Source organism: Salvelinus fontinalis, chromosome 25 (genome assembly GCF_029448725.1).
Source record: "Salvelinus fontinalis isolate EN_2023a chromosome 25, ASM2944872v1, whole genome shotgun sequence".
NCBI lineage: Eukaryota > Metazoa > Chordata > Actinopteri > Salmoniformes > Salmonidae > Salvelinus > Salvelinus fontinalis.
In genome coordinates this window covers 22441176-22729533 of record NC_074689.1, presented here as the reverse complement: position 1 = coordinate 22729533, position 288358 = coordinate 22441176, and the positions used below count along the sequence as shown (strand labels likewise).

The window sequence follows — 288358 nt, the reverse complement described above, 5'->3', positions numbered from 1 at the left end:
GTATGAACAGGCATTTTGATTGGTAGTTTTTTGTTTTTGACTTTTAAAATGGCCCAATAGCCGTGGGTTATATAGACTGAGAAAGAGTTCATTTAGACCAGGCAGACATGTCCTATTTTAAGATGGATGGCCTCCACTCCTCCTCCATGTGTTGTTTCAGTGACCAAATCAGGGCTGATGCCCTGTATAAGCAACATACGTGTGTGGTTGTGTGTGGTTGTGGTTGTGTGTGGTTGTGGTTGTGTGTGGTTGTGGTTGTGTGTGGTTGTGGTTGTGCGTGGTTGTGGTTGTGTGTGGTTGTGGTTGTGTGTGGTTGTGTGTGGTTGTGTGTGGTTGTGGTTGTGCGTGGTTGTGTGTGGTTGTGGTTGTGCGTGGTTGTGGTTGTGTGTGGTTGTGGTTGTGCGTGGTTGTGGTTGTGTGTGTGTGTGTGTGTGTGTGTGTGTGTGTGTGTGTGTGTGTGTGTGTGTGTGTGTGTGTGTGTGTGTGTGTGTGTGTGTGTGTGAACATGTTATATTCTTATTTACAATCAAAGTGACTCCAAAATGACACAATACATGATTTACCATTCATTTCTATTGGGCACAAAACGATCTGAAACACAACCCAAAACAAATTAATCCAACAAGTTTGTAGAGTCACAAGCTTGATGTAGTCATTGCGTGTTAGGAATATGGCACCAAATACTACACTTGACTACATTTAATACACTTTAAGAGTAAATATCTATGACACCTTCAAAGTGCTTTCTAAACGGTAAAACTGATACACAAAGTATGTGGACACCTTCTCATCAAACATCTCATTCCAAAATCATGGGCATTAAAAACCTTTCTGGACTACCCATCCCGGATCCGGGATCATTCTCATCAGAAACGCTGACTAGCATAGCCTAGCCTAGCGCCACAGGGATAATATGGAGTCCCCCCCTTTTGCTGCTATAACAGCCTCCACTCTCCTGGGAAGGCTTTCCACTGTGTTTGTGTGTGTGTGTGTGTGTGTGTGTGTGTGTGTGTGTGTGTGTGTGTGTGTGTGTGTGTGTGTGTGTGTGTGTGTGTGTGTGTGTGTGTGTGTGTGTGTGTGTGTGTGTGTGTGTGTGTGTGTGTGTGTGTGTGTGTGTGTGTGTGTGTGTGTGTGTGTGTGTGTGTGTGTGTGTGTGTGTGTGTTGGAACATTGCTGCGGGGGCTTCCATTCACCCGCAAGGGAATTAGTTAGGTCGGCACTGATGTTGGGCGATTAGACCTCACTTTGTGCAATGGGGGAATTGTCATGCTGAAACAGGAAAGGGCCTTCCCCAAACTCTTGCCACAAAGTTGGAAGATAGAATTGTCTAGAATGTCATTGTATGCTGTAGCGTTACGATTCCCCTTCACTGGAACCATAAATAAGAGCCCCAGACCATTATTCCTCCTCCACCAAACTTTACAGTTGGCACTATGCATTCGGGCAGGTAGCGATTCATCACTCCAGAGAACACGTTTCCACTACTCCAGAGTCCAATAGCAGCGAGCTTTACGCCACTCCAGCCGACGCTTGGCATTGTACATGGAAACCCATTTCCTGAAGCTCCTGACGAACAGATATTGTGCTGACGTTGCTTCCAGAGGCAGACGAGGACAGACGATTTTTACGCGGCATGCGCTTCAGTACTCGGCTGAACTGTTGTTGCTCCTAGACGTTTCCATTTCACAATAACAGAACTTACAGTTGATCAGGGCACCTCTAGCAGGGCAGAAATTTGACAAACTGGCTTGTTAGAAAAGTTGAAAATCTCTGAGCTCTTCAGTAAGGCCATTCTACTGACAATGTTTGTCTATGGAGATTGCATGGTTGTGTGTTTTCGATTTTATACACCTGTCAGCAACGGGTGTGGCTGAAACAGCCGAATCCACAAATTTGAAGAGGTGTCTACGTACTGCTGTATATATAGTGTATGTATGTGAATACCCTTGTATTTACATACGTAAGTTGACATTCTGTACTGTCACCTCATATAACACATTGTATCTCAAATCCAAAATGCTGGAGTATATAGCCAAATTAAATGTTTTAGCTTTACTGTACAAATACGTTGGGGAGAGTACCTTTGTGTGCGTGTGTGTGTGCGTGTGTGTGTGTGTGTGTGTGTGTGTGTGTGTGTGTGTGTGTGTGTGTGTGTGTGTGTGTGTGTGTGTGTGTGTGTGTGTGTGTGTGTGTGTGTGTGTGTGTGTGTGTGTGTGTGTGTGTGTGTGTGTGTGTGTGTGTGTGTGTGTGTGTGCTCCAAAGTCAAGTCCAGCTCAGCAGCAATACGAGTGCTATCAGCGTTAGCCAGGGTGAGGCGCTCCGCCCTTTGACCCACTCCTCCCGCTATAGCTCTGGGTCAGAGTGCAGCAATGCCTCATTCATGGGGCCCTCGTCATGTGACAGGGGTTACGTAACAGGCAACAGCTCTATGGCATTCCTGCTCTGGCAAATAGTGTAATGGAGCTCCAGTATATGTTTTAACGGCACACTCGGTCAAGTAACTTCCTCTTAGAGAGCAAATGGGTGTTCAGGGTTTTGCTCCAGCCCTACTTTTACACAGCTAATTCTATCTATCTGGTCCACAGCATCAGGATAGTGAGAAGAGGGGCAACCACCCTGCCAGCATGAGGCAGCCACTGGGACCAGACAGGTAATCACTGGCTATATCAATGTTCAACCTACCAGGGAATCAGGAGCCGTATGTACCAGAGTTGGAGTGTTGACTTAGGATCAGTTTGGCCTTTTAGATACCAATGAATGAGATGATATGGACATGGGGACCTGATCCTAGATCAGACTCTGGATACATAACGGCCCCTGCTGTACATCTAGGGTCTACTGAGAAAAGCCAGTGAGAGCATGTGAACGAGGCAAGAAGACAGTCGATCACTAACCCAGTGAATACAGTCATTGTGTTGCTTCGTAGACATATTAGTTTGTTGTCTTTGGCTGTAGATTGAGTATGAGAGGAACGTCGGACACAAGAAGCTAACAGTGTGACTGTGTTCAAAAAACCACTACCAGCACAGTGGTGCCTGTCAGAGAAGGCCTAGCATTATGCGAGCTAGCATGCTAACAGAAGAGCGTTAGCGTCAATCCCCCCACCACAGAGCCTGACAGAGAGGACCTAGCATTATGCTAGCTAGCATGCTAACAGAAGCGCGTTAGCGTCAATCCCCCCCACCACAGGGCCTGACAGAGAGGACCTAGCATTATGCTAGCTAGCATGCTAACAGAAGCACGTTAGCGTCAATCCCCCCCACCACAGGGCCTGAAAGAGAGGACCTAGCATTATGCTAGCTAGCATGCTAACAGAAGCGCGTTAGAGTCAATCCCCCCCACCACAGGGCCTGACAGAGAGGACCTAGCATTACACTAGCGTAATTACACAACAGATAACCAATACACACAAATCTAAGTAGGAATTAATTAAGACTATATACACATGGACGAGTGATGTCAGAGCGGAATGGACTAAGACACAGTAGAATAGTATAGAAAACCGTATAAACATATGAGATGAGTAATGCAAGATATGTAAACATTTGTAAGTGACTAAGATACCATAGAATAGTATAGAATACAGTATATACATATCAGATGAGTAATGCCAGATATGTAATCATTATTAAAGTGACTAGTGTTCCATTCCTTAAAGTGGCCAGTGATTCCTCGGCTATGCCTGTAGGCAGCAGCCTCAAATGTGCTAGTGATGGCTCTTTAACAGTCTGATGGCCTTGTGATAGAAACTGTTTTTCAGTCTATCGGTCCCAGCTTTGATGCACCTTTACTGACCTTTCTGAATGATAGCGGGGTGAACAGGCAGTGGCTTGGGAGGTTGATGTCCTTGATGATCTTTTTGTCCTTCCTGTGACATCGGGTGCTGTAGGTGTCCTGGAGGGCAGGTAGTTTGCCCCTGGTAATGCGTTCGGCAGACCACACCACCCTCTGGAGAACCTTATGGTTACGGGCGTTGCAGTTGCCGTACCAGGCGGTGACACAGCCTGACAGGACGCTTTCAATTGTGCATCTGTAAACATTTGTGAGGGTTTTAGGTGACAAGCCAAATGTATTTAGCCTCCTGAGGTTGAAGAGGCTCTGTTGCGCATTCTTCACCACACTGTTTGTGTGGGTGGACCATTTCAGTTTGTCCGTGATATGTACGCCGGGGAACTTGGAAGCTTTCCACCTTCTCCACTGCGGTCCCATCGATATAGATAGGGGGGTGCTCCCTCTGCTGTTTCCTGAAGTCTACGATCATCTCCTTTGCTTTGTTGACGTTGAGTGAGAGGTTGTTTTCGAGGCACCACACTCCCAGAGCCCTCACCTCCTCCCTGTAGGCTGTCTCGTCATCTTTGGTAGACAAGCCTACTACTGTTGTGCCGTCTACAAACTTAATGATTCAGTTGGAGGCGTGCTTGGTCACAAAGTCATGGGTGAACAGGGAGTACAGGAGGGGCCTGAGAACGCACCCTTGTGGGGTCCCAGTGTTGAGGATCAGCGGAGTGGAGATGATGTTTCCTACCTTCACCACCTGGGGGCGGCCCGTCAGGAAGTCCAGGACCCAGTTGCACAGGGCTGGGTTCAGACCAAGGGCCTCGAGCTTAATGATGAGCTTGTAGTGAACTATGGTGTTAAATGCTGAGCTATAGTCGATGAACAGAGTTCTTACATAGGTATTCCTCTTGTCCAGATGGGATAGGGCAGTGTGCAGAGTGATGGCGATTGCATTGTCTGTGGATCTGTTGGGGCGGTAAGCAAATTTAAGTGGGTCTATTACCAACTAGTCTGTCGAGCAACAGGCTTCAATTCCTCTTCTCCTCCCTCATTTATCCTGTATCGTTGACGACCAACCCTCGTCTTTGTCTCTCCTCCTTCAGGGAAAAGGGGAAGAAAGCATACTTGGCAAATGGGAGCATGGTGCCACCAGCATCTCAGCGAGCGCGACAGTCGACAGGGAAAGGTGGGTATCGATGGAGATGATTTTGCCCTGATATTCTTCCTATCCTAAAGCTCTGAAATGGTAGCTCTGTGAAGAAATGCTTGATGTTTTTTTTGGGAGGAAAGGCTTAAACGACAGACGGGCAGGCGGCGCAAGCAGAGCGAGGCGGGCGGCGCAAGCAGAGCGAGGCGGGCGGCGCAAGCAGAGCGAGGCGGGCGGCGCAAGCAGAGCGAGGCGGGCGGCGCAAGCAGAGCGAGGCGGGCGGCGCAAGCAGAGCGAGGCGGGCGGCGCAAGCAGAGCGAGGCGGGCGGCGCAAGCAGAGCGAGGCGGGCGGCGCAAGCAGAGCGAGGCGGGCGGCGCAAGCAGAGCGAGGCGGGCGGCGCAAGCAGAGCGAGGCGGGCGGAGCAAGCAGAGCGAGGCGGGCGGCGCAAGCAGAGCGAGGCGGGCGGCGCAAGCAGAGCGAGGCGGGCGGCGCAAGCAGAGCGAGGCGGGCGGCGCAAGCAGAGCGAGGCGGGCGGCGCAAGCAGAGCGAGGCGGGCGGAGCAAGCAGAGCGAGGCGGGCGGAGCAAGCAGAGCGAGGCGGGTGGAAAGGACCAGACAGGCAGAGCAGGGACTGTATGCTAGCAGGATAGTCCATATCTTCAATGTTGTTTCCATCAGTGGATGAATTGGTCTAATCGAACCTAGCTAACTCTTCCAATTAAAAGGAGCTAGAAGAAAGTGATTAATAACAACAACAAAAAATTATTTTGTGTGACTACAGCGCCAACGATTTAACCCAAAAATAGAGACACAATCTAATTGAGGCTTCGGTTGGGTCGTTATCAGAGGCTTCGGTTGGGTCGTTATCAGAGGCTTCGGTTGGGTCATTATCAGAGGCTTCGGTTGGGTCATTATCAGAGGCTTCGGTTGGGTCGTTATCAGAGGCTTCGGTTGGGTCGTTATCAGAGGCTTCGGTTGGGTCGTTATCAGAGGCTTCGGTTGGGTCATTATCAGATACTTCGGTTGGGTCATTATCAGAGGCTTCGGTTGGGTCGTTATCAGAGGCTTCGGTTGGGTCATTATCAGAGGCTTCGGTTGGGTCATTATCAGAGGCTTCGGTTGGGTCGTTATCAGAGGCTTCGGTTGGGTCGTTATAAGAGGCTTCGGTTGGGTCATTATCAGATACTTCGGTTGGGTCATTATCAGAGGCTTCGGTTGGGTCGTTATCAGAGACTTCGGTTGGGTCGTTATAAGAGGCTTCGGTTGGGTCATTATCAGAGGCTTCGGTTGGGTCATTATCAAAGGCTTCGGTTGGGTCATTATCAGAGGCTTCGGTTGGGTCGTTATCAGAGGCTTCGGTTGGGTCGTTATAAGAGGTTTTGGTTGGGTCATTATCAGAGGCTTCGGTTGGGTCATTATCAGAGGCTTCGGTTGGGTCATTATCAGAGGCGTCGGTTGGGTCATTATCAGAGGCTTCGGTTGGGTCGTTATCAGAGGCTTCGGTTGGGTCGTTATCAGAGGCTTCGGTTGGGTCGTTATCAGAGACTTCGGTTGGGTCGTTATCAGAGGCTTCGGTTGGGTCATTATCAGAGGCTTCGGTTGGGTCATTATCAGAGGCTTCGGTTGGGTCATTATAATTTAAAACAATGCTTTCTAAAATATATCATACACACTTTGCACGCTCGCCATTGGTGAGTTTAGGCCTTTACTACTTGTAGTAACTCCATTCAACCAACAGAGAGCAATGTTGTACGACAAAGTTTATAAGGCATAGCTTTTCAGTCAACATCTGATCTGCTTATCTGTGTGTCTTTAGCCATACGCATATGCCTTCAAGTTTATTGGATGTAAATCAACGCTTTGCAAATCATATTTGAACTAAATCTAATTGAATGAATGTTGGGGTTGTATGTGTCCTGACCACCGTCTAGATGGAGACTCCAGTCAGGAGGTATACGGCGAAACCTCGTCTGAGAGCTACAGCTCGGCCTCCAGCCCCCAGCACCACAAAACAGAGAGCCTGGACAGCGAGGACGAGAAGGATAAAGGTGAGACACACACACACACACCATGATTAGATTTTGGACTTGTCTTATTTTTGGGACATCACTGAGACTTTTTGTTCTCCCTCTATCTCCCCCTCGCTCTCCCTCTCTATCCCTCTCTCTCGCTCTCTCTTTCATTCTCTCCCTCACTCGTGCTCTTTCTTTCATTCTCTCACTCTCTCTCGCTCTCACCCTCACCCTCACCCTCACCCAGATACAGGCAGTAGCCAGGGCCCAGCAGACGCCTTCTTCCCCTGGCAGGAGGTTGTAAATGGGGCCATGCCCCCCATCCACCACCTGGTCTCTGCCAAGCCTGTCGGAGAGCCCCCCAGCCTTGACTATCCCCCAAACACCTTCATGCACCCCCTGCCCTGCATATTGCCCAGCGGGGCACTACCTGCCGATGCCCCTCTGCCAGTCATGCCCCCCCAGGTGGCAGCTGCCCTGGTAGACAACAAGGTGGTCGGAGGGCTGATCATGCAGGTGCCCCTGGTCCTCCGAGAGCCCATGTCCACCAACGTGCCAGGGGATCCAGAGCAGAGGGATGCTACTGCTGCAGTGCCCATGGTACTCCCAGGGTTTGGCTCCCTAGCCCTGGGCGTACACCCCCCTGGCAGCCCTGCCCTGCTTCCCCTGGCCCAGCACTTCAAGACAGCCCCTCCACAGACCACTGCCAGCTCTGAGGGTGTAACCACCCTCCCTGCCCACCAGCCCCTGGTGGAAGCTATCAGTGTCATCACCCCCGGTCCGCTCTATGCCTCACCCCTGCAGCCTGCCTACTCCAACCCAGACCCTGCCTCCCCCCTAACCCCCTCCGTACCCCTGGGGGACCTTAGCATCCCTCACACCAAGCACCCAGATGTGTCTCTTTTCTCGGGCCTGCCGTCCCTGTACACTATGGACCCCATCCCCACTTCCGTCATGGCAACGCTAGGGGTAGCGCCTTCCCCTGGACAGGTTCAGGCGGTGGTGCCCCCGTCCGTACCCACCCACACCCCCGGCCCAGCGCCCGGCTCAACCCAGACCGACTCCACCTCTTACGTCAACAGCACCAGTAACTCCGTCGCCCAGCAACAGGCGCAACCACAACATCAACAACAACAGCAGCAGCAGACGACTCACCAGCAACAGGTCATGTGCTGTGGGGCGTGCGGTTGCCGAGGCGGCTGCGGCAACAGCCGTACAGCGCCATCGTTTTTCTTCCCCCACCAGATGGCGCCACGGCAGGTGTTTGGTGCGCCGCCTATCTTCCAGTTCACGTCCCTGTGCACCAGCAACTACCTCAGCCAGCCGCCCCCGCAAAGTAACGGCCAGGCCCAGCTGACATTCTTCCCCCCCGCACCTTACGCTGGCCAGACCCTGCTGCACACCCACCCTCACTCTGACCTGGGCACCCAGCTAGGCTATAGCCTCCAACAGATGGTGTCGCCCTTCAACCGTTTCTACCCGCACATGTACCCCTCCAGCGTGGGTATGGTGCCCGGTTCGGGAGGCCTGGGGGGAGCGGTCGGCGTCAACAAGAACAACGGCAACGTCTCCTGCTACAACTGTGGGGTCAGTGGGCACTACGCACAGGACTGCAAACAGCCCTCCGTTGATTCAACACAGCAAGGTAATAACGCCACGGCCAGGGGCCTCTTCAGATGGACCCCTTCGGCCCCTCTGCAGCATCCCCCCTCAGCCCTCTCTTACTCTCTATCACATACCAGGCTTTTTAACCCTACACCCAACCACACAGAGGGTACCCTTGACCAAGCTTGGGAAGGCACACCTTTGCAGTAACCCTCCCCACCTCCTACCCCCCCCCCCCCCCCCCGACCAGACTATTAGCCACCTCCATTGGCAGGACTTATTTACAGCCAGGAGCTGCTGTTGAGGGCTCTCTCTCATCTGAGGAGATCTGTGGACGTTTTTCTTTCAAAACTCTCTCTTAGCAGTTAAAAATGAAAAGAAAAATCCCAACCGCTGAGGTGCATTTTGGGCATCTCAGTGGTTCCTTAATTTTTCTGAGGTTATTTTAATCCTCCCATTTTGTATTGTTTTCTTTGTTCCACTGACGCCGTCCCCTCTCTGTTTTTCAGGCAGCTTTCGGCTGAAGTACGCCACCTCCCACTCTTCCGAAGGACTAGACAACGCTAGCTGAACACGTCTTTTCGTTCCGCCATCTTGTTCCTTGTCACGAGCGGTCCGAGAGGACCCTCCGTTTCAAGAGGGTTTCACGCTGATGTTTTTCAGTCATTGTCATTGTTGGTTTGACCTTTTTGAAGAGCATGTGCGAGGAGGGTCCTGAGTACTTGTGGCGGAGACATCCTCTACGTCCCCGTCACAGCTGAGAGTGAAGCTGTCTTGTTTCCATAGAGACGCAACCCCCCCACTGATCCCTTAGAGGCTTTTGGTATTTTGCACTGAAAACTGGCACAAGACAGCAAGCAGCTCATGTTCACTAACTTATTTTTTATATTCGAGTGTGGGAGCTTGGGAAAATGACACCACGTCTATTAGAGTGTGGGAGCTTGGGAAAATGACACCACATCTATTAGAGTGTGGGAGCTTGGGAAAATGACACCACGTCTATTAGAGTGTGGGAGCTTGGGAAAATGACACCACGTCTACTAGAGTGTGGGAGCTTGGGAAAATGACACCACGTATCCTAGAGTGTGGGAGCTTGGGAAAATGACACCACGTGTCCTAGAGTGTGGGAGCTTGGGAAAATGACACCACGTATCCTAGAGTGTGTGAGCTGGGGAAATTATTTTATTCTCTGAATACATGGGGATCCTACGTGATCTCAATGAGAGTTTTCTATAATTTGGTTTTTACAGCGGTATATTTATGCCTCCTTACTGTTATTTGACAAGGATTTGTATTGTTTAACTGTACAGCTATGAAAGATAAGTCCAAAACAAAAAAGTTAATGTAAAAAAAAAAAAGCTGGGGTAATTTTAATGTTTTTTGCTGCAGTGTTTATGAATGTACAACATATTTCGTTTTTTTTTGTTTTAATGTAAGGAATCTGTCAGTATCGAAAAGATGTTTCTTAACGCATTTGCCACTTGATTTAATGTGAAGCGCAGAGTAAAACGTTTTATATCATATCTGTCATGTTGAAGTTCAATGCTGCTGGGTGTTTATTTTTAGTTATAATCTTTGACAATATGCACTATAACTACCAGGAATTCTGAAGTTTCTCAAGTGCTCTGAAGCAGTCCAAGAAGAACTAGAGCCAGTTGTTATTGCAACAGTGAAGCTCTGGACAAGACACTGGTGTCCCCTCCATCCAGTATTCTCTTGGAAATGCTGTGCTGCCCTGCAGAGTCGGGGCCACTATTTGGCTCCTACTATTGATAACACTGTTCTCCTCTGAAAACAACTATATTTTCTTTAGCCGTTTCTACAGGACTGTGGTGGCCAAGGCAGATATCATGTAACTTTTCTGGAGACTCGTGTTTATTCCCACTTCTTCATTTAATGCAGCAGTGAGATCTATGGCATATGTTTGGTACATTGGTAAATGTACCAACAAAATAAAAATAAAAATGCACATACACACTACGAATTGTGTGTGTTTTCATGTGGAGTATGAGCATGATTAGTGTGAGCACTAATGGAGGTGTCTGACTGGAGGTGTCTGACTGGAGGTGTCTGACTGGAGGTGTCTGACTGGAGGTGTCTGACTGGAGGTGTTTGACTGGAGGTGTCTGACTGGAGGTGTTTGACTGGAGGTGTCTGACTGGAGGTGTCTGACTGGAGGTGTCTGACTGGAGGTGTTTGACTGGAGGTGTCTGACTGGAGGTGTCTGACTGGAGGTGTTTGACTGGAGGTGTCTGACTGGAGGTGTTTGGGTATCTGGATTAATAGCTTTCCAGGGATTGATAAAAATAAATAATAAAGAAAAGTGAAAATAACTGAACTGCAAAGAATTTCAGTAGACTAAACCCGATATTTCTTGGTCCTCCCCATTGTTTAAAGTGAAAGACAGACAATTTATGGCAGTCTGGAAACTTTAGCCTGCTCTGGTCATTTTTTCGCTGAATTCAATACATCTGTTTGATTCCTCCCGTATGTGTAGGTGAAAGGCAGGAAATATATGGTACTTCTGCCTGTAACTAGCTAATTTACATTTTTGGGGGCAAGTGATCATAATCTTCGGGCAAACCACAAAAAAATACTCTTGACTTGCCCCGATGGGCAAGTGCATTTTCAGACATTAAAATCAATCCCTGCCTTCTCAGACATATCACTTGAGAATTCTCTCAATGATTTAGAACTCTTTCATGTCTGTTTTAAGATTTGGGGTCTACAAGTTGTAAAAGATGTGCATGTATATATTACACTTGCGCATACGCAGTACACACTCGTTTGTTGATATGATAAGTTTTGTCAATTTTCATTAATAGCCACACTTAGTACTGTTTTCCAAACACAAACATGATTAAAAAGCTGTCCCCCCCCCCCAAACTGGTGAGGATCTCTAAATCTCTTGATTTGATGGAAGCAGATATTTCTTGCAGTTACTTAAAATGTTGAGGCAAACTTGGAATTTGATTGTAAAACGGTGTGGACATGTGACGAACACAGGGAAAGAAAACATATGGACACTACAGAAGTGTATGGATGATTGAAGAACCATGTGAGCTTGGAGGACAATTGTACATATGAACCTGCCAGTTATACTTGTTAAACTTTCATGGTTAAAAAGGCTGTACTGTATGGGGTACACTCACTGTTACCTTCAGGTGTATGTTTACTGTATTCTTTATGTAAATGTTATTGTACTGGAAAGGTCAAATATATTTCTAAAACGAATTGGGTTTTTATGCAAATTGTTGATCTGTTTTCCTGGAATTAACAGCAATAAATACAAAATGATACATTATTTTGGTTTATTTCACTCTGTGTATAATTAGGCCATACACTGCTTGGATGTAGTTTTTACTTCATAGTACTGTACATTCGTATTATCCAGTTGGCTTGCCGTAGTAGTCAGCTGAAAATAATTGAAAAGAGCACTTTGACAGGCCACGGGGTGTGTCTGCAGTTAATTGTTTTATAGATGGTTCCCTGAAACGTGTCTGTTGAAAGCCACCTGTCTGGAAAAGGGCTACCTGACATTCACAAATAAATAGTCTTTGGTGAGTAGCTGCAATATAATATTTTCCCAATCAACTGGTGACGGTACTGAACATATTTTAGGAATGTTTATGCTGTTGATTTTGACAACTTTCCGTTGAAGTTACGATTAGCGACGACTTTTTGTCTTGTTTATTGGTGAATAACTTGCCGATTTACTTAGCATAACTATTGATGTCTGCTTGGCTACCTGGACGTTACCAAACATTTTGCCACGCGTTGCCATAGCTCCAAAATCAGGAGAATAGCATAAATGTAACATCAGACAGGACATTTTATCATTTAGGTGTAACGTTAGCTAGCTGTTTTCTGGTTGAGTTTTTTTTCTCCGTACTTTGTATTTAGCATCCGCATTAGATGGATAACTGCGTCCCATTCATTGACGGTTCTGTTTCACTGATACTAACATTTTTTTACTTTTCTTTCCAAGTTCTGCCTGCCTTCCTCTCCCACCAGTTACAATGGCAGCCGTGTCTGTAGCCAGTACTAACTTCGCCCTTGCGTTGTTCAAGAAGATCACAGAGAAGAACAAAACGGACAATGTTTTGTACTCCCCTCTCAGCATCTCAGCTGCGCTGGCCATGGTTTTTCTGGGTGCCAAGGGCAACACTGCTACTCAGATGTCAGAGGTGAGTCAGTGTGACCCATTTTTTTTAGGAGTTCCGTCGATATGACACACTGTAAAACCATAGCTATCCTGTATGACTCAGTTGGTAGAGCATGGCCCTTGTAACGCCAGGACTGTGGGTTCGTTTACCATGGCCAACTACACAAAATGTATGCACACATAACATGTACATCACTTTGGGTTAAAGCTTCTGCTAAATGGCAACAACAAAATGTGTATATATACAGTACCAGTCAAGTTTGTGCAATCTAATTAGGACAACGTAGCTATAGTTGAATGAGATAAATATATATCAGTTCAAAAGTCTGGGGTCACTTAAATGTCCTTGTTTTTGAGAATTGCTTTTTGTCCCTTAAAATAACATCAAATTGATCAGAAATACAGTGTAGACATTGTGAATGACTATTGTAGCTGGAAACTGCTTTTTTTTTATGGAATATCTATATAGGTATACAGAGGCCCGTTATCAGCAACCATCACTCCTGTGTTCCAATGGCACGCTGTGTTAGCTAATCCAAGTTTATAATGTTAAAAGGTTTATTGATCATTAGAAAGTACTTTTGCAATTATATTAACACAGCTGAAAACAATTTTTCTGATTTTAAAGAAGCAATAAAACTGGCTGTTAAACTAGGTGAGCATCTGGAGCTTCAGCATTTGTGGGTTTGACTACAGGCTCAAAATGGCCAGAAACAAAGACTTTTCTAATGAAACTCATCAGTCTATTGTTCTGAGAAATGAAGGCTATTCCATGTGAGAAATTGCCAAGAAACTGAAGATCTCATACAACTGTGTACTACTCCCTCCACAGAACAGCACAAACTGGCTCTAACCAGAATAGAAAGGAGTGGGAGGCCCCGGTGCACAACTGAGCAAGAGGACACAGTGTCTAGTTAGTACATTAGTACATTAGTGTCTAGTTAGTGTCTAGTACATTAGTGTCTAGTAGCGTGTTCCCCTGCTGGGAACAAGCTACTACTGTAGGTGTTCTGTGGTTTATTTATGGGATATTAGCCCCATTTCATAAAATACACAAATGTAGCAGCAGCTCCTGTATATAGCCTCGCTATTATTTTACTGCTGCTCTTCAATTATTTGTTACTTTATTTTTTTCCTAACTGCATTGTTGATTATGGGCTTGTAAGTAAGCGTTTCACTAAGGTCTACACCTGTTGTATTTGGCGCATGTGACAAATACAATTTTATTTACGCAGTAGCAGCATTTGGGACTGGAGGGAATACTAGCTTATTTTCTCTTCTAAGGTTTCAACGTGTTTATTTTTTTCATAATTGTTAAGGAAATATAAACGAAGTTCTGGTCACAAACCAATAATTTTGTAATAGTTCAGCAACATGAACATAATCTGGGCTTGTCTAAATGACAAATGGATGTCACATTGGGGACATGTAAATGTTTGTTTCCTACTTCTGTCACTAGACGATGTGCTTCAACAAAGCTACGGGTGACATCCATGTTGGCTTCGGAAAACTCATTCATGACCTGAACCTGCAGGGAGCCCCATACTCACTGAGCCTGGCCAATCGCCTGTACGGAGAACAGTCGTACCAGTTTGTTGAGGTAACGTCCACAATGTACAGTGAGTGGAGTAAGTGTGCATCTCAAATTAGATTTTCCTTTCTGAATTTTTATTTTACCAGGTAAGTTGACTGAGAACACGTTCTCATTTTCAGCAACGACCCGGGGAATAGTTACAGGGGAGAGGAGGGGGATGAATGAGCCAATTGTAAACTGGGGATTATTAGGTGACCATGATGGTTTGAGGGCCAGATTGGGAATTTAGCCAGGACACCGGGGTTAACACCCCTACTCTTACGATAAGTGCCATGGGATCTTTAATGACCTCAGAGAGTCAGGACACCCGTTTAACGTCCCATCCGAAAGACGGCACCCTACACAGGGCAGTGTCAATCACTGCCCTGGGGCATTGGGATATTTTTTTAGACCAGAGGAAAGAGTGCCTCCTACTGGCCCTCCAACACCACTTCCAGCAGCATCTGGTCTCCCATCCAGGAACTGACCAGGACCAACCCTGCTTAGCTTCAGAAGCAAGCCAGCAGTGGTATGCAGGGTGGTATGCTGCTGGTAAATGTACTAAGGGGTTTATAAAGTTAGTCAATATCCTGTCTTAGTCTCTTGTGTCTGTGGTGAATGTGTCAGACTTTCCTCGGTGACACCAAGAAGCACTACGATGCTGAGCTGGAGGCTGTGGACTTCAAGACCAATGGGGAGACTTCCAGAAAGTACATCAATGCCTGGGTGGAGAAGCAGACCTCTGGTGAATAGAGGCCAAAAGCTGTTGTCTCCATGGGCACAATAGCATTAACTCTCTCATTTTTTGGATTAAATATTTTCCCCACAATATTCATGATATTATTCACTGAAATGTTTAATGATAAATATTCTCATTCGGTGTAAAAACCTTTTAAGGGACCACTAGATTGAGAATGAATTGATTTCTTACACTAGGTGTCCTTGATGTATCTGCTGTTTGTAACAAAGGTGTAGAAGAAGAAAGTAACAAAGTAACAATGTAATTCTCACCTCTAGTCTCTGTGTTTTTGAAGAGAAAATAAAGGACCTTTTGCCGGAGGGGGTTGTCGACAACCTGACCAGACTGGTGTTGGTGAACGCCATCTACTTCAAAGGCAACTGGTTTAAGAAGTTCAAGGAAGCCAGCACCAGCGATGCCATGTTCAAACTGAACAAGGTACCAACCAGCCTGACAGAAAGAACCTATTCTAATGTCTACGCATTGAACATGTATGTACACCCCTGGTGATCATTCATCATGAGTCTTTAGAGTAATGCTTCTAAGGGAAAAGAGCCTTAACTGCACCAAACTGCAATTTAGTTTTTTGGGGGGGTACATTCCCCCCCACCCCCAAATTCGTGATATCCAATTGGTAGTCTTGTCCCCATCGCTGGAACTCCCGTACGGACTCGAGAGCCATGCGGCCGCACTACTTCTTGACACGCTGGTCGCTTAACCCGGAAGCCAGCCGCACCACTGTCGCTGGAGAAACCGTTCAACTGGTGAGCTTGCAGGCTCCCGGCCTGCCACAAGGAGTCACTAGAGCGCGATGGGACAAGGAAATCCCTGCCAGCCTAACCCAGACGACGCTGGGCCAATTGTGCACCGCCTCATGTGTCTCCCGGTCACGGTCGGCTGTGACACAGCCTGGGATTGCGATGCACTGCCTTAGAGCACTGCTCCACTCGGGAGGCCAGGACACCTTTCTTATACAACTGTTACTGTAGTCAGATTGGTCATCCATCCCTCCCTTGATTTTTAAAAACTCAGTCCTCTAACAATGTCAGGAACATGTGTAGCTTGCTTCACTTTCATGACAATCATTGATTAACTTTTGCCACCCTCGTGAAATGATTGTGTAGTCACAAATTACACCTCCTTTCATTGGATCCAGAATGTGAGTAAGCCAGTGAAAATGATGCATCAGATGGCCAAGTTCCCCCTAACCTTCATCCCTGAGGTCAACTGCCAGATCCTGTGTCTGCAATACGAGGGGAACGAACTGAGCATGTTCATCATGCTCCCCAGCGACATGGAGGACCACATCACTGGTCTGGAGAAGGTAGGACTTGTTTACTCTGTCAGCAACATGGGGTTTGTGGCCTATACAATACACAGTTAACTGCACGGCAAATACCTGTGTTTATAACTGCGTTTATGGTAATTAGAGGGTTAGCTCAAACCGAAAACAGTCTGTCATTTTCATATTTTTAGAAGTGTCAGTCATGACTGTCCCCCCCCCCCCCAAACACAGCTGGAGAAGCAGCTGACCTATGAGAAAATGATGGCGTGGACCAGGCCTGACATGATGGAAGCGGTGGAGGTTCAGGTGGGCCTGCCTAAGTTCAAGCTGGAGGAGACCCTTGACCTGAAGGACTTGCTGATCAGCATGGGCATGACGGACGCCTTCGACCTCTCCAAGGGCGACTTCTCGGGCATGTCGCCCAGCAACGACTTGGAGCTGTCCGAGGTGGTGCACAAGGCCTTCGTGGAAGTCAACGAGGAGGGCACAGAAGCGGCGGCCGGCGTGGCCGCCATCGTGGGGATGCGCTGTGCCTTGAGGACCCCCACATTTGTTGCCGACCACCCCTTTCTTTTCTTCATCAGCCACAACACCACCGAGAGCATTCTGTTCTATGGTCGCTACTGCTCCCCTTAGGCGCCATAGCAACTGGGACATTCCACTTGGAGGGGTTTTTAAAGGTATATACTGAAACCGCTACATCGATATCCCATCTGTGCTTGGTGATCTTTATCAATAAAATAAATTTGATGCGTTGAGTATGTTTGTGGTGAAATTATGTTTTTGATGAATTTTCTTACTGGTATGACGTATCCAGTACATTTTTGCCTTATCGTGAGCAATGTTTGTCTACCACCTAATTTGACACACTGAAATACCGTTTGTACTTTTCGTTCCGCTTACGAACACTCCTAGTCTTCTGATTTGAATACTGGAGTTCTATTCAATTAAACAACTGTTTACAGGAATAGTAAAGAATATATCAACTTAAGTGTGGGTCCTTATTAGTCACACTTCCTAATCTAAGTTACTGTGTAAGCACTGATCATTTGTGCAATCTGGGATCCTTGGGACGTCCCTATTCTAACCACTCCTCTTCCCTTTACCATAACCCTTACCGAACCAGTGAACATGTTAACTTCAATGGGATGTCCCTACGCAAAGGACCCCGGCTAGCACTGATCATGCACAAAATGAACACTGTAATCCAGCATGTTAGTGTATAATAAGCCACCTTGTCCTAGAGAGATTTACACGGTTAGCATTACGTCACGCCAGGATAAGCCTACACAACAGCCCTTTAAGTGTTTCTAAAATCCTCTGGGGAAAAATGAGTGGTGGAAAAACAATAGGAACCATTTCCCTGTTTGAGCGCTAGGTTTTATGGGTATTATGTCTCATACTGTGGTACTCTTATCGCAGCACTGTCAAACCATAGTTGGCCAACTCCCTGACCAACATGGCTGACCTGAATTACACCAGTACAGTTTGTGTCCTGTACTGGTTACTGATTGGTTTGGAAGATGACACCTTTTCAAAAAAAGTGTCCTGGTTACAAATAATGATCTGCAGTAACTTTAATTTTTACTCAAAGTATGAAAAATATGTTGATATTTAGTCAGTTGCAGATAAAGTTTGGGGTAACTTAAATGTCCTTGTTTTTTAAATTAAATCACATTTTTTGTCCATTAAAATAACATCAAATTGATCAGAAATACAGTGTAGACAATGTAAATGACTATTGTAGCTGGAAATGTCTGATTTAAGTTTAATTAATGGAAAATTTGAGGCCCGTTATCAGCAACCATCACTCCTGGGTTCCAATGGCAAGTTAACTAATCCAAGTTTATCATTTTAAAAGGCTAATTATTAGAAACCCCTTTTGCAATTATGTTAGTACAGCTGAAAACTGTTGTCCTGATTTAAATAAGCAATAAAACTGGCCTTTAGATTAGTTGAGAATCTGGAGCATCAGCATTTGTGGGTTCGATTACGTGCTCAAAATGGCCAGAAACAAAGAACTTTCTAATGAAACTCGTCAGTCTATTCTTGTTCTGAGAAATGAAGGCTATTCCATGCGAGAAATTGCCAAGAATGAATATCTCATTCAATGCTGTGTACTACTCCCTTCACAGAACAGCGCAAACTGGCTCTAACCAGAATAGAAAGAGTGGGAGGCTCCGGTGCACAACTGAGCAAGAGGACAAGTACATTAGAGTGTCTAGTTTGAGAAACAGACGCCTCACAAGTCCTCAACTGGCAGCTTCGTTAAATAGTACCCGCAAAACACCAGGCTCAACGTCAACAGTGAAGAGGTGACACCCCGGGATGCTGGCCTTCTAGGCAGAGTTGCAAAGAAAAAGCCATATCTCAGACTGGCCAATAAAAAGAAAAGAGGTGGGCAAAAGAATACAGACACTGGACAGAGGAAGATTGGAAAAAAGTGTTATGGACAAACTAATCTAAGTTTGAGTACTTCGGATCACAAAGAAGAACATTTCTGAGAAGCAGAAAAAATGAAAAGAAGCTGAAGGAGTGCTTGATGCCATCTGTCAAGCATGGTGGAGGCGATGTGATGGTCTCGGGGTGCTTTGGTGGTGGTAAAGTGGGAGATTTGTACAAGGTAAAAGGGATCTTGAAGAAGGAAGGCTATCACTCGATTTTGCAATGCCATGCCATACCCTGTGGACGGCGCTTAATTGGAGCCAATTTCCTCCTACAACAGGACAATGACCCAAAGCACAGCTACAAACTATGCAAGAACTATTTAGGGAAGAAGCAGTCAGCTGGTATTCTGTCTATAATGGAATGGCCAGCACAGTCACCAGATCTCAACCCTATTGAGCTGTTGTGGGAGCAGCAATCCAACTTGTGAGGGTGCTTCGGGAAGCATGGGGTGAAATCTCTTTAGAGATTAGAACGCCAAAGGTCTGCAAGGCTGTAATTGCTGCAAATGGAGGATTCTTTGATGAAAGCAAATTTTGAAGGACATAATTATTATTTAAATTAAATCATTATTTATAACCTTGTCAACGTCTTGACTATATTTCCTATTAATTTTGCAACTCATTTCATGTTTGTTTTCATGGAAAACAAGGACATTTCTAAGTCACCCCTAAACTTTTGAACTGTAGTGTAAGTAAGCTTGCAATCACTGTTCTTACCTGGCTAGCTACCTAATATCAAGTGTGAATACACTACAGTCACAGATAGAACAATGAGCGAGATATTTCACCAGATGTATATGTGTGTAGCATCTGGCTGCCGTTTCCACTCACTACCAAATATGGCGATGAGAGGAAGCACAGTGGCTGGCAGTGTTTCAAGATGGAGCTAGATGGATTTTCACCAACAATATGCTAATAGTATCATCAATTAAACATTTTATCTCAATACAGTTTTCAGTTACGAAAACTATAATCTGTAACGAACAGAGTGGAGTAACTTTTATACATTTTACCCTTTGCCAAAGTTAGAATGTTTTTGTTTTGCCCTTTTGCAAGGGCAAATTGAGTCATTGCACACTTCACAGAGTAGGCGTTCCATAACGGAAATAGGCAAATACATGCGAGAACTCACCAATAGGATCCCTCTCCTTGCTTGTTCTACCCACTATGACTCATTTGTTCCCATTGTAAATGACAAGCTGTGGTCGGTCTTGGGTTAGTTATAAAAGTCTTTGCTACAGTAGGTAGCAGGCTAGCTTAGCTGCAACTAACATCATGGTATAGAACAAAAATAATTTGATGCTGGATAGTGAACCATGCCGGAAAAGGCTCTGTGGAAAACAAACTTTCAGAAGTAATCAAGGCACTCTCATGTAGTGGAAAATCTAAAAAAAGCCTTTATTGATTTATGGGTTATGCATTGCAAGAATTTTTTTAAAACACTGTTGTGTTGCAGCTACAAAAGCCTTCATCTGGGTGACAAAGAACGGTGTGTATCCCAACTCTCACAGGAAGTGACTAAATTCATTACCATATTTAATTGATAAAGTAAAAAAAAAACACCAAAAAATATTCAAAATACAAGATAAACACGGCATAATGACAATGCTACAACCACAAAAGAAATGCAATATCATGAAAGGAAAATACAAACTGTGTACATGTAACAGTATAGCTTCCGTCCCTCTCCTCTCCGCTACCTGGGCTCGAAACAGGGACCCTCTGCACACATCAACAACTGACACCCATGAAGCATCGTCACCCATCGCTTCACAAAAGCCGCGGCCCTTGCAGAGCAAGGGGACCAACTACTTCAAGGTCTCAGAGTGAGTGACATCACCAATTGAAACGCTATTAGCGCGCACCACCGCTAACTAGCTAGCCATTTCACATCGGTTACATTCACATGAACTCATGTTACTAAACTTAAGAATGGAGAACATAAAATAGAAAACAAAAAAATGGGGAACAAAAAAAACGAATCGAACACATCATAATCAATTACCTCATTTAGACCTGGCAATACAGAGACACTTAGTTTAAAGATTCAGAGCGCTTCACGTTATAGGAGGCGTTTGAGACGATTGTACATTCCTCTGTCATGGGGTCTGTTTGTATCTAACCCAATAATATATATAAACCCTGGATTGCTGATGCTAGTATTGGCAATTGCTAGGCCAAATGCACATAAGCTTTTTTTGAAGGGGGGTTTAGGGGGGGACAGTAACATTAGTAGAAAAACAAAAAACTTTAAGAACAGTGTTTAATATATATATATATATATATATTTATATATATATATATATATATATATATGGTGTACGGGCTGGAATGCCAATGTCGGTGTAATTATTTTTTTGATAAAAACAAATATATATATATAAAAAAAAAAATATCAAAACATTTTTTACACCGACATTGGCATTCCAGCCTGTACACTATATACTGTAGTGTTGCAGTTGTCAAATGATTGCACTTGGTAGGTTCTAGGTCCACAAGTGTCCCTGAACGTGTATGTTTTTACAATGTGATAGCTGTGATTGCCGTTACCACATGGGAAGTTGCCTGTCGTGGATTGTATCATGAAAGTGTCGTGTCCAAGCTAATGAAGAAACATGCACTTTTCACTGGTTCGTTTTTTCATACGACTTGTTTTGGTCGGTTTTGGTGTCTATCAGGACAGAACTATGGTGGTCAAATACACAGATTTTGATTATCACGTGTCTAGGTTCATAACGCAGGTAACTAAATTAATCAATTCTGGATTGTCACGTGACTCAGCTAGCTGTATGTCACAGTAGTACAGGACCAATACCGTGTGTAGCATATTAAAAGATTGTCACGTGGCTTAGCTAGCTGGAATGTCACAGTAGTACAGGACCAATACCGTGTGTAGCATATTAAAAGATTGTCACGTGGCTTAGCTAGCTGTATGTCACAGTAGTACAGGACCAATACCGTGTGTAGCATATTAAAAGATTGTCACGTGGCTTAGCTAGCTGGAATGTCACAGTAGTACAGGACCAATACCGTGTGTAGCATATTAAAAGGAGGAGGCAAACGTTCACTCTGTTATCATTCATTTGCATTGCTCACAGTCGTTGTGAGATAGTCTACTGTCAAAGTGATGTCGAATAGAACTTCTGCACTCAACAACCCGGTCGCATTCCGCTTGCTCCACAGGTAGTATCACATTTTCATTTCATTACAGTACAACGGTTTGATTTGTTTGATCGTAGCTAGCTACATAGCTAGCTACATAGCCGTCTTTGTATCAAAGATAATTGTGTAGTCTAGAGCGATTTTCTAGGTTAGCTAGCCAGCTATTGTCGTTCTTTTAACGCAACGTAACGTAATCAACACTGCTAGCTAGCCAGCTAGCCACCGAATAGCAGCACTGTAGAAACTATTACACTCAACGGAACGACTTGATTAGTGTAGTGTCAACAACGCAGCCACTGCCAACTAGCCTACTTCAGCAGTACTGTATCAGTTTAATCATTTTAGTCAATAAGATTCTTGCTACGTAAGCTTAACTTTCTGAACATCCGAGACGTGTAGTCCACTTGTCATTCCAATCTCCTTTGCATTAGCTCAGCCTCTCCTGTAGCCTGTCAACTATGTGTCTGTCTATCCCTGTTCTCTCCTCTCTGCACAGACCATACAAACGCTTCACACTGCATGGCCGCGGCCACCCTAATCTGGTGGTCCCAGCGCGCACGACCCACGTGGAGTTCCAGGTCTCCGGTAGCCTCTGGAACTGCCGATCTGCGGCCAACAAGGCAGAGTTCATCTCAGCCAATGCCTCCCTCCAGTCCCTCGACTTCTTGGCACTGACGGAAACATGGATCACCACAGATAACACTGCTACTCCTACTGCTCTCTCTTCGTCCGCCCACGTGTTCTCGCACACCCCGAGAGCAGCTGGTCAGCGGGGTGGTGGCACCGGGATCCTCATCTCTCCCAAGTGGTCATTCTCTCTTTCTCCCCTTACCCATCTGTCTATCGCCTCCTTTGAATTCCATGCTGTCACAGTTACCAGCCCTTTCAAGCTTAACATCCTTATCATTTATCGCCCTCCAGGTTCCCTCGGAGAGTTCATCAATGAGCTTGATGCCTTGATAAGCTCCTTTCCTGAAGACGGCTCACCTCTCACAGTTCTGGGTGACTTTAACCTCCCCACGTCTACCTTTGACTCATTCCTCTCTGCCTCCTTCTTTCCACTCCTCTCCTCTTTTGACCTCACCCTCTCACCTTCCCCCCCTACTCACAAGGCAGGCAATACGCTTGACCTCATCTTTACTAGATGCTGTTCTTCCACTAACCACATTGCAACTCCCCTCCAAGTCTCCGACCACTACCTTGTATCCTTTTCCCTCTCCCTCTCATCCAACACTTCCCACACTGCCCCTACTCGGATGGTATCATGCCGTCCCAACCTTCGCTCTCTCTCCCCCGCTACTCTCTCCTCTTCCATCCTATCATCTCTCCCCTCTGCTCAAACCTTCTCCAACCTATCTCCTGATTCTGCCTCCTCAACCCTCCTCTCCTCCCTTTCTGCATCCTTTGACTCTCTATGTCCCCTATCCTCCAGGCCGGCTCGGTCCTCCCCTCCCGCTCCGTGGCTCGACGACTCATTGCGAGCTCACAGAACAGGGCTCCGGGCAGCCGAGCGGAAATGGAGGAAAACTCGCCTCCCTGCGGACCTGGCATCCTTTCACTCCCTCCTCTCTACATTTTCCTCTTCTGTCTTTGCTGCTAAAGCCACTTTCTACCACTCTAAATTCCAAGCATCTGCCTCTAACCCTAGGAAGCTCTTTGCCACCTTCTCCTCCCTCCTGAATCCTCCTCCCCCCCCCCTCCCTCTCTGCAGATGACTTCGTCAACCATTTTGAAAAGAAGGTCGACGACATCCGATCCTCGTTTGCTAAGTCAAACGACATCGCTGGTTCAGCTCACACTGCCCTACCCTGTGCTCTGACCTCTTTCTCCCCTCTCTCTCCAGATGAAATCTCGCGTCTTGTGACGGCCGGCCGCCCAACAACCTGCCCGCTTGACCCTATCCCCTCCTCTCTTCTCCAGACCATTTCCGGAGACCTTCTCCCTTACCTCACCTCGCTCATCAACTCATCCCTGACCGCTGGCTACGTCCCTTCCGTCTTCAAGAGAGCGAGAGTTGCACCCCTTCTGAAAAAACCTACACTCGATCCCTCCGATGTCAACAACTACAGACCAGTATCCCTCTTTTCTCTCCAAAACTCTTGAACGTGCCGTCCTTGGCCAGCTCTCCTGCTATCTCTCTCAGAATGACCTTCTTGATCCAAATCAGTCAGGTTTCAAGACTAGTCATTCAACTGAGACTGCTCTTCTCTGTATCACGGAGGCGCTCCGCACTGCTAAAGCTAACTCTCTCTCCTCTGCTCTCATCCTTCTAGACCTATCGGCTGCCTTCGACACTGTGAACCATCAGATCCTCCTCTCCACCCTCTCCGAGTTGGGCATCTCCGGCGCGGCCCACGCTTGGATTGCGTCCTACCTGACAGGTCGCTCCTACCAGGTGGCGTGGCGAGAATCTGTCTCCTCACCACGCGCTCTCACCACTGGTGTCCCCCAGGGCTCTGTTCTAGGCCCTCTCCTATTCTCGCTATACACCAAGTCACTTGGCTCTGTCATAACCTCACATGGTCTCTCCTATCATTGCTATGCAGACGACACACAATTAATCTTCTCCTTTCCCCCTTCTGATGACCAGGTGGCGAATCGCATCTCTGCATGTCTGGCAGACATATCAGTGTGGATGACGGATCACCACCTCAAGCTGAACCTCGGCAAGACGGAGCTGCTCTTCCTCCCGGGGAAGGACTGCCCGTTCCATGATCTCGCCATCACGGTTGACAACTCCATTGTGTCCTCCTCCCAGAGCGCTAAGAACCTTGGCGTGATCCTGGACAACACCCTGTCGTTCTCAACTAACATCAAGGCGGTGGCCCGTTCCTGTAGGTTCATGCTCTACAACATCCGCAGAGTACGACCCTGCCTCACACAGGAAGCGGCGCAGGTCCTAATCCAGGCACTTGTCATCTCCCGTCTGGATTACTGCAACTCGCTGTTGGCTGGGCTCCCTGCCTGTGCCATTAAACCCCTACAACTCATCCAGAACGCCGCAGCCCGTCTGGTGTTCAACCTTCCCAAGTTCTCTCACGTCACCCCGCTCCTCCGCTCTCTCCACTGGCTTCCAGTTGAAGCTCGCATCCGCTACAAGACCATGGTGCTTGCCTACGGAGCTGTGAGGGGAACGGCACCTCAGTACCTCCAGGCTCTGATCAGGCCCTACACCCAAACAAGGGCACTGCGTTCATCCACCTCTGGCCTGCTCACCTCCCTACCACTGAGGAAGTACAGTTCCCGCTCAGCCCAGTCAAAACTGTTCGCTGCTCTGGCCCCGCAATGGTGGAACAAACTCCCTCACGACGCCAGGACAGCGGAGTCAATCACCACCTTCCGGAGACACCTGAAACCCCACCTCTTTAAGGAATACCTAGGATAGGATAAAGCAATCCTTCTGACCCCCCCCCCCCCCCCTTAAAAGATCTTGATGCACTATTGTAAAGTGGCTGTTCCACTGGATGTCATAAGGTGAATGCACCAATTTGTAAGTCGCTCTGGATAAGAGCGTCTGCTAAATGACTTAAATGTAAATGTAAATGTAAACACTATGAAAATTGCCCCGGCCTACGTTTTTCGCCCACTCTCTTGCTATTACGTGGGCATTTACTCATATTCGAGCAAGATTCTAACTGGCTACTCCACAAAACTATTGTGCACCTGGAGAAGTGGCGGCTTGGCCTACTGTAGGTTACGCTCAGAGACGTAGCCTATATTTATAATGATTGAAGTTGAAGCTATCAAACCTGTAAGAATCTTTGATAGCCGAGTAATCTGATCTGTGCTTGTTGGTAGGCCTAAATTATGTGTAGACCTATGGCAGCTACGGCTGCATTTTCAGATACACTTGTATGTTGTAGTGGGCCTCACGTCTTTCTTGTGTTATTATATAAAACAAAGGGTTGTTGATTTGTACGGCTACATTTCAGATACATTGTTGTACATTTGGACAGGAGAAGGACACATCTACCTTGTGTTATTAAGGCTCTAAAGCAATACTAGTTGTGCCCCTCCATGGATTTAAAATGCCTGTTGTATCGGTTTCCTCTCGCGCTTCCTCGTCTGACCCTGGTTCCGATGGACAGGTACAGTACTGTAGGTGCAGCATTGATTGGTTGGTTTAGTCTATTATCAAATCAAGCTTTATTTCTACTGCACATTTCAGACATGGAATGCAACACATTGTGCTTCACAGGAAAAAACTATGAAAATAGAAGCTGAAATATTTACTACACAACAAACATAAGATAAAAAACAAAAGAATGACAAATATTTTACGACTAAAAAGCACCGTGAGGAAAAGCAAAGCTAAAAATATGTGTTTTAAGATTTATTTTAAATATGTCCACAGTTTCGGTCCCACTCAGGTTCTCTGGCAGGCTGCTCCAGAGGCTGGGGGCATAATAACGAAAGGCTGTCTCCATGCATCTTGGTCCCACTCAGGTTCTCTGGCAGGCTGTTCCAGAGGCTGGGGGCATAGTAACGAAAGCTGCCTCTCCATGCCTCTTGGTCCCAGGCTTTGGGATAGTTAAAAGGCCAGAGGACCTGAGGGACCTACTGGGTACATAACTTAAAAGCATGTCTGATAGTTATTGGGGTGAACAATCGTGGATTGATTTAAAAACCAATAGAAGAATCTTAAAATTATTTCTAAAACTCTCTGGCAGCCAGTACAGAGACCTTAAAACCGGTGTAATGTGTTCTCTCCGTCTGGTCTTGGTCAGTACCCGTGCTCCAGCATTCTGTATGTTTTGGAGTTGACCAATGGCTTTCTTGGCTAGACCAGACAGGAGTGCATTACAGTAGACAAGCCTGCTTGTAATAAAAGCATGGATGAGTCTCTCTGTATCAGCCTGAGAGAGAAACGGCCACACCTTGGCAATGTTCCTCAGGGCACATTCTTGATGTGTGATTTTGAAATTTTTACCTGGTGTTTTTTTTTAAATGTACCGTGAATTAAAATGTGCAGCCAGATTCTCTCTCTGTGCTTTGGCTCCAACAAGTACCTCAGTCTCGTCTTGATTTAGCTGTAGGAAGTAGTGAGCCATTCAAGTATTTAAATCACTAATACAGTCTAATAATTTATCTGTGGAGCTAAAATCCTCTGGTGACACAGAAATGCAGTTGTGTACCGTCTACGTAGCAGTGAAAATCAATGCTGTGCTTTCTGATTACGCTGCCAACAAATAACATACTGTATATAAACTAACAGTACCGGACCAGAAATCAAACCTTGTTGAAGGCCACATGTGATATGAATTTTCTCTGAGTTATGTTCACCATGGGTGGACAAAAAACTGTCGATCTGTAAATAGGTCCTAAACCAAATTAGAACCGGACCGGAAAGGCCAACCCACCTCCCCAGTCTGTCCAGATGGACGTCATGGGCAACAGTGTTGAATGCAGCACTTTCAAGAGTTCAAGAGTACAAGTTCAAGAGTACAAGGACAGAGAGCTGTTTGGCATATGTGTTGGCTCTAGGATCATTTACCACTTTAATTAAGGCTGACTCTGTGCTGTGGTAGGCCCGAAAACAAGATTGGAATTTTTCTTTAAAAAAATAGTTGGCACTTAAAAAATTATTTCGCTGTTTGATAACCGATTTCTCCAGAATTTTGCCTAAGAATGTAAGGTTGGAGATTGTCCGAAAAGGTGTAATGGCTAAAGGATCTACATTACTTTCCTTCAGAAGGGGTTTCATCATAGCAGTTTTTAGTGCAGTTGGGAAAATGCCTGTGAACAGGGAGTGATTAATAACAATGACTTGCACTTTTTCAGATATGCAAATTAAAAACTGAAGAAGGTGAAGGGGATAGGATTAAACTTCTCATCAGGTATTGCTTGGCTGATACCCAGCCTAATGTTGGTTATCTTATCTCTGAAATATGTCGCAAACTCATCACATTTAGATGAGGAGGAATGTTCTGTTCTGTGAAGGGAGTCGTATACAGCTTTGTACTAGATCTTCAGTTTCTTGCCAATTTCTCACATTGGAAAAGCCTTCATTTCTCAGAACAAGAAAAGACTGACGAGTTTCAGAAGAAAGTTCTTTGTTTCTGGACATTTTGAGCCTGTAATCGAACCCACAAATGCTGATGCTCCAGATACTCAACTAGTCTGAAGAAGGACGGTTTTATTGCTTCTTTAATTAGCACAACAGTTTTCAGCTGTGCTAACATACTTGCAAAAGGATTTTCTAATAATCAATTAGCCTTTTAAAATGATAACCTTGGGTTAGGTAACACAACGTGCCATTGGAACACAGGAGTGATGGTTGCTGGTAATGGGCCTCTGTACGCCTATGTAGATATTCCATTAAAAATCAGCCGTTTCCAGCTACAATAGTCATTTACAACATTAACAATGTCTACACTGTATTTCTGATCAATTTGATGTTATTTTAATGGACCAAAAAATTGCTTTTCTTTCAAAAACAAGGACATTTCTAAGTGACCACAAACTTTTGAACGATAGTATGTATGCCAGGTTGATCTCTCAGAATATCATAATGGACCTGCAACTTTGACTTTCTTCACTTCCGCTCTGCCATTCTGCAATTTCTCTTTAATTAATTTGTTTCCTCACTCACATCTGTCTTGATGTGGCCTTTTTCAGCTTTGCTACAACTATGGCATCAATTGTTTCCCTTAATTAATTATTAAAGTTATAAGCTAAATCATCACAAGAGGAAGGCACAATAGGTGGTGGGGTATTGTTCCTACACTCAATAAAATATGTAGGCACTTCAGAGATAAGATAGTGTTTCTTAATAATGTGTTCAGTATTACCCTGTGCTCTGGGCAACAAGGTAGTAAAAAATCCACATTTGTGGTCAGATAAAGCAACATCAACAATAGAGGATATATCAGTAGAAAGCCCCTTGGTAATAACCAGGTCCAGAGTATGGCTGTGGTTATGGGTGGGTCCAGTAGAAAGCCCCTTTGTAATAACCAGGCCCAGTAGAAAGCCCCTTGGTAATAACCAGGTCCAGAGTATGGCCGTGGTTATGGGTGGGCCCAGTAACATGTTGGATAAAGTCCATAGATTTAAAAAGATTCATAAATTCAATGGCCTTGGAATCAGTCTCTTTGTCAACATGAATATTAAAATCGCCCAACACAATGATTGTATCATAGTTCTCAAAGACAACAGACAATAGTTCAGATAAATCAGTATAGAAAGTGGGGCAGTGTTTTGGTGGCCTATACAGGGTTATAGCCAGCACTGGTGGCTGACATGTAAACAGTATAGCATGATGCACTGGTGGCTGACATGTAAACAGTATAGCATGATGCACTGGTGGCTGACATGTAAACAGTATAGCATGATGCACTGGTGGCTGACATATAAACAGTATAGCATGATGCACTGGTGGCTGACATGTAAACAGTATAGCATGATGCTCAAAAGACCCAAAGTTGCCAAACGAAATTTTTACAGCTGTGAGCGTTAGTAAACATAGAGGCTATCCCCCCCCCCCACCCCTTTTCAATTTTCAGATAGAGTATAAAAAGCTGTAGTCCGGGGGGGAGGATTCAATAAGAGCAGTACTACAGTTTGATGACAGTTATGTTTCAGTGAGAAACATGCAATCAACTTTTCGCTCAGTAATGAGGTAATTCACAAGAAATGTTTTACTAGTGACTGCTCTAACATGTAAAAGTGCCATATTCAATGAAAGGGAAGGATCTAGTCAGTTGTACAACTGAATGCATTCTACTGAAATGTGTCTTCCGCATTCCTCTGAATCAGAGGTGAAGGGGGCTGCCTTAATCGATTTCCACATCTTCGGCACCCGGGGAACAGTGGGTTAACTGCCTTGCTCAGGGGCAGAATGTCTGCCTTGAAGCAACCAATGGAATATCAAACAAATTATCAACGTTAAAATATCCAATCTAACAGAATTGTAGGAGATGACTCACTAGAAGGCAGGTTTAAATACTTACTTACCTTTTTGTATTCCAGGAAATGTTTTCTTCTTCTTTTGTCTCGGGGTATTCGCCTTATGTAGCCCCGCCCACTTGACTATGGTTGGACTACCTGGAGTTTGAGGGATACAACACATTTCTGCTCATTTGGCTGTCTGGACTGCTATTCGTGATCATTTAACTCATTCATTTTGGTACAGATCATTACCCATTGACAAACCATTGCTTTTTCAAAAGCTTTTTTATTTTTTATTAAATCTATTTTTGTTGAAAAATTCGGTACACACAATACAATCTTGTGTAATTTACACATGTCAAGAAAAAATATTGTCTTTCCAACGCACTACCCAGTAGTAAACTAAGGAGAATGTATAAATAGAAATTGAACAGTGTACTTTTTAAAAAACAGTCGGAAGGTGGCAGCATTTAGCTGATGACTGAGCTGGGAAAGGCTCTGTCCTCAAACGCCCCCACTATCATTGAGGCGTTCATCCATGAACAAACACAACTGAAAACAAACAGTAATACTGTATTTGTAACTTTAATATCATGGAGATTTTAACTTTATAATTCTGCTCTATTTTTGGTATCTACATATTAGTTAAATCTTAAACCATTAAGGTGCGTTTATGTGATCTCATCCCCAGAAGTATGTTCCTGACTGACTTTGAAGAGGTCATGAAAGAGGCACTTAGGGTGTTTAAAGCTCGGTCCTTTGGGTTCTGACCATTGGCTTGAGTGACCGCTGGCAGCGCTCTGTGTGTGTGTGTGTGTGTGTGTGTGTGTGTGTGTGTGTGTGTGTGTGTGTGTGTGTGTGTGTGTGTTCATGCTTGTGCGTTACTCAGTCAGTTGTGGCTTTACATACCTGGGTCGTGAGTTATATACTATTGCATGCGGTGCCCTCTCTAACTGGAAACCACCCAGAACATACCTAATATGAATGCTGCACACATGACTGTACGTCTCTTCAAGGTCTGCTAAATGGAATGTATAATTATTATTAGATGATGATGATGATGATGATTACAGCTCCACATCCACAAGAGCAGCCACCTCATCTAACATTACAGACCAATAGCCTATCCCAGCTCATCTAACATTACAGACCAATAGCCTATCCCACACCATCTAACATTACAGACCAATATCCTATCCCAGCTCATCTAACAGTACAGACCAATAGCCTATCCCAGCTCATCTAACATTACAGTCCAATAGCCTATCCCACCCCATCTAACAGTACAGACCAATAGCCTATCCCAGCTCATCTAACAGTACAGACCAATAGCCTATCCCAGCTCATCTAACATTACAGTCCAATAGCCTATCCCAGCTCATCTAACAGTACAGACCAATAGCATATCCCACCCCATCTAACATTACAGACCAATAGCCTATCCCACCTCATCTAACAGTACAGACCAATAGCCTATCCCACCCCATCTAACAGCACAGACCAATAGCATATCCCACCCCATCTAACAGTACAGACCAATAGCCTATCGCAGCGCATCTAAAAGTACAATCCAATAGCCTATCCCAGCTCATCTCACATTACAGACCAATAGCCTATCCCACCCCATCTAACAGTACAGACCAATAGCCTATCCCACCCCATCTAACAGTACAGACCAATAGCCTATCCCACCCCATCTAACATTACAGACCAATAGCCTATCCCACCTCATCTAACAGTACAGACCAATAGCCTATCCCACCCCATCTAACAGTACAGACCAATAGCCTATCCCACCTCATCTAACATTACAGACCAATAGCCTATCCCGCACCATCTAACATTACAGACCAATAGCCTTATCCCACCTCATCTAACATTACAGACCAATAGCCTATCCCGCACCATCTAACATTACAGACCAATAGCCTATCCCACCTCATCTAACATTACAGACCAATAGCCTATCCCACCTCATCTAACATTACAGACCAATAGCCTATCCCACCTCATCTAACATTACAGACCAATAGCCTATCCCAGCTCATCTAACATTACAGACCAATAGCCTATCCCACCCTATCTAACAGTACAGACCAATAGCCTATCCCACCTCATCTAACATTACAGACCAATAGCCTATCCCACCCCATCTAACATTACAGACCAATAGCTTATCCCACCCCATCTAACATTACAGACCAATAGCCTATCCCACACCATCTAACATTACAGGCACATTGTGTTTACATGGTAATGAGGGCTCTATTTAAGCACAGACAGAATGTACACCATGCAGGTCCTGGGTCGCTAGTCTCCATCTGCAGGAGTATGGGGTTGTTGTGACATCATCTCCAAGGTGTCTGTTCATCAAGACCAATATCAACTACGGGGCAGGGATGGGTAGTGGTCGTTGATGTGACCAATTAGAGAGCAATGGTGTAGGGAGTAATGACTAGTGGGTGCGAACGTGTCATTATTATTTTTTTGTTCATTGGTCTCCATGGATCAACCCTTCCTCTATACAGCTGTCAGGGCGCATCAAAGGTAGCACTTTACACCGTCCTTCTTGCTCTGGTACCGAACTGCACCCCCCCCCCCCCCCCCCCCCCCACTGGCAGATGCAGTGCAGCAAGTTCGCCTGCATGCTAACAGGGGTTCAACATTTAAACTTAACTTCTCTATACAGCGCATTTACAGTCATATCACCACCAATGGAAAGTGTGTATGTGGGGGGAGGGGGGCTTTAATAACATTGAATGCTAAGTGTCACAGGCCTGCTCATAGCCCGTGACAACAATAAGGGGACACGAACAACAGGTATTGGCCAATTAAAAACTATTATCTTTAAACAAAGAAAAAGGAATGAGGTGTGTAAGTATCATAATGTAAGGTGTATGTAAAGTGCAGGGATGCGTGAATCTGTGTGTGTGAACATGACTGAGTGAAAACTATGTTCAACTACAAAGGAACAAACAAAACAGGATCATACCTGGAGGAGCAGAGAGAGAGAGAAGTGATTAGTGAAGCAAGTTTAAATACCCTGAGCCCAGGTGGCTCCATTCACTAACGACCCTCCTCTGCCTGCAGGAGGAACCGCCCCTGCAATGCAGAGGGGTCATGACATAAGTGACACAGATGCTACTATCCCAGAGAGTGATGTACACTGCTCAAAAAAATAAAGGGAACACTTAAACAACACAATGTAACTCCAAGTCAATCACACTTCTGTGAAATCAAACTGTCCACTTAGGAAGCAACACTGATTGACAATAAATTTCACATGCTGTTGTGCAAATGGAATAGACAAAAGGTGGAAAGTATAGGCAATTAGCAAGACACCCCCAATAAAGGAGTGATTCTGCAGGTGGTGACCACAGATCACTTCTCAGTTCCTATGCTTCCTGGCTGATGTTTTGGTCACTTTTGAATGCTGGCGGTGCTCTCACTCTAGTGGTAGCATGAGACGGAGTCTACAACCCACACAAGTGGCTCAGGTAGTGCAGCTCATCCAGGATGGCACATCAATGCGAGCTGTGGCAAGAAGGTTTGCTGTGTCTGTCAACGTAGTGTCCAGAGCATGGAGGCGCTACCAGGAGACAGGCCAGTACATCAGGAGACGTGGAGGAGGCCGTAGGAGGGAAACAACCCAGCAGCAGGACCGCTACCTCCGCCTTTGTGCAAGGAGTAGCACTGCCAGAACCCTGCAAAATGACCTCCAGCAGGTCACAAATGTGCATGTGTCTGCTCAAATGGTCAGAAACAGACTCCATGAGGGTGGTATGAGGGCCCGACGTCCACAGGGGGGGGGTTGTGCTTACAGCCCAACACCGTGCAGGACATTTGGCATTTGCCAGAGAACACCAAGATTGGCAAATTCGCCACTGGCACCCTGTGCTCTTCACAGATGAAAGCAGGTTCACACTGAGCACATGTGACAGAGTCTGGAGACGCCGTGGAGAACGTTCTGCTGCCTGCAACATCCTCCAGCATGACCGGTTTGGCGGTGGGTCAGTCATGGTGTGGGGTGGCATTTCTTTGTGGGGCCGCACAGCCCTCCATGTGCTCGCCAGAGGTAGCCTGACTGCCATTAGGTACCGAGATGAGATCCTCAGAGCCCTTGTGAGACCATATGCTGACACATGAACATTTGTGGCCTGCTGGAGGTCATTTTGCAGATGGCCATAGTTCTGTTGTTCCTCAGTGACAGATGGCTAATGACGCTCCTACATTTACATTTACATTTAAGTCATTTAGCAGACGCTCTTATCCAGAGCGACTTACAAATTGGTGCATTCACCTTAAGATATCCAGTGGAACAGCCACTTTACAATAGTGCATCTAAATCTAACATTTAGCTCCTACAATACTGTAGGTGTTGTTCCTCAGTGACCGATGGATAATGACACTCCTACAATACTGTAGGTGTTGTTCCTCAGTGACAGATGGATAATGATGCTTCTGCAATACTGAAGGTGTTGTTCCTCAGTGACGGATGGCTACTGATGCTCCTACAATACTGAAGGTGTTGTTCCTCAGTGACAGATGGATAATGACGCTCCTACAATACTGTAGGTGTTGTTCCTCAGTGACAGATGGATAATGACGCTCCTGCAATACTGAAGGTGTTGTTCTTCAGTGACAGATGGATAATGACTCTCCTACAATACTGAAGGTGTTGTTCCTCAGTGACAGATGGATAATGATGCTTCTACAATACAGTAGGTGTTGTTCCTCAGTGACCGATGGATAATGACGCTCCTACAATACTGTAGGTGTTGTTACTCAGTGACCGATGGCTAATGACGCTCCTACAATACTTTAGGTGTTGTTCCTCAGTGACAGATGGATAATGACGCTCCTACAATACTTTAGGTGTTGTTCCTCAGTGACCGATGGATAATGACGCTCCTACAATACTGTAGGTGTTGTTCCTCAGTGACCGATGGATAATGACGCTCCTACAATACTGTAGGTGTTGTTCCTCAGTGACAGATGGATAATGACGCTCCTACAATACTGTAGGTGGTGTTCCTCAGTGACCGATGGATAATGATGCTTTTACAATACTGTAGGTGTTGTTCCTCAGTGACCGATGGATAATGACACTCCTACAATACTGTAGGTGTTGTTCCTCAGTGACAGATGGATAATAATGCTTCTACATACTGTAGGTGTTGTTCCTCAGTGACAGATGGCTAGTGACGCTTCTACCATACTGTAGGTGGTGTTCCTCAGTGACAGATGGCTAATGACGCTTCTACAATACTGTAGGTGTTGTTCCTCAGTGACAGATGGCTAATGATGCTTCTATAATACTGTAGGTGTTGTTCCTCAGTGACAGATGGATAATGACGCTCCTGCAATACTGTAAGTGTTCCTCAGTGACAGATGGCTAATGACTCTCCTACAATACTGTAGGTGTTCCTCAGTGACAGATGGATAATGACTCTCCTACAATACTGTAGGTGTTGTTCCTCAGTGACATATGGATAATGACTCTCCTACAATACTGTAGGTGTTCCTCAGTGACAGATGGATAATGACGCTCCTACAATACTGTAGGTGCTCCTCAGTGACCGATGGCTAATGACGTTCCTACAATACTGTAGGTGTTGTTCCTCAGTGACAGATGGATAATGACTCTCCTACAATACTGTAGGTGTTGTTCCTCAGTGACAGATGGATAATGACGCTCCTACAATACTGTAGGTGTTGTTCCTCAGTGACAGATGGATAATGACTCTCCTACAATACTGTAGGTGCTCCTCAGTGACCGATGGCTAATGACGTTCCTACAATACTGTAGGTGTTGTTCCTCAGTGACAGATGGATAATGACTCTCCTACAATACTGTAGGTGTTGTTCCTCAGTGACATATGGATAATGACTCTCCTACAATACTGTAGGTGTTACTCAGTGACAGATGGCTAATGACGCTCCTACAATACTGTAGGTGTTGTTCCTCAGTGACAGTTCTTACACTACTGTAGCTGCCTCCATTACATGCTAATTAATGTCATGGTGGCCCATAGAGATAGTTCGTTTTGGCACTAGAGTCCTCTATGTATGTGGTGGCCCCCACAGCTGCTAAAAAGAACAGTGTTTCTCCTGTCGGCATACGCAGTAAGGTGAAGTTTCTCCTAGACCAGGGATCATCAACTAGATTCAGTCACTGTCAGATGTTTTATTGAGCGGATCGTCTGGGGGCCGGAACATAATTACAAATCATTTGTACACTGCAAATTGTCTTCAAGAAGCCCAAACAGATATAATATTTGACTAAAACATAATCATTTCAAACCTTGCTTACATACGATTTATTATGTGTGAAAATTGGGAACAGATTTATTCAAATAAAACCGCTTTGAACTGATTTTCTGGTGTTTTTACAGTCTTTTATGTCCAACAATAAAAAAATATATATACATCATTTCTATGCTCAGAAAGCTTATGGGGCCAAATAAAACCACCTGTGGGCCAAATTCGGCCCGTGGGCCACCAGTTGGGCAACCCTGCCGTAGACGCTAGTCTTGGGTCAGTTTGGAAATTCCCCCACTAATGGTTTAGGCTAGGATTGAGGGACGGGAAGCTGATCATAGGAGAACTTCACAGAAGGTTCTACATGGAACCCAAAAGAGTTCTACCTGGAACCAAAAAGAGTTCTACATGGAACCCAAAAGAGTTCTACCTGGAACCAAAAAGAGTTCTACCTGGAACCAAAAAGAGTTCTACATGGAACCCAAAAGAGTTCTACCTGGAACCAAAAAGAGTTCTACCTGGAACCAAAAAGAGTTCTACCTGGAACCAAAAAGAGTTCTACCTGGAACCAAAAAGGGTCATCCTATGGGGACAGTGTAGAGGTCATAACCTTTTCACTATCCTAGACTGTAGAATTAACTTGGGTCAAAGGGCAGAGGGATTTAGGCTACATTATTTCATTATCAGCTGAGCTGGCAGCATACCACCTTGCATCCCACTGCTGACTTGCTTCTGAAGCTAAGCATGGTTGGTTGTGGTCAGCTGCTGGATGGGAGATCAGATACAGCTTGAAATGGTGTTGAAGGGCCAGTAGGAGGCACCATTTCCTCTGGTCTAAAGAAATATCCCAATGACTCAGGGCAGCGATTGGTGACATTGCTTTGTGTAGGGTGCTGTCTTTTGGCTGGGACATTAAACTGGTGTCCTGACTCTGTGGTCACTTAAGATCCCGTGGCATTTATTATAAGAGTAGGGGTGTTAACCCTGGTCTTCTGGCCTTCATGGCCACCTAATCATCCCCAGCTTACAATTGGCTCATTCATCCTGTGTAACTATTCCCCGGGTTGTTGCTGTAAATGAGAATGTGTTCCCAGTCAACTTACCTGGTAAAATATGGGTTAAAACCAATTCACAATAGGTAGAGTGAAAGAGGCAAGTCAGAATGTCCAGTGGTGCTGATCCTTCCATCCCTATTTGACCTGGAATTGTGTGGCTCTGTTAGCACACACAAGGTTGTTATGGGGGAAATTGTAGCAAGAAGGAAGAAGGGAATCCCTTTCAGAGGCTTGGTTTTCCTCCTAAGCCAATGAGGAGGATAGCCCTCCATTCGACAGGTCAGTTTAGGGCCAATGATAGTGGCATGATCATTGTGTAAAGATCTCAGCCTGCTGTCATATCCAGCTATTCATTTATCTTAAATTCCAGTCTTCGTCCTGTATTTCACATGGTGAAATTCACAATTAGAATATGTGTTGTATTGCACAGTTACAAAGTAAGTAAATTAGTTGAATACATGTGATGAGACCAAGTTTCATATCAGGCTTATCACTATCCTATCCAAGCTCATTATCTTTACCACATGACACAGCCAGCACTTTATATCTGATTTGTTTTCAGCATTGATCGGTGGCTTGATACAACAGAAGGTGCTAAGCACTGACTTGTCCTGACCTCTGTGTGATACTATTGGTGACCTTAGTGATCTCGTCAGACACGGAACTCACTGGTGAGATGGCACTGCTACTGGTTAGTGAGGAAGATAAAGCTAATAGTTGTTAATTGATAACACTGATTGACAACACTGATTAGGATTCTGTACAAAACAAAAGTTACAGATTGCTAGCTTGTTTTGGACAATGTTTTGAGGGTCAACATATTTTATCATTAGGGTTGAGGAGTAACTGATAACACAATTGACTGTGACTTCACTGTGCTATTACTAGATATGCTAATCTATTTACTTATTTTGAACTGTTTGTTTGTTTTGCCAAAATCTAATTTGTTGTGTCAGGTTAAGGTTTATTTTATTTTCAAATATCAGTTTTACATCTTATTACAAAAAAAATGGTAAACAATTACGTTACCTGCAAAAAATACTATTAGCAGATTACAGATACTTTCAAAAAACTAGATGATTACTTCTTGGAATGCTTTTAAATTCAGAAAGGACGTTTGTGCAAAAAATACATCATGACACCTTTATGTTTTCTCAATGATATTAAATTCAGCATTGAAAAAAAGGCATGTATAAAGTTTGTTCCACCTGAGCGAGTCTGACCACAAATCAGAGACCACTATGATGACACAAAATGTGTTTCATGGATCCCTTTTGTCATCTAATGCCTTTTAAATTTGGAATCCTTTATGGTGAAACTGGCATGTCCGTTTGGGATCTTACAACAACAAAGAAGTTACTGCAAACAACCAACAATTTTTTCCCTTTTCCTTCACTGCCGAGTGAAGGAAAAGCTGCCAACAATTGCTAAGCATATATGGGAACTCCTTCAAGACTGTTTGAAAAGCATTCCAGGTGACTACCTCATGAAGCTGGTTGAGAGCATACAAAGCTGTCATCAAGGCAAAGGGTGGCTACTTTGAAGAATAGTTTAGAAGAATAGTTTCAATAGTTTTGATTTGTCTAACACTTTTTTGGTTCCTACATGATTCCGTATGTGTTATTTCATAGTTTTGATGTCTTCACTATTATTCTACAATGTAGAAAATAGTCAAATAAAGAATCAATCAATTTCATCAATCCTTTATGATGATATTACTTGTTTTAGCTACTGTAGGTTTTTAATTTGATTTTATTAGGATTTATTTTAGTCCTCATAAGGACTAATCTTCCAAGAGTCCTTAAACATTAAAATACAATTTATAATACGATCACATTTTCACATATAACACACTGTTACAAACAGACGTAATAGACTGACATATTGACCATATAAATACTGTGACAGTCTGAAAAGATAGATTGATTCCTTCATCTACCAAAGTCCTGCACAACCTTCCAATGTATTATATTTAAATGGTTGTAATGTACTGTTTGAATTTATATATTGAAAGGTTTCTGGTTCGCTCAGATACATTATTACATTTCTTTATTGCTCTGAATCTAAATGTTATTTTGCCTATTTCTCTTTTCTGTCTGGACAACACATAGATGATGGACAGTCTATTCCTAGTATTTACTGAATGTTTGTCTCTTACCAACTGAATACTGTTGTGAATTGAGTTTGGTCGTTTTAAATGGTGTACATTGTGAAATAAAAAAATACTGCATGTATGATCAGAAGGATAGCTAAATATTTACCGGGAAAGATTCTTAAGCAAACAACCCAAGTTGTCACGATCGTGTGGAGGATTGACGGACCAAAACGCAGCATTTGGAAAATACGCCATCTCTTTTATTGATGACGAAGGCAAAACGAAACAAAAACACTTACACACCAAACAAAACAATCGTGAAGCTAATCAAACGTAGTGCACACACAGGCTACAAACGTATAACATAGACAATTACCCACATCAAATGAAAGCCTATGGCTACCCTAAATATGGCTCCCAATCAGAGACAACAGAAATCAGCTGTCTCTAATTGGGAACTCATTCAGGCAACCATAGACTCTCCTAGACAACTAAACCAACATAGACACAGCTAGACACATGCACTCAACACAAACCCATACACTACACCCAACACCCCCTTTACCATATAATCACCCAAAACCGACAAAACACAAACAATCCCCATGTCACACCCTGACCTAACTAAAATAATAAAGAAAACAAAGAATACTAAGGCCAGGGCGTGACACAAGTATTAATTGAGAGTCAGGTGAACTACTGTTCTGTGGTCTGGGGACATGCATTAGGAGGCTGTAGCTTACACAGAACAAAGCAGAAAGGATTGTTTTAAGGTGGAGATATGGTTCTTCTGTTGTAGTCATGCGCAGTGTTCTTGGTTGGTCATCGATCAACAAGATAATTGGGAAAATAAAAACATGCTTATATTTTTTTTCATAGATTAGTTATTTCAGACGACCATGATTGTCTAGCTGCATCCCTAGTAGTTTGGTTTCTGTCACGTCCTCAATTAGTACTCCCCCCCGTACTTACATGTATCCCATGCTGTGTTGGCCTTTTCCTGGTGGGACAGACCAACATAACCTTGGTTTTCTTGGTGTACAAAACAAGTTTGTTTCGGCAAACCCATTCCCTGGTATTTCCCAGATTTACTTGTAGAACTTGCTGGACCCGTTGAACCGATTGTCTTGCTGTATAAATTGTAGTGTCATCTGCAAATATAGTAGCTAGAGTTTCAGATAAGGCAAAAGGAATGTCTTTGGTATATATTAAATAAAGAAGTGGCCCAAAGCAGCTGCCCTGCAGTATTCCACAGTTTGAAGCAGGAGGGAAATAAAACAATCCATTGATATAGGTGGACTGTTTCCTCTCAGTTAGATATGACTGTACCCAATTCAATGCTACCTCCTTAATCCCATAATGCAATAATTTTGGCAAAATTATTTCATGATCCACTAAATCAAATGCGGCACTATAATAAAAAAATAGTACACCCACAAACCTGCCATTATCCATAGCATTGAGCCACTGGTCAGTCATGTCAACCAATGCAGTGGTAGTGGAATGGTTTTTGCAATAAGCATGCTGATTGGCTGTGATCAGATTATTCTTTTCCATGTACTCCAATATTTGTCTACTCACAATACCCTCCAATATCTCACTGAGTGAAGGGAGTAGACTAATTGGTCGACTATTGGCAGGAGTAATGGGTTCTTTGCTGTCTTTCGGAATAGGACACAATTTCGCTCCATGCATTTGCAAACATCCCCTTTTCCAGTGACCAATTAAATATGTATCTCAGTGAAGCTGCAATCTGGGGAGCAGCACAGCGAAGCAAAAAATTGTCCCTAAGACCATAACCTGTAGATTTACCACCAGGTAATGACTTCAATAGGTTTAACTCCTCCACTACTGACACCATTTGCAGACTAAAAGAGCATTTCTTTTGCTCATAATATGATCATCAATCCGTTGGACAACAGCTTTGTTTGGAAGAACGGGTGTTTACATTATCGCTCAGTAAATACATTTTCTTTGTAAATGATTGGCAATATCAGCTGGTTTTGTTATGATTCTCCCATCAACCTCCACACTAGATGGGCATGATGAGATAGATGTACCAGCCTCCACACTAGATGGGCATGATGAGATAGATGTACCAACCTCCACACTAGATGGGCATGATGAGATAATGTACCAACCTCCACACTAGATGGGCATGATGAGATAGATGTACCAGCCTCCACACTAGATGGGCATGATGAGATAATGTACCAACCTCCACACTAGATGGACATGATGAGATAGATGTACCAACCTCCACACTAGATGGGCGTGATGAGATAGATGTACCAGCCTCCACTCTAGATGGGCATGATGAGATAGATGTACCAACCTCCACACTAGATGGGCATGATGAGATAGATGTACCAACCTCCACTCTAGATGGACATGATGAGATAGATGTACCAACCTCCACACTAGATGGGCATGATGAGATAGATGTACCAACCTCCACACTAGATGGACATGATGAGATAGATGTACCAACCTCCACACTAGATGGGCATGATGAGATAGATGTACCAACCTCCACACTAGATGGGCATGATGAGATAGATGTACCAACCTCCACACTAGATGGACATGATGAGATAGATTAAGGAAGCCCTTAACTGTGTTCCATACCTTTTTACAATCATTTTTGCAATCAATAAAAGCATTTTTGTAAAATAATGTTTTTTTCTTACTATTTAATTTAACTGCATTACAGTAATTACATAGTGTTCTATAATTGTGTTAATGAATTTCTAGTTTATATTTGGCTGCTAAGACTTTTGCCATATTTCTTTGAGAAAAAGCCTCACCCAGTTCATCATTAATCCATGGAGATGGACGAGCCCCAACAGTACTCTTTCTTACTGGTGCATGATGGTCCATTACCTCAGTGAGCAAATCAGTAAAACATTCTGTAGCGTGATTTAAATCATCCTCTAGATAAATCAGCTCCCAGGGTACAGCAGCCAAATCATTTAGAAATAGCTCATGATTATTTATTTTTTTAAATGTCTCTTGACCACAATCCTTAGGGGGTTTCTTTGGAACCTTGGTGTTCATGGTTATGGTCACAATATTATGGTCTGTCCAGCCCACTGGCATTGATCTGGCTTTTAAGCATTGCAATGGTTTATTACAGAAGATCAGATCAATGCATGTGTCTGAACAATGACCTAACTAATGATCTAGTAGTATGGTGGTGTTTAAAGATAGTTTTCTTATGTTTTAGGTCTTTTGAATCCTAAGGTTAGTCAAGAGAGACAGAGAGCTATGTTAGACAGAGAGCTATGATAGACAGATAAGATAGACAGAGAGCTAGTGGTACTGGAGGAGAATGATTTTGTAGTGAGAACAATGAAACACAACAGGATAATATTGACCATAGAGTTAGATACAGTTTCAGAGGTGGTAGGTAGCTTAGCAGTTAAGAGGTCGGTTAACAGAAAGGTCGCTGGTTCGAATCCCTGAGCGGACTAGGTGAAAAATGTGCCGATGTGCCCTTGAACAAGGCATTTAACGCTTATCGCTCCAGGGTCGCCGTCAATAATGGCTGATCCCTGGTCGTGACCCCACTCTCCCAGTGTGTCTCCGGGAGAGTGATATATGAACTGTCCCCACTCTCCCAGTGTGTCTCCGGGAGAGTGATATATGAACTGTCCCCACTCTCCCAGTGTCTCTCAGGGAGAGTGATATATGAACTGTCCCCACTCTCCCAGTGTGTCTCCGAGAGAGTGATATATGAACTGTCCCCACTCTCACAGTGTGTCTCCGGGAGAGTGATACATGAACTGTCCCCACTCTCCCAGTGTGTCTCCAGGAGAGTGATATATGAACTGTCTCCACTCTCCCAGTGTGTCTCCGGGAGAGTGATATATGAACTGTCCCCACTCTCCCAGTGTGTCTCCGGGAGAGTGATACATGAACTGTCCCCTCTCCCAGTGTGTCACCGGGAGAGTGATACATGAACTGTCTCCACTCTCCCAGTGTGTCTCTGGGAGAGTGATCCATGAACTGTCTCCACTCTCCCAGTGTGTCTCCGGGAGAGTGATACATGAACTGTCTCCACTCTCCCAGTGTGTCTCTGGGAGAGTGATACATGAACTGTCCCCTCTCCCAGTGTGTCACCGGGAGAGTGATATATGAACTGTCCCCACTCTCCCAGTGTGTCTCCGGGAGAGTGATACATGAACTGTCTCCACTCTCCCAGTGTGTCTCTGGGAGAGTGATATATGAACTGTCCCCACTCTCCCAGTGTGTCTCCGGGAGAGTGATATATGAACTGTCCCCACTCTCCCAGTGTGTCTCCGGGAGAGTGATATATGAACTGTCCCCACTCTCCCAGTGTGTCTCCGGGAGAGTGATATATGAACTGTCCCCACTCTCCCAGTGTGTCTCCGGGAGAGTGATATGTGAACTGTCTCCACTCTCCCAGTGTGTCTCCGGGAGAGTGATATATGAACTGTCCCCACTCTCCCAGTGTGTTTCCGGGAGAGTGATATATGAACTGTCCCCACTCTCCCAGTGTGTTTCTGGGTGAGTGATATATGAACTGTCCCCACTCTCCCAGTGTGTCTCCGGGAGAGTGATATGTGAACTGTCCCCACTCTCCCAGGGTCTCTCAGGGAGAGTGATACATGAACTGTCTCCACTCTCCCAGTGTGTTTCCGGGTGAGTGATATATGCAACAACAAAAAAACACTTTCCCAATTCACACAGTCATTTAATACACAGTTGTACATCTGTGATGTAGGAGACAAGTGATACAGTATCTTTCTCTGTGATAGTGACTAAGTGGATTGTGACAGATATAGATGTAGAAGAATACGATTTCATCGAATATTTTACAACCATGAAACAACGTTCTTTCTCGCATAAAACTGGAGCTGGACACATACTCTCTCTCACATAGACACGTCACACACATACATACACTCTCTCACATAGACACGTCACACACACACATACACTCTCTCACATAGACACGTCACACACATACTCTCTCTCACATAGACACGTCACACACACACATACTCTCTCTCACATAGACACGTCACACACACACATACTCTCTCTCACATAGACACGTCACACACACATACACTCTCTCACATAGACACGTCACACACACATACTCTCTCACATAGACACGTCACACACACACACTCTCTCACATAGACACGTCACACACACATACCCTCTCTCACATAGACACGTCACACACATACCCTCTCTCACATAGACACGTCACACACACACCCTCTCTCACATAGACACGTCACACACACATACCCTCTCTCACATAGACACGTCACACACACATACTCTCTCACATAGACACGTCACACACACATACTCTCTCATTTACATTTACATTTAAGTCATTTAGCAGACGCTCTTATCCAGAGCGACTTACAAATTGGTGCATTCACCTTATGACATCCAGTGGAACAGCCACTTTACAATAGTGCATCTAGATCTTTTAAGGGGGGGGGGGGCAGAAGGATTGCTTTATCCTATCCTAGGTATTCCTTGAAGAGGTGGGGTTTCAGGTGTCTCCGGAAGGTGGTGATTGACTCCGCTGTCCTGGCGTCGTGAGGGAGTTTGTTCCACCATTGGGGTGCCAGAGCAGCGAACAGTTTTGACTGGGCTGAGCGGGAACTGTACTTCCTCAGTGGTAGGGAGGCGAGCAGGCCAGAGGTGGATGAACGCAGTGCCCTTGTTTGGGTGTAGGGCCTGATCAGAGCCTGAAGGTACTGAGGTGCCGTTCCCCTCACAGCTCCGTAGGCAAGCACCATGGTCTTGTAGCGGATGCGAGCTTCAACTGGAAGCCAGTGGAGAGAGCGGAGGAGCGGGGTGACGTGAGAGAACTTGGGAAGGTTGAACACCAGACGGGCTGCGGCGTTCTGGATGAGTTGTAGGGGTTTAATGGCACAGGCAGGGAGCCCAGCCAACAGCGAGTTGCAGTAATCCAGACGGGAGATGACAAGTGCCTGGATTAGGACCTGCGCCGCTTCCTGTGTGAGGCAGGGTCGTACTCTGCGGATGTTGTAGAGCATGAACCTACAGGAACGGGCCACCGCCTTGATGTTGGTGGAGAACGACAGGGTGTTGTCCAGGATCACGCCAAGGTTCTTAGCGCTCTGGGAGGAGGACACAATGGAGTTGTCAACCGTGATGGCGAGATCATGGAACGGACAGTCCTTCCCCGGGAGGAAGAGCAGCTCCGTCTTGCCGAGGTTCAGCTTGAGGTGGTGATCCGTCATCCACACTGATATGTCTGCCAGACATGCAGAGATGCGATTCGCCACCTGGTCATCAGAAGGGGGAAAGGAGAAGATTAATTGTGTGTCGTCTGCATAGCAATGATAGGAGAGACCATGTGAGGTTATGACAGAGCCAAGTGACTTGGTGTATAGCGAGAATAGGAGAGGGCCTAGAACAGAGCCCTGGGGGACACCAGTGGTGAGAGCGCGTGGTGAGGAGACAGATTCTCGCCACGCCACCTGGTAGGAGCGACCTGTCAGGTAGGACGCAATCCAAGCGTGGGCCGCGCCGGAGATGCCCAACTCGGAGAGGGTGGAGAGGAGGATCTGATGGTTCACAGTATCGAAGGCAGCCGATAGGTCTAGAAGGATGAGAGCAGAGGAGAGAGAGTTAGCTTTAGCAGTGCGGAGCGCCTCCGTGATACAGAGAAGAGCAGTCTCAGTTGAGTGACTAGTCTTGAAACCTGACTGATTTGGATCAAGAAGGTCATTCTGAGAGAGATAGCAGGAGAGCTGGCCAAGGACGGCACGTTCAAGAGTTTTGGAGAGAAAAGAAAGAAGGGATACTGGTCTGTAGTTGTTGACATCGGAGGGATCGAGTGTAGGTTTTTTCAGAAGGGGTGCAACTCTCGCTCTCTTGAAGACGGAAGGGACGTAGCCAGCGGTCAAGGATGAGTTGATGAGCGAGGTGAGGTAAGGTAGAAGGTCTCCGGAAATGGTCTGGAGAAGAGAGGAGGGGATAGGGTCAAGCGGGCAGGTTGTTGGGCGGCCGGCCGTCACAAGACGCGAGATTTCATCTGGAGAGAGAGGGGAGAAAGAGGTCAAAGCACAGGGTTGGGCAGTTACCTCACACATACACTCTCTCACATAGACACGTCACACACACATCCTCTCTCACATAGACACGTCACACACACATACTCTCTCACATAGACACGTCACACACACATCCTCTCTCACATAGACACGTCACACACACATACACTCTCTCACATAGACACGTCACACACATACTCTCTCTCACATAGACACGTCACACACATACCCTCTCTCACATAGACACGTCACACACATACTCCCTCTCACATAGACACGTCACACACACTCTCTCACATAGACACGTCACACACACACACACACTCTCTCACATAGACACGTCACACACATACCCTCTCTCACATAGACACGTCACACACACTCTCTCACATAGACACGTCACACACACACACACACTCTCTCACATAGACACGTCACACACATACACTCTCTCACATAGACACGTCACACACACATACCCTCTCTCACATAGACACGTCACACACACTCTCTCACATAGACACGTCACACACATACACTCTCTCACATAGACACGTCACACACACACACACACTCTCTCACATAGACACGTCACACACATACCCTCTCTCACATAGACACGTCACACACATACTCCCTCTCACATAGACACGTCACACACACATACACTCTCTCACATAGACACGTCACACACATACACTCTCTCACATAGACACGTCACACACACATACTCTCTCTCACATAGACACGTCACACACACACACTCTCTCATGTAGACACGTCACACACATACCCTCTCTCACATAGACACGTCACACACATACTCCCTCTCACATAGACACGTCACACACACATACACTCTCTCACATAGACACGTCACACACATACATTCTCTCACATAGACACGTCACACACACTCTCTCACATAGACACGTCACACACACACACACACTCTCTCACATAGACACGTCACACACATACATTCTCTCACATAGACACGTCACACACACTCTCTCACATAGACACGTCACACACACATACCCTCTCTCACATAGACACGTCACACACATACTCCCTCTCACATAGACACGTCACACACACATACACTCTCTCACATAGACACGTCACACACATACACTCTCTCACATAGACACGTCACACACATACACTCTCTCACATAGACACGTCACACACACATACCCTCTCTCACATAGACACGTCACACACATACTCCCTCTCACATAGACACGTCACACACACATACACTCTCTCACATAGACACGTCACACACATACACTCTCTCACATAGACACGTCACACACACATACACTCTCTCACATAGACACGTCACACACACATACACTCTCTCACATAGACACGTCACACACATACACTCTCTCACATAGACACGTCACACATATACTCTCTCACATAGACACGTCACACACATACACTCTCTCACATAGACACGTCACACATATACTCTCACTTAGACACGTCACACACACATACTCTCTCACATAGACACGTCACACACATACTCTCTCACGTAGACACGTCACACACACATACACTCTCTCACATAGACACGTCACACACATTCTCTCTCTCACATAGACACGTCACACACACTCTCTCACATAGACACGTCACACACACACACACACTCTCTCACATAGACACTACACACATACACTCTCTCACGTAGACACGTCACACACATACCCAGACTGGAGCGTATTCAATTGAACCTTTAATTAATTTTTCCTGACTGAAAAGAGCATGCACGTCACAGACCTCTTTGGGTAAACCGACCTTGACAGAAAATAATTTATTGAGGTCAAATGTTAACAGCAAAATCACTCTCTCTCTCTCTCTCTCATCCTGTATCACCCAATTCTGTGTTCTGTGTATTTTCTACACTGTATATATATACACATGTATAAGCCTCCAGAAAATGCAGGTATACACACACAACACAAACAGAAATGTGACTCTAGAAAATATTTGAATCACTATATCAAAAGTGCTTTGGATAAATAACTACAATTTATTCCATTCATCAAAACAAATCGAGATAGAACCCCCCCCCCCCCCATTCCTTTCTTTGATTGTCTCCAACACACTAGTCTTTAAACCTGAGCCATACCCTGCATGTCTTCTGCCAATGTGTTATGCTGGTGAATGAGGAAGTATGGGGCGGATCAACGTCTATTGCATATAAACACAAGGGTTGGCTTTGTGCTGGCCAGCATTCATCACACGGTGGGGCATAACGTTCCTCTGAGAGTGTCCCACGGCATGGCTCATGTCGTGGCCGCTGCCGTCCGACCACTGGGGTGAGTCCACGGGCTCCTGCTTGATGGTCTGGCGCGGCGGTCCGTGACCTTTAAACTCGTAGTCCAACTTGTCCTGCTGCTGCATGTAGCCCTTGTTGTTGTGCTCCACGGGGCCGCTTGCGTACACGTCGATGCAGTTGATGCTTTGGCTGCTACAGAGCGGGTCTGAGTGGGACAACCTCTGGGGACTGAACTGGGACTGGTCCTTATTGACCACACTCTTCAAGGGCCTGCCGCCCCCCATGTTATTATAGTTCTGGAAGGGGCCGTTGTTGTAGGGCGGGCTGATGGGGCTGATGCCAGCCTTGCCCCTCTGGCACGACGAGTACTGTTCGTAGTAGTCCGCCTCCGACTTCATATGAAGGCCGTTGTTGTCGACATAGCTGTTGCCGCTGTGGTAGCGGTGGTCAAAGGGCTCCCGGCAGGGCCACGGACGGCCATACGCGTCGCAGCCGTTCTCCGAATCCGAGTCCTGCTCCACCTTGATGGGCATCTCAGGCAACAGGAGGTTGCCGTAGCACTCGCTCTTCACCGCCTCTCCCACGCAGTACAGGTCCAACTCGCCGGAGCTCTCGTACATCCTGGGCATGTAGATTTCACCACCTCGCCCTCCTCCGTGGCACATGCTGGGGGACATGCGGTAGGGCTTGCCATAGTGCCCACCTTTCCCGAGTCGATTAGAGGGGGTGTAGCCGCCACCTTGCCCCCCCCGGATGGGCCCCGAGGCAGGCCGCATGGGCCACAGGGAGTCCAGGCCTGGGCCTTTGGGGTGGGGGGCACCGCCCATGGAGGTCTTGCAGTAGTTGAGGGGCTCGTCCTGTCCACAATAGCCCCCCTCTGTCTTGTACTTGAGGCTGTCTTTGGAGAGGGGCGTCCAGGGGGCGTGGCGGCGCTGCTGGGGACCCCCAAGTTTGGTGCAGTTGAGGAGCAGCGGGTCCCCGCCATCAATCATCCCCCCCGCACTGCCAGCCTGCCTCCTCAACTGCTCCTCTCTCTCACTGCAACATGGAGGAAGAGAGAGAGGGAGGGAGATTAGTGTGATGCATTTGATACAGGGAATATGACAGAGATGATACAGGGAGAATGACAGAGATGATATAGGGAGAATGACAGAGATGAAACAGGGAGAATGACAGAGATGAAACAGGGAGAATGACAGAGATGAAACAGGGAGAATGACAGAGATGAAACAGGGAGAATGACAGAGATGATATAGGGAGAATGACAGAGATGATACAGGGAGAATGACAGAGATGATACAGGAAGAATGACAGAGATGATACAGGGAGAATGACAGAGATGATACAGGGAGACTGACAGAGATGATACAGGGAGAATGACAGAGATGAAACAGGGAGAATGACAGAGATGATACAGGGAGAATGACAGAGATGAAACAGGGAGAATGACAGAGATGATACAGGAAGAATGACAGAGATGATACAGGGAGAATGACAGAGATGAAACAGGGAGAATGACAGAGATGAAACAGGAAGAATGACAGAGATGATACAGGAAGAATGACAGAGATGATACAGGAAGAATGACAGAGATGATACAGGGAGAATGACAGAGATGATACAGGGAGAATGACAGAGATGATACAGGAAGCATGACAGAGATGAAACAGGGAGAATGACAGAGATGATACAGGGAGAATGACAGAGATGAAACAGGGAGAATGACAGAGATGAAACAGGGAGAATGACAGAGATGAAACAGGGAGAATAACAGAGATGATACAGGGAGAATGACAGAGATGAAACAGGGATAATGACAGAGATGATACAGGGATAATGACAGAGATGATACAGGGAGAATGACAGAGATGATACAGGGAGAATGACAGAGATGATACAGGGAGAATGACAGAGATGAAACAGGGAGAATGACAGAGATGAAACAGGGAGAATAACAGAGATGATACGGGGAGAATGACAGAGATGAAACAGGGAGAATGACAGAGATGATACAGGGAGAATGACAGAGATGACACAGGGAGAATGACAGAGATGATACAGGAAGAATGACAGAGAGGATATAGGGAGAATGACAGAGATGATATAGGGAGAATGACAGAGATTACACAGGAAGAATGACAGAGATGATACAGGGAGAATGACAGAGATGATACAGGGAGAATGACAGAGATGATACAGGAAGAATGACAGAGATGATACAGGGAGAATGACAGAGATGATACAGGGAGAATGACAGAGATGATACAGGAAGAATGACAGAGATGATACAGGGAGAATGACAGAGATGATACAGGGAGAATGACAGATATGATACAGGGAGAATGACAGAGATGATACAGGGAGAATGACAGAGATGATACAGGAAGAATGACAGAGATGATACAGAGGGAATGACAGAGATGATACAGGTAGAATGACAGAGATGATATAGGGAGAATGACAGAGATGATACAGGTAGAATGACAGAGATGATACAGGGAGAATGACAGAGATGATACAGGTAGAATGACAGAGATGATACAGGGGGAATGACAGAGATGATACAGGAAGAATGACAGAGATGAAACAGGGAGAATGACAGAGATGAAACAGGGAGAATGACAGAGATGATACAGGAAGAATGACAGAGATGATATAGGGAGAATGACAGAGATGATATAGGGAGAATGACAGAGATGGTACAGGGAGAATGACAGAGATGATACAGGGAGAATGACAGAGATGATACAGGAAGAATGACAGAGATGATACAGGGAGAATGACAGAGATGATACAGGGAGACTGACAGAGATGATACAGGGAGAATGACAGAGATGAAACAGGGAGAATGACAGAGATGATACAGGGAGAATGACAGAGATGAAACAGGGAGAATGACAGAGATGATACAGGAAGAATGACAGAGATGATACAGGGAGAATGACAGAGATGAAACAGGGAGAATGACAGAGATGAAACAGGAAGAATGACAGAGATGATACAGGAAGAATGACAGAGATGATACAGGAAGAATGACAGAGATGATACAGGGAGAATGACAGAGATGATACAGGGAGAATGACAGAGATGATACAGGAAGCATGACAGAGATGAAACAGGGAGAATGACAGAGATGATACAGGGAGAATGACAGAGATGAAACAGGGAGAATGACAGAGATGAAACAGGGAGAATAACAGAGATGATACAGGGAGAATGACAGAGATGAAACAGGGATAATGACAGAGATGATACAGGGATAATGACAGAGATGATACAGGGAGAATGACAGAGATGATACAGGGAGAATGACAGAGATGATACAGGAAGAATGACAGAGATGATACAGAGGGAATGACAGAGATGATACAGGTAGAATGACAGAGATGATATAGGGAGAATGACAGAGATGATACAGGTAGAATGACAGAGATGATACAGGGAGAATGACAGAGATGATACAGGTAGAATGACAGAGATGATACAGGGGGAATGACAGAGATGATACAGGAAGAATGACAGAGATGAAACAGGGAGAATGACAGAGATGAAACAGGGAGAATGACAGAGATGATACAGGAAGAATGACAGAGATGATATAGGGAGAATGACAGAGATGATATAGGGAGAATGACAGAGATGATACAGGGAGAATGACAGAGATGATACAGGGAGAATGACAGAGATGATACAGGGAGAATGACAGAGATGATACAGGAAGAATGACAGAGATGATACAGGGAGAATGAGAGAGATGATACAGGGAGAATGACAGAGATGATACAGGGAGAATGACAGAGATGATACAGGGAGAATGACAGAGATGATACAGGGAGAATGACAGAGATGATACAGGAAGAATGACAGAGATGATACAGGGAGAATGAGAGAGATGATACAGGGAGAATGACAGAGATGATACAGGGAGAATGACAGAGATGATACAGGAAGAATGACAGAGATGATACAGGGAGAATGACAGAGATGATACAGGAAGAATGACAGAGATGATACAGGGAGAATGACAGAGATGATACAGGGAGAATGACAGAGATGATTCAGGGAGAATGACAGAGATGATACAGGGAAAATGACAGAGGTGATACAGGGAGAATGACAGAGATGATACAGGGAGAATGACAGAGATGATACAGGGAGAATGACAGAGATGATACAGGGAGAATGACAGAGATGATACAGGAAGAATGAGAGTGGCATTATTAGACCTGGGCTTTGATCCAGGCTGGAACCTTTTGAGATGAGTTTCCATAACCACACATAACCGTGATCGACTATGAAAAGCCAACTTACTCCTGAGGTGCTGACCTGTTGCACCCTTTACAACCACTGTGATTATTATTATTTGACCCTGCTGGTCATCTATGAACGTTTGAACATCTTGGCCATGTTCTGTTATAATCTCCACCCGGCACAGCCAGAAGAGAACTGGCCACCCCTCAGAGCCTGGTTCCTCTCTAGGTTTCTTCCTAGGTTCTGGCCTTTCTAGGGAGTTTTTCCTAGCCACCGTGCTTCTACACCTGCATTGCTTGCTGTTTGGGGTTTTAGGCTGGGTTTCTGTACAGCACTTTGTGACATCAGCTGATGTAAGAAGGGCTTTATAAATACATTGGATTGATTGACATCACTTGCGCTATGCAGAATACACATTTTACTTTACAATATACTGCATAGGCAGTAGGAGGCACTGCTAAAAGCCCCTGGAGTGACACGGTGCTTGCTGTGATTGGTCGAGATTTCACAACGAAGTGGACCAATCACGTCCCTTGACCCCTCCCCCACCCCTACAACACGGGTGAGTGGTAGCTAACTAGCTAGTCTTCCTCAGCATAACTATTCTAGTGTGGTGATGATGTCCCCTTCTATTCTAGTGTAGTGATGATGTCCCCTTCTATTCTAGTGTAGTGATGATGTCTCCTTCTATTCTAGTGTAGTGATGATGTCCCCTTCTATTCTAGTGTAGTGATGATGTCCCCTTCTATTCTAGTGTAGTGATAATGTCCCCTCCCCTTCTATTCTAGTGTAGTGATGATGTCCCCTTCTATTCTAGTGTAGTGATGATGTCTCCTTCTATTCTAGTGTAGTGATAATGTCCCCTCCCCTTCTATTCTAGTGTAGTGATAATGTCCCCTCCCCTTCTATTCTAGTGTAGTGATAATGTCCCCTCCCCTTCTATTCTAGTGTAGTGATGATGTCCCCTTCTATTCTAGTGTAGTGATGATGTCCCCTTCTATTCTAGTGTAGTGATGATGTCTCCTTCTATTCTAGTGTAGTGATAATGTCCCCTCCCCTTCTATTCTAGTGTAGTGATAATGTCCCCTCCCCTTCTATTCTAGTGTAGTGATGATGTCCCCTTCTATTCTAGTGTAGTGATGATGTCCCCTTCTATTCTAGTGTAGTGATGATGTCCCCTTCTATTCTAGTGTAGTGATAATGTCCCCTCCCCTTCTATTCTAGTGTAGTGATGATGTCCCCTTCTATTCTAGTGTAGTGATGATGTCCCCTTCTATTCTAGTGTAGTGATAATGTCCCCTCCCCTTCTATTCTAGTGTAGTGATGATGTCCCCTTCTATTCTAGTGTAGTGATGATGTCTCCTTCTATTCTAGTGTAGTGATAATGTCCCCTCCCCTTCTATTCTAGTGTAGTGATGATGTCCCCTTCTATTCTAGTGTAGTGATGATGTCCCCTTCTATTCTAGTGTAGTGATGATGTCCCCTCCCCTTCTATTCTAGTGTAGTGATGATGTCCCCTTCTATTCTAGTGTAGTGATGATGTCTCCTTCTATTCTAGTGTAGTGATAATGTCCCCTCCCCTTCTATTCTAGTGTAGTGATGATGTCCCCTTCTATTCTAGTGTAGTGATGATGTCCCCTTCTATTCTAGTGTAGTGATAATGTCCCCTCCCCTTCTATTCTAGTGTAGTGATGATGTCCCCTTCTATTCTAGTGTAGTGATGATGTCTCCTTCTATTCTAGTGTAGTGATAATGTCCCCTCCCCTTCTATTCTAGTGTAGTGATGATGTATCCTTCTATTCTAGTGTAGTGATGATGTCCCCTTCTATTCTAGTGTAGTGATGATGTCCCCTCCCCTTCTATTCTAGTGTAGTGATGATGTCCCCTTCTATTCTAGTGTAGTGATAATGTCCCCTCCCCTTCTATTCTAGTGTAGTGATGATGTCCCCTTCTATTCTAGTGTAGTGATGATGTCCCCTTCTATTCTAGTGTAGTGATGATGTCCCCTCCCCTTCTATTCTAGTGTAGTGATGATGTCCCCTTCTATTCTAGTGTAGTGATGATGTCTCCTTCTATTCTAGTGTAGTGATAATGTCCCCTCCCCTTCTATTCTAGTGTAGTGATGATGTCCCCTTCTATTCTAGTGTAGTGATGATGTCCCCTTCTATTCTAGTGTAGTGATGATGTCTCCTTCTATTCTAGTGTAGTGATAATGTCCCCTCCCCTTCTATTCTAGTGTAGTGATGATGTCCCCTTCTATTCTAGTGTAGTGATGATGTCCCCTTCTATTCTAGTGTAGTGATGATGTCCCCTTCTATTCTAGTGTAGTGATGATGTCCCCTTCTATTCTAGTGTAGTGATGATGTCCCCTTCTATTCTAGTGTAGTGATGATGTCCCCTTCTATTCCAGTGCAGTGATGATGCCCCCTTCCTTACCCATATTCCAGTGCAGTGATGATGCCCCCTCCACTCTTGTGCTTGCCCCTCATCATCATGTTGTTCATCTTCATCTCAGTGATGGAGGGCAGCAGAAAGGGCACGGCCACACAGAATAGGGCCAGCTGGGGGGGTAGCAGGGCCCCCGAGCCCCACTTCTTCTTCTGTCCTTGGAGGAACTTGAGTCGGCCCTGGATCTGCATGGTCTGTCAGAGGGATACGAGGTCAGAGGTTACAAAGAGTGTTTAGTACACACAAAAGAACATGGCCATGTCAAGAAGTTATTTTTGCCAGATGCCATTTAGAAGCCTATACTTTGAAGCGAAATAATAATTTTAAAAAAGTATTATTGCATACAACTTGTCGATCTCAGCACTTTTGATAATGAAGAAAAATAACGTATTTGATTGAGACAAGCCAAGTTTTCATTCAGTCACAACAGCCTAGAGAAATAACAGTACAACCATAGTTGGGACACTGAAATCTGTAGTTATTTTTTTCTCTCCTCATCATATTTTAATTCACTTTATGACACTGTCATGAAGCATTATGACCACCCTGTGTCACTTTACTTGGATTAAGAAAATGCACTTTATGACACCGTTTGACAGGAGGAACTCTGTTGACCTTCCCTACAGTGTTCAAACCCAAGGCCGACTTCAAGCCGCATCACTTTCCACTGTTAGATCCAAACCTCCAAACTGCTCTTGTCAGACCTATGGGAGGTGGATCAACGGCTCTAAATAGTAAATACATCTGTGTCCAAACACCAAATCCCTTGGCCTGTTATGTCCGGGATATGGGGACATTCTATTTATACCTACACTCAAGCTACAAGTTCAGCAAATATGACACCAAATGGGAGATTTTTCATCTGTGAAGTTTATCCCAGTCAGCTCTCATTAGAAACATCCTGGCTGGCTGGGGTCTCGGACAGGGTTAATCCACTCACCAGGAAGCCAGAGGTGCTGTCCAGCAGGCAGCGCACGCGGGACATGAAACAGCGGTTGAAAAAGGAGGAGAACTCAGGAGCGACTCCCCCCGTCTCCTGAGAATGAAACAGGCTGCTCACCACAAAGTCCTCACCTGTATAGAAAAATACTAATATTCACTACAATGCAGATTTTCCAGTTTCATACAGTAGACCAAGACCTAAAACATTTACAAGCGAAACACACACACACACACACACACACACACACACACACACACACACACACACACACACACACACACACACACACACACACACACACACACACACACACACACACACACACACACACACACACACACACACACACACACACACACACACACACCATCTCTGGCGTGGAGAGGCATCATAGTTTAGTGGGGACTTTCCACTCATACATTGGCCATTAATCACAGTCTGCTTGGTTGTTGTGAACAGAGTTGATACATTTGATTACAGTGCCTCTTTCTTTTTTCTTCAAAACGAATAAACATTTGCAGTCTAGTCTGTTTAATGAATCAGTACTCGTTGCTCGCTCACTCCCTCTGTTACTAGGCCACTCCCCCCCCCCCGTACTGTTGCTGGTACTTATATACACACCAGTTCCTGAGACTAAGTGGTGTTGGCTGGGGTTCATGGCCCAGTGGAGCTGTCTTCTGAACTCTTGCCGGTCGTCCACATGGACATAATCAAAGACGTTTTGGTGCATCACGTCCGTCTGCATGGGGAGAGAGAGAGAGAGACAATAACACAACGAGCCCCCCCCCAGAACCATAACCTATAACCCCACCAGCCCATTACCAGATCGCCCTCTGCTTGAAGTATTGATGGGATCCAGGGTCTGGCCTATTGTGTTGGCAAACAGCGGTGCCCTCCCCACTTAATCTCTGCCGCGGTTCACTGGGTCGGCCCGATGGTCTCACACGCAGACCCAAAAATATCTGTAATGGGTCTGGTTAACAGGCTGCTAAATGGTGTGATTTTGTATGAGTTTCAAAGCTGGATCAAATCTTGATTAGGTCATTTTGTGGTTGGAGTAACTTTGAAAGAAATACATGTCACTTGGTTTAAAGAATACGACTGTTTGAATGACTGAAGTGTAACATTGCAGTGAATGACTTCACACAACTTGAGTTAAATTGGGTATTCATAGCAATATCCTCAGCAGCTCTTAAAAAAAGTGACATATTTACTGAAAGATTCGGTAAAGAGCAGCTGGTTGTTGTTGCCCATATGTTTTGCTTTATATTTGTGTTGCCGCTGAATTCCTCAAGGTCTGCCACAGAACGGACCCCACTGATTCCACTACAGTACACTACAGTGGCTCTTGGCTCTCCAATGTCACCGAATCACGGGGGCCAAAGAGTGCAAGCCTTGTTTGTCAAACATTGCGTGACACCAGCTCCCTAAAAGCAGAGCAGCCCAGCCCTGCTGAAAACAAGGCCCCCACAACCCAGCCCAAATGTGTAATACCTCTCTCTTAACCAGCAATAGCTGTGCTTTCTGTCAGGGAAATTACAGATTCCAACTGAAATATTCAACCTTCCCCCCCATAACATCCACATTGGAGACACGCAAGGTTTTTCTTTTTTTTACAAGATTTTTGCACATGTCACCACAGTTCCCAGCGGCAGACAGATCGGATGTCTATTGTATGAGGTTCTCTCTAAAACAGAATAGTGATGTTTTCCTTGGCCCTCGAGTCTTGATTTTCAAAAGCGTAATTACAATGGAGCAAATAGGATCAAAGAAACAACACTTGTCTCTGCACCATTTCAGCGCTTTCCTGTGGTGTCGTCCCTAAACACGCTCCTACATTTTGTCTCCTGCGTTACATATTAGTGCTGTGTCTGGTTTGTCTGTTTTTTTACTATGGCTTCTTTATTATGATGAAAAAAGATTAACAATGGGTTTCGACTCCACCTCATATAAACTTCAATGGGGTCCAGGATCCTGCTATATAACCCAACAGAAATAGGACATATTTTTTATTTTAACGTTTTTTATTTATTTTTTACAATCACCAATGTATTTTTTGGGGTAAATATACAGTAGGTACACTACCGTTCCAAAGTTTTGGGGTCACATAGCAATGTCCTTGTTTTCCATGAAAACAAACATGAAATGAGTTGCAAAATGAATAGGAAATATAGTCAAGACGTCGACAAGGTTATAAATAATGATTTTTAATTGAAATAATAATTGTGTCCTTCAAACGTAGCTTTCGTCAAAGAATCCTCCATTTGCAGCAATTACAGCCTTTCAGACCTTTAGCGTTCTAGTTGTCAATTTGTTGAGGTAATCTGAAGAGATTTCACCCCATGCTTCCTGAAGCACTTTCCACAAGTTGGATTGGCTTGATGGGCACTTCTTACGTACCATACGGTCAAGCTGCTCCCACAACAGCTCAATAGGGTTGAGATCCGGTGACTGTGCTGGCCACTCCATTATAGACAGAATACCAGCTGACTGCTTCTTCCCTAAATAGTTCTTGCATAGTTTGTAGCTGTGCTTTGGGTCATTGTCCTGTTGTAGGAGGAATTTGGCTCCGATTAAACGCCGTCCACAGGGTATGGAATGGTGTTGCAAAATGGAGTGATAGCCTTCCTTCTTCAAGATCCATTTTACCCTGTACAAATCTCCCACTTTACCACCACCAAAGCACCCCCAGACCATCACATTGCCTCCACCATGATGACAGATGGTTCACTCCTCCACCATGCTTCACAGATGGTTCACTCCTCCACCATGCTTCACAGATGGTTCACTCCTCCACCATGCTTCACAGATGGTTCACTCCTCCACCATGCTTCACAGATGGTTCACTCCTCCACCATGCTTCACAGATGGTTCACTCCTCCAGCATCTTTTCATTTTTTCTGCGTCTCACGAATGTTCTTCTTTGTGATCCGAACACCTCAAACTTAGATTTGTCTGTCAATAACACTTTTTTCCAATCTTCCTCTGTCCAGTGTCTGTGTTCTTTTGCCCATCTTTTTATTAAATTTTTATTGGCCAGTCTGATATGGCTTTTTCTTTGCAACTCTGCCTAGAAGGCCAACATCCCGGAGTCGCCTCTTCACTGTTGACGTTGAGACTGGTGTTTTGCGGGTACTATTTAATGAAGCTAACAGTTGAGGACTTGTGAGGCGTCTGTTTCTAAACTAGACTAATGTACTTGTCCTCTTGCTCAGTTGTGCACCGGGGCCTCCCACTCCTCTTTCTATTCTGGTTAGAGCCAGTTTGCTCTGTTCTGTGAAGGGAGTAGTACACGGCGTTGTACGAGATCTTCAGTTTCTTGGCAATTTCTCCCGTGGAATAGCCTTTGAGTCAACTTTGTGTGTCTGTGTGTACATACGAGTTGAAGTTTGTTTTGAGCCAACTACACATCATAAAAAGTATTAATTGATTGGTTCAGGTGAACAATGATTCATACTGCGTGATCTATAGTGTGTGTGTCCGTACTCCCTTCTCCCCCGGAAGGAGCCCCCGACCCTGTGACCTGGTGTGAAGAGACAGTGACAAGCCTTTCACTGACACCTCCACATTTGTATTTTCATTTAACCTTTATTTAACTAGGCAGGTCAGTTAAGAACAAATTATTATTTACAATGACGGCCTACACCGGTTGTGATACAGCCTGGATAGGAACCAAGGTTTCTGTAGTGATGCCTCTAGCACTGAGATGCAGGGCCTTAGACTGTTGCGCCACTCGGGAGCAATGTGGAAGGTCTCAGGTCACTAGGTCTCAGGGTCACTAGGTCTCAGGGTCACTAGGTCTCAGGGTCACTAGGTCTAAGGGTCACTAGGTCTCAGGGTCACTAGGTCTCAAGGTCACTAGGTCTCAGGGTCACTAGGTCTCAGGGTCACTAGGTCTCAGTGTCAATAGGTCTCAGGGTCACTAGGCCTCAGGGTCACTAGGTCTCAGGGTCACTAGGTCTCAGGGTCACTAGGTCTAAGGGTCACTAGGTCTCAGGGTCACTAGGTCTCAGGGTCACTAGGTCTCAGGGTCACTAGGTCTCAGGGTCACTAGGCCTCAGGGTCACTAGGTCTCAGGGTCACTAGGTCTCAGGGTCACTAGGTCTCAGGGTCACTAGGTCTCAGGGTCACTAGGTCTCAGGGTCACTAGGCCTCAGGGTCACTAGGTCTCAGGGTCACTAGGCCTCAGGGTCACTAGGTCTCAGGGTCACTAGGTCTCAGGGTCACTAGGCCTCAGGGTCACTAGGTCTCAGGGTCACTAGGTCTCAGGGTCACTAGGTCTCAGGGTCACTAGGTCTCAGGGTCACTAGGTCTCAAGGTCACTAGGTCTCAGGGTCACTAGGTCTCAGGGTCACTAGGTCTCAGTGTCACTAGGTCTCAGGGTCACTAGGCCTCAGGGTCACTAGGTCTCAGGGTCACTAGGTCTCAGGGTCACTAGGTCTAAGGGTCACTAGGTCTCAGGGTCACTAGGTCTCAGGGTCACTAGGTCTCAGGGTCACTAGGCCTCAGGGTCACTAGGTCTCAGGGTCACTAGGTCTCAGGGTCACTAGGTCTTTGACTACCACCTCCAGATTGTAACCTGGTGCCACTGTATATTAATCTGTGTGTCTGATAGCTGCGGCCATTGGGACAGCAGTATCTACCACGCTGACACTGGGTGTAGTGACCCCTGTCTCAACTCACCACTGTCTAGGGGGCTCTCTCAATGTGCAGAGTACACACAGTCCCTCCACTTTACATGGCATACCAACCCGTCTGTTACCCTTAACCACTGCTCGACAACTTTTGTAAATGGTCAGCAGAAACCCCTTTAAATGAAGGTAAGTTATCTAACCTGTATGTCCTGGAGTATCATACTTGTCAGAATAAACATTCAAATAATAATAATAATAATAATAACGAGACATACCTGATGGAAGCCCAAATAGTCAACGATGTTTGAGGAGGAAAAGAAAACCATTCCATCGCTGCTCACCACCAACGCAAAGCCAGTAATGGACTAGAGGGGGGAAATAGAGGAGACCAACATTAGTTTGTATTAATCATGATACTAACAAGAGGCACTTGGCTTTGGAGCTTGGCTTATCTCGTTTGGCTTAATGGTCATTTAATATCACAGATATGAGCGTGAATATTTCCTCATACTATATGTGTCTTCCAAGGAAGAACCAAAAGATGAGCAAAGCCATCACAGAGGTTTTCAATCGACTGTCGTCAAATTTAAAGTATTCAGGCTGTCCACAGGCTGTCCACAACTGAGGTAGGAGGGAGGGAGGGAGAGAGGAGAGAGAGGGGAGAGAGGAGAGAGAGGGGAGAGAGGGGAGAGAGGGAGAGGAGAGAAAGAGAGAAGAGAGAGAAAGAGGGGGGAGAGAGGGAGAGGAGAGAAAGAGGGGAGAGAGAGAGAGAGGTAAAGAAAGGCAGTTCAGCGGAGGAATTGGTTCCCCAAACTGTAATTTATGAACTTCCAGTGTTTGTACTTGGTGATCCCCGGCGATCGCGTGACTGGTGCTGTGCACCAGCCAGACCCTGTCACCTCCAGTTTACTGTGAGCAACGCCAGGTCAGCTCTGGCTGCTACACTGCTCTACTCCTGGCTAGCACTGGGACTGCTCCACTCCTGGCTAGTACTGGGACTGCTCTACTCCTGGCTAGTACTGGGACTGCTCTACTCCTGGCTAGTACTGGGACTGCTCCACTCCTGGCTAGTACTGGGACTGCTCTACTCCTGGCTAGTACTGGGACTGCTCTACTCCTGGCTAGTACTGGGACTGCTCTACTCCTGGCTAGTACTGGGACTGCTCTACTCCTGGCTAGTACTGGGACTGCTCTACTCCTGGCTAGTACTGGGACTGCTCTACTCCTGGCTAGTACTGGGACTGCTCTACTCCTGGCTAGTACTGGGACCGCTCTACTCCTGGCTAGTACTGGGACTGCTCTACTCCTGGCTAGTACTGGGACTGCTCTACTGCTCTACTCCTGGCTAGTACTGGGACTGCTCTACTCCTGGCTAGTACTGGGACTGCTCCACTCCTGGCTAGTACTGGGACTGCTCTACTCCTGGCTAGTACTGGGACTGCTCTACTCCTGGCTAGTACTGGGACCGCTCTACTCCTGGCTAGTACTGGGACTGCTCTACTCCTGGCTAGTACTGGGACTGCTCTACTCCTGGCTAGTACTGGGACTACTCTACTCCTGGCTAGTACTGGGACTGCTCTACTCCTGGCTAGCACTGGGACTGCTCTACTCCTGGCTAGTACTGGGACTGCTCTACTCCTGGCTAGTACTGGGACTACTCTACTCCTGGCTAGTACTGGGACTGCTCTACTCCTGGCAAGTACTGGGACTGCTCCACTCCTGGCTAGTACTGGGACTGCTCTACTCCTGGCTAGTACTGGGACTGCTCTACTCCTGGCTAGTACTGGGACTGCTCTACTCCTGGCTAGTACTGGGACTGCTCTACTCCTGGCTAGTACTGGGACTGCTCTACTCCTGGCTAGTACTGGGACCGCTCTACTCCTGGCTAGTACTGGGACTGCTCTACTCCTGGCTAGTACTGGGACTGCTCCACTCCTGGCTAGTACTGGGACTGCTCTACTCCTGGCTAGTACTGGGACTGCTCTACTCCTGGCTAGTACTGGGACTGCTCTACTCCTGGCTAGTACTGGGACTGCTCTACTCCTGGCTAGTACTGGGACTGCTCTACCCCTGGCTAGTACTGGGACTGCTCTACTCCTGGCTAGTACTGGGACTGCTCTTCTCCTGGCTAGTACTGGGACCGCTCTACTCCTGGCTAGTACTGGGACCGCTCTACTCCCGGCTAGTACTGGGACTGCTCTACTCCTGGCTAGTACTGGGACTGCTCCAGTTGCTGTTTGGGTGTGTGTTGATCTAGGTTTGTTCAATGGTTGTGTGTGTGTGTGTGTGTATGTATGTGTGTGTGTGTGTGTGTGTGTGTGTCTGTGTGTGTGTGTGTATGTGTGTGTGTGTGTGTGTGTGTGTGTGTGTGTGTGTGTGTGTGTGTGTGTGTGTGTGTGTGTGTGTGTGTGTGTGTGTGTGTGTGTGTGTGTGTGTGTGTGTGTGTGTGTGTGTGTGTGTGTGGATGAAGACAGTGTGGATGAAGACAGTGTCAGGTGTAGCGGTGGGAATGAACACAGTGTTTGACAGGTTTAAACGACACACTCCTGGAACTGTGAGCACTGCTGAAAAACAGCAGGCCTGTGCGTGACAAGCTACTCTACGAATATATATTATTGTTCTGTACAGCATAGCGGATATAGGACATGGTGTATATATATATTAGTAAATGTCTTGTAGTACAGGAAATGGTGTATATATATATTAGTAAATGTCTTGTAGTACAGGAAATGGTGTATATATATATTAGTAAATGTCTTGTAGTACAGGAAATGGTGTATATATATATTAGTAAATGTCTTGTAGTACAGGAAATGGTGTATATATATATTAGTAAATGTCTTGTAGTACAGGAAATGGTGTATATATATATTAGTAAATGTTTTGTAGTACAGGAAATGGTGTATATATATATTAGTAAATGTCTTGTAGTACAGGAAATGGTGTATATATATATTAGTAAATGTTTTGTAGTACAGGAAATGGTGTATATATATTAGTAAATGTTTTGTATGACAGGAAATTGTGTGTATATATATATTAATAAATGTCTTGTAGTACAGGAAATGGTGTATATATATTAGTAAATGTCTTGTAGTAAGCAGGAAAACTTTTGAAGTATTCACAAGAAAGATATACATTCAATGGCCAGTTAATTTACTCAGGGCACCATTGTGAATGAGACCCTGGTCTCAATGGGACTACCCTGAATAAATACAAGTTAATACAAATAATTAAAATATGAGGTACACCACCCCGTTCACGAAAATGGATCGCTCCTGCAGACCGTGAGTCACGTGACCATGGCTTGCTATATAAAGCAGGCAGACAAGCATCGAGACATTCAGTTACTGTTCCATTGAACGTTGGAATGGGTAAAACGAGTGACCTACGTGATTTTGAGCATGGTATGATCACGGTGCCAGGCAGCGCCGGTTCTAGTATCTTAGAAACGGCAGGCCTCCTGGGCTTTTCACGCACGAAAGGGTCTAGGGTTTACTAAGAACGGTGCGACGAACAAAAAGTGGGTGAAAACAGCTGGTTGATGATAGAGGTCGAAGGAGAGAGCCAAGCATCATGCGAGCTAACAGGCGGGCCACAAACGGGCAAATCACGTCGCAGTACAACAATGGTGTGCAGAACGGCATCTCGGGAACGCACAACTGGTCGGTCCTTGTCACGGATTGGCTATTGCAGCAGACGACCATACCGGGTTCCTATCAGCTAAAAACAAGATGAAGCGGCTCCGGTGGGCACGCCAACAACACTGGGTTCCTGTTGCGTCATGCTGATGGGAGAGTCAGGATTAGGTGTAAGCAGCATGAGTCCATGGACCCATCCTGCCAGGTGTCAACGGTATAGGCTGTGAGCGGTGGTGTACAGGTGTGGGGAATGCTTTCCTGGCACACGTTAGGTCCCTTGATCCCTTGACACATTCATAGAGCCTTTATGTAGTTCACCAGTGTGTTAATAAGACTTGCTATAAGCATTTATAACAGCTCATAACTCTTTAAAATACATTACACACAGATGGTTCATAGATGTAGCTGTCACTGTGTTCATGATTCAGTACTCCAGCCAAGCCCTCTGATATCATATCTCTAAACCAGATGCCAGAATCCCTTTCATATGGAGAGAGAGAGAGACAGAGAGAGAGAGAGACATAGAGAGAGAGACAGAGAGAGAGAGAGAAAGAGAGAGAGACAGAGAGAAAGAGAGAGAGAGACAGAGAAAGAGAGAGAGACAGAGAAAGAGAGAGAGACAGAGAGAGAGAGAGAGATAGAGAGAGAGAGAGAGAGGTTCATGGAATTCCAACAGCATAAGATCATGGAAACTTGCTACTGGCCTGGACTAGAAAACATTTCAAATTCAAAGTCCATATACCCTCATGGCTCCTATAAATGAACACATTACAAAAAAATACTCTCACTACATTTGAAAAAGGCAGAGCGCTGATGGAGAGAGAGAGACGGAGTGGCGACATCCCTTTGTTTCACTTCACACACATTTGATTGTTTTCCTCCTCACATAGTCACCGCCAGATCAAAGCGTCAAAGCCAGGGTCACGGCACAGTGAAAAAGAGCTGTTCCTGGTATTTAGAGTCATCTGGGGCAGCCGTCGGGGAGAGAGAGAGAGAGAGGGGAAACTCACTGGCATTCCTTCGCTGCCCCAGGGCAGCACGTTGCCACAGCAATGGCAAACACCGCGAAGCGAGTCATTTTTCAAGTCATGCAACAAGAGGCGACATATTATTGCCAATCAACTCCTTGTATATGGCCTGTGTTGTGGCAGCCGGACACATTAACCTTAGCCTCACTGAGTTCTTCTCTGGAGGTGTGTGTGTATACAGTGAATGTACAGTACCAAACAGTAGGAACACCTTCCTATTATTGAGTTGCACCCCCCTTTGCCCTCAGAGCAGCCTCAATTCATCGGGGCATGGACTCTACAAGGTGTTGAAAGCATTCCACAGGGACTGGCCCACGTTGACTCCATAGCTTCCCACAGTTGTGTCAAGTTGACTGGATGTCCTTTGGGTGGTGGACCATTCTTGATACACACAGGAAACTGTTGAGCGTGAAAAACCTAGCAATGTTGCATTTCTTGACACAAACCCGGTGTGCCTGGCACCTACTACCATACCCTGTTCAAAGGCACTTAGATATTTTGTCTTGCCCATTCACCCTCTGAATGGTTGTCACGCCCTGACCTTAGAGATCCTTATTTATTCTCTATGTTTGGTTAGGTCAGGGTGTGACTCGGGTGGGAAAATCTATGTTTTCTGTTTCTTTGTTGTTTTGCCTTGTGTGGTTCCCAATCATAGGCACCTGTCTATCGTTGTCTCTGATTGGGGATCATAAATAAGTTGTCATTTTCCTTTTGGGTTTTGTGGGGTGTTGTTTTCTGGTTAAGGTGGTTTCCCTGACAGAACTGTGCGCTTTCGTTTTCTCCATTTGTCATTTTGTTTGAGAGTTTTTGTGAACATTAAATTATGAAGACTTTCCACGCTGCGCTTTGGTCTCATTCCGACGACGAACGTTACAGAACACCCCACCAAAGAAGGATCAAGCAGCGTGGACAGGAGGAGAGGGGATCCTGGGCACGGGAGAGAAGGGTGTTTAGGACATCGTGGACATGGGAGGAGATCATGGCAGGCGACAAAAGCCTGCCATGGAAACAGGCGGAGGCAGATAGAGAGGAGTGGAGAGGACAGGAGTTACGGCAGAGACGGGAGCACGAGAGGCAATCCCCCCCAAAAAATGGGGGGTGGGGGCACACGGGTTGGCGAGCGGGGCGAGCGAAGTTGGTCACGGTTCCAGTGCCATGTTTTCCGGTTTTACGCAACGTGCCTTCAGTACAAAGTCACAGCCTGTGGCGTGCAGTACATTCTCTCCGTACCTGCCGCGTAAAGAGGGGTATCCAGCCAGGTAGGCTGGTGCCGGCTCAGCGCTCCTGGTCTACAGTGCGCTTCCTCGGTCCGGCTTATCCTGCGCCAGCTCTTCGCGTGGTATCCCCAGTTCGCCAGGAGAACCCAGTGCGGCCTGTTTCGGCTTCCCGCACCTGCCGGGCTAAAGTGGGCATGCAGCAAAAGGGAGAGGTGCACGTCTTAAGCACCAGATCTCCAGTGCTCTCCCACAGCCCGGTTCGACCTGTGCCTCTAAGGACCAGGCATACTGTATGTCTCCCCAGCCTGGTGGGCCCTGTGGCAGCCCCACGCACCAGGCTGTCTATACGTCTCCTCCCATCAGCGAGGGTTCCCAGTCCGGAGCCTCCAGCGACGTTCTCCAGTCCGGAGCCTCCAGCGACGTTCTCCAGTCAGGAGCCTCCAGCGACGTTCTCCAGTCAGGAGCCTCCAGCGACGTTCTCCAGTCAGGAGCCTCCAGCGACGTTCTCCAGTCCCGGGGCTCGCAACGAGGGTGCCCAGTCAAGAGCTTGCAGCGATGATCTATGGTCCGGTCCCGGCGACGATCCCTGCACCGAAGGCGCCACCGAAGTGCGGGGAGCCTAAAGCGGCGCAGGGTCTGCGTCCCGCACTGGAGCCTCCACCGAGAGTAGATGCCCACCCAGACCCTCCCCTATAGGTTCAGGTTTGCGGCCGGAGTCCACACCTTTGGGGGGGGCGGGGGGTACTGTCACGCCCTGACCTTAGAGATCCTTATTTATTCTCTATGTTTGGTTAGGTCAGGGTGTGACTCGGGTGGGAAAATCTATGTTTTCTGTTTCTTTGTTGTTTTGCCGTGTGTGGTTCCCAATCAGAGGCAGCTGTCTATCGTTGTCTCTGATTGGGGATCATATATGCATACCACTGCTGGCTTGCTTTTGAAGCTAAGCAGGGTTGGTCCTGGTCAGTCCCTGGATGGGAGACCAGATGCTGCTGGAAGTGGTGTTGGAGGGCCAGTAGGAGGCACTCTTCCTCTGGTCTAAAAAACAATATCCCAATGCCCCAGGGCAGTGATTGGGGACACTGCCCTGTGTAGGGTGCCGTCTTTCGGATGGGACGTTAAACGGGTGTCCTGACTCTCTGAGGTCGTTAAAGATCCCATGGCACTTATCGTAAGAGTAGGGGTGTTAACCCCGGTGTCCTGGCTAAATTCCCAATCTGGCCCTCAAACCATCATGGTCACCTAATAATCCCCAGTTTACAATTGGCTCATTCATCCCCCTCCTCTCCCCTGTGACTATTCCCCAGGTCGTTGCTGCAAATGAGAATGTGTTCTCAGTCAACTTACCTGGTAAAATAACGGTAAAATAAAAATAAAAAATAAATATATAAGTTTTCATTTTCCGTTTGGGTTTTGTGGGGTGTTGTTTTCTGGTTAAGGTGGTTTCCCTGACAGAACTGAGCGCTTTTGTTTTCTCCGTTTGTCATTTTGTTTGAGAGTTTTTGTGAACATTAAATTATGAACACTTTCCACGCTGCGCTTTGGTCTCATTCCGACGACGAACGTTACAATGGTACATATACACAATCCATGTCTCAATTGTCTGAAGGCTTAAAAATGCTTCTTTAACCTGTCTCCTCCCCCTCATCTACACCAGGGGTCTCCAACAGCTACCAGCCAAACAATTCTGTAAGTACACGCAATTTTAACGTGTTCCACCGCAAACTGTCATAAACAAATCTCACAAGTATCAGACACCGCAAGCTCCCAGCGCAACTTGACATTATCCCACCCCTGGTTAGCCACTACTGGCTTAAAAAACACAATACAATATCTGCCAATTAATTTCTCTGGGATAACCAGAGTGGAGGTTCATTAGGTCTGCTACAGGATAACCAGAGTGGAGGTTCATTAGGTCTGCTACAGGATAACCAGAGTGGAGGTTCATTGGCCTGCTACAGGATTACCAGAGTGGAGGTTAATTGGTCTGCTACGGGATAACCAAAATGGAGGTTCACTGTTGTGACATGCACACTCTTTAACCATGACAATATACACACACACGTTTGTCCAACACGATCTCTCTAAACGTCAAATTTCAAAAGTGTTTTTGACACCCTGGGTTGCTACTCCTACTCAGCTAAATGTCAAATGTTGAAGTGTTAAGGATCAAAGACACCATAGGGATTGAACACGTGACCTTCAGATCCATGGGATAATGCTCATTACATTTTGGTCATTTGGGGGATGCTCTTCTCCAGAGAGGCTGACATACATTTTCATGTCTGTTTCCCCTCCATGGGATTTGAACCCACAACCCTGGTGTAATAAGTGCTATTCTCTACCAACTGAGCCACCTCTGTAGTCCACTACGATTTAGCAAAACTCAAGCCTACTTGATGGTAATAGTTCTCACTGTTGCCCCTAGTGGGCGGTTTTGAAGACATTTCCTGACGTCCTCAATTTTGAAGTGTTATCTTGAACGAGCTGGCTGCATTTTGGCTGCTTACCTCCAGAAGGAGTCCGCTCTCCGTGACGCTGTTGCCCATAGCCTTAGGCAGGCTGTCTTTCCTGGGCTCGGGGACAGAGTTGCTGGATGGACTGATGTGCTTTCTGCTGGACGGCTTCTCGTGATTAACTGGAAATCGAGAGAGAGAGAAATAAAACATAAATACAAAGTTGATATTTCTTATGACTTGACCGTGTCAACTTGTTCTTGTTAAATGGTGGACGATCTACTATTAATGTATCCTTTATTTAACTAGGCAAGTCAGTTAAGAACAATTTCTTATTTACTCCCTGCGCCACTCGGGAGCCCTACTGTACTACCTAATGTACTACTGACTACCTACTATACTACCTAATGTACTACTGTACTACCTACTATACCACCTACTGTACTACTGTACTACCTACTATACTACCTACTATACTACATATTATACTACCCGCTGTACTACCTAATATACTACTTACTATACTGCCTACTGTACTACTCTACTGCCTACTATACTGCCTACTCTGCCACTATACTACCTAGTGTACTACCTACTATACGAACTACTATGCTACCTGCTATACTACCTACTATACTCCCTACTATACTACCTACTATACTACCTACTGTGCCACTATACTACCTACTGTGCTGCCTACTATACTACATACTGTACTACACACTATACTACCTAATGTACTACTGTACTACCTACTATACTACCTACTGTACTACTGTACGACCTACTATACTACATACTATACTACCCGCTGTACTACCTAATACACTACCTACTATACTGCCTACTGTACTACTGTACTGCCTACTATACTACATACTGTGCCACTATACTACCTAATGTACCACCTACTATACTACCTACTATACTATCTACTATACTACCTACTATACTACCTAGTATACTACCTACTGTGCCACTATACTACCTAATGTGCTACCTACCATACTACCTACTGTACTACCTACTGTACTACCTAATGTACTACACACTATACTACCTGATGTGCTACCTGCTATACTACCTACTATACTACCCACTACACTACCTACTGTACTACCTAATGTACTACACACTATACTACCTACCATACTACCCACTGTACTACCTAATGTACTACTATACCACCTACTATACTACCTAGTGTACTACTAGACCACCTACTATACTACCTAATGTACTACTATACCACCTACTATACTACCTAATGTACTACTATACCACCTACTATACTACCTAATGTACTACTATATCACCTACTATACTACCTACTGTACTACTATACCACCTACTATACTACCTACTGTGCTACCTACTGTACCACCTACTTCTAAATACTATACTGCCTAGTGTCCTACTATACTATCTAATGTACTACCTACTGTGCTACTACACTACCTAATGTACTACCTATTATACTGCCTACTATACTACCTACTGTACTACCTGCTATACTAATATACTACCTACTGTACTGCCCACCACACTACTATAGTACTATGCTACATAATATACTACCTACCGTGCTACTATACCATCTGCTGTGCTACCCACTATACTACATGCTATACTGCCTACTGTATACACAACCTTCTATACTACTATACCACCTACTATAACACATACTATACTACTATACTACCTACTATGTTACCTGCTGTACTACCCACTGTACTATTATACCACATACGATACTACCTACTATACTACCTACTGTACTACCTACTATACTACCTACTGTACTACCTACTGTACTACCTACTGTACTACCTACTATACTACCTACTATACTACATACTATACTACCTACTGTACCACCTACTATACTACCTGCTATACTACCTACTATACTACCTACTGTACTACCCACTGTACTACCTACTATACTACCTACTATACTACCTACTGTACTACCTACAATACGACCTACTATACTACCTACTGTACTACCTACTGTACCACCTACTGTACTACCTACTATACTACCTGCCATACTACATACTATACTACCTACTATACTACCCGCTGTACTACCTACTATACTACCTACTATACTACCTACTATACCACCTACTGTACTACCTACTGTACTACCTACTATACTACCTACTATACTACCTACTGTCCTGCCTACTGTACTACCAACTATACTACCTACTATACCACCTACTATACTACCTACTATACTACCTACTGTACTACCTACTATACCACCTACTATACTACATACTATACTACCAGCTATACTACCTACTGTACCACTATACTACCTACTATACTACCTACTATACTACCTCCCGTGCTACCTGCTGTGCTACTATACTACCCACTGTACTACCCGCCATACTACCTACTGTACTACTATACTACCCACTGTACCACCTACTATACTACCTACTGTACTACCTACTATACTACCTACTGTGCTACCTACTATACTACCTACTGTACTACCTACTGTATTACTATACTACCTACTGTACTACCTACTATACTACCTACTGTACTACTGTACTACCTACTATACTACATACTGTGCTACCTACTATACTACCTACTGTACTACCTACTATACTACCTACTGTACTACTGTACTACCTACTATACTACCTACTGTACTACCTACTGTACTACCTACTATAATACCTACTGTACTACTATACTACCTACTATACTACCTACTGTACTACCTACTGTGCTACCTACTATACTACCTACTGTACTACCTACTGTACTACCTACTGTGCTACCTACTATACTACCTACTGTACTACCTACTGTACTACCTACTGCACTACCTACTGTACTACCTACTATACTACCTACTGTGCTACCTACTATACTACATACTGTGCTACCTACTATACTACCTACTGTACTACCTACTATACTACCTACTGTACTACTGGACTACCTACTATACTACCTACTGTACTACCTACGGTACTACCTACTATAATACCTACTGTACTACTATACTACCTACTGTGCTACCTACTATACTACCTACTGTACTACCTACTGTACTACCTACTGTGCTACCTACTATACTACCCACTGTACTACCTACTGCACTACCTACTATAATACCTACTGTACTACTATACTACCTACTGTACTACCTACTATACTACCTACTGTACTACCTACTATAATACCTACTGTACTACTATACTACCTACTGTACTACCTACTATACTACCTACTGTATCTGCTGTACTACCTACTGTACTACCTACTATACTACCTACTATACTACCTGCTGTGCTACCTACTGTACTACCTACTGTACTACCTACTATACTACCTACTATACTACCTAATGTACTACCTACTGTGCTAGCTAATGTACTACCTACTGTACTACCTACTGTACCTACTGTACTACCTACTGTACTACTATACTACCTACTATACTACCTACTATACTACATACTACCTACTGTACTACCTACTGTACTACCTACTATACTACCTACTATACTACCCACTGTACTACCTACTGTACTACCTACTGTGCTACCTAATGTACTACCTACTAGTACAGTCATCTCCCTGGGAAGGCCTAGCGTTCATCTCCCTGGGAAGGCCTAGCGTTCATCTCCCTGGGAAGCCCTAACGTTCAGCTCCCTGGGAAGGCCTAACATTCATGCCACTCACACTCTGTCTAACATTCCTCTAATCCAACATTATGCCATTCATCTGTTCACCAAGCAACATGTTCTTATTTCTAGTGTAATAAGTCATTATAGGCACACAATGAGCAACTCTGAGAATATATCATCAATCTGGAGGGAGGGGAGAGAGGCAGGGAGAGCGGGAGGGAGGGAGGGGTAGAGAAAGTGTGAGAAAGAGAGAGACAGAGAGAGCGTTCAGCTCCCTGGGAAGGCCTAACGTTCAGCTCCCTGGGAAGGCCTAGCGTTCATCTCCCTGGGAAGGCCTAACGTTCAGCTCTCTGGGAAGGCCTAACATTCAGCTCTCTGGGAAGGCCTAACGTTCAGCTCCCTGGGAAGGCCTAGCGTTCATCTCCCTGGGAAGGCCTAACGTTCAGCTCCCTGGGAGGGCCTAACGTTCAGCTCCCTGGGAAGGCCTAACGTTCAGCTCCCTGGGAGGCCTAACGTTCAGCTCCCTGGGAAGGCCTAACGTTCAGCTTCCTGGGAGGGCCTAACGTTCAGCTCTCTGGGAAGGCCTAACGTTCATCTCCCTGGGAAGGCCCAACGTTCAGCTCCCTGGGAAGGCCTAACGTTCAGCTCTCTGGGAAGGCCTAACATTTAGCTCCCTGGGAAGGCCTAACATTTAGCTCTCTGGGAAGGCCTAGTGTTCAACTCCCTGGGAAGGCCTAACGTTCAGCTCCCTGGGAAGGCCTAACATTTAGCTCTCTGGGAAGGCCTAACATTTAGCTCCCTGGGAAGGCCTAGCGTTCATCTCCCTGGGAAGGCCTAGCGTTCAGCTCCCTGGGAAGGCCTAACGTTCAGCTCCCTGGGAAGGCCTAACATTTAGCTCTCTGGGAAGGCCTAGTGTAAAACTCCCTGGGAAGGCCTAGCGTTCATCTCCCTGGGAAGGCCTAACGTTCAGCTCCCTGGGAAGGCCTAACGTTCATCTCCCTGGGAAGGCCTAGCGTTCATCTCCCTGGGAAGGCCTAGCGTTCATCTCCCTGGGAAGCCCTAACGTTCAGCTCCCTGGGAAGGCCTAACATTTAGCTCTCTGGGAAGGCCTAGCGTTCATCTCCCTGGGAGGGCCTAATGTTCAGCTCCCTGGGAAGGCCTAACGTTCAGCTCCCTGGGAAGGCCTAACATTCAGCTCCCTGGGAAGGCCTAGCATTCAGCTCCCTGGGAAGGCCTAACATTCAGCTCTCTGGGAAGGCCTAACATTCAGCTCCCTGGGAAGGCCTAGCATTCAGCTCCCTGGGAAGGCCTAACATTCAGCTCTCTGGGAGGGCCTAACATTCAGCTCCCTGGGAAGGCCTAACGTTCAGCTCTCTGGGAAGGCCTAGCGTTCAGCTCTCTGGGAAGGCCTAGTGTTCAGCTCCCTGGGAAGACCTAACGTTCATCTCCCTGGGAAGGCCTAACATTTAGCTCTCTGGGAAGGCCTAGTGTTCAGCTCCCTGGGAAGGCCTAACGTTCATCTCCCTGGGAAGGCCTAGCATTCAGCTCCCTGGGAAGGCCTAACATTTAGCTCCCTGGGAAGGCCTAACATTCAGCTCTCTGGGAAGGCCTAGTGTTCAGCTCTCTGGGAAGGCCTTACGTTCAGCTCTCTGGGAAGGCCTAACATTCAGCTCTCTGGGAAGGCCTAACATTTAGCTCTCTGGGAAGGCCTAGTGTTCAGCTCCCTGGGAGGGCCTAACGTTCAGCTCCCTGGGAAGGCCTAGTGTTCATCTCCCTGGGAAGGCCTAGCGTTCATCTCCCTGGGAAGGCCTAGTGTTCAGCTCCCTGGGAATCCCTAACGTTCAGCTCCCTGGGAGGGCCTAACGTTCAGCTCCCTGGGAGGGCCTAACGTTCAGCTCCCTGGGAAGCCCTAACGTTCAGCTCCCTGGGAAGGCCTAACGTTCAGCTCTCTGGGAAGGCCTAACATTTAGCTCCCTGGGAAGGCCTAACATTTAGCTCTCTGGGAAGGCCTAGTGTTCAACTCCCTGGGAAGGCCTAACGTTCAGCTCCCTGGGAAGGCCTAACATTTAGCTCTCTGGGAAGGCCTAACATTTAGCTCCCTGGGAAGGCCTAGCGTTCATCTCCCTGGGAAGGCCTAGCGTTCAGCTCCCTGGGAAGGCCTAACGTTCAGCTCCCTGGGAAGGCCTAACATTTAGCTCTCTGGGAAGGCCTAGTGTAAAACTCCCTGGGAAGGCCTAGCGTTCATCTCCCTGGGAAGGCCTAACGTTCAGCTCCCTGGGAAGGCCTAACGTTCATCTCCCTGGGAAGGCCTAGCGTTCATCTCCCTGGGAAGGCCTAGCGTTCATCTCCCTGGGAAGCCCTAACGTTCAGCTCCCTGGGAAGGCCTAACATTTAGCTCTCTGGGAAGGCCTAGCGTTCATCTCCCTGGGAGGGCCTAATGTTCAGCTCCCTGGGAAGGCCTAACGTTCAGCTCCCTGGGAAGGCCTAACATTCAGCTCCCTGGGAAGGCCTAGCATTCAGCTCCCTGGGAAGGCCTAACATTCAGCTCTCTGGGAAGGCCTAACATTCAGCTCCCTGGGAAGGCCTAGCATTCAGCTCCCTGGGAAGGCCTAACATTCAGCTCTCTGGGAGGGCCTAACATTCAGCTCCCTGGGAAGGCCTAACGTTCAGCTCTCTGGGAAGGCCTAGCGTTCAGCTCTCTGGGAAGGCCTAGTGTTCAGCTCCCTGGGAAGACCTAACGTTCATCTCCCTGGGAAGGCCTAACATTTAGCTCTCTGGGAAGGCCTAGTGTTCAGCTCCCTGGGAAGGCCTAACGTTCATCTCCCTGGGAAGGCCTAGCATTCAGCTCCCTGGGAAGGCCTAACATTTAGCTCCCTGGGAAGGCCTAACATTCAGCTCTCTGGGAAGGCCTAGTGTTCAGCTCTCTGGGAAGGCCTTACGTTCAGCTCTCTGGGAAGGCCTAACATTCAGCTCTCTGGGAAGGCCTAACATTTAGCTCTCTGGGAAGGCCTAGTGTTCAGCTCCCTGGGAAGCCCTAACGTTCAGCTCCCTGGGAGGGCCTAACGTTCAGCTCCCACCCTCGTAAACATTGTAGCACTCCCCTCTGACAGGCCTTGTGTGCACCCTCCCTCCCTCCGCAGCACAGGAAATCCACGGGGGGGGGGGGGGGGGCTGGCTGACCGAAGCCCCGTTGTCACACAAGCTAACCGCCTATCAATCTTCTCTCTGGTCCCTGACAGAGCGCTGGCACCTGGCCAAACCCTTGCGTGCAAGCCGGCGAGACACATTAGCCTATAAAGAATTTAATCATAACAACAGCTGTTAAATATTGATGACTGCTGGCAAACGTTGAATGCTCTCCGCAAAGGTCAAAACCGCAGTGTAGTGGAAACAAATTCTTCATTATATGATGTATTGAATATCCCAAACTCTCTTTTTTAGGTAATGTGGCATGAAATCAAGGACAAAAGCTGAAAGAACATAAGCACTTCAGGTGCGTTTAGCAGGTGCTAGACTTGTAGCTCAGGGCTTGCTTTTGTTCCTCTGTAGTTTCTGAAGAGAAACTGAATTCATTTTTTTTTTTTTTTTTTTGTGGTTCTATTTCCTTGTTAGTCTTCTTGTCTTGTTATAAGGCCACAACATTGTAGTATTTTCTGTGTTATGGTTGCAATTCTTGAACCGAGACCACAATCACATTAAATATAAATAGAGCATACAAATTGATGTTTATTCTGTGTAAAATATAGTTATATCTCTGTGGATATGTTGTTGTAATTAAAAAACAGATTTGGCAACTCTCCCTTTATGTTTAAAAAAATAGAAGGCAACTCCAATAAATGTTATTTGGGGAGAAATCACACATTTCATATTTCGCTGTAGAATAGAACCAAGTGAGTGACATCATGAAAAAGGGCCGGCAGGTATCCTAGTGGTTAGAGTGTAGAGGTGGCAGGTAGCCTAGTGGTTAGAGTGTAGAGGTGGCAGGTATCCTAGTGGTTAGAGTGTAGAGGCGACACGTAGCCTAGTGGTTAGAGTGTAGAGGTGGCAGGTAGCCTAGTGGTTAGAGTGTAGAGCGACATGGTAGCCTAGTGGTTAGAGTGTAGAGGTGGCAGGTAGCCTAGTGGTTAGAGTGTAGAGCGACATGGTAGCCTAGTGGTTAGAGTGTAGAGGTGGCAGGTAGCCTAGTGGTTAGAGTGTAGAGGTGGCAGGTAGCCTAGTGGTTAGAGTGTAGAGGTGGCAGGTAGCCTAGTGGTTAGAGTGTAGAGGTGGCAGGTAGCCTAGTGGTTAGAGTGTGGACGTGGCAGGTAGTCTAGTGGTTAGTGTGTAGAGGTGGCAGGTAGCCTAGTGGTTAGAGTGTAGAGGTGGCAGGTAGCCTAGTGGTTAGAGTGTAGAGGCGGTAGGTAGCCAGGTGGTTAGAGTGTAGAGGTGGCAGGTAGCCTGGTGGTTAGAGTGTAGAGGTGGCAGGTAGTCTAGTGGTTAGAGTGTAGAGGTGGCAGGTAGTCTAGTGGTTAGAGTGTAGAGGTGGCAGGTAGTCTAGTGGTTAGAGTGTAGGGGTGGCAGGTAGCCTAGTGGTTAGAGTGTAGAGGTGGCAGGTAGTCTAGTGGTTAGAGTGTAGAGGTGGCAGGTAGCCTAGTGGTTAGAGTGTGGACGTGGCAGGTAGCCTAGTGGTTAGAGTGTAGAGGTGGCAGGTAGCCTAGTGGTTAGAGTGTAGAGGTGGCAGGTAGCCTAGTGGTTAGAGTGTAGAGGTGGCAGGTAGCCTAGTGGTTAGAGTGTAGAGGTGGCAGGTAGCCTAGTGGTTAGAGTGTAGAGGTGGCAGGTAGCCTAGTGGTTAGAGTGTAGAGGTGGCAGGTAGCCTAGTGGTTAGAGTGTAGAGGTGGCAGGTAGCCTAGAGGTTAGAGTGTAGAGGTGGCAGGTAGCCTAGTGGTTAGAGTGTAGAGGCGGCAGGTAGCCTAGTGGTTAGAGTGTGGAGGTGGCAGGTAGCCTAGTGGTTAGAGTGTAGAGGTGGCAGGTAGTCTAGTGGTTAGAGTGTAGAGGTGGCAGGTAGCCTAGGGGTTAGAGTGTAGAGGTGGCAGGTAGTCTAGTGGTTAGAGTGTAGAGGTGGCAGGTAATGGTTAGAGTGTAGAGGTGGCAGGTAGTGGTTAGAGTGTAGAGGCGGCAGGTAGTGGTTAGAGTGTAGAGGCGGCAGGTAGTGGTTAGAGTGTAGAGGCGGCAGGTAGTGGTTAGAGTGTAGAGGTGGCAGGTAGTGGTTAGAGAGTTGGGCCAGTACCCTAAAGGTTGCTAGATTGAATCCCTGAGCTGACAAGGTAAAAATCTGTCGTTCTGCCCCTGAACAAGGCAGTTAACCCACTGTTCCCCAGTAGGCCGTCATTATAAATAAGACTTTGTTCTTAACTGACTTGCCTAGTTAATAAATAAAGGTTAAATAGAAAAACAACAGCACAGGAAGCCATATATCTAGAGGGAACACATTTTCTCTCAGAGGACATGAAAACACAAAGGTTCATACTGTAACTAACAGTAGGTCAGTAGATCAGTAGGTCAGTAGGTCAGTAGGTCGGTAGGTCAGTAGATCAGAAGATCAGTAGGTCAGTAGGTCGGTAGGTCGGTAGGTCAGTAGATCAGAAGATCAGTAGATCAGTAGGTCAGAAGATCAGTAGATCAGTAGATCAGAAGATCAGTAGGTCAGTAGGTCGGTAGGTCAGTAGATCAGAAGATCAGTAGGTCAGTAGGTCGGTAGGTCAGTAGATCAGAAGATCAGTAGGTCAGTAGGTCGGTAGGTCAGTAGATCAGTAGATCAGAAGATCAGTAGGTCAGTAGGTCGGTAGGTCGGTAGGTCAGTAGATCAGAAGATCAATAGATCAGTAGGTCAGAAGATCAGTAGATCAGTAGATCAGAAGATCAGTAGGTCAGTAGGTCGGTAGGTCAGTAGATCAGAAGATCAGTAGGTCAGTAGGTCGGTAGGTCAGTAGATCAGAAAATCAGTAGGTCAGTAGTCGGTAGGTCAGTAGATCAGTAGATCAGAAGATCAGTAGGTCAGTAGGTCGGTAGGTCAGTAGATCAGAAGATCAGTAGGTCAGTAGGTCGGTAGGTCAGTAGATCAGTAGGTCAGTAGGTCAGTAGGTCGGTAGGTCAGTAGATCAGAAGATCAGTAGGTCAGTCGGTCGGTAGGTCGGTAGGTCGGTAGGTCAGTAGATCAGAAGATCAGTAGATCAGTAGGTCAGAAGATCAGTAGATCAGTAGATCAGAAGATCAGTAGATCAGTAGGTCAGTAGATCAGAAGATCAGTAGATCAGTACATCAGTAGGTCAGTAGATCAGAAGATCGGTAGATCGGTAGGTCAGTAGGTCAGTAGATCAGAAGATCGGTAGATCGGTAGGTCGGTAGGTCGGTAGATCAGTAGGTCAGTAGATCAGTAGATCAGTAGATCAGTAGGTCAGTAGATCAGAAGATCGGTAGATCGGTAGGTCAGTAGGTCAGTAGGTCAGAAGATCGGTAGATCGGTAGATCGGTAGATCGGTAGGTCGGTAGGTCGGTAGATCAGAAGATCAGTAGATCAGAAGATCGGTAGATCGGTAGATCGGAAGATCGGTAGATCGGTAGGTCGGTAGGTCTGTAGGTCGGTAGGTCGGCAGGTCGGCAGGTCGGCAGGTCGGCCGGTCGGTCGGTCGGTAGGTCGGTAGGTCGGTAGGTCAGTGGGTCGGTAGGTCAGTAGGTCAGTAGGTCAGTAGATCAGTAGGTCAGTAGGTCAGTAGGTCAGTAGATCAGTAGGTCAGTAGGTCAGTAGATCAGTAAGGGTGTGTAGGTCAAATCACTGGGGAAGACAGTGATGTGGTGTGATAAATTGTGTTGTTTGTTCTGTAACCTGTTAATTCATATGCCTTGCGACCGTGATATATAGGCCTAAAGGCAGAGACAATAAGAAGACACAGTGGCAGAATAAATTCAACCACACCTTTGTTTCATCACAAAACTGGAGAGCAACCTCTGTCCAGTCAAGTCCACAAAGCATATTGCATGTACATTAACAGACAGTTACACGACCTACAGCACAGTCAAGCAAGTTCATGTTTCCAACATTTTCTGACTACTAAACAACTATTGATGTAGAACCACAGAGAGTTACTGCAAGTCGTAAAGAAAACAGGATCTGCCTCTAATATTCCAGGAACATTTCAACATCAAATCACCTCTACTTAGTCTAACACAATGACAAATAAAAGATACCAAAAATGATTTAGTCCAATCAACATCCACTTAATATGATGTGGCTGTCCATTGTTCTGATTTCTTTGTGTGTGTGTGTGTGTGTGTGTGTGTGTGTGTGTGTGTGTGTGTGTGTGTGTGTGTGTGTGTGTGTGTGTGTGTGTGTGTGTGTGTGTGTGTACACGTGCGTGTGTGTGTACGTGCGTGTTCGTGCAAGTAGAAAAAACATGTTGATTCACGCTGACTTGTAGAGAAACACCAATGCCATCCTCCTCTCTTTCATGTTGAGGAAACGCTCTATCACTCTGTCATACAGTACACACTTTTATATTTCGTTGTCCTCGGCTACCTGGCTAAAATGCTTGCTCGCTAGCCTAACTTCCATTCATGGGCAACGTTAGCTATTTAACATCAGCCTTCTACATCTAGCTACATATTGAACTTCCGTCTTCTCAGGTCAGGGGCACAACAATCTATGAATTAATGGTTGGGTCAGAATTGCCGTTATAATCATTGGCCAGTACGGATAATTAAGTACACCGACATGTCCAAATCACTATCTCCATCCATGGCTAATTTAGGAAAGGGACAATTTTAGCAAGCTAGCTAGCTAGCCACCGGAAGACAACAACCCAACGAGATGCAACAATTCAAGTTTTTCTGTCAATGACGTATTGCTCTCAATGAGATTTGATAGGAGTGACGCCAAATCCAAACTGGCTTCCCTTGACATTTTTTTTTGGTGCACCAGGAACATTCACAGTTGAGCTCACAAATTTTTTATACTTTTTTTTTATCAAGGGAAGCCAAATGCTCGCTGGTTTCCCTTGCCTTCAGTGCTACGGGCGACAACAATGTCATACTTGTTTGGACCAGACAGCATCAAATAGATGGCCCACATGTAAAGAGACAGATGGGTGCTGTTTCGCTTGCTCGGATGATTTCTCCGGTGAGATACACTCAGCCTCTTTTGAATTTAATGAAAATTATGAAACACTGAGGGACAAAAAATGTATTATATTATGTTTTCAAATGTTTTTGTGTTTGGGGGAAGCCGGGCTTCCCTTGGCATCCATGAATACACGCCACTGACTTAAATATGTTTGAACTTGTGGCTTGAATATTACTGGGATATGATTATTATAGCTACTTCCACACAGTAATAGTGTTTGACTTTCAAAATATACTACCGTAGCTTTTTAAATTTACCATGACATATCTGAAACTAAAGGCAACTCGAGCAGAAGATCTCATGGCAAAAGTACAACCATGACCTCAACCATGGCAGCAATGAGGAACATTCCAGAATGTTCCATGTCATGGAATGGTAAAACACACCAAATCACCCCCCCCCCCCCCGCTACATATACACTTCATTTGGACGACCAACAACAGGCAGAGTGTATGCATTAGTCTGAGATGAGAAAATGAAGCAGGAGGGATTTTTTAATTTTCTTCGAGTGCCCAAATGAAATCATTAGTGAAGCACGTTACAATGATCCATTCAATTGTTTATTATGCCGGTGATTTAAAAGGTCCTTTTGTGGATATCAATCACATATATCCAGCACGACAAACCAGGATAGACTAATTGTTCAGTCATTTCCCCTCTCCCTGCTAGTTTCCTAGACGGGGCTAGAAGAAGAAGACACTCAGGGTGAGAAGGTTCCTGGGAATTAACGGCAACTCCATTGCTTCAGCGGGCACTCTGACTGACCGCTCTGACGGTCCGTCCGTCCGTCAGTCAGAGTGCCGTTAATTCCCAGGAACCTTCTCACCCTGAGTGTCTTCTTCTTCTAGCCCCGTCTAGGAAACTAGCAGGGACCGACCGACCGACCGACCGACCGGCTGGCCGACTGACTGACTGACTGTATGCAGCAGTTCTATTTATATCTGTAGTTAATTCCGGTTTCCTTTGATAAACTATACACGTTAATTCATTTGTTTCAGGGTTCGTCCTCGTCCAGACGACCAAGGGGATTGAGATACAACCCTGACTCTGTTATCGGCATGGGTTGTGACTGGCTTCTCTGTTGCTTTATCAACAACATGTGTTGGCCATTGAAGATCCCTTGAAGCCCAGTCATAAGGGTTAGGGCTAGCCCTCTGTGTAATGGTAACATCTACTCGTGTAAAGGAGAGAGAGACCAAGTTGTTGGGTTTTACAGGTGATATCAAACCGGAGCTGGAGACCTCACACACTGCGTTGTCTGAGGCATCAGCACCCATTAACCGACTTGTGTGTGTGTGTGTGTGTGTGCACACCCGTCAAATGCTATTTATAGCTTTCCCTTTCCATTCATATGCTGACAAGAATGATGGGAGCGTTACATTCATAAAACTGATAAAAAGGGGATCATCCTCTATTTACATCCTCTCTGTTTACATCCTCTCTGTTTACATCCTCTCTATTTACATCCTCTCTATTTACAACCTCTCTGTTTTACATCCTCTCTGTTTACATCCTCTCTGTTTTACATCCTCTCTATTTACATCCTCTCTGTTTACATCCTCTCTGTTTACATCCTCTCTGTTTTACATCCTCTCTGTTTACATCCTCTCTGTTTTACATCCTCTCTGTTTACATCCTCTCTATTTACATCCTCTCTGTTTTACATCCTTCTCTATTTACATCCTCTCTGTTTTACATCCTCTCTGTTTTACATCCTCTCTGTTTTACATCCTTCTCTATTTACATCTTCTCTGTTTTACATCCTTCTCTATTTACATCCTCTCTATTTACATCCTCTCTGTTTTACATCCTCTCTATTTACAACCTCTCTGTTTTACATCCTCTCTGTTTACATCCTCTCTATTTACATCCTCTCTATTTACAACCTCTCTGTTTTACATCCTCTCTGTTTACATCCTCTCTGTTTTACATCCTCTCTATTTACATCCTCTCTGTTTACATCCTCTCTGTTTACATCCTCTCTGTTTTACATCCTCTCTGTTTACATCCTCTCTGTTTTACATCCTCTCTGTTTACATCCTCTCTATTTACATCCTCTCTGTTTTACATCCTTCTCTATTTACATCCTCTCTGTTTTACATCCTCTCTGTTTTACATCCTCTCTGTTTTACATCCTTCTCTATTTACATCTTCTCTGTTTTACATCCTTCTCTATTTACATCCTCTCTATTTACATCCTCTCTGTTTTACATCCTCTCTGTTTACATCCTCTCTGTTTACATCCTCTCTGTTTTACATCCTCTCTGTTTACATCCTCTCTGTTTACATCCTCTCTATTTACATCCTCTCTATTAACATCCTCCTGGTTTTACATCCTCTCTGTTTTACATCCTCTCTGTTTTACATCCTCTCTGTTTACATCCTCTCTATTTACATCCTCTCTATTAACATCCTCCTGGTTTTACATCCTCTCTGTTTACATCCTCTCTATTTACATCCTCTCTGTTTACATCCTCTCTGTTTTACATCCTCTCTGTTTTACATCCTATCTGTTTACATCCTCTCTGTTTACATCCTCTCTGTTTACATCCTCTCTGTTTACATCCTCTCTGTTTTACATCCTCTCTGTTTACATCCTCTCTGTTTTACATCCTCTCTGTTTTACATCCTCTGTTTTTCACAAGCAGGGTGTTACCGTAATACTTCACCACCCACTGTATTATTTCATTGTTTCAAAGGAAAAATGAATGAATTCAATTAGCTTTTATATATTTACAATACATAGGCATAATGTATGTAAACATATTGCAAGTCAATGTTTTTAGTAAGCTGTAAACACATTTAGTAAACTCTAAACTCATTTAGTAAGCTGTAAACACATTTAGTAAACTCTAAACTCATTTAGTAAACTTTAAACTCATTTAGTAAACTGTAAACACATTTAGTAAACTTTAAACTCATTTAGTAAGCTGTAAACACATTTAGTAAACTTTAAACTCATTTAGTAAGCTGTAAACACATTTAGTAAACTCTAAACTCATTTAGTAAGCTGTAAACTCATTTGGTAAACTCTAAACTCATTTATTAAGTTGTAAACTCCTTTAGTAAACTCTAAACTCATTTAGTAAGTTGTAAACTCATTTAGTAAGCTGTAAACTCATTTAGTAAGCTGTAAACACATTTAGTAAACTCTAAACTCATTTAGTAAGCTGTAAACTCATTTAGTAAACTGTAAACTAATTTAGTAAACTCTAAACTCATTTAGTAAGCTGTAAACACATGTAGTAAGCTGTAAACACATTTGGTAAGCTGTAAACACATTTAGTAAACTCTAAACTAATTTAGTAAACTCTAAACTCATTTAGTAAGTTGTAAACTCATTTAGTTAGCTGTAAACTCATTTAGTAAGCTGTAAACTCATTTAATAAGCTGTAAACTCATTTAGTAAACTGTAAACTCATTTAGTAAGCTGTAAACTGTAGAAATGCAATTTATTTCAAGTTTAATAAGAGCCAAATCTGAAATGAAAAGCTCCCGTTTAAACAAGCAAAAACTTTAGGACTGAAACAGATGTGTTTCTGAATGTGGTGGACAGAATAAACCATCCACATGTTTTATAGCAAATGATGGCAAATACAAAGCAGGGGAGAGAGAGCCATATGGGGTTTTGTGTGGGCTTGGCTCTGTAGCAGAGTTATTGTAAGTACTTCGTAGGGTCCGGGATCCTAAAGTAAATCCACTTAATCAAAGTCAGAGCAAAACATTTTACTTTGGGGCCCAAGGCCTCGGGTTATAGAACTTTTAAGAATTATACAGCAGATCCCCTATTTTTTTTTTTTTGTACAGTATATTCAATCAATCATGTGAAAGCTAAATCGTCACCGCGATTTTTTATTCTCATGGAAATGTGTAAAGACTTAGCTTTAGACTTTAGTTCTGAAGACTTAAAGTTGATGAAGTTGACAGTGAATGCCTTGAATATAGCTATGTGCAGGAAACACTTAAGACAAGACAAACAACTCTGGAAATAATTATTTGCTTTGGAGCCCTCTATTTTAGTCTCCTGGGTGCGGGGATGAGAGGAGAAAGAGAAAGAGAGAGAAAGAGGAGAAGGACAGGTTTAAAGAGAGTCCGGACAGACAGAGAGAAGTGCACCCCATGCAATGGGATTCACCATTTGAAGGCTATCCACAAAGACAAAGCAGATAGGCCTATGAGCATGGCTAGAAGTTTCCTCCTACTCAACTGGTCAACACTTAGCATGGTCTATTTTGCGGTTGCACTTGCTAGCTAACCAGCCGAGGCCCGTACTTGACACCTCTCAGAATGATGTGTTTTTACTTGGAATGTTATCATCACCTTCATCTGATGAAGTATTGCAACAGTGAGCCCTATTGGATGACGTATTGCAACAGTGAGCCCTATTGGATGAAGTATTAGAACAGTGAGCCCTATTGGATGAAGTATTGCAACAGTGAGCCCTATTGGACGAAGTATTGCAACAGAGGATCTCTGGATCTCTGCCCACACAACAACAGAAGTAATCTGTTAAAAATATTATAGTCTGTTTCAGCCCAATGAGGGAAACAATAAGTTGGTCCTGCGAGGTGAATCCATATGGGAGCTGGGCCGGAGAGTGCTGCAGTAGTGCACCCACAACACGCAATACTAGCTGGCTAGGCTAACTAACCCTGAGCTGGCTAGGCTAACTAACCCTGAGCTGGCTAGGCTAACTAACCCTGAGCTGGCTAGGCTAACTAACCCTGAGCTGGCTAGGCTAACTAACCCTGAGCTGGCTAGGCTAACTAACCCTGAGCTGGCTAGGCTTACTAACCCTGAGCTGATTAGACTAACTAACCCTGAGCTGGCTAGACTAACTAACCCTCAGCTGGATAGACTAACTAACTAACCCTGAGCTGGCTAGACTAACTAACCCTGAGCTGGCTAGACTAACTAACCCTGAGCTGGTTAGGCTAACTAACCCTGAGCTGGTAAGACTAACTAACCCTGAGCTGGTTAGACTAACTAATCCTGAGCTGGCTAGACTAACTAACCCTGAGCTGGTTAGGCTAACTAACCCTGAGCTGGTTAGACTAACTAACCCTGAGCTGGTTAGACGAACTAACCCTGAGCTGGCTAGACTAACTAACCCTGAGCTGGTTAGACTAACTAACCCTGAGCTGGTTAGACTAACTAACCCTGAGCTGGCTAGACTAACTAACCCTGAGCTGGTTAGGCTAACTAACCCTGAGCTGGTTAGACTAACTAACCCTGAGCTGGCTAGACTAACTAACCCTGAGCTGGTTAGGCTAACTAACCCTGAGCTGGTTAGACTAACTAACCCTTCGCTGGCTAGAATAACTAACCCTGAGCTGGTTGGACTAACTAACCCTGAGCTGGCTAGACTAACTAACCCTGAGCTGGCTAGAATAACTAACCCTGAGCTGGTTGGACTAACTAACCCTGAGCTGGCTAGACTAACTAACCCTGAGCTGGCTAGACTAACTAACCCTGAGCTGGCTAGACTAACTAACCCTGAGCTGGCTAGACTAACTAACCCTGAGCTGGTTGGACTAACTAACCCTGAGCTGGTTGGACTAACTAACCCTGAGCTGGCTAGACTAACTAACCCTGAGCTGGCTAGACTAACTAACCCTGAGCTGCAGCAGCAGTAGCCTTCAGCCATTGGGACGTTGCCTCTTTTCATGTTGTGTTAGCACTAGGCCACTCATCCGGTACCTGTTTAGCATTAGCGCTAACTTTGTGGGAAAAGACTTTGGGCAGCGAACTATTCTCTCTTCAGTTATCATTCAAAATCCGACCGCCGTCCACCACCATGCCTACTGCATGTGTGTTTATATCTGTATCAAGAGTTAACCTAGCCAAGGAGGATACTCAGCAGAGAACAGGCTGAGGATAATCAGAGTTAGAGTAAGGAGTAATGAGCTAGTGCTGGTACTTTGGATGCACCGATGTTGATGAGGGGAGGACACAGTCAGAGAACTGATGAGCTGAAGAGTCATGGACCCTGTTGGCATTGTCACCGTTAATACTGCCACTGGCGAGAGAGGTACAAGAAACGGACACCCCCTGGCAACGGTCCAAACAGCTCTCTATGCAACGATGAACTAGCTGATTCACAAGTCTGTGGACGGACCTGGACGCCCGATCGACAATCTACCTGTCACACGACACCCGCCAAAGATTGACACGTTAATGGCGATGATGAATTATGTACGATCCGGATCGCGACTATCACTTGATCCCCAAACTGTGGACACATTTATCACCTTATGGTCACTTAATTACAGTTCCTGGGGCCTCTGGCAGAGTACAACGAGGTCACAGTATCACCTTTTATAGAGCAGGTATTAACTTGTCAATAACGTGTCAATAATGAACGTAGATAATGGCAATATCTGGATGATAATACTGACATACTGTATAAGGGACATGATATGAATCAGTGTAGTCATCAAACTCTGTGTGACATTTTCTTCTGGCTCAATCCATTTATATATATATTTAAATGTTATATTTAACCTTTCTTTAACTAGGCAAGGCAGTTAAGAACAAATTCTTATTTACAATGACGGCCTACACCGGCCAAACCCGGACGACGCTGGGCCAATTGCGCGCCGCCCTTATGGGACGACCAATCACGGCCGTTTGTGATACAGCCTGGATGCCATATCTGACTGCATGTCATAAAGCATCATACATAACATTGTTCAACATTCGTGACTAGTGACTTCAGCCCTCCCATTGGCCAGGTTCACATGTCACAGCCAGCCTTATTTACACAATACTGTTTCCAATATTTATTACGGGCACTTCATTAGCATGTATGACGGGCGGACACAGTGGAGAAGGGAGGATTGATTTTTCCCATGCATCCTCCTTAATTGTGATCTTCCTGCAGGCTGTTGAGCCTCACGCGCTTGACGGAGAGCGACCGCCAGATCATGCAAGTCTGCTAAAAGTGGAAAAGCCATGGGAGTCACGCAGGCCCCCACCAGAGCTACACAACACAGCTCTTCTTCTCTCCCTCTCCCTCTCTGTCCCCTTTCTCTCTCTCTGTCTCTCTCTCTCTCTCTCTATCTCTCTGTCTCTCTCTCTCTGTCCCCTCTCTCTCTCTCTCTCTCTCTCTCTCTCTCTCTCTCTCTCTCTCTCTCTCTCTCTCTCTCTCTCTCTCTCTCTCTCTCTCAGGCATCTGGATTTTGTGTGTTTGTGTTTGGTGTGTGTGTGTGTGTGTGTGTGTGTGTGTGTGTGTGTGTGTGTGTGTGTGTGTGTGTGTGTGTGTGTGTGTGTGTGTGTGTGTGTGTATACAGTACACTGTATATATTTTGCTCAACCAATGAAGCTTTTAGTGTACACTCAATGTACACATGACATAGTAACTTGTCTTCTGTTCAACACAACTACTGTCATTATCAATATGGGCACGTTTCTCACACACAATTTCATTTCCAACACAATCTATGCCCCCTGGGATTTCTGACACATTCCCATGTCCAATCTTGTTGTCTTGTAACGAAGAAATCAAATATGAGGACAAAATACTAAGTGACTAGATTAATTTGAGATGCAGGATGCAGTCGCTTGGGATTAATGATTCGTCTAAAAGCCAGTGGTGCTACTATATCTTCTCCAGAGGGATGGGAGGAGGCGGAGAAGGGAGGAGGGAAGGAGGAGGGAAGGAGGGAGGGAAGGGGGAAATTAGGAAGAGGAGGCGGAAAGGAGAGAGGAAAAGGAGGAAAGGAGAGAGGAGGAGGAGGGAAAGAGGAAATGAGGGAAGAGGAGGCAAGGAGAGAGGAGGAGGGAAGGAGAGAGGGGGTAAGGAGAAGGGAGGAGGAAGAGAGAATCAGGAGGGAGGAGAAGGCAGAGTAGGGAAGGAGGGAAGAGGAGGAGGTGTAGAGAAGGAGGAAAGAAGGGAAGAGGAGGCAAGGAGAGAGGAGGGCCTCGTGAAAAAATGCGCCTCTCTCGTGAAAAACATGCGCCTCTCTAGTGAAAAATATGGGCCTCTCTCGTGAAAAATATGGGCCTCTCTCGTGAAAAACATGGGCCTCTCTCGTGAAAAACATGGGCCTCTCTCGTGAAAAACATGGGCCTCTCTCGTGAAAAACATGGGCCTCTCTCGTGAAAATCATGGGCCTCTCTCGTGAAAAACATGGGCCTCTCTCGTGAAAAATATGGGCCTCTCTCGTGAAAATCATGGGCCTCTCTCGTGAAAATCATGGGCCTCTCTCTTGAAAAACATGGGCCTCTCTCGTGAAAAACATGGGCCTCTCTCGTGAAAAACATGGGCCTCTCTCGTGAAAAACATGGGCCTCTCTCGTGAAAAACATGGGCCTCTCTCGTGAAAAACATGGGCCTCTCTCGTGAAAAACATGGGCCTCTCTCGTGAAAATCATGGGCCTCTCTCGTGAAAAACATGAGCCTCTCTCGTGAAAAACATGGGCCTCTCTCGTGAAAAGCCTTAGCAACATAAATTAGACAGTTCTCGGTTCGGGTGGACCCGTGAAGACCTTTAGCTCCCGGGTGTAGCAGTGTAACCTTTTAGTTAACAATCTCCCTTCATCCTCTCTTCATCTTTTCATCTCCCCCTCCCCATCTTTCCACTGACTCACTGACTAAAACAGTGGAACCAGTTCCGAGTGCTTGATAAAATAGCTGAACATAAGTAACTCTCCAGAATGTGTCCTTCGTTACCCCTAAAAACAAGATGGCACCAGACAGCTGTTCTACATCTGTGTTAATAACCTCTCGATGGAGATCAATGGGTAATGGACCTCCGGTACCGGATCTAAAACGTTTGATATGCAGGATTTATGATATTTTGGGGAGCATAATTGCCATCCTAAACATGAGTCAAATTGTGAAAATAATCCCCCTAAACGGACATCTCTAAAATGCCTATGATGAAAGTGACTGTGTGTGTGTGACTGTGTGTGTGTGTGTGGTTGTTTCTATGTTTCTATATTTACCCTCATCTACAACCGCCCAGTGTTTACAATGTTTTCAATAAAACCAGATTACAGCAGCGTATGAATCTGCCTGGGTTTTAGACACCAGATTACAGCAGCGTATGAATCTGCCTGGGTTTTAGACACCAGATTACAGCAGCGTATGAATCTGCCTGGGTTTTAGACACCAGATTACAGCAGCGTATGAATCTGCCTGGGTTTTAGACACCAGATTACAGCAGCGTATGAATCTGCCTGGGTTTTAGACACCAGATTACAGCAGCGTATGAATCTGCCTGGGTTTTAGACACCAGATTACAGCAGCGTATGAAACTGCCTGGGTTTTAGACACCAGATTACAGCAGTGTATGAATCTGCCTGGGTTTTAGACACCAGATTACAGCAGCGTATGAATCTGCCTGGGTTTTAGACACCAGATTACAGCAGCGTATGAAACTGCCTGGGTTTTAGACACCAGATTACAGCAGTGTATGAATCTGCCTGGGTTTTAGACACCAGATTACAGCAGTGTATGAATCTGCCTGGGTTTTAGACACCAGATTACAGCAGTGTATGAATCTGCCTGGGTTTTAGACACCAGATTACAGCAGTGTATGAATCTGCCTTGGTTTAGACACCAGATTACAGCAGCGTATGAATCTGCCTGGGTTTTAGACACCAGATTACAGCAGTGTATGAATCTGCCTGGGTTTTAGACCCCATACGCTACTGCTAATCTGATGAGCAGCTAGAGTGGGGCATCAGTAAGTTAACAAGACGACACTCCATCTTAACTCCTCCTCCACATTTACTGGATTGGTCGAACAGTGCAGAAGAGAACCTCCCCAGACAGTTGTTTTACTTTTCAGCAATACCAGTATGTAGGGAATCTAGTTTCAGACCAGTATGTAGGGAATCTAGTTTCAGACCAGTATGTAGGGAATCTAGTTTCAGACCAGTATGTAGGGAATCTAGTTTCAGACCAGTATGTAGGGCATCTAGTTCCAGACCAGTATGTAGGGCATCTAGTTCCAGACCAGTATGTAGGGCATCTAGTTCCAGACCAGTATGTAGGGCATCTAGTTCCAGACCAGTATGTAGGGCATCTAGTTCCAGACCAGTATGTAGGGCATCTAGTTCCAGACCAGTATGTAGGGCATCTAGTTCCAGACCAGTATGTAGGGAATCTAGTTCCAGACCAGTATGTAGGGAATCTAGTTCCAGACCAGTATGTAGGGCATCTAGTTCCAGACCAGTATGTAGGGGGATCTAGTTTCAGACCAGTATGTAGGGAATCTAGTTTCAGACCAGTATGTAGGGAATCTAGTTTCAGACCAGTATGTAGAGAATCTAGTTTCAGACCAGTATGTAGGGAATCTAGTTTCAGACCAGTATGTAGGGAATCTAGTTTCAGACCAGTATGTAGGGAATCTAGTTTCAGACCAGTATGTAGGGAATCTAGTTTCAGACCAGTATGTAGGGAATCTAGTTTCAGACCAGTATGTAGGGCATCTAGTTTCAGACCAGTATGTAGGGAATCTAGTTTCAGACCAGTATGTAGGGAATCTAGTTTCAGACCAGTATGTAAGGGATCTAGTTTCAGACCAGTATGTAGGGAATCTAGTTTCAGACCAGTATGTAGGAGGATCTAGTTCCAGACCAGTACGTAGGGGATCTAGTTTCAGACCAGTATGTAGGGAATCTAGTTTCAGACCAGTATGTAGGGGATCTAGTTTCAGACCAGTATGTAGGGGATCTAGTTCCAGACCAGTATGTAAGGTATCTAGTTTCAGACCAGTATGTAGGGAATCTAGTTCCAGACCAGTATGTAGGGAATCTAGTTCCAGACCAGTATGTAGGGAATCTAGTTTCAGACCAGTATGTAAGGGATCTAGTTTCAGACCAGTATGTAGGGGATCTAGTTTCAGACACTAAACACTAAAAACTGTAGTTATTCTTGTTCCTCAATGTGTAAAGTTCTAAAACGATGCCAGTCTGTCTAGTAATTATTTTTTGTGACGGGATAGTGAAAATTGGTCTTCTCATTCCCTTCCACTAGGTCTAAAGGAAGAGGGCAGAGGGGCTGATAAATGAACTCAGCTATAAGCTGTTATTTTGGGAACCAAATGACTGTCAAAAAGCTTATCTCACAGGCAATATTTAAGGGGAGTGGGCGCCATACATTGGCCCAGACCTTGTCACGAGAATGGGCCATTGTTAACTTACTCACTGTAAAGAGTAGATGGCCTGAAATGGCGACTATGCAATCGAGACTTGAGCATATTGGTATTGTAGATCATTCAAGATTACTCTTAGCAGAGAGCAGTAGATTTCGGTGATATTGGAAACATGTGGAGTCCACTATGTTGCCCTATAGGGCGCTCCTTCAAAGCCCGTATTAAGGATCATGTGTATCAGATTCTGCCTCGACGTTAGAGACAGAAAGTTAATCAAATGTTGCCAGTGACTCCATGCTGTCTAGATCCATCAGGACCTTTGACGGCATTAGGCCCTGCTACAGGATGTCCCGGGAACATGTGGGAACCTTGGTGAGATGGGAAAGGAGGGGGAAATTGTATTAGTGCCATGTGTGGCACACTTCACCAAATAACATTGGTTATTATCGCTGCCACAGTTGTCCTATCACTCTGAGCAAATAAACAGATTTCGGGTTAGTGTTTCGCTAGCAGTTGAATGAAGAGCGGGGTCCATGAATGGTTGGATTGTTGGAGCGGGGTCCATGAATGGTTGGATTGTTGGAGCGGGGCCCATGAATGGTTGGATTGTTGGAGCGGGGCCTGTGAATGGTTGGATTGTTGGAGCGGGGCCCATGAATGGTTGGGTTGTTGGAGCGGGGCCCATGGTTGGTTGGATTGTTGGATCGGGGTCCATGAATGGTTGGATTGTTGGAGTGGGGTCCATGGTTGGTTGGAGAGGGGCACACGGTTGGTTGGATTGTTGGTGCGAGGCACACGGTTGGTTGGATTGTTGGAGCGGGGTCCGTGAATGGTTGGATAGTTGTAGCGGGGTCCATGAATGGCTGGATTGTTGGAGCGGGGTCCATGAATGGTTGGATTGTTGGAGCGGGGCCCATGAATGGTTTGATTGTTGGAGCGGGCCCATAGTTGGCCGGATTGTTGGAGCGGGGTCCATGGTTGGTTGGTTGGAGTGGGGCCCACGGTTGGTTGGATTGTTGGAGCGGGGCCCACGGTTTGTTGGATTATTGGAGCGAGGCACACGGTTGGTTGGACTGTTGGAGCGGGGCCCACGTTTGGTTGGATTGTTGGAGCGGGGCCCACGGTTGGTTGGATTGTTGGAGCGGGGCCCACGGTTGGTTGGATTGTTGGAGCGGGGCCCACGGTTGGTTAGATTGTTGGAGCGGGGCCCACGGTTGGTTGGATTGTTGGAGCGGGGCCCACGGTTGGTTGGATTGTTGGAGCGGGGCCCACGGTTGGTTGGATTGTTGGAGCGGGGCCCACGGTTGGTTGGATTGTTGGAGCGGGGCCCACGGTTGGTTGGATTGTTGGAGCGGGGCCCACGGTTGGTTGGATTGTTGGAGCGGGGCCCACGGTTGGTTAGATTGTTGGAGCGGGGCCCACGGTTGGTTGGATTGTTGGAGCGGGGCCTACGGTTGGTTGGATTGTTGGAGCGGGGTCCATGAATGGGCAGCCAGACCATGTTGTTAGCTAACATCCCCAGTAGTGGCAGCAAAAGAGAAACAGGCCAGAGTCAGATAGACAGCTCTAAAAGGAATTAGGGTTGATGCTGTTTAATGTTATACAGAACAGCCAGACTGATGCTACTGATGTGCTAAAGCCTATATAGCGCCTGGTAGAATATTTTAAGGATTTGTTCCTATAATCTCAAGTGTTTGAATGTAAAAGTAAGGCTTTCACGTTGATATCCAATCTACTAAAAGGAATAGCTTGCAGGTTACTCTGAAACATTTTAAAAAGGTGTCTTGGTGAGATATTCATTGGTTTAAAAAATAAAAGAGTTGCATTTATGATGAGTTTCAAAGAAGTAAAACAACATGTCTCCAATGCAGGGTCTATACTGTACTGTGTTTTACTGTACTATACAATACTGTCCTATACGTCATTCTGCATGTAGTCTCCTATGTTCCCTTCACAGCATAAGTTTCCTTTATGACATGGCCACAGGAATCTCTCTCAAATGACTTCAGTATGTTTCAAGAGTGGGGAACGTTGCTGATTTAGCTAAGTATTACCAGCTCAAAAAATACCCCTGGAGGAACTCACACAAGCCTAGAGAGGCTATCCTCTCTGTGTGAACCTTCTCCACTGTGACTGGTGGCTAGTCTGTTCTCTCTCTGTCTGAACCTTCTCCACTGTGACTGGTGACTAGTCTGTTCTCTCTGTCTGAACCTTCTCCACTGTGACTGGTGACTAGTCTGTTCTCTCTCTGTCTGAACCTTCTCCACTGTGACTGGTGACTAGTCTGTTCTCTCTCTGTCTGAACCTTCTCCACTGTGACTGGTGACAAGTCTGTTCTCTCTCTGTCTGAACCTTCTCCACTGTGACCGGAGACTAGTCTGTTCTCTCTGTCTAAACCTTCTCCACTGTGACTGGTGACTAGTCTGTTCTCTCTCTGTCTGAACCTTCTCCATTGTGACTGGAGACTAGTCTGTTCTCTCTGTCTAAACCTTCTCCACTGTGACTGGTGACTAGTCTGTTCTCTCTCTGTCTGAACCTTCTCCACTGTGACTGGTGACTAGTCTGTTCTCTCTGTCTGAACCTTCTCCACTGTGAACGGTGACTAGTTTGTTCTCTCTCTGTCTGAACCTTCTCCACTGTGACTGGTGACTAGTCTGTTCTCTCTGTCTGAACCTTCTCCACTGTGACCGGAGACTAGTCTGTTCTCTCTCTGTCTGAACCTTCGCCACTGTGACTGGTGACTAGTATGTTCTCTCTCTGTCTGAACCTTCTCCACTGTGACCGGTGACTAGTCTGTTCTCTCTCTGTCTGAACCTTCTCCACTGTGACTGGTGACTAGTCTGTTCTCTCTGTCTGAACCTTCTCCACTGTGACTGGTGACTAGTCTGTTCTCTCTGTCTGAACCTTCTCCACTGTGACCGGTGACTAGTCTGTTCTCTCTCTGTCTGAACCTTCTCCACTGTGACTGGTGACTAGTATGTTCTCTCTCTGTCTGAACCTTCTCCACTGTAACTGGTGACTAGTCTGTTCTCTCTCTGTCTGAACCTTCTCCACTGTGACTGGTGACTAGTCTGTTCTCTCTGTCTAAACCTTCTCCACTGTGACCGGTGACTAGTCTGTTCTCTCTGTCTAAACCTTCTCCACTGTGACTGGTGACTAGTCTGTTCTCTCTCTGTCTGAACCTTCTCCACTGTGACTGGTGACTAGTCTGTTCTCTCTGTCTAAACCTTCTCCACTGTGACCGGTGACTAGTCTGTTCTCTCTGTCTGAACCTTCTCCACTGTGACTGGTGACTAGTCTGTTCTCTCTCTATCTGAACCTTCTCCACTGTGACTGGTGACTAGTCTGTTCTCTCTCTGTCTGAACCTTCTCCACTGTGACCGGTGACTAGTCTGTTCTCTCTGTCTGAACCTTCTCCACTGTGACTGGTGACTAGTCTGTTCTCTCTGTCTGAACCTTCTCCACTGTGACTGGTGACTAGTCTGTTCTCTCTGTCTGAACCTTCTCCACTGTGACCGGTGACTAGTCTGTTATCTCTCTGTCTGAACCTTCTCCACTGTGACTGGTGACTAGTCTGTTCTCTCTCTGTCTGAACCTTCTCCACTGTGACCGGTGACTAGTCTGTTCTCTCTCTGTCTGAACCTTCGCCACTGTGACTGGTGACTAGTCTGTTCTCTCTGTCTGAACCTTCTCCACTGTGACCGGTGACTAGTCTGTTCTCTCTCTGTCTGAACCTTCTCCACTGTGACTGGTGACTAGTATGTTCTCTCTCTGTCTGAACCTTCTCCACTGTGACTGGTGACTAGCGTGTTCTCTCTCTGTCTGAACCTTCTCCACTGTGACTGGTGACTAGTCTGTTCTCTCTGTCTGAACCTTCTCCACTGTGACCGGTGACTAGTCTGTTCTCTCTGTCTAAACCTTCTCCACTGTGACTGGTGACTAGTCTGTTCTCTCTCTGTCTGAACCTTCTCCACTGTGACCGGTGTCTAGTCTGTTCTCTCTCTGTCTAAACCTTCTCCACTGTGACTGGTGACTAGTCTGTTCTCTCTCTGTCTGAACCTTCTCCACTGTGACTGGTGACTAGTCTGTTCTCTCTCTGTCTGAACCTTCTCCACTGTGACCGGTGACTAGTCTGTTCTCTCTGTCTGAACCTTCTCCACTGTGACCGGTGACTAGTCTGTTCTCTCTGTCTGAACCTTCTCCACTGTGACTGGTGACTAGTCTGTTCTCTCTCTGTCTGAACCTTCTCCACTGTGACTGGTGACTAGTATGTTCTCTCTCTGTCTGAACCTTCTCCACTGTGACTGGTGACTAGTCTGTTCTCTCTCTGTCTGAACCTTCTCCACTGTGACTGGTGACTAGTATGTTCTCTCTCTGTCTGAACCTTCTCCACTGTGACTGGTGACTAGTCTGTTCTCTCTCTGTCTGAACCTTCTCCACTGTGACTGGTGACTAGTCTGTTCTCTCTGTGTGAACCTTCTCCACTGTGACCGGTGACTAGTCTGTTCTCTCTGTCTAAACCTTCTCCACTGTGACTGGTGACTAGTCTGTTCTCTCTCTGTCTGAACCTTCTCCACTGTGACTGGTGACTAGTCTGTTCTCTCTGTCTAAACCTTCTCCACTGTGACCGGTGACTAGTCTGTTCTCTCTGTCTGAACCTTCTCCACTGTGACTGGTGACTAGTCTGTTCTCTCTCTGTCTGAACGTTCTCCACTGTGACTGGTGACTAGTCTGTTCTCTCTCTGTCTGAACCTTCTCCACTGTGACCGGTGACTAGTCTGTTCTCTCTGTCTGAACCTTCTCCACTGTGACCGGTGACTAGTCTGTTCTCTCTCTGTCTGAACCTTCTCCACTGTGACCGGTGACTAGTCTGTTCTCTCTGTCTGAACCTTCTCCACTGTGACTGGTGACTAGTCTGTTCTCTCTGTCTGAACCTTCTCCACTGTGACTGGTGACTAGTCTGTTCTCTCTGTCTGAACCTTCTCCACTGTGACCGGTGACTAGTCTGTTCTCTCTCTGTCTGAACCTTCTCCACTGTGACCGGTGACTAGTCTGTTCTCTCTCTGTCTGAACCTTCTCCACTGTGACCGGTGACTAGTCTGTTCTCTCTGTCTGAACCTTCTCCACTGTGACCGGTGACTAGTCTGTTCTCTCTCTGTCTGAACCTTCTCCACTGTGACTGGTGACTAGTCTGTTATCTCACTGTCTGAACCTTCTCCACTGTGACTGGTGACTAGTCTGTTCTCTCTCTGTCTGAACCTTCTCCACTGTGACCGGTGACTAGTCTGTTCTCTCTCTGTCTGAACCTTCGCCACTGTGACTGGTGACTAGTCTGTTCTCTCTGTCTGAACCTTCTCCACTGTGACCGGTGACTAGTCTGTTCTCTCTCTGTCTGAACCTTCTCCACTGTGACTGGTGACTAGTATGTTCTCTCTCTGTCTGAACCTTCTCCACTGTGACTGGTGACTAGCCTGTTCTCTCTCTGTCTGAACCTTCTCCACTGTGACTGGTGACTAGTCTGTTCTCTCTGTGTGAACCTTCTCCACTGTGACCGGTGACTAGTCTGTTCTCTCTGTCTGAACCTTCTCCACTGTGACTGGTGACTAGTCTGTTCTCTCTGTCTGAACCTTCTCCACTGTGACTGGTGACTAGTCTGTTCTCTCTGTCTGAACCTTCTCCACTGTGACCGGTGACTAGTCTGTTCTCTCTGTCTGAACCTTCTCCACTGTGACTGGTGACTAGTCTGTTCTCTCTGTCTGAACCTTCTCCACTGTGACCGGAGACTAGTCTGTTCTCTCTCTGTCTGAACCTTCTCCACTGTGACTGGTGACTAGTCTGTTCTCTCTCTGTGTGAACCTTCTCCACTGTGACCGGAGACTAGTCTGTTCTCTCTCTGTCTGAACCTTCTCCACTGTGACCGGTGACTAGTCTGTTCTCTCTCTGTGTGAACCTTCTCCACTGTGACTGGTGACTAGTCTGTTCTCTCTCTGTCTGAACCTTCTCCACTGTGACCGGTGACTAGTCTGTTCTCTCTCTGTCTGAACCTTCTCCACTGTGACCGGTGACTAGTCTGTTCTCTCTCTGTCTGAACCTTCTCCACTGTGACTGGTGACTAGTCTGTTCTCTCTGTCTGAACCTTCTCCACTGTGACCGGTGACTAGTCTGTTCTCTCTCTGTCTGAACCTTCTCCACTGTGACTGGTGACTAGTCTGTTCTCTCTGTCTGAACCTTCTCCAATGTGACTGGAGACTAGTCTGTTCACTCTGTCTAAACCTTCTCCGCTGTGACTGGTGACTAGTCTGTTCTCTCTCTGTCTGAACCTTCTCCACTGTGACTGGTGACTAGTCTGTTCTCTCTCTGTCTGAACCTTCTCCACTGTGACTGGTGACTAGTCTGTTCTCTCTGTCTGAACTTTCTCCACTGTGACCGGTGACTAGTCTGTTCTCTCTGTCTAAACCTTCTCCACTGTGACCGGTGACTAGTCTGTTCTCTCTCTGTCTAAACCTTCTCCACTGTGACCGGTAACTAGTCTGTTCTCTCTCTGTCTGAACCTTCTCCACTGTGACTGGTGACTAGTCTGTTCTCTCTCTGTCTGAACCTTCTCCACTGTGACCGGTGACTAGTCTGTTCTCTCTGTCTGAACCTTCTCCACTGTGACTGGTGACTAGTCTGTTCTCTCTGTCTGAACCTTCTCCACTGTGACCGGTGACTAGTCTGTTCTCTCTGTCTGAACCTTCTCCACTGTGACTGGTGACTAGTTTGTTCTCTCTGTGTGAACCTTCTCCACTGTGACCGGTGACTAGTCTGTTCTCTCTGTCTGAACCTTCTCCACTGTGACTGGTGACTAGTCTGTTCTCTCTCTGTCTGAACCTTCTCCACTGTGACCGGTGACTAGTTTGTTCTCTCTGTGTGAACCTTCTCCACTGTGACTGGTGACTAGTCTGTTCTCTCTCTGTCTGAACCTTCTCCACTGTGACCGGTGACTAGTTTGTTCTCTCTGTGTGAACCTTCTCCACTGTGACCGGTGACTAGTCTGTTCTCTCTCTGTCTGAACCTTCTCCACTGTGACCGGTGACTAGTTTGTTCTCTCTGTGTGAACGTTCTCCACTGTGACCGGTGACTAGTCTGTTCTCTCTCTGTGTGAACCTTCTCCACTGTGACTGGTGACTAGTTTGTTCTCTCTGTGTGAACCTTCTCCACTGTGACCGGTGACTAGTCTGTTCTCTCTGTCTAAACCTTCTCCACTGTGACTGGTGACTAGTCTGTTCTCTCTCTGTCTGAACCTTCTCCACTGTGACTGGTGACTAGTCTGTTCTCTCTGTCTGAACCTTCTCCACTGTGACTGGTGACTAGTCTGTTCTCTCTCTGTCTGAATCCTTCTCCACTGTGACCGGTGACTAGTCTGTTCTCTCTGTCTGAACCTTCTCCACTGTGACCGGTGACTAGTCTGTTCTCTCTCTGTCTGAACCTTCTCCACTGTGACTGGTGACTAGTCTGTTCTCTCTGTCTGAACCTTCTCCACTGTGACCGGTGACTAGTCTGTTCTCTCTCTGTCTGAACCTTCTCCACTGTGACCGGTGACTAGTCTGTTCTCTCTGTCTGAACCTTCTCCACTGTTACCGGTGACTAGTTTGTTCTCTCTGTGTGAACCTTCTCCACTGTGACCGGTGACTAGTCTGTTCTCTCTGTCTGAACCTTCTCCACTGTGACTGGTGACTAGTCTGTTCTCTCTCTGTCTGAACCTTCTCCACTGTGACCGGTGACTAGTTTGTTCTCTCTGTGTGAACCTTCTCCACTGTGACTGGTGACTAGTCTGTTCTCTCTCTGTCTGAACCTTCTCCACTGTGACCGGTGACTAGTTTGTTCTCTCTGTGTGAACCTTCTCCACTGTGACCGGTGACTAGTCTGTTCTCTCTCTGTCTGAACCTTCTCCACTGTGACCGGTGACTAGTTTGTTCTCTCTGTGTGAACCTTCTCCACTGTGACCGGTGACTAGTCTGTTCTCTCTCTGTGTGAACCTTCTCCACTGTGACTGGTGACTAGTTTGTTCTCTCTGTGTGAACCTTCTCCACTGTGACCGGTGACTAGTCTGTTCTCTCTGTCTAAACCTTCTCCACTGTGACTGGTGACTAGTCTGTTCTCTCTCTGTCTGAACCTTCTCCACTGTGACTGGTGACTAGTCTGTTCTCTCTGTCTGAACCTTCTCCACTGTGACTGGTGACTAGTCTGTTCTCTCTCTGTCTGAATCCTTCTCCACTGTGACCGGTGACTAGTCTGTTCTCTCTGTCTGAACCTTCTCCACTGTGACCGGTGACTAGTCTGTTCTCTCTCTGTCTGAACCTTCTCCACTGTGACTGGTGACTAGTCTGTTCTCTCTGTCTGAACCTTCTCCACTGTGACCGGTGACTAGTCTGTTCTCTCTCTGTCTGAACCTTCTCCACTGTGACCGGTGACTAGTCTGTTCTCTCTCTGTCTGAACCTTCTCCACTGTGACTGGTGACTAGTCTGTTCTCTCTGTCTGAACCTTCTCCACTGTGACTGGTGACTAGTCTGTTCTCTCTGTCTGAACCTTCTCCACTGTGACCGGTGACTAGTCTGTTCTCTCTCTGTCTGAACCTTCTCCACTGTGACCGGTGACTAGTCTGTTCTCTCTCTGTCTGAACCTTCTCCACTGTGACTGGTGACTAGTCTGTTCTCTCTGTCTGAACCTTCTCCACTGTGACCGGTGACTAGTCTGTTCTCTCTCTGTCTGAACCTTCTCCACTGTGACTGGTGACTAGTCTGTTCTCTCTGTCTGAACCTTCTCCACTGTGACCGATGACTAGTCTGTTTGGTTCCCTTTATCTTTCCATCAGAGCGCTCTCCATAGTCATTTGGGGGTGTTTATATTTGTCCTGTTTCACAACAGTGTGAAATGGAAATGGGTTTCTTGTATATCCCAACTCCCCCTGAGACACCCACACGGAGCGGGTTCACAGACAGGGTCACCATATCCCAACTCCCCCTGAGACACCCACACGGAGCGGGTTCACAGACAAGGGTCAACATGGTCCAGCGCCCCTCGAGCAATTGGGGTTAAGTGCCTTGCTCAAGTGCAAAGTGACAGATCTCTTTTCACATTGTCGACTCCAGGATTTGAACCAGTTATTTTTCGTTACTGGCACAACGTTGAGGCTACCTGCCACTGAGCTGTGGAAGCCGAACCATTCCAATACCCCAGAAGACACCTGTGACCTCTCTCTCTCTCTCTCTCTGTCTCTCTCTCTCATGGATGTTTTTTTACAAGCTAAGGGAACCAAAAACAAGAAAGGCAGCGTGCTAACCTCCTTTCTTTCTCAGGTGGCCGACGCCAGATCAGCAGTGAGGTATAATCACACTGACATCACTCCACCGCGGAACATTCCCAGGGGACACCTGTGCTCTCGAGATCTTCACCGACTTCACACATCCGATCCACTTGCATCATAAAACAGTACATCCAATCACACCCGATAGCATAGCAACCATATCCAGTACCCAGGCAACCATATCCAGCACCCAGGCAACTATATCCAGACACCCGGGCAACCATATCCAGACACCCAGGCAACCATATCCAGCACCCAGGCAACCATATCCAGACACCCAGGCAACCATATCCAGACACCCAGGCAACCATATCCAGACACCCGGGCAACCATAACCAGTACCCAGGCAACCATATCCAGACACCCAGGCAACCATATCCAGACACCCAGGCAACCATATCCAGACACCCAGGCAACCATATCCAGACACCCAGGCAACTATATCCAGACACCCGGGCAACCATATCCAGCACCCAGGCAACTATATCCAGACACCCAGGCAACCATATCCAGACACCCAGGCAACCATATCCAGACACCCAGGTAACCATATCCAGACACCCAGGCAACCATATCCAGACACCCAGGCAACCATATCCAGCACCCAGGCAACCATATCCAGACACCCAGGCAACCATATCCAGACACCCAGGCAACCATATCCAGACACCCAGGCAACCATATCCAGACACCCAGGCAACCATATCCAGACACCCAGGCAACCATATCCAGCACCCAGGCAACCATATCCAGCACCCAGGCAACCATATCCAGACACCCAGGCAACCATCCAGACATCCAGGCACCCAGGCAACCATATCCAGACACCCAGGCAACCATATCCAGACACCCAGGCAACCATATCCAGACACCCAGGCAACTATATCCAGACACCCGGGCAACCATATCCAGACTCCCAGGCAACCATATCCAGACACCCAGGCACCCAGGCAACCATATCCAGACACCCAGGCAACCATATCCAGACACCCAGGCAACCATATCCAGACACCCAGGCAACCATATCCAGACACCCAGGCAACCATATCCAGTACCCAGGCAACCATATCCAGACTCCCAGGCAACCATATCCAGACACCCAGGCAACCATATCCAGACACCCAGGCAACCATATCCAGACACCCAGGCAACCATATCCAGACACCCAGGCAACCATATCCAGACACCCAGGCAACTATATCCAGACACCCAGGCAACTATATCCAGACACCCGGGCAACCATATCCAGACACCCAGGCAACCATATCCAGACACCCAGGCAACCATATCCAGACACCCAGGCAACCATATCCAGACACCCGGGCAACCATATCCAGACACCCAGGCAACCATATCCAGACACCCAGGCACCCAGGCAACCATATCCAGACACCCAGGCACCCAGGCAACCATATCCAGACACCCAGGCAACCATATCCAGACACCCAGGCACCCAGGCAACCATATCCAGACACCCAGGCACCCAGGCAACCATATCCAGCACCCAGGCAACCATATCCAGACACCCAAGCAACTATATCCAAACACCCAGGCAACCATATCCAGCACCCAGGCAACCATATCCAGACACCCAAGCAACTATATCCAAACACCCAGGCAACCATATCCAGACATCCAGGCAACCATATCCAGACACCCAGGCAACCATATCCAGCACCCAGGCAACTATATCCAGACACCCAGGCAACCATATCCAGACACCCAGGCAACCATATCCAGACACCCAGGCAACTATATCCAGACACCCAGGCAACCATATCCAGACACCCAGGCAACTATATCCAGACACCCAGGCAACTATATCCAGACACTCAGGCAACTATATCCAGACACCCGGGCAACCATATCCAGACACCCAGGCAACTATATCCAGACACCCGGGCAACCATATCCAGACACCCAGGCAACCATATCCAGACACCCAGGCACCCAGGCAACCATATCCAGACACCCAGGCAACCATATCCAGACACCCAGGCACCCAGGCAACCATATCCAGACACCCAGGCACCCAGGCAACCATATCCAGCACCCAGGCAACCATATCCAGACACCCAGGCAACTATATCCAGACACCCAGGCAACTATATCCAAACACCCAGGCAACCATATCCAGACACCCAGGCAACCATATCCAGACACCCAGGCACCCAGGCAACCATATCCAGCACCCAGGCAACCATATCCAGACACCCAGGCAACCATATCCAGACACCCAGGCAACCATATCCAAACACCCAGGCAACTATATCCAGACACCCAGGCAACCATATCCAGACACCCAGGCAACCATATCCAGACACCCAGGCAACTATATCCAGACACCCAGGCAACCATATCCAGACACCCAGGCAACCATATCCAGCACCCAGGCAACTATATCCAGACACCCAGGCAACTATATCCAGACACCCAGGCAACTATATCCAGACACCCAGGCAACCATATCCAGACACCCAGGCAACCATATCCAGACAACCATATCCAGACACCCAGGCAACCATATTTGTATTTATATTTATTAGGGATCCCCATTAGTTCCTGCCAAGGCAGCAGGTACACTTCCTGGGGTCCAGAAACATAAGACAGTTACATACAATTTAAAATACTACATGACATGACATTTCATACCACCTTACCCAACACATTCAGTGTGTTCCCTCAGGCCACCACTCCACCACCGCATATTTACAACATCCATGTGTACGTGTGTGTAGAGTGCGTGTCTTATCGTGTGTGTGTCTGTGCCTGTGTGTGTGTCTCTTCACAGTACCCGCTGTTCCATGAGGTGCATTTTCTGATTCTACTGCTGCATCAGTTACCTGATGTGAAATAGAGTTCCATGTATCATGGCTCTATGTAGTACACTGTGCGCCTCCCATAATCTGTTCTGGACTTGGGGATTGTGAATAGACCTCTGGTGGCATGCCTTGTGGGGTATGGATGGGTGTCTGAGCTGTGTGCTAGTAGTTTAAACAGACAGCTCGGTGCTTTCAACATGTCAACACCTCTTACAAAAACAAGTAGTGATGAAGTCATTCTCTCCTCCAATTTGAGCCATGAGAGATTTACATGCATATTATTAATATTAGCACTCTGTGTATATTTAAGGGCCAGCTGTGCTACCCTGTTCTGAGCATATTGTAATTTTCAGAGGTTCCTCTTTGTGGCACCTGACCACGCGACTGAACAGTAGTCCAGGTGCGACAAAACTAGAGTCTGTAGGACCTGCCTTGTTGATAGTGTTGTTAAGAAGGTACAGTAGTGTTTTATTATGGACAGACTTCTCCCCATCTCGTTTTGACCATGATAGTTTAGAATTCAGGGTTACTCCAAGCAATTTAGTCTCCTCAACTTGCTCAATTTCCACATTATTTATTACACGATTGGGTTGTGGTTTATAGTTTAGTGAATGATTTGTCCCAAATAAAATGCTTTTAGTTTTTTAAATATTTAGGACTAACTTATTCTTTGCCACTCATTCTGAAAAAAACTGCAACTCTTTGTTAAGTGTTGCAGTCATTTCAGTCGCTGTAGTAGCTGACGTGCATAGTGTTGAGTCATCCTCATACATAGACACACTGGCTTTACTCAAGGCCTGTGGCATGTCATTTGTAAAGATTGGAAAAAGTAAGGGGCCTAGACAGCTGCCCTGGGGAATTCCTGATTCTACCTGGATTATGTTGGAGAGGCTTCCATTAAAGAACACTCTTTGTGTTCTGTTAGAAAGGTAACTCTTTATCCACAATATAACAAGGGGTGTAAAGGCATAACATATACGTTTTTCCATCAGCAGACTGTAATCGATGATGTCAAAAGTTACACTAACAAAACAGTTCCCACAATCTTTTCATTGTCAATTTCTCTCAGCCAATCATCAGTCATTTGTGTAAGTGCTGTGCTTGTTGAATGTCCTTTCCTATAAGCGTGCTGAATGTCATCTGTTGTCAATTTGTTTACTGTAAAATAGCATTGTAACAGCATTGACCAGTTACAAATGGCATTGTAACTGGTCAAACACAATGTATTCCAAAAGTTTACCAAATGTTGGTAACAGGCTGATTGGTCGGCTATTTGAGCCAGTAAAGGAGGCTTTACTATTCTTGGGTACCGGACTGACTTCAGCTTCCCTCCACGTCTGCTCCCGCTCTTCCCTCCGCCTGGCACTTGGGGGCGCCAGGTTACCCTGCATCACACCCTCCTATCCATCACGCACACCTGTCTTCCCTCGTCATGCGCATCAGCGTTATTGGACTCACCTGGACTCACTTATCACCTGTTCATTTCCTCCCCTATAATTGTCAGTTCCCCCAGATCTGTTCTCCGCTGCTGCATTGTATTGCTTTTGTCTCGCCAGCGTCAACTCGTGTGACAGGTTCTGAATTTAAACGGCAACACCTCCCCCTTTGGCATTTCTGTCTTTTCTGTAGATTTCATTTCCATGTATTGCTACCACTGTATCATCAAAGGTGAATTTCAGAGATTGTCAGAATATGAATGTCTGTTCTGTTACTAGCAAATTATTGATTGAACGAACCTTTATTTCTTAAGCTACATATGTTAATGTGGCCTATTTTTAGCACTTTTCTGGGATGCTTGATTGTTTTTATTGCTTTACTGGGAAGCTTAGCAGAGGTAGATATGCTCATGTTATATATGTTAGTGCAGGGTGAGCTGCACACAGTGGACTTCCTACTAGGGCACACCGCTTCAGTGCTAACAGTATAACTCTGGTTCATAGACGCATGATTACTGCATACAGTAGCTGTAGGATCAACAGAGGTATTCAGGGAAGTAAGAGGGACATAAATTAGATTACTTACATTGTGTCTCCCAACACCCTCTGGGATAATGTACATTGCTGAAGCATTATGACAACTCAGCGACACAATGGTAGGGATTAAATGAACTGGGCTTGGGTCATTGATAAGTCACTGTCTCAACGCAGCCTCAGTGCTGTGAATGGATCCAAGAACCCAAATGATTTGGGTGGATCCCATCCTCCTTATAAAACAAGCTTTGTTTCCAGAAGGTATCAAAATTGTCAATAAATGTTCACCCACATAGCTGCCATTGTCTCGTAGCCGGTTATGGAGGGCTACAAGTCTGCTGAAACGTTCAGTGCCACAATTTAGGGAGGTCAGAGAGCCAGATATTATGGGGTGTTTGTTGGTGTCAAGCAGTGACCCAATCAGTTCTTTAAAATCCATCTTCAGCTGTTCTGAGCTGCCCTTCATAATGTCACAGAATCCCACATGAACTATGATAGACTAAATTTCTTGATGCAGGTTTAAAATGTTTGGCAGCAGCTTATTGATGTTCTGTACTCGTGTTCCTTGATAGCACAACATTTTTGCTCCAGGACTGAGACATTTCTCACCATTTGAACTGCCCAATAGAAGGGAATGGAGAAATCCAGCACCCAGGCAACAATATCCAGCACCCAGCAATGCTGCAACTGCTTTATCTCATGTGACAGACGGGGAACAGGACGGCGAGAGGAAGGAGGAGAAGGGAGGGTGGACACAAGGGGAGGAGAACGAGGGGCATGGGGATAGCGTGCAAGGAGCTAATGGAACGTTTTAACCTCAAACTGGTCACATCAGTAGCCCGCAATCAAAACATTTTCTAAGTGCCAAGTTTACATGCTTTACATTTCAAATGGAAAATACCTGCTGTTTCTTTTTCTTGATGTGCTGATTTTCCACTGTAGCGGGCGACAGGGGCGGACTGGGACAAGAATTAAGCCCTGGCTTTTTTATCCACACCAGCCTACATCTTGGCTGTATAAATGATGACAGAGTCAGAGCAAGTCTCTTTGCTGATGTCACGTTTGACTTTGAATATGAGTTTGCATGAGCTCAGCTCAGTCTTTCAGAAAACCTGGCCGGCCCATCCTGATAGGGAGGCCTGTCCTTCCCACTGATCAGCCAAAGGTTCATTATAGATTAGTATAACAGGAATCATTATAGATTAGTATAAAAAAATATGTAAAGGATATTAACAGGCCCATGGGCCGCCAGCCATGTCACTTTTTAGTTATTTATTTTCTAAATGAAAACAATTATTTTTGAGAGTCAATTTTGACAAGTCCACGCAAGTCCCAGCCCACGTCAGTCCCATCTGGCATTTGCCAGAATTGTCAGATGGCCAATTCCCCTGCTGGCGGGCGAAAAACTGCCATCAGCGATGGAGGGAACTCGGATGACATATCACAGGAAAATTTCAAGCGGACGGTTCCATAACCGCCATCGATAAAAGACAGTACTGTGCAGCCGTCTTCATCGACCTGGCCAAGGCTTTCGACTCTGTCAATCACCATATTCTTATCGGCAGACTCAGTAGCCTCGGTTTTTCTAATGACTGCCTTCTCTGGTTCACCAACTACTTTGCAGACAGAGTTCAGTGTGTCAAATCGGAGGGCATGTTGTCCGGTCCTCTGGCAGTCTCTATGGGGGTACCACATTGTTCAATTCTCGGGCCGACTCTTTTCTCTGTATATATCAATGATGTTGCTCTTGCTGCGGGCGATTCCCTGATCCACCTCTACGCAGACGACACCATTCTGTATACTTCTGGCCCTTCCTTGGACACTGTGCTATCTAACCTCTAAACGAGCTTCAATGCCATATAACACTCCTTCCGTGGCCTCCAACTGCTCTTAAACGCTAGTAAAACCAAATGCATGCTTTTCACCCGTTCGCTACCTGCACCCGCACGCCCGACTAGCATCACCACCCTGGACGGTTCCGACCTAGAATATGTGGACATCTATAAGTACCTAGGTGTCTGGCTAGACTGCAAACTCTCCTTCCAGACTCATATCAAACATCTCCAATCCAAAATCTAGAGTCGGCTTTCTATTTCGCAACAAAGCCTCCTTCACTCACTCACGCCGCCAAACTTACCCTAGTAAAACTGACTATCCTACCGATCCTCGACTTCGGCGATGTCATCTACAAAATAGCTTCCAATACTCTACTCAGCAAACTGGCTGCAGTTTATCACAGTGCCATCCGTTTTGTTACTAAAGCACCTTATACGACCCACCACTGCGACCTGTATGCCCTAGTCGGCTGGCCCTCGCTACATGTTCGTCGTCAGACCCACTGGCTCCAGGTCATCTACAAGGCTATGCTAGGTAAAGTGCCGCCTTATCTCAGTTCACTGGTCACGATGGCTACACCCACCCGTAGCACGCGCTCCAGCAGGTCTATCTCACTGATCATCCCTAAAGCCAAAACCTCATTTGGCTGCCTTTCCTTCCAGTTCTCTGTTGAGTTCTTCCAGTTACAAATGAGAACTTGTTCTCAACTAGCCCACCTGGTTAAATAAAGGTGAAATAAAATAAAATAAAATCTAGAAACAGTGGCACCCCCCTACCCTCAGATTTGTCCTGTTAAAAAAATACTGATTTTTTTTGGGGGGGGGGGGGTGTTGTTGTTTTTTTCTCTTTCTACTAGCCACTTACACATTTTTTGAAGTTGGCTTTAGCTAGCCCAGATAGGTTCCCAATCTACCAACGTCATAACTATCTACCAAGAAGCCATTTCAGGCTATCAAGTTAGAGTAGATAGGTTAGCTGGCATGCCTGCTGGCAAGGTTGGTAGACTTTAGAAAAGCAAGCAATTACTAAATGTACTGATTAAGACTCACATTCCTTCCAATCCTTGATCTAGATTTTAGCAGAGATTCAGAGAAACATATTTAGTTTCTTTAAAAAGTAAAAGAACCACCAGTCAGGAGGATACAGACAGCTCAAGAGGTCTGCTTAGATATGCAGAAAAATATATAGTGACTTCTGCATAAATTGGTAATAAAATTTGATCTGATCTTCATTTAAGTCACAACAACAGACAAACACAGTCTGCTTCAACTAATAACACACAAACAATTATAATTGTTCATGTCTTTATTGAACACACCGTGTTACCATTCACAGTGCAGGGTGGAAAAAGTATGTGAACCCTTGGATTTATTAACTGGTTGACCCTCCTTTGGCAACCAATAACCTCAACCAACCATTTTCTGTAGTTGGGATCAGACCAGCACAACGGTCAGGAGGAATTTTGTACCATTCCGCTTTACAAAATTGTTTCAGTTCAGCAATATTCTTGGGATGTCTGATGTGAACCGCTCTTGAGGTCATGCCACAGCATCTCAATCGGATTGAGGTCAGGACTCTGACTGGACCACTCCAGAAGGCGGATTTTCTTCTGTTGAAGCCATTCTGTTGTTGATTTACTTCTGTGTTTTGGGTCGTTGTCCTGACGCATCACCAAACTTCTGATGAGCTTCAATTGGCGGACAGATAGCCTTACATTCTCCTGCAAAATGTCTTGATAAACTTGAATTAATTTTCCCATCGATGATAGCATGCTGTCCAGGTCCTGAAGTAGAAAAGCAGCTCCAAACCATGATGCTCCCTCCACCATACTTTACAGTTGGGATGAGGTTTTGATGTTGGTGTGCTGTGCCTTTTTTTCTCCACACATAGTGTTGTGTGTTCCTTCCTTTCAAACAACTCAACTTTAGTTTCATCTGTCCACAGAATATTTTGCCAGTAGCGCTATGGAACATCCAGATGCTCTTTTGCGAACTTCAGATGTGCATCAATGGTTTTTTGGACAGCAGTGGCTTCTTCCTTGGTGTCCTCCCATGAAAACCATTCTTGTTTAGTGTTTTACGTATTGTAGACTCGTCAACAGAGATGTTAGCATGTTCCAGAGATTTCTTTAAGTCTTTAGCTGACACTCTAGGATTCTTCTTAACCTCATGGAGCATTCTGCACTGTGCTCTTGCAGTCATCTTTGCAGGATGGCCACTCCTAGGGAGAGTAGCAACAGTACTGAACTTAGACAATTTGTCTTACCGTGGACTATTGAACATCAAGACTTTCAGAGATACTTTTGTAACCCTTTCCAGCTTTATGCAAGTCAACAATTCTTAATCTTGGCTCTTCTGACATCTCTTCTGTTCGAGGCATGGTTCATATCAGGCAATGCTTCTTGTGAATAGAAAACTCAAATTTTGTGAGTGTTTTTTATAGGGCAGGCCAGCTCTAACCAAAATCTCCAATCTCATCTCAATGATTGTACTCCAGGTAGCTGACTCCTGACTCTAATTATCTTCTGGAGAAGTCATTAGCCTAATGGTTCACATACGTTTTCCAAACCTACACTGTGAATGTTTAAATTATGTCTTCAATATAGACAAGAAAAATACAACAATTTGTGTGTTAATGTTTTAAGCAGACTGTGTTTGTCCGTTGTTGTGAAGATCAGATCTAATTTTATGACCAATTTATGCAGAAATCCAGATAATTCCAAAGGGTTCACATACTTTATCTTGCAACTGTACAAATAAATACAAAATATCCATTATTTATTTTTTTACATAGATTTAAGCACAATGATAATGGTTCTAGTTTGCTGGAAAAAGCTGTTTCAGATGTTTGAAAAATGCAAAAGTCTCAAATTTACAGAGATTTTTTTGGGGGGTGAATGACACCGTGAATATAACGTTAAGGGAAGTCAAGGTCTGTGGTTAGCTTGTGAAGACATGTCATCATTGAGACAGTCATTCAGACACACTAGTGACTATTACCATCACCACAAAGCTTTTTCGGAAACACTGGGTTTTCAATGCCATTCAAAAAAAATTTAACCTTTATTTAACTAGGCAAGTTAGTTAAGAACAAATTCTTACTTTCAATGACGGCCTACTGGGGAACAGTGTGTTAACTGCCTTGTTCAGGGGCAGAATGACAGATTTTTACCTTGTCAGCTCAGAGATTCAATCTAGCAACCTTTCGTTTACTGGCCCAACGCTCTAACCCCTAGGCTACCTGCCACCTCTACACTCTAACCACTAGGCTACCTGCCACCTCTACACTCTAACCCCTAGGCTACCTGCCACCTCTACACTCTAACCACTAGGCTACCTGCCACCTCTACACTCTAACCACTAGACTACCTGCCACCTCTACACTCTAACCCCTAGGCTACCTGCCACCTCTACACTATAACCCTTAGGCTACCTGCCACCTCTACACTCTAACCACTAGGCTACCTGCCACCTCTACACTATAACCCTTAGGCTACCTGCCACCTCTACACTCTAACCCCTAGGCTACCTGCCACCCCTACACTCTAACCACTAGTCTACCTGCCACCTCTACACTCTAACCACTAGACTACCTGCCACCTCTACACTCTAACCCCTAGGCTACCTGCCACCTCTACACTCTAACCACTAGGCTACCTGCCACCTCTACACTCTAACCACTAGTCTACCTGCCACCTCTACACTCTAACCACTAGGCTACCTGCCACCTCTACACTCTAACCACTAGACTACCTGCCACCTCTACACTCTAACCACTAGGCTACCTACCACCTCTACACTCTAACCACTAGTCTACCTGCCACCTCTACACTCTAACCACTAGGCTACCTGCCACCTCTACACTCTAACCACTAGTCTACCTGCCACCTCTACACTCTAACCACTAGACTACCTGCCACCTCTACACTCTAACCCCTAGGCTACCTGCCACCTCTACACTCTAACCACTAGGCTACCTGCCACCTCTACACTCTAACCACTAGGCTACCTGCCACCTCTACACTCTAACCACTAGGCTACCTGTCACCTCTACACTCTAACCACTAGGATACCTGCCACCTCTACACTCTAACCACTAGGCTACCTGTCACCTCTACACTCTAACCACTAGGCTACCTGTCACCTCTACACTCTAACCACTAGGCTACCTGCCACCTCTACACTCTAACCACTAGGCTACCTGTCACCTCTACACTCTAACCACTAGGCTACCTGCCACCTCTACACTCTAATCACTAGGCTACCTGTCACCTCTACACTCTAACCACTAGGCTACCTGTCACCTCTACACTCTAACCACTAGGCTACCTGCCACCTCTACACTCTAACCACTAGGCTACCTGCCACCTCTACACTCTAACCACTAGGCTACCTGCCGCCCCAAATGAGCTCATGAAAGATCTGAATTTCAAATATATTTTACGTAACGTTGTAACGTCTATTCACTATCCCTGGATATGGTTCCACTTTGCTCTGTGGTCCCATCTACATACAGAACGTTGTAACGTCGACGTTTAAGCACCTACATCTGTGCCTCTGGAGTTTGGGTTGGAATATATTCATATGTGACTGACCTTGGGCCAAAATCACTCTCCACGCGTTCCACATGACAGGATTCCTGGTTTTATAAGGTTGGTCAAAAAGACAGTTCAGGGGAAGGTTTGATGAAGAGACATCAATGCCAGGTGTAGTCCACCTTTCTCTCATGGCCCTGCCCTTATCCCGTCAGACAATAGAGACCAGAACATATGCAACTGCTGAACTACATTTACAGGTGAGTCATTTAACAGACTCTCTTATCCAGAGCCACTACAGTAGGGAGTCATTTAGCAGACTCTCTTATCCAGAACCACTAGTAGTGAGTCATTTAGCAGACTCTCTGATCCAGAACCACTAGTAGTGAGTCATTTAGCAGACTCTCTGATCCAGAACCACTAGTAGTGAGTCATTTAGCAGACTCTCTTATCCAGAGATACTACAGTAGTGATTCATTTAGCAGACTCTCTTATCCAGAGACACTACAGTAGTGAGTCATTTAGCAGACTCTCTTATCCAGAGATACTACAGTAGTGAGTCATTTAGCAGACTCTCTTATCCAGAGCCACTACAGTAGGGAGTCATTTAGCAGACTCTCTTATCCAGAACCACTAGTAGTGAGTCATTTAGCAGACTCTCTGATCCAGAACCACTAGTAGTGAGTCATTTAGCAGACTCTCTGATCCAGAACCACTAGTAGTGAGTCATTTAGCAGACTCTCTTATCCAGAGATACTACAGTAGTGATTCATTTAGCAGACTCTCTTATCCAGAGACACTACAGTAGTGAGTCATTTAGCAGACTCTCTTATCCAGAGATACTACAGTAGTGAGTCAATTAGCAGACTCTCTTATCCAGAGATACTACAGTAGTGATTCATTTAGCAGACTCTCTTATCCATAGATACTACAGTAGTGAGTCATTTAACAGACTCTCTTATCCAGAAACACTACAGTAGTGAGTCAATTAGCAGACTCTGATCCAGAACCACTACAGTAGGGAGTCATTTAGCAGACTCTCTTATCCAGAGATACTACAGTAGTGAGTCATTTAGCAGACTCTCTTATCCAGAGATACTACAGTAGTGAGTCATTTATCAGACTCTCTGATCCTGTTGACTTTTTACAAAACTTCAAATCATTGTTATATCTCCAATGAGAGAACTCCCAATAAAGAAGACATGTCAAATCTCCAATGAGAGAACTCCTAATAAAGAAGACATGTCAAATCTCCAATGAGAGAACTCCTAATAAAGAAGGCCTGGTCTGTGGAAGAAAAGACATCAGCCCATCAGGAAGAAAAACCGAGGATTGAAGTAGATCTGAGGAGAACCATAAAGAGCACGGCCCAATCTTACCCCTCCCATTGGACCATTATAAGGTATGTGTGAAAATAAAGTCATAGGCCTGAGCTCTGATATGAATCTGTTGAAACACCTAGATGGGAGAGGGCCAGATGTGGCTCCATGTGGCTCACAGTCGCAGGAACAGTTGGCGCAGGTTTGTGTTTCACTGTGCCCTTGGTGGAACTTAGTGGGCCATATGGTGAGCTAGGCTAGCTGTGCTGATAAAAACACACTCTGGGCCTGTTGTCATCTGAGGAAGGCTTCTTCCACAGACTGTTCTGGAGTCCCACAGCCAGGAAACACCCCTGAGTGTGCCAGACAACATCCTATATACCCATTCTCCTCTCTCTTCTCCTCCCTAGACAGCCACAGCTTCAGTCCGTCCAAATATTTAACCCCTATTTTTTTTATTTAACCTTTATTTAACCAGGAAGGGCTCATTGAGATTTGAAATCTCTTTTTCAAGAGCATCCTGGCCAAGATAGGCAGCACCAAGTCATTACACTAACTATTACATTACAGACAGACAACATGAAAAACTACCAAGTAATATAGTAAAAACGATAGAATTCACAGAGTATAAAAAAATCATACAGTCTCAAAATCCTTCATCTGTGATTTAAAAACACTAATCTGGACAAGTTCTTCCAGTTTAAAAGTATTTTGTAAGGTGTTCCAAGACGATGGCGCAGAGTACATAAAAGCCCTTTTGCCAAATTCAGTTCGGACATTTGGAACAGTTAGCAGGATAAAGTACAGCGAACGAAGAGAGTACCCACCACATTTCTGAACAATAAAAATGCCCAAATAAAATGGTAGTAAACCCAAAATGGCTTTGTAAATAGAAATATACCAGTGACTGAGCCTACGAGTGACTAGAGAAGGCCAGCCAACCCTGGTATACCAGTGACTGAGCCTACGAGTGACTAGAGAAGGCCAGCCAACCCCGGTATACAAAGTGCAGTGGTGCGTAAGGGTTTGCAGTTTAAAATAAATCTCAAAGTGCCATGGTAAAGGGTGTCTATTGATCTCAAACACTGAGCGGAAGCATTCATATATAAAATATCCCCATAGTCTAGTAAAGGCATAAATGAGGCTGATACTAGCCTCCTTCTGGCTTCAAAGGAAAAACAGGCCTTATTCCTAAAATAAAATCCCAACTTCAGCTTCATCTTAAATTATTTTGTAAGTTGTTGAATATGCAATTTAAAAGAGAAGCCATCATCAATTAAAATTCCAAGATATTTGCTGGCCTGTCCGGTCGCTAGCGCTAATGCTAACGGGCTGAGGAAGGGCAGTGTGAAGCATAGTGTGGAATAGGGGTGGTGGTGGGGGGTCATGGGGTCATGTCAGCCCACAGAGAGGCCAGCGAGCAGACAGGAGGTCTGGGATTCTCAAAGTGTGTCGAGTAAATCTGAACCTGCACCATTGTGTAGTTTCTTAACTCGCTCGCCCAGCCCAGCCCAGCCCTGCCCAGCCCAGCCCTGCCCAGTCCTGCCCAGCCGGCCCAGCCCAGCCCACCCGGCAAAATCATGTCTCAATCTGAGTGAAGCTTCACAGCATCCAATAGTAGAACCGTGCCCAATCAAGTATTCCCCAGCTCCTCCCACCCCCTAAGGCACCCAGTTTAGCCTGAGAGCATAGGGGTTAATTAAGGCAATGCCATGTCAGACTTAATGGTGTTTAACCATTCATTCATGTGTTACCCCCATTAACTCCTTGGCTTTACCTCTATAACCAAATTAGCCATTTGTCTATCTTTATCGGTTTTGCAACTTTAATAATCCTCTGGAGATGCAAATGATTTCATGTTGACAGCTGTGCATCTACCTCTGAGGTATACAGTACAGTACAGTACATCTACCTCTGAGTGATACAGTACAGTACATCTACCTCTGAGTGATACAGTACAGTACAGTACATCTACCTCTGAGTGATACAGTACAGTACATCTACCTCTGAGTGATACAGTACAGTACATCTACCTCTGAGTGATACAGTACAGTACATCTACCTCTGAGGTATACAGTACAGTACAGTACATCTACCTCTGAGTGATACAGTACAGTACATCTACCTCTGAGGTATACAGTACAGTACAGTACATCTACCTCTGAGGTATACAGTAAAGTAAATCTACCTCTGAGTGATACAGTACAGTACATCTACCTCTGAGTGATACAGTACAGTACAGTACATCTACCTCTGAGTGATACAGTACAGTACATCTACCTCTGAGTGATACAGTACAGTACAGTACATCTACCTCTGAGTGATACAGTACAGTACAGTACATCTACCTCTGAGTGATACAGTACAGTACATCTACCTCTGAGGTATACAGTACAGTTCAGTACATCTACCTCTGAGTGATACAGTACAGTACATCTACCTCTGTGATACAGTACAGTACATCTACCTCTGAGTGATACAGTACAGTACAGTACATCTACCTCTGAGTGATACAGTACAGTACAGTACATCTACCTCTGAGTGATACAGTACAGTACATCTACCTCTGAGTGATACAGTACAGTACATCTACCTCTGAGGGATACAGTACAGTACAGTACATCTACCTCTGAGTGATACAGTACAGTACAGTACATCTACCTCTGAGTGATACAGTACAGTACAGTACATCTACCTCTGAGGTATACAGTACAGTTCAGTACATCTACCTCTGAGTGATACAGTACAGTACATCTACCTCTGAGTGATACAGTACAGTACATCTACCTCTGTGATACAGTACAGTACAGTACATCTACCTCTGAGTGATACAGTACAGTACAGTACATCTACCTCTGAGTGATACAGTACAGTACATCTACCTCTGAGGTATACAGTACAGTATATCTACCTCTGAGTGATACAGTACAGTACAGTACATCTACCTCTGAGGGATACAGTACAGTACATCTACCTCTGAGTGATACAGTACAGTACATCTACCTCTGAGGTATACAGTACAGTACAGTACATCTACCTCTGAGTGATACAGTACAGTACAGTACATCTACCTCTGAGTGATACAGTACAGTACAGTACATCTACCTCTGAGTGATACAGTAAAGTACATCTACCTCTGAGGGATACAGTACAGTATATCTACCTCTGAGTGATACAGTACAGTACAGTACATCTACCTCTGAGGGATACAGTACAGTACAGTACATCTACCTCTGAGGTATACAGTACAGTACATCTACCTCTGAGTGATACAGTACAGTACAGTACATCTACCTCTGAGTGATACAGTACAGTACATCTACCTCTGAGTGATACAGTACAGTACAGTATATCTACCTCTGAGTGATACAGTACAGTACAGTACATCTACCTCTGAGGGATACAGTACAGTACAGTACATCTACCTCTGAGGTATACAGTACAGTACAGTACATCTACCTCTGAGTGATACAGTACAGTTCAGTACATCTACCTCTGAGTGATACAGTACAGTACATCTACCTCTGAGGGATACAGTACAGTATATCTACCTCTGAGTGATACAGTACAGTACAGTACATCTACCTCTGAGGGATACAGTACAGTACAGTACATCTACCTCTGAGGGATACAGTACAGTATATCTACCTCTGAGTGATACAGTACAGTACAGTACATCTACCTCTGAGGGATACAGTACAGTACAGTACATCTACCTCTGAGTGATACAGTACAGTACATCTACCTCTGAGGGATACAGTACAGTACATCTACCTCTGAGTGATACAGTACAGTACATCTACCTCTGAGTGATACAGTACAGTACAGTACATCTACCTCTGAGGGATACAGTACAGTACAGTACATCTACCTCTGAGGTATACAGTACAGTACAGTACATCTACCTCTGAGTGATACAGTACAGTACATCTACCTCTGAGTGATACAGTACAGTACAGTACATCTACCTCTGAGTGATACAGTACAGTACAGTATATCTACCTCTGAGTGATACAGTACAGTACATCTACCTCTGAGTGATACAGTACAGTACATCTACCTCTGAGGTATACAGTACAGTAAATCTACCTCTGAGTGATACAGTACAGTACATCTACCTCTAAGTGATACAGTACAGTACAGTACATCTACCTCTGAGTGATACAGTACAGTACATCTACCTCTGAGTGATACAGTACAGTACAGTACATCTACCTCTGAGGTATACAGTACAGTTCAGTACATCTACCTCTGAGTGATACAGTACAGTACATCTACCTCTGTGATACAGTACAGTACAGTACATCTACCTCTGAGTGATACAGTACAGTACAGTACATCTACCTCTGTGATACAGTACAGTACAGTACATCTACCTCTGAGTGATACAGTACAGTACATCTACCTCTGAGTGATACAGTACAGTACAGTACATCTACCTCTGAGGTATACAGTACAGTATATCTACCTCTGAGTGATACAGTACAGTACATCTACCTCTGAGGGATACAGTACATTACATCTACCTCTGAGTGATACAGTACAGTACATCTACCTCTGAGTGATACAGTACAGTACATCTACCTCTGAGGTATACAGTACAGTATATCTACCTCTGAGTGATACAGTACAGTACAGTACATCTACCTCTGAGGGATACAGTACAGTACATCTACCTCTGAGTGATACAGTACAGTACATCTACCTCTGATTGATACAGTACAGTACATCTACCTCTGAGTGATACAGTACAGTACATCTACCTCTGAGGGATACAGTACAGTACAGTACATCTACCTCTGAGGTATACAGTACAGTACAGTACATCTACCTCTGAGTGATACAGTACAGTACATCTACCTCTGAGTGATACAGTACAGTACATCTACCTCTGAGGTATACAGTACAGTACAGTACATCTACCTCTGAGTGATACAGTACAGTACAGTACATCTACCTCTGAGTGATACAGTACAGTACAGTACATCTACCTCTGAGTGATACAGTAAAGTACATCTACCTCTGAGGGATACAGTACAGTATATCTACCTCTGAGTGATACAGTACAGTACAGTACATCTACCTCTGAGGGATACAGTACAGTACAGTACATCTACCTCTGAGGTATACAGTACAGTACATCTACCTCTGAGTGATACAGTACAGTACAGTACATCTACCTCTGAGTGATACAGTACAGTACATCTACCTCTGAGTGATACAGTACAGTACAGTATATCTACCTCTGAGTGATACAGTACAGTACAGTACATCTACCTCTGAGGGATACAGTACAGTACAGTACATCTACCTCTGAGGTATACAGTACAGTACAGTACATCTACCTCTGAGTGATACAGTACAGTTCAGTACATCTACCTCTGAGTGATACAGTACAGTACATCTACCTCTGAGGGATACAGTACAGTATATCTACCTCTGAGTGATACAGTACAGTACAGTACATCTACCTCTGAGGGATACAGTACAGTACAGTACATCTACCTCTGAGGGATACAGTACAGTATATCTACCTCTGAGTGATACAGTACAGTACAGTACATCTACCTCTGAGGGATACAGTACAGTACAGTACATCTACCTCTGAGTGATACAGTACAGTACATCTACCTCTGAGGGATACAGTACAGTACATCTACCTCTGAGTGATACAGTACAGTACATCTACCTCTGAGTGATACAGTACAGTACAGTACATCTACCTCTGAGGGATACAGTACAGTACAGTACATCTACCTCTGAGGTATACAGTACAGTACAGTACATCTACCTCTGAGTGATACAGTACAGTACATCTACCTCTGAGTGATACAGTACAGTACAGTACATCTACCTCTGAGTGATACAGTACAGTACAGTATATCTACCTCTGAGTGATACAGTACAGTACATCTACCTCTGAGTGATACAGTACAGTACATCTACCTCTGAGGTATACAGTACAGTAAATCTACCTCTGAGTGATACAGTACAGTACATCTACCTCTAAGTGATACAGTACAGTACAGTACATCTACCTCTGAGTGATACAGTACAGTACATCTACCTCTGAGTGATACAGTACAGTACAGTACATCTACCTCTGAGGTATACAGTACAGTTCAGTACATCTACCTCTGAGTGATACAGTACAGTACATCTACCTCTGTGATACAGTACAGTACAGTACATCTACCTCTGAGTGATACAGTACAGTACAGTACATCTACCTCTAAATGTGATACAGTACAGTACATCTACCTCTGAGGGATACAGTACAGTACAGTACATCTACCTCTGAGTGATACAGTACAGTACAGTACAGTATATCTACCTCTGAGTGATACAGTACAGTACATCTACCTCTGAGTGATATAGTACAGTACATCTACCTCTGAGTGATACAGTACAGTACATCTACATCTGAGTGATACAGTACAGTACATCTACCTCTGAGTGATACAGTACAGTACATCTACCTCTGAGGTATACAGTACAGTACAGTATATCTACCTCTGAGTGATACAGTACAGTACATCTACCTCTGAGTGATACAGTACAGTACATCTACCTCTGAGTGATACAGTACAGTACATCTACCTCTGAGTGATACAGTACAGTACAGTACATCTACCTCTGAGGTATACAGTACAGTATATCTACCTCTGAGTGATACAGTACAGTACATCTACCTCTGAGTGATACAGTACAGTACATCTACCTCTGAGTGATACAGTACAGTACATCTACCTCTGAGTGATACAGTACAGTACAGTACATCTACCTCTGAGTGATACAGTACAGTACGTCTACCTCTGAGTGATACAGTACAGTACATCTACCTCTGAGTGATACAGTACAGTACAGGACATCTACTTCTGAGTGATACAGTACAGTACATCTACCTCTGAGTGATACAGCACAGTACATCTACCTCTGATTGATACAGTACAGTACATCTACCTCTGAGTGATACAGTACAGTACATCTACCTCTGAGGGATACAGTACAGTACAGTACATCTACCTCTGAGGTATACAGTACAGTACAGTAAATCTACCTCTGAGTGATACAGTACAGTACATCTACCTCTGAGTGATACAGTACAGTACATCTACCTCTGAGGTATACAGTACAGTACAGTACATCTACCTCTGAGTGATACAGTACAGTACAGTACATCTACCTCTGAGTGATACAGTACAGTACATCTACCTCTGAGTGATACAGTACAGTACATCTACCTCTGAGGTATACAGTACAGTACATCTACCTCTGAGTGATACAGTACAGTACAGTACATCTACCTCTGAGTGATACAGTACAGTACAGTACATCTACCTCTGAGTGATACAGTACAGTACAGTACATCTACCTCTGAGTGATACAGTACAGTACAGTACATCTACCTCTGAGTGATACAGTACAGTACATCTACCTCTGAGGGATACAGTACAGTACATCTACCTCTGAGGGATACAGTACAGTACAGTACATCTACCTCTGAGTGATACAGTACAGTACAGTACATCTACCTCTGAGTGATACAGTACAGTACAGTACATCTACCTCTGAGTGATACAGTACAGTACAGTACATCTACCTCTGAGTGATACAGTACAGTACATCTACCTCTGAGGGATACAGTACAGTACATCTACCTCTGAGTGATACAGTACAGTACAGTACATCTACCTCTGAGTGATACAGTACAGTACAGTATATCTACCTCTGAGGGATACAGTACAGTACAGTACATCTACCTCTGAGTGATACAGTACAGTACATCTACCTCTGAGTGATACAGTACAGTATATCTACCTCTGAGTGATACAGTACAGTACAGTACATCTACCTCTGAGTGATACAGTACAGTACATCTACCTCTGAGTGATACAGTACAGTACATCTACCTCTGAGTGATACAGTACAGTACAGTACATCTACCTCTGAGTGATACAGTACAGTACAGTACATCTACCTCTGAGTGATACAGTACAGTACATCTACCTCTGAGTGATACAGTACAGTACAGTATATCTACCTCTGAGTGATACATTACAGTACAGTACATCTACCTCTGAGTGATACAGTACAGTACATCTACCTCTGAGTGATACAGTACAGTACAGTACATCTACCTCTGAGGTATACAGTACAGTATATCTACCTCTGAGTGATACAGTACAGTACATCTACCTCTGAGGGATACAGTACATTACATCTACCTCTGAGTGATACAGTACAGTACATCTACCTCTGAGTGATACAGTACAGTACATCTACCTCTGAGGTATACAGTACAGTATATCTACCTCTGAGTGATACAGTACAGTACAGTACATCTACCTCTGAGGGATACAGTACAGTACATCTACCTCTGAGTGATACAGTACAGTACATCTACCTCTGATTGATACAGTACAGTACATCTACCTCTGAGTGATACAGTACAGTACATCTACCTCTGAGGGATACAGTACAGTACAGTACATCTACCTCTGAGGTATACAGTACAGTACAGTACATCTACCTCTGAGTGATACAGTACAGTACATCTACCTCTGAGTGATACAGTACAGTACATCTACCTCTGAGGTATACAGTACAGTACAGTACATCTACCTCTGAGTGATACAGTACAGTACAGTACATCTACCTCTGAGTGATACAGTACAGTACAGTACATCTACCTCTGAGTGATACAGTACAGTACATCTACCTCTGAGGGATACAGTACAGTATATCTACCTCTGAGTGATACAGTACAGTACAGTACATCTACCTCTGAGGGATACAGTACAGTACAGTACATCTACCTCTGAGGTATACAGTACAGTACATCTACCTCTGAGTGATACAGTACAGTACAGTACATCTACCTCTGAGTGATACAGTACAGTACATCTACCTCTGAGTGATACAGTACAGTACAGTATATCTACCTCTGAGTGATACAGTACAGTACAGTACATCTACCTCTGAGGGATAGAGTACAGTACAGTACATCTACCTCTGAGGTATACAGTACAGTACAGTACATCTACCTCTGAGTGATACAGTACAGTTCAGTACATCTACCTCTGAGTGATACAGTACAGTACATCTACCTCTGAGGGATACAGTACAGTATATCTACCTCTGAGTGATACAGTACAGTACAGTACATCTACCTCTGAGGGATACAGTACAGTACAGTACATCTACCTCTGAGGGATACAGTACAGTATATCTACCTCTGAGTGATACAGTACAGTACAGTACATCTACCTCTGAGGGATACAGTACAGTACAGTACATCTACCTCTGAGTGATACAGTACAGTACATCTACCTCTGAGGGATACAGTACAGTACATCTACCTCTGAGTGATACAGTACAGTACATCTACCTCTGAGTGATACAGTACAGTACAGTACATCTACCTCTGAGGGATACAGTACAGTACAGTACATCTACCTCTGAGGTATACAGTACAGTACAGTACATCTACCTCTGAGTGATACAGTACAGTACATCTACCTCTGAGTGATACAGTACAGTACAGTACATCTACCTCTGAGTGATACAGTACAGTACAGTATATCTACCTCTGAGTGATACAGTACAGTACATCTACCTCTGAGTGATACAGTACAGTACATCTACCTCTGAGGTATACAGTACAGTAAATCTACCTCTGAGTGATACAGTACAGTACATCTACCTCTAAGTGATACAGTACAGTACAGTACATCTACCTCTGAGTGATACAGTACAGTACATCTACCTCTGAGTGATACAGTACAGTACAGTACATCTACCTCTGAGGTATACAGTACAGTTCAGTACATCTACCTCTGAGTGATACAGTACAGTACATCTACCTCTGTGATACAGTACAGTACAGTACATCTACCTCTGAGTGATACAGTACAGTACAGTACATCTACCTCTAAATGTGATACAGTACAGTACATCTACCTCTGAGGGATACAGTACAGTACAGTACATCTACCTCTGAGTGATACAGTACAGTACAGTACAGTACATCTACCTCTGAGGTATACAGTACAGTACAGTATATCTACCTCTGAGTGATACAGTACAGTACAGTACATCTACCTCTGAGGGATACAGTACAGTATATCTACCTCTGAGTGATACAGTACAGTACAGTACATCTACCTCTGAGGGATACAGTACAGTACAGTACATCTACCTCTGAGTGATACAGTACAGTACATCTACCTCTGAGGGATACAGTACAGTACATCTACCTCTGAGTGATACAGTACAGTACATCTACCTCTGAGTGATACAGTACAGTACAGTACATCTACCTCTGAGGGATACAGTACAGTACAGTACATCTACCTCTGAGGTATACAGTACAGTACAGTACATCTACCTCTGAGTGATACAGTACAGTACATCTACCTCTGAGTGATACAGTACAGTACAGTACATCTACCTCTGAGTGATACAGTACAGTACAGTATATCTACCTCTGAGTGATACAGTACAGTACATCTACCTCTGAGTGATACAGTACAGTACATCTACCTCTGAGGTATACAGTACAGTAAATCTACCTCTGAGTGATACAGTACAGTACATCTACCTCTAAGTGATACAGTACAGTACAGTACATCTACCTCTGAGTGATACAGTACAGTACATCTACCTCTGAGTGATACAGTACAGTACAGTACATCTACCTCTGAGGTATACAGTACAGTTCAGTACATCTACCTCTGAGTGATACAGTACAGTACATCTACCTCTGTGATACAGTACAGTACAGTACATCTACCTCTGAGTGATACAGTACAGTACAGTACATCTACCTCTAAATGTGATACAGTACAGTACATCTACCTCTGAGGGATACAGTACAGTACAGTACATCTACCTCTGAGTGATACAGTACAGTACAGTACAGTATATCTACCTCTGAGTGATACAGTACAGTACATCTACCTCTGAGTGATATAGTACAGTACATCTACCTCTGAGTGATACAGTACAGTACATCTACATCTGAGTGATACAGTACAGTACATCTACCTCTGAGTGATACAGTACAGTACATCTACCTCTGAGGTATACAGTACAGTACAGTATATCTACCTCTGAGTGATACAGTACAGTACATCTACCTCTGAGTGATACAGTACAGTACATCTACCTCTGAGTGATACAGTACAGTACATCTACCTCTGAGTGATACAGTACAGTACAGTACATCTACCTCTGAGGTATACAGTACAGTATATCTACCTCTGAGTGATACAGTACAGTACATCTACCTCTGAGTGATACAGTACAGTACATCTACCTCTGAGTGATACAGTACAGTACATCTACCTCTGAGTGATACAGTACAGTACAGTACATCTACCTCTGAGTGATACAGTACAGTACGTCTACCTCTGAGTGATACAGTACAGTACATCTACCTCTGAGTGATACAGTACAGTACAGGACATCTACTTCTGAGTGATACAGTACAGTACATCTACCTCTGAGTGATACAGCACAGTACATCTACCTCTGATTGATACAGTACAGTACATCTACCTCTGAGTGATACAGTACAGTACATCTACCTCTGAGGGATACAGTACAGTACAGTACATCTACCTCTGAGGTATACAGTACAGTACAGTAAATCTACCTCTGAGTGATACAGTACAGTACATCTACCTCTGAGTGATACAGTACAGTACATCTACCTCTGAGGTATACAGTACAGTACAGTACATCTACCTCTGAGTGATACAGTACAGTACAGTACATCTACCTCTGAGTGATACAGTACAGTACATCTACCTCTGAGTGATACAGTACAGTACATCTACCTCTGAGGTATACAGTACAGTACATCTACCTCTGAGTGATACAGTACAGTACAGTACATCTACCTCTGAGTGATACAGTACAGTACAGTACATCTACCTCTGAGTGATACAGTACAGTACAGTACATCTACCTCTGAGTGATACAGTACAGTACAGTACATCTACCTCTGAGTGATACAGTACAGTACATCTACCTCTGAGGGATACAGTACAGTACATCTACCTCTGAGGGATACAGTACAGTACAGTACATCTACCTCTGAGTGATACAGTACAGTACAGTACATCTACCTCTGAGTGATACAGTACAGTACAGTACATCTACCTCTGAGTGATACAGTACAGTACAGTACATCTACCTCTGAGTGATACAGTACAGTACATCTACCTCTGAGGGATACAGTACAGTACATCTACCTCTGAGTGATACAGTACAGTACAGTACATCTACCTCTGAGTGATACAGTACAGTACAGTATATCTACCTCTGAGGGATACAGTACAGTACAGTACATCTACCTCTGAGTGATACAGTACAGTACATCTACCTCTGAGTGATACAGTACAGTATATCTACCTCTGAGTGATACAGTACAGTACAGTACATCTACCTCTGAGTGATACAGTACAGTACATCTACCTCTGAGTGATACAGTACAGTACATCTACCTCTGAGTGATACAGTACAGTACAGTACATCTACCTCTGAGTGATACAGTACAGTACAGTACATCTACCTCTGAGTGATACAGTACAGTACATCTACCTCTGAGTGATACAGTACAGTACAGTATATCTACCTCTGAGTGATACATTACAGTACAGTACATCTACCTCTGAGTGATACAGTACAGTACATCTACCTCTGAGTGATACAGTACAGTACAGTACATCTACCTCTGAGGTATACAGTACAGTATATCTACCTCTGAGTGATACAGTACAGTACATCTACCTCTGAGGGATACAGTACATTACATCTACCTCTGAGTGATACAGTACAGTACATCTACCTCTGAGTGATACAGTACAGTACATCTACCTCTGAGGTATACAGTACAGTATATCTACCTCTGAGTGATACAGTACAGTACAGTACATCTACCTCTGAGGGATACAGTACAGTACATCTACCTCTGAGTGATACAGTACAGTACATCTACCTCTGATTGATACAGTACAGTACATCTACCTCTGAGTGATACAGTACAGTACATCTACCTCTGAGGGATACAGTACAGTACAGTACATCTACCTCTGAGGTATACAGTACAGTACAGTACATCTACCTCTGAGTGATACAGTACAGTACATCTACCTCTGAGTGATACAGTACAGTACATCTACCTCTGAGGTATACAGTACAGTACAGTACATCTACCTCTGAGTGATACAGTACAGTACAGTACATCTACCTCTGAGTGATACAGTACAGTACAGTACATCTACCTCTGAGTGATACAGTACAGTACATCTACCTCTGAGGGATACAGTACAGTATATCTACCTCTGAGTGATACAGTACAGTACAGTACATCTACCTCTGAGGGATACAGTACAGTACAGTACATCTACCTCTGAGGTATACAGTACAGTACATCTACCTCTGAGTGATACAGTACAGTACAGTACATCTACCTCTGAGTGATACAGTACAGTACATCTACCTCTGAGTGATACAGTACAGTACAGTATATCTACCTCTGAGTGATACAGTACAGTACAGTACATCTACCTCTGAGGGATAGAGTACAGTACAGTACATCTACCTCTGAGGTATACAGTACAGTACAGTACATCTACCTCTGAGTGATACAGTACAGTTCAGTACATCTACCTCTGAGTGATACAGTACAGTACATCTACCTCTGAGGGATACAGTACAGTATATCTACCTCTGAGTGATACAGTACAGTACAGTACATCTACCTCTGAGGGATACAGTACAGTACAGTACATCTACCTCTGAGGGATACAGTACAGTATATCTACCTCTGAGTGATACAGTACAGTACAGTACATCTACCTCTGAGGGATACAGTACAGTACAGTACATCTACCTCTGAGTGATACAGTACAGTACATCTACCTCTGAGGGATACAGTACAGTACATCTACCTCTGAGTGATACAGTACAGTACATCTACCTCTGAGTGATACAGTACAGTACAGTACATCTACCTCTGAGGGATACAGTACAGTACAGTACATCTACCTCTGAGGTATACAGTACAGTACAGTACATCTACCTCTGAGTGATACAGTACAGTACATCTACCTCTGAGTGATACAGTACAGTACAGTACATCTACCTCTGAGTGATACAGTACAGTACAGTATATCTACCTCTGAGTGATACAGTACAGTACATCTACCTCTGAGTGATACAGTACAGTACATCTACCTCTGAGGTATACAGTACAGTAAATCTACCTCTGAGTGATACAGTACAGTACATCTACCTCTAAGTGATACAGTACAGTACAGTACATCTACCTCTGAGTGATACAGTACAGTACATCTACCTCTGAGTGATACAGTACAGTACAGTACATCTACCTCTGAGGTATACAGTACAGTTCAGTACATCTACCTCTGAGTGATACAGTACAGTACATCTACCTCTGTGATACAGTACAGTACAGTACATCTACCTCTGAGTGATACAGTACAGTACAGTACATCTACCTCTAAATGTGATACAGTACAGTACATCTACCTCTGAGGGATACAGTACAGTACAGTACATCTACCTCTGAGTGATACAGTACAGTACAGTACAGTACATCTACCTCTGAGGTATACAGTACAGTACAGTATATCTACCTCTGAGTGATACAGTACAGTACATCTACCTCTGAGTGATACAGTACAGTACATCTACCTCTGAGTGATACAGTACAGTACATCTACCTCTGAGTGATACAGTACAGTACAGTACATCTACCTCTGAGGTATACAGTACAGTACATCTACCTCTGAGTGATACAGTACAGTACATCTACCTCTGAGTGATACAGTACAGTACATCTACCTCTGAGTGATACAGTACAGTACATCTACCTCTGAGTGATACAGTACAGTACAGTACATCTACCTCTGAGTGATACAGTACAGTACGTCTACCTCTGAGTGATACAGTACAGTACATCTACCTCTGAGTGATACAGTACAGTACAGTACATCTACCTCTGAGTGATACAGTACAGTACATCTACCTCTGAGTGATACAGTACAGTACATCTACCTCTGAGTGATACAGTACAGTACATCTACCTCTGAGTGATACAGTACAGTACATCTACCTCTGAGTGATACAGTACAGTACAGTACATCTACCTCTGAGGTATACAGTACAGTACAGTAAATCTACCTCTGAGTGATACAGTACAGTACATCTACCTCTGAGTGATACAGTACAGTACATCTACCTCTGAGGTATACAGTACAGTACAGTACATCTACCTCTGAGTGATACAGTACAGTACAGTACATCTACCTCTGAGTGATACAGTACAGTACATCTACCTCTGAGTGATACAGTACAGTACATCTACCTCTGAGGTATACAGTACAGTACATCTACCTCTGAGTGATACAGTACAGTACAGTACATCTACCTCTGAGTGATACAGTACAGTACAGTACATCTACCTCTGAGTGATACAGTACAGTACAGTACATCTACCTCTGAGTGATACAGTACAGTACAGTACATCTACCTCTGAGTGATACAGTACAGTACATCTACCTCTGAGGGATACAGTACAGTACATCTACCTCTGAGGGATACAGTACAGTACAGTACATCTACCTCTGAGTGATACAGTACAGTACAGTACATCTACCTCTGAGTGATACAGTACAGTACAGTACATCTACCTCTGAGTGATACAGTACAGTACAGTACATCTACCTCTGAGTGATACAGTACAGTACATCTACCTCTGAGGGATACAGTACAGTACATCTACCTCTGAGTGATACAGTACAGTACAGTACATCTACCTCTGAGTGATACAGTACAGTACAGTATATCTACCTCTGAGGGATACAGTACAGTACATCTACCTCTGAGTGATACAGTACAGTACAGTACATCTACCTCTGAGGGATACAGTACAGTACATCTACCTCTGAGTGATACAGTACAGTACATCTACCTCTGAGTGATACAGTACAGTACAGTATATCTACCTCTGAGTGATACAGTACAGTACATCTACCTCTGAGGGATACAGTACAGTACAGTACATCTACCTCTGAGGTATACAGTACAGTACAGTACATCTACCTCTGAGGGATACAGTACAGTACAGTACATCTACCTCTGAGTGATACAGTACAGTACATCTACCTCTGAGTGATACAGTACAGTACATCTACCTCTGAGATATACAGTACAGTACAGTACATCTACCTCTGAGTGATACAGTACAGTACATCTACCTCTGAGTGATACAGTACAGTACATCTACCTCTGAGTGATACAGTACAGTACATCTACCTCTGAGGGATACAGTACAGTACATCTACCTCTGAGGGATACAGTACAGTACAGTACATCTACCTCTGAGTGATACAGTACAGTACAGTACATCTACCTCTGAGTGATACAGTACAGTACATCTACGTCTGAGTGATACAGTACAGTACATCTACCTCTGAGGGATACAGTACAGTACAGTACATCTACCTCTGAGTGATACAGTACAGTACATCTACCTCTGAGGTATACAGTACAGTACAGTACATCTACCTCTGAGGTATACAGTACAGTACAGTACATCTACCTCTGAGTGATACAGTACAGTACAGTACATCTACCTCTGAGTGATACAGTACAGTACAGTACATCTACCTCTGAGTGATACAGTACAGTACATCTACCTCTGAGTGATACAGTACAGTACATCTACCTCTGAGTGATACAGTACAGTACATCTACCTCTGAGGTATACAGTACAGTACAGTACATCTACCTCTGAGTGATACAGTACAGTACAGTACATCTACCTCTGAGGTATACAGTACAGTACAGTACATCTACCTCTGAGGTGATACAGTACAGTACATCTACCTCTGAGGTATACATACAGTACAGTACATCTACCTCTGAGGTGATACAGTACAGTACAGTACATCTACCTCTGAGGTATACAGTACAGTACATCTACCTCTGAGGGATACAGTACAGTACATCTACCTCTGAGTGATACAGTACAGTACATCTACCTCTGAGTGATACAGTACAGTACATCTACCTCTGAGTGATACAGTACAGTACAGTACATCTACCTCTGAGTGATACAGTACAGTACATCTACCTCTGAGTGATACAGTACAGTACATCTACCTCTGAGGTATACAGTACAGTACATCTACCTCTGAGGGATACAGTACAGTACATCTACCTCTGAGTGATACAGTACAGTACATCTACCTCTGAGTGATACAGTACAGTACAGTACATCTACCTCTGAGGGATACAGTACAGTACATCTACCTCTGAGTGATACAGTACAGTACATCTACCTCTGAGGGATACAGTACAGTACATCTACCTCTGAGTGATACAGTACAGTACAGTATATCTACCTCTGAGTGATACAGTACAGTACATCTACCTCTGAGGGATACAGTAGTGTACATCTACCTCTGAGTGATACAGTACAGTACAGTACATCTACCTCTGAGGTATACAGTACAGTACAGTACATCTACCTCTGAGTGATACAGTACAGTACAGTACATCTACCTCTGAGATATACAGTACAGTACAGTACATCTACCTCTGAGGGATACAGTACAGTACATCTACCTCTGAGGGATACAGTACAGTACATCTACCTCTGAGTGATACAGTACAGTACATCTACCTCTGAGTGATACAGTACAGTACAGTACATCTACCTCTGAGGTATACAGTACAGTACATCTACCTCTGAGGTATACAGTACAGTATATCTACCTCTGAGTGATACAGTACAGTACAGTACATCTACCTCTGAGTGATACAGTACAGTACAGTACATCTACCTCTGAGTGATACAGTACAGTACATCTACCTCTGAGGGATACAGTACAGTATATCTACCTCTGAGTGATACAGTACAGTACAGTACATCTACCTCTGAGGGATACAGTACAGTACAGTACATCTACCTCTGAGGTATACAGTACAGTACATCTACCTCTGAGTGATACAGTACAGTACAGTACATCTACCTCTGAGTGATACAGTACAGTACATCTACCTCTGAGTGATACAGTACAGTACAGTATATCTACCTCTGAGTGATACAGTACAGTACAGTACATCTACCTCTGAGGGATAGAGTACAGTACAGTACATCTACCTCTGAGGTATACAGTACAGTACAGTACATCTACCTCTGAGTGATACAGTACAGTTCAGTACATCTACCTCTGAGTGATACAGTACAGTACATCTACCTCTGAGGGATACAGTACAGTATATCTACCTCTGAGTGATACAGTACAGTACAGTACATCTACCTCTGAGGGATACAGTACAGTACAGTACATCTACCTCTGAGGGATACAGTACAGTATATCTACCTCTGAGTGATACAGTACAGTACAGTACATCTACCTCTGAGGGATACAGTACAGTACAGTACATCTACCTCTGAGTGATACAGTACAGTACATCTACCTCTGAGGGATACAGTACAGTACATCTACCTCTGAGTGATACAGTACAGTACATCTACCTCTGAGTGATACAGTACAGTACAGTACATCTACCTCTGAGGGATACAGTACAGTACAGTACATCTACCTCTGAGGTATACAGTACAGTACAGTACATCTACCTCTGAGTGATACAGTACAGTACATCTACCTCTGAGTGATACAGTACAGTACAGTACATCTACCTCTGAGTGATACAGTACAGTACAGTATATCTACCTCTGAGTGATACAGTACAGTACATCTACCTCTGAGTGATACAGTACAGTACATCTACCTCTGAGGTATACAGTACAGTAAATCTACCTCTGAGTGATACAGTACAGTACATCTACCTCTAAGTGATACAGTACAGTACAGTACATCTACCTCTGAGTGATACAGTACAGTACATCTACCTCTGAGTGATACAGTACAGTACAGTACATCTACCTCTGAGGTATACAGTACAGTTCAGTACATCTACCTCTGAGTGATACAGTACAGTACATCTACCTCTGTGATACAGTACAGTACAGTACATCTACCTCTGAGTGATACAGTACAGTACAGTACATCTACCTCTAAATGTGATACAGTACAGTACATCTACCTCTGAGGGATACAGTACAGTACAGTACATCTACCTCTGAGTGATACAGTACAGTACAGTACAGTACATCTACCTCTGAGGTATACAGTACAGTACAGTATATCTACCTCTGAGTGATACAGTACAGTACATCTACCTCTGAGTGATACAGTACAGTACATCTACCTCTGAGTGATACAGTACAGTACATCTACCTCTGAGTGATACAGTACAGTACAGTACATCTACCTCTGAGGTATACAGTACAGTATATCTACCTCTGAGTGATACAGTACAGTACATCTACCTCTGAGTGATACAGTACAGTACATCTACCTCTGAGTGATACAGTACAGTACATCTACCTCTGAGTGATACAGTACAGTACAGTACATCTACCTCTGAGTGATACAGTACAGTACGTCTACCTCTGAGTGATACAGTACAGTACATCTACCTCTGAGTGATACAGTACAGTACAGTACATCTACTTCTGAGTGATACAGTACAGTACATCTACCTCTGAGTGATACAGTACAGTACATCTACCTCTGATTGATACAGTACAGTACATCTACCTCTGAGTGATACAGTACAGTACATCTACCTCTGAGGGATACAGTACAGTACAGTACATCTACCTCTGAGGTATACAGTACAGTACAGTAAATCTACCTCTGAGTGATACAGTACAGTACATCTACCTCTGAGTGATACAGTACAGTACATCTACCTCTGAGGTATACAGTACAGTACAGTACATCTACCTCTGAGTGATACAGTACAGTACAGTACATCTACCTCTGAGTGATACAGTACAGTACATCTACCTCTGAGTGATACAGTACAGTACATCTACCTCTGAGGTATACAGTACAGTACATCTACCTCTGAGTGATACAGTACAGTACAGTACATCTACCTCTGAGTGATACAGTACAGTACAGTACATCTACCTCTGAGTGATACAGTACAGTACAGTACATCTACCTCTGAGTGATACAGTACAGTACAGTACATCTACCTCTGAGTGATACAGTACAGTACATCTACCTCTGAGGGATACAGTACAGTACATCTACCTCTGAGGGATACAGTACAGTACAGTACATCTACCTCTGAGTGATACAGTACAGTACAGTACATCTACCTCTGAGTGATACAGTACAGTACAGTACATCTACCTCTGAGTGATACAGTACAGTACAGTACATCTACCTCTGAGTGATACAGTACAGTACATCTACCTCTGAGGGATACAGTACAGTACATCTACCTCTGAGTGATACAGTACAGTACAGTACATCTACCTCTGAGTGATACAGTACAGTACAGTATATCTACCTCTGAGGGATACAGTACAGTACATCTACCTCTGAGTGATACAGTACAGTACAGTACATCTACCTCTGAGGGATACAGTACAGTACATCTACCTCTGAGTGATACAGTACAGTACATCTACCTCTGAGTGATACAGTACAGTACAGTATATCTACCTCTGAGTGATACAGTACAGTACATCTACCTCTGAGGGATACAGTACAGTACAGTACATCTACCTCTGAGGTATACAGTACAGTACAGTACATCTACCTCTGAGGGATACAGTACAGTACAGTACATCTACCTCTGAGGGATACAGTACAGTACATCTACCTCTGAGTGATACAGTACAGTACATCTACCTCTGAGATATACAGTACAGTACAGTACATCTACCTCTGAGTGATACAGTACAGTACATCTACCTCTGAGTGATACAGTACAGAACATCTACCTATGAGTGATACAGTACAGTACATCTACCCCTGAGGGATACAGTACAGTACATCTACCTCTGAGGGATACAGTACAGTACAGTACATCTACCTCTGAGTGATACAGTACAGTACAGTACATCTACCTCTGAGTGATACAGTACAGTACATCTACGTCTGAGTGATACAGTACAGTACATCTACCTCTGAGGGATACAGTACAGTACAGTACATCTACCTCTGAGTGATACAGTACAGTACATCTACCTCTGAGGTATACAGTACAGTACAGTACATCTACCTCTGAGGTATACAGTACAGTACAGTACATCTACCTCTGAGTGATACAGTACAGTACAGTACATCTACCTCTGAGTGATACAGTACAGTACAGTACATCTACCTCTGAGTGATACAGTACAGTACATCTACCTCTGAGTGATACAGTACAGTACATCTACCTCTGAGTGATACAGTACAGTACATCTACCTCTGAGGTATACAGTACAGTACAGTACATCTACCTCTGAGTGATACAGTACAGTACAGTACATCTACCTCTGAGGTATACAGTACAGTACAGTACATCTACCTCTGAGGTATACAGTACAGTACATCTACCTCTGAGGTATACAATACAGTACAGTACATCTACCTCTGAGGTATACAGTACAGTACAGTACATCTACCTCTGAGGTATACAGTACAGTACATCTACCTCTGAGGGATACAGTACAGTACATCTACCTCTGAGTGATACAGTACAGTACATCTACCTCTGAGTGATACAGTACAGTACATCTACCTCTGAGTGATACAGTACAGTACAGTACATCTACCTCTGAGTGATACAGTACAGTACATCTACCTCTGAGTGATACAGTACAGTACATCTACCTCTGAGGTATACAGTACAGTACATCTACCTCTGAGGGATACAGTACAGTACATCTACCTCTGAGTGATACAGTACAGTACATCTACCTCTGAGTGATACAGTACAGTACAGTACATCTACCTCTGAGGGATATAGTACAGTACATCTACCTCTGAGTGATACAGTACAGTACATCTACCTCTGAGGGATACAGTACAGTACATCTACCTCTGAGTGATACAGTACAGTACAGTATATCTACCTCTGAGTGATACAGTACAGTACATCTACCTCTGAGGGATACAGTAGTGTACATCTACCTCTGAGTGATACAGTACAGTACAGTACATCTACCTCTGAGGTATACAGTACAGTACAGTACATCTACCTCTGAGTGATACAGTACAGTACAGTACATCTACCTCTGAGATATACAGTACAGTACAGTACATCTACCTCTGAGGGATACAGTACAGTACATCTACCTCTGAGGGATACAGTACAGTACATCTACCTCTGAGTGATACAGTACAGTACATCTACCTCTGAGTGATACAGTACAGTACAGTACATCTACCTCTGAGGTATACAGTACAGTACATCTACCTCTGAGGTATACAGTACAGTATATCTACCTCTGAGGGATACAGTACAGTATATCTACCTCTGAGGTATACAGTACAGTACAGTACATCTACCTCCGAGTGATACAGTACAGTACAGTACAGTACATCTACCTCTGAGGTATACAGTACATCTACCTCTGAGTGATACAGTACAGTACATCTACCTCTGAGTGATACAGTACAGTACAGTACATCTACCTCTGAGGGATACAGTACAGTATATCTACCTCTGAGGGATACAGTACAGTATATCTACCTCTGAGGTATACAGTACAGTACAGTACATCTACCTCTGAGGGATACAGTACAGTACATCTACCTCTGAGGTATACAGTACAGTACATCTACCTCTGAGGGATACAGTACAGTATATCTACCTCTGAGGTATACAGTACAGTACATCTACCTATGAGTGATACAGAACAGTACATCTACCTCTGAGTGATACAGTACAGTACATCTACCTCTGAGTGATACAGTACAGTACATCTACCTCTGAGGTATACAGTACAGTATATCTACCTCTGAGGGATACAGTACAGTATATCTACCTCTGAGGTATACAGTACAGTACAGTACAGTACATCTACCTCCGAGTGATACAGTACAGTACAGTACATCTACCTCTGAGGTATACAGTACAGTACATCTACCTCTGAGTGATACAGTACAGTACATCTACCTCTGAGTGATACAGTACAGTACAGTACATCTACCTCTGAGGGATACAGTACAGTATATCTACCTCTGAGGGATACAGTACAGTATATCTACCTCTGAGGTATACAGTACAGTACAGTACATCTACCTCTGAGTGATACAGTACAGTACAGTACATCTACCTCTGAGTGATACAGTACAGTACATCTACCTCTGAGGGATACAGTACAGTACAGTACATCTACCTCTGAGTGATACAGTACAGTACAGTACATCTACCTCTGAGTGATACAGTACAGTACATCTACCTCTGAGGGATACAGTACAGTACAGTACATCTACCTCTGAGTGATACAGTACAGTACAGTACATCTACCTCTAAGTGATACAGTACAGTACAGTACATCTACCTCTGAGGGATACAGTACAGTACAGTACATCTACCTCTGAGGTATACAGTACAGTATATCTACCTCTGAGGGATACAGTACAGTATATCTACCTCTGAGGTATACAGTACAGTACAGTACATCTACCTCTGAGTGATACAGTACAGTACAGTACATCTACCTCTGAGTGATACAGTACAGTACAGTACATCTACCTCTGAGGTATACAGTACAGTACATCTACCTCTGAGTGATACAGTACAGTACATCTACCTCTGAGGTATACAGTACAGTAAATCTACCTCTGAGTGATACAGTACAGTACAGTACATCTACCTCTGAGGTATACAGTACAGTATATCTACCTCTGAGGGATACAGTACAGTATATCTACCTCTGAGGTATACAGTACAGTACAGTACATCTACCTCTGAGTGATACAGTACAGTACAGTACATCTACCTCTGAGGTATACAGTACAGTACATCTACCTCTGAGGTATACAGTACAGTACAGTACATCTACCTCTGAGGTATACAGTACAGTACAGTACATCTATCTCTGAGGTATACAGTACAGTATATCTACCTCTGAGTGATACAGTACAGTACATCTACCTCTGAGTGATACAGTACAGTACATCTACCTCTGAGTGATACAGTACAGTACATCTACCTCTGAGTGATACAGTACAGTACAGTACATCTACCTCTGAGTGATACAGTACAGTACAGTACATCTACCTCTGAGTGATACAGTACAGTACAGTACATCTACCTCTGAGTGATACAGTACAGTACATCTACCTCTGAGGTATACAGTACAGTACAGTACATCTACCTCTGAGTGATACAGTACAGTACAGTAAATCTACCTCTGAGGGATACAGTACAGTACAGTACATCTACCTCTGAGGGATACAGTACAGTACATCTACCTCTGAGTGATACAGTACAGTACAGTACATCTACCTCTGAGTGATACAGTACAGTACAGTACATCTACCTCTGAGTGATACAGTACAGTACAGTACATCTACCTCTGAGTGATACAGTACAGTACAGTACATCTACCTCTGAGTGATACAGTACAGTACAGTACATCTACCTCTGAGTGATACAGTACAGTACAGTACATCTACCTCTGAGTGATACAGTACAGTACATCTACCTCTGAGTGATACAGTTCAGTACATCTACCTCTGAGTGATACAGTACAGTACAGTACATCTACCTCTGAGTGATACAGTACAGTACATCTACCTCTGAGGGATACAGTACAGTTCAGTACATCTACCTCTGAGTGATACAGTACAGTACAGTACATCTACCTCTGAGTGATACAGTACAGTACAGTACATCTACCTCTGAGGTATACAGTACAGTACATCTACCTCTGAGGTATACAGTACAGTACAGTACATCTACCTCTGAGGTATACAGTACAGTTCAGTACATCTACCTCTGAGGTATACAGTACAGTTCAGTACATCTACCTCTGAGGTATACAGTACAGTACAGTACATCTACCTCTGAGGTATACAGTACAGTACAGTACATCTACCTCTGAGTGATACAGTACAGTACAGTACATCTACCTCTGAGTGATACAGTACAGTACAGTACATCTACCTCTGAGGTATACAGTACAGTACAGTACATCTACCTCTGAGTGATACAGTACAGTACATCTACCTCTGAGTGATACAGTACAGTACAGTACATCTACCTCTGAGTGATACAGTACAGTACAGTACATCTACCTCTGAGGTATACAGTACAGTACAGTACATCTACCTCTGAGTGATACAGTACAGTACATCTACCTCTGAGGTATACAGTACAGTACAGTACATCTACCTCTGAGGGATACAGTACAGTACAGTACATCTACCTCTGAGTGATACAGTACAGTACATCTACCTCTGAGTGATACAGTACAGTACATCTACCTCTGAGTGATACAGTACAGTAAATCTACCTCTGAGGGATACAGTACAGTACATCTACCTCTGAGTGATACAGTACAGTACAGTACATCTACCTCTGAGTGATACAGTACAGTACAGTACATCTACCTCTGAGTGATACAGTACAGTACATCTACCTCTGAGTGATACAGTACAGTACAGTACATCTACCTCTGAGTGATACAGTACAGTACATCTACCTCTGAGGGATACAGTACAGTACAGTACATCTACCTCTGAGTGATACAGTACAGTACATCTACCTCTGAGTGATACAGTACAGTACATCTACCTCTGAGTGATACAGTACAGTACATCTACCACTGAGTGATACAGTACAGTACATCTACCTCTGAGGGATACAGTACAGTACAGTACATCTACCTCTGAGTGATACAGTACAGTACATCTACCTCTGAGGGATACAGTACAGTACATCTACCTCTGAGGGATACAGTACAGTACATCTACCTCTGAGGGATACAGTACAGTACATCTACCTCTGAGGGATACAGTACAGTACATCTACCTCTGAGGTATACAGTACAGTACATCTACCTCTGAGTGATACAGTACAGTACAGTACATCTACCTCTGAGTGATACAGTACAGTACAGTACATCTACCTCTGAGGTATACAGTACAGTTCAGTACATCTACCTCTGAGGTATACAGTACAGTTCAGTACATCTACCTCTGAGGTATACAGTACAGTACAGTACATCTACCTCTGAGGTATACAGTACAGTACAGTACATCTACCTCTGAGTGATACAGTACAGTACAGTACATCTACCTCTGAGTGATACAGTACAGTACAGTACATCTACCTCTGAGGTATACAGTACAGTAAAGTACATCTACCTCTGAGTGATACAGTACAGTACATCTACCTCTGAGTGATACAGTACAGTACAGTACATCTACCTCTGAGTGATACAGTACAGTACAGTACATCTACCTCTGAGGTATACAGTACAGTACAGTACATCTACCTCTGAGTGATACAGTACAGTACATCTACCTCTGAGGTATACAGTACAGTACAGTACATCTACCTCTGAGGGATACAGTACAGTACAGTACATCTACCTCTGAGTGATACAGTACAGTACATCTACCTCTGAGTGATACAGTACAGTACATCTACCTCTGAGTGATACAGTACAGTACATCTACCTCTGAGTGATACAGTACAGTACATCTACCTCTGAGTGATACAGTACAGTACATCTACCTCTGAGGGATACAGTACAGTACATCTACCTCTGAGTGATACAGTACAGTACAGTACATCTACCTCTGAGTGATACAGTACAGTACAGTACATCTACCTCTGAGTGATACAGTACAGTACAGTACATCTACCTCTGAGTGATACAGTACAGTACATCTACCTCTGAGGGATACAGTACAGTACAGTACATCTACCTCTGAGTGATACAGTACAGTACATCTACCTCTGAGTGATACAGTACAGTACATCTACCTCTGAGTGATACAGTACAGTACATCTACCTCTGAGTGATACAGTACAGTACATCTACCTCTGAGGGATACAGTACAGTACAGTACATCTACCTCTGAGTGATACAGTACAGTACATCTACCTCTGAGGGATACAGTACAGTACATCTACCTCTGAGGGATACAGTACAGTACATCTACCTCTGAGGGATACAGTACAGTACAGTACATCTACCTCTGAGGGATACAGTACAGTACATCTACCTCTGAGTGATACAGTACAGTACAGTACATCTACCTCTGAGGTATACAGTACAGTACAGTACATCTACCTCTGAGTGATACAGTACAGTACAGTACATCTACCTCTGAGTGATACAGTACAGTTCAGTACATCTACCTCTGAGTGATACAGTACAGTACAGTACATCTACCTCTGAGGGATACAGTACAGTATATCTACCTCTGAGGGATACAGTACAGTATATCTACCTCTGAGGTATACAGTACAGTACAGTACATCTACCTCTGAGTGATACAGTACAGTACAGTACATCTACCTCTGAGTGATACAGTACAGTACATCTACCTCTGAGGGATACAGTACAGTACAGTACATCGACCTCTGAGTGATACAGTACAGTATATCTACCTCTGAGGGATACAGTACAGTATATCTACCTCTGAGGTATACAGTACAGTACAGTACATCTACCTCTGAGTGATACAGTACAGTACAGTACATCTACCTCTGAGTGATACTGTACAGTACAGTACATCTACCTCTGAGGTATACAGTACAGTACATCTACCTCTGAGTGATACAGTACAGTACATCTACCTCTGAGGTATACAGTACAGTACATCTACCTCTGAGTGATACAGTACAGTACATCTACCTCTGAGGTATACAGTACAGTACAGTACATCTACCTCTGAGGTATACAGTACAGTACAGTACATCTACCTCTGAGTGATACAGTACAGTACAGTACATCTACCTCTGAGGGATACAGTACAGTACATCTACCTCTGAGGGATACAGTACAGTACATCTACCTCTGAGGGATACAGTACAGTACAGTACATCTACCTCTGAGGGATACAGTACAGTACATCTACCTCTGAGTGATACAGTACAGTACAGTACATCTACCTCTGAGGTATACAGTACAGTACAGTACATCTACCTCTGAGTGATACAGTACAGTACAGTACATCTACCTCTGAGTGATACAGTACAGTTCAGTACATCTACCTCTGAGTGATACAGTACAGTACAGTACATCTACCTCTGAGGGATACAGTACAGTATATCTACCTCTGAGGGATACAGTACAGTATATCTACCTCTGAGGTATACAGTACAGTACAGTACATCTACCTCTGAGTGATACAGTACAGTACAGTACATCTACCTCTGAGTGATACAGTACAGTACATCTACCTCTGAGGGATACAGTACAGTACAGTACATCTACCTCTGAGGTATACAGTACAGTACAGTACATCTACCTCTGAGTGATACAGTACAGTACATCTACCTCTGAGGTATACAGTACAGTACAGTACATCTACCTCTGAGGGATACAGTACAGTACAGTACATCTACCTCTGAGTGATACAGTACAGTACATCTACCTCTGAGTGATACAGTACAGTACATCTACCTCTGAGTGATACAGTACAGTACATCTACCTCTGAGTGATACAGTACAGTACATCTACCTCTGAGTGATACAGTACAGTACATCTACCTCTGAGGGATACAGTACAGTACATCTACCTCTGAGTGATACAGTACAGTACAGTACATCTACCTCTGAGTGATACAGTACAGTACAGTACATCTACCTCTGAGTGATACAGTACAGTACAGTACATCTACCTCTGAGTGATACAGTACAGTACATCTACCTCTGAGGGATACAGTACAGTACAGTACATCTACCTCTGAGTGATACAGTACAGTACATCTACCTCTGAGTGATACAGTACAGTACATCTACCTCTGAGTGATACAGTACAGTACATCTACCTCTGAGTGATACAGTACAGTACATCTACCTCTGAGGGATACAGTACAGTACAGTACATCTACCTCTGAGTGATACAGTACAGTACATCTACCTCTGAGGGATACAGTACAGTACATCTACCTCTGAGGGATACAGTACAGTACATCTACCTCTGAGGGATACAGTACAGTACAGTACATCTACCTCTGAGGGATACAGTACAGTACATCTACCTCTGAGTGATACAGTACAGTACAGTACATCTACCTCTGAGGTATACAGTACAGTACAGTACATCTACCTCTGAGTGATACAGTACAGTACAGTACATCTACCTCTGAGTGATACAGTACAGTTCAGTACATCTACCTCTGAGTGATACAGTACAGTACAGTACATCTACCTCTGAGGGATACAGTACAGTATATCTACCTCTGAGGGATACAGTACAGTATATCTACCTCTGAGGTATACAGTACAGTACAGTACATCTACCTCTGAGTGATACAGTACAGTACAGTACATCTACCTCTGAGTGATACAGTACAGTACATCTACCTCTGAGGGATACAGTACAGTACAGTACATCGACCTCTGAGTGATACAGTACAGTATATCTACCTCTGAGGGATACAGTACAGTATATCTACCTCTGAGGTATACAGTACAGTACAGTACATCTACCTCTGAGTGATACAGTACAGTACAGTACATCTACCTCTGAGTGATACTGTACAGTACAGTACATCTACCTCTGAGGTATACAGTACAGTACATCTACCTCTGAGTGATACAGTACAGTACATCTACCTCTGAGGTATACAGTACAGTACATCTACCTCTGAGTGATACAGTACAGTACATCTACCTCTGAGGTATACAGTACAGTACAGTACATCTACCTCTGAGGTATACAGTACAGTACAGTACATCTACCTCTGAGTGATACAGTACAGTACAGTACATCTACCTCTGAGGGATACAGTACAGTACATCTACCTCTGAGGGATACAGTACAGTACATCTACCTCTGAGGGATACAGTACAGTACAGTACATCTACCTCTGAGGGATACAGTACAGTACATCTACCTCTGAGTGATACAGTACAGTACAGTACATCTACCTCTGAGGTATACAGTACAGTACAGTACATCTACCTCTGAGTGATACAGTACAGTACAGTACATCTACCTCTGAGTGATACAGTACAGTTCAGTACATCTACCTCTGAGTGATACAGTACAGTACAGTACATCTACCTCTGAGGGATACAGTACAGTATATCTACCTCTGAGTGATACAGTACAGTATATCTACCTCTGAGGTATACAGTACAGTACAGTACATCTACCTCTGAGTGATACAGTACAGTACAGTACATCTACCTCTGAGTGATACAGTACAGTACATCTACCTCTGAGGGATACAGTACAGTACAGTACATCTACCTCTGAGGTATACAGTACAGTACAGTACATCTACCTCTGAGTGATACAGTACAGTACATCTACCTCTGAGGTATACAGTACAGTACAGTACATCTACCTCTGAGGGATACAGTACAGTACAGTACATCTACCTCTGAGTGATACAGTACAGTACATCTACCTCTGAGTGATACAGTACAGTACATCTACCTCTGAGTGATACAGTACAGTACATCTACCTCTGAGTGATACAGTACAGTACATCTACCTCTGAGTGATACAGTACAGTACATCTACCTCTGAGGGATACAGTACAGTACATCTACCTCTGAGTGATACAGTACAGTACAGTACATCTACCTCTGAGTGATACAGTACAGTACAGTACATCTACCTCTGAGTGATACAGTACAGTACAGTACATCTACCACTGAGTGATACAGTACAGTACATCTACCTCTGAGGGATACAGTACAGTACAGTACATCTACCTCTGAGTGATACAGTACAGTACATCTACCTCTGAGTGATACAGTACAGTACATCTACCTCTGAGTGATACAGTACAGTACATCTACCTCTGAGTGATACAGTACAGTACATCTACCTCTGAGGGATACAGTACAGTACATCTACCTCTGAGTGATACAGTACAGTACATCTACCTCTGAGGGATACAGTACAGTACATCTACCTCTGAGGGATACAGTACAGTACATCTACCTCTGAGGGATACAGTACAGTACAGTACATCTACCTCTGAGGGATACAGTACAGTACATCTACCTCTGAGTGATACAGTACAGTACAGTACATCTACCTCTGAGGTATACAGTACAGTACAGTACATCTACCTCTGAGTGATACAGTACAGTACAGTACATCTACCTCTGAGTGATACAGTACAGTTCAGTACATCTACCTCTGAGTGATACAGTACAGTACAGTACATCTACCTCTGAGGGATACAGTACAGTATATCTACCTCTGAGGGATACAGTACAGTATATCTACCTCTGAGGTATACAGTACAGTACAGTACATCTACCTCTGAGTGATACAGTACAGTACAGTACATCTACCTCTGAGTGATACAGTACAGTACATCTACCTCTGAGGGATACAGTACAGTACAGTACATCGACCTCTGAGTGATACAGTACAGTATATCTACCTCTGAGGGATACAGTACAGTATATCTACCTCTGAGGTATACAGTACAGTACAGTACATCTACCTCTGAGTGATACAGTACAGTACAGTACATCTACCTCTGAGTGATACTGTACAGTACAGTACATCTACCTCTGAGGTATACAGTACAGTACATCTACCTCTGAGTGATACAGTACAGTACATCTACCTCTGAGGTATACAGTACAGTACATCTACCTCTGAGTGATACAGTACAGTACATCTACCTCTGAGGTATACAGTACAGTACAGTACATCTACCTCTGAGGTATACAGTACAGTACAGTACATCTACCTCTGAGTGATACAGTACAGTACAGTACATCTACCTCTGAGGGATACAGTACAGTACATCTACCTCTGAGGGATACAGTACAGTACATCTACCTCTGAGGGATACAGTACAGTACAGTACATCTACCTCTGAGGGATACAGTACAGTACATCTACCTCTGAGTGATACAGTACAGTACAGTACATCTACCTCTGAGGTATACAGTACAGTACAGTACATCTACCTCTGAGTGATACAGTACAGTACAGTACATCTACCTCTGAGTGATACAGTACAGTTCAGTACATCTACCTCTGAGTGATACAGTACAGTACAGTACATCTACCTCTGAGGGATACAGTACAGTATATCTACCTCTGAGGGATACAGTACAGTATATCTACCTCTGAGGTATACAGTACAGTACAGTACATCTACCTCTGAGTGATACAGTACAGTACAGTACATCTACCTCTGAGTGATACAGTACAGTACATCTACCTCTGAGGGATACAGTACAGTACAGTACATCTACCTCTGAGTGATACAGTACAGTATATCTACCTCTGAGGGATACAGTACAGTATATCTACCTCTGAGGTATACAGTACAGTACAGTACATCTACCTCTGAGTGATACAGTACAGTACAGTACATCTACCTCTGAGTGATACTGTACAGTACAGTACATCTACCTCTGAGGTATACAGTACAGTACATCTACCTCTGAGTGATACAGTACAGTACATCTACCTCTGAGGTATACAGTACAGTACATCTACCTCTGAGTGATACAGTACAGTACATCTACCTCTGAGGTATACAGTACAGTACAGTACATCTACCTCTGAGGTATACAGTACAGTACAGTACATCTACCTCTGAGTGATACAGTACAGTACAGTACATCTACCTCTGAGTGATACAGTACAGTACAGTACATCTACCTCTGAGGTATACAGTACAGTACAGTACATCTACCTCTGAGGTATACAGTACAGTACATCTACCTCTGAGTGATACAGTACAGTACAGTACATCTACCTCTGAGTGATACAGTACAGTACAGTACATCTACCTCTGAGTGATACAGTACAGTTCAGTACATCTACCTCTGAGGGATACAGTACAGTACAGTACATCTACCTCTGAGTGATACAGTACAGTACAGTACATCTACCTCTGAGGGATACAGTACAGTACAGTACATCTACCTCTGAGGTATACAGTACAGTACATCTACCTCTGAGGTATACAGTACAGTACATCTACCTCTGAGGTATACAGTACAGTACATCTACCTCTGAGGTATACAGTACAGTACAGTACATCTACCTCTGAGGGATACAGTACAGTACAGTACATCTACCTCTGAGGTATACAGTACAGTTCAGTACATCTACCTCTGAGGTATACAGTACAGTTCAGTACATCTACCTCTGAGGTATACAGTACAGTACAGTACATCTACCTCTGAGGTATACAGTACAGTACAGTACATCTACCTCTGAGTGATACAGTACAGTACAGTACATCTACCTCTGAGTGATACAGTACAGTACAGTATATCTACCTCTGAGGGATACAGTTCAGTACATCTACCTCTGAGGGATACAGTACAGTACATCTACCTCTGAGGTATACAGTACAGTACAGTACATCTACCTCTGAGTGATACAGTACAGTACATCTACCTCTGAGGTATACAGTACAGTACAGTACATCTACCTCTGAGGGATACAGTACAGTACATCTACCTCTGAGTGATACAGTACAGTTCAGTACATCTACCTCTGAGGGATACAGTACAGTACATCTACCTCTGAGGTATACAGTACAGTACAGTACATCTACCTCTGAGTGATACAGTACAGTACATCTACCTCTGAGGTATACAGTACAGTACAGTACATCTACCTCTGAGGGATACAGTACAGTACATCTACCTCTGAGTGATACAGTTCAGTACATCTACCTCTGAGGGATACAGTACAGTACATCTACCTCTGAGTGATACAGTACAGTACATCTACCTCTGAGGGATACAGTACAGTACATCTACCTCTGAGTGATACAGTACAGTACATCTACCTCTGAGTGATACAGTACAGTACAGTATATCTACCTCTGAGGTATACAGTACAGTACATCTACCTCTGAGGTATACAGTACAGTACATCTACCTCTGAGGTATACAGTACAGTACAGTACATCTACCTCTGAGTGATACAGTTCAGTACATCTACCTCTGAGGGATACAGTTCAGTACATCTACCTCTGAGGTATACAGTACAGTACAGTACATCTACCTCTGAGTGATACAGTTCAGTACATCTACCTCTGAGTGATACAGTTCAGTACATCTACCTCTGAGGGATACAGTACAGTACATCTACCTCTGAGTGATACAGTACAGTACATCTACCTCTGAGTGATACAGTACAGTACAGTACATCTACCTCTGAGTGATACAGTTCAGTACATCTACCTCTGAGGTATACAGTACAGTTCAGTACATCTACCTCTGAGGTATACAGTACAGTACAGTACATCTACCTCTGAGTGATACAGTACAGTACATCTACCTCTGAGGGATACAGTTCAGTACAGTACATCTACCTCTGAGGTATACAGTACAGTACAGTACATCTACCTCTGAGGGATACAGTACAGTACATCTACCTCTGAGTGATACAGTACAGTACATCTACCTCTGAGGGATACAGTACAGTATAGTACATCTACCTCTGAGGTATACAGTACAGTACAGTACATCTACCTCTGAGGGATACAGTACAGTACATCTACCTCTGAGTGATACAGTACAGTACATCTACCTCTGAGGGATACAGTACAGTACAGTACATCTACCTCTGAGGTATACAGTACAGTACAGTACATCTACCTCTGAGGGATACAGTACAGTACATCTACCTCTGAGTGATACAGTACAGTACATCTACCTCTGAGGGATACAGTACAGTACAGTACATCTACCTCTGAGGTATACAGTACAGTACAGTACATCTACCTCTGAGTGATACAGTACAGTACAGTACATCTACCTCTGAGTGATACAGTACAGTACAGTACATCTACCTCTGAGTGATACAGTACAGTACAGTACATCTACCTCTGAGTGATACAGTACAGTACAGTACATCTACCTCTGAGTGATACAGTACAGTACTGTACATCTACCTCTGAGTGATACAGTACAGTACAGTACATCTACCTCTGAGGGATACAGTACAGTACATCTACCTCTGAGTGATACAGTACAGTACAGTACATCTACCTCTGAGTGATACAGTACAGTACTGTACATCTACCTCTGAGTGATACAGTACAGTACAGTATATCTACCTCTGAGGTATACAGTACAGTACATCTACCTCTGAGGGATACAGTACAGTACAGTACATCTACCTCTGAGGTATACAGTACAGTACATCTACTTCTGAGTGATACAGTACATACATACATACATACATTACATACATACATAGAAGCTTTAGAGACATGACTATTACAAAGTACTGCGGTACTAATTCAAAGTAAACAGAAAATAGGAAGTGATCTTTTTCATCTTGACTCATGAATCTCCGTAACTTTTCTTGATAATGTATGATTTATTAACGGACTTTAAGCCCCTCTGAGATAAGTCAAACAAAGCCAGAAGGTCAAACTAGTTACGAACAGGGAGGTTAACCATAACCCATCGTTCAGATAACCCATCGTTCAGAGAACCCATCGTTCAGAGAACCCATCGTTCAGATAACCCATCGTTCAGATAACCCATCGTTCAGAGAACCCATCGTTCAGATAACCCATCGTTCAGAGAACCCATCGTTCAGATAACCCATCGTTCAGAGAACCCATCGTTCAGAGAACCCATCGTTCAGATAACCCATCGTTCAGATAACCCATCGTTCAGAGAACCCATCGTTCAGATAACCCATCGTTCAGAGAACCCATCGTTCAGAGAACCCATCGTTCAGATAACCCATCGTTCAGAGAACCCATCGTTCAGATAACCCATCGTTCAGATAACCCATCGTTCAGATAACCCATCGTTCAGAGAACCCATCGTTCAGATAACCCATCGTTCAGAGAACCCATCGTTCAGATAACCCATCGTTCAGAGAACCCATCGTTCAGAGAACCCATCGTTCAGATAACCCATCGTTCAGATAACCCATCGTTCAGATAACCCATCGTTCAGAACAATAACAGATCGTTGCATTCACTTGATCCGAGAAGTGTCCTCCCCGAGCGCCACGCCGATTCATTCTTATCTTGTCAAGAGAGAGAAATGACTGTTAATAGGAACCAGCCAAAGGGACACTGGCCTGACACATCTGGTTAAATTTACAGTTACATGTGGAGAGTGTTTTTGCTGGGAAACATTTAAAAGAAGCCCTCATCCTGCCAAATACTGATTTGATTTGACAGGGGTTTTATTTCTGTTTTTGAACGTATATCAACACACAGTAGAGGAGCAAAAAACAACAATATATTAAATAGAATATCAACCTTGACATGTTTTATCGTTCATGTCGTAGAGAGATAAAAATAAACTTTCTGTGTTCAACTTTTGGGAAGGAAGATATTGTACCACAACCGAAGGCCCTTGTTACCATATGAATCTGATTACCGGCAAACATGCACCAGTTTAGCCTGACAAATGTGTCTAAAGGGAAGAGTCGGTTCCTCATACTTGTGCAGAAGCAAGTTCTATAGTAGAGGTTCTGGTGCATAGTAGAGGCGAAAGAAACACACACCTGTTTAGGAGAGGTGCTGGCTAGCAGAGTAGAACACCTGTTTAGGAGAGGTGCTGGCTAGCGGAGTAGAATACCTGTTAGGAGAGGTGCTGGCTAGCGGAGTAGAATACCTGTTAGGAGAGGTGCTGGCTAGCGGAGTAGAATACCTGTTTAGGAGAGGTGCTGGCTAGCAGAGTAGAACACCTGTTTAGGAGAGGTGCTGGCTAGCGGAGTAGAATACATGTTAGGAGAGGTGCTGGCTAGCAGAGTAGAACACCTGTTTAGGAGAGGTGCTGGCTAGCAGAGTAGAACACCTGTTTAGGAGAGGTGCTGGCTAGCGGAGTAGAACACCTGTTTAGGAGAGGTGCTGTCTAGCGGAGTAGAACACCTGTTTAGGAGAGGTGCTGGCTAGCGGAGTAGAACACCTGTTAGGAGAGGTGCTGGCTAGCGGAGTAGAACACCTGTTAGGAGAGGTGCTGGCTAGCGGAGTAGAACACCTGTTAGGAGAGGTGCTGGCTAGCAGAGTAGAACACCTGTTTAGGAGAGGTGCTGGCTAGCGGAGTAGAACACCTGTTTAGGAGAGGTGCTGGCTAGCAGAGTAGAACACCTGTTAGGAGAGGTGCTGGCTAGCAGAGTAGAACACCTGTTAGGAGAGGTGCTGGCTAGCAGAGTAGAACACCTGTTAGGAGAGGTGCTGACTAGCAGAGTAGAACACCTGTTTAGGAGAGGTGCTGGCTAGCAGAGTAGAACACCTGTTTAGGAGAGGTGCTGGCTAGCAGAGTAGAACACCTGTTTAGGAGAGGTGCTGGCTAGCAGAGTATAACACCTGTTTAGGAGAGGTGCTGGCTAGCAGAGTAGAACACCTGTTTAGGTGAGGTGCCGGCTAGCAGAGTAGAACACTTGTTTAGGAGAGGTGCCGGCTAGCAGAGTGGAACACCTGTTTAGGAGAGGTGCCGGCTAGCAGAGTAGAACACTTGTTTAGGAGAGGTGCCGGCTAGCAGAGTAGAACACCTGTTTAGGAGAGGTGCTGACTAGCAGAGTAGAACACCTGTTTAGGAGAGGTGCTGGCTAGCAGAGTAGAACACCTGTTTAGGAGAGGTGCTGGCTAGCAGAGTATAACACCTGTTTAGGAGAGGTGCTGGCTAGCAGAGTAGAACACCTGTTTAGGTGAGGTGCCGGCTAGCAGAGTAGAACACTTGTTTAGGAGAGGTGCCGGCTAGCAGAGTGGAACACCTGTTTAGGAGAGGTGCCGGCTAGCAGAGTAGAACACCTGTTTAGGAGAGGTGCCGGCTAGCAGAGTAGAACACCTGTTAGGAGAGGTGCCGGCTAGCAGAGTAGAACACCTGTTAGGAGAGGTGCTGACTAGCAGAGTAGAACACCTGTTTAGGAGAGGTGCTGGCTAGCAGAGTAGAACACCTGTTTAGGAGAGGTGCCGGCTAGCAGAGTAGAACACCTGTTTAGGAGAGGTGCTGACTAGCAGAGTAGAACACCTGTTTAGGAGAGGTGCTGGCTAGCAGAGTAGAACACCTGTTTAGGAGAGGTGCTGGCTAGCAGAGTAGAACACCTGTTTAGGAGAGGTGCTGGCTAGCAGAGTAGAACACCTGTTTAGGTGAGGTGCCGGCTAGCAGAGTAGAACACTTGTTTAGGAGAGGTGCCGGCTAGCAGAGTGGAACACCTGTTTAGGAGAGGTGCTGGCTAGCAGAGTAGAACACCTGTTTAGGAGAGGTGCCGGCTAGCAGAGTAGAACACCTGTTAGGAGAGGTGCTGACTAGCAGAGTAGAACACCTGTTTAGGAGAGGTGCTGGCTAGCAGAGTAGAACACCTGTTTAGGAGAGGTGCTAGCTAGCGGAGTAGAACACCTGTTAGGAGAGGTGCTGGCTAGCGGAGTAGAACACCTGTTAGGAGAGGTGCTGGCTAGCAGAGTAGAACACCTGTTAGGAGAGGTGCTGGCTAGCGGAATAGAACACCTGTTTAGGAGAGGTGCTGGCTAGCAGAGTAGAACACCTGTTTAGGAGAGTTGCTGGCTAGCAGAGTAGAACACCTGTTTAGGTGAGGTGCCGGCTAGCAGAGTAGAACACTTGTTTAGGAGAGGTGCCGGCTAGCAGAGTGGAACACCTGTTTAGGAGAGGTGCCGGCTAGCAGAGTAGAACACCTGTTTAGGAGAGGTGCTGGCTAGCAGAGTGGAACACCTGTTAGGAGAGGTGCTGGCTAGCAGAGTAGAACACCTGTTAGGAGAGGTGCTGGCTAGCGGAGTAGAACACCTGTTTAGGAGAGGTACTAGCTAGCAGAGTAGAACACCTGTTTAGGAGAGGTGCTGGCTAGCAGAGTGGAACACCTGTTAGGAGAGGTGCTGGCTAGCAGAGTGGAACACCTGTTAGGAGAGGTGCTGGCCAGCGGAGTAGAACACCTGTTTAGGAGAGGTGCTGGCTAGCGGAGTAGAACACCTGTTTAGGAGAGGTGCTGGCTAGCAGAGTAGAACACCTGTTAGGAGAGGTGCTGGCTAACAGAGTATAACACCTGTTTAGGAGAGGTGCTGGCTAGCGGAGTAGAACACCTGTTTAGGAGAGGTGCTGGCTAGCGGAGTAGAACACCTGTTAGGAGAGGTGCTGGCTAGCAGAGTAGAACACCTGTTTAGGAGAGGTGCTGGCTAGCGGAGTAGAACACCTGTTTAGGAGAGGTGCTGGCTAGCGGAGTAGAACACCTGTTAGGAGAGGTGCTGGCTAGCAGAGTAGAACACCTGTTAGGAGAGGTGCTGGCTAGCAGAGTAGAACACCTGTTTAGGAGAGGTGCTGGCCAGCGGAGTAGAACACCTGTTTAGGAGAGGTGCTGGCTAGCGGAGTAAAACACCTGTTTAGGAGAGGTGCTGGCTAGCAGAGTAGAACACCTGTTAGGAGAGGTGCTGGCTAACAGAGTATAACACCTGTTTAGGAGAGGTGCTGGCTAGTGGAGTAGAACACCTGTTTAGGAGAGGTGCTGGCTAGCGGAGTAGAACACCTGTTAGGAGAGGTGCTGGCTAGCGGAGTAGAACACCTGTTTAGGAGAGGTGCTGGCTAGCGGAGTAGAACACCTGTTAGGAGAGGTGCTGGCTAGCGGAGTAGAACACCTGTTAGGAGAGGTGCTGGCTAGCGGAGTAGAACACCTGTTTAGGAGAGGTGCTGGCTAGCGGAGTAGAACACCTGTTAGGAGAGGTGCTGGCTAGCGGAGTAGAACACCTGTTTAGGAGAGGTGCTGGCTAGCAGAGTAGAACACCTGTTTAGGAGAGGTGCTGGCTAGCGGAGTAGAACACCTGTTTAGGAGAGGTGCTGGCTAGCAGAGTAGAACACCTGTTTAGGAGAGGTGCTGGCTAGCAGAGTAGAACACTTGTTTAGGAGAGGTGCTGGCTAACAGAGTAGAACACCTGTTTAGGAGAGGTGCTGGCTAGCAGAGTAGAACACCTGTTTAGGAGAGGTGCTGGCTAACAGAGTAGAAGACCTGTTTAGGAGAGGTGCTGGCTAGCAGAGTGGAACACCTGTTTAGGAGAGGTGCCGGCTAGCAGAGTAGAACACCTGTTTAGGAGAGGTGCCGGTTAGCAGAGTAGAACACCTTCTTAGGAGAGGTGCCGGCTAGCGGAGTAGAACACCTGTTTAGGAGAGGTGCTGGCTAGCAGAGTAGAACACCTGTTTAGGAGAGGTGCTGGCTAGCAGAGTAGAACACCTGTTTAGGAGAGGTGCTGGCTAGCAGAGTAGAACACCTGTTTAGGAGAGGTGCTGGCTAACAGAGTAGAACACCTGTTTAGGAGAGGTGCTGGCTAGCAGAGTAGAACACCTGTTTAGGAGAGGTGCTGGCTAACAGAGTAGAAGACCTGTTTAGGAGAGGTGCTGGCTAGCAGAGTGGAACACCTGTTTAGGAGAGGTGCCGGCTAGCAGAGTAGAACACCTGTTTAGGAGAGGTGCCGGCTAGCAGAGTAGAACACCTTCTTAGGAGAGGTGCCGGCTAGCGGAGTAGAACACCTGTTTAGGAGAGGTGCTGGCTAGCAGAGTAGAACACCTGTTAGGAGAGGTGCTGGCAAGCGGAGTAGAACACCTGTTTAGGAGAGGTGCTGGCTATCAGAGTAGAACACCTGTTTAGGAGAGGTGCCGGCTAGCGGAGTAGAACACCTGGTTAGGAGAGGTGCCGGCTAGCGGAGTAGAACACCTGTTTAGGAGAGGTGCTGGCTAGCGGAGTAGAACACCTGTTTAGGATAGGTGCTGGCTAACAGAGTAGAACACCTGTTTAGGATAGGTGCTGGCTAGCGGAGTAGAACACCTGTTTAGGAGAGGTGCTGGCTAGCGGAGTAGAACACCTGTTTAGGAGAGGTGCTGGCTAGCGGAGTAGAACACCTGGTTAGGAGAGGTGCTGGCTAGCAGAGTAGAACACCTGTTTAGGATAGGTGCTGGCTAGCGGAGTAGAACACCTGTTTAGGAGAGGTGCCGGCTAGCGGAGTAGAACACCTGGTTAGGAGAGGTGCTGGCTAGCAGAGTAGAACACCTGTTTAGGAGAGGTGCTGGCTAGCAGAGTAGAACACCTGTTAGGAGAGGTGCTGGCTAGCGGAGTAGAACACCTGTTTAGGAGAGGTACTAGCTAGCAGAGTAGAACACCTGTTTAGGAGAGGTGCTGGCAAGCAGAGTGGAACACCTGTTAGGAGAGGTGCTGGCTAGCAGAGTAGAACACCTGTTAGGAGAGGTGCTGGCTAGCGGAGTAGAACACCTGTTTAGGAGAGGTACTAGCTAGCAGAGTAGAACACCTGTTTAGGAGAGGTGCTGGCTAGCAGAGTGGAACACCTGTTAGGAGAGGTGCTGGCTAGCAGAGTGGAACACCTGTTAGGAGAGGTGCTGGCCAGCGGAGTAGAACACCTGTTTAGGAGAGGTGCTGGCTAGCGGAGTAGAACACCTGTTTAGGAGAGGTGCTGGCTAGCAGAGTAGAACACCTGTTAGGAGAGGTGCTGGCTAACAGAGTATAACACCTGTTTAGGAGAGGTGCTGGCTAGCGGAGTAGAACACCTGTTTAGGAGAGGTGCTGGCTAGCGGAGTAGAACACCTGTTAGGAGAGGTGCTGGCTAGCAGAGTAGACCACCTGTTTAGGAGAGGTGCTGGCTAGCGGAGTAGAACACCTGTTTAGGAGAGGTGCTGGCTAGCGGAGTAGAACACCTGTTAGGAGAGGTGCTGGCTAGCAGAGTAGAACACCTGTTAGGAGAGGTGCTGGCTAGCAGAGTAGAACACCTGTTTAGGAGAGGTGCTGGCCAGCGGAGTAGAACACCTGTTTAGGAGAGGTGCTGGCTAGCGGAGTAGAACACCTGTTTAGGAGAGGTGCTGGCTAGCAGAGTAGAACACCTGTTAGGAGAGGTGCTGGCTAACAGAGTATAACACCTGTTTAGGAGAGGTGCTGGCTAGCGGAGTAGAACACCTGTTTAGGAGAGGTGCTGGCTAGCGGAGTAGAACACCTGTTAGGAGAGGTGCTGGCTAGCAGAGTAGAACACCTGTTTAGGAGAGGTGCTGGCTAGCGGAGTAGAACACCTGTTTAGGAGAGGTGCTGGCTAGCGGAGTAGAACACCTGTTAGGAGAGGTGCTGGCTAGCAGAGTAGAACACCTGTTAGGAGAGGTGCTGGCTAGCAGAGTAGAACACCTGTTTAGGAGAGGTGCTGGCCAGCGGAGTAGAACACCTGTTTAGGAGAGGTGCTGGCTAGCGGAGTAAAACACCTGTTTAGGAGAGGTGCTGGCTAGCAGAGTAGAACACCTGTTTAGGAGAGGTGCTGGCTAGCAGAGTGGAACACCTGTTAGGAGAGGTGCTGGCTAGCAGAGTGGAACACCTGTTTAGGAGAGGTGCTGGCCAGCGGAGTAGAACACCTGTTTAGGAGAGGTGCTGGCTAGCGGAGTAGAACACCTGTTTAGGAGAGGTGCTGGCTAGCAGAGTAGAACACCTGTTAGGAGAGGTGCTGGCTAACAGAGTATAACACCTGTTTAGGAGAGGTGCTGGCTAGCGGAGTAGAACACCTGTTTAGGAGAGGTGCTGGCTAGCGGAGTAGAACACCTGTTAGGAGAGGTGCTGGCTAGCAGAGTAGAACACCTGTTTAGGAGAGGTGCTGGCTAGCGGAGTAGAACACCTGTTTAGGAGAGGTGCTGGCTAGCGGAGTAGAACACCTGTTAGGAGAGGTGCTGGCTAGCAGAGTAGAACACCTGTTAGGAGAGGTGCTGGCTAGCAGAGTAGAACACCTGTTTAGGAGAGGTGCTGGCCAGCGGAGTAGAACACCTGTTTAGGAGAGGTGCTGGCTAGCGGAGTAGAACACCTGTTTAGGAGAGGTGCTGGCTAGCAGAGTAGAACACCTGTTAGGAGAGGTGCTGGCTAACAGAGTATAACACCTGTTTAGGAGAGGTGCTGGCTAGTGGAGTAGAACACCTGTTTAGGAGAGGTGCTGGCTAGCGGAGTAGAACACCTGTTAGGAGAGGTGCTGGCTAGCAGAGTAGAACACCTGTTTAGGAGAGGTGCTGGCTAGCGGAGTAGAACACCTGTTAGGAGAGGTGCTGGCTAGCGGAGTAGAACACCTGTTAGGAGAGGTGCTGGCTAGCGGAGTAGAACACCTGTTTAGGAGAGGTGCTGGCTAACAGAGTAGAACACCTGTTTAGGAGAGGTGCTGGCTAACAGAGTAGAACACCTGTTTAGGAGAGGTGCTGGCTAACAGAGTAGAACACCTGTTTAGGAGAGGTGCCGGCTAGCAGAGTAGAACACTTTGAAAAGAAAAGGAGAGCTGCACATTAATTGAATAACGGAATAACCAAACGTTTTGACAGACAAGCTGGTTTCATATACCCTGATGAAGACAGCTTCTCTGTCAACGTTGGTTATTCCGTTATTCAATTATTGCATCTGAGCTCCTAGAGTCTGTGGCTCTCTTTACATGGTCTGACTGTGACTGGCCTGTTTAGACTTCCCACATTTACAACAATCATTTTTACTGGTGTGGCTAATTCTCATGCAGAAAAACGTCCCAGACAGACACCCAAGACCGACCGTACGAGTCCGTCCTAGAACTCCTGTCTGTCAGGACAGGATTTCCCATTGAGGAGAGTGGAGAAAAGAGGGAAGGGATTGGCCGGTCATGAGGTGTAAATGTGATACCATTACAGCATGTGATGAAAGCCACCTGCGCCAACAGCACTACAAAGGCTGCCCTGTTCTCACAAAGACCCTCCGTTTAATTCACTTTTAATTGAGGCCTGATCTCTGACAGCTGACTTTTGGATTCATGGAGGCCGGGATGTCTGTGAAGACTTATGACTCCTTTGTGAATGGTCATTGCGCAACGCACCACCCGTCCATTCAGTGTGTTTGCTTACGACTAATAATCAACAATTTGTTCTATAATAAACTGTCTCCTCTGGTGACAGTGGTGTTCATTAACGCTTGGTGAACAGCCTCTCTGTTGAACACAGAGCCGGACAGTGACTTCACCATCCACCGGACTCACCGGGAGGGTTGTGTATACACAAGGGCAGCCGAGGAGCCGTTCAGACAGAAATACCCCAGAAATAAATCATGGTTTTACAAACTGCGCTACAGAGTTATGCAATGTCAAAACATGTGGCCTCCATGCAAAACAAACTCTCGGCACGCAAGGCAAGAAGCCCCTTCGGCCATTCTGACACTGGGGGAGCCAGGCCTGTGTACTGTCTCCCTGCTCTGTTTATGCTGGGCCTGTAGTGAGACATTTGAAAATGCTCACAACAGTATGTTTCTCCCAATATAAGTAAATTGCTTAAATGGACTTACAGAATACAATTTATTCCTACACGCAAAGGTATCTCGTTGTCGAAAGGTTGGAGAGAAGAAGTGCCCTAAACTGATTGTTCGACACTGAAAAACAGTAATTTCTGAAATGCAATCAAGTACACAATAGCTTGCTGTTACATTGCAGAGAGATGGACCAATCATCACAGACAGCACTTTCTGGTATTGTCCATCAACATGTCAAACATCTTCATTCCCAAAATATGAAGACTAATCAAAGCCTTCCTTTCAGTTGGCACTAAGCTTTCTGTCGGGAACTGAGCTGGATCAGATAAGTGAGAACCCAAAGTTGTCAAATCGTAAACAACGTTTCTCTGATTGGATAATACTGAACCAGAGTGCCCGGCAAGCGTGTGGCGAGCAGGCATTGGCTTTTCAATCAGGTGGGGAGGGGGCAATGTACTTTTGATTTATTTTAATACAAAATATTGTCTCAAAAGCGGGACAAAGTACTGCTTTTTAGGCTGATATATCAACTGTCAAAATGTATCTGTCCTTCACATCGGAGTGCCGCCGGTTCTGTGTGTATCTTCACCAACCAGATTACGTAGATCACAGGTCGCGCTGACCAGGCACAACGCACGTCTAACAAAACTCAAAACGCCATCTCCACTTTCCTATTTAGGCCTATTTAGCAAACGTGATAACACATCACTCCTGACAGACACAAGCAAAAAGCATTTACCTAAATGTTGCAGCAGCCTCCAACTAAACGTTAGTGCGCTGTCTAACGAACTAGGTTATAGCTTTAAAAACTAACACTTGTATTCTGTCTTTTTAAAGTGACGGAGCGCAACAGAAAAAAAAAACGTTTGTACCGACACGTAGTCTATTGATTATATAAAAAAAATATGCATCAAATGCATCCTCAAATTGCAAAGTCTGCCTATTGTCTAACGAAATGTGTATACTTCTAATACCCTCAAACACCAAGTTAGGGATACCTATAGGCCATCATCACTGTCAATCATGAATGATAATTCTTCACGTTTTACCAGTGAAACGTCCATACTGCATCTGCGTGTCAATCATCCGTTTTACGGGAAAAGACATTCACATCTTCTTGAATGACTAATTTTGAGAGCAGATTAGAGCAGACGGTGTTAACAACAAAACTATATAGCCTTTCTTGTATTTGCAATCAAAGGATATATCCTGTCTAGTGACGCCCTCTCTTGAGTTTTGGAGGATGAGAAGTAGAGAAAAAAGGGCACTAATTCAGCTCCATTTAACCATCCTAAAATCTGATTAGAAATGAGGAGGTGTTGTAGGTTTAACAGTAACATTACAGGCCTACTATGCTACGGTATTATATTCAGTTCTGTTCTGTTATGTATTATGTGATCTCGCTTGTCCTTTTCAGCACCATACAAGGGCGTTCCAATGGTTTAAAATAACCCTCATCGAGATCTGTTGTCTACGTCTAATAGTCCTGCTCATCACGTATTATTATTACTATTACAAAATAGAAGATTATCACTTCTCACAATGCTCGTTGTTTAGTAAAGTCAGATCAAAGCTGAATCGATGCCTTGATTACAATAGACCCTATTACAGAATAAAGATTATCTAACGTCACGAAACGATTACCATCGTGAGAAGTGATAATTTTCTATTTTGTAATAATATGTGATGAGTAGGATTATTAGGCGTAGGCGACCGATATTGATGAGGATAATTTTAAACCATTCCATTGGAACGCCCTTTTATGGTGCTGAAATGACAGCGACAGGATCGCTCAATGATGTTGAACCAACTTGTGGTCCTGTAGGATAGCTCTGCCATTCGGCCAGTTCTGGAACAAACAACAATCATTTGCAATATAGCCTAATAGGTCTGTGACTATGTGATTTAGTTATTCGTAGGCTATAGCCTAATGTAAATACAAATACACATAGCTTAGGACGTTGTAGGCCAAGGGTTAATATCATTGCACTGTTTGCAAGGAGAGCTTTAGTTGTGAGGCATTTCATTGTGTTGTGTAGCTAACACTGCGCTGTATCATAAATACATGTTGATAAGCATGAACACATGGTTATAATACAGGCTACCATATTACAAGGTAGAAGAAAAATGATGTAAACTACCAATTCATTGATAGTTAAACATGCTATCAAATAAATTGCCCAAGTTGTAAACATAAATCATTACTATGTAGAATTGCAGGAAATTAGTTTTAAAACAGTCATAAAATCAACATGTTGGTGTGGTGTATTCATGCATCTCAATAAACTCGAACCTAAATGCATTATTACCTCCAACTTGGCCCAATTCACATTTCCAATTGACCACCCTGACATACCAAGCTAGAACGGGCCCAGCGTCTCAACCAATAGCCAATATAGGCTAAATATCCCAGACAGGGCTGCAGGAACTTCCAGAGAGGGTCAGGTTCTTGGGCTTTGGGTGTCCTCGGCAGAACGGTGTTGCCATAACCAAGAGGTTACATATCGTTCTGGGTTCCACTGGCAAGAGGTGGTCTGTGGAGGTTTATGAACATCAAGGCAGACACACGGTGAACTTGGATCCTAGATCTCGTTGGTGTGATGATAAGACAAGGCAGACACACGGTGAACTTGGATCCTAGATCTCGTTGGTGTGATGATAAGTCAAGGCAGACACACGGTGAACTTGGATCCTAGATCTCGTTGGTGTGATGATAAGTCAAGGCAGACACACGGGTAACTTGGATCCTAGATCTCGTTGGTGTGACGATAAGTCAAGGCAGACACACGGTGAACTCGGATCCTAGATCTCATTGGTGTGATGATAAGGGTCATGTGACTAACCCCATCTCGCACTCTGTCGAGCTGCAGGAAATTAGATATGTATGTTCAACGTTCTGATTGGCCAAAGTGTTCAAGCCTCCGACAGGCCTCCGCAGTGCAGACACATAGCCTACAGTTGTTCATGCTGGTCACCGTCACAGAGAAGACAGGGAGGAAACCACCATTTACCTCTAGGCTGCTATACATATGCAGACACATAGCCTACAGATGTTCATGCTGGTCACCGTCACAGAGAAGACAGGGAGGAAACCACCATTTACCTCTAGGCTGCTATACATATACAGACACGTAGCCTACAGTTGTTCATGCTGGTCACCGTCACAGAGAAGACAGGGAAGAAACCACCATTTACCTCTAGGCTGCTATACATATACAGACACATAGCCTACAGATGTTCATGCTGGTCACCGTCACAGAGAAGACAGGGAAGAAACCACCATTTACCTCTAGGCTGCTATACATATACAGACACGTAGCCTACAGATGTTCATGCTGGTCACCGTCACAGAGAAGACAGGGAAGAAACCACCATTTACCTCTAGGCTGCTATACATATTTATTAGGCTTGTCATTCTCTTCATCTTTCATCTTTCATGGAGTTTTAGTGGTGATTAAATGTATTTTATTTAGAATTTATCAGAATAACATTTTCCAGAAATAGTCTTACCAGCTTAGTGTATTCTCAAAATGAAAAAAAGTGAGAGAGCGCCGCTCCCCCACGCTCTCCGGCGGCACTACACCCCTGGTTAGAAGTAAACGTGATCACATGTTGTTTATATTCCAACATGGGCTGGCTAGGCCTTTTCCATCCAACATGATTAACTGGAATGAATCAATCAACACAATAGTGATGACATAGACTGAGTTCATGTTTAATTAGGCCGTACAGTTGCATTGGCCTACACGATACTAACCTGCACAAAGAAAGCTTCAGCCCTGTGAGTTCTATTGTCCAATCGTAGTTGTTGTCTCTGTGTCTGGGAATAGTTAGAGGGTGAAATAGTTAGAGGGTGAAATAATGTGAGGGTAAAATAATTAGAGGGTGAAATAGTTAGAGGGTGAAATAGTTAGAGGGTGAAATAATTAGAGGGTGAAATAGTTAGAGGATGAAATAGTTAGAGGGTGAAATAATTAGAGGGTGAAATAGTTAGAGGGTGAAATAGTTAGAGGGTGAAATAGTTAGAGGGTGAAATAGTTAGAGGGTGAAATAGTTAGAGGGTGAAATAGTTAGAGGGTGAAATAGTTAGAGGGTGAAATAATTAGAGGGTGAAATAATTAGAGGGTGAAATAGTTAGAGGGTGAAATAGTTAGAGGGTGAAATAGTTAGAGGGTGAAATAGTTAGAGGGTGAAATAGTTAGAGGGTGAAATAATTAGAGGGTGAAATAATTAGAGGGTGAAATAGTTAGAGGGTGAAATAGTTAGAGGGTGAAATAGTTAGAGGGTGAAATAGTTAGAGGGTGAAATAGTTCGAGGGTGAAATAGTTCGAGGGTGAAATAGTTCGAGGGTGAAATAGTTCGAGGGTGAAATAGTTAGAGGGTGAAATAGTTAGAGGGTGAAATAATTAGAGGGTGAAATAATTAGAGGGTGAAATAATTAGAGGGTGAAATAATTAGAGGGTGAAATAATTAGAGGGTGAAATAATTAGAGGGTGAAATAATTAGAGGGTGAAATAATTAGAGGGTGAAATAATTAGAGGGTGAAATAGTTAGAGGGTGAAATAGTTAGAGGGTGAAATAGTTAGAGGGTGAAATAGTTAGAGGGTGAAATAGTTCGAGGGTGAAATAGTTAGAGGGTGAAATAGTTAGAGGGTGAAATAGTTAGAGGGTGAAATAGTTAGAGGGTGAAATAGTTCGAGGGTGAAATAGTTAGAGGGTGAAATAGTTAGAGGGTGAAATAGTTAGAGGGTGAAATAGTTAGAGGGTGAAATAGTTAGAGGGTGAAATGAATAGAGGGTGAAATGAATAGAGGGTGAAATAGTTAGAGGGTGAAATAGTTAGAGGGTGAAATGAGAGCACTATGAAATATGGAGCTGGATACCTCAACGTATACCAGGACCATCTGATGGGACACTGGCAGTGCAGCATCACCAGTAAACCGTTTTTAAAAGTCCCCGGTTGTAAAGTGATCCACACGTGTCCCTCCCATTGTTCTCTTCTTTGACTCCTGAAAGAGAGGGCTTGCGGCGGCCATTTCCTGGTTAAAGCCAGAGGGACGTCATCCTATTGTGTTCCTGTCCCATGGACATGCCTCTTTCCTGCCCACGCTGACTAAAGTCCTTCCCACACTGTTCGTCGGACTCAAGTCTTTTACAATTATTACATGTCACAATGTGCAACGTTACCAAATGAAAATAGGAACATTAACCCGGCCAGATTGTACGATTTGCTTCAGTTCTGTCGTCACATTCTGCGATTGGCTTGAGAGGCTACGTATACAACAGCGGTGTATTTGATCTGAGCATGTGCCAGCAGCCTCCCAAGTGGTTTTGGAAAAACTGAAAGTATGCATCTTAGAAATACTTTTTCCCATATATGATGTTATATGTCCGAACTCAGAATTAAATAAGCATCACAAAAATAACATGGTTGCTGTGGTAGAATGTTTATTTTGACTGCCGATTTTGTGCGTTTATCAAAATCCCATCAGGTTGTCTGGTTTCAGATGTGTCCACATAAACAGGATTATTAGGGAAAAAGTTATTCTTGCAAAGCATATAAATGTTTTAAATCAAACTATTATATTAATCTGACTATTCACAAATAATCATATTATTGTGTGCATACTCAGTGCCGGCAGTGGTCGTGTTGGCATTTCTAACACTGACAGAACTTTATCAGAGCCTACGATCTCACCTGGTGGTACATAATCGGCAGACCTAAACACTGTCACACATTGATCGAGCCAAGACGTCCGACTATTGTTTTTACGTCCTAAGAATTTGCCCAACAATGTGGACCTTTTTTTGTTGTTGTCTGGGCCGGAAAATGAGATGGCTAAAAGGGTACAGTCTGTGTTCGCCTTTAAATGGCCCCCACTGACTGTGAAGACGACTTGTGTCGGATGACGGAAAAACATGAGATTTTCAGTTTGGTTAGAGAGTTAATTCATATCATCATTATCATCTGTCTGTTTGTTTTTTTACAGACCACTATAAGTTCATGTTAAGGGCCCTGTTGAATCAAAACCACTAAGTAGATTTCTGGAGGAAGAATGATAAATATTATTCATCCCAAACTGCAAACATTTACGTTTGTACATAAATCCCAAAGGGTATTCGTGCAGTACAAGATTCATATTTTACACCAAGATTATACTCAGCACAAACATTCAAATCTACAGTGCATATATGTAACATCTCTATCCTGACTTGAGCCGTAAACTGTCAAAACACAGCGAGAACAGACCATACCAAAAGCATGCAGTAACTTAAGGGAGGAAGGCTTGGCACGGGCTGAGAATGTCACGTATTGCTTCCACAGGGTGCATTGACAGGCGCTCGTTGCAGAGGAGGAGAGGAGGGCGATTGAGTGAGTGAGCAATTTACTAGTGGAGGGATGTAATGTAACTGTAAATATTGACATTCAGAGCAGGACAAAGCAGCAGCATTGTCCCCCGTGGGGAAAGCTGTCACCGCCAAACCCCCGCTCTCTCTCTCTCTGTCTCTCGCCCCGCTCTATCTCTCCCTGCTGTTCTCTACGTTGAATGAGTTTTACATGGATTCGATGTGCTAGACTACAGTCGAGGTTATCGTTTTCATTCGCACGCAATCTATACACCGTGCAGTGATTATAATGCAACCCTTCAACAGGGTTTCTCTGTCTCTCTCTTTCTGTCTCTCTCTTTCTGTCTCTCTCTCTCTGTCTCTCTCTGTCTCTCTCTGTCTCTGTCTCTCTCTCTGTCTCTGTCTCTCTCTCTCTTTCTGTCTCTCTGTCTCTCTCTGTCTCTCTCTCTCTGTCTCTCTCTCTCTGTCTCTCTCTCTCTGTCTCTCTCTCTCTGTCTCTCTCTTTCTGTCTCTCTCTTTCTGTCTCTCTCGCTCTGTCTCTCTCGCTCTGTCTATCTCTCTCTGTCTCTCTCTTTCTGTCTCTCTCTCTCTGTCTCTCTCTTTCTGTCTCTCTCTCTCCGTCTCTCTCTTTCTGTCTCTCTCTTTCTGTCTCTCTCTTTCTGTCTCTCTCTTTCTGTCTCTCTCCTGTTGAACTCAATAACCTCTCTAATATTATCCTTATTAGAGGTTTTGAGGGTCTTTATAAACTCTGGAAAGAGATTAAGACAAATGACTGTACATTCAGCATTAACTAGAGAGGGTCATGAACAATTATATATATGTAGTCAATAAATAACTGACCGGGTGGGGGGGGGGGGGGCTGTTACCATCCGCCATTATCATACTCCTCATAAGGAAAAGCCTCAATAGGAATTAATGGGAATTTACAGTATTTCAAAGTAATGTTTCAAGGACAAAATGTTTTGTTTTAGTGGGGAGAGCAGCATAAATGTAAAAAATATTTTCAATTTTTATTGAGAAATTATTGGCTTCTGTTCAGTTTATAAAATACTATTTATTGATTTAAAAAAGTATGTATTACAGTATCTGTGAACGTATTTATCTTCCAAAACCTGTAGCTGTTGAAAGCAAAACATACGGTTGAAGTCGGAAGTTTACATACACTTAGGTTGGAGTCATTAAAACTCGTTTTACAACCACTCCACAAATTTCTTGTTTACAAACTATAGTTTTGGCAAGTCGGTTAGGACATCTACTTTGTGCATGACACAAGTCATTTTCCCAACAATTGTTTACAGACAGATTATTTCATTATAACTCACTGTATTGGGTCAGAAGTTTACATACACTAAGTTGACTGTGCCTTTAAACAGCTTGGAAAATTCCTGAAAATTACGTCATGACTTTGAAGCGTCTGATAGGCTAATTGACATCATTTGAATTAATTGGAGGTGTACCTGTGGATATACACTGCTCAAAAAAATAAAGGGAACACTAAAATAACACATCCTAGATCTGAATGAATGAAATATTCTTATTAAATACTTTTTTCTTTACATAGTTGAATGTGCTGACAACAAAATCACACAAAAATTATCAATGGAAATCAAATTTATCAACCCATGGAGGTCTGGATTTAGAGTCACACTCAAAACTAAAGTGGAAAACCACACTACAGGCTGATCCAACTTTGATGTAATGTCCTTAAAACAAGTCAAAATGAGGCTCAGTAGTGTGTGTGGCCTCCACGTGCCTGTATGACCTCCCTACATCGCCTGGGCATGCTCCTGATGAGGTGGCGGATGGTCTCCTGAGGGATCTCCTCCCAGACCTGGACTAAAGCATCCGCCAACTCCTGGACAGTCTTTGGTGCAACGTGGCATTGGTGGATGGAGCGAGACATGATGTCCCAGATGTGCTCAATTGGATTCAGGTCTGGGGAACGGGCGGGCCAGTCCATAGCATCAATGCCTTCCTCTTGCAGGAACTGCTGACACACTCCAGCCACATGAGGTCTAGCATTGTCTTGCATTAGGAGGAACCCAGGGCCAACCACACCAGCATATGGTCTCACAAGGGGTCTGAGGATCTCATCTCGGTACCTAATGGCAGTCAGGCTACCTCTGGCGAGCACATGGAGGGCTGTGTGGCCCCCCAAAGAAATGCCACCCCACACCATGACTGACCCACTGCCAAACCGGTCATGCTGGAGGATGTTGCAGGCAGCAGAACGTTCTCCACGGCGTCTCCAGACTCTGTCACGCCTGTCACATGTGCTCATGTGCTCAGTGTGAACCTGCTTTCATCTGTGAAGAGCACAGGGTGCCAGTGGCGAATTTGCCAATCTTGGTGTTCTCTGGCAAATGCCAAACGTCCTGCACGGTGTTGGGCTGTAAGCACAACCCCCACCTGTGGACGTCGGGCCCTCATACCACCCTCATGGAGTCTGTTTCTGACCGTTTGAGCAGACACATGCACATTTGTGGCTTGTTGGAGGTCATTTTGCAGGTCTCTGGCAGTGCTCTGGCAGTGCTCTTCCTTGCACAAAGGCGGAGGTAGCGGTCCTGCTGCTGGGTTGTTGCCCTCCTACGGCCTCCTCCACGTCTCCTGATGTACTGGCCTATCTCCTGGTAGCGCCTCCATGCTCTGGACACGACGCTGACAGACACAGCAAACCTTCTTGCCACAGCTCACATTGATGTGCCATCCTGGATGAACTGCACTACCTGAGCCACTTGTGTGGGTTGTAGACTCCGTCTCATGCTACCACTAGAGTGAAAGCACCGCCAGCATTCAAAAGTGACCAAAACATCAGCCAGGAAGCATAGGAACTGAGAAGTGGTCTGTGGTCACCACCTGCAGAACTACTCCATTATTGGGGGTGTCTTGCTAATTGCCTATAATTTCCACCTTTTGTCTATTCCATTTGCACAACAGCATGTGAAATTTATTGTCAATCAGTGTTGCTTCCTAAGTGGACAGTTTGATTTCACAGAAGTGTGATTGACTTGGAGTTACATTGTGTTGTTTAAGTGCTCCCTTTATTTTTTTGAGCAGTGTATTTCAAGGCATACCTCAAAACTCTGTGCCTCTTTGCTTGACATCATGGGAAAATCAAAAGAAATCAGTCCAGACCTCAGAAAAAAAATTGTAGACATCCACAAGTCTGGTTCACCCTTGGGAGCAATTTACAAATGCCTGAAGGTACCACGTTCATCTGTACAATCAATAGTACGCAAGTATAAACACCATGGGACCACGCAGCCGTCATACCGCTCAGGAAGGAGACGTGTTCTGTCTCCTAGAGATGAACGTACTTTGGTGAGAAAAGTGAAAATCAATCCCAGAACAACAGCAAAGGACCTTGTGAAGATGTTGGAGGAAATAGGTAAAAAAGTATCTATATCCACAGTAAAACAAGTCCTATATTGGCATAACCTGAAAGGCCGCTCAGCAAGGAAGAAGCCACTGCTCCAAAACCGCCATAAAAAAGCCAGACTACGGTTTGCAACTCCACATGGGGGACAAATATTGTACTTTTTGGAGAAATGTCCTCTGGTCTGATGAAACAAAAATAGAACTGTTTGGCCATAATGACCATCGTTATATTTGGAGGAAAAAGGGGGAAGCTTGTAAGCCAAAAAACAGCATCCCAACCGTGAAGCACGGGGGTGGCAGCATCATGTTGTGGGGGTGCTTTGCTGCAGGAGGGACTGGTGCACTTCACAAAATATATGGCATCATGAGGAAGGGAAATTATGTGGATATATTGATCAATAAATTACTTTTCGTACAAATAAACCTAGGAACTGGTTCACTCATAGACTGTAAAAAAAAAAAACACAGGGTTCACCAGTGACCTTCTTGTAAACATCATGTCATCATAGCACTAGGCTGGCTGCTAACGTTAACTACATTCATAGTCAATGCACATGATGTGCTTAACAGCAGGGAAAGGACAATTAGAAAATCCATAAGAAGAGGAGTTAAACTGTACACAAGTACCTCCCCTTCATCCATGCTTAATAACATCGACAATGGGTTTTCGTTTTGTAAGTTAGCTAGCTAGCATACACAGACATTTGCTTGCATGTGTTACTATGGTTACACAGTACCACAAGCTGTCAGGAGCAGTCTGTCTCTCAAAATAGGCCACAAATAAAATTTTCGACAGTAATCATTTCGATAATTACATTTGAAATGTCTTCCCACGTACCACAAGCTGTCAGGAGCAGTCTGTCTCTCAAAATAGGCCAAAAAATAAAATAAAAATATAATAATTACATTTGAAATGTCTTCCCACATCCCTTGAATTGGTGCTGGCTGCATTCATATGCAGCACATCGTGGCATTGTTGACAAGTTGGCTATGTTAATGTGGGGATATTGTTTTTCCCTGATTCACTTCCATTAATCAAAAGCCCTGAATGGAGGAGTATGATAATGGCGGTATGCATTCAAAGGTTCTTAATGGCCAAGACAGTATCAGCTATCCAGGGTTTATATATGTCATTGGTCAGGAACTGTGTTGTCTGTTGTCTGAGTTAATCAAGGGACCAGAGTTCCGGTCTCGAAGCATGGTTTCGACTATTCCTACAATTTTGCTTCGCTACTGCAGTTTAACTGAGGCCCGGGCCAGAAAGACCATTTCCATACTCGGCCACATAGAGAAGTTTGATTAGAAAATTCCTAATAAGACACTTTACTCATCACCTTTGTGCACAAAACATCCATTGAATAATTCAAATAATTGTCACTTAGGCTGATTTTTTTCCATCACTCACAGCCGAAGATCATATTCATCCAACGTCTGCCATGTTTTTGGATTATGCGATGACCTCGTCGCTGCTTGCGCAGCTTCCTGTGTGCACTGAGTGCTAGCAGAGATATTAGAGAAAGGAGGAGATATGAATCCCATTGGGCAATGAATGGAGGCATGTATAACACCCCACCCAGCAGATTGTCGACCAATCCTATTCACGTTGTCGTGGTTCTCATGGTGCATCACGCGGTTGCTAAGCCAATCGTCACGCAATCCCTTCTCAAAGTCAGAGTATGAGTCGAGAAACCTGACTATTTTTCTTCGAAAGTACGCAATGTCACGATTTCAAAGCGATACGATATTACAGAGAACAAGTGAATTATCTCAAAAAATAATAATATTTGTAATGTTAAACTTCTTGTTGACAAAATTCATGCTAATGTTGGTGTTTTTTGAGCTAGCGCCAAATAGACTCCTATTCACTTCTTGAAAGAGAGCTCTCCATGTCCCAGAATCACCCAGAATGCACCTCATGGCCCATTGACGACGCATGGGCAACGTGCGATTCCGTTAATACGATTCCAATGGAGTTTCCTATCTCCTTAAAAGGTTCTCTGGTGCTCGTACACATGTAACGTTGGTCCCTTAAACCGGATGCAACCCGGATATAGACCGTCCGTGAATCGGCGTATACGAACGTGAGTAGATTGTCTAGAAAACAGAGGTTGGACATCTTGAACGCAGTCTCCAGTTCTCATTATACCTCAGTGGAGTTAAATGTCTGAGTTAATGACACCACCCCACAGAGAAGGGTTTACAGTCTTCATATGCAACGCTGGTACTGGGACAGTATAGGGACAATTGCAATTCTATTGAAGTGACTTTGAGGGGGGAGGACCGAGCTCTTCTCTCCCAAACAAGCAGCATATGCGACCAGTCATTCAGTCATCCATTCATTCACTCAGTCCTTCATAATGGATCATTTCCACACAGTTATGGCAGCAGACAGGAATCTTTCCTTAACATTTCTTGCATGTGATCGTGAAACTAGAGTAGGATAAAACCGGCTCCGTGAGCCCTGCTGACGGGAAATAACGCTTCCTTTTTGAAATCACTCCGTTTTAAACTCCTCCTGTTTAAATCCCTCTTTATTTTGGTTACCTCAACAGGCTTTTAAACGCTGAGATAAAGATCAGCATTCAAGCCAGTCTGTTTTCAAAATCTCTCGCTGCGCCACTCTGACCACCGACAGTGAAGGATTTGTGTGTGTGTGTGTGTGTGTGTGTGTGTGTGTGTGTGTGTGTGTGTGTGTGTGTGTGTGTGTGTGTGTGTGTGTGTGTGTGTGTGTGTGTGTGTGTGTGTGTGTGTGTGTGTGTGTGTGTGCGTGCTTTTCTATGTCCACAAGCATGTGTCTGTATATAGTATGTTCCTCGGGGGGAAATGTGTGTGTGCGTACGTGTTTTCCTCTATGTGTGGGTGTGTGTGTTTTGAGGAAGTCCAAGCTCATTTCTGCAGGGCTGGTCTCCTGCACTCCTCTGTTCGACAGATCATTTTTCATAACCACTTCTCTGAGGTCAGAGACCAGTCTGCTGTAGTCACGCAATCCCCCGCCTGCCTTTACTACACCACCGCTACACCAAGTGGCTCTTAAAAGGGCCAGCGCTCCCTTCCTTTCTGCTGCTGTCAGCTCATGATATTCACAGTCAAACTAGCAGCAGGATGCTGTGACACAGCTGTGGTTGCTGCTTTAATAAATGTATATAAAATGTACTGTATACAGTCCCAAAGTTTGGACACGCCTGAAGCTGGTTGAGAGATCACCAAGAGGTGTGCAAAGCTGTTGTCATGCCCTGACCTTAGAGATCACCAAGAGGTGTGCAAAGCTGTTGTCACGCCCTGACCTTAGAGATCACCAAGAGGTGTGCAAAGCTGTTGTCACGCCCTGACCTTAGAGATCACCAAGAGGTGTGCAAAGCTGTTGTCACGCCCTAACCTTAGAGATCACCAAGAGGTGTGCAAAGCTGTTGTCACGCCCTGATCTTAGAGATCACCAAGAGGTGTGCAAAGCTGTTGCCACGCCCTGATCTTAGAGATCACCAAGAGGTGTGCAAAGCTGTTGTCACGCCCTGATCTTAGAGATCACCAAGAGGTGTGCAAAGCTGTTGTCACGCCCTAACCTTAGAGATCACCAAGAGGTGTGCAAAGCTGTTGTCATGCCCTGACCTTAGAGATCACCAAGAGGTGTGCAAAGCTGTTGTCACGCCCTGATCTTAGAGATCACCAAGAGGTGTGCAAAGCTGTTGTCACGCCCTGATCTTAGAGATCACCAAGAGGTGTGCAAAGCTGTTGTCACGCCCTGATCTTAGAGATCACCAAGAGGTGTGCAAAGCTGTTGTCACGCCCTGATCTTAGAGCTCACCAAGAGGTGTGCAAAGCTGTTGTCACGCCCTGATCTTAGAGATCACCAAGAGGTGTGCAAAGCTGTTGTCACGCCCTGATCTTAGAGATCACCAAGAGGTGTGCAAAGCTGTTGTCACGCCCTGGCCTTAGAGATCACCAAGAGGTGTGCAAAGCTGTTGTCACGCCCTGATCTTAGAGATCACCAAGAGGTGTGCAAAGCTTAGAGATCCTTTTTATGTCTCTATTTTGGTTTGGTCAGGGTGTGAGTTGGGGTGGGCATTCTATGTTTTGTGTTTCTATGATTTTCTATTTCTATGTTTTGGCCGGGTATGGTTCTCAATCAGGGACAGCTGTTCTATCGTTGTCTCTGATTGAGAACCATACTTAGGTAGCCATTTTTTCCACCTGTCTTTGTGGGAAGTTTACTTTTTGTTTAGGGCACTTTGCCTTTTGAGCTTCACGGTTTGTTTTTGTAGTGTTTATTGTTTTGTTCGGCGTCTTTTTTATTTAATAAAGAAAATGTACGTTCACCACGCTGCACCTTGGTCTCCTCCCTACGACGGCCGTGACAGCTGTCATTAAGGGAAAGGGTTGGCTACTTTGAAGAATCTCAAATGTAAAACACGCTTTTTTGGTTACTACTGTACATGATTCCATATATGTTATTTCATAGTTATGATGTCTTCACTATTTTTTCTATAATGTAGAAAATATAAAAAATAAAGAAAAACCCTGGAATGAGTAGGTGTGTCCAAACTTTTGATTGGGACTGTATATATTATACATTTAACTAAGGATGAAATTATGCATAATATTTGTTAATATTATTGATATTGATATTGCAATGCATTGCTGAAGGAGCTAGCATGTAAGCATTTCACCTCACCTTTTATACCTGACGGAAACTGTCTATAACATTCAACCGTGCCAACAATGAAGGACTCAACCTGAGCTGAATAAATGGATGATCTGTGACTGAGGCAACATCACAAGGCAGAAGTCAATTAGTCTGTTGAGACATTGTGGTTAACACATCCTTCAGAAAGCCACTTGTCTCCTTTGATTTCAGGAACCAGGCACACACACATAAACACGCACGCTCACACACACCGCCACCACTCCACCTAACACATCGGGTCTACGTAGTCTCTCACTTCACTCAATAGATTCCACTCCATTCTGACAGTCGATGGTGGTCTTAACGAGGTAAATTGAAGTTCCACAGACTAGGTACACTTGGCTCTTCTACCTCTCAACAAGACAAGGAGGTTTTTATGTTACAGTCGGTCAGACTGGTCCACGACATGCTAATGACTGTCTGGTGTTCTGGAATTTCCAACGGCCCATTGACAAAGACACCCATTGTCCACTGACCGCCTGTGTCGGACTCCCATGTTCTCCACTGTCGGAACCCTGTCACTGACAGCCAACAGGCAAACAAAAATGTAACTGAAGAATGGGTAGGGAGGAGCGGGAGGGGTAGGGAGGAGAGGGAGGGGTAGGGAGGAGTAGGGAGGAGTGGGAGAGGTAGGGAAGAGTGGGAGGTGTAGGGAGGGGTAGGGAGGAGTGGGAGGGGTAGGGAGGAGTAGGGAGGAGCGGGAGGAGTGCGAGGGGTAGGGTGGAGTAGGGAGGGGTAGGGAGGAGAGGGAGGGGTAGGGTGGAGTAGGGAGGGGTAGGGAGGAGTGGGAGGGTTAGGGAGGAGTAGGGAGGGGTAGGGAGGAGTTGGGAGGGGTAGGGAGGAGTAGGGAGGGGTAGGGAGGATAGGGAGGGGTAGGGAGGACAAGGAGGGGTAGGGGGAGAGGGGGGGGGTAGGAGTAGGGTGGAGCGGGAGGCGTAGGGAGGAGAGGGAGGGGTAGGGAGGAGTTGGGAGGCGTAGGGAGGAGAGGGAGGGGTAGGGAGGAGAGGGAGTGGTAGGGAGGAGAGGGAGGGGTAGGGAGGACAGGGAGGGGTAGGGGTAGGGTGGAGCGGGAGGCGTAGGGAGGAGAGGGAGTGGTAGGGAGGAGAGGGAGTGGTAGGGAGGAGAGGGAGTGGTAGGGAGGAGAGGGAGTGGTAGGGAGGAGAGGGAGGGGTAGGGAGGAGAGGGAGGGGTAGGGAGGAGAGGGAGTGGTAGGGAGGAGAGGGAGGGGTAGGGAGGAGAGGGAGGGGTAGGGAGGAGAGGGAGGGGTAGGGAGGAGAGGGAGTGGTAGGGAGGAGAGGGAGTGGTAGGGAGGAGAGGGAGGGGTAGGGAGGAGAGGGAGGGGTAGGGAGGAGAGGGAGTGGTAGGGAGGAGAGGGAGGGGTAGGGAGGAGAGGGAGGGGTAGGGGTAGGGTGGAGCGGGAGGCGTAGGGAGGAGAGGGAGTGGTAGGGAGGAGAGGGAGGGGTAGGGAGGAGAGGGAGGGGTAGGGAGGAGAGGGAGGGGTAGGGAGGACAGGGAGGGGTAGGGAGGAGTAGGGAGGGGTAGGGAGGAGTAGGGAGGGGTAGGGGGGAGAGGGAGGGGTAGAGGCGGGTTGGAAGTCACAATTTAAAAGGTTGCAATTCATTGCGTGTGATGGATCAAGCCAGAAATTGTCGGTAGTGGCCAAGTTTAGTGACTTAATTGAATCCAAACCTCCGGACAGACAGACCGACCTTCAGCAGGTCCACACAGATGGGGTTTCTGTGGGCATTTGATGTTTCACTGTGATAAGTGTCTTAGCTTTCTTCTCAAACTCTGTATTTATTGGCTGGTCCACATGAGCTCCTGGATGGTCCTTTGAAATGACATTATCCTAGAAAAATAACGCTGACACATACTGTACTGTACTGCAGAGTCTAATGCTGAATAAAAGTGGCCTCGTAGTTTTTTTGGTGTTTTTTCCCCCAGATATTCCAGATAATTCATATTATGTGATCTTGTGAGTGCGAGGCACCTAAAAGTCCTACGCCTTGTGAATCTGCCCAAAATATATCAATGCGAACCAGAGGCAGCGGTAAATCTGGTTGGCCAACACTGAAGCATGCTGGGGACTGCTCTAGCTGGCATGCATCCAACTGGTGAGTCACAGACCCAGAGGTGTTACAGTCCAGCACAGCAGATTATCACCCTGCCCCTGTAGGTCACTTTTCCCCAGGAAACTGGACTAACGTTCAAATTCAAATATGCTTTATTGGCAGTTCATTTGATTCAGTGAATTCATTCTGAACAAGTCGCTACAGTAATTGATGTCTTAATTTCCAAATTCAGCAAAACAGTTCAGAATCTTATCAGTATAGTGCAGAGAGGGAGGTCATACTTTGCTGGACCGTATTATTATTTGACCGTACTGGTCATCTATGAACGTTTGAACATCTTGGCCATGTTCTGTTATAACCTCTCTAGGTTTCTTCCTATGTTCTGGCCTTTCTCTGGAGTTTTTCCTAGCCACCATGCTTCTACACCTGCATTGCTTGCTGTTTGGGGTTTTAGGCTGGGTTTCTGTACAGCACTTTGAGATATCAGCTGACTATAAGCAGGGCTTTATAAATACATTTGATTGATACATGAGACAGAGAGACTAGCGTGTGAGAGACAGAGAGCAAGAGAGAAAGATGCAGAGAGGGAGAGAGAGGTAGAGAGTGAGAGAGAGAGAGAGAGAGAGAGAGAGAGAGAGAGAGAGGCAGAGAGAGGGAGAGAGAGGCAGTGAGAAAGAGAGAGAGAGAGAGAGAGAGAGGCAGCGAGAGAGAGGCAGCGAGAGAGAGAGGCAGCGAGAGAGAGAGAGGCAGCGAGAGAGAGAGAGAGAGAGAGACAGCGAGAAAGAGAGAGAGGCAGCGAGAAAGAGAGAGAGGCAGCGAGAGAGAGAGAGAGGCAGCGAGAGAGAGAGCGAGAGAGGCAGCGAGATAGAGAGAGAGCGAGGCAGCGAGAGAGAGAGAGAGAGAGAGGCAGCGAGAGAGAGAAAGAGGCAGAGAGAGAGAGGCAGCGAGAGAGAGAGAGAGAGAGAGAGAGAGAGAGAGAGAGAGAGAGAGAGGGAGAGAAAAGCAGAGAGAGAAAGCGAGAGAGAGAGTGTGGTGCCATAATGTGTTGTGGCCAGGGAGTGGTGTCGACACAGAGGCAGAAGGGTTGTCAGAATACCTGAAAAGAGTCAGATGACAGGACAGGAGCATATTCCTTTATCTGCTACAAGAATCAGAACAGCATCAATAAAAGTCATACAGTTTTTTCTGTGCCCAGTCGCATGACAACAATGTCTCTACGTATAAAGATAAAATACCAGTCATTCTTTGTCGCTCACAATATTACCACTATATGTGTATTCACACATGGTAACAAAGTTAAGGGGGGAAAAATACCATATATTTTCTATCCAAACACAGACCTTTTGTGTTTCCTAGCAGCCAATCAACAAACAGATAAACATGGTAGCAGAATAACGTCGATAACACTGGGAAAACCTAACAACAACAACAAACATACCAGCAGCATACCACCCTGCATACCACTACTGGCTTGCTTCTGAAGCTAAGCAGGGTTGGTCCTGGTCAGTCCCTGGATGGGAGACCAGATGCTGCTGGAAGTGGTGTTGGAGGGCCAGTAGGAGGCACTCTTTCCTCTGGTCTAAAAAATATCCCAATGCCCCAGGGCAGTGATTGGGGACACTGCCCTGTGTAGGGTGCCGTCTTTCGGATGGGACGTTAAACGGGTGTCCTGACTCTCTGAGGTCATTAAAGATCCCATGGCACTTATCGTAAGAGTAGGGGTGTTAACCCCGGTGTCCTGGCTAAATTCCCAACCTGGCCCTCAAACCATCATGGTCACCTAATAATCCCCAGTTTACAATTGGCTCATTCATCCCCCTCCTCTCCCCTGTAACTATTCCCCAGGTCGTTGCTGCAAATGAGAACGTGTTCTCAGTCAACTTACCTGGTAAAATAACGGTAAAATAAAAAAAAATAAACACAGCATAAAGAAGGTAATCATAGAAAATAATGTAGATATTGAGATATTGCTGTGATTATACCACGGTATGTGGAGCCACATTATCAACAGTCACGTCACTCACGTGCTTTATACTTCACTAATTTATGACATATTGAGGTCATTTTCTCAGCGTATAAACTTTGCGTGCGAATGGATCAGTGTCCTGTAGATCCAATTGTGGAAAGGCGTATGCCTCCATGAATCTGCCCTTTGAGTCATCGCAGGCTGTATTTTACTGTTTCTAGTAATAGGGATGATGTACTTGAAACAAACATAAATGTTGTATTGTCAGACACCGGCTCTGTACAGTAAAAGGTGTTGTTTAGGACTGAAACATTCTATTGATGTTAACTGTGGTTCTTACTGCATGGTCTAACTGAGTCTTGTTGATGGATTCTTGTGTTGCACCCTCCAATGACTCTGTGGATCGACTGTGGGACGTCCTCAAATTACTCTGTGGATCGACTGTGGGACGTCCTCAAATGACTCTGTGGATCGACTGTGGGACGTCCTCAAATGACTCTGTGGATCGACTGTGGGACGTCCTCAAATGACTCTGTGGATCGACTGTGGGACGTCCTCAAATGACTCTGTGGATCGACTGTGGGACGTCCTCAAATGACTCTGTGGATCGACTGTGGGACGTCCTCAAATTACTCTGTGGATCGACTGTGGGACGTCCTCAAATTACTCTGTGGATCGACTGTGGGACGTCCTCAAATGACTCTGTGGATCGACTGTGGGACGTCCTCAAATGACTCTGTGGATCGACTGTGGGACGTCCTCAAATTACTCTGTGGTTCGACTGTGGGACGTCCTCAAATTACTCTGTGGTTCGACTGTGGGACGTCCTCAAATTACTCTGTGGATCGACTGTGTGACGTCCGTCGGCGGCTGGGGGGAAAGCCCTGGGAATATTATTTGCATGGATATGAAAGTTTGGATCAAAGTTACTACTGAACCCATGGAAGAAAGTGATGAGTGAAAAAATATATATATTTGTCATCCCAATGTAACGGATGTGAAATGGCTAGCTAGTTAGCGGGTACGCGCTACTAGCGTTTCAATCAGTTACGTCACTTGCTCTGAAACCTAGAAGTAGTGTTGCCCCTTGCTCTGCAAGGGCCGTGGCTTTTGTGGAGCGATGGGTAACGACGCTTCGTGGGTGACTGTTGTTGATGTGTGCAGAGGGTCCCTGGTTCGCGCCCGAGGTCGGGGCGAGGGGACGTATTAAAGTTATACTTACATTGATGCTGTTGACCCGGATCACTGGTTGCTGCGGGAAAGGAGGAGGTTGAAAGGGGGGTGAGTGTAACGGATGTGAAATGGCTAGCTAGTTAGCGGGTACACGCTACTAGCGTTTCAATCAGTTACGCCACTTGCTCTGAAACCTAGTAGTAATGTTGCCCCTTGCTCTGCAAGGGCCGCGGCTTTTGTGGAGCGATGGGTAACGACGCTTCGTGGGTGACTGTTGTTGATGTGTGCAGAGGGTCCCTGGTTCGCGCCCGAGGTCGGGGCGAGGGGACGTACTAAAGTTATACTGTTACACCAACGCCTAATAATGAAATATTGATGACGTTGTCGACAACGGCTTAGATGTGAGGTGACAGCCAACAGGACCCGATCTGTGATTTTGGGGTGGGTGCTGTTCTGGTGATGCACATTTAAAGCTGGCTGACGAAAACAAACACTACAGTAGTGCATTAGTGTGGAGAATTTCCCCGGCGTCGCCACAACCTCTCTGCCACAGAGACCTCAGCAAATACTGAACATAAGTATGACATACTTACACTATATATACACAAGTATGTGGACACCTCTTCAAATGAGTGGATTTGGTTATTTCAGCCACACCCGTTGCTGACAGGTGTATAAAATCGAGCAAACAGCCATGCAATCTCCATAGACAAACATTGGCAGTAGAATGGCCCGTACTGAAGAGCTCAGTGACTTTCAACGTGGCACCGTCATAGGATGTCACCTTTCCAACAAGTCAGTTCGTCAAATTCCTGCCCTGCTAGAGCTGCCCCGGCCGACTGTAAGTTCTGTTATTGTGAAGTGGAAACGTCTAGGCGCTACTAACTGACATATAAAACCATGGTGATCCATGTACAGGAGGCAGTGGCGAATAATGTTTGTGGGAATGTTTTGTAATCTTGGTACAGTGGCCAAAGCCAAAGTGCTCCAATACTGGCATTAAGGGCCCAATTCATTAGCTCGGATAAGCTACATTTCAGTTGCCATAACGACAGACATCTAAGATGAGTACTGTAAAACACCAGCACTTTTGTAACTGAGTGTCATTTCATTTGGAAATAACTAGCTCATTTCCTGTTGGGTCTGTGAGAGGTGCCGATGGCGGCCCGTAAATAAGTAAATATTACTGTGAAATCTTTACGTGTTTAACTGGAATTCTGGGCTTTTAGAATGTCGAAGCTGAGAATTTATGTGGTTTTCCTTATTGAGCTTTACCGGGGGATAAAAATCTGCTTGTGAAGGAATTAGCTGATGCTGAAAGAAGCCTTCGGGTAGTAAATTACACTGCAGTTCTCGAAAAGATACATAGGCTATAGACGGAGAACGGGTCATTTTTACACCAATGGCGCAAACATGGGAATGTCATAGGAATAGGAATGTCATGCAGACACTAACCACCTACTGACTCATTTATCTGGTGAAGAGAAACACTTCCTCTCTTCATCTCTCACGTACCGCTTATTTCTCTGTTTCAGTTTTAACCATAAAGCCTTGAAGCCAATTTCCCATTATATCACCCTGCAAAGCTGAGCGACATGATGTCATTGAAAAGCCAAATGGGGCCGAGGCTGAAAAGTCAGCAGCATTAGGGCCTGGTGTTGCCCTTTTAACTGTCGAACACTGGGCCTGGTGTTGCCCTTTTAACTGTCGAACACTGGGCCTGGAGTTGCCCTTTTTACTGTCGAACACTGGGCCTGGTGTTGCCCTTTTTACTGTTGAACACTGGGCCTGGTGTTGCCCTTTTTACTGTCGAACACTGGGCCTGGAGTTGCCCTTTTTACTGTCGAACACTGGGCCTGGTGTTGCCCTTTTTACTGTCGAACACTGGACCTGGAGTTGCCCTTTTTACTGTCGAACACTGGGCCTGGTGTTGCCCTTTTTACTGTCGAACACTGGGCCTGGTGTTGCCCTTTTTACTGTCGAACACTGGGCCTGGAGTTGCCCTTTTTACTATTGAACACTGGGCCTGGTGTTGCCCTTTTAACTGTCGAACACTGGGCCTGGTGTTGCCCTTTTTACTGTTGAACACTTGGCCTGGAGTTGCCCTTTTAACTGTTGAACACTGGGCCTAGAGTTGCCCTTTTAACTGTTGAACACTGGGCCTGGAGTTGCCCTTTTAACTGTCGGACACTGGGCCTGGTGTTGCCCTTTTTACTGTTGAACACTGGGCCTGGAGTTGCCCTTTTAACTGTTGAACACTGGGCCTGGAGTTGCCCTTTTTACTGTTGAACACTGGGCCTGGAGTTGCTCTTTTTACTGTTGAACACTGGGCCTGGAGTTGCCCTTTTTACTGTTGAACACTGGGCCTGGAGTTGCCCTTTTAACTGTTGAACACTGGGCCTGGAGTTGCCCTTTTTACTGTTGAACACTGGGCCTGGAGTTGCCCTTTTAACTGTTGAACACTGGGCCTGGAGTTGCCCTTTTTACTGTTGAACACTGGGCCTGGAGTTGCCCTTTTTACTGTCGAACACTGGGCCTGGAGTTGCCCTTTTTACTGTCGAACACTGGGCCTGGAGTTGCCCTTTTTACTGTCGAACACTGGGCCTGGAGTTGCCCTTTTTACTGTCGAACACTTATTATTATGAAATGTTTAGGCGCAACAACGGCTCAGCTGCAAGTTGGTAGGCCGCACAAGCTCACAGAACGGGACCACTGAGTGATGGAGAGTAGCACGTAAAAATCACTAGTCCTCGGTTGCAACACTCACTACAGAGTTCCAAACCGTATCTGGGATCAACGTCAGCACAAGAACTGTTCGTCGGGAACATCATGAAATGGGTTTCCATGGCAGAGCAGCCGCACACAAGCCTAAGATCATCATGTGCAATGACAAGAATCGGCTGGAGTGGTGTAAAACTCTCCTCCATTGTACTCTGGAGCAGTGGAAACGCTTTCTCTGGAGTGATGAATCACGCTTCACCATCTGGCAGCCCAACAGACAAATCTGGGTTTGGCAGATGCCAGGAGAACGCTACCTGCCTAAATGCATTGTGCCAACTGTAAAGTTTGGTGGAGGAGGAATAATGGTCTGGGGCTGTTTTTCATGGTTCGGGCCCCTTAGTTCCAGTGAAGGGAAATCTTAATGCTACAGCATACAATGACATTCTAGACCAGGGGTGTCAAAGTCAAATGGACGGAGGGCCAAATAAAAAATTTAGCTACAAGCCGAGGGCCGGACTGTTCGAATGTTCATTGAAAATTTTTTAAATGACGCATATAGTCTAGTGAACCTAATTGAACCTACTGAAAACCTAACAAATATATTCCAATATGATCAGATAAATAAAGCAATATTTTCTTATGGCTCTGTCAGTAATCTTTAATTTTCAACAGACACAAAAGACAAATTTCCTTTATATAAAAATCCCCATAACATGAACATTAAATGAAAGAAACCGGTATTCAAGGCACCATCAGTAGCCTATATTTTCTATTTTAGCAAAAGTGGGCTAAATTTACTTCAAAGAAAAAAACAATAATAGCAATTTTCTATCATCCACTCAACTGAAATATTTTTAAAATATAATTGGATTGAAATACAATAAAATAAAGTGCAAAAATCTATTAATCAAAAACAACACTTTGTTTAAGGAGAAGTAACATGCAGTGAAAACAAATATTAAACTTTTACTTTTAAACTTGAACTGAGTAAAAACTCTAAATATGTGATTGCACAGTAATGTTCACTTGTTTGAGGTTGAGGGTGATACTTGGTGGTGTCCCATCTTTTCCACAAGTTCATCAATGTTCGGGGTAAGGCTCTGAGCTGAGGAAATCCTCAGAATTGAGTGGAGGTGTTCAGCAGTAAGTCGACTTCTGTGTGATGTTTTGTTCAGGTTCATCAAAGAAAACAGTTGTTCACACAGGTATGTGCTGCCAAACATAGACAACGTTTGAGCAGCCTGGATGCGCAGCTGGGGCATTGTGTCGGGGAGGAAACGGGCGAACTCCGCAGCACCCACTGCCGCATATTTTGCCCTCAGTGCATCATTGCATTGGAGGTCAATCAACTCCATTTGGAGGTTTGGTGGTGAGCTTTCCACGTCAACAGCAAATGGGTTACCGAGCAGTTCCAACCTGCTTTTTTGTGCTTCAAAGTCAGCAAATCGGCGTCGAAAGTCAGCGGCAAGCATACCTATTTTATCAGCCAACTGTGCGCTCGGGAACGCACTGGTAGAGAGCTTCTCTTTCATGGTCTGGCAGCTGGGAAAGTGGCTCAAATTTTCTTTCCGCATCTGCGTCTCCCACAGAGTCAGTTTGGTTTTAAATGCCTTCACTGTACTGTACATATCAGAGATGACATGATCCCGACCCTGCAGCTGCAAGTTCATTGCATTCAGATGACTCGTAATGTCACACAGAAAAGCCATTTCACACAGAAACATTTCGTCTCGGAGTTGTGTTGTGTCTTTCCCTTTGCTGTCCAAGAACAGACAAATCTCCTCACGAAGCTCGAAACATCTTTGAAGCACCTTTCCCTGGCTTAGCCATCGCACCTCTGTGTGATAAGGCAAATCACCATGCTCCGTTTCTAACTCCGTCAGAAATGTCTTGAACTGGCGGTGATTCAAACCTTTGGCTCTGATAAAGTTAACTGTGCGCGTGATGATGCTCATTACATGCTCCATTTTCAAGGCTTTACCGCACAACGCTTCCTGGTGTATGATACAATGATAAGCTGTCAGCTCACCTGTCGCGTTTTCCTCTTGCATCTTTTCCCGTATCTTCGCCACCAGTCCGCTCCTGTGTCCACACATCGCAGGTGCTCCGTCGGTTGTCAAACCCACGAGTTTTTCCCAAGGCAGCTCCATCTCATTTACACATCTTGACACCTCTTCATACAAATCATGCCCCGTAGTTGTGCCATGCATAGGACGTAAAGCCAAAAACTCCTCTGTCACGCTTAGGCTGGAGTCCACTCCGCGGATGAAAATTGACAACTGGGCAATGTCAGAAATGTCGGTGCTCTCATCCACAGCCAAGGAATATGCAATGAAATCTTTTCCCTTTTTCACAAGCTGCTCTTTTAGATTGATGGACAACTGGTCTACTCTCTCGGCAATGGTGTTTCTGCTCAGACTCACATTTAAAAAGAGTTGCCTTTTTTCTGGGCAAACTTCGTCACAAACTTTAATCATGCAGTTTTTGATGAAATCCCCCTCCGTAAATGGCCGGGCTGATTTAGCGATCTCTTCTGCCAAAATAAAACTGGCCTTGACAGCAGCCTGGCCTTGTGATTTGGCTTTTTTGAACAGAGCCTGTCGAGATTTGAGGCCTCGTTTTAATTCCTCTGCCTTTTGTAGCCTTTGTTCCATGTCCATATTCTTGTTTTTGTCCGCGTGTTTCGTTTCATAATGTCGTCTCAGATTATACTCTTTCAGTACCGCCACACTTTCTCCACACAGAAGACACACAGGTTTTCCAGCTACCTCCGTGAACATATACTCCGACTCCCACCTTGTTTGAAACCCCCGGTTCTCAGTGTCCACCTTCCGTTTTGCCATTTTTGATGGGTATCTGAAAGTTAATTTTACTGTGATGCTGACGACTGCTGTGCCAATAAATATTGAAATGAAGCAGCCTACTGCTCGGTGCGTCACCGTTGCATTGTGGGAAATGTAGTATTGGTGCGTGTAAAAGATCTGCGGGCTGCCGGCTTGCTGCGGTCTGCGGGCCGGTTCTAATGACTCTGACATATGTGTTCTAGACGATTCTGTGCTTCCGACTTTGTGACAACAGTTCGGGGAAGGCCCTTTTCTGTTTCATGCATGACAATACCCCCCAGTGCACAAAGCAAGGTACATTTAGAATTGGTTTTTCGAGATCGGTGTGGAAGAACTAGATACTTTTGGTCATGTAGTATACCTTCTTTTCTTCTGTGTTACAAATTGTGCCTGGGGGCTGGAGAGCCCTGCCAAGGAGTAGTCACGCAAAGGACTCTGCTGTGAATAACTGGACCATTCATTACTCATAACTGCCTTCTGCCACTTCTCATTCACAGCAATTACTCCCGTATGTGTCATCTGCTCGCTATGATCCTCTCACTGCTGTTTGGGTTAACTTTTTATCTCAAGGTCTTTTTTCTTTCACTCTTTTCCATGTTTTTCTCTCTTTTCTCAGATATTTTCTCCCCTCTTCTGTCTCTCTTTCTTTCTCTTCTGTTCTCTCGTTCAACTACGAAATATTTTTGTCTATTTTTGACTCATTTGGTTAGAAAGCAAAGCAGAGCTGACCTGTGATTACATTTGTTCTGTGTTATATGTTGTACTTTCTAATATTTTTCATACTTTCTGACCCTAACTCTAACTCTAACTCTAACCCTAAACCTAACTCTAACTCTAACCCTAAACCTAAACCTAAACCTAACTCCAACCAAAAACCTTTAACTCTATCGCAATCCCTAATAATAGAAAACAACTCCACCCTTTCGCCTCTCATCTGTATAGAGTTACAGTATCATGGTGTTTTGTTACATGTACTTGTATTGAACAGTACTGGGACATATACAATGGAGTAATCAATCCTCTAACCATATAGGCCAGGTCGCAATTGTAAATGAGAACTTGTTCTCAACTTGCCTACCTGGTTAAGTAAAGGTGAAATTAAAAAATACAGTACAGATAGACAGCAATAAAAATATATTATTATATATTTATAAAAACTACTATAGAGGCTCAGAGTAAGTTATAGGAAAAACATAAAGAATTGGAGGAACTTATTCAAGAAAGATCCAGTGTAATTTATTATACAAATAAAGAAAACTGGATGGAATATGGGTGGAAATGCACAACAACAACAAAAAATTCAACATAGAAATGCTACCAAAAAGAATTTACTGAAACTTGTTACAAATGACGGAGTTGCCCATGATTCACCAAACAATATTTTGAAAGAGGAAGTAAAGTACTTTAAGCATATGTGTTTGTTTCAGTCTCCTCCATCTCCACTAACCAAAGTGAATTGTATGGATTTTTTTTCTATGGATAATGCCAAATTAACAACTGTACAGAAATACTCATGTGAAGGCCAAATTAACAACTGTACAGAAATACTCATGTGAAGGCCAAATTAACAACTGTACAGAAATACTCATGTGAAGGTCAAATTAACAACTGTACAGAAATACTCATGTGAAGGCCAAATTAACAACTGTACAGAAATACTCATGTGAAGGCCAAATTAACAACTGTACAGAAATACTCATGTGAAGGCCAAATTAACAACTGTACAGAAATAGTAATTGGAAGACTAAATTACAGAGGAGGAACTTATTGATGCAATTAAAGCCTTTAAGTCTGGGAAAACTCCAGGGCTGGATGACATACCAGTGGAGGTATACCAAACTCCAGGGCTGGATGACATACCAGTGGAGGTATACCAAACTCCAGGGCTGGATGGCATACCAGTGGAGGTATACCAAACTCCAGGGCTGGATGACATACCAGTGGAGGTATACCAAACTCCAGGGCTGGATGGCATACCAGTGGAGGTATACCAAACTCCAGGGCTGGATGACATACCAGTGGAGGTATACCAAACTCCAGGGCTGGATGACATACCAGTGGAGGTATACCAAACTCCAGGGCTGGATGACATACCAGTGGAGGTATACCAAACTCCAGGGCTGGATGGCATACCAGTAGAGGTATACCAAACTCCAGGGCTGGACGGCATACCAGTGGAGGTATACCAAACTCCAGGGCTGGATGGCATACCAGTGGAGGTATACCAAACTCCAGGGCTGGATGGCATACCAGTGGAGGTATACCAAACTCCAGGGCTGGATGACATACCAGTGGAGGTATACCAAACTCCAGGGCTGGATGGCATACCAGTGGAGGTATACCAAACTCCAGGGCTGGACGGCATACCAGTGGAGGTATACCAAACTCCAGGGCTGGATGGCATACCAGTGGAGGTATACCAAACCTTTTTTGATATACTCAAAGGACCATTATTAGCCACTCCTATGTAAATGGTAGATTATCAGACACTCAACAAGAAGGTTTGATTTAATTATTACTGGTAAATATAAAGATCCAGTCCATTTAAAAAAAGTGGAGGCCTCTTACACTTCAGTGTTGGGATGCAAAAATTCTAGCAAAATGCATAGTGCATAGAATTAAAAAAGGTATTATCGGATAATATTCATCCTAATTGGGTTTTTTACATGGACGATACATTGGAGATAATATAAGACAAGTACTGGAAACAATAGAACACTTATGAAAAATCTGGGAAACCAGGCCTGGTTTTCATAGCTGACTTTGAAAAGGCCTTTGATAGAGTACGACTGGAGTTTATATATAAATGCCTGGAATATTCAAATTTTGGAGAATCTTTTATAAAATGGGTTAAAGTTATGTATAGTAACCCTCGGTGTAAAATAGTAAATAATGGCTACATCTCAGAAAGAATTGAACTGTCAAGAGAAGTAAAACAAGGTTGTCCACTATTGGCATATCTATTTATTATTACCATCAAAATGTTAGCAGTTAAAATCAGATCCAAGAATAATATCAAGGGGCCTAGAAATCCAGAGCTTAAAAACGAAGGTGTCATAGTACGCTGATGATTCATCTGTTCTTTTAGAACCACAATTAGAATCCCTCCACAGCCTCATAGAGGATCTAGATACTTTTAGAATTAGAATCCCTCCACAGCCTCATACAGGATCTAGATACTTTTAGAATTAGAATCCCTCCACAGCCTCATAGAGGATCTAGATACTTTTAGAATTAGAATCCCTCCACAGCCTCATAGAGGATCTAGATACTTTTAGAATTAGAATCCCTCCACAGCCTCATAGAGGATCTAGATACTTTTAGAATTAGAATCCCTCCACAGCCTCATAGAGGATCTAGATACTTTTAGAATTAGAATCCCTCCACAGCCTCATAGAGGATCTAGATACTTTTAGAATTAGAATCCCTCCACAGCCTCATAGAGGATCTAGATACTTTTAGAATTAGAATCCCTCCACAGCCTCATAGAGGATCTAGATACTTTTAGAATTAGAATCCCTCCACAGCCTCATAGAGGATCTAGATACTTTTAGAATTAGAATCCCTCCACAGCCTCATAGAGGCTTAGTAAGATTTTAGTAAGATTTTAGAACACAAAGAACTGTGTCTTTGTGTTCTGGAACGTAACCCTGTTTCTTTGTGTTCTGGAACGTAGCCCTGTGTCTTTGTGTTCTGGAACGTAGCCCTGTGTCTTTGTGTTCTGGAACGTAGCCCTGTGTCTTTGTGTTCTGGAACGTAGCCCTGTTTCTTTGTATTCTGGAACGTAGCCCTGTTTCTTTGTGTTCTGGAACGTAACCCTGTTTCTTTGTGTTCTGGAACGTAGCCCTGTGTCTTTGTGTTCTGGAACGTAGCCCTGTGTCTTTGTGTTCTGGAACGTAGCCCTGTTTCTTTGTATTCTGGAACGTAGCCCTGTTTCTTTGTGTTCTGGAACGTAGCCCTGTGTCTTTGTGTTCTGGAACGTAGCCCTGTTTCTTTGTGTTCTGGAACGTAGCCCTGTTTCTTTGTGTTCTGGAACGTAGCCCTGTTTCTTTGTATTCTGGAACGTAGCCCTGTTTCTTTGTGTTCTGGAACGTAGCCCTGTTTCTTTGTGTTCTGGAACGTAGCCCTGTTTCTTTGTATTTTGGAACGTAGCCCTGTTTCTTTGTGTTCTGGAACGTAGCTCTGTGTCTTTGTGTTCTGGAACGTAGCCCTGTGTCTTTGTGTTCTGGAACGTAGCCCTGTTTCTTTGTATTCTGGAACGTAGCCCTGTTTCTTTGTGTTTTGGAACGTAGCACTGTGTCTTTGTGTTTTGGAACGTAGCCCGGTTTCTTTGTGTTCTGGAACGTAGCCCTGTTTCTTTGTGTTCTGGAACGTAGCCCTGTTTCTTTGTGTTCTGGAACGTAGCCCTGTTTCTTTGTGTTCTGGAACGTAGCCCTGTGTCTTTGTGTTCTGGAACGTAGCCCTGTTTCTTTGTGTTCTGGAACGTAACCCTGTTTCTTTGTGTTCTGGAACATAGCCCTGTTTCTTTGTGTTCTGGAACGTAGCCCTGTTTCTTTGTGTTCTGGAACGTAGCCCTGTTTCTTTGTATTCTGGAACGTAGCCCTGTTTCTTTGTGTTCTGGAACGTAGCCCTGTTTCTTTGTGTTCTGGAACGTAGCCCTGTGTCTTTGTGTTCTGGAACGTAGCCCTGTTTCTTTGTGTTCTGGAACGTAGCCCTGTTTCTTTGTGTTCTGGAACGTAGCCCTGTTTCTTTGTGTTCTGGAACGTAGGCCTGTTTCTTTGTGTTCTGGAACGTAGGCCTGTTTCTTTGTGTTCTGGAACGTAGCCCTGTTTCTTTGTGTTCTGGAACGTAGCCCTGTCTTTCATTTTTGTTCATTGATTTCACCTGTGTTCGTTTCTCACCTGGTCTCATCAGCTCCTTATTTAGTTCAGTTCATTCTGTTTGTGCCTTCGTGAGGTATTGTTCATTTTGACTCTACTAAGCCTTTTCCTAGCTCGTTTGTGAGAACCAGTTATAGCCTTCAGTCCTAGTTCTGATTCACCTGCCTGTTTGGCTGCCTGTGACCACGGTTCCTGCCTTCTGCGAAGGCGAAATAAACACCTGCAGTGCTCTGCGTGTGAATCTACACCTATTTCTCCCTGAGTATTCATTACACACAGCACAGTTGAAAATGATATGGCCAATAGAAATCCAAAATGGATGGTGTTAAGAGATAGATGGGAGGGGTTGAATGGAGCTGGGACTAATAACTGGGACTAATAACTGGGACTAATAACTGGGACTAATAACTGGGACTAATAACTGGGACTAATAACAACAAGATAACTAATGTGAAATATACTGTGTCTGTAACATGTATATAGGTTCAGAACTTTTGTGAAAGAGCACAGTTAAACTAGGCAACTAGAACTCAGACTGGATGGACATCAGAAATAAATGGGAAAGGTTGAGGGTAGAGGAAGGACAGGACTAAAAACAAACAAAATATAACTATTGTAAAATAGTGTCCGTAAAATGTATTATAGTATTTACACTACCAGTCAAAAGTTTTAGAAAACCTTCTCATTCCAGGGTTTTTCTGTATTTGTACTGTTTTCTACATTGTAGAATAATACTGAAGACGTCAAAACTATGAAATAACACATATGGAATCATGTAGTAACCAAAAAAAGTGTTAAAATAACTCAAAATATATTTTTGAGATTCTTCAAATAGCCACCCTTTGACTTGATGACAGCTTTGCGCACTCTTGGCATTCTCTCAACCAGCTTCATGAGGTAGTCACCTGGAATGCGTTTCAATTAATTAACAGGTGTGCCTTGTTAAAAGTTTATTTGTGGAATTTCTTTCAATAATGTATTTGAGCCAATCAGTTGTGTTGTGACAAGGTAGGGGGGGGGGGGGTGTACAGAAGATGGTATTTTACCAAATATGTCTAAGTCCATATTATGGCAAGAACAGCTCAAATAAGCAAAGAGAAAAGACAGTCCATCATTACTTCAAGACATGAAGGTCAGTCAATAGGGAACATTTCAAGAACTTTGAAAGTTTCTTTAAGTGCAGTCGCAAAAACCATCAAGCACTATGATGAAACTGGCTCTCATGAGGACCGCCACAGGAAAGGAAGGCCCAGAGTTACCCCTGCTGCAGAGGATAAGTTCATTAGAGTTACCAGCCTCAGAAATTGCACCCCAAATAAATGCTTCATGGAGTTCAAGTAACAGACATCTCAACATCATCTGTTCAGAGGAGACTGTGTGAATCAGGCTTTCATGGTCGAATTTCTACAAAGACACCACTACTAAAGGATATCAATAAGAAGAAGAGACTTGCTCGGGCCAAGAAACACGAGCAATGGACATTAGACCGGTGGAAATGTGTCCTTTGGTCTGGAGTCCAAATTGGAGATTTTTTGGTTCCAGCAGCCGTGTCTTTGTGAGACGCGGTGTGGGTGAACGGATGATCTCTGCATGTGTACTGTATTTCCCATCGTAAAGCATGGAGGAGGCGGTGTTATGGTGTGGGGGTGCTTTAGTGGTGACACTGTCTGGGATTTATTTAGAATTCAAGGCACACTTAACCTGCATGGTTACCACAGCATTCTGCAGCTATATGCCATCTCATCTGGTTTGCGCTTAGTGGGACTATCATTTGTTTTTCAACCGTACAATGACCCAACACACCTCCAGGCTGTGTAAGGGCTATTTGACCAAGAAGGAGAGTGATGGAGTGCTGCATCAGATGACCTGGCCTCCACAATCCCCCGACCTCAACCAAATTGAGATGGTTTGGGATGAGTCGGGCCGCAGAGTGAAGGGAAATCTGTAACGATACTCTAAATCCTCCTCCTCCTCAGACGAGGAGAGGAGAGAGGGATCTGAAGACCAATATGCAGCGAGGTATGATGACATGATTTATTGATTTAAACAAGACACGACATAGACAGAAAACGAACTATACTTGAATAACTACAAAACAACAAACGACATAGACGCACCTGAACATAAGAACTTACGTATAACGAAGAACGCATGAAAACAGGAACAGACTACATAAACCGAACAAACAAAACCGAAACAGTCCCATGTGGCGTAACATCACACAGACACAGGAGACAACCACCCACAAACAAACAGTGTAAAAACACCTACCTTAATATGGCTCTCAATCAGAGGAAATGAAAACCACCTGCCTCTAATTGAGAGCCATATCAGGTCACCCTTAAACCAACATAGAAACAGAAAACATAGACTGCCCACCCAAACTCACGTCCTGACCAGCTAACACATACACAAACTAACAGAAAACAGGTCAGGAACGTGACATAACCCCCCCCTCAAGGTGCGTACTCCGAACGCACCACCAAAAGTCTAGGGGAGGGTCTGGGTGGGCATCTGACCACGGTGGTGGCTCCGGCTCCGGACGCTGTCCCAATCCCACCATAATAAATCCCCGCTTCTGTGTCTTCCTCAAGGTGGCGACCCTCGCCACCGACCTTGGACTGGGAACCCTAGACATGGGTCCCGCTGGATTTAGGGGCCGCCCCGGACTGAGGGACGGCAGCTCCGGACTGAGGGACAACACCGGGACAAGGGGCAACACCGGGACAAGGGGCAGGTCCCGGCTGATAAACTCTGGCAGATCCTGGCTGGCTGGCTCTGGCGGATCCTGGCTGGACGGCTCTGAAGGCTGGTCCTGGCTGGACGGCTCTGAAGGCTGATCCGGTCTGACGGAAGGCTCTGGCTGATCCGGTCTGGCGGAAGGCTCTGGCTGATCCGGTCTGGCGGAAGGCTCTGGCTGATCCGGTCTGGCGGAAGGCTCTGGCTGATCCGGTCTGGCGGAAGGCTCTGGCTGATCCGGTCTGGCGGAAGGCTCTGGCTGATCCGGTCTGGCGGAAGGCTCTGGCTGATCCGGTCTGGCGGAAGGCTCTGGCTGATCCGGTCTGGCGGAAGGCTCTGGCTGATCCGGTCTGGCGGAAGGCTCTGGCGGCTCCTGTCTGGCTGACGGCTCTGTAGGTTCTTGGCAGACGGGCGGCTCTGTAGGCTCTTGGCAGACGGGCGGCTCTGTAGGCTCTTGGCAGACGGGCGGCTTTGCAGGCTCATGGCAGACGGGCGGCTTTGCAGGCTCATGGCAGACGGGCAGTTCAGGCGCCGCTGGGCAGACGGGCAGTTCAGGCGCCGCTGGGCAGACGGGCAGTTCAGGCGCCGCTGGGCAGACGGGCAGTTCAGGCGCCGCTGGGCAGACGGGCAGTTCAGGCGCCGCTGGGCAGACGGGCAGTTCAGGCGCCGCTGGGCAGACGGGCAGTTCAGGCGCCGCTGGGCAGACGGGCAGTTCAGGCGCCGCTGGGCAGACGGGCACACCTGTAGGGAGGAGACGGAGAGACAGCCTGGTGCGTGGGGCTGCCACAGGACCCACCAGACTGGAGAGACCTACAGGAGGCTTGATGTTAAAAGGCACCTGAAGGACCGGGCTGTGGGGGAGCACTGGAGCTCTGGTGCGCAGCCTTGGCACCACTCCCCCAGGCTGGCATACTACTTCAGCCCGTACCCTCCAGAGTGCAGGCACAGGTTGAACCGGGCTGTGGATGAGCACTGGAGATCTAGTGCCTACTACGCGCACTTCTCCCTTAGGCTCCACTCCCACATTTGCCCGGTACGAGCGGAGCATAGGCATAGGACGCACTGCACCCTCCCAGCGCCCCGGAGACACAGCACGCAGAGCCGGCGCAGGATACCCTGGACCGAAACTGCGTACCGGAGACCAGACGCGCTGAGCATGCACAATACGCCCCGGCTGGATGCCCACACTCACTTGACACTTTCGGGGGGCTGCCCTATAGCGCACCAGGCTATGGGCACGCACTGGCGACACCGTGCGCTTAACCGCATAACACGGTGCCTGACCAGTGACGCGTTGCTTATAATAAGCACGAGGAGTGCGCTCAGGTCTGCTACCTGGCTTAGCCACACTCCTCTCTAGCCCCCCCCCAAAAAATTTCTGGGGTTGCCTCTCGTACCTGTCCCGCTGCCGTGCTGCCTCCTCATATCGCCGCCGCTCAGCACTCGCTTCCTCCAGCTCAGCTTTGGGGCGGTGATACTCCCCAGCCTGTGCCCAGGGTCCTTCTCCATTCAAGATCTCCTCCCATGTCCATGAATCCTGGGATTTCTGCGGTTGCTTTCGCTGCCCTTTTCCCCGCTGCTTGGTTCTGGTAATTTGGTGGGTGGTTCTGTAACGATACTCTAAATCCTCCTCCTCCTCAGACGAGGAGAGGAGAGAGGGATCTGAAGACCAATATGCAGCGAGGTATGATGACATGATTTATTGATTTAAACAAGACACGACATAGACAGAAAACGAACTATACTTGAATAACTACAAAACAACAAACGACGTAGACGCACCTGAACATAAGAACTTACGTATAACGAAGAACGCATGAAAACAGGAACAGACTACATAAACCGAACAAACAAAACCGAAACAGTCCCATGTGGCGTAACATCACACAGACACAGGAGACAACCACCCACAAACAAACAGTGTAAAAACACCTACCTTAATATGGCTCTCAATCAGAGGAAATGAAAACCACCTGCCTCTAATTGAGAGCCATATCAGGTCACCCTTAAACCAACATAGAAACAGAAAACATAGACTGCCCACCCAAACTCACGTCCTGACCAGCTAACACATACACAAACTAACAGAAAACAGGTCAGGAACGTGACAAAATCAGCCAACAAGTGCTCCGCATATGTGGGAACTCCTTCAAGACTGTTGGAAAAGCATTCCAGGTGAAGCTGGCTGAGAGAATGCCAAGATTGTGCAAAGCTGTCATCAAGGCAAAGGGTGGCTATTTGAAGAATCTCAAATACAAAATATATTTTGATTTGTTTAACACTTTTTTTGCTTGCTAAATGATTCCGTATGTTTTATTTTCTCAAAAACTCTTGAATGATTAGGTGTTCTAAAGTGGCTGGGGATGAGTGGGTTCTTTGATAATCGACCCCACTAAAGCTGTGTGGCTGGGGATATCAAAGAGGCCACTCTTCCCCAGCCACACAGCTGTAGTGGGGTTGGTTATCACAGAGCCCACTGTGGGGGTGGCAGGTAGTCTAGTGGTTAGAGCGTTGGGCCAGTAACCGAAAGATTGCAAGATTGAATCCCTGAGCTGACAAGGTAAAAATTTGTCGCTCTGCCCCAGAACAAGACAGTTAAACCACTGGTCTTAGGCCGTCATTGTAAATAAGAATTTGTTCTTAACTGACTTGCCTAGTTAAATAAAGATAAAATAAAAAATCCTCACACAGCTCATTTCCTTTTTTTAAAAACCTCTTTAGGCTAGGGGGTGCTGTTGTCACTTTTTCTGGAAATCGTGTAATTTTTAAACGGCTTCCTACTCAATTCTTGCTCGTACAATATGCATATTATTATTATTATTGGATAGAAAACAGTCTCTAGTTTCTATAGCCGTTGAAATTTTGTCTCTGAGTGGAACAGAACTCATTCTACAGCAATTTCCCTGACATGGAGCCAGATTTCACACATCTTGGCCCCTGATCTGGAGTCAGTTTAAAGGTCGCTGTGAATGCTATGAGGATACTAACACTGCTTACGTCTTCCCCTGGATGTCTTTACGTGATGACGATTTGAATGGAGTCGATTGCGCAATCACAGCCTCTATAAATCAGATCAACGTGTAGGTAGTAACTCTTTTCCAGCTGCGCCGGACGCGCGGTGGACACCGACCTGCTCTTTTTCCAAGCATTAGTGTAGCCAGTAATATTTCTCCGGTCATGTTTTTACTTGTAATAGGTGTTAAAGACATCATAAGGTAGTTAATTTAAACCGTTTTATAGCAATTTATATCCGTTTAGTGCGATTTTGGGACATTTATTTCTGAGACACTTTGATCTCTGGGCACGTTTCCAGTTCATGCCGAACGCAATGGGCATTTCCACATGGCAAGAGGACAGCTTTCGACCAAAAGACGATTAGACCCAAGAAAGGATTCTTTGCCCAAGATTCTGATGGAAGAACAGCTCAAAGTAAGAACAATTTATTATGATAAATCGTGTTTCTGTCGAAAAATGTTAATCGCTTATGACGCCATTTTGTTAGACGTAGCTTCGCTTGGCGCAAACTGTATTGAAAAGTAAGGATAATTAAAAAAAATGTAAATCAGCGATTGTATTAAGAATTAAATTGTCTATCAATCGCTGTCCACCCTATATTTTTTAGTCACGTTTATGAGTATTTATGTATACGACTAGATCACCGTCTAATATGGCGCACGACATTGTCTGACCAGCTGGGCAACTTTTGTCATTGTCTAACCATGATTTTGGTGGCTAAATATGCACATTTTCGAACAAACTGTATATGTATGTTGTAATATGATGTTACAGGAGTGTCATCTGAAGAATTCTGAGAAGGCTAGTGAAAAAATTAATATATTTTGGCGATGTTTACGTTATCGCTCTCTTTGGCTAGAATCAATGCTCTGGTAATGTTTGCACATGTGGTATGCTAATATAACGATTTATTGTGTTTTCGCTGTAAGACACTTAGAAAATCTGAAATATTGTCTGTATTCACAGGATCTGTGTCTTTCGATTAGTGTATGCTGTGTATTTTTACGAAATGTTTGATGATTAGTAATTAGGTAATACACGTTGCTCTATGTATTTATTCTGGTCCATTTGTGACGGTGGGTGCAATTGTAAACTATGATATCTACCTGAAATATGCACATTTTTCTAACAAAACCTATCCTATACCATAAATATGTTATCAGACTGTCATCTGATGAGGTTTTGTCTTGGTTAGTGGCTATCAATATCTTAGTTTAGACGAATTGGTGATAGCTACTGGTGTTGGTGGACAAAGAAAAGATGGTGTCTTTTGCTAAGGTGTTTAGCTAATAGATTTACATATTGTGTCTTCCCTGTAAAACATTTTAAAAATCGGACATGTTTGCTGGATTCACACGATCTGTGTCTTTCATTAGCTGTATTGGACTTGTTAATGTGTGAAAGTTAAATATTTAAAAAAAAGAAAAATAATGAATTTCGCGCTCTGCCTTTTCAGTGGAATGTGGGAGGAGTGCCGCTAGCGGCACCCCCGTCCTAGACTTAACGTGTAGGGCAGTCTTGCGTATGTTGTATGTTCCTGTTTACCGGAGAGGATAGAGACCAATAGGAAAGATAGAGGAAAGAGTGTTCTGAAATGGCAGTGGGCAGGATTCTAACCAATCAGCAGGAGGAAGGCAGCCACCGGAAACCTGATTCTGCTCCACAGCAACACCGAGTCATTTGGATAAATCATCAGACCTGCTGTGATACTTCAACGTTCAACTGATATTCAACTGATATAAATCTTATCTCATTTTTTAGGTATTTTCTTTAAAACTGCATTGTTGGTTAAGGGCTTGTAAAGTAAAGCATTTCAATGTAAGGTCTACCTACACCTGTTGTATTCAGCATTTCACTGTAAGGTTTACTACACCTGTTGTATTCAGCATTTCACTGTGAGGTCTACTACACCTGTTGTATTCAGCATTTCACTGTGAGGTCTACTACACCTGTTGTATTCAGCATTTCACTGTAAGGTCTACTACACCTGTTGTATTCAGCATTTCACTGTGAGGTCTACTACACCTGTTGTATTCAGCATTTCACTGTGAGGTCTACTACATCTGTTGTATTCAGCAATTCACTGTGAGGTCTACTACACCTGTTGTATTCTGCATTTCACTGTAAGGTCTACTACACCTGTTGTATTCAGCATTTCACTGTAAGGTCTACTACACCTGTTGTATTCAGCATTTCACTGTAAGGTCTACTACACCTGTTGTATTCAGCATTTCACTGTAAGGTCTACCTACCCCTGTTGTATTCAGCATTTCACTGTAAGGTCTACTACACCTGTTGTATTCAGCATTTCACTGTGAGGTCTACCTACACCTGTTGTATTCTGCATTTCACTGTAAGGTCTACTACACCTGTTGTATTCAGCATTTCACTGTAAGGTATACTACACCTGTTGTATTCGGCGCACGTGACAAATACATTTGGATTTTATTTGATGTGTTGACACTGTATATCGAATGTAAAAAAAAACTGATACGGTATCTATCGGAGAGACTTAGAGCGGGGAATTTAGAAGGATTGTAGACTTTTTAATGGGGTTGTAATAAATATTCAAGTGATGACTACTCTTTGGTTTCTAGTTCCACTACATGACACAATATTTGGGTGGCAGTTTGGCAACAAGTTTTAATTGAAAGGTCAAATAGTATGCTTTATCTGTATTCAGCTTGTTGCCTCTGGACAACATATCGATTTTTTTTTGTAATTTGCACAATTAGCCAACCGTGTTGAAGGCACGGCACGCTGAACCGTGTTGAAGGCACGCTGAACCGTGTTGAAGGCACGCTGAACCGTGTTGAAGGCACGCTGAACCGTGTTGAAGGCACGGCACGCTGAACCGCGTTGAAGGCACGGCGCGCTGAACCGTGTTGAAGGCACGCTGAACCGTGTTGAAGGCACGGCACGCTGAACCGCGTTGAAGGCACGGCACGCTGAACCGTGTTGAACGGCACGCTGAACCGTGTTGAACGGCACGCTGAACCGTGTTGAAGGTACGGCACGCTGAACCGTGTTGAAGGTACGGCGTGCTGAACCGTGTTGAAGGCACGCTGAACCGAGTTGAACGGCACGCTGAACCGTGTTGAAGGCACGGCACGCTGAATCGCGTTGAAGGTACGGCACGCTGAATCGCGTTGAAGGAACGGCACGCTGAACAGTGTTGAAGGCACGGCACGCTGAACCATGTTGAAGGCACGGCAAGGCATGCTGAACTGCGTTGAAGGCACGACGCTCTGAAACATTCTCTAAATGCTTCTAAGATGTGCGACTCCACACGTCAAGAATGTTTTGGGTGAGCTGTCTTCAAATCGCCTCAATCACTCAATCTATGAAACAGTACGGCGCACTCTTCTTCTGTGTTGTGAGTCTATATGTTGTAAGTGCTGTGTCTTTTATGCTGTGGAAACACATTTGATCCTGTACCCATCAACCCAATAGCAAATACTGACACAGACTTTCACTGTCTGTACTGTCCTGTCTGCCTTATCCCATGTCCACAAACATGCTGTTGAAGCATCACTGTACTCTACAGCGGTAAACTAAGGTGCTTCTCTGGCCAGAGGTTTCATATGTATGATGCGACTTCCTGATTGACGAGCTCAAGGTAAAATAGTTTAGTAGGACACAAGGGCCTTAGCGTGATCTTGTGGCGTGATTAAAACCAGAGCCCGTCTAGGGCCCGACGGTTGGCCGTATTGCTGACGTACATTGAGGTTAAGGTTCCTGGAGACATCCTCTTCCTCATTCTTCACCCACATATAGAGCTGAGGACAAAAGTGGCAGACATGTCTTACCAAAGCACTTTCCTGCTTTGGTAAGTGTTGCACTGTGGCAGAAAGGCCACAGTTACATAGCCTGGTCCCAGGTTTGTTTGTGCTGTCATGCAAATGACCATAGAAGTTAACAAGACAACATAAAGAGACCTGGGACGAGGTTAACCACTACATGGACTGGTCCTTCGTTTCATGTCAACTAGTACCTGACAATTAGTCACACCCCTTTGTGTTTTACAGACAACCCACTCTCTGGCACGCCGCCAGGTCTGAATAGACTTTGTCTAATGTCAACAGGTCTGCGTGTGAAGCCAACACACTGATCAGAAAAAGTAAAGCTTTCCTAAGGTTTTTAATGTTGGATTCATTATAATATATTATTTATTTCATTAAGGATCACAGATAAAGCGTAGATAGCACATTTACAGTACAGGCTGTTGGACCTCTCAACACAAAACAGAGTCATAACAGAGCCTAAACAGAGTCATAACAGAGCCATAACAGAGCCATAACAGAGCCTAAACAGAGCCATAACAGAGCCTAAACAGAGCCATAACAGAGCCTAAACAGAGTCATAACAGGGTCATAACAGAGCCATAACAGAGCCTAAACAGAGCCATAACAGAGCCTAAACAGAGTCATAACAGGGTCATAACAGAGCCATAACAGAGCCATAACAGAGCCATAACAGAGCCATAACAGAGTCATAACAGAGTCATAACAGAGCCTAAACAGAGCCATAACAGAGCCTAAACAGAGCCATAACAGAGCCTAAACAGAGTCATAACAGGGTCATAACAGAGCCATAACAGAGCCATAACAGAGTCATAACAGAGCCTAAACAGAGTCATAACAGAGCCATAACAGAGCCATAACAGAGCCTAAACAGAGCCATAACAGAGCCTAAACAGAGCCATAACAGAGCCTAAACAGAGCCATAACAGAGCCATAACAGAGCCATAACAGAGCCTAAACAGAGCCATAACAGAGCCATAACAGAGCCATAACAGAGCCATAACAGAGCCATAACAGAGCCATAACAGAGCCATAACAGAGTCATAACAGAGCCTAAACAGAGCCATAACAGAGCCTAAACAGAGCCATAACAGAGCCTAAACAGAGCCATAACAGAGCCATAACAGAGCCTAAACAGAGCCATAACAGAGCCATAACAGAGCCATAACAGAGCCTAAACAGAGCCATAACAGAGCCATAACAGAGCCATAACAGAGCCATAACAGAGCCATAACAGAGCCATAACAGAGTCATAACAGAGCCTAAACAGAGCCTAAACAGAGCCATAACAGAGCCATAACAGAGCCATAACAGAGTCATAACAGAGTCATAACAGAGCCATAACAGAGACATAACAGAGTCATAACAGAGCCATAACAGAGCCTAAACAGAGCCTAAACAGAGTATAAACAGAGTATAAACAGAGCCCTAAACAGAGCCATAACAGAGCCATAACAGAGCCATAACAGAGCCATAACAGAGCCATAACAGAGCCATAACAGAGCCTAAACAGAGCCATAACAGAGTCATAACAGAGCCATAACAGAGCCATAACAGAGCCTAAACAGAGTCATAACAGAGTCATAACAGAGCCATAACAGAGCCATAACAGAGCCATAACAGAGCCTAAACAGAGTATAAACAGAGCCCTAAACAGAGCCATAACAGAGCCATAACAGAGCCTAAACAGAGCCATAACAGAGCCTAAACAGAGTCATAACAGAGTCATAACAGAGCCATAACAGAGCCATAACAGGGCCATAACAGAGCCATAACAGAGCCATAACAGAGCCATAACAGAGCCTAAACAGAGCCATAACAGAGCCATAACAGAGTCATAACAGAGCCATAACAGAGCCTAAACAGAGCCATAACAGAGCCTAAACAGAGCCTAAACAGAGCCCAAACAAAGCCACACTGACAGATGGGGCTAATGAAACATATGGTCCAGAAATTAAAATGAGCATGAAATGTGATATAGAGGCCTGACCTGATCCCACTGGCTACATTAGATAGGCAAACACACCTCCTTACATGATCGTCATGTTTTAATTGGAAGTTCAGAAATCCACTAAGGCTAAGTGTGACTCCGTTAGACATCTACAACACTATCAGCAGTTTAGAAGGGGAGATTATCGCCTCGCTTAAATTGATCACATCTCTAGATTGGATTATGTTTCACAACTCAGTCTCGTATCTTTCAGCGCGGGATACTTCATCTCAAGAGAGCCCCGGAAACAGACTGATTTGAAAATAAAAAATGACCCTCTTGTGTTGATAAATGTCAGCCAACTGAGACACTCTACGAACACGCCCAGGTTTGTATTTTGATCAACCCTCAGTGACAGACATAACCAGAGGTGGCAAAAAAAAAAAGGAAACGTGACGTGGAATTGTCTTATTCGGAGGTTCCCTTTTGCCCCGTTAGCCCTCTGCCCTAATGCCTGTCCTCGTCCAGAGGAGGGAGGGGCAGGGAGGAGGTGTGAATGGGCGTGAGTCCAACGTGCCAGGCCCGTGGGGGGTGACGACAGGCACAAAGGAAAGCTGATCAGTCAGCCATGATGAGCACGGCTTTATATCAACGTCTGATTTTTAGCTGCTTGCTTTGCATGAACACAAGGAATTAGAAGAAATCAATCAAAATCAAATCAAACGGGCCTTTCTGAGTAAACGCCAACTAGAAAGAACAAGCCTGAATGTCACCAACTCAAGACCTGTGGACATTAAACACTTCCCACTGGGCACAGACCTCAATTCAATGTTGATTCAACCAGTGGGGTGCCCAGTGAGTTTGGATTATTTTCCATCATTTATTTGAGCAATTGCAACACTTTGGTGGGTAAAGGGTCTCTTGTGAGATATTATTCACATTTTAGAAACGTTGATGCTCCCACCTACAGCAGAGGTGGGCAACTCCAGGCCTCCAGGGCCTGATTGGTGTCACACACCCCCCCCCCACCCCCCCCCCCATCCCCAGCAAACACAGCTGATTAATCACATTGCATTATAAACTGAAGATCGTGATTAGGTGATGATTGGACTCAGGTGGTGTTCGCTGGGGGGCAAAACTGTGTCACCAATCAGGCCCTGAAGGACTGGAATTACACACCCCTGTGCTAGATTGTGTGTGGCGTTCTCTCTGGACACTAACCTTGTCTTGCGCTTCCAACGCTGTGAAATCCCCCACAGCCACACTGATCTCTCTTCGCTGTAAAAACAAGATACTGTAGATCTTTGTACTGTATCTCTAGGCTAACATCCCTTTATTCTGTCACACGTTTCATTATGTTGCCCAGATATCATGTCTGAAAGGGAATCTTAACCTATTGTTGTTATGGTTACTAAAATCCTTTTACGTAACTACAGTACATGGCATAAGTGTCTTGCCTTGGATTGAACATTTCATGACTCCAAAAATACATGCCTTTCGGTGTAGTGGATCCATTTCAATGATCCCCCCAGTTTTTCAGCATAGGCCCCTTCTCTTTCCTGCAGCCTTTCAGAAGCTTGCAGTTAGTTAGCAGGGATGAGATTCCCAAGACTGATCAGAGGAGGGGAAAGCCGAGAAGAGGGATTCTTTATTACTGGGCTCAGGGCTGAAGAGTGAGCTCAACCCATCTGATTGTCATTACAGGCCCTATTGACTTCGATGGCTGGACGCCATTACCAGCACTAAAAAAAATCTGATAACGGAAAACATAGTCACATCTGAGTTATAGCGTGATAGCTGATAGCGGATAGCGTGATAGCGTGATAGCGGATAGCACAGAGGACAAGGAACAATGTGAACTCACTGTGTTACGTCATACTAGTCACTCAGCAGATATTTTAGAGATTAACACACAGGCAACATTTAGTAGGCCTAAATACTACACAGGTGAACCCACAACATTAGTGTTTCCAGCCCCAAACCTAGTACAGGACCTACAACTTGATGGCAAACCTGTAAAACGCATGTGTAGAAACCCAGAGATATGCATCTAATGTTATCTTTACAGAAGCAATGTGTGTCCTAGACATTATATGGGTCTGTCTGCAATTACCCTTTCTAATATACGGTAGTAAGCACATTCCTGTATGATTGGAGAGCAGCACAGAGCTCTATTAGGGCTGAACGATCTCGAAACTTGTTCTGTGGGCTACACTGCCAGAGCAGAGTGGAATGAGAAATGAAGACAATGGAAGCACCAAGACCAAACAGGATGTTTTATTAATCCCATTGTAAATATTTAAATAGTTTACTAATTAACCCTGGGCTTTGACCCGCCATAAAACATGAATGGGATTACAGCTCTCTGCTCTGATAACACACAGAGACAGAGGATTACAGCTCTCTGCTCTGATAACACACAGAGACAGAGGATTACAGCTCTCTGCTCTGATAACACACAGAGACAGAGGATTACAGCTCCCTGCTCTGATAACACACAGAGACAGATGATTACAGCTCTCTGCTCTGATAGCACACAGAGACAGAGGATTACAGCTCTCTGCTCTGATAACACACAGAGACAGAGGATTACAGCTCCCTGCTCTGATAACACACAGAGACAGAGGATTACAGCTCTCTGCTCTGATAACACAGAGAGACAGAGGATTACAGCTCCCTGCTCTGATAACACAGAGAGACAGAGGATTACAGCTCCCTGCTCTGATAACACACAGAGACAGAGGATTACAGCTCTCTGCTCTGATAACACAGAGAGACAGAGGATTACAGCTCTCTGCTCTGACAACACACAGAGACAGAGCCACAACGGGTTTTGTAGAGGTGCAGAGGGAAGGGAGGTGTGGGTCTCAAACAGTGGATCATGGACAGTGACTTTTGCATTATGGCTAAACATATGTTTTTGTTTATTTATTGGGTCACAGACTGGTTCAATAGGCTTTATTATGGTCAGAAGGTTTTTTTTTATAAGTTTTGGGTAGGGCTGCACAATTAAAGATGCACTCCGGGATCTTAAGCACAACAAACTCGCTATCACATAAATTGCTAAATTCGTAACATGTCAAATTAAATTAATGACATAGTACACAATTGGATGACGAGGTACACAAAAAAAGAGGACTACTTTGGTTTGTGAGCAACACTTTCAAAACTACTAAATTATACACATTTCCAGAGTGCATCTTTAATCAAATTTTAATCCGAATTGCAATATTGACATGTGCAATATCCATATTCAAGAGGCTGCAAACATCATGAATATAACATTTGAATGTAATAAGGGTCCCCTGGGAAGCTCTGACCAACACCTTGGTTCCTACCCTGTCACAGAACTTTGACATTAGTTGTCATGCCAAACAACACCAACCATTGAATCAGTAAACAAATTGTATTTATATGACTCCAACAGTTCAACCGAGTGTTTTGATCTATATTGCAAGTAAAAAAATCGCAATTGCAATATTTTGTGAAAAGAATAGGAATTTCATTATTTGCCTATAACGTGCAGTCCTAGATTTGTGAGCCTCTATTGTAGGTTAGAGACCTGACTAATATGTGTAATCGAGGCAAACCTAATCATACCATAGGGGCAGGCTAGGCAACATTTTGGCTTTCTGATTTGTGTAGCAGCCTCCCATCCTCCTTTACCATCCTCCTGTTCCACCTCCTCCCATTCTCCTCTTCCATCCTCCTCTCCCTCCTCTGTGACCACAATCCCCCTTAGTGGTGGGGAGGAAAATGGATCATGGTTAGAAGGGATCTCGCTTTTGTCAAAAAATGTTTGTTGCATTTTAGCTAACCCTAACCCTTTTCCTAACATTAACTAATTATCCTAACCTGCTATATTAATTCTCTAACCTGCTGCGTAAGATATCTTAACATGTTACGAAAAGTCAAATCTGACGTTAATTTGACAAAAGCTAGATCCCTCCTAGCAATGACCAGGAAGATGGCCCCTTACTATTCTGACTGGCTGACTGGGGCCTATAAAGAAGCACTAGATATAACAGAAGAAAGCAGAGACAAAGGCGTCAGTCACTTTTATGTGTAGTTCTATTCCTGCCATCTTTAGGAGAAAGTCGTGTAACAAATAAGAGATGACTAGGTTAAATTCAGAGAACGGTCGAACTATGAGGAGGAGGCTGCTTAACGCCGAGCTCAAACTCATCTCATTAAATAGACCCAAGCATCAAATCACATCTAATCTACTCACCACTGCCACAGATAGGAACAGGCTAAATTAGGATAACTATTCATACTAATGATGACTTCTTCATTACGCCCTCCATTCCACTGAAGTTAGGATCCATTCTCAGCTTCTTAATTAACTTTCTTTTTTTTCAAAGCTGATCGTCTATCTAAAATGCCTAGATATTTGTAAGAAGAGACACAATCAATGTGGGAACCATCCAAGGTCCTGTATATATGCTTAAATCATTAGAATCATTTTTGTGTGACCTAGAAAACAACATATAATTCACCCTCATTCAATACTAATGTAAGGTCAATTAAGCTTTTCTGTAAAACAATGAACACAGATTGTAGTTCAGTAATGAGGTAATATAATACACAACAGTAGTGGAGGTAATATAATACACAACCGTAGTGAGGTAACATAATACACAACAGTAGTGGAAGTAATATAATACACAACAGTAGTGAGGTAATATAATACACACAACAGTTGTGAGGTAATATAATACACAACAGTAGTGAGGTAATATAATACACAACAGTAGTGAGGTAATATAATACACACAACAGTAGTGAGGTAATATAATACACAACAGTAGTGAGGTAATATAATACACAACAGTAGTGAGGTAATATAATACACACAACAGTAGTGAGGTAATATAATACACAACAGTAATGAGGTAATATAATACACACAACAGTAGTGAGGTAATATAATACACAACAGTAGTGAGGTAACATAATACACAACAGTAATGAGGTAATATAATACACAACAGTAGTGAGGTAATATAATACACAACAGTAGTGAGGTAATATAATACACAACAGTAGTGAGGTAATATAATACACACAACAGTAGTGAGGTAATATAATACACAACAGTAGTGAGGTAATATAATACACAACAGTAGTGAGGTAATATAATACACACAACAGTAGTGGAGGTAATATAACACACAACAGTAGTGGAGGTAATATAATACACAACAGTAGTGAGGTAATATAATACACAACAGTAGTGAGGTAATATAATACACAACAGTAGTGAAGTAATATAATACACAACAGTAGTGAGGTAATATAATACACAACAGTAGTGGAGGTAATATAATACACAACAGTAGTGAGGTAATATAATACACACAACAGTAGTGGAGGTAATATAATACACAACAGTAGTGAGGTAATATAATACACAACAGTAATGAGGTAATATAATACACAACAGTAGTGAGGTAATATAATACACAACAGTAGTGAGGTAATATAATACACAACAGTAGTGAAGTAATATAATACACACAACAGTAGTGAGGTAATATAATACACAACAGTAGTGAAGTAATATAATACACAACAGTAGTGAGGTAATATAATACACAACAGTAGTGGAGGTAATATAATACACAACAGTAGTGAGGTAATATAATACACACAACAGTAGTGGAGGTAATATAATACACAACAGTAGTGAGGTAATATAATACACAACAGTAGTGGAGGTAATATAATACACAACAGTAGTGAGGTAATATAATACACACAACAGTAGTGGAGGTAATATAATACACAACAGTAGTGAGGTAATATAACACACAACAGTAGTGGAGGTAATATAATACACAACAGTAGTGGAAGTAATATAATACACAACAGTAGTGAGGTAATATAATACACAACAGTAGTGAGGTAATATAATACACAACAGTAGTGGAGGTAATATAATACACAACAGTAGTGAGGTAATATAATACACAACAGTAGTGAGGTAATATAATACACAACAGTAATGAGGTAATATAATACACAACAGTAGTGGAGGTAATATAATACACAACAGTAATGAGGTAATATAATACACAACAGTAGTGAGGTAATATAATACACAACAGTAGTGAGGTAATATAATACACAACAGTAGTGAGGTAACATAATACACAACAGTAGTGGAAGTAATATAATACACAACAGTAGTGAGGTAATATAATACACAACAGTAGTGAGGTAATATAATACACACAACAGTAGTGGAGGTAATATAATACACAACAGTAGTGAGGTAATATAATACACAACAGTAGTGGAGGTAATATAATACACAACAGTAGTGAGGTAATATAATACACACAACAGTAGTGGAGGTAATATAATACACAACAGTAGTGAGGTAATATAATACACACAACAGTAGTGAGGTAATATAATACACAACAGTAGTGAGGTAATATAATACACAACAGTAGTGAGGTAATATAATACACAACAGTAGTGAGGTAATATAATACACAACAGTAGTGAGGTAATATAATACACAACAGTAGTGGAGGTAATATAATACACAACAGTAGTGAGGTAATATAATACACAACAGTAGTGAGGTAATATAATACACAACAGTAGTGGAGGTAATATAATACACAACAGTAGTGAGGTAATATAATACACAACAGTAGTGAGGTAATATAATACACAACAGTAGTGAGGTAATATAATACACAACAGTAGTGAGGTAATATAATACACAACAGTAGTGAGGTAATATAATACACAACAGTAGTGAGGTAATATAATACACAACAGTAGTGAGGTAATATAATACACAACAGTAGTGAGGTAATATAATACACAACAGTAGTGAGGTAATATAATAAACAACAGTAGTGAGGTAATATAATACACAACAGTAGTGAGGTAATATAATACACAACAGTAGTGAGGTAATATAATACACAACAGTATCGGCGGACGGGGGCAGGTTACAGTTCTCTACAGACATCCAACATTATTTCTTCTTCTATTTTTTAAAGATGGATGATATCTCCCTTTAGTTATTTATTTTGTTTTCAGTTAGCAGACACTTTTATTCAGAACGACTTACAGTAGTTAGTGCTTTTCTTCTTACTGGTCCCCAGTGAGAATCGAACCCACAACCCTGACGTTGCAAGTGAGCCAAACACAACTGTGTATTGCTGAATATGGGCATGGAAAGTCTTAGGAGACCCTATTCATTCATCACATGAATGTTACTGCACCTTCAGAAACCATTGAAACCCCTTGACTCATTCCACACCCTACTGTGTTACAGCCCCAACTCAAAACAGACCAAACTGATCTCTTTTTCTCAGAAATCCACACACCAATATTGTTAACGTATACAGGCGAAACTACAAGACCCAGAACTGACCACTGTGGGACACCTTTCGTTATACCCAGAAAACTAGACTAAACACCATCATTAGACACACATTGAGTTCTATCTGTCAAGTGGTTTTTATACCACTTACACATAACCTGGACTAGGCCAATTGAGAAAAGCCTCGGAATTAGTCGTGAGAGCTATGAAACGGATGGGGAGTAACGAGGGATCAGAGAGAGAGAAGAGAGAACCAGACAGTCAAAAAAAAACTCTGATGATAGATGCTGCTGGAATGCACTCGTCTGTTTCTGCTATTGTTTGAATGCACCAGAGACTTGAGGGGAAAGCAACGACTTAAAAGAGAAAGAGAGCATTATCTGGCAGAGAGGAAAAACATCTTTCCCGCTTTAAATTATTCCAGATTGTTGGTTGATACTCTACTGGTGTGACTCACTGTAACTCACTGTAACTTATTGTCCAAGCCCAGAGCATAAAAAATACATTGGATGGAAGACAGCTCCGTTATGAGAGAGAGAGAGAGAGAGAAAGACAGAAACGGAGGAGACAAAACAAGAACAAGTTAGAAAAGTTATGATAAGACCAAAGAATGTTTGTACAAAGGTACAGTATGAAACAGTGAAGAGCAGTGAAGAGAAGCTAGAATAATTCATATTTACTGTATATAAATGTAATTGACTGCCCCTTGTCAATAAAAACAAACATTTGTAAATATTGCAAATGAACATAAAATAACCTGTTCAAATGCACGTGCGTGCTAGATGACAATTTACTTAGAATGTACATACAACCAGAGTATTGTCCTCCGCCTGAGTAGACGTTGACTAGGCAGGATGAGACCCTGGACATGTTATATACTATAGGTCTAGGGCAGAGTATTGTCCTCCGTCTGAGTAGACGTTGACTAGCCAGGATGAGACCCTGAACATGTTATATACTATAGGTCTAGGGCAGAGTATTGTCCTCCGCCTGAGTAGACGTTGACTAGGCAGGATGAGACCCTGAACATGTTATATACTATAGGTCTAGGGCAGAGTATTGTCCTCCGCCTGAGTAGACGTTGACTAGGCAGGATGAGACCCTGGACATGTTATTTACTATAGGTCTAGGGCAGAGTATTGTCCTCCGCCTGAGTAGACGTTGACTAGGCAGGATGAGACCCTGGACATGTTATATACTATAGGTCTAGGGCAGAGTATTGTCCTCCGTCTGAGTAGACGTTGACTAGGCAGGATGAGACCCTGGACATGTTATATACTATAGGTCTAGGGCAGAGTATTGTCCTCCGTCTGAGTAGACGTTGACTAGGCAGGATGAGACCCTGGACATGGTATTTACTATAGGTCTAGGGCAGAGTATTGTCCTCCGCCTGAGTAGACGTTGACTAGGCAGGATGAGACCCTGGACATGTTATATACTATAGGTCTAGGGCAGAGTATTGTCCTCCGCCTGAGTAGACGTTGACTAGGCAGGATGAGACCCTGGACATGGTATTTACTATAGGTCTAGGGCAGAGTATTGTCCTCCGCCTGAGTAGACGTTGACTAGGCAGGATGAGACCCTGGACATGTTATATACTATAGCTCTAGGGCAGAGTATTGTCCTCCGCCTGAGTAGACGTTGACTAGGCAGGATGAGACCCTGGACATGTTATATACTATAGGTCTAGGGCAGAGTATTGTCCTCCGCCTGAGTAGACGTTGACTAGGCAGGATGAGACCCTGGACATGGTATTTACTATAGGTCTAGGGCAGAGTATTGTCCTCCGCCTGAGTAGACGTTGACTAGGCAGGATGAGACCCTGGACATGTTATATACTATAGGTCTAGGGCAGAGTATTGTCCTCCGCCTGAGTAGACGTTGACTAGGCAGGATGAGACCCTGGACATGTTATATACTATAGGTCTAGGGCAGAGTATTGTCCTCCGTCTGAGTAGACGTTGACTAGGCAGGATGAGACCCTGGACATGGTATTTACTATAGGTCTAGGGCAGAGTATTGTCCTCCGTCTGAGTAGACGTTGACTAGGCAGGATGAGACCCTGGACATGGTATTTACTATAGGTCTAGGGCAGAGTATTGTCCTCCGCCTGAGTAGACGTTGACTAGGCAGGATGAGACCCTGGACATGTTATATACTATAGGTCTAGGGCAGAGTATTGTCCTCCGTCTGAGTAGACGTTGACTAGGCAGGATGAGACCCTGGACATGGTATTTACTATAGGTCTAGGGCAGTTGTCACCAACTGAGTCATGATCACTTTCTGAGTCAAAATGCAAGCTGAGATCTACCGCGCCAATAAAATAAAATATAAAACGTAGAAAACGTAAGCCTCTGCAACATAAACCAATTAAAAACAGTTCTGTAACAATGAGGTTTGTGCAGTAGGCTATAGGCCCAATTAATTATCACTGCATATCGGCTACGCTTGAATTGCCCTGCCGATGCTGTTCTTCTCAAACCATTAAAAAATATATATATTTCAACATTTTGGTAAATGATCACACTGGTAATAGATCGTTCGGTGTGTTACTTGTGAGGTACAGCTGAGTTAGCATAATAATTCACTTTTTTTTACTGGTCTGATAGCCTGCATCTGATGGTCAGTCTGAGGGGAGGGAGGGAGCAGCGGTGAGGCTGCCTATCACCCGACTCCCCGTCCCTCCGTTCTCCTGAGAAAAAGGGAACACAGTCTTCCAGCTGATGGCGAAACTCGCACCGCATTATTTCTGCCTCATGCACCAATTCATGTTGTTACTCCTATGACCAGAGAAAGTGAAATATTCCTCTATATTATAGACACAAGCTGCTAATAATAACAACACAAGGTTACTGGAACACTTTGCTGTAGTCATTCATAGCAGCTGCAGTGCTGGTTGTAGCGTGAGTGGAAGTAGGGAGAACAGATTTTATGGCTTATAAAAGTGTTGAACAAAGTGTTGACAGAGTTGAATAACAACTTCATCATGAACTTACTGCTCTCAGTTTGTCACACTGTGCCCAACAGCTGAAATCACTGACTTCACATCTGTCGACCACTAACCATACAGTATCTAGGGACAGTAACTGTCTAATCATTAGTCTGTGAGCTAGGGGAGACTGATTAGACTGAACTGGAGGAGACTGATTAGACTGAACTGGAGGAGACTGATTAGACTGAACTGGGGGAGACTGATTAGACTGAACTGGAGGAGACTGATTAGACTGAACTGGAGGAGACTGATTAGACTGAACTGGAGGAGACTGATTAGACTGAACTGGGGGAGACTGAATAGACTGAACTGTAAGAGACTGATTAGACTGAACTGGAGGAGACTGATTAGACTGAACTGGAGGAGACTGATTAGACTGAACTGGAGGAGACTGATTAGACTGAACTGGAGGAGACTGATTAGACTGAACTGGAGGAGACTGATTAGACTGAACTGGAGGAGACTGATTAGACTGAACTGGAGGAGACTGATTAGACTGAACTGGAGGAGACTGATTAGACTGAACTGGGGGAGACTGATTAGACTGAACTGGAGGAGACTGATTAGACTGAACTGGAGGAGACTGATTAGACTGAACTGGAGGAGACTGATTAGACTGAACTGGAGGAGACTGATTAGACTGTGAACTGGGGGAGACTGATTAGACTGAACTGGGGGAGACTGATTAGACTGAACTGGAGGAGACTGATTAGACTGAACTGGAGGAGACTGATTAGACTGAACTGGAGGAGACTGATTAGACTGAACTGGAGGAGACTGATTAGACTGAACTGGAGGAGACTGATTAGACTGAACTGGGGGAGACTGATTAAACAGCTACAGTCTAATCAGTCTCTCCCAACTCACAGGCACACTCAACAGAGGGCCCTAACATAGTTGGGCTGTGAAGTGTCATGTAATTCTGTGTTTTGTCATGCAGTGACACTGTAGTTTCTGTATTGAGAGTTCCTAATCCCTACTAGGAAAGAAGCGTCTTCTTACCTGTGAAGAAACTCTTGACCCGGAGGTAGCTGACACTGAGGCGCAGCACGGACAGTTTATCCAGCTTGGAGATGATGTCTGGGGAAAAAGGTAGCATGCTGGCCAGCCGGTCCAGCTCCGCGTTCAGGCGGTCCCGGTGCCTCTTGGATGGGTTGGACTTCTCACTCACAGTCGCTGGTTTCCTGGTGAAAACACAGCGGACATATGTTAGGGTCTGTTATTGTGACGGTTTGTAGCTGTTTGATTTTTATTTTTAAAGGTTCAACTGTTAACAGAGAGATGTACTGTGCTTTAGGGTGCAGGAGGGCCCAGAGCCACATAACAACAGAATATGAACATGGAATCATTATGTAAATCAATACAACATATTAATATATAACACACACACACACACACACAAACAGGGTAACAGCATTGAAAGTTTTTAACAAACAAACAGCCATCAATCAATAATAGTGTAACGACCCTGGGTTTATAAGCGCGGAAATCGACTCTGCCGCTTGAGCATGCTTTTGCGGCACAGTCGATAGCGCGCCGGACCTCGGGCTAGAAGGTCGAGGGTTCGAGACCTGCTCCCTACTTGTTTCATTACACTGGTGTCAGAAGTGGGTTACAATACCATTAAGAGACCCTTTACAGACACAGACAGGCTGACAGCCTCAAACACCACCGTGCCTGTTCAGTGACTCATACCCCCACCCCCTAACTGTCATACAGCTCCACCACATGTTCCCCCTTTACTCCTCCCCCTGTCCCCTTGCTGAAACCTCTATCTGTCCTGGTCCGTGGGACATGGGAAGGGAGCGATCGTGTCCTTTACTCCTCCCCCTGTCCCCTTGCTGAAACCTCTATCTGTCCTGGTCCGTGGGACATGGGAAGGGAGCGATCGTGTCCTTTACTCCTCCCCCTGTCCCCTTGCTGAAACCTCTATCTGTCCTGGTCCGTGGGACATGGGAAGGGAGCGATCGTGTCCTTTACTCCTCCCCCTGTCCCCTTGCTGAAACCTCTATCTGTCCTGGTCCGTGGGACGTGGGAAGGGAGCGATCCTGTCTGCTAAACTCCATCTTGGTTCAAAAGAGACCTGCATCGTTAGCAGTCTGATTTCTGTCAACTAGCTATCCCCTTGTTCTCTTGCATGCAAGCCCAGCGTTTCTACTCAACCAGTCATCGTTGTTTACTGGCCTTTGAAACCATCACGTTTCCTACAAGTCATTTGAACCTCGCATTATCTTTTTTTTATATCACGTTTGGAACGACGAGCATCCGCAAGAATCTGCTAACTACTTCTGTCTCCTGTCACTAAAAACCTCCAAATTACACTATTACTAGTGTTATTAATTTATTAGTAACCTTCACATAAACTGAATTAATCCCAAACTGATCAATTGCTCTAAATTCAACCCAAAGCCATAGCATATAAATAGCCTACATATCACATCAACAATCTATAACATTTTACATTTGTCCAAACGTATGCATATCTTGAATCATTTGTAAACATTTCCCAATGTTTGCTTGGTAGTGTAATAGTAATGTATCTAATACATGGTACTGAAATATGAAAATCTCACAAATAATAAACTAAATGTACCATTGGGCTACCACGTAGGCAGGCTAATACAACACAGTGAAACATGGTAAAAGTGTATTGAGCAACCCAAAAAAGTTTATCCAAACTTCAGAAGTAAAAGTACACATAAAATCCATAAAACAGTTTTCAACATGGTCAAATATAAATGTTACGAGGAAAATAATCGATTCTTAACTGCTTTTGAACGGGTTTCCTTCTTTTCCTGCCCGCATACATGCAGTCTCCTGGCGGTATCATCGTCCTGCGCTCCGTAAAGGTAACAGGTGCGCTGCAGAGAAGATGGAGAAAACTTTTCAGTGGCCCCCAAAAACATATGACACGGAAAAGTTACATGAACCGATAAAAAATACTGTACTCCATAAAGTAACTGATGGAAAAGTTGTTCATATCAGTTTAGTGATGCTATCAAGATCGAGTCATTTGTCAACGTAATTTGAGAAGACTATTGCCATTTCAAATAATCAATAAGCAAATGAACAGGAATAAAGAGGATACAGGTATAACTAGGCCTAAACAGTTGTTTGTTCATATCTTGTCAATAGTTTTTGGTTTACACTGGTGAAACGTGAATATAACGAAGCCGCAAAAAATAAATAATAACACAAGTTGCCAACTCTCACTAAGATTATTCACATCAAATAAAAACAACTATGAAAGACATTCTCAAATAGACTATTTGGAAGAAATGGGGAACAACATAAAGTTAAAATACTTACCAAGAAGGTTTGTCAATATTACTTAATTCCAGTATAATGTTAGACGGGTCATTCAAATTGAACGGGTATATTATAGATGATAAGGTACTTCCGAAGTAGACAATGGTAATAATTCCTCGGGAAAATACAGCAAACGTCTACCAGACGTCTGCACTGATGTTTTCATCAGTTTGCAATGCTCGAGGCAGATGTGGTTGTTGATGCTTTATAACCAATTGAGTCGCTTTCACTTCCTCGTGTTTCAGGTGGCGGATTCCTCTGAACGACATGTGGAGCTCTTCGCACGCAACTGCCTCGCAAACAGACCGCGTACGCACACACATTTATGAGAAGCGCAAGCGGAGGAATCTCACCAGAAGCGCCACACTACAGATCTCATTTACCGTTCTCCTGGCAGCAGGATGTGCATCCTGGCAGTACGATCGCGGAAAAAAAGATATCTCTCAAAATAAGAGTCCCCCTACAAAGACATGTTACATTTTGGGATTATCCATTTTTTAAAAACAATTTCACAGAATTGCAACCACCTTTAGTTAAAAAAATGATGGATCATTTAACGTAGTTCAATTTTTCATATTGTATTAGTCATACAATTTCTGTAGAAAGTTTAAACTAATACTGGTACGTTGAAAGCCATTGTGTAGGCTATATGTAAAGAAACACCCTTTTAATTCAAATACATGTCATTGCAATTACTCAATAGAGTCTACAAAACGTAAATGGGTCTCTTGTGCTGGGCAACGGGTTTAATACAGAGTGCTGGTGAGACCATTCACCTCAAGCAATATACTGCATACAGTATGCGGTACATATTGGCTTATAGAGAAAAAAAATATTATTTGTGCCGATGTAAAAGTGTACCCAGTACGGTCTGTAGAATCTGTACATGGTATCATTTTCATGGGGCACTGAATACATACGCAGTGTTGCAGGCCTTTTAATCCACCCATTGCGTTGGCCACATTGCAAATCACTGTATATCAAATACATTGGCTTATGGAGAAAAAAAACTATTATTGTGCTGATGTAAAAGTGGGGTTGGGAGTTTTTTCCACTATAAACCAATATGTATTTTATATACAGTGTTTTGCATTGTGTAGTATTATTGCAGTATTATTAAATGCCCCATGAAATTACACCATATATAGATTCCACAGACCCTACTGAGTACTCAAAACCCAATTTTACATCAGCACAAAGAATATTTATTTTTTCACTGTAAGCCCAATATTGTCAACATACCAGTCTGAACATTGGACTTTTTTTAAAGGGATCTTCAAAATAATATTTCAAATGTTTTCCATAAATTCCTTATTGTATGTACTTGTAAGCACAATAAATATCGACATTGATTAAAATCTAATATATATATATATATTTTAATTTAACGACCTTGCAATGTTTTTAAATGTGGGCTTTTGTTTCGATGGTGATCTTCTTAGCAAAGTGACATCCTCGGTAGTTCTGCTAGTGGAACAGTAATACAACTATTACTGTAGCTGAAATGTGCACAGGGAGGTTTTTACTCTCGGGTGTCTGACGCGCTGTCCGAAATGGAAAGGATATTTGGAGCAATCATTTTTGGATCGTTTTTTGGATTCGTAAAACCACATCTAAACTATTAATAGCTGGATATATTATCTCCTCCACTTGGTTTGAATGGTGCGTCAGGAATGTTCTATGTTCCACAGTAATGTCTTATTTTGTTTACTAGCCCGTAGTGCGTGCTGTGTTTCATTACAACGATTTTTAAATGACCAAAATGGTTTGAACCAGCTAGGGCTATACGGGTCTTTCCAGAACAAATCTGACCAGTCGAGTTCAGGAGTTGTTTCATTTAATTACATTACCTCGCTGCCAGATGCTATGAGATTTTACTCTGGGCAATATGTACATCTGTTGCCCTTTTGTGTATACAGGCTAATCTTTGATCATCTAGCCTATGTAAGGCTATATGCAGAGAGACTGGTGGGAGGGAGACTGGTGGGAGGGAGACTGGTGGAAGGAGACTGGTGGGAGAGAGACTGGTGGGAGGGAGACTGGTGGGAGGGAGACTGGTGGGAGGGAGACTGGTGGGAGAGAGACTGGTGGGAGGGAGACTGGTGGGAGAGAGACTGGTGGGAGGGAGACTGGTGGGAGAGAGACTGGTGGGAGAGAGACTGGTGGGAGGGAGACTGGTGGGAGAGAGACTGGTGGGAGGGAGACTGGTGGGAGAGAGACTGGTGGGAGAGAGACTGGTGGGAGGGAGACTGGTGGGAGAGAGACTGGTGGGAGGGAGACTGGTGGGAGAGAGACTGGTGGGAGAGAGACTGGTGGGAGGGAGACTGGTGGGAGGGAGACTGGTGGGAGAGAGACTGGTGGGAGAGAGACTGGTGGGAGGGAGACTGGTGGGAGAGAGACTGGTGGGAGAGAGACTGGTGGGAGAGAGACTGGTGGGAGAGAGACTGGTGGGAGGGAGACTGGTGGGAGAGAGACTGGTGGGGGGGAGACTGGTGGGAGAGAGACTGGTGGGGGGGAGACTGGTGGGAGAGAGACTGGTGGGAGAGAGACTGGTGGGAGGGAGACTGGTGGGGGGGAGACTGGTGGGAGGTTGTCATATGGGGTCTGTAGCCTACAGTGTTTTGTTCGTTTCCGTCTGCATAAAGTCAAAAATTATGTTATAATGTAATTATATTCACTAAAAAGAACTTGACTTTCACTCCATGTGTCATTTGTTTAGGCTGCTGTTATGTAACTGACTCTGAAAACTAACTGAGATTTTTGATGTGATAAAAATATCTGAAATCAATTTTATTTGACTCCCATGTTTCTTGTTCATCACTTTTTATTATTAAACAAATGTTGCAAATGGTGGCATGGGAAATTACATGCTGCTCTCACTGTGTGTCTCTCTGTCTCTGTCTCTGTCTCTGTCTCTGTCTCTGTCTCTGTCTCTGTCTCTGTCTCTCTCTCTCTCTCTCTCTCTCTCTCTCTCTCTCTCTCTCTCTCTCTCTCTCTCTCTCTCTCTCTCTCTATCTTTGACTCTCTCTCTCTGTCTCTCTCTGTGTGTCTCTCGCTCTCTCTGTCTCTCTCTCTGTTGTCTCTCTCTCTGTCTCTCTCTCTCTCTCTCTCTCTCTCTCTCGCTGTGTCTCTCTTTCTCTCTCTCTCTCCTCTCTCCTCTCTCTCCTCTCTCTCTCTCACTCTCTTTAGCTCACAACACACATTCCATGAATGAGAGAAGCAACTGTAAAGTCAGATGCTTTTCAGATGAAAGCTACTGTTTATCCTAAAAAGATGATAACGCTGATTTATAAAACATGGAATCTGTCTTCCCAGAAAAAGGGCAAATCCTTTGTAGAATGCACTTAGGCAGGCTTGCATGTGGAATAAAACAAAAACAAGAGTCCCCCAGAGTGGAAGAATGGGCCCCGAGGTGATGCACCGACAATGTGGTACATGGAAGGAGATGAAATCCAACAGGATGTACAGCTGTGGTAGAGCGAGAGAAAGAGTTTGTGTGAGAGAGAGAGTGGAGGAGAGAGAGAGAGAGTGGAGGAGGAGGAGAGAGAGGGCTAAAAGATTAAGCTTGTAGGATACTGTTCAACCCATCTAAACTTCACTAGCTCACCTACTCTCAGTACAATGGTGTAGTCCACATGCCTGCATATTATATCACCCGGTAGTGTGGGAGTAGAAACCATCTTCGTGAAATAAAGATCTGCAAACGTGTCTTCCGTGATCGAAATCGTGGTCGACGTTGGCTTCATGGTGGTTTTCAGATGTCGGCACGGGGAGAAGGTGCTATGTAGGGAATAAGATGACGAGGGATGGGAAGGAGACCTTTTTTGGCTGTGTACTGCTCTGTGTGAGGGCACCTTCTCATAGTAGGGCAAAAGGGCATGTGGTACCACTGGTTGACCCTTATTCTGTGTACAGCTCTGTGTGCGGTATAGCAGCAAGCAAACTGATAACAACCTTAGTAGTCGTTATTATGACGACTGTCTAGTATATTACAGTGAATTCTGAAAGGATTCAGATCCCTTCCCTTTTCCCACATTTTGTTACGTTACAGCCTTGTTCTAAAATGGATTAAATAAATACAATTCCTCATCAATCTACACACAATACCCCATCATTTCAAAGCAAAAGCAGGTTTTTAGAAATGTTTGCAAATGTATTAAAATTTAAAAAACGGAAATACTTTATTTACATAAGTATTCAAACCCTTTGTTATAGGACTCGAAACTGAGCTCAGGTGCATCCTGTTTCCATTGAGCATCCTTGAAATGTTTCTACAACTTGATTGGAGTACACCTGTGGTAAATTCAATTAATTGGACGTGATTTGGAAAGGCACACACCTGTCTATATAAGGTCCCACAGTTGACAGTGCATGTCAGAGCAAAAACCAAGCAATGACGTTGAAGAAATTGTCCGAAGAGCTCTGAGACAGGATTGTGTTGAGGCACAGATCTGGGGAAGGATACAAAAACATTTCTGCAGCATTGAACGTTCCCAAGAACACAGTGGCCTCCATCGTTTTTAAAGGGAAGAAGTTTGGAACCACCAAGACTCTTCCTAGAGCTGGCCGCCCAGCCAAACTGAGCAATCGGAGTTATAGGGCCTTGGTCAGGGAGGAGACCAAGAACCCAATGGTCACTCTGACAGAGCTCCAGAGTTCCTCTATGGAGATGGGATAACCTTCCAGAAGGACAACAATCTCTGCAGCACTCCACCAATCAGGCCTTTATGGTAGAGTGGCCAGACGGAAGCCACTCCTCAGTAAAAGGCACATGACAGCCAGCTTGGAGTTTGTTAAAAGGCACCTAAAGGACTCTCAGAACATGAGAAACAATATTCTCTGGTCTGATGAAACCAAGATTGAACTCTTTGGCCTGAATGCCAAGCATCACGTCTGGAGGAAACCTGGCACCATCCCTACAGTGAAGCGTGGTGGTGGCAGCATCATGCTGTGGGGATGTTTTACAGCGGCAGGGACTGGGAGACTAGTCAGGATCGAGGGAAAGATGAACAGAGCAAAGTACAGAGAGATCCTTGATGAAAACCTGCTCCAGAGCACTCAGGACCTCAGACTGGGACGAAGGTTCACCTTCCAACAGGACAACAACCCTAAGCACACAGCCAAGACAACACAGGAGTCGATTCGGGACGAGTCTCTGAATGTCCTTGAGTGGCCCAGCCAGAGCCCGGACTTGAACCCAATCGAACATCTCTGGAGAAACCTGAAAATAGCTGTGCAGCAACGCTCCCCTTCCAACCTGACAGAGCTTGAGAGGATCTGCAGAGAAGAATGAGAGAAACTCCCCAAATACAGGTGTGCCAAGCTTGTAGCATTGGGACCCAAGAAGACTTGAGGCTGTAATCGCTGCCAAAGGTGCTTCAATAAAGTACTGAGTAAAGGGTCTGAATACTTACAGTAGCAGTCAAAAGTTTGGACTCACCTACTCATTCAACGTTTTTATTTTATTTGACTATTTTCTACATTGTAGAATAATAGTGAAGACATCAAAACTATGAAATAACACATATGGAATCATGTAGTAACCAAAAAAAGGGTTCAACAAATACAAATTAAGAACTTTGAACGTTTCTTCAAGTGCAGTCTCAAAAACCATCAAGCAATGAAATAACACATATGGAATCATGTAGTAATAGGTGTGTCCAAACATTTGACTGGTTCAGTATGTGAGCACATGTTTTCCAAACCACACTCAAACATTTGAACATTTAACTTCTTATGGCTGCAGGGGCAGTATTGAGTAGCTTGGATGAAAGGTGCACAGAGGTGCCCATAGTAAACTGCCTGCTCCTCAGTCCCAGTTGCTAATATATGCATATTATTATTCGTATTGGATAGAAAACACTCTGAAGTTTCTAAAACTGTTTGAAGTATATGGCAGGCAAAAACCTGAGAAGTTCCACTTCCTGTTTGAATTGTTTCTGAGGTGGCAGATTTTCAACCAAGCTCTCATTGAAATTACAGCGCGATATTGATGAGTTTTCACTTCCTACGGCTTCCACTAGATGTCAACAGTCAATAGAACTTTGTCTGATGACTCTAATGTGAAGGGGGGGCGAAGGAGACAGGAATTAATCAGGTCTGCCACGAGCTGACCATGCTTTCACATGCGCCTTCACATGAGGAGGACCTCCGTTCCACCGCTCTTCTGAAGTCAATCTAATTCTACGGTTGGAACGTTATTCAAGATGTATGTTATTAATGTAGAGTGCTACGAGTGATCTCAGCAACCTGGAAAGACACTCGGCCAGCTGGTGTGAGGAAGTAGGCCTTGATGTTATTGTGCACATCTATAGCAACTCTGGTTGCCCTGTCTACCGACATCCAGGAAGCTGGTGTCTCCTTGTACCACCTGTCTACAGTATCCTGGACACAAGTTCCCACTGGGTGTGGAATGGTCAACAAACGTGGGGTGGTTGTATTGTGTTGATGACTCTGTGTTGTCAGTGTCTACGGTGCATAGGTAGTTGTGGAGGGCCACGCAGGCCTTCACAATGGTCTCAGCTTTCTCTGGGGCAACCTCAAGGGCTCGTCCCAGGATCCTCCATCTTGCAGCAAGGATCCCAAAGCAGTTCTGGGAAATTGTTCTGGCTCTTGAGTGGCTGTAGTTGATGATCTTGGCGCCAGAAGAACCATTCAATAAAACATGTGTTTCCATTAGTATTGAACAGGAACATGGAGGCTATCAAATGTGTACTGTAACAACTGTGTCGCCTATGCTTTGGACATAGGCCTATCATTCATTTGTATAGTCACATGTATTTGGTGTATTTCACCTGGAAACGGTCGCATCAAGTTTACCCTCAGAGGGAATGCCTCGTCTCCCATGAAGATATATGGTCTCGGTGTTTGGGTCCCCGGCAAGCACCCTGGCCTTGGTAACGACAGCTGGCCTGAGATGGGTTGGGAGCCCAGCTTGCTTCATGAGCAGATTTCCGCATCTCCCTCCCGACCATATGTGCACAGGTCGATTATGATGAAGCGGTACCTTAAATCTCAGACTGCCATCAGGACCATATGGACCCACCTCCTTCATGGTGAAGCGGTACCTTAAATCTCAGACTGCCATCAGGACCATATGGACCCACCTCCTTCATGGTGAAGCGGTACCTTGCATCTCAGACTGCCATCAGGACCATATGGACCCACCTCCTTCATGGTGAAGCGGTACCTTGCATCTCAGACTGCCATCAGGACCATATGGACCCACCTCCTTCATGGTGAAGCGGTACCTTGCATCTCAGACTGCCATCAGGACCATATGGACCCACCTCCTTCATGGTGAAGCGGTACCTTGCATCTCAGACTGCCATCAGGACCATATGGACCCACCTCCTTCATGGTGAAGCGGTAACTTGCATCTCAGACTGCCATCAGGACCATATGGACCCACCTCCTTCATGGTGAAGCGGTACTTTGCAGACTGCCATCAGGACCACTGAGAATTATCCCTAGTAGTCGTAGTACCGGCTGCCCGACTTTACCGGAGCTCGGAACCGAACATATTTTCCACTGACAGCTCCTGCACAAAGTGGATAATTCCAACGTCGCTGAAGCATGTCGTCAAATCTGGCAACAGACATCCGAAAGTATTGGAAATGTCTTTCCTTGTAGATGCTTCGCGTTGGTTGGAGAAGAGGCATGTATTCTCCATTGTCCCCTCGTGTAGTGTTCAGTGGAAAAACATTTCCTTTGTTGTTGTTTTTATCTCCTCCTGAGTAGTGAGAGAAGTTCAAGCTCTGAGTAGTGAGAGAAGTTCAAGCTCTGAAGTAGTGAGAGAAGTTCAAGCTCTGAAGTAGTGAGAGAGGTTCAAGCTCTGAAGTAGTGAGAGAAGTTCAAGCTCTGAGTAGTGAGAACAGTTCAAGCTCTGAGTAGTGAGAGAAGTTCAAGCTTTGAGTAGTGAGAGAAGTTCAAGCTTTGAGTAGTGAGAGAAGTTCAAGCTCTGAGTAGTGAGAACAGTTCAAGCTTTGAGTAGTGAGAGAAGTTCAAGCTCTGAGTTGTGAGAGAAGTTCAAGCTCTGAGTAGTGAGTGAAGTTCAAGCTCTGAGTAGTGAGAGAAGTTCAAGCTCTGAGTAGTGAGAGAAGTTCAAGCTCTGAGTAGTGAGAGAAGTTCAAGCTCTGAGTAGTGAGAGAAGTTCAAGCTCTGAGAGAAGTTCAAGTTATAGCAATTGCAATTCGTAGAGAGACATGTTTGCTTCTGCTTCTGTGGCTAAAAAGTATCGTTTTAGAGCATTTGAATGACAGACTAGCCAGTGTTTGTAAACAAAAAGGCATATAACACAGTTTCCGGTTTAAAAGTTTAAATGTCGTCACTAGCTACAGTCAGAGTGCCTCTTGCTTGGTAAGCTACTCTGGCTCCCCCTAGTGGATATACACTACACAAGACTCCTCTTGCTTGGTAAGCTACTCTGGCTCCCTCTAGTGGATATCCACTACAGAAGGCACCCCTTGCTTGGTAAGCTACTCTGGTTCCCTCTAGTGGATATCCAATACACAAGGCTCCTCTTGCTTGGTAAGCTACTCTGGTTCCCTCTAGTGGATATACACGACACAAGTCCCCTCTTGCTTAGTAAGCTACTTTGGCCCCCCCTAGTGGATATACACTACACAAGACTCCTCTTGCTTGGTAAGCTACTCTGGCCCCCCCTAGTGGATATACACTACACAAGGCTCCTCTTGCTTGGTAAGCTACTCTGGCTCCCCCTAGTGGATATCCACTACACAAGGCACCTCTTGCTTGGTATGCTACTCTGGCTCCCCCTAGTGGATATACACTACACAAGGCTCCTCTTGCTTGGTAAGCTACTCTGGCTCCCCCTAGTGGATATACACTACACACGGCTCCTCTTGCTTGGTAAGCTGCTCTGGCTCCCCCTAGTGGATACACATTACACAAGGCTCCTCTTGCTTGGTAAGATACTCTGGCTCCCTCTAGTGGATATACACTACACAAGGTGGCGATGTGAACAAAAGTGTGTTGCCCCAAAAAAACAGACTCTTCCCATGCACCTGCATCCACGTCGATCGACAAATTATGCTTTTAAATCAAATAAAATCTTATTAGTTACATGCGCCGAATACAACAGGTGTAGGTAGACCTTACAGTGAAATGCTGAATACAACAGGTGTAGTAGACCTTACAGTGAAATGCTGAATAGAACAGGTGTAGTAGACCTCACAGTGAAATGCTGAATACAACAGGCGTAGTAGACCTCACAGTGAAATGCTGAATACAACAGGTGTAGTAGACCTCACAGTGAAATGCTGAATACAACAGGTGTAGTAGACCTCACAGTGAAATGCTGAATACAACAGGTGTAGTAGACCTCACAGTGAAATGCTGAATACAACAGGTGTAGTATACCTTACAGTGAAATGCTGAATACAACAGGTGTAGTAGACCTTACAGTGAAATGCTTACTTACGATCCCCTAACCAACAATGCAGTTTAAAAAAATACGGATAAGAATAAGAAATAAAAGTAACAAGTAATTCAAGAGCAGCGGTAAAATAACAATAGCGAGACTATATCCAGGGGGGGAGGGGGTTACCGGTACAGAGTCAATGTGCGGGGGCTCCGGTTAGTTTTAGCTACCTTAAGCTACGGGTTAAAGAAGGATTTTTAAGTCTTGAGACAATTGAGACATGGATTGTGTATTTGTGCCATTGAGAGGGTGAATAGGCAAGACAAAAGATTGAAGTGCCTTTGATCGGGTTATGGTTGAAGGTGCCAGGAGTATTGGTTTGAGGGTGTCAAGAACTGCAACGCTGCTTGGTTTTTCACATTCAACAATTTCCCGTGTGTATCATGAATCTAATTCTTCACCGCCCAAAGGACATCCAGCTAACTTGACACAACTGTGGGAAGCATTGGAGTCAACATGGGCCAGCATTCCTGTGGAACTCTTTCGACATCTTGTAGAGTCCATGACCTGAAGAATTGAGGATGTTCTGAAGGTCAAAAAGGGGGGGAGGGGGTTTGCAACTCAAGGCTAAGGAATCTCCTGACCCAGACAGACACGCAGTTTCCCTCCTTCAGCACATTTTGCCACTGACACACGAGATGACTTCCCCCAAGGAGAGACGTCACGGATCAAATCAGAGAGATCCTCCAGGTCGTGAGGTGAGGTAAATCTGACGAATAGAAAAACAAACAATTAGAAAACAAAACAAAACTCAAACAAGGCTGTAAGTAATTAAAAGGAAGATCCGGTGATGATAGTTTACGTGTCTCATGTGAAATATTGACAGCTCAATCTGAAGCAGTGATACTGGTTTATCAACTTTATATCAGACCCCCGAGACCCCCTCTGGGTTCCCGTCTACCGGTAGAATAAAGTAAAGGAAGTACAGCTAAAACTTAAATATTGGTATTGAATGGTTGTTGTATACTTATGTCATTCTATATGCCACAGAAATAAAAACTGTCTCTTAGCTGTGTAGCTAAGAAAATAAACTCCGCAGAGTGACTCATTACATTTGCATCCCACATGCTACCTCATTCCAAATGTTTCTGGGCTGTCATTGGGCTCATTCCTCTCCAGATGATTTTTGCATCCAAACACAAAAGACACTGAATGTTTTTGGGAAGGAAACGTTTCTGCCACGAAGTCATTGTTTTTATTCAACACAACAGGCCATAATAGCAACCGTGTAGTCTGAGTCAGACATCTTAAACAAATGAGACATAAGTGAAAACATACCAGTAGTATCAGGGTAATCACACTTTTTTTGGGGGGGACAACTTTTATGAACAAGAATGAATGAACGGGGCTATTTCAAATCACATTTTATTCATCACATGCGTCGTAAAAACAACAGGTGTAGACTATCAGTGAAATTCTTTTTCCAACAATGCAGAGTTAAGATAGAGAGAATAAATAACAAACAAATGTAGAAATAGTGACACGAGGAACACAGTGAATGTTCTATTTTTTCTGACATTTTTTTAATTAAAACTTTATTTAACTAGGTAAGTCAGTTCAGAACAAATGATTATTTACAATGAAGGGCTACCCCAGCCAAACCCTAAACCCGGACGACGCTGGGCCACTTGTGTTACCTTTATTTGTATCTGTTTATTTAACCTTTATTTAACCAGGCAAGTCAGTTAAGAACAAATTCTTGTTTACAATGACAGCCTAGGAACGGTGGGTTAACTGCCTTGATCAGGGGCAGAAAGACATATTTTTACCTTATCAGCTCAGGGATTTGATCTAGCAACCTTTTGGTTACTGGCACAACAACTCTAACCACTAGACTACCTGCCACCACTACACTCTAACCACTAGAATACCTGCCTTCCCACTAATACAAGTTTTGGAAAGGTGCAGACCACTGCTGTGGATAGCAATAACAATAACGAGTAAAAGTAACATAGCTATATACAGCGATTACCAGTACCGAGTCGATGTGCAGGGGTACAAGGTAATTGTGGTAGCTGTGTACTGTACATATAAACTGTAGGTAGGATTACATGGGTAGTATTTTACTAATAGTGATATTATTAATATTATTATTATAAAATAGTATTTTATTATTTGTAAACATTTATGAGCATGTATAAGCATCATCAGCATTACATTTACAAACATTTATAGTATTTATAATAATTTATAAAATATGTATAAACATTTAAAATGGGTTATTCGTGAAAGTTGTTATAGAATGTGACATTATGTTCATATGGATTCTCTCATATGGCAATGCGAAAACATTGTTGAGGGGTCATGGTAATGCTAAAACATTGTTGAAGGGTCATGGCAATGCGAAAACATTGTTGAAGGGTCATGGTAATGCTAAAACATTGTTGAGGGGTCATGGTAATGCTAAAACATTGTTGAAGGGTCATGGTAATGCTAAAACATTGTTGAAGGGTCATGGCAATGCGAAAACATTGTTGAAGGGTCATGGTAATGCTAAAACATTGTTGAGGGGTCATGGCAATGCGAAAACATTGTTGAGGGGTCATGGTAATGCTAAAACATTGTTGAGGGGTCATGGCAATGCGAAAACATTGTTGAGGGGTCATGGCAATGCGAAAACATTGTTGAGGGGTCATGGCAATGCGAAAACATTGTTGAGGGGTCATGGCAATGCGAAAACATTGTTGAGGGGCCATGGCAATGCTAAAACATTGGTGAGAGGTCATGGTAATGCTAAAACATTGTTGAAGGGTCATGGCAATGCTAAAACATTGTTGAGGGGCCATGGCAATGCTAAAACATTGTTGAGTGGCCATGGCAATGCTAAAACATTGTTGAGGGGCCATGGCAATGCTAAAACATTGTTGAAGGGTCATGGCAATGCTGAAACATTGTTGAGGGGTCATGGCAATGCTAAAACATTGTTGAGGGGTCATGGCAATGCTAAAACATTGTTGAGGGGTCATGGTAATGCTAAAACATTGTTGAAGGGTCATGGCAATGCTAAAACATTGTTGAGGGGTCATGGCAATGCTAAAACATTGTTGAGGGGTCATGGCAATGCTAAACCATTGTTGAGGGGTCATGACAATGCTAAAACATTGTTGAGGGGTCATGGCAATGCTAAAACATTGTTGAGGGGTCATGGTAATGCGAAAACATTGTTGAGGGGTCATGGTAATGCAACATTGTTGAGGGGTCAGACGGACTAAAACCACACTGTATGGAAAGTACAGTAACACTTGACTGAACTTTAAACCATGCTAAGACGAGGTTATATACATATATATATATATACTGACTACTATGAATGAAACTCAAAATTCAAGTCAAGAAGAAAAGGTCACTCTGAAAATCGTTACAACTCTCATACATAGTTGGCTTATTCCAATCAAGCAGCTTTGGATGGAGGACATTTGCTCACACGGCATATTATACAGCGATTGGAGGCCAAAATGTAAGGACAATCCGTAATGGATACATCCCGACAAACTGTGTCAGTGATTTGGGTATCCCATAGCAGTGTGCTGCACCTTTCCAAAAACACATACGTCCATGCCAAGGCCTATTGGCGTCGTACACTGGAGAGAATCAAAGAAGATTTGATGCTACGAAAAAGCAAGATAATGTCCATAATATTATTATTGTCCGTCAAGTTAGCATGAAGTTCAAATGAAGCTCCATGCTTTCATTGCTGTGCTTTAGCTCGTTTCACATGATGAAATGTTTTTAATTTACCGCTAGGGCACCCTTTAATCAGAATTCCATCAACTAGATTCTTTATTCATCAACGACTTGCTCATGAATTAGAACATTTTAAGCAGTTTTTAATACAAAAAAATGTAAAACAAGTCAAAGGCAAGATAAGGTTTTATTGATTGAAGTACTCCATCCACTGGGTATTAGTGGCTACATGGTACTCCATCCACTGGGTATTAGTGGCTACACAGTACTCCATCCACTGGGTATTAGTGGCTACACAGTACTCCATCCACTGGGTATTAGTGGCTACATGGTACTCCATCCACTGGGTATTAGTGGCTACATGGTACTCCTTCCACTGGGTATTAGTGGCTACACAGTACTCCATCAACTGGGTATTAGTGGCTATACAGTACTCCATCCACTGGGTATTAGTGGCTACATGGTACTCCATCCACTGGGTATTAGTGGCTACACAGTACTCCATCCACTGGGTATTAGTGGCTATACAGTACTCCATCCACTGGGTATTAGTGGCTCCATGGTACTCCATCCACTGGGTATTAGTGGCTACATGGTACTCCATCCACTGGGTATTAGTGGCTATACAGTACTCCATCCACTGGGTATTAGTGGCTGCATGGTACTCCATCCACTGGGTATTAGTGGCTATACAGTACTCCATCCACTGGGTATTAGTGGTTACATGGTACTCCATCCACTGGGTATTAGTGGCTATACAGTACTCCATCCACTGGGTATTAGTGGTTACATGGTACTCCATCCACTGGGTATTAGTGGCTACACAGTACTCCATCCACTGGGTATTAGTGGCTACACAGTACTCCATCCACTGGGTATTAGTGGCTATACAGTACTCCATCCACTGGGTATTAGTGGCTACATGGTACTCCATCCACTGGGTATTAGTGGTTACATGGTACTCCATCCACTGGGTATTAGTGGCTGCATGGTACTCCATCTACTGGGTATTAGTGGCTATACAGTACTCCATCTACTGGGTATTAGTGGCTGCATGGTACTCCATCTACTGGGTATTAGTGGCTATACAGTACTCCATCTACTGGGTATTAGTGGCTACATGGTACTCCACCCACTGGGTATTAGTGGCTATACAGTACTCCATCTACTGGGTATTAGTGGCTACATGGTACTCCATCTACTGGGTATTAGTGGCTACATGGTACTCCATCCACTGGGTATTAGTGGCTATACAGTACTCCATCTACTGGGTATTAGTGGCTACATGGTACTCCATCTACTGGGTATTAGTGGCTACACAGTACTCCATCCACTGGGTATTAGTGGCTACATGGTACTCCATCCACTGGGTATTAGTGGCTATACAGTACTCCATCCACTGGGTATTAGTGGCTATACAGTACTCCATCCACTGGGTATTAGTGGCTACATGGTACTCCACCCACTGGGTATTAGTGGCTATACAGTACTCCATCCACTGGGTATTAGTGGCTATACAGTACTCCATCCACTGGGTATTAGTGGCTATACAGTACTCCATCCACTGGGTATTAGTGGCTATACAGTACTCCATCCACTGGGTATTAGTGGCTACATGGTACTCCATCCACTGGGTATTAGTGGCTACACAGTACTCCATCTACTGGGTATTAGTGGCTATACAGTACTCCATCCACTGGGTATTAGTGGCTATACAGTACTCCATCCACTGGGTATTAGTGGCTACACAGTACTCCATCCACTGGGTATTAGTGGCTATACAGTACTCCATCCACTGGGTATTTGTGGCTATACAGTACTCCATCCACTGGGTATTAGTGGCTACACAGTACTCCATCTACTGGGTATTAGTGGCTATACAGTACTCCATCCACTGGGTATTAGTGGCTACATGGTACTCCATCCACTGGGTATTAGTGGCTACATGGTACTCCTTCCACTGGGTATTAGTGGCTACACAGTACTCCATCCACTGGGTATTAGTGGCTACATGGTACTCCTTCCACTGGGTATTAGTGGCTACACAGTACTCCATCAACTGGGTATTAGTGGCTATACAGTACTCCATCCACTGGGTATTAGTGGCTACATGGTACTCCATCCACTGGGTATTAGTGGCTACACAGTACTCCATCCACGGGGTATTAGTGGCTATACAGTACTCCATCCACTGGGTATTAGTGGCTCCATGGTACTCCATCCACTGGGTATTAGTGGCTACATGGTACTCCATCCACTGGGTATTAGTGGCTATACAGTACTCCATCTACTGGGTATTAGTGGTTACATGGTACTCCATCCACTGGGTATTAGTGGCTATACAGTACTCCATCCACTGGGTATTAGTGGTTACATGGTACTCCATCCACTGGGTATTAGTGGCTATACAGTACTCCATCCACTGGGTATTAGTGGCTACACAGTACTCCATCCACTGGGTATTAGTGGCTACACAGTACTCCATCCACTGGGTATTAGTGGCTACACAGTACTCCTTCCACTGGGTATTAGTGGCTACATGGTACTCCATCCACTGGGTATTAGTGGCTATACAGTACTCCATCCACTGGGTATTAGTGGCTACATGGTACTCCATCCACTGGGTATTAGTGGCTATACAGTACTCCATCCACTGGGTATTAGTGGCTACATGGTACTCCATCCACTGGGTATTAGTGGTTACATGGTACTCCATCCACTGGGTATTAGTGGCTGCATGGTACTCCATCCACTGGGTATTAGTGGCTATACAGTACTCCATCTACTGGGTATTAGTGGCTACATGGTACTCCATCTACTGGGTATTAGTGGCTATACAGTACTCCATCTACTGGGTATTAGTGGCTACATGGTACTCCATCTACTGGGTATTAGTGGCTACATGGTACTCCATCCACTGGGTATTAGTGGCTATACAGTACTCCATCTACTGGGTATTAGTGGCTACATGGTACTCCATCTACTGGGTATTAGTGGCTACACAGTACTCCATCCACTGGGTATTAGTGGCTACATGGTACTCCATCCACTGGGTATTAGTGGCTATACAGTACTCCATCCACTGGGTATTAGTGGCTATACAGTACTCCATCCACTGGGTATTAGTGGCTACATGGTACTCCACCCACTGGGTATTAGTGGCTATACAGTACTCCATCCACTGGGTATTAGTGGCTATACAGTACTCCATCCACTGGGTATTAGTGGCTATACAGTACTCCATCCACTGGGTATTAGTGGCTACATGGTACTCCATCCACTGGGTATTAGTGGCTACATGGTACTCCATCCACTGGGTATTAGTGGCTACACAGTACTCCATCTACTGGGTATTAGTGGCTATACAGTACTCCATCCACTGGGTATTAGTGGCTACACAGTACTCCATCCACTGGGTATTAGTGGCTATACAGTACTCCATCCACTGGGTATTTGTGGCTATACAGTACTCCATCCACTGGGTATTAGTGGCTACACAGTACTCCATCTACTGGGTATTAGTGGCTATACAGTACTCCATCCACTGGGTATTAGTGGCTATACAGTACTCCATCCACTGGGTATTAGTGGCTACATGGTACTCCACCCACTGGGTATTAGTGGCTATACAGTACTCCATCCACTGGGTATTAGTGGCTATACAGTACTCCATCCACTGGGTATTAGTGGCTACATGGTACTCCACCCACTGGGTATTAGTGGCTATACAGTACTCCATCCACTGGGTATTAGTGGCTATACAGTACTCCATCCACTGGGTATTAGTGGCTATACAGTACTCCATCCACTGGGTATTAGTGGCTCCATGGTACTCCATCCACTGGGTATTAGTGGCTACATGGTACTCCATCCACTGGGTATTAGTGGATGGAGATTCAAAGATTCATCAGGTTTGATCAGTCATGTTATTTATTGAAGTACGCCATCCACTGGGCATTAGGTGGCACACAGTCCAAAGATTCATCAGGTTTGATCAGTCATGTTATTGATTGAAGTACGCCATCCACTGGGCATTAGGTGGCACACAGTCCAAAGATTCATCAGGTTTTAGTAGTCTTCCTGAATTTGCTCAATTATGTTTGGCTATGAATTAAAGCTACTTGTACGCTTAATTTACCTACATTCCGATGTTACATCACAGAAAGGCTTACGTCACCAAACACAGGATGTGATTTAATGAAAAAGTGATGGAGAACTTCTTAAACTCTGACATACATAACTGACGAATCATAAGGGGATCCTACTTCGTCATTGTTGACACGCTAACAGTCCAAACAGGTTAGCATCATGATGTCAACATAACGAGACTATTGTTGATTCTTCTAAAGCTGATGACATCATAAATTCCCCCATCCTGCCACCAATCATAGTTTTTCATTCGCTAACCCATTCGTATACCCTTTTATGAACTTTTCTCTCTCATTCGTTATTTATTTCCTATATTATATAATCCAGTTGCTACACTAAGGCTACCATAAAAAAAAATGTTTTGATTAATGAGGCAATCACAAAAAATGTCCGTTATCTAAAAATATACCAGGCAACTGCTCGGCCTCGTACTGCAAGGCACCACAGAGGGTAGTGTGAACGGCCCAGTACATCACTGGAGCCAAGCTTCCTGTCACCCAGGACCTCTGTATTAGGCGGTAACACAGGAAGGCCCTAAAATTTGTCAAAGACTCCAGCCACCCTAGTCATAGACCGTTCTCTCTGCTACCGTACGACAAGCGGTACCGGAGCGCCAAATCAAGGTCCAAGAGGCTTCTAAACAACTTCTACCCCGAAGCCATAAGACTCCTGAACATCTAGTCAAATGTCTACCTAGACTAGAATATTTGCAGTGACCCCCCCCCCCCCCCCACACATATTTGCAGTGACCCCCCCCCCCCCCCCCACACATGTATAGCCACACACACACACTGTCACGTCCTGACCATAGTTCTTATGTGTTTTGCTTGTTTTAGTGTTGGTCAGGACGTGAGCTGGGTGGGCATTCTATGCTGTGTGTCTAGTTTGTCTGTTTCTGTGTTCGGCCTAATATGGTTCTCAATCAGAGGCAGCTGTCAATTGTTGTCTCTGATTGAGAATCATATATAGGTGGCTTGTTTTGTGTTGGGGATTTGTGGGTGGTTGTTTCCTGTCTCTGTGTTTTCTCTGCACCAGAAAGGACTGTATCGGTTTGCCACATTTGTTATTTTGTTTTGTATCGTGTTCACTGTTTATTTGTCGTTTTAAACATGTTGAGCACTGGCTACGCTGCGTGTTGGTCTGATCCCTGTTTCACCCCCTCTTCTAGTGAAGAGAGGGAAGACTGCTGTTACACACACACACTCTTTACACCACTGCTATTCTCTGTTGTCATCTATGCATAGTCACTTTAATAATACCAACATATACATACTACCTCAAATAACCGGTGACCCCGCACATTGGCTCGGTACCCCCCTGTACATAGTCTCGCTATTGTTATTTTACTGCTGCTCTTTAATTACTTGTTAGTTTTATCTCTTTTTCTTATTTGTATATTTTTGAAACTGCACTGTTGGTTAAGGGCTTGTAAGTAAGCATTTCACTGTGAGGTCTACACCTGTTGTATTCGGCGCGTGTGTCTAATAACATTTGATTTCGTTATTTTTCTTAAATATTCTAGTTGAGTTATTTGATGTTATTTTTACTATTATAAGAGTAGTGTTATGGTTGTTGTTTGTTATCTGTTTGTTATTTGTTTGTTATCTGTGACCAGAAGTGTATACTACAAAGCAGGATCAATGAGTTAGCCAGCTAACTTTGATAAATATAATATTCAACAACAAACAAAAAAAGAGATATCAGTCAGTTAACATGACCTTTATGAATAAGAAGCCTTTATGTGCTTTTATGTGATAACATAAATGATTCAACATTTCACAAAAAGTGACGTTGGCTGATGAAGATGATCTCATAGAACAAAAACGTAAAAGATCTCCTAAGTCTATGTTTACCACAGACCTTATTTTCAGTATTTATCCAAAAACCCTACAAAAAAAATCCATTAAATTTCCCCATAGGCTTTTGCCAACGAGCCATGGCGGAGTTAGTGCCTACAAAAAGACGCCATTACTATTGCTCGCTATAGGCGAATCATTTTTTGAATTGTTTCACCGTCATCATCTGTTACTCCATTTCTAAATACCATTTGGGTGAGAAACCGAGGCTATAGCTGCAATTATTTCAGTAATTTTATTCAGTTATGGCATATAATGTTACTAACTTCATGTTTCTCACAACACATGTTCTCAGACCAGTTAGAAGAATTATGTTTCAAAATAAAATCAAATGTTATTGGTCACATACATATTTAGCAGATGTTATTGTGGGTGTAGCAAAACATTTGTGACATTGGTTAATCAGACTAAGATGCTTATTTTACCAATAACATGTTCAACATTAATTTCCTACTTATTTTATCAAAGCTGGCCTGGCTTGTTGACAGTTTTATGATAATTAAGGATCTGCAGAGTTAGGGCCTTCAAAACACATGCAGGTTTGGTAGAGGTTATTAGTTAAACATGTAAGTATCTTCAGAAAGTATTCACACCCCTTAACTTTTCCCACATTTTCTTGTGATATAGCCTGAATTTAATCAATTTTGAATTCAGGCTGTAACACAGCAAAATGTGGAATAAGTCAAGGGGCGTAAATGCTTTCTGACGACACTGTATGTATCTAAATCTGTATCATACAGGGCCCGGTTTCGCTAAAGCATCTTAAAGATACGTACCAATGGTTCTAACGGTGCACTTGGCCTTAAGAAACCAGGCCCAGGTCTGTAGAGGTAGTCAGAGCTTTCAAACACGTACAGGTGTGTACAGGCATTGCCGACTAACTCAATTCCACAATTAACGATGGAGTTGAGCAGCGACAAGTGTGGGTGGATTTGGGCTCCGACTTAACATAAAATTAAGCTTTTATCAAAAAACGACAGATTTCAGCACCCAAAGAACAGTATTTGGGTGATGAAATCAATCATTTTTTATATAAACTTCCTTTAATACGAGGTCGGAGCTCTACTCCGACGACACTAGTCGCCGCACAACTCCATCATTAAATCGTGTTTAATCGGCTAGCACGGGCAAAGTTTAACATGGCTAAGAGTTCAGTGGTTTACCCAAACATTAGGTTCATTTAAAATTGGTTGTCTTTCCAATTCAATTCGTTATCTTAGTCTGTCTTTACAGTTCTTCCACACTTCTTCTTTTTATATCAATGGTCCATACCCTGTGGCCTACTGAGTGATTACAGTAGGGAAACGTGATTACTCAATCTCTTAGAAATCTCTTCCGGAGACCATGGTCATCCACAGACAGACTTGATGAATAAACAGTGTTCATAACTGGAGCCAACACTGGTATTGGCAAAGAGACAGCGCTAGACCTGGCAAAGAGAGGTAGGTCTACAGTGATACTAAAGCCATGATGATGTTAGTATACCGGTACATATGAAGATGTCTCTCCATGACCTGTTGAATGAGGCTTTGGCTCTTTCCTCAATTAGTCTTTCATTGATTCCTCAAATCCCCTCTCCTTGCCTAATTCTCAAAATGCTTTGGAGACTATGCATCATACTTTCTCGTGCACGTTGAGAATCTAGCAGTAAAACACCTGATCTCCTAATCAACTGATCATAGTTTTCTATTTGTAGAATGAGATGTGTTACAGCTGGGCTTTAATATGTTCTCACTAATGTGCTAAAGCTTCTATGTAGCCTAATGATAACACAACACATAAACTGTAGTAGTATATCAACCTATATCCTAGTGGTTAGAGCGTTGGGCCAGTAACCAAAAGGTTGCTGAATTGAATCCCCAAGCTGACAATGTAAAAATCTGTCGTTCTGCCCCTGAGCAAGGCAGTTAACACACTGTTCCCCGGGTGCCGATGACATGGATGTCAATTTTAAGGTAGCCCCCCGCACCTCCCTGATTCAGAGGGGTTGTGTTAAATGCAGAAGACACATTTCAGTTGAGAGCATTCAGTTGTACAACTGACTAGAGTTGTGTTCGAATACCCATACTAACATACCGTATACTACATACATAATGAGTATATACTACATACTATTAGCTCATTTAAGTACACTGTAAACGAACGGTATCGTTTCAGTTGAGCGTACTAGAGCCTCGGCTGTCTACCGGAAGTTGATGCTGTTGCTATGCAACCTCTTGCTAGCTTGTTAGCATAACAAATTACTAGCTAAAGATTTTACGATTTCGGGTGTGTTCGTAAATTCAGTGCCAGAGTGTGCTCTGGGCGTATGTAAAAACAGAGCGTTGTCAAATTGTCCGTTGGTAAATTCAGAGCGTTGTCAAATTGTCCGTTGGTAAATACAATTCGGTGTCAAATTGTCCGTTGGTAAATACAATTCGGTGTCAAATTGTCCGTTGGTAAATTCAGAGCGTTTCGCTATCGGAGGGTTCAGAGCACACACTGGATGCTCTGGCCGAGGAGTAGATCCAGCATTCAATGGTTGTCAAGCACCCAAGCTAACTGGCTAACGTTGGCTAGTTAATGAGTAATGTATATAAAACATACTGACTAGGTATCCCCCTTTATTCCACTTAGCAGGTGATGCCAGACATGCACTGGTTGATGTTTGTGACTATCCAGCAGGGGTAGCTGCTGGTAAATGTATTTACCCACATAACGTGAAACTGCTGGTAAATGTTTTACCTACATAACGTGAAATCATTCAATATTATAATTAAAAACATTAAATTAAAAACTGTATCTAGCTATGAAGGCTCTGTCCAATATTCTCCTGAAAAGCCTGTATGATTGACATCCTGAGTTGGATTCGGATTGGGCTGGAATGATTTGCTTCCACAATTTTTTCCCCAAATTGTCTTTATATCTAGGGGCTAGAATCATCATGGCCTGCAGATACATGGAGAAAGCTGAGGGGGCCCTGAAATAAGTCATACAAGGCTCTGGCAGCCAAAATCCTTCAGACAGTTTGCCAGAGACCATCAACAAAGGTAAGGGGAAGTGAGACATGACTTGAAACGTTAGTCGATTGCTTAGTTTTTCCACATGGTGTCTCTACAATGTTTGTTGTTTCACCATAGCCACCTGCTTATTAAGGCATAACTCAGATGGTCTCTAGGCAAACCTCAGATGGAAATTGTAACCATTTTTCAGTGTTCTGAGACTTGTGTTTTTGTTGTACCTTATCCCTGTCCAAAAAACCTTAATTAAGTTAGACTTGATTGTATCACGAGTCACGACTTCATTGGGACAATGGATTGATTCATTTGCACTCCTGTCAACATTAAAACATACATTTTGAATTTTAAAAAATTGTAGAAGAGAAGAAACTCAACATCCTCATCAACAATGCTGGCGTCATGATGTGTCCGTACGGGAAAACAGCTGATGGATTTGAAATGCAGATTGGTGTCAACCACATGGGTAAGTGAAGCTACATAGCACAGGGAAGAGAAGCAAAGTTCCTCTTTGGCCAGGCATCACATGATGCTAAAACCTAAAAGGCACGGACATACCACATATTATTGATAATTGACCAGTGTTTAACTGCCAATTGGCTGTACTAGTAGCCATTCCTATAAGGAAGTGCTTATTTAGCTGCTTATGTCCTTGTAGACAGCTGGACATGAAGCTCAATGCTTCCCTTAGAGATTTGGTTTTGTTATGACAGAAATACACTAAATGAATTGATGAATCTGGCCTTACCCACTACTGACTAACCACATGGATGATTGCATGTGGCGCACATCCCAAGGCAAAGGAGGAAGGTTCCAGACCGCACAACATTTATTTCAAGCAAGTCCTGACTTGTACATAGTGTTCTCCATTGTTAATAATTTACTGGAGTTGTAATCTTTATGCAAATATCTATCCAGGAAGCGAAGCTACTGCAAGTTAAGGTACACTATATGGCCAAAAGTATATAGACACCTGCTCATCGAACATCTCATTCCAAAATAATGGGCATTTGCTGCTATAAAAGCTTTCACTCTTCTGGGAATGCTTTCCATTAGATGTTGGAACATTGAGGCTTGCTTACATTCATCAACAAGAGCATTAGTGAGGTCGGGGACCAATTCATCCCAAATGTGCTCGATGGGGTTGAGGTCAGGGCTCTATGCAGGCCAGTCAAGTTCGTCCACACCGATCCCGACCAACCGTTTCTTGTTGAAGTCACTTATTGATTGATTCCTTCAAATGAGTGGATTCAGCTATTTCAGCCACATACGTTGCTGACAGGTGTATAAAATTGAGCACACAGCCATGCAATCTCTATAGACAAACATTGGCAGTAGAATGTTCATAGTGAAGAGCTCAGTGACTTCAATGTGGCACCGTCATAGGATGCCACCTTTCCAACAAGTCAGTTCGTCAAATTTCTGCACTGCTAGAGCTGCAACGGTCAACTGTAAGTGCTGTTATTGTGAAATGGAAACGTCTAGGAGCAACAATGGCTCACCCACGAGGTGGTAAGCCACACAATCTCACAGAACGGGAATCGTCTGTCCTCGGTTGCAACACTCACTATAGAGTTCCAAACTGCCTCTGGAAGTAACGTCAGCACAAGAACTGTTCGTCGGGAGCTTCATGAAATGGGTTTCCATGCCCGAGCAGCCGCACACAAGACTAAGATCACCATGAACAATGCCAAGCGTCTGCTGGAGTGGTGTAAAGCTCGCCACCATTGGACTCTGAATCAGTGGAAACACGTTCTCTGGAGTAATGAGTCACGCTTCACCATCTGGTAGTCCGACGGACGAATCAGGGTTTGGCGGATGCCAGGAAAACGCTACCTGCCTCAACGCATAGTGCCAACTGTAAAGTTTGGTGGAGGAGGAATAATGATCTGGGGCTGTTTTTCATGGTTTGGGCCCCTTAGTTCCAGTGAGAGGAAATCTTAACACTACAGCATACAATGACATTCTAGACAATGGTTGTAAAGATGGGGAGAGGTCTGTCTGTAATAAAGAGATGCTCTGCTTTTTTGACACCACACACCACTAAGCAAATCCTGCAGGCTCTAGTTTTATCTTATCTTGATTATTGTCCAGTCTTCTGGTCAAGTGTTGCAAAGAAAGCTGCAGCTGGTCCAAAACAGAGCGACACATCTTCTTCTTCGTTGTAATCAGAGGGCTGATATAAATACTATGCATGCCAGTCTCTCTTGGCTAAGAGTTGAGGAAGACTGACTGCGTCACATCTTGTTTTTATAAGAAACAATGTGTTGGAAATTCCAAATTGTGTGCATAGTCAACTTACACACAGCACTGACACACACACTTAACCCACCAGACATGCCACCAGGGGTCTTTTCACAGTCCCCAAAGGTCCAGAACAAATTCAAGGAAATGTACGGTATTATACAAAGCCATGAGTGCACCACACAATGCCTCTTCCCCATGTGACGTACTTGGTGTGTGTATGTACTGACATGTATGTGGAACTGATAGATGCACACTTTCATTACATGTTAATGTTTTTAAATGTATATAAATTGTAAAGTATTTTGTCTGTAATGTATTTTTTGTTATACGTCTGACCCCAACAGGACTAGTTGTTGCTGTTGTCGTCGGCTAATGTGGATCCTAATAAATCAAATAAAAAATGAAGTTGACTGCAATGAATAAGCTTTAACAATTACATGTTGATGGAATCAGTCTCTACAATACAGCCGACATGTCATTTACTTCCTCATTATTACCCATCAGATCCAAAACATGTTCATCACCATGCTCAAATTCCTGGTTTGCTCCCTCTTTCAGCATTGCTACCAAAGTAGACAGTGTGCTGTCGGGATCCAGTAATTTAATCAGGGGAACATTCACGCCCATGTCTTGAAAGAGAAGATTCCGTCATAGCTAGTCAATGCCTAATGCAATGAGAGAAGAATCGTCATTCAGCTCATTATTCTCAACACTGCAAGCTTACATCCATGGCACCATACTGACTCTTAATGTTGCTTGTCTCCTGCTGTAAGTCTGGCAAGGGACTTCTTCTGGAAAAGATGACAACATAACGCCCCTCCTCGCTGTGCAATAAACTTTACTGTTTCAAACCCTAGTCCAGTTAGACCACCTGTGACAATGTACACAGACTTCTTCTGGAAAAGAGGGGTTGGTTTAGGCAGCAACTGAATGTTGGACAGTGTGCCTTTGGAATCATCTTTACACAGTGCCACAACAGGCAGGGTCTTTGGAATCATCTTTACCCAGTGCCACAACAGACAGGGTCTTTGGAATCATCTTTACACAGTGCCACAACAGACAGGGTCTTTGGAATCATCTTTACCCAGTGCCACAACAGACAGGGTCTTTGGAATCATCTTTACACAGTGCCACAACAGACAGGGTCTTTGGAATCATCTTTACCCAGTGCCACAACAGACAGGGTCTTTGGAATCATCTTTACCCAGTGCCATAACAGGCAGGGTCTTTGGAATCATCTTTACACAGTGCCACAACAGACAGGGTCTTTGGAATCATCTTTACCCAGTGCCACAACAGACAGGGTCTTTGGAATCATCTTTACCCAGTGCCACAACAGACAGGGTCTTTGGAATCATCTTTACACAGTGCCATTGTGCTCCACACAAACAAGATTTCTTCAAAGCTGTTCAGATTTGAGATTTGATCAAACAGCGCTTTAAATCCACGGCTCAAGAGATCATTGGCATGTGTGCAAGAGATGTATTGAGACTGTGAGCTCAAATGTTTTCGCATGGCTTCGGATACACCCGTCTGGTCAGTGAAGACCAATGCCTTGCGAGTATTAGTTGGCTTGTAGTTATCAGAGACAACACTGAAGTCATTGTAGTCATCAGAGACAACACTGAAGTCACTGTGGAAGAAGTACTCTTCAACTACACAAGATTGACTTCCAAGATACTTGAATATAACATGCTTCAGTTCAACCAACACCCGGCCTGCTTTGTCTGTGAAACAGCCAGATACTTCAAAATGGTCCACTGCAACATTTGCAGCTCTCAAATACAGAACCATTTCAGGCTGCAAGGGTTCGTGAACAGTCAAACTGCCAATTTCTGCAGGAAAGCCAGGCCTTGCCATGAATGCATTCGCTGTTGTGACTTGAGTCAGTTGTAGCAAGTAGTCTAGCACTACAGGATGAATGCAGAAGTCATGCAACTGTGGCAGGAGCTCTTCAGGGACAGACACAACAGAGATGGCTTCCATCAAGTCTTCACCAGATACGGACATCTCCTCTGTTTCTGAAAACAGAACCATACTGAAACCCTCTCTTACTTAGGTAATTGTAGAAGTCGTCAGTACTCATAGTTGATGTGCATCGCTTGTAAACCGAGTCTATAGAGATGTACTGTTCCTCGGCCAACCTCCCTGTCTTGCATGATATGCTGCCTGAGGCATACGTTACTGTAGGAGATTGTATCTTAAACGTTGTCTCGTTTTCAATGTGATCCAGTTTGACGCTCAACTCAGGAGAATTTAGGGAAATGACAAATGGACTCTGAAAGCTGACACTGAGTTGCAGTGTGTTGAGTGGCACCTTTGGTTTGGCACTGGCCATGAAGGCAGCCAAACCCAACTCAGTATAGAGCACACCAGGGACAATTGCAACATCATTGTTTCTATGGTCCTGCAGGTAAGACACTGAGGCTGAAGACAGATCATTTTCCATCATTGCCTCTCTGAGTTAACACAGGATGACAGCCTAATGTACCTTGCTCTGCTGCCTCAAAGATGACACTGACCCTTACCCTAACCTTAACCCTTAACCCTAACCTAACTCTAACCTTTAACCTTACCTTAACCCTTAACCCTTAATTAACCCTTACCTAACCCTAACCTTAACCCTTACCTAACCTTAACCCTTAATTAACCCTTACCTAACCTTAACCCTTAACCCTTACCTAACCCTAACCTTAACCCTTAATTAATTAATTAACTCCTTCAGTGGAGTGATGTCAGAGTTCGACGTCCCAAGGACCCCGTTTAGCACTTACCCATTTCAGGCCATTTTTTTCATTTGAGGCCCCAGGCTACATGGTGCGGCAGATAACCTAAAGGTTAGAGCATTGGGCCAGTAACCAAAAGGTTGCTGGCTTGAATCCCCGAGCTGACAAGGTAAAAATCTGTTGTTCTGCCCCTGAACAAAGCAGTTGTTCCCCGGTAGGCCGTCATTGTAATTAAGAATTTGTTCTTAACTGACTTGCCTAGTTAAATAAAGGTTATATTAAATGTAAAAAAAATAAATGTTTTTGCTAGACAATAAACATTTTGTCCAAACCACAAAAAATGACTAGTTAGATAGGCCCACTGGGCAAAAAATGGACCAGCCAATCTGAAATATGCCAGAAATGCCAGATGGTCAATCCACCCCGGGACCAGTATCTGTGATAAAGTTGTTCTACATGGAACACTACAAGGAACTGTTGGGCTCCACCCTTAATTACTCTTGGTGAGTCATATAGGAAAAAGAGCTTGTCTATTGCACTCTAATTTAAATTGGTGATAAGGGATGGTAAATATACAGTGTCACATGATAGTACTATTCTCTAGAAGTTATTTGACGAAATTCAAGTTTAAAGGTTCATTCAACGCATCAAATACTCCCAGAGACGTTCTATGGCCAGACTGGCTAAATGTTTTGCCCAGTTTGAACATTGTACTGCAAAGAGTGCAAACTGAAGAAAAAGCTCACTTGTTTCAGTGGCTTCAGTAGAAAAAACCCCACAACCCTCTCTGCCATAGCCATCTGCTCTGCTGGAGAAAGGTGAAATCAGGTGACATCAGGTGACATCAGCTTTCCCCTTGCTGAGATCGACAATGGTTTGCAGCTCTATTAAACAGCTGACACAGATATTAAACAGCTGACACAGAGAGCCATCTCACAGTCACCTGGTAGGACAAACATGTTTTAATGTAATTGCAGGTGACACTCAAACAGCACCTGCTCATGTAGCTGAAAACGGATTAATAGTCAAACATATAATTGTCTATTTGGCTTTATCTTTTTAGAAATTGCACTCTGGGCACAATTGGCAGCCTGCATTAAACCCCCTAAGGGGCTGGCTCTCTCTAAGCTAACATGGTGAGATTGTTGCATGTTGCATTTTTAGAAAACAGTGAGTTAGTAAACTCGCTACAATCGTGCAATACAGTGTACAGTCAGAAAGCAATTTATCAGTTACACCAGCGTACCCCGGTGGCAATAAATTAATAAAACCAAAAGCTTACCTAGACGTGGAAGAGTTGCAGTTCTGGATAGCCATTGTCAGCAAGCTGACATTCCTCTCTGTTCGAGCTGGGTGTTTGAGTAGGCTAAACTAGCTAGCTGCATTTGCTACCTAAGTGAAAGTTTAAAAAATAAAAAATGAAGCTCTCTCTCTTGCTTTTCCCTAATTTTGGAAGAAATTCATTTGTTAAAAACGGTTAAACTATTGTCTTTCTCTCTCTTTGAATCAACTACTCACACACACACACACACACACACACACACACACACACACACACACACACACACACACACACACACACACACACACACACACACACACACACACTACATACGCTCACATACACACAACACACACACATGTGCATATTGACGCCACACACACACTCACACATAGACACACTTTCACACCCTTTTACTCTCTTCACATACACTGCTGCTACTCTGTTTATTATCTATCCTGATGGCCTAGTCACTTTACCCCTACCTACATGTACATGTTACCTCAATTACCAATTACATCCTGAGTGGCGACACTACAGACCCTGGTTCGATCCCGGGCTGTATCGCAACCGGCCATGATTGTAAGTAAGAATTTGTTCATAACTAACTTGCCTAGTTAAATAAAGGTTAAATATGACTATTTCCTTTTTATTGTGCAATTTTGCTTACACTTTGAGAAACGGGCTCGTAATTAAGCATTTCACGGTAAAGTCTACACCTGTTGTATTTGGCACATGTGACAAATAAAATGTGATTAGATATATGTCCAACACGGGGGGAAAAACAGTCTTTTAAGGGGCGCAGAATGAGCAGCGACGTTCCTCTGAGTGTACAATCTGTGGATTTAAAAAGTACAACTGCTCCTGACTTAAATGGAAAAAACATTTTACTGCGACACAATGTACAGGGAAACGATTGGATTTAAACGGATTAAATAACAATGGTATTTAAATGTGTTTTCTAAAGTGGATAATTATAATACAATTATAGTAGCATTATAAATTATGTTTTGTTATTAGTACTACTGTTGTTACCATAACATAATAACTATCTAGTGATCATTACTCTTAATGCTGTTAACAATAATGGCAACGCTATAATATTGTTTTGTGCTATAATGACAAATAACTGTTAATAACATTTCCTCATAAAATATGACACATTTTTTGCCGTCTTCATTGTGGGACTTTTTTTGAAGGGAAATCGCAGAGGTCACGACCTTATTCTTGCTAGGTCTTGCTTATTCTTGGTGACGGAACAGAGGTCACGACCTTATTCTTGCTAGGTCTTGCTTATTCTTGGTGACGGAACAGAGGTCACGACCTTATTCTTGCTCAGTCTTGCTTATTCTTGGTGAAGGAACAGAGGTGCTCCCAACATTATACCTAAAGCGGACATTGCCATTGGCTGAACGGAGTCACATTAACAGGTCACCAATGTGACGGCTCCAACACAGTTCCACCTCAACCACTGCCAAAACATCCCCTATGCAGATGTCTACTATTGCCGGTTAACACTTGATCTGATTGACTCTAGGCCTAAATCTAGGCTAGATATTATTAAAACAAGCAACAACCATCATCAATTCATTTGACACTCTATAGAAATGACAGGCTACGTTTTTTTTGTACAGTACACAGTATTTACTCTATAAAAACAAATGGCGAGAGTCAGGGACTGTTCGTACTAACCCATCAATGAGAGCAGCTTTGATAGTGTGAAACTTCCCAGGTTTGCTGTTGTCAGCATCTTTAAGTACTGTTACATCTCTTGTTAGAGATTATCCAGTTGTTCCCTTCCAGAAGAAACTTCTAGAAATGGTCAAACCCTTTACCTGGAATAGGTTATGATTAGCATCAGAATAGGAAGAACATCGGGAATTGTTTTAACATTAATAGCTAGGTAACCTACATATATATATTTATAACAGAAATATTTTTTCATCACAATGTATATCGTTTTTGTAAACAACCATGTAGCTTGTTTATAAATAAATAAAACATTTCAACTTACATGTACAGATGTTAGGAAACAATGAGTCACGTAACATTTCTTTAAAAGTATCATTATGTAACGGATGTGAAATGGCTAGCTAGTTAGCGGGTACGCGCTAGTAGCATTTCAATCAGTTACGTCACTTGCTCTCAGACTTTAAGTAGGGTTGCCCCTTGCTCTGCAAGGGCCGCGGCTTTTGTGGAGCGATGGGTAACGCTGCTTCGTGGGTGACTGTTGTCGATGTGTGCAGAGGGTCCCTGGTTCGCGCCCGTGTCGGGGCGAGGGGACGACGTAAAGTTATACTGTTACAATTAGATATATATTCATGTTATTTAAATAATCAAAATCCACGTTAGCTGATGTTTCATAATATTCATCTCTGTAGTCTGAGGTTTTACCACGCTGGGATTTTTTAATATTTAATTTCTCAACATAAAGCAGCTTCTGTTTTTATCAGAAGTGAGAACTTTACACGGCTGGATTTGCCTCCAGTTCCTTCGTCTCCTTAGTTCACCTGCATCGCCTTTATCTCCAAGGACTGATTGCAGTCCTCTAAGGAAATGCTGATTAATTTCCACAGAAATCAATGCTCTCAATAAATATTTTGTCAGACAGTATCTCCTTGGCGACAGTATCTCCAGTCATCAAGTGGATTTCTATATGGTTATCCTCATTGTACTCATAACCTTTCATTTTCTAAAACGAATTATGCAGCAAAATTGGTGCAAAAGAGCTTGCCTGAGATCTACTTTTTCCTCTGTCTGATACAGAATTTGTTAATTACATTTAAAAACCCAATATCTTTTCTTCTCAAGTGTTTTATCTGTTAGTCTGCACCTTTTGAGGTGTACATAGTCAAAAACCTTAAAAACAGAACAGTAAAAATGAGAAGTAAAAATGTTTGTAAAAATGAGAGGAAACCAGAACGTCACTAATTATCAAATTAGTCATTGCTAACAGGTTGATGATATCATTTTCCACTAACCATCATACTTCAGTATTTTGTGACAATTTGCACATTTCTGTAATAATGTATGAACTAAAGAGAGAGAGAGAGATTTGCTGACAGCATGGAAAAGTCAACGTGAGATGATAGGGGGACAATCAATTGACATTCAGCGGTAATGTTTGCTAGTAGGATACTTGCCAGTACCTGACTTACTCCGTAACCAATTGCAGTTTTAGCGCTGTAATATAACGCATCAGAAGGTCAAAGTTTATTCCACTGTAGTTGTAAACTTTACAGGTGTAAAACAAACAAGCATTGTAACAGATCAGTAGGCAGATAACGTCAGACAACTTCTAGTGAAAAATAAGTTTCATGCTTAAGTACGATGAGCATCTGAAAGTGTGTAATATCAAATTGTAAGAATACTTGATCAAATTGGTATGTACTGTACAATACAATGGTAAATGGGGCCTGCCTTTCCAACTGAGGACATGTAACTATAAAGCTTTTTTTACATAACTCAAATGGCGTTTTATGTACATAGAACATAGTCTATTTCCTGGAAGAGGATAGCATGTAATATACAAATACCAATAATACCAATAATATACAAAGACCAAAGATAAAGACCAATTCCCAAACAGAAACATTCAAAAGATGATGAGGTTTAATACAGTTGGAACCTATTTCCATGTTGACGTGTTCCTCTCTCTTAATGTGTATTGTTGACGTGTTCCTCTCTCTTAATGTGTATTGTTGACGTGTTCCTCTCTCTTAATGTGTATTGTTGACGTGTTCCTCTCTCTTAATGTGTATTGTTGACGTGTTCCTCTTTCTTAATGTGTATTGTTGACGTGTTCCTCTTTCTTAATGTGTATTGTTGACGTGTTCCTCTCTCTTAATGTGTATTGTTGACGTGTTCCTCTCTCTTAATGTGTATTGTTGACGTGTTCCTCTCTCTTAATGTGTATTGTTGACGTGTTCCTCTCTCTTAATGTGTATTGTTGACGTGTTCCTCTCTCTTAATGTGTATTGTTGACGTGTTCCTCTCTCTTAATGTGTATTGTTGACGTGTTCCTCTCTCTTAATGTGTATTGTTGACGTGTTCCTCTCTCTTAATGTGTATTGTTGACGTGTTCCTCTCTCTTAATGTGTATTGTTGACGTGTTCCTCTCTCTTAATGTGTATTGTTGACGTGTTCCTCTCTCTTAATGTGTATTGTTGACGTGTTCCTCTTTCTTAATGTGTATTGTTGACGTGTTCCTCTTTCTTAATGTGTATTGTTTGACGTGTTCCTCTTTCTTAATGTGCATTGTTGACGTGTTCCTCTTTCTTAATGTGTATTGTTTGACGTGTTCCTCTTTCTTAATGTGTATTGTTGACGTGTTCCTCTTTCTTAATGTGTATTGTTGACGTGTTCCTCTTTCTTAATGTGTATTGTTGACGTGTTCCTCTCACTTAATGTGTATTGTTGACGTGTTCCTCTTTCTTAATGTGTATTGTTGACGTGTTCCTCTCTCTTAATGTGTATTGTTGACGTGTTCCTCTTTCTTAATGTGTATTGTTGACGTGTTCCTCTTTCTTAATGTGTATTGTTGACGTGTTCCTCTCTCTTAATGTGTATTGTTGACGTGTTCCTCTTTCTTAATGTGTATTGTTGACGTGTTCCTCTTTCTTAATGTGTATTGTTGACGTGTTCCTCTCTCTTAATGTGTATTGTTGACGTGTTCCTCTTTCTTAATGTGTATTGTTGACGTGTTCCTCTTTCTTAATGTGTATTGTTGACGTGTTCCTCTCTCTTAATGTGTATTGTTGACGTGTTCCTCTTTCTTAATGTTTATTAGGTTGCACCTCACAGAGTAGCGGCCAATTAGTGAGCGGTTCCACTGGCAGCACTTTTAAACTCCATACAGGTCTTCTTCTGTACTTAAAGACATTTTGATAATAACTTCTTACATCTTAACCAGTGACCATGGCTTCGTGTCACGCAGAATGCATTGAAAAACCGGTCTCACGATCTTGTTTCATAATCTTGGATCTTAAGCTGGGGAGAAATGCATGGTGGTTTCCACTTGTCCCCTTGTTCATCTCTGAAGGACATAGGGCAGGATTTTACTTCCTTGAAGAGAGTGGTGCATGGCATAGAGGTCCAGTTTACATCGACGGACGGGCCTGCAAAAAAAAGTAGAGACATTTGGTCAAAAAACGTTTTCCTTTAGAATGATTCTGAGTTTTCTTTATTTGCGGCTGTCAGATGTGTGCATACTGGTAGCAAAGTCAGGTGCAGGAGAGCAGAGATTTGTGAACAGGGCGAACACACTTTATTTAGGCAAAAGTGCAAAACGCGCAAAACAGTCACAAGAATTATGTTTAACAATAAACATCTTCGTGAAAAATAACACGGAAAAAACAAGCCAGTCTGGCGCGTCAACAATACACACGTAACACAAACAATCTTACACAAAGACATGATGGGGAACAGAGGAATAAAAACATGTAGTGTGATTGGGGAAGGAAAACCAGGTGTGCAGGGAACAAGACAAAACAAATGGATACATGAAAAATGGAGCGGCGATGGCTAGAAAGCAGGTGACGTCGACCGCCGAACGCCGCCAGAACAAGGAGAGGAGCCGACTTCGGCGGAAGTCGTGACAGCGGCTGTATCCCGAATGGAGCAATGGGTCTCTCACCGCTGTTTCAAAGTCATCTTAAAGCATTCGAGGAGATATTTAGAAGGAAGAGTTAGAGAGATGGTCACAGGTCATGATACATAAAAGCCACATATGAACATGTATGCACAAGTATTTCACCAAACCTGGCAATATGCCCAGACAGTTGTGAAGCTGTGAAATATAACAAACTGTACTTTTCCTATGAATCATTCAGGAAAAAAATGTCTTTGTCAAAATTACATGTTAGATGTCACTGACAGGCACAGCTAGTGCAATTCAACTTTACCTTTCCTTATCATAAATCATCGTCAAAAACGGTCTTTTTGGGGAACCTGGTGGTAGTAGTTTTGAATACAGATATTTTTGTTAGTGCACTGGCTGTTCAACTCTTCTACTTTCTCAGAGAAAACAACAAGGTAGAAAATGATGTGTGTTTTACTCAACTGTTTTCCAACTTGTCAGAAACTTAATTGAATAAGGTAAATACAGTTTGTTATATTTTATTAGATTCACAACTGTCTAAGCATATTGCCAGGTTTGGTAAGATACTTGTGTCCGTGTTCATTACAAGTTCATTCGTGGCTTAATAAGCATCTTTGGTTGCTTCCAAATCAGAGGGCATAGCTCATATGTCAGTAGCTATTATGAAAATGAGGATCAATTATTTTCAGAATATCAGATCAAATGGTATTGGTCACATACATATTGTTAGCAGATGTTAATGCGAGTGTAGCGAAATGCTTGTGCTTCTAGTTCCGACAGTGCAGTAATATCTAGCAAGTAATCTAAAACAAATTCACAACGACTACCTTATACACACAATGTAAGGGGATGGAATAAGAATATGTACATTTAAATATATATGGATGCGCGGTGACCGTTCGGCAAATGCAAGATGCAATAGATGGTATAAAATACGGTATATACAGTTGAAGTCAGAAGTTTACATACACCTCAGCCATTTAAACTCAAGTTTTCCCACAATTCCTGACATTTAATCAGAGTAAAAATTCCCTGTCTTAGGTCAGTTAGGATCACCATTTTATTTCAGCTTTTATTTCTTTCATCACATTCCCAGTGGGTCAAAGTTTACATACACTCAATTAGTATTTGGTAGCATTGCTTTAAAATTGTTTAGTTTGGGTCAAACATTTCGGGTAGCCTTCCACAAGCTTCCCACAATAAGTTGGATGAATTTTGGCCCATTCCTCCTGACAGAGCTGGTGTAACTGAGTCAGGTTTGTAGGCCTCCTTGCTCGCACATGCTTTTTCAGTGGCCACCATTTTTCAGTGATGGCCACTACAATACCCTGATTTTGTTGTCCTTTAGCCATTTTTCCACAACTTTGGAAGTATGCTTGAGGTCATTGTCCATTTGGAAGACCCAGTTGTGACCAAACTCTAACTTCCTGACTGATGTCTTAAGATGTTGCTTCAATTTATCCACATAATTGTCCTCCCTCATGAGGCCATCTATTTTGTGAAGTGCACCAGTCCCTCCTGCAGCAAAGCACCCCCACAACATGATGCCTCCACCCCTGTGCTTTACGGTTGGGATGGTGTTATTCTGCTTGCAAGCCTCCCCCTTTTTCCTCCAAATGTAACAATGGTCATTATGGCCATCCAGTTCTATATTTGTTTCATCAGACCAGAGGACAATTCTCCAAATAGTACGATCTTTGTCCCCATGTGCAGTTGCAAACTGTAGTCTGGCTTTTTTATGGCTGTTGTGGAGCAGTGGATTGCTGAGCGGCCTTTCAGGTTATGTCGATATAGGACTCGTTTTACTGTGGATATAGATACTTTTGTACCTGTTTCCTCCAGCATCTTCACAAGGTCCTTTGCTGTTGTTCTGGGATTGATTTGCACTTTTTGCACCAAATTACGTTAATCTCTAGGAGACAGAATACGTCTCCTTTCTGAGCGGTATGACGGCTGCATGGTCCCTTGGTGTTTATACTTGCGTACTATTGTTTGTACAGATGAACGTGGTACCTTCAGGCGTTTGGAATTTTTTTCTGAGGCCTTGGCTGATTTCTTTTGATTTTCCGATGATATCAAGCAAAGAGGCACTGAGTTTGAAGGTAGGCATTGAAATACATCCACAGGTACAACGCCAATTGAATCAAATTATGTCAATTAGCCTATCAGAAGCTTCTAAAGCCATGACATAATTTTCTGGAATTTTCTAAGCTGTTTAAATGCACAGTCAACTTAGTGTATGTAAACTTCTGACCCTCTGGAGTTGTGATACAGTCAATTATAAGTGAAATAATATGTCTGTAAACAATTGTTGAAAAAATTACTTGTGTCATGCACAAAGTAGATGTCCTCACCGACTTGCCAAAACTATAGTTTGTTAACAAGAAATTTGTGGAGTGGTTGAAAAACAAGTTTTAATGACTCCAACCTATGTGTATGTAAACTTCCGACTTCAACTGTACATATGAGACAAGTAATCTAGTTTACATAGAGTCTAGTGAAGTTCTTTCAGGGCCGTCGAGGTATCTGCTTGGGGGGGATATACACGGCTGTGACTGTAATCGAAGAGTGGTCACCTGAGTGCCGGAGGACATGTTTTCCTATTCCCTCTCATGACGTAGCCACTGTGGTCTGGGACGTAGATGTGGACATTCCCCAGGCTCTGGAGAGGGAACCCGCTCCCACTACCTGTCTTCCTGAGCGCTTCTACATTCACACGGGGATAAGGGAGCGGCTGTTGACCTGGGCACACACAGATATTGTCGCTGGACATCCTGGGATCACCCGTACTATACAATCACTCTCTGAAAAGTATTGTTGCTCGCTACGTCAAGGCTCCGCAAGGCTTACAAAATCATTTTAGACCCAAGCCACCCCCTGTACCCGGACTTTGAACTACTCCCCTCTGGGTGCAGGTATAGGGCACCCCTCAGCAGAAATAACACAACTAGACAAACATTTGTGCCAGGTGTGATATCCCTCCTAAATAGCTCGGGCTAATGTTCATATTGACCCAGTAAGGCCAGCAGTCTAGTCTCTTTTTATTGGTATGTAACTGTTATGAAAGTTGTATTGTCATTTTGTTTTGTTATTTAAACGCCACTTTAAACGTGTACTGTACATGACACAGCAACGAAATTTCCCCATGGGGACAACAAAGTCAGTAAATTAAAGTAACTCCTGTTCTGTATGTGCCCAAACTAAGACTCCCTGGCACGCTCCAAGCTCCTTCCCCTTCCCGTGCCTCAGCGTCTCTAGTCTCATCTGTCCATTGACTTTGTTCCCCTCCTCTCACGGTGGACACATTTTCTAAATCATGTAATTTCATCCCTCTATATGGTCTCCCTACTGCTCTCCAGGTTGCTGATGCATTGTTTCAGCAGGTCTTCCGGAGGACAGCATCTTCCAACCGTGGCCCCCAATTCACATCACAGGTACAGAGAGCCTTTATGGAGAAGCTCGGGGTCACGGTCAGCCTCACTTCCGGGTACCGGCCTCAGTTTAACAGGCAGGTGGAGAGGATGAACTAGGAGCTGGGGAGGTTCCTGAGGAGTCACTCCCAGGACCGGCAGGGGGAGGGGGCCCAATTCCTTCCATGGGTGGAGTATGCTCAGAATTCATTAAGTCAATCCTCCACTGGGCTGACTCCCTTCCAGTGTGTTCTGCGTTATCAGTCGTCCCTGGCTCCTTGGACCCCGGGCCAGACCGAAGCTCCTCTGGCTGATGAGTTTTTCATACGTGGAGAAGAATTGTGGAGCGATGCTCATGTGAGACTCCAGTGCGCCGTCCACCGTCAGAAGAAGCAGGCAGACCGCCACCGCAGTGAGACTCCCTTGTTCCATCCTGGGGATCGTGTCTGGCTCTCTACCAGCAACCTCCCACTCCGCCTACCCTGCAAGAAGCTGAGCCCCCGGTTTGTGGGTTGTGGGACCGTCAAGATTCTCCGGAGGGTCAATGAGGTGGTGTATAGATTACAGCTCCCCAGTGACTACTGCATCTCACCTTCCTTTAATGTCTCCCTTTCAGGCCGGTGGTTCCTGATCCCATGGCTGAGGCTATCCCCCATGACACCCCCCTGGATGTCGAGGGAGGTCCCGCCTATGCCGTCAGATCCCTACTGGACTCCCGACCGTCATGGGGGTAGGCTCCGGTACCTGGTGGACTGGGAGGGGTACGGTCCAGAGGAGCGGTGTTGGGTTCCGGTGGAGGACATTCTGGATCCCAACATCATCCGTGATTTCCAGACCGGCCCGCTCCTCATCCTCATCCTCGGGGCCGTCCTTTAGGCCGGTGTCGTCCTGTGGCTGGAGCTGCGTGTCGGGGAGCGGGGTACTGTCACGTCTACTCCCCTCCGGTGTTCGACATCGCCGGTTTAGTAACCACCGATCCTGGCAACAATCATTACGCGCACCTGGCATCCATCATTACGCGCACCTGCTCCGCGTGATTAGGCTCACCTGGACTCCATTTCCTCTCTCATTACCTCCCCTATATCTGGCACTCCCTTAGTTCCCCAGGAAATATTGATGTTGTTCCTTGTCTGTACTTTACTCTTGTATTGTTCTCTGTTTTGTTTATTATTAAACTCACTACCTGCACTTGCTTCCCGTCTCCCGGCGTCGTCGTTACACACATGAAACAATTTATTTGCTTGTCTTTTATCATACTCAAACATTATCGAAAGACAGCGGGGAACAGACCTTGGGAACAGACAGATATAGTGGCGGTATTGACACAGGTGATTGATTCCAGGTGAGTCCAGTAATACGCTGATCCTCGTGACGGGGGGAAGGCATGTGTGTGTGTACTGATGGTGGCAGGAGTGCATAATGCTGGGGGAGCCTGGCACCTTCGAGCGCCAGGGAGGGGGAGCTGGAGCAGGCGTGACACCTAGTGATGTTATCACAACACAAACAGATAAACCACCTTATTAGTTAATGTGTAAACATTTATTGCCCTGACGCAGTCATGGCTGTGATAGGATCAGAGATGCACCAGGGCTGGCAGAGCTATTGCTGAGAAAAACTCTTCACAGGAAGCTTATCATGTTACCATGTTCAGAGGAAGTATAGCTTATGACTGTAACGTCAACAGATATAATTCAAGGCAAGTTTTTTTTTCTAATACCACAAGTTGAAAAGGAGAATAGAAAATGGCTGGGTGCAACACAGACTGTGTTGAGAAACCAATAGCTAGAGGATTTGAAATACTTGGGCGTTTTGTTGGTAGACACCACTGGTGGTTTTTTATTCTTCCAATGTTGATTTCTGCGTGTCTTGGCGGAGGATTTTACTTCCTTGCGGACAGAGAAGCAAATGGCATTGAAGAAATGTTTACACCTATGAATGGACCGGCGAAAGACGAACGACGAGTAGTTAAAGAATACTTTCCACAGAATGATAGCGACTTCTCTCGTTTGCGGCTCTATACTGAAGGGACCTTTGCATCTCTCATAATTGTTACGCCTACAGCAAATATCCTCACAATTCCTGCTTTTACTAAAATTGTTGATATTGACAGGGAAGTGAAAGCCATTGAAGTAGGAACATTTAATTTCTCAAACCTTTGTGTTAAGAAAGGTGATGTGTGCGTGTCAAATTCAATCTTTGATATTGTAAAAACTCCCAATGTTACCACAACAACTATTGATTACCCGTATCATGACAACATTTTCATCGCATCTGAAATTGGTGGTGTGAAACTGAAAACTGGGTCAACTGAAATTGAAAGCGCAAAGGCAATTCGACTTTTTTACTTCTTAAAAGAAGACAACCAGACTGTAACTACGATGTGGCTGCAGAAGTTTATAGAGACTGCGTCGATGATGCAACAAGAAGAAGGCGTGAGTACATCCTTTTAGAGATGAAACATATGACATGTTATGTTGTTAACTTGTATAGGATGGGTGTCTTCTCACCATGTTTAGGCCTACAGCCTAATTGATCAAACTGCACATTTAAGCTCCATTAAAAAAAACATGTAACGTCAAGATAATTTGATTATTCAAACATCTTGAGTTGTTTTACTAATGTTACCTGAATATGGTCTTGTATCTATATTCTTATTTGTCTTTGCAGATGACCATATCTTACTTTACATCAATATCAAGAGATGAAGAGTTTGAGAAGAGCTCTGACTCCATCATTCCTCTCTTCTCATTGACCTATGCCCTGGCCATCACTTTTTCAATCACATCTTGTATAAGGTATCTTTTATAATTTCAATAAATATAGGACAATGAACATAGGACAGATCGATAGAAAATCGTAATGACAGTGTTGACTGTAAAAATAGCTAGATTCAGGGCTAAATCCAAATCAAATCCACATTGTGACCCACAATAGTTTTTAAAAGACATGTCAGAAAGGACTTTAACAAACAAACAAACTATTTTATGAAAAACTCATTCTCAGCATTTACATTTGAGTCATTTATCAGACGCTCTTATCCAGAGGGATGTACAGGAGTAATTAGGGGTAAGTGCCTTGCTCCAGGGCACACAGACAGATGTTTCACCTAGTCATCTCTGGGATTTTACCTAGAAGTAATGATCATGATGTTTAATCAGTTTATTGATATTCCACACCTGTCATGTGGATGGATTATCTTGGCAAAGGAAAAATGCTCAGTAACAGGGATGTAGAAAAAATGTGTCCACAAAATTTGAGAGAAATAAGCTATTTGTGCGTATGGAAAACCTTGGGGATCTTTTATTTCAGCTCATTAAACCAACATTTTACATGTTGCTTGCATATTTTTCTGTTCAGTATTATCGAAAGTTACGTTCAAAAGTGATTGAAATCAAATGGAACCAGGAACTGACAGTAACAACACGACTTCTCAACACAGAGGTTGAAACATTCTGATGGGCACGACATCGATATACAAATTGTTTTGCAATGACTTTCGTCGCACAGTAATATCGCTATCGCTAATATTTAATATCAATATGAGGATTGAGAATCCAATTCCAGAACCACTCGTTGGAGTCCTATACGATTCCGCATCATCAGTCAATATATATAAATGATAATAACAGTGTTTATTATCTGAAACTAGATATGTGGCTCAAATCAGTCGACCCCACATTGTGACTACATTACTGTTTTCAAGGCATTTTGTGACTGTATTACTGAGAGCACTACTGAGAGCACTACTTAGCAGCGTTTACCCACGCTGGGACTAATGTTGTGTTTGTCTAGGTTGGACTGTGTTAGGAATAAGGTGTGGGTGGCGACCTTTGGTGTCCTCTCAGCTGGTATGGCAGTGTTGTCCAGTTTTGGGTTGTTGCTGTACTGTGGGATGCCCTTCGCTATGACTGTGGCAACAGCTCCATTCCTGATTCTGGGTAAGCTTACAAACTCTCATTATGATACAATAAACCAATGCAACTGACATCCTGTTTTGACCTGATATGAAATGTACTCGGATCGTGATCTTAACAGATGTGATCACAGGAATGAACACGGGTAGAAACAAGATCTGACATTTTGTAAAACGGTGCCCTTTTTTCTCCACAGGAATTGGTGTTGACGACATGTTCATCATGATTTCTTGCTGGCAGCAGACTCAAGTTCATGGCGACGTAGAGGATCGTATGGCGGCTACATACAAAGAGGCAGCGGTTTCTATCACCATCACAACATTAACTGATGCCCTGGCTTTCTATATTGGTCTGTTAACTCCCTTTGGTTCGGTACAGTCCTTTTGTATGTATACTGGCACAGCTGTGCTCTTCTGCTACTTGTACAACATCACCTTCTTTGGTGCATTTCTGGCACTGAATGGAAGACGTGAAAAGAGCAACAGACATTGGCTGACCTGCATGAAGGTTCCAGAACCAGTGGAGAATTCTGAAAAGTACAATATCTGCTGTGTAGGGGGAGCTTATGATCATGGAACGGGAAAAGAGGAACCAATGCCAATTAACAACTTCTTTAAGACGTACTATGGTCCATTTCTAACAAATAATTGGACCAAGGGGTTTGTGATCCTGCTCTATGCTGGATATTTGGGCTCAAGCATCTATGGTTGCTTCCAAATCAAAGAGGGCATAGACCTTAAAAACCTAGCAGCTGATAGCTCATATGTGGGAAGCTATTACGATAATGAGGATGAATTCTTTTCAGAGTATGGTCCAAATGTTATGGTTGTTGTGACAGACAGTGAGTTTCAATATTGGAATGAAAGTGCTCGGAATAGTCTTGACTCCTGCCTTCAAAACTTTGAAAGTCTACCAATGGTTTCTCAAAACGGGACCATATCTTGGCTCAATCAATATCTTGCATTTGGAAAGATGACCAATTTGAATCTAAGTGAGGAAAATACATTCAAACGTAATTTGTCTGCATTTCTTGAGAGGTCTGATTTTGTACAAGATGTGAATTTTACAGACAACACAATATATGCCTCACGTGTGTTCATTCAGACAGTCAATGTCAGTACAGCTGTTGATGAAAAGAACATGTTGAATGAGCTTCGAGAGACAGCTAAAGATTGTCCAGTAAAGTTGGTTGTTTACCACCCTGCGTTCATATACTTTGACCAATATGCAGTCATTGTTAGTAACACCATCCAAAACATTGTAGTTGCCACTCTTGCCATGCTGGTGATCTCTCTCCTGTTGATTCCCAACCCAATATGTTCTCTGTGGGTGACCTTTGCCATTGCCTCTGTCATAGTGGGTGTTGCTGGTTTCATGGCATTTTGGGATGTCAATCTAGACTCTGTATCCATGATCAATCTTGTCATCTGCATCGGTTTCTCAGTGGACTTTTCCGCTCACATTTCCTATGCCTTTGTCTCTAGCAATAAGAGAACTGCTAATGAGAAGGCCATAGATGCTGTCTATCACTTGGGCTATCCTATCATACAAGGAGCTGTGTCTACTATCTTAGGAGTGGTGGCCCTGTCTGCAGCTGAGAGCTACATCTTCAGGACCTTCTTTAAGATCATGTTCTTGGTCATTGTGTTTGGAGCCGTCCACGGAATAGTGTTTATCCCCGTTTTTTTGTCTTTCTTTGGAATCTGCGGCGCTAAAGTTGGCGATGAAGAAGATGCAGGTGATAACCCTCAAGATAATACCTATCAATTTAAACAGAAAGGGAATGATAATATTGCTTGTGAAAACAATTTCTGACTGTCCTTAAAAACTGCTGGGCTGGGTGGTCATTCATTCTTGAAGTCGCTCAGCACTACTTCAGCTGCAGGATTTGCAACCCGTTTCTACTGATAACTATCAGACATGGAAGCTAGAAAAAAATGTCAAATAAAGTTAATGATAAAGGACATTATGGTAAAGTGTACACTGTAGCTTTGATTGTGGTGTTTTACCCCCTATTGGAAGAAAATATAACACATTGTGCGTAAATGCTTAGTAAATCTGACTTGCATTTGACAAATGTAATTATATTTGAGTCATAGTTGTAATATGTAGGAATCTATAGAATACGAATGTCTAAGTCATTCTGAAAAGCACACAAACACAATCTATATGTTAAAGATTACAGGTTATAGGTTAAAGGTAACACATTCTTTGTTTTTGTTACTGAGTTTGTGTCATGCATTGCAAAGGTAAATATATATATGTGTGAGATTTCATATTTAATTTGTATTTAGTCATATTGAGTTTCAGTCCATCGAACTGTGTAATATAGTTTTTTCTGTAGTGTCTATTTTTTCACATTGTTTATTCATTTGAATAAACAATGCATTCGAGTGTCATGTTTCTTATTTTACCACATCTATTAATTACATGCAAGTAGACTATGTTGATGATATTAATGGTAGATTAATCGGTTTCGCAGAAGTTCAACGTTAGTGTGATTGAAATTTAACACTAGAAAAGGGATTTTGACTCAAACATTCTAACAGTCAAAATAAATATATTTCATATATGCTATTGGAAAAATAATAACGTGGCTATGCTTAGGAAGGTCATCAGAGTAATCTTGAAAAAGATTTCAAGGAACACAATATCTTTTTCATTAGTGTGAGCGGACCAAGTAATTTGGCGGAAAGGTGGAATAAACGAGTCAGGAGTAGGTTTTCTTGATTGAACACAGTTCTCTATTGAGAGATTTCTGACAATACAAACACTCCAACACAATCAATGGGAATCTCCCAAGGAACAACATGCATTTTCTTCATTAGATGACACAGGAACACCAGATGATTATCTTTAAACTATAACAACAATCACAGATTTGTCACCGTCTTAATGGTTCTTCGTGGATAGCTCCTCTCTCTCGGTGGCCATCCTCCAGAGATGGTTTATTTTCTTCTTCTCTCCCCTTCGCTGGTTCCCTCCTCCTTCTGCTGGTTCCCTCCTCCCTCTGCTGGTTCCCTCCTCCCTCTGCTGGTTCCCTCCTCCCTCTGCTGGTTCCCTCCTCCCTCTGCTGGTTCCCTCCTCCCTCTGCTGGTTCCCTCCTCCCTCTGCTGGTTCCCTCCTCCCTCTGCTGGTTCCCTCCTCCCTCTGCTGGTTCCCTCCTCCCTCTGCTGGTTCCCTCCTCCCTCTGCTGGTTCCCTCCTCTCTCTGCTGGATCCCTCCTCCCTCTGCTGGTTCCCTCCTCCCTCTGCTGGTTCCCTCCTCTCTCTGCTGGTTCCCTCCTCCCTCTGCTGGTTCCCTCCTCCCTCTGCTGGTTCCCTCCTCCCTCTGCTGGTTCCCTCTTCTCTCTGCTGGTTCCCTCCTCCCTCTGCTGGTTCCCTCCTCCCTCTGCTGGTTCCCTCCTCCCTCTTGTAGGGAAAAGATAATCTGTTATTAGTACCGTCAGCTGTGCTTAATTGCCTCTGGTCACATTGACAACGGTTGTAAAGCAAGAAACCATCTGGCTATTCTGTTGTTATTGTTTCTCTTACCAGCCATCCACGTGAGGGGAGCATGGTCAGTAACTAATGCAAACCTACGACCTACAACAACATCCCCATTCAGAACATGAAGTAGCAGTCTACCTGTTGGCTCTTTGTTGTTGTAGCCTTTCCTTTAACTTTTAACTATTTCGTCCTTTTAATTCCATATTCCATTGATTATATAGCTCCTAACTTTTGCTACACACGGAGGCTCTATGACTGTAACCTATTGCCGTCTTTGATGAGTTTAAGGAGGCTTTTTCAGTTGTCACAGTTCCAGAAGAATTGTTGTCTCAGTTGCATGAATACTGCATTCACCCTGTAGTGTTAGACTTCCTGATGCAACTTGCTCCTGTTACAGCAGCACATAGATATTTTGGAAGGCCCGGGTTTCCTGCTACAGTAGGCAACTTGGCGGTGCTTGAACCCCTGCAAAAGACAATTATTGTGTATCTGAAAGCAATTGATGAAGGTGTTGATCACTATGAAGTATGTGGTTGCTTTACAGACAAAGAAGGAAGAGTGTTGGTTGAGTTTAAACATGTGATGATTAAATATCTTGGGAGCCGTTCTCCTGTTGTTAAAGAATACTTCTTCCACAATGACTTATGTGTAGTCTCTGAGGACAATGGGTCTTCTCGGATGGAAGGTCTTGGTCTTTTTTGACCAGGTAGGAGTATCAAAATCCATGCAGCAACACTTGAGCTCAAAGTCTAGATGCCTTACATATGCTAAGGAAGTCTTGAGCCATGGATTTCCTACACTCTTGGCAAACTTTATTACCTTGAGCAAAACGTTGAGGAAGTCTCGTTTGAGTAGGGTCAGGGAGGCCATATTGGAAACTGCTGTGATACATCCCGTCAAATAGTTCTGGAACTGAAGGTAATGAATTTTCCCAAACTCCATCAGAGTAATAACCTACTGATCAGCAGAGAACACGGTGGACTGTATCAGCCTAGGCTTTGATTGACATCAGCTCTGTCTCTACAGAGGACATTAGAGCTCTGTCAAAATTAAATCAAATGACATTTTATTTGTCACATGCGCCAAATACAACAAGTGTAGACCTTACCATGAAACGCTTACTTACAAGCCCTTAACCAACAATGCATTTCAAGAAAAAGAGTTAATACAATATTTACTAAATAAACAAAGTAAAAAATGTAATAATAAGTAAGACAATAAAATAACAGTCCCACGGTTATATACAGGGGTACCGGTACCAAGTCTACGCACAGGGGTACAGGTAAGTCAAGGGAATTTGTACATGTACTGTAGGTATGTGTAAAGTGACTATGCATAGATAATGAGGTGTTCGACCTAACATAAGGACTCAGTGTATGCCGTTCTATTCTGTTCTTTTGAAATAGACTATATTTTCTTTATAGCTTGTTTCTTTAGACCTGTCTAAAATAAATAATGGATTTGTTGTGAAGGTGTATGTTATATTACATGGATTTATTAGACTTTTTAAAAATGTAGATGTTCCAAAGGTCTGCATCAGCAGTTCATTAACGTGAGAACGACAGTTATTTGCTTGACAATCACCATCTGACGAAATGTCGTTGTCACGTTCCTGACCTATTTCTGTTAATTTGTTATATGTGTTAGTTGGTCAGGACGTGAGTTTGGGTGGGCATTCTATGTTTTCTGTTTCTGTGTTGGTTTTGGGTTGCCTGGTATGGCTCTTAATTAGAGGCAGGTGTTTGGCGTTCCTCGGTTTGTGTAGCCTATGTTCCTATTCGTGCGTTTTCTTGTTTTATGTAAGTAGTCGTCTAGGTCTGTCTACACCGTTTTTTTTTTTTTTTTGTTAGTTTAATCAAGTTCTTGTTTCGTTAATAAAATATGTCTGTTCTTTACGCTGCGCCTTGGTTCCCTCAATACTCCTCCTCTTCATCAGATGAAGAGGAGGAGGACTGCCGTTACAGAATCACCCACCAAAACTCCAGAACCAAGCAGCGGAGTAAACAGAGTAAGGGACAGAGAAAGAAGGAGGAATGGACTTGGGACGATATATTGGACGGGAAAGGTTGCTACACATGGGAGGAGATCCTGGCTGGTAGGGATCGCCTCCCATGGGAACAGCTGGAGGCACTGAGGAGAGCAGAGGCTACCGGAGAGAGGAACCGGAGTTATGAGGGAACAAGTCTTGCACGGAAGCCCAAAAAGCCCGTGAGTAACACCCAAAAATGTCTTGGGGGGGGGCTAAGAGGTAGTGGGCCAAGGGCAGGTAGGAGACCTGCGCCCACTTCCCAGGCTTACCGTGGAGAGCGGGGTTACGGGCAGGCGCCGTGTTACGCAGTAGAGCGCACGGTGTCTCCTGTACGAGTGCATAGCCCAGTGCGGGTTATTCCACCTCCCCGCACTGGTAGGGCTAGATTGGTTATTGAGCCAGGTGTCATGAGGCCGGCTCAACTCGTCTGGTCTCCAGTGCGTCTCCTCGGGCCGGCATACATGGCACCTGCCTTACGCATGGTTTCCCCCGTTCGCCTACATAGGCCGGTGCGGGTTATTCCACCTCCCTGCACTGGTTGGGCGACCGGGAGCATTCAACCAGGTAAGGTTGGGCAGGCTCAATGCTCAAGAGAGCCAGTACGCATGCATGGTCCGGTATTTGCTACCTCCCCGCCCCAGCCTAGTACCTACAGTGCCTACACTACGCACTAGGCTACCAGTGCGTCTCCTGAGCCCTGTTCCTCCTCCATGCACTCTCCCTGAAGTGCGTGTATCCAGTTCGGTGCCTCCAGTTCCGGCACCACGCACTAAGCCTCCTGTGCGTCTCCAGAGCCCTGTACACACTGTTTCTTCTCCCCCTACTAATCCTGATGTGCTTGCCCTCAGCCCGGTGTCACCAGTGCCGGTACCACGCACCAGGTATAGAGTGGGCTTTGAGAGTCCAGTGTGCCCTGTCCCTGCTCCCCGCACTAGTATGAAGGTGCGTGTCCTTAGCCCGGTGCCTCCAGTTCCGGCACCACGCACCAGGTCTACAGTGCGCCTTATCCGGCCAGAGCCATCCGTCTCCCCAGCGCCATCTGAGCCATCCGTCTCCCCAGCGCCATCTGAGCCATCCGTCTCCCCAGCGCCATCTGAGCCATCCGTCTCCCCAGCGCCATCTGAGCCATCCGTCTGCAATGAGCCTGCAAAGCCGCCCGTCTGCCATGAGCCTGCAAAGCCGCCCGTCTGCCATGAGCCTGCAAAGCCGCCCGTCTGCCATGAGCCTGCAAAGCCGCCCGTCTGCCATGAGCCTACAGAGCCGTCCGCCAGACAGGAGCCGCTAGAGCCGTCCGCCAGACAGGAGCCGCTAGAGCCGCCCGTCAGACAGGAGCCGCCAGAGCCGCCCGTCAGACAGGATCTGCCAGAGCCGCCCACCAGACAGGATCTGCCAGAGCCGCCAACCAGACAGGATCTGCCAGAGCCGCCAACCAGACAGGATCTGCCAGAGCCGTCAGCCTGCCATGAGCGTCGAGAGCCGTCAGCCAGCCATGAGCGTCGAGAGCCGTCAGCCTGCCATGAGCGTCGAGAGCCGTCAGCCAGCCATGAGCGTCGAGAGCCGTCAGCCAGCCATGAGCGTCGAGAGCCGTCAGCCAGCCATGAGCGTCGAGAGCCGTCAGCCAGCCATGAGCGTCGAGAGCCGTCAGCCAGCCATGAGCGTCGAGAGCCGTCAGCCAGCCATGAGCGTCGAGAGCCGTCAGCCTGCCATGAGCGTCCAGATTCGTCAGTCAGCCGTGAGCTGCCCTTCAGCCAGAAACGGCTATATACCCAGAACTGCCCCTCAGTCCAGAGCTGTCTCTCTGTCCGGAGCTGCCTTTCAGTCCGGAGTTGCCCCTCTATCATGATCGCCCTCTCTATCTTGATCTACCTCTATTTTCTGATCTATCCCTTTGTCTGGTGCTATCCCTCTGTCTTGATTTATCTCTCTGTCCCGGTGCTGTCCATGTCATTGATGTTACTAAGAGGATTTTGTGGGGGTAAATTGAGGGTGGACATTTTTAGGGGGAGAGGGAGGTTAGGATTGATTATGGTGGGGTGGGGACCTCGCCCGGAGCCTGAGCCACCACCGTGGTCAGATGCCCACCCAGACCCTCCCCTAGACTTTGTGCTGGTGCGCCCAGAGTTCGCACCTTATGGGGGGGGGTTATGTCACGTTCCTGACCTATTTCTGTTAATTTGTTATATGTGTTAGTTGGTCAGGACGTGAGTTTGGGTGGGCATTCTATGTTTTCTGTTTCTGTGTTGGTTTTGGGTTGCCTGGTATGGCTCTTAATTAGAGGCAGGTGTTTGGCGTTCCTCTAATTAAGAGTCATATTTAGGTAGGCGTTGTCACAGTGTTCGTTGTGGGTGATTGTCTTCCGTGTCTGTGTCTGTACACCACGCGGGACTGTTTACGGTTTGTTCGGTTTGTGTAGCCTATGTTCCTATTCGTGCGTTTTCTTGTTTTATGTAAGTAGTCGTCTAGGTCTGTCTACACCGTTTTATTTTTTTTTGGTTAGTTTAATCAAGTTCTTGTTTCGTTAATAAAATATGTCTGTTCTTTACGCTGCGCCTTGGTTCCCTCAATACTCCTCCTCTTCGTCAGATGAAGAGGAGGAGGACTGCCGTTACAGTCGTGACCGCCACAGCCCTAGTGTTCACTCAGTACCTTTAGGCCACACATTTATTGTGCATTTGGACAGGATATAATTTTCTCTAGACACCTCTACCTTTCAGAGAATGTCATCCGGTAGCATTGACTTCCTGTCTGTTGAGGAATCTGAGTCGTACTTCAGCTCAAAGACCCTGTCTGTTGTGGCGCTGGGTAAAGATGATTCCAAAGACCCTGTCTGTTGTGGCGCTGGGTAAAGATGATTCCAAAGGCACACTGTCCAACATTCAGTTGCTGCCTAAACCAACCCCGCTTTTCCAGAAGAAGTCTGTGTACATCGTTACAGGTGGTCTCTCTGGGCTGGGGTTTGAAACAGTGAAGTTCCTTTTGAAGAAAGGTGGAGAGTACATCGTCATACTCTCCAGAAGTAGCCCCACACCAGACATACAGCAGGAGATAGTCATTCTGGAGAGACAATGGAGTGCCCGTATTATATGGATGGCATGTGATGTCTCTGTCTCTGAGCATGTGCTCAGAGTGATTGGTCTCATTGGTCAGAAGTTTCCCTCTTGTCCAATCAAAGGGGTGTTTCACAGTGCAGTCGTCCTGCATGACGGGTTGATTGAAAACCTTGACAAATCCCACTTTGAGAAAATCCTAAAGCCCAAGGTGAATGGAGCTCTGAATCTGCACCACGCCACAAAACACTGTTAGACTACTTTGCGTGCTGCTACTCCTCGATCGCCTCACAAACAAAAATTATCATATTTGACCTAATGGTGGAGCTCTAAACATGCACAAATTCCCATAGGAACACAGCCATTTTAAAAGCACAGGGGCTTGTGCAGGAGTGATATACACATGAACTTATAACTTTGTTTTTTAAAGCTGAAGTCGTAACCTTTTCACTGATGTAATCAGATCTCATGTCTGATTCCCAGTTCGTCCACTAGATTGCAGTAGAATATCACACGACATCACTTGGCCACTTGAAACCATAGGCTTCTGGTACGTCACTGTGCTAAAATGGCTGAACAGACTTTCTAACATCTAATAATGACCCTAGCAACCAGGGCTTTCTAGTTTAAAAAAAAATCACACAGTTAACGTAAGGAAACGTCAAACTTGTTTTCCCCTTCATTTTTCCCATTGGAAACGAGGGAGAAAAATCAACGGCGCATATGGAGGATTCAAAGTAATGTCATATTAAAATGTAGATGGAAAAAGAAATGTATTGCGTTATGATCAAATTGTATTTGAGAAGTACGATAAAATAATTGTGTTGGGTAATTTTCATATTAATAATGTTGACAAAGACACTGACTCCAAGGCCATTGAATGTATTCATCTTTTGAACTCTATGGACTTTATCCAACATGTTACTGGGCCCTTCCATAACTGTGGCCATACTCTGGACCGGGTTATTACCAAGGGGCTTTCTACTGGGCCCACCCATAACCACAGCCAAACTCTGGACCGGGTTATTACCAAGGGGCTTTCTACTGGGCCCACCCATAACCACAGCCAAACTCTGGACCTGGTTATTACCAAGGGGCTTTCTACTGGGCGCACCCATAACCACAGCCATACTCTGGACCTGGTTATTACCAAGGGGCTTTCTACTGGGCCCACCCATAACCACAGCCAAACTCTGGACCTGGTTATTACCAAGGGGCTTTCTACTGGCCCACCCATAACCACAGCCATACTCTGGACCTGGTTATTACCAAGGGGCTTTCTACTGGGCCCACCCATAACCACAGCCAAACTCTGGACCGGGATATTACCAAGGGGCTTTCTACTGGGCCCACCCATAACCACAGCCATACTCTGGACCTGGTTATTACCAAGGGGCTTTCTACTGGGTTCACCCATAACCACAGCCAAACTCTGGACCTGGTTATTACCAAGGGGCTTTCTACTGGGCCCACCCATAACCACAGCCAAACTCTGGACCTGGTTATTACCAAGGGGCTTTCTACTGGGCCCACCCATAACCACAGCCATACTCTGGACCTGGTTATTACCAAGGGGCTTTCTACTGGGTTCACCCATAACCACAGCCATACTCTGGACCAGGTTATTACCAAGGGGCTTTCTACTGGGCCCACCCATAACCACAGCCATACTCTGAACCTGGTTATTACCAAGGGGCTTTCTACTGGGCCCACCCATAACCACAGCCATACTCTGGACCTGGTTATTACCAAGGGGCTTTCTACTGGGCCCACCCATAACCACAGCCATACTCTGGACCTGGTTATTACCAAGGGGCTTTCTACTGGGCCCACCCATAACCGCGGCCATACTCTGGACCTGGTTATTACCAAGAGGCTTTCTACTGGGCGCACCCATAACCACAGCCATACTCTGGACCTGGTTATTACCAAGGGGCTTTTTACTGTGCCCACCCATAACCACAGCCATACTCTGGACCTGGTTATTACCAAGGGGCTTTCTACTGGACCTGGTTATTACCAAGGGGCTTTCTACTGGGCCCACCCATAACCACAGCCATACTCTGGACCGGGTTATTACCAAGGGGCTTTCTACTGGACCTGGTTATTACCAAGGGGCTTTCTACTGGGCCCACCCATAACCACAGCCATACTCTGGACCTGGTTATTACAAAGGGGCTTTCTACTGGGCCCACCCATAACCACAGCCATACTCTGGACCTGGTTATTACCAAGGGGCTTTCTATAGACATATCCTCTATTGTTGATGTTGCTTTATCTGATCACCACTGGGGATTTTTTACTACCTTGTTGCCTAAAGCACAGGGTAATACTGAACGCATTATTAAGAAAAGCTATCTTACCTCTCAAGTTGCTACATATTTTCTTTAGTGTATGAACAATACTCCACCACCTATTCTGCCTTCCTCGTGTGATGGTTAACTTTAATAGCAAATTAAGGGCAGCCGTTGATGCCATAGCTTGAGTAAAGTTGAAAAAGGCCACATCCAAACAGAGAGCCCCTTGGATGAGTGTTACGCACGCCTCTAAAAAGAGGGAACGCAACTCCCTGCTGCAACTCAACTCTCCGTGAAGCGAAAGAGGTATGGACCGTAGGTGCGAGAAAGGACGACAAAGGCAGAATTTACAGTTTACTAGGATTTATTTCCTTAACCTCTAACGAGCCTCTACCCCGGATCCGGGAGCACCCCCCCCCCCCCACACTGATTAGCATCGCTAGCATAGCGTCACAATTAAATAGTAGCATCTAAATAACATTAAATCACAAGTCCAAGACACCTAATGAAAGATACATATCCTCTGAATAAAGCCACCATTTCAGATTTTTTAAATGTTTTACAGGGAAGACAAAATATGTAAATCTATTAGCTAACCACGTTAGCAAAAGACACCACTTTTCTAACTCCATCAGTTTCTTACTCCATCAGGTGCTATCACCAATTCGGCTAAACTAAGATATTGATAGCCACTAACCAAGAAAAAAACTCATCAGATGACAGTCTGATAACATATTTATGGTATAGGATAGGTTTTGTTAGAAAAATGTGCATATTTCAGGTAGATTTCATAGTTTACAATTGCACCCACCGTCACAAATGGACTAGAATAAATAAATAGAGCAACGTGTATTACCTAATTACTAATCATCAAACATTTCGTAAAAATACACAGCATACACTAATCGAAAGACACAGATCCTGTGAATACAGACAATATTTCAGATTTTCTAAGTGTCTTACAGCGAAAACACAATAAATCGTTATATTAGCATACCACATGTTCAAACATTACCAGAGCATAGATTCTAGCCAAAGAGAGCGATAACGTCAACATTGCCAAAATATATTAATTTTTTCACTAACCTTCTCAGAATTCTTCCGATGACACTCCTGTAACATCATATTACACAATCCATATAGAGTTTGATCGAAAATGTGCATATTTAGCGGCACAAATCGTGCTTACACAATGGAAATACTGTCCAACTACTCAAGCAATCTGCCCGGGAGCATCATGATAATACAACTATTTTTATCGAAAACTATTCATAAACTTGACTAAAAAAATACAGGTTGGCCATGAAATGAAAGATGCATTAGTTATTAATGCAACCGCTAAGTTAGATTTTTAAAATTAACGTTACTAGACATACAGTGTGCGTTACAGACAGACTAGTGCCGCAATAACGGCGTCACTATTTACCGTTATTGAGTTTACATTTTTCCACATAAAAATGGAATAACATCATAAATAGCTCCTACTTTTCGACGAGCTTCCATCGGAATCTTGGCCAAGTGGTACTTTTGTCCAAAAGAATCGTTGCTTGGTTGTAAAACGTTGCATTCAACTTCTGATATAGCAGCTAACTATAGCTAACAATTGCTAACATTACCTAACGTGTCCAAATCCTCATTACGCAATACTGAGGAAATTCCGAAAAATAGCAATATACTCGCATAATCTGATATAACTCGGTTTCAAATAGCTTCGTTATGATGTTTCTAACACCTATATCAAATTAAATTACAGACTGATATATCTAAAGTTCATTACTGAGCGTTCGAAAATGGCATCCCGAGGTCTCTCTCTGCGTAAAGTTCAACGTCGAAAAGAAGGCGTACCTCACTCCTTGGTCTTTTATAACCTCTGAGAGCTACGTAGGAAGCCCATTCCACTTCTCATTGGTCACTGACATCCAGGGGAAGGCGGGTGCAGTTCGTGTCGTTCCATAGGATATACACACCCCTTTAAACTGAACTGAGATCAGAGCTTCGCTCTCAGACCTTCGCAAAACCTGTCATGGATTTCGCTGTAGAAAGAGTTCTGTTCCACTCAGAGACATAATTCAAACGGCTATAGAAACTAGATAGTGTTTTCTATCCAATAATAACAATAATATGCATATTGTACGATCAAGAATTGAGTAGGAAGCCGTTTCATCTGTAGAGACAATTATGCTAATTTGAAACAGCACCCCCTATAGTCGCAAGAAGTTAAACGGTAATATGGGGAAAAGGGGCTGGACGGAACCAAAGCAAAGAAAGTAAATATCAAAGCTCCCCCTCTCCTATCTAACCTGCCTACCCACTTAACTTACCTAACTTAGCACCACCTAGTGCACTAACCAAAATACAGGGGGTGGTCCGCCCAGGTCTTACCTAGTGTGCCTAGACAGTGAATATACTACGGGTATATGTATGCCCTCGGGCCTCTTGCCTAAGCACTCCCTAAGTGCCTTCCCCTTCCCCCCTGGGAACAAATGAAACAGAATAATTATTAACAATTTCACAAACACTTTACAACTAAACTGAGTAAACTAACTCAGGCCACTAAAGAAGCTTTGACAAAGCAACAAACACAGAACATATCAAAGCTGCTACCAACAACAACTAACACATTACATACCACACTTTCTGTTAAACAACCAACACTATATCACAATCTAATTCTCCAGCAAAAAAATCTCTCTCTCTCTCTAATCTTTCTCATGCTCTTCCTTCTTCTGAACAGAACACTGGCTTTTATAACTTCTGGTGGCAATGGTGATTAGAGTCAGCTGCTTCTTGACGAGGGGGCGGGGTCAGCTCCAATCATCAATTAGCCTGGGGTCGACCAATCAGCTGGTTGGGGAGGCTTCCAGGAAGCCATCTCCTGAAACACACACACTCAAATACAACACAGAAACTGGGGAACGTAACAATGAGAGAGAAAACAAATAAATTAAAGAGAAATTGCAGAAAGGCAGAACGGATGTGGAGAAAGTCAAAGTTGCAGGTCCATTATGATATTCTGATAGATCAATTTGGCATAGGGAAGAAGGCAATTAGATATTACAGGAGGGCAAATTTCTCTAACTTGATCACTAATTATCAGAATAATTTGAGAGTGCTCTTCTCGATCATTGATGGCCTGATAAATCCTACCCCAGCAAACCTATGTGAACTTCCCTCCACATATGTGATGAGTTTGTGGTGTATTTCAGAGATAACAAACATTAGGCTGGGTGTCAGTCAAGCAAGACCTGATGAGAAGTTTGATGATACAATGGCTTCGGAAAGTATTTGACACTTGACTTTTTCCACATTTTGTTACGTTACAGCCTTATTCTAAAATGGATTAAAAAATAAACCCTCAGCAATCTACATATACATAGTAGCCTAACCTATGGTCACCATAGTAGCCTAACCTATGGTCACCGTAGTAGCATAACCTATGGTCACCGTAGTAGCATAATCTATGGTCACCGTAGTAGCATAATCTATGGTCACCGTAGTAGCATAACCTATGGTCACCGTAGTAGCCTAACCTATGGTCACCATAGTAGCATAACCTATGGTCACCATAGCAGCATAACCTATGGTCACCATAGCAGCATAACCTATGGTCACCATAGCAGCATAACCTATGGTCACCATAGCAGCATAACCTATGGTCACCATAGCAGCATAACCTATGGTCACCATAGCAGCATAACCTATGGTCACCATAGCAGCATAACCTATGGTCACCATAGCAGCCTAACCTATGGTCACCATAGCAGCATAACCTATGGTCACCATAGCAGCATAACCTATGGTCACCATAGCAGCATAACCTATGGTCACCATAGCAGCATAACCTATGGTCACCATAGCAGCATAACCTATGGTCACCATAGCAGCATAACCTATGGTCACCATAGTAGCATAACCTATGGTCACCATAGCAGCATAACCTATGGTCACCATAGCAGCATAACCTATGGTCACCATAGCAGCATAACCTATGGTCACCATAGCAGCATAACCTATGGTCACCATAGCAGCATAACCTATGGTCACCATAGCAGCATAACCTATGGTCACCATAGCAGCATAACCTATGGTCACCATAGCAGCATAACCTATGGTCACCATAGCAGCATAACCTATGGTCACCATAGCAGCATAACCTATGGTCACCATAGCAGCATAACCTATGGTCACCATAGTAGCCTAACCTATGGTCACCATAGCAGCATAACCTATGGTCACCATAGCAGCATAACCTATGGTCACCATAGCAGCATAACCTATGGTCACCATAGCAGCATAACCTATGGTCACCATAGCAACATAACCTATGGTCACCATAGCAGCATAACCTATGGTCACCATAGTAGCCTAACCTATGGTCACCATAGCAGCATAACCTATGGTCACCATAGCAGCATAACCTATGGTCACCATAGCAGCATAACCTATGGTCACCATAGCAGCATAACCTATGGTCACCATAGCAGCATAACCTATGGTCACCATAGCAGCATAACCTATGGTCACCATAGCAGCATAACCTATGGTCACCATAGCAGCCTAACCTATGGTCACCATAGCAGCATAACCTATGGTCACCATAGCAGCATAACCTATGGTCACCATAGCAGCATAACCTATGGTCACCATAGCAGCATAACCTATGGTCACCATAGCAGCATAACCTATGGTCACCATAGCAGCATAACCTATGGTCACCATAGTAGCCTAACCTATGGTCACCATAGCAGCATAACCTATGGTCACCATAGCAGCATAACCTATGGTCACCATAGCAGCATAACCTATGGTCACCATAGCAGCATAACCTATGGTCACCATAGCAGCATAACCTATGGTCACCATAGCAGCATAACCTATGGTCACCATAGCAGCATAACCTATGGTCACCATAGCAGCATAACCTATGGTCACCATAGCAGCATAACCTATGGTCACCATAGCAGCATAACCTATGGTCACCATAGCAGCATAACCTATGGTCACCATAGTAGCCTAACCTATGGTCACCATAGCAGCATAACCTATGGTCACCATAGCAGCATAACCTATGGTCACCATAGTAGCCTAACCTATGGTCACCATAGTAGCCTAACCTATGGTCACCATAGCAGCCTAACCTATGGTCACCATAGCAGCATAACCTATGGTCACCATAGTAGCATAACCTATGGTCACCATAGCAGCATAACCTATGGTCACCATAGTAGCCTAACCTATGGTCACCATAGTAGCCTACAGTTGAAGTCGGAAGTTTACATACACATAGGTTGGAGTCATTAAAACTTGTTTTTCAACCATTCCACAAATTTCTTGTTAACAAACAATAGTTTTGGCAAGTCGGCTAGGACATCTACTTTGTGAATGACACAAGTCATTTTTCCAACAATTGTTTACAGACAGATTATTTCACTTATAATTCACTGTATTACAATTCCAGTGGGTCAGAAGTTTACATACATTAAGTTGACTATGCCTTTAAACAGCTTAGAAAATTCCAGAAATTGATGTCATGGCTTTAGAAGCTTCTGATAGGCTAATTGACATCATTTGAGTCAATTGGAGGTGTACCTGTGGATGTATTTCAAGGTCTACCTTCAAACTCAGCGCCTCTTTGCTTGACATCATCGGAAAATCAAAATAAATCAGTCAAGACCTCAGAAAAGAAAATTGTAGACCTCCACAAGTCTGGTTCATCCTTGGAAGCAATTGCCAAACGCCTGAAGGTACCACGTTCATCTGTACAAACAATAGTATGCAAGTATAAACACCATGGGACCATGCAGCCGTCATACCGCTCAGGAAGGAGACGCGTTCTGTCTCCTAGAGATGAACGTACTTCAGTGAGAAAAGTGCAAATCAATCCCAGAACAACAGCAAAGGACCTTGTGAAGATGCTGGAGGAAACAGGTACAAAGTATCTATATCCACAGTAAAACGAGTCCTATATCAACATAACCTGAAAGGCCGCTCAGCAAGGAAGAAGCCACTGCTCCACAACCGCCATAAAAAAGCCAGACTACGAGACACAGCCAGTAAATTAAGGGTGGGACACAGCCAGTTGAATAAGACCTTAAATGTGATAGGAAAGTATCCAACAGGGAATTGTGATTATTGGCAGGAAACAGAGAATGTGGAGCGTGTATTGATACAGCGTGGACATTATTGGAGGGAACGATAGAGGATGATCCAGTATGAGGGAGAAGGGGATACAGGAAATTAATTTAAAGAGTATGTTGAGTAGAACGTTATTAGATATAGTCTCAAATATTTTATATTTTTTAAGAGCAACGGGGCTTACAGGTAGGATTCAGTTTCTCCCTGTCTCTGGCCCACACTCCAGTACAGTAGGTGGCGGTAATGCACCATACCGTTGGATGCCAACCGCCGATAAACCCCACTGAAGAAGACAGGGTGACTGTAGCGACGCCTCCAGCACTGAGATGCAGTGTATTAGACAGCTACGTCACTTGGGAGCAAACCTATGTTGTTGAGGCTTGGCTGTAAATCAGTGAGGAAAGCTTTGACTTGAATGCAGCTGTATTCATTTCAATAGGCAGTAGAGGCGAATCATCTGAAATTGAGGATTAAGAGTTTGGAATTGTTTCACCACCATCAACTGTTGCTCTATTTTGGGAATGCCATTTGGGTGAGTAGCCTAGGCTATAGATGCATCTCTGTAATGTGTCTCTATCTATGTAATTGTAAATGTATTTATGTAAAAAATAGGGACTACAATAGAAATAAATACCCAACTTTATTGTCCAATCCCGGTCACTTTTAAAAATCTGTGTATGTATTTTTTTAATAATCAATCAATCCAAACAGTACAGTGGCCAATTGATGAATGAAAGAGACATAGTGTATGTTACAAAACACCAAAAAGATGAATGATATTCAGAGATTGTCAAGCCAAGCCTTCGATACTGGGTGAGCCTACAACGTAGGGAGTGATGTATTTTCTGTTTGTCCAGATTGACATGGTCTATTTATTGCGGTGTAGAAAACACAAACCATGATATTGAAGTGCCCGAAGTTGGTATGTTTTGTTTCTTGGTTGTGTGGGGCATTGGCACAGAAACATGTTAGTGGAAAATTCATTGCATATAATCAAAATGTAGAAAATCTGATTTCACCCTAGCTGATCATTGTCTGCCGCTGGATCTGATAGTGAATTAATGAAACAGGCAGGGACTCTGAGCTCATCCGTGGTGGTTAGTGAACCCTAAAACTTCTGGCCCGTAGCCCTGCGTGACATCGACTGTACCACTACAGCAGGGAGACTGAGCTTGTCTGTGGTGGTTAGTGAACCCTGAAACTTCTGGCCCGTAGCCCTGCGTGGCATCGACTGTACCACAACAGCATGCTGAAGTGGCAAAATGAATATCCACGTTTATTAACACAGGGTCGCTACAGTTATTGTTATAGACATTATTTTGAGTTAATTCAATGAGTGGGGGTGTTCAATATAAATGACAGTACAAACGGAGGGTCATGTGAAAATAGTTTTATGTTGGGGAGGCGTATGCATTTATTATTATTTCTTTGTGACACCTTGAGTTGGACCAGCCCCCCCATGTACATGTCAATATATCCCTTAGAAATCTCTTCCGGAGAACATGGTCATCCGCAGCCCGACTTGATGACAAAACAGTGCTCATAACTGGAGCCAACACTGGTATTGGCAAAGAGACAGCGCTAGACCTGGCAAAGAGAGGTAGGTCTACAGTGATACTAAAGCCATGATGATGTTAGTATAACGGTACATATGAAGATGTCTCACCATGACCTGTTGAATGAGGCTTTGGCTCTTTCCTCAATTAGTCTTTCATTGATTGATTCCTCAAATCCCCTCTCCTTGCCTAATTCTCAAAATGCTTTCTCGTGTACTTAGGGAAACCAAGCAGTAAAACACCTGATCTCAGGAAGCCAAGCAGTAAAACACCTGATCTCAGGAAGCCAAGCAGTAAAACACCTGATCTCAGGAAGCCAAGCAGTAAAACACCTGATCTCAGGAAGCCAAGCAGTAAAACACCTGATCTCAGGATCCCCTTTTTTTACCAAATACATATGTTTTTAAAATAAATTTTACACCCTTTTTCTCCCCAATTTCGTGGTATCCAATTGTGTTAGTAATTACTATCTTGTGTCATCGCTACAACTCCCGTACGGGCTCGGGAGAGACGAAGGTCAAAAGCCATGCGTTCTCCGAAACACAACCCAACCAAGCCACACTGCTTCTTAAAACTTCTTATGGCTGCAAGCCCGACACCGGTACACTTATGACAACAGCCAGCTGAAAGTGCAGGGCGAGAAATTCAAAATATATATTTTTTTTATATTTAACTTTCACACATTAACAAGTCCAATACAGCATATGAAAGGTACACATCTTGTGAAACCAGCCAACATTTTTAAAATGTTTTACAGGGAAGACACAATATGTAAATATATTAGCTAACCACGTTAGCAAAAGACACCACTTTTTTTACTCCATCAGGTTTTTACTCCATCAGTAGCTATCACAAATTCGACCAAATAAAGATATAAATAGCCAGTAACCAAGAAACAACTTCATCAGATGACAGTCTGATAACATATTTATTGTATAGCATATGTTTTGTTAGAAAAATGTGCATATTTCAGGTATAAATCATAGTTTACCATTGCAGCCACCATCACAACTCCCACCAAAGCGACTAGAATAACTACAGAGAGCAACGTGTATTACCTAATTACTCATCGTAAAACATTTCTTAAAAATACACAGCGTACAGCAATTGAAAGACACAGATCTTGTGAATCCAGACAATATTTCAGATTTTCTAAGTGTTTTACAGCGAAAACACAATATATCGTTATATTAGCTTACCACATGTGCAAACATCCCCCCAGCATTGATTCAAGGCAAAAAGAGCGATAACGTATAAACCACCAAAATATATACATTTTTTCACTAACCTTCTCAGAATTCTTCAGATGACAGTCCTGTAACATCATATTACACAATGCATATAGAGTTTGTTCGAAAATGTGCATATTTAGCGGCACAAATCGTGCTTATACAATGAAAATAGTGTCCAAATACTCAAGCAATCTGTCCTGCGCCATCTTGGAAAGGCACCTATTTTTATCGAAAACTATTCATAAACTTGACAAATAAAATACAGGTTGGACAGCAATTGGAAGACAAATTAGTTCTTAATGCAATCGCTGAATTACATTTTTAAAATTAACGTTACTGCGCAATACAGAGTGCGATAAAGCAAGGCTACACTGCAAGTAATGGCGTCTTATGCATTTCACCTTTTCCAACAGAACAATGAATTATCAGCATAAATAGTTCTTACTTTTTGATGAATTCCCATCAGAATCTTGGGAAAGGTGTCCTTTGTCCAAAAGAATCGTTGCTAGGTTGGAGAACGTCGTCTTCAACGTTGCAATTAGCAGTAAACAATAGCCATGTGGGCCAGAGATACCCAACTTCCTACAACGTCATGAAAATAAATACCGAAAATCGCAATATACTGACATAAACTGATATAATTTGGTTTAAAATAACAACATTACGATGTCTTTAACACCTATATCGAATAAAAACAGAGCCAGATATATCTAGGATCTAAAACAGGAGCTTCTAACATGACATGCCAAGACCCTCCCTGCGTCAGAGCGAAGAGTGGAAAGATGGGACACTTCGATTCCAAGCAATTTATAACCTTTGGGAACTACGTAGAAACTCCATTTCAAGTCTCCCTATTCGCTGACACCCAGGGGAAGGCGTATGCAGTGCATCTCAACCAATAGAGGACAGGCAAATTAATACACAGGTCTCAGAACAGCCAGCAAAATTCTGCATTCTGACATACACATAGGAAAATTGCTCTAAGTCGAGTTCTGTTTCACCCACAGATATAATTCAAACGGTTTTAGAAACTAGAGAGTGTTTTCTATCCAATAGTAATAATAATATGCATATTGTACGAGCAAGAATTGAGTACGAGGCCTTTTTGAAATGGGCACCTTTAATCTGGCTACTCAATACTGCCCCTTGAGCCCAAACAGGTTAACACAGCGCGCATCCAACCCGGAAGCCAGCCGCACCAATGTGTCGGAGGAAACACCGTGCACCTGGTGACCTTGGTTAGCGCGCACAGCGCCCGGCCCGCCACAGGAGTCGCTGGTGCGCGATGAGACAAGGATATCCCTACCGGCCAAACCCTCCCTAACCCAGACGACACTAAGCCAATTGTGCGTCGCCCCTCGGACCTCCTGGTCGCGGCCGGCTGCGACAGAGCCTGGGCTCGAACCCAGAATCTCTGGTGGCACAGCTAGCGCTGCGATGCAGTGCTCTAGACCACTGCGCCACCCGAGAGGCCTGGATGTACAGGAATTTGACTAAATGAAATGGTGCTGCTGTACCACATGGGGATGTGTTAAACTTAATCCCCAGCCTGAAGTGTAGCCGAATTGCAAGACGCTTCGGGAGGGCCCTCACGTGTGCCACATTCAAGCCTCGGTGTGAGCCGAATCAGGAAGAAGCGTTAATCGCTAAGCAAGTAGGATATACTGCCTCAATAAACTGATATACAGACAAAAAAATATATATATAGACCTCAGAATTGACACAATCCACGTACAGTATGTACACTATAAACACAAACTAAAAATGACATACTACACTATAAGTCCATGAGTGAGAAGACCAACATGGACCAGGTGGCTGTTTGGGAAGGGCCACTGTGTGAGGGAGGAAGCTGGATCTACCAATGAACTGATTGAACTGATCATAGTTTTCTATTTGTAGAATGAGTTGTGTTACAGCTGGGCTTTAATATGTTCTCATCTATGTGCTAAAGCTACTATGTAGTCCAATGATAACACAACACACAAACTGTAGTAGTATATCAACAGGTATCCTACTTAGCAGGTGGTGCCAGACAGGCACCGGGGTTGCTGCTGGCAATTTATCACCCACATAATGTGGAATCCTTTAAATTAAATATTGTATGTAGCTATGAAGGCTCTGTCCAATATCCTCCTGAAAAATAACTATGATTGACATCCTGAGTTGAATTCGAATTGGGCTGGAATTATTTTCTTGGATGGTAATTTATTTTCCACAATTTCTTTACAGGGGCTAGAATCATCATGGCCTGCAGAGACATGGAGAAAGCTGAGGGGGCCCTGAAAGAAGTCATACAAGGCTCTGGCAGCCAAAATGTTGTCATCAAGAAGCTTGATTTGTCAAACACCAAGTCCATCCGGGAGTTTGCAGAGACCATCAACAAGGGTCAGAGGACATGAGTCATGGTTGTTGCTTAGTTCATCCCCATGATATCTCCATACCTTATTTTATTCCACCATAGTCAAACCTCAAACACACTTTACAAACTGAGACTTGATTATATCGCAACTTCATTGACACAGTAATTGATTAATTGGCACTCCTGTCAACATCTTGACATTATATATTATTTCTGTAGAAGAGACTAAACTCAACATCCTCATCAACAATGCCGGCGTCATGATGTGTCCGTACGGGAAAACAGCTGATGGATTTGAAATGCAGATTGGTGTCAACCACATGGGTAAGTGAAGCTACATAGCACAGGGAAGAGAAGCAAAGTTCCTCTTTGGCCAGGCATCACATGATCCTAAAATCTAAAAGGCACAGACATACCACATATTATTGATTATTGACCAGTGACTAGTAGCCATTCCTATAAGGAAGTGCTTATTTATCTGTTTACTTCCTTGTGGACAGCTGGACATGAAGCTCAATGCTTCCCTTAGAGATTTGGTTCTGTTATGACAGAAATACAATAAATGAATTGATGACTCTGGCCTCACCCACTACTGACTAACCACATGGATGATTGCATGTGGCGCACATCCAAGGAGGAAGGTTCCAGATGTTAGCAGTTGATGTTACTCTTCAATAACACAGACCGAAAGGCAAATCAGGGGGAGGAAAATGGGTTTATTCAAAGAGGACAAATCATGTTTGGAAGTAGATGGTAGATGGTCATTTCTTCCCTGTCCTCAGTGATTCTCTCCACAGAACAAAGCAACAGGGTGTAATGTATAAACCCCCACCCCCCACCACCACCACCCTAGCTTGTGGTTGCCCAATTACAATTCCTTGCAGTAAAATTGGGCCAGTGGCCAAATTACAAGAATCCGTCTCCAGGCTCAATGTAGAAACGATTCAGACCGATGAAAACGTGACACACGTAGCAATGGGTCCAGGACTGACTTTCCTACACAGATTTTAAACAGATGTTGAACTGAAAACAAACTATTTCCATTAATAATTCCCTATTGACCTTTAGACTTCTCTTGACCTTTAGTCCTCTGCGTTGTGTATTTTTCTTGGAAATATTCTTACACTGACCACGCAGCATTTAATTCAAGCATGTCCAGACTTGTACGTACTGTTCTCCATTGTTGATAATTTACTAGAGTTAAACCGAACAGTGCTTTCCATGTACTGTAGGGCCATCTAGTTTCAGTCAACACTTTTTTTTAAAGCTTTGTGGAAGAGATGTTATGTGGGAGGAGAGTTATGTGAAAGGTCATTCATCTCAAGTGATACTAACTAACCCACTGAATCGAACAAGACCGTTACCAGAACAGGATATTCTCTTTGCACAATCACAGTTCAAATGCATAAATCAAGTACAAGGAATCAACCTCAAATCTACCTATCAAAAGCTTCCAAAGCCCCCTATCTCGTCTCTTAGGTCACTTCCTGTTGACCCACTTATTGATTGACCTGATCAAAAGGTCGACTCCGGCCAGGATCATCAATGTATCCTCTTTGGCTCACTTCTGGGGTACCATCAACCTGGACGACATCAACAGTGAGAAGGGCTATGACAAGAAGAAAGCGTACAGCCAGAGCAAGCTAGCTAACGTCCTCTTCACCCGCTCCCTGGCCAAGAGGCTACAAGGTTTGTGTTTGTCCACTACTTCTGAGGCTTATACTGTAGATGTTTATCTTGCCATTAGTGGAATCTCTGACATTTGTTGTATTTACGTCCTCATTTTATCCCCTCTCTCAGGTACGGCTGTGACCGCGTACTCCCTCCACCCTGGCGTCGTTCAGACTGATCTGTGGCGGCACCTGAACGCACCTCAGGCAGCTATCATGAAGATGATCAGTCCCTTCACCAAAACATCCGTCCAGGGAGCTCAGACCACTGTCTACTGTGCTGTGGCCCCTGAACTGGAAACAGAGAGTGGTGGATGTTACAGGTGAACAGAGAGTGGTGGATATTACAGGTGAACAGATGGAAACAGATGGTGGTGGATATTACAGGTGAACAGATGGAAACAGAGTGGTGGATATTACAGGTGAACAGATGGAAACAGAGTGGTGGATATTACAGGTGAACAGATGGAAACAGAGTGGTGGATATTACAGGTGAACAGATGGTGGTGGATATTACAGGTGAACAGATGGAAACAGAGTGGTGGATATTACAGGTGAACAGATGGTGGTGGATATTACAGGTGAACAGATGGAAACAGAGTGGTGGATATTACAGGTGAACAGATGGAAACAGAGTGGTGGATATTACAGGTGAACAGATGGAAACAGAGTGGTAGATATTACAGGTGAACAGAGAGTGGTGGATATTACAGGTGAACAGAGGGTGGTGGATGTTACAGGTGAACAGATGGAAACAGAGTGGTGGATATTACAGGTGAACAGAGGGTGGTGGATATTACAGGTGAACAGATGGAAACAGAGGGTGGTGGATATTACAGGTGAACAGATGGAAACAGAGTGGTGGATATTACAGGTGAACAGATGGAAACAGAGGGTGGTGGATGTTACAGGTGAACAGATGGAAACAGAGGGTGGTGGATGTTACAGGTGAACAGATGGAAACAGAGTGGTAGATATTACAGGTGAACAGAGGGTGGTGGATATTACAGGTGAACAGATGGAAACAGAGTGGTGGATATTACAGGTGAACAGAGGGTGGTGGATATTACAGGTGAACAGATGGAAACAGAGTGGTGGATATTACAGGTGAACAGATGGAAACAGAGGGTGGTGGATATTACAGGTGAACAGATGGAAACAGGGTGGTGGATATTACAGGTGAACAGATGGAAACAGAGGGTGGTGGATATTACAGGTGAACAGATGGAAACAGAGAGTGGTGGATATTACAGGTGAACAGATGGAAACAGAGTGGTGGTATTACAGGTGAACAGAGGGTGGTGGATATTACAGGTGAACAGATGGAAACAGAGGGTGGTGGATATTACAGGTGAACAGATGGAAACAGAGAGTGGTGGATATTACAGGTGAACAGATGGAAACAGAGGGTGGTGGATATTACAGGTGAACAGATGGAAACAGATGGTGGTGGATATTACAGGTGAACAGATGGAAACAGAGTGTGGTGGATATTACAGGTGAACAGAGGGTGGTGGATATTACAGGTGAACAGATGGAAACAGAGGGTGGTGGATATTACAGGTGAACAGATGGAACCAGAGGGTGGTGGATATTACAGGTGAACAGATGGAAACAGAGAGTGGTGGATATTAGAGGTGAACAGAGGGTGGTGGATATTAGAGGTGAACAGATGGAAACAGATGGTGGTGGATATTACAGGTGAACAGATGGAAACAGAGTGTGGTGGATATTACAGGTGAACAGATGGAAACAGAGTGTGGTGGATATTACAGGTGAACAGATGGAAACAGAGTGTGGTGGATATTACAGGTGAACAAAGGGTGGTGGATATTACAGGTGAACAGATGGAAACAGAGTGTGGTGGATATTACAGGTGAACAGAGGGTGGTGGATATTACAGGTGAACAGATGGAAACAGAGGGTGGTGGATATTACAGGTGAACAGATGGAAACAGATGGTGGTGGATATTACAGGTGAACAGATGGAAACAGAGTGTGGTGGATATTACAGGTGAACAGATGGAAACAGAGGGTGGTGGATATTACAGGTGAACAGATGGAAACAGAGGGTGGTGGATATTACAGGTGAAGAGATGGAAACAGAGTGGTGGATATTACAGGTGAACAGATGGTGGTGGATATTACAGGTGAACAGATGGAAACAGAGGGTGGTGGATATTACAGGTGAACAGAGGGTGGTGGATATTACAGGTGAACAGAGGGTGGTGGATATTACAGGTGAACAGATGGTGGTGGATATTACAGGTGAACAGAGGGTGGTGGATATTACAGGTGAACAGATGGAAACAGGGTGGTGGATATTACAGGTGAACAGATGGTGGTGGATATTACAGGTGAACAGATGGAAACAGGGTGGTGGATATTACAGGTGAACAGATGGTGGTGGATATTACAGGTGAACAGATGGTGGTGGATATTACAGGTGAACAGATGGAAACAGAGGGTGGTGGATATTACAGGTGAACAGATGGAAACAGAGGGTGGTGGATATTACAGGTGAACAGATGGAAACAGAGGATGGTGGATATTACAGGTGAAGAGATAGAAACAGAGTGGTGGATATTACAGGTGAAGAGATGGAAACAGATGGTGGTGGATATTACAGGTGAACAGATGGATACAGAGTGGTGGATATTACAGGTGAACAGAGGGTGGTGGATATTACAGGTGAAGAGATGGAAACAGAGTGGTGGATATTACAGGTGAAGAGATGGAAACAGAGGGTGGTGGATATTACAGGTGAAGAGATGGAAACAGAGTGGTGCATATTACAGGTGAACAGAGGGTGGTGGATATTACAGGTGAACAGATGGAAACAGAGGATGGTGGATATTACAGGTGAAGAGATGGAAACAGAGTGGTGGATATTACAGGTGAACAGATGGTGGTGGATATTACAGGTGAACAGATGGAAACAGGGGGTGGTGGATATTACAGGTGAACAGATGGAAACAGATGGTGGTGGATATTACAGGTGAACAGATGGAAACAGAGGGTGGTGGATATTACAGGTGAACAGAGGGTGGTGGATATTACAGGTGAACAGAGGGTGGTGGATATTACAGGTGAACAGATGGAAACAGAGTGTGGTGGATGTTACAGGTGAACAGATGGAAACAGAGGGTGGTGGATATTACAGGTGAACAGAGGGTGGTGGATATTACAGGTGAACAGAGGGTGGTGGATATTACAGGTGAACAGAGGGTGGTGGATATTACAGGTGAACAGATGGAAACAGAGGGTGGTGGATATTACAGGTGAACAGAGGGTGGTGGATATTACAGGTGAACAGAGGGTGGTGGATATTACAGGTGAACAGAGGGTGGTGGATATTACAGGTGAACAGATGGAAACAGAGGGTGGTGGATATTACAGGTGAACAGATGGAAACAGAGTGGTGGATATTACAGGTGAACAGATGGAAACAGATGGTGGTGGATATTACAGGTGAACAGAGGGTGGTGGATATTACAGGTGAACAGATGGTGGTGGATATTACAGGTGAACAGATGGAAACAGAGAGTGGTGGATATTACAGGTGAACAGATGGAAACAGAGTGGTGGATATTACAGGTGAACAGATGGTGGTGGATATTACAGGTGAACAGATGGAAACAGAGTGGTGGATATTACAGGTGAACAGATGGTGGTGGATATTACAGGTGAACAGATGGAAACAGAGTGGTGGATATTACAGGTGAACAGATGGAAACAGAGTGGTGGATATTACAGGTGAACAGATGGTGGTGGATATTACAGGTGAACAGATGGAAACAGAGTGGTGGATATTACAGGTGAACAGATGGAAACAGAGGGTGGTGGATATTACAGGTGAACAGAGGGTGGTGGATATTACAGGTGAACAGAGGGTGGTGGATATTACAGGTGAACAGATGGAAACAGAGGATGGTGGATATTACAGGTGAAGAGATGGAAACAGAGTGGTGGATATTACAGGTGAACAGATGGTGGTGGATATTACAGGTGAACAGATGGAAACAGAGTGGTAGATATTACAGGTGAACAGATGGAAACAGAGGATTGGTGGATATTACAGGTGAACAGATGGAAACAGAGTGGTAGATATTACAGGTGAACAGATGGAAACAGAGAGTGGTGGATATTACAGGTGAACAGATGGAAACAGATGGTGGTGGATATTACAGGTGAACAGATGGAAACAGAGGGGGTGGATATTACAGGTGAACAGATGGAAACAGGGGGTGGTGGATATTACAGGTGAACAGATGGAAACAGAGGATGGTGGATATTACAGGTGAACAGATGGAAACAGAGTGGTGGTATTACAGGTGAACAGAGGGTGGTGGATATTACAGGTGAACAGATGGAAACAGAGGGTGGTGGATATTACAGGTGAACAGATGGAAACAGAGGGTGGTGGATATTACAGGTGAACAGATGGAAACAGAGTGGTGGATATTACAGGTGAACAGATGGAAACAGAGGATGGTGGATATTACAGGTGAACAGATGATGGTGGATATTACAGGTGAACAGATGGAAACAGAGGGTGGTGGATATTACAGGTGAACAGATGGAAACAGATGGTGGTGGATATTACAGGTGAACAGATGGTGGTGGATATTACAGGTGAACAGATGGTGGTGGATATTACAGGTGAACAGATGGAAACAGAGGATGGTGGATATTACAGGTGAACAGATGGAAACAGAGGATGGTGGATATTACAGGTGAACAGATGGAAACAGAGTGTGGTGGATATTACAGGTGAACAGATGGAAACAGAGGGTGGTGGATATTACAGGTGAACAGATGGAAACAGATGGTGGTGGATATTACAGGTGAACAGATGGAAACAGAGTGTGGTGGATATTACAGGTGAACAGATGGAAACAGAGAGGGGTGGATATTACAGGTGAACAGATGGAAACAGGGGGTGGTGGATATTACAGGTGAACAGATGGAAACAGATGGTGGTGGATATTACAGGTGAACAGATGGAAACAGAGGGTGGTGGATATTACAGGTGAACAGATGGAAACAGAGGATGGTGGATATTACAGGTGAACAGATGGAAACAGAGGATGGTGGATATTACAGGTGAACAGATGGAAACAGGATGGTGGATATTACAGGTGAACAGAGGGTGGTGGATATTACAGGTGAACAGAGAGTGGTGGATATTACAGGTGAACAGATGTATTAAATGTATAGGCATGATATTTAGCTATATATATATATATATATATATATATATACATACACACACACACACACACACACACACACACAGTTGAAGTCGGAAGTTTACATACACTTAGGTTGGAGTCATTAATACTCGTTTTTCAACCACTCCACAAATTTCTTGTTAACAAACAATAGTTTTGGCAAGACGGTTAGGACATCTACTTTGTGCATGACCCAATACATTTTGCAAAAAATTGTTTACAGACGGATTAATTCACTTAATCACAATTCCAGTGGGTCAGAAGTTTACATACACTAAGTTGACTGTGCCTTTAAACATCTGTAACGGCTTTCCTCCTCCTCTTCATCAGAAGAGGAGGAGCAGGGATTGAACCAATATGCAGCGGAGTTTGAAGACATATTTATTAAAGAAAACACGAACTCGACTATACACTAACAAAACAACAAACGACATAGACGCACCTGAACATAAGAACTTACATATAACGAAGAACGCATGAAACAGGAACAGACTACATAAACCGAAAAACAAACAAACCGAAAACAGTCCCGTGTGGCGCAACGACATACACAGACACAGGAGACAACCACCCACAACGAACATTGTGAAAACACCTACCTAAATATGACTCTTAATTAGAGGAACGCCAAACACCTGCCTCTAATTAAGAGCCATACCAGGCAACCCATAAGCCAACATAGAAACAGAAAACATAGAATGCCCACCCAAACTCACGTCCTGACCAACTAACACATATAACAAACTAACAGAAATAGGTCAGGAACGTGACAACATCTTGGAAAATTCCAGAAAATTATGTCATGGCTTTAGAAGCGTCTGATAGTGTAATTGACATAATTGGAGTCAATTGGAGGTGTACCTGTGGATGTATTTCAAGGCCTATCTTCAAACTCAGTGCCTCTTTGCTTGAAATCATGGGAAAATCTAAAGAAATCAGCCAAGACCTCAGAAAAAAATTGTAGACCTTCACAAGTCTGGTTCATCCTCGGGAGCAATTTCCAAACGCCTGAAGGTACCACGTTCATCTGTACAAACAATAGTACGCAAGTATAAACACCATGGGACCACGCAGCAGTCATACCGCTCAGAAAGGAGACGTATTCTGTCTCCTAGAGATTAACGTACTTTGGTACGAAAAGTTTTAAATCAATCCAAAAACAACAGCTAAGGACCTTGTGAAGATGCTGGAGGAAATGGGTACAAAAATATCTATATCCACAGTAAAACGAGTCCTATATCGACATAACCTGAAAGGCCGCTCAGCAAGGAAGAAGCAACTGCTCCACAACTGCCATAAAAAAGCCAGACTACGGTTTGCAACTGCACATGGGGACAAAGATCGTACTTTTTGGAGAAATGTCCTCTGGTCTGATGAAATAAATATAACTGTTTGGCCATAATGACCATTGTTATGTTTGGAGGAAAAAGGGGGAGGATTGCAAGGCGAAGAACACCATCCCAACCGTGAAGCACGGGGGTGGCAGCATCATGTTGTAGGGGTGCTTTGCTGCAGGAGGGACTGGTGCATTTCACAAAATAGATGGCATCATGAGGGAGGACAATTATGTGGATATATTGAAGCAACATCTCAAGACATCAGCCAGGAAGTTAGATCTTGGTCGCAACTGGGTCTTCCAAACGGACAATGACCCCAAGCATACTTCCAAAGTTGTGGCAAAATGGCTTAAGGACAACAAAGTCAAGGTGTTGGAGTGGCCATCATAAAGCCCTGACCTCAACCCTATAGAAAATGTGTGGGCAGTACTGAAAAAGCGTGTGCGAGCAAGGAGGCCTACAAACCTGACTCAGTTACACCAGCTCTGTCACGAGGAATGAGCCAAAATTCACCCAACTTATTGTGGGAAGGTTATGGAAGGCTACCCGAAACGTTTGACCCAAGTTAAACAATTTTAAGGCAATGCTACCAAATACTAATTGTGTGTATGTAAACTTCTGACCCACTGGGAATGTGATGAAGGAAATAAAAGCTGAAATAAATCATTCTCTCTCCTATTATTCTGACATTTCACATTCTTAAAATCAAATGATGATTTTAACTGACCTAATACAGGGAATTTTTACAACAATTAAATGTCAGAAATTGTGAAAAACTGATTTTAAATGTATTTGGAAAAGGTGTATGTAAACTTCCGACTTCAACTGTGTATATATATATAATATATATATATTTCATTTTGAAAGAATACGTCTACGAATTAGATTATTCCAGCTTCATTAATAAATGAGTAGAGATGACATTTTCACTTGTTTAATATTATTGTATATAGTATTTTCTAGTAAACTGTGTTAGAGACATGGGCATCTTCTCTGTTTGCCCACAGGGACTGTGCACCAGACAACTGCTCACGGTCTGCTTCAGATGATGTCACGGCTCAGAAACTATGGGAGCTAAGCTGCCGGATGCTTTCTGTATCATGGGATTGAATAGCTCAGAAATACAGTGTATGGTTTTCATTGAGATGTCATTTGATGAGATGGAAGATATGGTTGTTATTGATTTTTAAATAGACAGTACATATAGTCATAATGTGATATTGCACATCAATAAGGAAATACTCTAACATTAAGGGTATTAACATTTCATATTGGAATTCTACTGCTCTATTTTCAACAACAACAAAAATATTCTAACGAAAAAACAGAATCTGAATCTTTTCTACAAAACTTGCAACTACCAAGGGATCTCTTCAGCGTGATGTAATTTCCCTAAATGGCCTATTTGTCTCATGATAGAGAATTAAAATATATTCACATCAGCATGATAATAAGTGTGTATTTTCTTTTTGTATTTATATTTTGTTGGATACTGTAAATTATAAAAGTGATCAGATTTGGAAAGTTTGCAAAAAAATAAAAATAATAATAGTTTATTAAACACATGGGCATAAATATTTTGTATATCACTAAACCTCTACTCGACTTTTGACATTCCATTCCCCAATGCTCAGTCTTGGAATATTTGACTTCCATTGCTTCTTCATCTGGTCCACACTACACATGTTATTGAACACACCCGTTATACCCTGCTTTAGGATGATCTAACGTGTACCATGATACTCGGAAAGATTGAAAGACACATTTCCTAACAAACTATAATACATTAACAAAAGTATGTGGACACCTGCTTGTTGAACATCTCATTCCAAAATCATGGGCATTAATATGGAGTACCCCCCCCCCCCCCCCCATGCGGGGACATGCTTCCATTCAGCCACGAGCATTTGTGAGATTTGGCACTGATGTTGGGCGATTAGGCCTGGCTTGCAGTCGGCGTTCCAATTCATCCCAAAGGTGTTTGATTAGGTTGAGGTCAGGGCTCTGTGCAGGCCAGTCAAGTTCTTACACACCGACCTTGCTTTGTGCACGGAGGCATTGTCATACTGAAACAGGAAAGGCCTTCCCCAAACTGTTGCCACAAAGTTGGAAGCACAGAATCGACTAGAATGTAATTGCATGCTGTAGCGTTAAGATTTCCCTTCACTAGAACTAACTGGCCTAGCCCGAACCATGAAAAACAGACCCAGACCATTATTCCTCCTCCACCAAAGTTTTCAGTTGGCATTATGCATTGGGGCAGGTAGCGTTCTTCTGGCGTCCGCCAACCTAGATTCATCCATTGGAATGCCAGATGGTGAAGCTTGATTCATCACTCCAGAGAACGCGTTTCCACTGCTCCAGAGTCCAATGGCCAGTCGACGCTTGGCATTGCACATGGAAACCTATTTCATGAAGCTCCCGATGAACAGTTCTTGTCCTGACGTTGCTTCCAGAGGCAGTTTGGAACTGGTTAGTGAGTGTTTCAACTGAGGACAGATGATTTTTACGGGCTACACGCTTCAGCACTCGGCGGTCCCGTTCTGTGAGCTTGTGTGGCCTACCACTTAGCGTCTGAGCTGTTGTTGCACCTGTACTTTTCCACTTCACAATAACATCACTTACAGTTGACCAGGGCAGAAATTGGACATGTGCCAATGTATGTTTATGGAGATTGCTTGGCTGTGTGCTCGATTTCATACACCTGTCGGCAACGGCTGTGGCTGAAATAGACGAATCCATATTCACCATATTTGAAATGTCTACTTTTTACCATAATAAAAGAAAAGGAGGAAAAATTATTCTGCCTGATAAACACTGAACAGAAATATAAACCATACATGCAATGATTTTACAAAGTTACATTTCATGTAAGGAAATCAGTCAATTGAAATACATTAGGCCCTAATCTATGGATTTAACATGACTGGGTAGGGACGCAGCCATTGGGAGACAGGTCCAGCCAATCAGAATTCATTTTAGCTGTAGGGCCAAATTCAAATCATTTTTATATATTTTTTTGTTATAAAATCAAAATAGCTAAATTATCCAAGGCATGACCATCTTAAAACAATTCCATATGTTAGCTTAGTAGAATCAAGTATTCAATATACTTTTTTATTAGTATTGTTATCATACAAGAGAAAACCAAGACAGTTCACAAAAAAAATAAAAGTTTCTTTAAAGATCTCAAATGTGATGTTAGCATGTA

The 288358-nt window shown here is 44.3% G+C and overlaps 5 protein-coding genes across 7 annotated transcripts in view; 4 read left to right on the top strand and 1 right to left on the bottom strand.

The window, feature by feature from the left end:
• The window catches only part of LOC129822999 (zinc finger CCHC domain-containing protein 2-like), a 77793-nt gene extending 67272 nt beyond the window's left edge, over window positions 1-10521 (top strand). The window contains exons 10-15 of one of the 2 annotated variants that reach the window (XM_055881648.1): window positions 2586-2650; window positions 4694-4753; window positions 4881-4963; window positions 6856-6972; window positions 7184-8581; window positions 9051-10521. In XM_055881648.1, the coding sequence (XP_055737623.1) occupies window positions 2586-2650; window positions 4694-4753; window positions 4881-4963; window positions 6856-6972; window positions 7184-8581; window positions 9051-9112 (1785 nt within the window). In that variant the 3' untranslated portion in view covers window positions 9113-10521. The remainder of the gene's footprint in view (window positions 1-2585; window positions 2651-4693; window positions 4754-4880; window positions 4964-6855; window positions 6973-7183; window positions 8582-9050) is intronic. The other variant, XM_055881649.1, reaches the window with a different exon arrangement.
• Window positions 10522-10625: 104 nt separating this feature from the next.
• Window positions 10626-17062, top strand: LOC129823000 (leukocyte elastase inhibitor-like). Its single transcript, XM_055881651.1, has 7 exons — window positions 10626-12101; window positions 12530-12728; window positions 14166-14306; window positions 14907-15024; window positions 15314-15456; window positions 16175-16342; window positions 16535-17062. The coding sequence occupies exons 2-7, from the start codon at window positions 12561-12563 to the stop codon at window positions 16937-16939; spliced, it is 1143 nt and encodes a 380-aa protein (XP_055737626.1). The 5' UTR covers window positions 10626-12101; window positions 12530-12560; the 3' UTR covers window positions 16940-17062.
• Window positions 17063-46305: 29243 nt separating this feature from the next.
• Window positions 46306-212994, bottom strand: LOC129822998 (aryl hydrocarbon receptor repressor-like). The gene is made up of 8 exons (XM_055881647.1): window positions 212915-212994; window positions 211149-211330; window positions 69255-69382; window positions 61137-61226; window positions 56849-56966; window positions 56225-56358; window positions 55273-55478; window positions 46306-49623 (listed from the first exon to the last, which is right to left on the bottom strand). Exons 1-8 carry the CDS (start codon window positions 212974-212976, stop codon window positions 48498-48500), a joined length of 2046 nt encoding a protein of 681 aa, XP_055737622.1. The 5' UTR covers window positions 212977-212994; the 3' UTR covers window positions 46306-48497.
• A 39476-nt stretch (window positions 212995-252470) lies between these two features.
• On the top strand, window positions 252471-257022 carry LOC129822997 (patched domain-containing protein 3-like). The gene is made up of 4 exons (XM_055881646.1): window positions 252471-253278; window positions 253514-253641; window positions 254639-254784; window positions 254957-257022. The coding sequence occupies exons 1-4, from the start codon at window positions 252589-252591 to the stop codon at window positions 256573-256575; spliced, it is 2583 nt and encodes an 860-aa protein (XP_055737621.1). The 5' UTR covers window positions 252471-252588; the 3' UTR covers window positions 256576-257022.
• Window positions 257023-272042: 15020 nt separating this feature from the next.
• Window positions 272043-286589, top strand: LOC129822996 (retinol dehydrogenase 12-like). 2 transcript variants are annotated; one of them, XM_055881644.1, is made up of 7 exons: window positions 272043-272288; window positions 273241-273356; window positions 276777-276932; window positions 277126-277230; window positions 278386-278595; window positions 278707-278899; window positions 286155-286589. In XM_055881644.1, exons 1-7 carry the CDS (start codon window positions 272278-272280, stop codon window positions 286255-286257), a joined length of 894 nt encoding a protein of 297 aa, XP_055737619.1. In that variant the 5' UTR covers window positions 272043-272277; the 3' UTR covers window positions 286258-286589. The 2 variants fall into 2 exon arrangements, with proteins under 2 accessions (XP_055737619.1, XP_055737620.1); XM_055881645.1 differs by lacking the exon at window positions 273241-273356.
• Window positions 286590-288358: the final 1769 nt, after the last annotated feature.

Bases quoted from the DNA above. Each gene is read 5' to 3' on its own strand.
- LOC129823000 (XM_055881651.1), top strand. From the start codon at position 12,561: ATGGCAGCCGTGTCTGTAGCCAGTACTAACTTCGCCCTTGCGTTGTTC. The intron at 14,307-14,906 runs GTAACGTCCACA...TGAATGTGTCAG, and splicing joins AGTCGTACCAGTTTGTTGAG to ACTTTCCTCGGTGACACCAA. The intron at 16,343-16,534 runs GTAGGACTTGTT...CCCCAAACACAG, and splicing joins ACATCACTGGTCTGGAGAAG to CTGGAGAAGCAGCTGACCTA.
- LOC129822998 (XM_055881647.1), bottom strand. From the start codon at position 212,976: ATGATACCGCCAGGAGACTGCATGTATGCGGGCAGGAAAAGAAGGAAA. The intron at 56,967-61,136 runs GTATGTCTCGTT...CTCCCCATGCAG, and splicing joins ACTATTTGGGCTTCCATCAG to ACGGACGTGATGCACCAAAA. The intron at 55,479-56,224 runs GTGAGTGGATTA...TCCCTCTGACAG, and splicing joins ACAGCACCTCTGGCTTCCTG to ACCATGCAGATCCAGGGCCG.
- LOC129822997 (XM_055881646.1), top strand. From the start codon at position 252,589: ATGGCTGGGTGCAACACAGACTGTGTTGAGAAACCAATAGCTAGAGGA. The intron at 253,642-254,638 runs GTATCTTTTATA...GTGTTTGTCTAG, and splicing joins TCAATCACATCTTGTATAAG to GTTGGACTGTGTTAGGAATA. The intron at 254,785-254,956 runs GTAAGCTTACAA...TTTTCTCCACAG, and splicing joins AGCTCCATTCCTGATTCTGG to GAATTGGTGTTGACGACATG.
- LOC129822996 (XM_055881644.1), top strand. The intron at 278,596-278,706 runs GTTTGTGTTTGT...CCCCTCTCTCAG, and splicing joins CCTGGCCAAGAGGCTACAAG to GTACGGCTGTGACCGCGTAC. The intron at 278,900-286,154 runs GTGAACAGAGAG...GTTTGCCCACAG, and splicing joins GAGAGTGGTGGATGTTACAG to GGACTGTGCACCAGACAACT.